Here is a 205,186-nt window from a genome sequence, read left to right on the forward strand (position 1 = left end):
TATATGTTAGATTTGACACCTTTGTTCACATTTGCAACATTTAAAATTCTTTATTGAGCATGATAGTGGTTTAAAAGTTTTTTTTTTTAAAGATTCAAAATCACATTTTATGTTGAACTAAAGGACTAAAAAAGACACAAAATTACCAAAAAAAACACAAAATGACTAACAAAGACACAAAATTACTAAAAAAAATACACAAATTTACCAAAAAAAGACACAAAATAACTAAAAAAAGACACAACAAGAGACACAAAACGACCAAAAAAGACGCAAAAAAGACACAAAATGACCAAAAAACACACAAAATGACTTACAAAGATCACAAAACGACCAAAATTGTTCCGCTAAACACACAAGACACAAATAAAATAGTGTCCCACTAGAATAAAAACCAGAGTTGATGACAGGATCACACACAATCACAAGATCACATTTATGTTGGTTTTTCTTTGTTTCTTTTTGGTTCAAAATGTTGATCCAGTAAGTCAGAATAAAAAATCAATTATTATCAGGTCATATAGGTGGAAAAATATTTTTAAGTGGTGTATACAGGCAGGATGAAAAGGATTCAGTCTTGGACTATTTTGTCCATTTTGTAATCCTTTTCATGTCTTTTTTGTGTATTTTTTGGTCATTTTGTGTCTGTTGTTGTGTCTTTTTTTTGTTATTTTGTGTCTTTTTTTGTAATTTTTGGTCATTTTGTGTCAATTGTTGTGTCTTTTTTTAGTTATTTTGTGTCTTTTTTTGGTCATTTGTGTCTTTTTTGGTCATTTTGTGTCTGTTGTGTCTTTTATGGTCGTTTTGTCTCTTTTTTTCTAGTCATTTTGTGTCTTTTTGTGTCTTTTTTGGTCATTTTGTGTCTTTTTGTGTCTTTTTTTGACGTCATGAAGAAGTCGTGCTCTGGCGCTTTCGTGGACTCTGTAGAGTTAAAGGAAAGCGGAAGTGTTAAAATCTCCCCTGTGACATCAAGAACCTGTCATACATTTCCGCTCTCTCTCCCCACCTCCTCCTGCCTCCGTGCGGCACGGATCACTCCTCCTACTGGTGAGTGGGCTGCAAGTGAAATGAGCTCTCCGTCATCTGCTCGCTGAGCGCACCGGAGGCTACTGCGGTAAGATGCGGCGACGCACGATGCTGAGGAGGATGAGATGATGCGCAATGGCCGAACGAGTGGAGGGGGGAGTCCCAGATCACATATCACGGCTCTGCTGGCCTCTGATTTAGACAATGGGACACCAGTGATGCATGTCTGACTGATTTGTAGTGGTGTAGTGGTGCAGGCCGAGTGGAGGGACGCGGTGGCGCTGATCCCACTGAAGGATGCTCCACAGCCCGAGGAGGGCTCAGTAGAGGCTTCGTCTGTAAACAACAAGGAAGCAGGGACACATTAAGTAAAGGACACTCAATCCAAAGCCTGGACAGGAGACACTGAAGCATCGGATAAGGTAAGAAACAGTAAAACCTTTCCTCTGGCTTCCCTTTCTGGACATGTTCTGATTTTCCAGGTACAGAATGAGCTTTGACGTGGATCTTCCTCATCATAGTGCTGATATGAGTCGGCTAAGTGTGATCTGCGTGGCCCAAACCTTTCTCTGCCGCCTATGTGGCGCTTTATTGAGTCCATTTGGGGTAAATCCTTTAAGCTATGTGGGCAGAAGGAGTGGATTTATAGGTTTATGCCCACCTGTGTTTAATTTTTTAGCCCATCTGATGATTCTGTGTGGCTGATGCAACAACTAATCTAATTGGCACCACTGTGGAAATGGTGGAAATGCACATTTTTTTATATAAGAATTGGGCTTGATTGTGTAGGAGTAGTTTGAAAAGGAGCCACTTGGATTCAAATGTATGACCTTTGACAGACTCACACCCCCGCCAGGCGTGATAGCTGTAATCCAGTCAGCCAAAGCAAAGTGAAACAAAATCACTTCACAGGATGGAATTAATTTACGTCTTCTCATTTATGTTTTCATTTACATTTTAATTACATCTGTCTTGAATCTGTGCTAATTGTTTTCTTATTAATCAGGCAAGTAAAGATTGAATTCTCCTCTCGGCATGATTCTTATTCTAACCACATCAAATCATTAACTGATGTGTTTATGAGCACACCACATTTTTCCATCAATTTGTTTTTAATTTCCCTGTTTTTATCCGACTTCCCTGCAGGTTGTTTTGTGACGGCTCAGTCAGTCGTCAGTGAGGAGCGAGCGGCCCACAGGGAGGCACTGAAGCGCTGGAGAAGTCGTCACTGAGCATCAGTCTGGAAGAAAACAAACTTCTCATTATCCTCTTCATCATCGGCTCTGACGGCTGGACGTCTGACCTGAGCGTTTCTGTTCTCTGCCTGGAGAAAGTTAATGCACGACAAAAGGAAACAGAAGCACAACTCCATCTCGCTGTCAGGAAAAAGAAAAAAAACTCCTATTTCTGTCACATCATTTTGTTTTGGTTTTTTACCTAAAAAACTTAATGTTGTTAGGAGATTAGCAAGAGTGTCAGCTCTCTTTTGAAGTGTCGGGTAAATATTTCCTCCCTTGTCAGAATGAATCAGTAAGAAATTCTTATTTCAGCTATTTCATAATGCTCTGTGTATTTTTTCCAAACTATGATCTTTTTACCTTTGAGCTGTCGTGCTCTGAATCCAGAATAGACTCTCGATAGTGCCAGCCTTCCCCTCTCACAAATGAGAATTCAACTTGACCTGACAGGCTGCATTTTAATAAAGCATAAGCGAGGACGAGCCAATAAAACATAGATGAGGCCAACAACGAGCACGATGCTCCAGCAGAATAACAACAACAACTACCCCTGCCTCAGTGTGTCGGGCTCCACCGGTGAGATGCTCCAGAAGTGCTCCAGAACCTCTCTGCCCTTCCCCAGCCGGCTGGAGCTTGGCCTGGGGGACCTGCCGCTGATCCGGGGCCTCCGAGCCTGGGCCCTGTGCTCCAAGAACCGACGAAAGGCTGGTGGCATGCTGGGAGGAGGACAAGCCCCCACGGCTCCTCCTGCTGGCCGTGAGGGCTCCACTTCCTGCCCCAGGCCTGCTGATGTGTACCTGAGTGGGGAGTGGGGTCGCATGGGGTACGGGCTCCCCCTGGGGCTGGACGCCAGGCAGGCCGGGATCGGAGCTTTGGTGACAGTTGCCACTCTGAAGACGTCAGAGGGAAGCGGCAAGACACAGACTCAATGCCTCTTCCTCCGGACTGAGAAAGGGAGCTGTTTGTACTCCACAGCTAAACCCGGAGCTGGTGGGAGTACTAGTGCAGCCTCCAGTGTGGTCGGGGGATGGCTGAGAGGGAAGACAGGAGGAGGAGGAGGAGGAGGAGGCAGAGACATCTCAGCCGGGAGGAGAGACAATGGGCCAACTCTGCCGGCACACACTGGAGTAAACCGGGTTAGAGTGCGATCTGGCCGGAGATGGAGGAAGTCCAGTCATGCAGCCGCCCGGGAGAAAACAGGCGTGAGCAGAGAGAGGCAGCAGAGTCACAGGGAGGATCCGGCCAGAGAAATATCTCTGGAAGAAAGACAGGAAGAGCGAGACAAAGGAGGCCTGGCCAGTAAACAGTTCCCCAGCCCGCAGCAGGACAGCAGGAGAGGCAGGCAGGAGAAAGACGGAGCGTGCAGAAGTCCTCGATGCTGCCACAATGCGGCCCCGAAAACCTGCAGTCAGTGTGGACGGAGAGCACAGAGACGGGAAAGCCAGGAGGAGCACGAGGGAGGAAACTCGAAAGGAATGAGGAAGGACAGGCAGAAGAATGAGGAGGAGGAAAAGGGAGGCCTCAGCGGGTTGGAGTCATCTAACTCTGCTTTGGCTTCACCAAACCCTGACCCAGAATCCAACCGGTTTCACCCAGAATCCCTCATCAGCGGCTGTGATGCCGACGAGATCAGAGAAGCAGAGAGCAGCGAGGAGATGAAGACACAAACGTGTCACAGCGAGGACGATTATTCAGAGAGAGAGGAGGATACAAACTGTGAGGTTATTAAAATACAAACTGGAGACTCTGGACAGGTCACTGACGGCTTTACGTCGAGCCAGAACAGAGATTTTAATGACAGAAGTGAAGAAACAGCAGCTAATGTGAATGGATTTTCTGATCACGTGGAGGCAGATGAAGAATCAGAGAGAGACATGGAGAGAGTGGGAGATGAAGAGGGGGAAGGGAGAATCAATCAGACTCCTGCTGAACGCTACCAGGACGTCTCTGTCTCCACCTGCCCTGCATCCATCAGCACTGCAGCCTCCCCGGAGCCCTCCGTTCCTGCAGGGGGCAGCACCTGCCGAGCCAACCACGACTCCTGTGGTGTTCAGAGAGAGCCAGAGAGCAGCAGAGAAGATGAGCTTGAGGAGAGCCAACAAGGAGTAGCAGAGCCAGAGATCATGGGTAAAGGAGAGCTGCATGTAAGCACATTTGAGCAACAACAACAACAAGAGAATTGTGTGGCTGATAAGAACAACACTGTGAACGAGGACAGAAACAGAAAACCTCAGTTTTGCTTTCAAGATGTGGGAAACAGCAGCGAGCCGGAGGAGAGAGAAGCTTCAGCTTCACCTCTCAGACACAGAGATGCTTCTGTCGTAACAGGAAACGGCTGCAACTCGAGTACAACTGAGCTTAATGGAGCAGAGCGGAGAGATGAGAATAGAGAAGAGGTGTCACAGGGAGAAGATATCCTGAATCCTGAGGAAGACGATGATGAAGCTGGGGAGGTTTCTTTGAGGAGGGAGTGGACCTGCAACGGGCTGCACGACAAAGAACAACACACTGAGGACGATGTAAATGACATACAGGAGGGAAATGATGAAGATGTAACGAGGAGGTGCACACTCAAAGACAACTGGAGGTTAGAGGAGTCTGCAGGAGGAGGCAGAGGAACGAAGGAGGAGTCTGAAGACACTTGTGAAGCAAACGGAGAAACAAGCAGTGACGTCACTAATGTTGATCCCTCCACCTCTCCTGCACGCTCCCCGGCTAATCCTGCCCTCTCTTTGCACCCCCTGGGATCCTGTCTGGAGGAGGAGGAGGAGGAGGAGGAGGAAGAAGGGGTTGAAGTGCCGGCAGGAGACGGAAAAGGAGGCCAGGACGGGAAGGGGAGACAAGTGGAGGTGCAGGGTGAGAAGGAGAGGGGCTCCACCGTGGCCACTGAGGAGGGGAGGAAAGAGGAGGAGGAGGAGGAGAAGGGGGAGGAGGAGAAGGAGGAAGATGAGTTCGGAGTATTCATGCAGGCGGAGGGAGAGCCGGCCTGGAGCGAGGGACGCACCATGTCTGCCTCAGTGCCTTGTGGGAGCAGAGAAAGTGGTGAGTTGTTAGTTTGTCGTCTTTTTATGTCTTCTGGGTGGCATTCCTCTCTCTCTCTCTCTCTCTCTCTCTCTCTCTCTCTCTCTCTGTCTTTCTTTCTCTTTTTGTATGTCTCTCGCCCCTTTGGGAGCTTTAGTAAGTTGCCTTTCTGTTTGACACAGACATGGGACACAGAGTGTTTTGGTTGAAGGCAACAATGCTGACAAAGAAAAGGCTTCAGAAGTAGAGCGGCAGTCAGAAATGTACAGATTTAGAGACAAAAATACCTGCACATTCACACTCGCTCAGAGTATTAGTGCATTTTTAACCTTTTGTACAGTTTCAGGAATGCATACGCTCCGTTTTAAAGGGCCACGCCATAATCCGATACAATCTGTCACTGTTACTGATCCTGCAAACAAAGCTAGAAAAGTGTTGAATGTGAATGTATTTTTTGTTGTTGTTATTGCATGAATTATCAGCCACAGTATCATTATGAGGGTGATTCTCGTGAAGCCAGTCTAAGTTATATCTGTGAAGATTATAAAGACATACTTTATTAAACTAAATATATTTCACTTTTATATGAAGGAACAATATAGCCACAATGAGGCACAATTCATTGTTTTGTCTTAAAATAGTATTTTCTATATATTTGAGCATATTTTTGATTTACAAATTCATTACTGTAATGCATCCAGATAAAAAAATCATGTTTTCCTCACACTTATATTCAATGAATAATTAGTAAACTTGATAAAAATAAATATACATTTGTTTAAAAATGTATAATTTAACAGAATATAATCAAACATAATGGTTTTTAACAATGTATAAAGAACAAAATCTGAATGAAAATTGATGAGAAAAAATGATTAAATGTTACGGTAATGATAGAATTGTTTGAGTATATTTCAATAAAATACATTTTGGTGATACCAGCTACCCTTGAGCATATTTAAGTGCTTGCCAAAGAAAAAAAAACTTTGTTGTTTTCTTTAGTTAAAAATGTGTTACAGTAATGAATTTAGCTCACAGTGTCTCTAAAAATGTCATACCTTAAAATTTAAAAAATAGATTATAAATTCTTATTAAACACTGACTTTAGATTGTATATGTTATAGAGGGTCAAAGAAAATATGTTTTCAATGCTCTTGGATTTTTGCTATAAGCGTTTTAAGTCCACTGCTTTTGTTGCCGTTATGATGTAACACTGACAAACAATACTGCAGACTTGGAGCTTATTTTGAGACTCCTTGTTCCGGAAGTAAAAGTTCTATTCATTTTTCCCATCGACAATGTTATGTGACTCACAGTTAGAGCAAATAACTCTCCTGGTTAAATCATCATACAAAAGATACAAAATATTTGGTTTGTTGATGGAAATTTGGAGCTTCAAGTCTGTGGAAATGAAGGAAAGATTTCTAATTTGAATAAAAAATGATCAGATAACCTATATGATCATTAAATCAGGGTTCGTACGGTTGGTTGAAATCCTTGAAAATGCTTGAATTTTAATGTTGAATTTCAAGATTTAAAAAGTGCTTGGATTTTGGATAAAGTGCTTGTAAATGCTTGAAATTCTTACTGTATGTCTCTTGCAATCTGACTAAATCCATCTATAAATCTACAGATAATCACATGTTCAATGTCAAAATAATGAGTAGCCTATCTGAAATGAAGAGCGTTCCTCCTAAAAGTGTAACACCATCGCTGTTGGTTTGGTTCAGTGAAGTCTCCCCCTTTTAGTATGTAAGTTCTCATCTAAAACGTGCAATTTCCAACAGGTACAAGATACTGGAAAAGCTTGAAAATTGACCTTAAAATCCTTGAAAAATGTGTACGAACCCTGTTAAATTAACCCAATAAATCACATGTTTCTGTGTGAATTAACACTAAAAAATATCATTAAAAGTACAATCTAAAAATGGAAATACAGAATCCGGGGCAAACTTTCAGAATGGAAATAAATTGCTCATGATTGGTTGTAAAAAGGAATCCAAAACTGTAAAGCTGTATCGCAAATGTTGAAAAAAAAAAAGTAAAATATACATGATTTATTGTAAAACTATTATAAAACACACCGGCCCTTTAAAGCACAACTACTAAATAATAAATGAACTAATAAATAATGACGTCAGACTTCTCCACAGCGCTCTGAGCAAGAATTTCAACTGAAAGACTAAAAATGTATCTGACAACATGAATCAGCTCTTATATAGTCAACACAATCACGACACAGACACACAGGCAGCTGTGTGTGTGTCCGTGTGTGTCTGTGTGTGTCTTTGAGTCTTTGTGCCTTTTTGTTTTTCTGTGTTAATCAGTCCTTATGCTCCCTCATTACGCTCCCTTTAGCTAATCACCTAAGTCCAGTTTCCAGTGTGGGGCCGAGCCGGGCTAATCTGGGGTTTACTCCTGATCTATTTCTTCTCAGTTTAACCCTTGAAAAACATTTCTGTTCTTATGTAACATCGTGCTGAAGAGTTATCAGTAGAAGATGCTGTCTACATTGATATAAAGAGTCACAGGTTAAAGGAATATTCCTTTAATACCTTTATTCCTTTATATATATATATATATATATATATATATATATATATATATATATATATATATATATATATATATAAATATATATATATATCCTTTATTTAACCAGGTAAAAAGTCTTGTTGAGATTAAAAAAATCTCTTTTACAAGAGAGACCTGGCCAAGAAAACAGCATAAAAAGTGACAAGTTACAACATTTAAAACACCGTTATAGACACTTAAATACAATTAAATACAAACAGAGCCATCACAACATCAGTGACCAACATCAGTCTTTATCCTTTAGAATCGATTTAAATTCACCAATTGTGATCAACTCAGACAATTTCAGTTCTTTTTGCAGATTGTTCCATGATAAAGGGGCGGCGTAACTAAAAGCTTTCTTTAGTGGCCCTGCAGATCATTTTGGTTTCAGGTTTGGAGATGTTTCCATCCACAGAACACAAGAACTGATCTTTTCTGGTTTAAAGTAGTTCAGATGACAACTCTCTGGTTTTAAATGTAATTTTTCAGTGCACACATTTGCACACCGCCATCCACTCTATCGAGGTGATTGCTTTCAGATAAAAACCTAAGCATAGGAATTAAAAAAGGACAGCTATTGACTTTTTTTAAATTATTTTGTTTAAACACACACACCTAACAAAACAAGTAAAGTAGTGAAAAAATAGAAATGAAATACAGCAATCAAGTAAATGTGCTTTGTTAATGCCAACTACTGACATCTGGACAAAAAAAAGTTTTTGGTATAGATTAAAGATAATAATAAATAAGCAACATAATAAAATAAATATAATACAATGTGCAAAACAGCAGCATCAACAGTTTTATCTGTCTATATGAACTAACCACCATCATCTATCTAACTGGAACTTTTTACTAGTTTTTTCAAACAATGGCTCTTTGACTCTTTGACTCATGTTGGCATTAACTGGAGCATTAACTGGATGTTAGTTTTGGCAAAAAACAAAAACAAAATGTTTGTTACTGACCTCAGAAAACTGAGCAGCGACTCCTTGGAGTGTCTGTTAGTCCAACCAAACGCTGAACAAGACATTTAATGAACAAAACGTTCAAATAAACTGTCATTAAGTGAAAATACAGTGAAAGGGTCAAAGTTATGAGACCAAACAGCTAAACGTCTTTTTTATATCTATATAACGTTATATATAACTTTATTGACACGTTGCCGTGGATACACATTGTTCTGCTTCTCTCCTGATGACGGCTCGCCTTGTTGGTGACCTGTCAATCGAAGGTAGCCCCGGTCCCAAATCATATGATTCTTTATCTTCTATTTTGTCCTAAATGGGGCCATTATAATAACTATTAACATCAGATTGTCTTGAAGTTTTTTTACTAGTGATTGAGACCATAGTGTTGTCCTAAAAAACATTTCTGAGGTAATAAATCAAGTCTCATTTTCTCATTTTGCATTGAAATGAATGGACAGATTTTTTTTGCAGCCAAACTTAGCGCCCCCTGCTGGAATTTTCAGTAGAATGCAGTTTAAGGCACTTCCTGGTTTACCTCCCTGCTCAGACCCGGAAGTTGCCGGTGGCTGTCCATTCAGGTCATCTGAATGAGGGCAAAGCTGTTTGGAAACACACCATAACACTACAGAGACTGTAATATTAACTGTGTGTGTGTGTGTGTGTGTGTGTGTGTGTGTCTGAAAACAGCACTTGGAAACCACGCCATCAGCGGGGAGTCGACCCACTGGACACCAGGCTGGACCGACAGCTCTTTCCACCAATCAAGCGACTCGTGGACAGCCTTTCCTCAGGACTCATCAGATGGAGGTCGGGAGGCGGCGGCGGGACAGTGGTGGCCGACCAGCGCTCTGGAGGAGAACAGAGACAGCCTCCTGGCCAATCAGAATCTGGTATAGTTGTACTTGTTTATTTAAGATGGCTTCCACAGAACCATAAAATTGAAATTCACCCTCAGAACAGATAGGAAAAAAAACCTAAAAAATTCTTATAAGTGTCGCCAAATCAACGCTATGCTTAAAATAAAACAAGATAAGGGATCTAACACTTCTAAAGCTAAAGTTTTTTTTATCTTGGTAAGAAACAAATAATTTGCAGTGCACTCTGCTCGGGCCAGTTCATCGCTGCTTGCAGCTTATATTTATCTTGTTTTTAGCGTTCAACATGCTTATTTTCTAGATTTAATAATCTTAATTTAAGAAATCTTGTCAAGGTAAATTATCTGTCCATGCAGCAAGATCATTTCCCTCAGATTTAGTGTTTTTATCTTGTTTTTTAGCCAATCGCATTAGCCGGTCACATTAGCCGGTCGCACATTTGCCGGCTGCATTAGCCGGTGGCATTAGCCAGTTGCACATTTGCCGGTTGCATTAGCTGGTCACATTAGCCGATCACCCATTAGCCAGTGACACATTAGCCAGTTGCATTAGCCACTCGCACATTAGCCGCTCGCACATTAGCCACTCGTACATTAGCCACTCGCTAATTAGCCGGTCACATTAGCCAGTCGCACATTAGCCGGTTGCACATTAGCCGGTCGCTGGTCAGTAGTGACGACACAAAGTGTCTAACTGAGGTGAACATAAAGGCGCCATATTAACCCGCTGAAACGACGCATATCACCACCCAGTGTTGAGGAGGAGGACACGTTCCTGTCAGTTATTAGATTTTCTCAGTTGCATGTAAACTGGGACAAGGACAGAAGTCCTATCAGACGCCAATATTGATTTTTAAGTATAGCTCGATTAAACTGTGCATGTAAACACACTGACAGACACTAGAATCAGAATTTATATAAGTAGTTAGAATAATCTAATGTAATACATTACAAACTGCATGTATTCAGTAATCTGTCATGGAATGTGTTTTAGAAATAACCAACACTGATCATTTTGGCCTTTGGCTGGCCTCGTGTTCTTAAAAAGCTTTTCCCTTCAGGCTCAGTTTGAACCTGGACTGCATTTTCTAAATATGAGTCAGACCAAATAGTTTGCAATTATTGATATTGAGAGTCAGACTGAAAATCAAAGAGAGCCGGTGGTAACTGCACATCTCCAGGGCGGCTGTTGCTGCAGGCAGATTGCTTTTGAACCCAAAGTTAGATGTTCCAGAGTCAAATATTGCTTTAAGATTGCTTTAATAAAACAGGTGCATCCCAGAGACAGCAGTGTTGTTTTCATCTGTATTTAAGATGACCTCCACCACCCAAAGAATATCACCCACAAACAACAAATGTTTTTATGCATCTATGAAGAGATACTAGAGTTTGAGTTACTGAGCTTGTTTCTAAAATCTTTGTGCCACAAACAACACGATGCTGTCCTCTGTTCACTTAACCTCCAGCTGAGGGCTAAATGTGTTGATGCAGGCAGGCTGCTGGCTGAAAACCCCCGAGGCTCTTAAACTAAATCAATAACAACGATAAACACACAGTATGTTGAATTTTTTCTTTTTGTAAATCCAGGCCACATTTATCAGGGCAGTTTTATCCCAAAGGACAGCTGCACTGAAATAAACAGCTCATGAATTATTTCAGTGAATAACTATTTATTTAGACTTTGGTGCATCATTTAACCCTTTGTGTCCAAAGACTTTATTTAGTATTATAAGGAAAAATGCCATATTTGTACTGATTTGTAGTGAACCCACAACATTTGTACGTCTCCCTTTCCTTCGCTGCATTCAGGGCTTCGTGTCGGCCATGATGATTGTGATTGTTTTTAAGAAATACAAACAAGTCAAAGTGTTTTTTCCCCTATAGCAGAATGACAATAATAATAATAATAATAATAATACCTTTATTTATATAGCACCTTTAAAAACAGCGTTCACAAAGTTCTAAGAAACCAACAATGAAGAAAAAAAAATAATAATATATTTTTTTTTATTAAAAATGTATTTATTTATTATTATTATTCTGTTATTTTTTTCACAAAGTGCTAAGAAACCAACAATGAAGAAGAAAAAAAATAAATAATAATAATAATAAATAAATTTAAAAAATATATATATTTTTTTTGATTGATTTTTTTATTTATTTATTGATTGATTTTTTTTCACAAAGTGCTAAGAAACCAACAATGAAGAGGAAAAAAAAATAATAATAATAATAATAATAAATAAATAATAAAAAATATATATGTATAGGACCTAAGGCTCGCTGAATCAGTCAATACTTCAATTCATTTCTTGTTTAAATCGTAGAACATGCTTATTTCTAGATTTAATAATCTTAATTTAAGACATCTTGTCAAGGTAAATTATCTGTCCACGCAGCAAGATCATTTCCCTCAGATTTACTGTTTTTATCTTGTTTTTAGACACACCTTTTTTGCAGTTCACTCTGCTCAGGCCAGTTCATCGCTGCTTGCATCTTTAATTTATCTTGTTAGGGAAGTAAAAGTGCTAAAAAGCTAAAGACTCATTTCCATGTTTTCAGACCCTCCATTAAGTACAAATTAGCTGCTAGCGTGTTGTAAAGTGTCACTTTTACCGTTAAACACCTTGATCTGAATGTTCACCTGATCTAAAATGTGTAAACAAATAGGACCCAAACTAGAAGCTCCTCATTCAGAAATAATTTTGAGCCCTGCTGTCCCTTTTTTTTCAGTTTCCTGCACCATTACCATGGCAACAGCTCGTCCTGACATAGCCCTGGGAGCTGGGTAACAACGTTTTTAGGCTTAAAATTAGTCTGTTTTTTGTAACTCATATTAAACCCATCTAAGCTTTTCTTCTTTAAAAATGAAAAAAAAAAAGAAAAAAAGCAGCCGGCGCTGCAGGAAGAGTTTCCCAGCGGACTTTAAACTCAGTAAAAAGATGCAGATGAAAAACGAGCTCTGCCCAAAGCTGCAGCGAAGGAGAGTGTTGGGAGAAAACTGCTTTCAAATGAGTTGTTTCATGTGCTCATAAGAGGCCTTTAAGAAAATCAAGTCTTAACTTCATATGTGATGAACTGAAGAGGAATAAAACTCTCTGATGCCGTTCTAACTAATGAGCTGTTTTTGTCTCCTGCAGGCGTCTGTCTTTGCCGAAGCTTTCCCCTCGCTGTCCTCAGCTGACCCATGTGACCACGATACTGTTCCCACACTGACGCAGCTCCTCAGGGCCAGAGCCGGCCAGGACCAGGACCAGGGGTAGGTACTGGGCCCACTGTATGTCTGCGAAAAGTCAGCTCTTAAAAACAAGGAAAAAAGTATAAAAATTAGGTGTATTTTGTTTAACCAATAAGAACCCAGGGTGACACCCGTGTAACAAACACTTTAAATCTTCTAGAATCTCACATGTTCAGCTTTATGCTTCACTTTAACTCATTAAGTCCCTAAGTGACGTATACTCAACACCCTGGTGTGGTGGTCATGGGGCTTTGACAAGAAGTGACTTCTCCAAAATGTGGCTGTGACTGGAAACAGAAATGTGAAAATTTTCAAAAAGCTTATTTTTTGTTACTAGGCTTTTTAAACCCATTTAACAATTCTAATCCGTTAATAGGGTGTCCTGTATTGCATTTAACTTGTTCTGACCAAATTTCCTGAACAAATTAAAGTCAAAATCTTGATATATGTTATGGAGATGCAAAAGAAAAAGGCAGATTTGTGTCTCTGTAAGCAGAAAATGTGTCTATTTTTTTCTATTTTAAAATAAGAAATATCATAAACATAAATACCTATACGCCCATTGTAACTTATATATGTCACATCACAGATCTTTGACATTTAGGGGTAGTATTTTTTTTTTTTAAAACATCAGAAATGTGTTCTATGTGGTCCACTTATAGAACACATCCTTTAAGGATAACTGGGTCTGGGTTCTTATGGATTAAAAATAGCAAAACTATCTGCCAATGGAACAAGAAAATTTGGCTTGTCAAGACTTTCCAAAACAAGTAAAATGATCTAATCTCAATGAACCCACAAATACCTTAGAATTAGTGTATTATAACTAATAACAAGTGCATTTTTCTTGATTCTAATGAAAAACACGTGCCCTATATTCTCAATATCTTGAAAAATATTCTTGAATTAATAATCAGTAAATGCTCGAGCCATCATCTTGATGTAATGATATGCATTATATTTATTGAAACCACCAAAGTCAGACTAAAAACTAGTGAAGATTTTTATCTGGATGTAGAATATTTTTCTGAAAATTCTTGAAATAAGGCAAAAGCTGCAGAATCTTTATATCAAACAAGTGAAACAAAAATAAAAACGGCTGACTAAGAAGAACTATCTTATCAGACAAAAAATAAGCAGATATCCCCTTGATCTGAGATATTTCATCTTACTTAGATTTCAGTTTTTGCAGTGTATGTCTGTAAACATGACCGAATCATTTAGATTTACTGTTTATCTGTCAATCTGTAACTGTGTTTACTGGCTGTGTTGACACATTCCTCTGATTAGTAATAGGATATATCAGAGCCCAGAGAGAAAAATCCTGCTTATAATCAGCTTTAGGGAAATGATACGGAGGATTCTTTTCTGTCGGAAGCTGAAATTCACTGCAAATCTGACAGGACTTGAACACAGCGAGGTGTGTCTAAAAACCAGATAAAACACTAAATCTGAGGGAAATGATCTTGCTGCATGGACAGATAATTTACCTTGACAAGATTTTTTAAATTAAGATTATTAAATCTAGAAATAAGCATGTTGAACGCTTAAAATAAGAAATTAAGTCTTAAAACAAGATAAATGATCTAACACTTCTTGTAAGAAACAAATAATTTGCACAAAAAAGACACAAAATGACTAAAAAAAGGACACAAATTACCAAAAAAAAGACATAAAATGACCAACAAAGACACAGAATGAGAAGACAAAATGACAAAAAAAACAGAAGAAGACACAAATTGACTAAAAATGACACAAAAAAAACCAAGATAAATTATCTAACACTTGTAAATCTAAAGTTTGTTTTTATCTTGGTAAGAAACAAATAATTTTCAGGTCACTCTGCTCGGGCCAGTTCATCACTGCTGGCAGCTTTAATGTATCTTGTTTTAAGAGTTAATTTCTTATTTTAAGCATACAACATTCTTCATATCATAATAATAAATAATGGGAATTGGAACTCCAGGAAACAATTGCCACTCATGTGACACTCGATCATAAATACATCACATGTTCTGTTCTCAGAGAGCAACGCCACCCTGCAGTTCACCACATTAACCACTTGGTGGCCACAATTTGTCACATTTTAAATAGACACAGTATTTGATCCCCACATACAGTAAATCCAGACAAACAACAAATCTTTACAAAACTTCTTTCCATAAACTCAGATGAAACACACAGATGCACATAATTAAACAGTGCTGATAAACATAATGTTTAATGTTGAACACTTAAAATAAGAAATTAACTCTTAAAACAAGATAAATTATCTAACACTTCTAAATCTAAAAAAATGTTTTATCTTGGTAAGAAACAAATAATTGTCAGGTCACTCTGCTCGGGCCAGTTCATCGCTGCTTGCAGCTTTAATTTATCTTGCTCTGTACATTTTTTTGTCTATTTTGGTCATTTTGTGACCAAAAGAAAATGTAAGAAGACACAAAATGACAAAGAAAAGACACAAAAAGACACAGAAGATGTAAAATCACCAAAAAAAGACAAAAAAAGAAGACACAAAACGTAGAATCACCAAAAAAAAGACACAAAAAGTTTATTTTAATCTTTGTAAGAAACAAATAATTGTCAGGTCACTCTGCTCAGGCCAGTTCATCGCTGCTTACAGCTTTAATTTATCTTGTTTTAAGAGTTAATTTCTAACTTTAAGTGTTCAACATGCTTATTTCTAGATTTAATGGTAACACTTTACAATAACCATCATTTATAAATGGTAAACAGATAGTTTATTAATGTTTAACTAGCTACATCATTTATAAATGGCAAATAGATGGGATATTAATGTAAGTTTATAGTTACTTTACCATTAACAAACAATTAAAATTATAATTAATAGTTTATTAATAGTTTTACTTGCACTCATTATAACATTTTTAACACCATAATAAGTATTTTAATGATTTTGAAATTATTCATATTCACCTTTAAGAAATTTGTTGAAAACATTTAAAGATTTAATATGTATAGCACTTTGTAAATGGTTAATAATTGGTCTATAAACCATCTATAAACATCACTTAGTTGGTTATTGTAAAGTGTTACCAATTTAATAATCTTAATTTAAGAAATCTTGTCAAGTGAAATTATCTGTCCATGCAGCAAAATCATTTCCCTCAGATTAAGTGTTTTTATCTGGTTTTTAGACGCACCTTTTTTTGCAGTTTAGTGCACTGAAATACCTACTGAAACCTCTTTGTAAACTATATTAAACAAAATATTCCAGTCATTATCTAAGTAAAAAGAAAAGGGAGCATGGGATTTATAACACAAGACAAAGGGAGACAGTTAAAATTGTAACTGTGAGAAAATCTACATTTCATCCTGTGTGTGTTGTTCCTGTTTGACCCTGCAGGCTTCTGGACAGTTTCCACGACTTGAACAAAATGATTTGCCAGAGATACAAGAGAGCAACGGGCGTGTCTCGTGACCTGCTGCTGAGGACGCTACACCTGGAGCAGCAACACACTGTGAGTATAGAAACAACAACGTGTGATCCATCACTTGATTTACATCCTGCTGACGTGTTTCAGTGTTTGGCATTCTGTAAGAAATGTGATGTCACAGTTCATTATCTCTCTCCACACACACACACACACACACATCATTTCATGCAGAGGAATTAGCGCAGAGCGTTTAGTGTTCACTTCCCGTTTGTTAAGCTTCAGGGTTGTTGAATTGAATTTGTCAGCTGCAGCTCCAGCAGCATTAAAATGACCTGATAGAGCTGCAGCTCCATTCAAATGAAGTGACCGTCGTTAAATGCAAAACACTCGTCGCACTTCACAAGCGCTGATAAATGAAAAGATGAAACAGGAAGGTCTCACTGTTGAACCAAACAATGTGAGGAAACTACACTTACACTGCAAAAAAGGTAAAAAAAACAAACAGATAAAAACAGTAAATCTGAGGGAAATGATCTTGCTGCATGGACAGATAATTTACCTTGACAAGATTTCTTAAATTAAGATTGTTAAATCTAGAAATAAGCATGTTGAACGCTTAAAATAAGAAATTAACTCTTAAAACAAGATCAATTATCTAACACTTCTAAATCTAAAGTTGTTTTTTTATCTTGGTAAGAAACAAATAATTGTCAGGTCACTCTGCTCGGGCCAGTTCATCGCTGCTGGCAGCTTTAATTTGATCTGTTTTGCCATTTTTTTGGTCATTTTGTGACCAAAAGAAGATGTAAAAAGACACAAAATGACCAAAAAAAAAACACACAAAAAGACATAAAATGACCAAAAAAAAACAAAAGATGTAAAAACACAAAAAAGACATAAAAAAAGACAAAAAAAGACACAAAAGACGTAAAATCACAAAAAAGACACAAAAAGACAAAAAAAGACATAACCCCCCCCCTCAAAAAAAAGGAAAAAAAGATGTAAAATCACAAAAAAAGACATAAAAAGACAAAAAAAAGACACAAAAGACGTAAAATCATCAAAAAAAGACACTAAAAGACATAAAAAGACAAAAAAAAAGACACAAAAGACGTAAAATCACCCAAAAAAGACACAAATTTGCCCGTGGCTCGTTAAGATAAATAAATTAATAATAATTAACCACTATATTATATTATATTAGCAGGTGTTCAGCAGTCTAATGTCGTGTGAATCTTTGTGTTTTTTTCTCGGCAGGACAGCAGACCTGCTCCCTGGACAGCCAACCGCCGTCTGTCCCCCGGCCTCCCCTCGGCCAATCAGCACGCTCAGAACACTGCCGCCAAGCGACGGTTGTCGTACGACTACAACAGAAACATCGTGGAGTAACTTTACAGGCTCAGCTCTGCTCGGACTGTCATTCAGCAACGTTTTCCTGAAGAAGTGCAGGTTTTAGCAGAACGGACCAACAGCAGGTTTCTCTGGACTGACAACACGTGAACTATCTGCTACCTGAACTATATACACTTCCTGGTTATTGAAGCCTGAGAAGATGAAAACAGAGCGATAGTTGTGTTTGAGAAGTTTTCTCCTCCAGCTCCTGTTGATGTACACCGGTGGAGTTTTCCATGACACACCTTGTCACCTTGTTCACCACCTCCACCCTCCTGCTTTAATGTTCCTTTTCCACCCTGATAACAGCAGCTTGTCAAAGATTATTTGCAGCCCAATTACCTGTAGTTACAAGGTGCTCGTCACCATGTTGGAGGAAGAGTCAAGAATATTATAAAGTCATAACGTCAACCCTGAAATTCCCCCGTTCTTTTATTATTTGACAGAAAATGTAACAAAATAGAAATTGTTTTCATCTTTGGAATAACTCGTCTTGATGTTTGAATTAAATCTCATTGTGTTGAGCCAAACAGTAACATTGACTTGCAAGGAATGAATACATATCACATAATTTCTTGCACTGCAAAAAGGTGTGTCTAAAAAACAGATAAAAACACTAAATGTGAGGGAAATGATCTTGCTGCATGGACAGATAATTTCACTTGACGAGATTTCTTAAATTAAGATTACTAAATTTAGAAATAAGCATGTTGAACACTTAAAATAAGAAATTAACTCTTAAAACAAGATAAATTAAAGCTGCAAGCAACGATGAACTGGCCCGAGCAGAGTGACCTGACAATTATTTGTTTCTTACCAAGATAAAAAAAACTTTAGATTTAGAAGTGTTGAATAATTTATCTTGTTTTAAGAGTTAATTTCTTATTTAAAGTGTTCAACATGCTTATTTCTAGATTTAATAATCTTAATTTAAGAAATCTTGTCAAGTGAAGTTATCTGTTCATGCAGCAAGATCATTTCCCTCAGATTTAGTGTTTTTATCTTGTTTTTAGAAACCTTTCTTGCAGTGTGCATTCATGATTTTAGAAGTTTAGCATGCTTGGTTGAATGGCCTTTCTCGATAGATATGGGCAAACATTTCTTCCCCCTTTCTCTTATCTTTTGCCTTATGCACGAAAAAAAAATGTTTTCTTATCCACAATATCATCTCTGTTGCCCCACCATTGAGATTTTTTCTTCTTCTAGAGCAGCTCTGCCAGAGCGTCTGCAGAACTGATCAACCTAGAAAAATTGTTGGCTTTGGATATTTCTAGAAACCGAAATGCTGCATATGAAGGTTTCTGAACCACTGCAACCCATTCTCACTGCTTGAAACACACTGCAAACGTGACAAACACAACACCTTTGTAAACTTGACCATCACTGTTTTTAAGACGTAACAATTGCTGTTGCACACACTTTGAAATTACCTTAAAAGCACTACCAGGTTTGGTAAAAAATAACAGGGTTAGACCTACAAAATGTATAATTCAACACAACAAGACACAAAATCATGGCTTCCAGACAACACACCCAACAATAAGTCCAATACCCGGAATGAGACTGGTCTCACTGGTCTCTCACTGGTCTTTAGTCGGGACTTTTTTAGTCCCTGTAGAAGAGCAGGGACATTTTTCTCCCCTGAAAAAAGCCTGGTTACTGATTGGATAGAATGCTAAGCAGGATGTGACGTAGTACTCTACATGACAACAACACGCGCCATTTGTAAAAGCCAGCGAAGCAGTGTTGCCAACTTAGCTACTTCGTTGCTATATTTAGCGACTTTTCAGACCCGCTTAGCAACTATTTTTCAAAAAAGCGACTGGAGACAGATCCAGCGACTTTTTCTGGTGTTATTGGAGATTTTGGGGACTCGTTCTTAATCTTCTTAACGAGCCGCCGGCCAGTGAGTCGAAGCGGCACAGTCCTCCTGCAGCAGTCTCTCCCAGCTGCAGAGCCGGAGGGGATGTTAACCCCTTAGCGTCCAGTCTGCAAATTGCTAACAGGCTAGCAGTTAGCTCTGTAGCAGTACAGTGTGTATGTGCTGCTGTTGCAGGAGGTGTTCACTTAGCGATCTCTGTTTGTTTACAACAAGCGCCGGACACTCTGTGCACAGTTAGTGATGCCGGTTAATTCACAATCACTATGTTTATGATCAGCGGAGACGCTGTGCATAATTAGCCATGCTGCTTTCTTTATGATCAGCTGCTGACGTTGTGCACGTTAGCTACGGCAGCCACAGTTGGGTCTTCGTGTTAAATCCGTCGCGACGATCGAAAACCATACGTAACCTCCAGAGTCTCTAAATCCCTCTGGGGGCCTTTTTGTAATGGAGACATGCAGAGTGTTTGACTTTAGAGAGGGCGTGGCCTGAGACTTTCCCGGCAGCCACTCTTCCCCCTAAAGGAAACACGGCTAATGGGATGCAAACATCCTGGGGTGATTTGGATCGTCCACCAGCCTCCTCTGCCTCCCTCCCAAGCAACCACCCAATGGAGAAACCACACAGCTGTTTCTCTTCATCAGCGGACAAAAAAATGTTGCAGATTAACGTATCTGTGGTTTGCAGAAATGTACAATGCCAACATTCTTTGCTGGTGACAGAACTGAACTGATTGAATTAAGTTACAGAAATAATTCATGTAGCAGTGAACTCATCTGTGCGTTAAAAAATCAACATAAAAGGAATAATTGATATTTGGCACATTAGCATTAAATCGAAATCCTGCGGAGTAGTTCTTCATGTTTGAGCTACTCTGTATCTCTCAGTGCCAAGTACATCAGTGTTTTCTATAGTTATATTTAGTTACAGTTATATTTCCAAATACAGTGACATTAAACTTCTTTCTGCCTGTCAGTAAAAAAAAATGTTTTTGTTTTGTTAGAGAAAAAAAGGCAATGGCATAATGCTCCCTTTTTACAGCCGCTCCATTAACACGGTGTCTTGACCTTGTAGCTGCAGGAAATCTTTATTCAAACCTCAACTCGACAACAGAAAGCTGCTGTGTACAACATATCTCTACAGATGTCAGCTGGATTCATGCAAATGTCAAAGCTCATGTCTCTCTCTTTGTTGGTTTTGAATTATAGAAGTAACAGATAATCCCACTGGAGAATAAAGTAAAGCATTATTTTTACTTGCAGAACACTGAAGATGGCTCCAGATGGGACGATGATACATTTTTTCCTTTTACATTTTGTGAAGTGATGCATGTGCTTTCATTGTGTATTTGCTACAGAAAAAGCCAGTAATGACACTAATGACTCTTACAATTTTTTGGTTTCTCAGAGAAACAAGTTTGTCTTCCAGTTAGTGCCAACAGGAACACCAATGAAAGTGCCAATGTTTACGAGGTAACAGAAGCGAAGCGGACACATTCAGGAGGAGATTTCGCCTCTTGTTTCTCAGACACACTGAAGTGGACTCAAACACAGATTTTGGCATGTGATGTTTTCTTTCTGGTTTTTTTCTGTCTGGCTTCCCGTCTGCCTCTCTCTCTCTCTCTGTTTCAGTACACTCACAGTTGAGTCCACTTCACGGGCAAAACTTGAATCTAGCTGCCAATCAAAACAATGTTTTTATGAAAATATTGTTCACATAATGACCATGTCAACGATGCACTGTACATTTTTTAATTTAAACATACTATCACATATTATCACCTCAGAAGGTTTATTTCGCTCTGTGTTGTATATTTCACCTGTCAATCATTTGTGATGATATTCAGAAACAATCGTGTGTGTGTGTGCGTATGTATGTGTGTGTGTGTGGGTGTGTGCGTCTGCCATTTGTATAAACTACAAATTGCTGAAAAAGAAAAAGATGAATATTTTCTGATCTGTTGAAATGAGAAAGAAGGAGTAGTCGCCTTGTTAACTGACATAATAAAATGATACTGTGTGATGGCCGACTGATTCCTCTCCACATTCACAAGTTTGTTGTGTGTTTAAAGGGACAGTTCACCCCACAAAACGCCTTGTGCTTTTTATCATTCTAGATTGTTTTGGTGTTAGTTGCCAATCAGCAGTAATGATGTCTCTGGTGCTCAAAGCACCAAAAAAACTCAATGTTAGTTTCTCTACAAAAAGGCTCCAGAGATTTAGAGACTGGAGGTGATGTATGGTTTTAGATCGTCGCGACGGATTAAACACGAGAGACTCAACTGTGGCCGCCGTCGCTAACTGTGCACAGCGTCAGCAGCTGATCATAAACAAAGCAGCATGGCTAATTATGCACAGCGTCTCTGCTGATCATAAACATAGTGATGGTGAATATACTGGCATCACTTACTGAGTGTCTGGTGCTTGTTGTAAACAAACAGAGATCGCTAAGTGAACACCTCCTGCAGCAGCAGCACATACACACTGTACTGCTACAGAGCTAACTGTTAGCCTGTTAGCAGTTTGCAGACTGGACGCTTAGGGGTTAACATCCGCTCCGGCTCTGCAGCTGGGAGAGACTGCTGCAGGAGGACTGTGGACTACAAAAGTCTCCAATAACACCAGAAAAAGTCACTGGATTTGGATTTTGGACATTTGGATTTTTTGAAAAATAGCCGTTAAAGGGGTCTGAAAAGTCGATAAATATTGCAACAAAGTCGCTAAGTTGGCAACACTGCTTCGCCGGCTTTTACAAATGGCACGTGTTGTTGTGGCGTCGAGTACTACGTCACATCCTGCTTAGTGTTCTATCCAATCAGTAACCAGGCTTTTTTCAGGGGAGAAAAACGGCCCTGCTCTTCTACAGGGACAAAAAAAGTCCAAAAGACAAAAGTCTGCTCCAGACGGCTCATATTCAAATTAGGGGCGTTTAAACAAGTGAGACCCGCCTCATTCCGGGTATTGGTCTGTAGTGGAAACAGCCTTGTTGTGTGCAGTTTCATGGACCTGGAAGTTCAGTAACTTCAAACAACTGCGTTGATCTTTGGGTTCATGTGGAACACGAACACCCGTTGTGTGTTTGTACAAACCCATTCTGGCATTGGGCATAAAGTCATAAAAAGCTGCTCATGGGCTCTCCATAACAGTATGAGACATCAAATAAATGATCCAGTTAATTACGCAACAACAAACTTGATTCATTCTGTAAAAGAGGTGGTTAAAATATAAATCTAAACATCTGCTGAGCTGCTAGAAACCTGCAGGTCACAAGTCTGAACCAGCACCATCTCCCCCTGACTATCAATACACAGAGGGGAAAAACAAACAGATAAAATAGCAGACATCGCGACATCTTTAACTAGACCTTGTTTATCAAAACAACATGTTGTGTAATGCTTTTAGATGTGTGTTTACATCTATTGAGTCATGCATGTTTGTGAGAAGGGATATAGACTGAACTTGACTAAAGTTTAGCTCAACTGAAATGAGTCATAGCGACTCCAATAACTGAATTATGTCTTGACACATCATTGGACTTAAACTACAGCACCCAAGCTTTAAAATTATATTAAATTGCAGGTTGAATATAATTTGTCTGCAGTCTTGCTCAGGAATTTGCGCTCCATCAAAGGCTGAAGACATCACCTTTTTCATTTTTAAATAAAAAGCTGTCGACGGTGAGATGAGTGAAGCAGCTCTGCGGTCCACAGAGAGTTAAGCACTTTATTTGCTGAGTCAGAGCAGCTGCCTGGCTGCCTGCTGCTCCGTGATAACAGAGCTTTGTACTGCGTGGTAGGAAACAGGCCTCTGGGCTGCAGACCGCCCTGACTTCACCGCTACACTGCACGAGTCAGCCAGCCTTTTACATAAACACCAACAAGACAGCCATTACTTCCAGGAGAAACTAACAGAGCGTGCTGAAGGTGTTTTATTGTGCCTAGCAACCGCCGTTAAAACAAAAGGCAGAACTGAACTGGAAATTAAGGCCCCGTTCACATGAGGACGATTGCGGGTAAAAACGACAAAACATTTTATCGGAAGTGCCTGTTTATATTATTTAGTTATCGCTGGAGGCAGTATCAAAATGACAAAAAAAAGACACAAAATTACTAAAAAAAAAAAGACACAAAATTACTAAAAAAAAAAAGACACAAAATGACAGAAAAAAACTAAATTACTTAAAAAAGACACAAAATGACCAAAAAAAAGACACAAAATTACTACAAAGAAAGACACAAAATGACCAAAAAAAGACACAAAATGACCAAAAAAGACACAAAATTACAAAAAAAGTCACAAAATGACTGAAAAAACACAAAATTACTTTAAAAAGACACAAAATAACAAAAAAGACACAGAAGAATTACCAAAAAGACACAAAATTATTTAAAAAAGACACAAAATGACCAAAAAAAGACACAAAATTATTTTAAAAAAGACAAAAAAGGACCTAATAAAAGACACAAAATGACCAAAAAAAGACACAAAATTATTTTTAAAAAGACAAAAAATGACCTAATAAAAGACACAAAATTACTAAAAAAGACACAAAATAATTTAAAAAAGACACAAAATTCCCCAAAAAAGTCACAGAATTACCAAAAAAGACACAAAATTATTTAAAAAATACACACAATTATTAAAAAAGACACAAAATTATTTGTAATTAAAGGGACCTTCCACACACAACACGGTAAAGTGCCATTCATATAAAACTCACATTAAACTTTAATATCAAGGTGGGGGCCACAAAATATCGTCACAAGGGCCACAATTGGCCCGCAGGCCGCAAGTTTGAGACCCATGGTGTAGACTGTGACGCCGTTTTTGGGGCTTAAAAACGCAAAAATCTGAAACCACCGTCCAGAGTGTAAAACCTGAATACGCTCCGTAAACAAGATAAATAATCTAACATTCTAAATCTAAAGTTTTTTTTATCTTGGTAAGAAACAAGTAATTGTCAGTGCACTCTGGTCGGGCCAGTTCATCGCTGCTTGCAGCTTTGATTAATCTTGTTTTAAGAGTTAATTTCTTATTTTAAGTGTTCAACATGCTTATTTCTACAAATGAAACGTCTTCACACAAAAAGGCATTTAAAAAAGATTGGGACTTCTTCTCCTCCTCCTCTTTTCTTCTCTTTTGATACTGCACACCAGAGAGCTTTGATGGCTGTTTCATCTTGCAAAATATCAAAACATAACCTGTCTGTCACTTGACGTGACCTGACCTCTGTGATAGGGGTCTGACCGTCTAAAGGGGGGCAAGGCAATGACCACACGTCATGTGACTCAGCACCACAAGTGACAAAATGTCATTGTTTATCTGTTTCTTTGTCTTGTTAATATTTATTATTTTCAAGAGAGAACATGAAGCGAGGGCGACAATGGGCATCGAAACTTATTATTATTGGGTTTGGTTTTTTTCTCCTTCGAGGGTGACTGGTGGCGACCCTCCAACAGATGGTGCTCTTGGTGACCACCTAGACCTCACGGTAAGAACTAGATTTTAGTAGCCCTCGTCTCTGAAGTCCACGAAAGCGCTGGCACATTAATTCTTTATGAAACATAACTTTAAACGTAAAACAAAGCAACGTCGAACCCTGCCGTCAACTTTCCTCGAAAGTTCCAGCTGTAAACTCCATGAGAAAATACGGAGATAAGGTCAAATATATTTAGTATAAAAACATAGAATGAGATGTTATCCTCATTTCACCTCTTATATGTTCTATTGATTGTGTTTTGAAAGTAAAAAGATATATATAATTTTTATTTTGTTTCTTTTGGGTTTAAAAATGTTAATCCAGTAAGTCAAGTGAAAACATGATTATCAAGTCATATAGGTGAGGTTTTGATACCAACATGGCTCGTTAAACATTATTTTAAGTGGCAGAATGAAAAATATATAAAAACAGGCAAAATAGCTCAAGACTCTAAAGGATTAAAAGCACACTATGCAAGACTTGTCTCTCAATCAGGCACTCCTGATTCATAGAACCAGTCCAGTCTTTAGGGTGAACCTTCATATGGAGACACAAGTTACACATTTAAAAAAGGTTTGTTGACGTTATGTCGCGTCCTCCTAATTCTGCCTCCAGGTTGCTTCTCCCAGACAAGCAGTAGTCAGGCACGTGACCCGTGCATAATCACAACATTTTCCAGCTTTTGTACTCGTAAAAGAAGTGAGATGTAATGCTTTAAAGAGTCAGCTTTGTAGCTGCTGGTTGGTAGATTTACAGCTGCTCTTTGTTTTTTCTTGGTTGTGGAAAATCCTTTAGACATCATGGGAACTCTCCACTAACACAGAACAGGTTCTTTAAGGTAACAAGATGAATCTAACACTTCTAAATCTAAAGTTTTTTTTTATCTTGGTAAGAAACAAATAATTGTCAGGTCACTCTGCTCGGGCCAGTTCATCGCTGCTTGTAGCTTTAATCGATCTTGTTTTTTGTTTTTTTAACTTCTTTTTATTTCCTTTTTTCCAAGTGCAGTCATACATTCACAAATTCAAAGAAACAGCACAGGTGTACATGGAGTAGAGGTTGTCCATGGAGTTTGGCATCCCAACAATATCCAGACAGAGTCCGTATTTGAAAGTGGGCAGTGGTGCTCATTAAGCGAGAAGGTTAATATACAGTGTACAAACATTCGCTATTCATATTTGAATGGCGAGGGAGGAAAAAATAAGATAGTTAAAGAATAATAAATAAATCAAACAAAAGCAAAACACACATGCATAGAACACATCAGTCAGATCAAAAGTCATATCAGTTAATAAAATGTGAAATAATTGGGGACCATTTAGTCAGGAATACATCAGTTTTCAAGTGTAACCTTGCGGTTATATTTTCCATATAGTAAACATCCTTAACTTCCTCTCTCCATTGTGCTACTGTGGGGGGCTGCAGTCTCAGCCAGGAGATTGTAGTCAGCTTCTTAGAAATTAGAAGAAGGATTCTCAGCAATACCCTCTGATTATTGTTATCTAGATCTTCTGGCAATATTCCTAACACAAAACAGGATGGTTCTAAGGGAAGATCTACATTTAAACACTTTTTAATTTCATTTTGTATGTTTAGCCAATATCTTAACAATTTTGGGCAATCCCAAAATATATGTGTGTGGTCTCCTACCATACCACAGCCAATCGATCTTGTTTTAAGAGTTAATTTCTTATTTCAAGCATTATTTCTAGATTTAATAATCTTAATTTAAGAAATCTTGTCAAGTGAAATTATCTGTCCATGCAGCAAGATCATTTCCCTCAGATTTAGTCAGTTTTTATCTTGTTTTTAGACACACCTTTCTTGCAGTGTTTGTACTTTGAATGCAGAACTTTTTCTTGCAGTGATGTAATCTCACAGTTCCACCACTGATCTGGAGTGACTGAAGCTTTTGAGACTTTTTCCAGGATCCAGGATGCGCGTCCAGGACTCTGAGCTGAACACACCCTGCTGTGTGTGTGTCTGCTGTGGGAGGAGGATGCGTTGAACAGGGGTGGTTCAAGTTCACTTAGGACAGCCCCCAAACCCAGTTGGTTCCCACACAGTGAGAGAGGAAAAGACAGGAGCGCTTGTGTCAGAGGCGGAGAGGGAAGCCCCGGGGAGCAGCTCCCTCCTCTGATGCTGATCCGGACTAAAAGCAGCCATGCATTCTGTCGGCAGGTCGTGGCTGCTGCTCACAGGCTTCATACTCTTTTATTTCATCTACCTGCTGTTCGGGGCGCTGGTTTTCTCCAGCATCGAGCGGCCGGTGGAGGACAAGCTGCGACATGACATGGAAGCCCTGAAGCAAGAGTTTCTGAACCAGAGCTGCCTCAACTCCGCGTCGCTGGAACTCTTTCTGGTCAAAGTGCTCACGGCCAACAAGTACGGCGTCTCCGTGCTCAGAAACTCCTCCGTGACCTCCAACTGGGACCTGGCATCCTCCATGTTCTTCGCCAACACTCTGGTCACCACTGTGGGTGAGTCCACAGCACACAAAGTTTCACAAGGAGAAAAAGTCACCTGGTGGCGTTTTTGCGCAAAATGCGTAAAACAGGAAAAAAGAGCTTAAAATCCCTGGTAGAAACCATATTATATTACACATTACAGTCATATTTCGCCATAAACTATCAACAAAACAAACACACCGGTAGCACAATTAAAGGCACTGGATGAAAAGCACACAAGAGTCCAACACTGCTATTAACTTTATGGCGTTATTTTCTTTTTTTGCCACGTGTCGTGGATGTGAGTGGCAGCTGTGACTTTAAGGATCATAACAAACACTTATAGAAAACCCCAGAGCCTGGGGGAAAGTAGGTCTCCACAATATTTAACCCTGTGGAGTCTCCAAAATCACCAAATCCAGACTTGTTGACTCCATCCAGACTAGAAAATAAAGCGGCGTGGAGCCCTACTGTAAATTTACCTCTAAAGATCTGGCTGTAAACTCCATGAGGCCAGTTTCAGTTTGATGATGATATACCAAGTAAAACTGGAGACAAGCTCAAATACATTTAGTATAAAATGATAGAACTGGATGGAACCCTCTTATGTTATATTTGACACCTTTGTTCACATTTGCAACATTTCACATTTCTTTATTGAGCATGATAGTGTTTGAAAGTTAAAAAAAAGATTCAAAATCACATTTTATGTTGGACTAAAGGACTAAAAAAGACACAAAATGACTAAAAAAAAAAGATGCAAAATGACCAAAAAAAGACACAGAAGAAGACAAAAAATTACTAAATAAAGACACAAAATGACTAAAAAATACACAAAATGACAAATTGTTACGCTAAACACACAAGACACAAATAAAATCGAGTTCCACTAGAATAAAAACCAGAGTTGATGACAGGATCACACACAATCACAAGATCACATTTATGTTGGTTTTTCTTTGTTTCTTTTTGGTTCAAAATGTTGATCCAGTAAGTCAGGATAAAAATCAATTATTATTAGGTCATATAGGTGAGGTTGTGCTGAAAAAAAATATACCAACATGGCATTTAAACATGTTTTAAGTGGTGTATACAGGCAGGATGAAAAGGATTCAAAATGGACAAAATAGCCCAAAACTCCAGAGAGTTAAAAGATTAGATAATTTACTGTTTTCAAATTCAAATGTGGAAGACACTTTATTTTCAGTTATTCATCCTGATCAGAGCAAATGTCCAGAGGACTTTTATTGTTGTTTACTGTTATGTTGGTGTAAAAAAACAAAACTGTTTTTACGTTAAAAAAACATTTACAGTAATAAATACGGTGCAACTTTTTCTAATATTACGGTAAAATGATATTAGCACTGCTGATTTCACATTTAAGATTTTTTTTTAAAGATTATATTTTACTGTAAAAAAATAAAAAGTTGAGTACTGTATGTTCAGGGTCAGTTAATCACTGATTATTTTAATAAAGATTAGATGACAAAGAACTATCAAACACCATTTCTAAATCACCTTACCTTTTTCTGCCTTATATACTTTATAATATTCATGGATGTGATAGGACAATATCAACCCATAATATTGGTCAACTGTTTTAACATTTCCCTTGGTGGAATCTTCAAATGAACTAAAGACAGATATGTTGGTCAGCTGATGATAAATATCGCTATGAATCGGTTTTGGCTTTAAAAACAGTTTTTTTATAGAACTTGCAGTATAATGCAGAAAACGATGCTTAATGTGATTTAAAAATGATGTCATTGTCACATAGTTTGGACAAATAAAATGTCTCTGTCATCTACAAACGGCTGAAAGGAGGCAGCGAACAGGCAGCAGGGTGTGGTACGACTTCTCAAAAGTTTGTGATGACAATGTAATACATCTTATTAAAAAACACCCTCAGAGTCTACAGCAGAGATGTTGATTCACACACATAGACTGTATATAAATAATGGACGTAGTCACAGTGACGTCTGGTTGGTTTGTGGTCCGTTGGAAGCATCGAGTTCAGCGTTACACTCGTCTCCATCTTGTTTCTGATACGGGGAGCAGACCATATGTGGACTGTAGAGGGATCTGATCACGGACTCACTCTACGGGTCATTTTGGTAGTTCTACCGGTCCTTTAGATGGTTCTACGGGTCCTTTAGGTGGTTCTACGGGTCCCTTGGGTGGTTCTACTGTCCTTTAGGTGGTTCTACGGGTCATTTCGGTAGTTCTACGGGTCATTTTGGTAGTTCTACGGGTCCTTTAGATGGTTGTACGGGTCCCTTAGGTGGTTCTACGGTCCCTTAGGTGGTTCTACGGTCCTTTAGGTGGTTCTACGGGTCCTTTCGATAGTTCTACGGGTCCTTTAGGTGGTTCTATGATCCTTTAGGCAGTTCTACGGGTCCTTTCGGTGGTTCTACGGGTCCCTTGGGTGGTTCTACTGTCCTTTAGGTGGTTCTACGGGTCATTTCGGTAGTTCTACGGGTCATTTTGGTAGTTCTACGGGTCCTTTAGATGGTTGTACGGGTCCCTTAGGTGGTTCTACGGTCCCTTAGGTGGTTCTACGGTCCTTTAGGTGGTTCTACGGGTCCTTTCGATAGTTCTACGGGTCCTTTAGGTGGTTCTATGATCCTTTAGGCAGTTCTACGGGTCCTTTCGGTGGTTCTACGGGTCCTTTAGGTGGTTCTACTGGTCCTTTCGGTAGTTCTACGGGTCCTTTAGGTGGTTCTACGGGTCCCTTAGGTGGTTCTACGGTCCTTTAGGTGGTTCTGTGGTCCTTAGCATTAACTGCTGGTAGTTTAAATGTTGGTTACTGACCTCAGAAAACTGAGCAGCGACTCCTTGGAGTGTCTGTTAGTTCAACCAAACGCTGAACAAGACATTTAATGAACAAAACGTTCAAATAATACGTCATTAAGTGAAAATACAGTGAAAGGGTCAAAGTTATGAGACCAAACCGCTAAACGTCCTTTTTTATATCTATATAACGTTATATATAACTTTATTGACACGTTGCCGTGGATACGCATTGTTCTGCTTCTCTCCTGATGACGGCTCGCCTTGTTAGTGACCTCTCAATCAAAGGTAGTCCCGCCCCAAATCTTATGATTATTTATCTTCTATTTTCTTCTAAATGGGGCCATTATTTACACTATTAAAATCAGATTGTCTTGAAGAAGATTTTTTCCTAGTGATTGAGACCATAGTGTTGTCCTAAAAAACATTTCTGAGGTAATAAATCAAGTGAGAAATTTTCTCATTTTGCACTGAAATGAATGGACAGATTTTTTTTGCAGCCAAACCTAGCGCCCCCTGCTGGAATTTTCTGTAGACTGCAGGTTAAGGCACTTCCTGGTTTGCCTCCCTGCTCAGACCCGGAGGTTGCCGCCTGTTTATAACTCACCGGCACCGCCACATGCTTCTACACCCACATCACCTTAATCAGTTGGTTTGTTGAGCTTCATTCCTGAGGATAAAATCTTGCTGTACAAGATCACCTCTTTTCGTTTTGGAGAGTTTAATCAGTTATTGAAACTTGGCACAGTAACCTGTCAGTGCAGTTACAGTCTGAGCTCATTCCTCTCGGTCAGACTGCTGTGAAGGTTATTAAGAGGAGAGAACAGGAAACAGGAATGATCTAGATCTCACCGGTTTCATTGTTGAATGTGTGAACGTTTCCCCTTTTTTTTTTTTTTTTTTTTTGAATATTGTAAGGATGCTGCTCAAATTAACTCTTTAAACAAGATAAATTATCTAACACTTCTAAAACCGGAATAAAACCACATAAAACCATTTAAAAACAGGATAAAACCAAGGGATTGATTAAATTAAGATTGTTAAATCTAGAAATAAGCATGTTGAACACCTAAAATAAGAAATTAACTCTTAAAACAAGATCAATTATCTAACACTTCTAAATCTAAAGGTTTTTTTTTTTAAATCTTGGTAAGAAACAAATAATTGTCAGGTCACTCTGCTCGGGCCAGTTCATCGCTGCTTGCAGCTTTAATTTATCTTGTTTTAAGAGTTAATTTCATATTTTAAGCCTACAACATGCTTATTTCTAGATTTAATAATCTTAATTTAATCAGTTTTACTCCTAAATTGACCAGCAGGAGTTTAATTTTCTCTCATGTTGCCAATATGAACATTATGTTATAATTATATTCATATTTGGAACAAATAAACTTACACTATTATACAACTCCTCGTATTATCTGACCCTGAGAAGGTTTGCCGTTCGTACACATTGTCTTAAAACAACACCAGCTTAATATGAATCACTCACATTAATTTGTGGGAAACACCCAGTGCAACAACAACAGTTAAGCACATCACAGAACTGCTAATTCACATTCTCCTTTCAGACGCAGCTGGTTGTGTTTTTCAGTTGATGTTACAAAAAACATTGCCAGTCACTATGATCCTGATGAATCCACTGACCTTTATCAGATGTATTTCCTGTTGAAACAGGAAGCTGAGGCAAAAAGAATCTTGCAGGAATGCAGGGAGAGCAGGTTTAAAAAATCATCTGCCTGTCAGGAAGGAAATTAGTCAGCACTGTTTATTTCTTGTTGCATTATCAGAATCAGAATCAGAAGCCTTTATTGTCACTGCACAGAGTAACAAATATGAGTACAACGAAATTAGCCATCAACCCGTCCAAAACGTATAAATCACACATACAATATGACAGAGGAGAAGAAAAGAAATACAGCACAACGTGAGGAGAGAAAAGGAGGAAAAAACAATGAAGAAAAACTCAGCAACATAAGCACATACACAATACACTTCACAACATGAACAGACTTACATTTTACGGGGAGGGGGGGCAGCATAGTCAAGCAGCCATCAAGTCCCGCAGCTATCATGGCGCTGGTCACAGACCCGCTTGTCTCGATGGGGGTACGGATTGGGGGGTTTATGCATATCTGTATATGTGGGAGTTTGAGCGTGTAAGCCTGAGAACTCTTTTTTTTTTTTTTTTTTTTGGGAAACCTTTTGCCCAGTACCTAATCAGTCCCCATCTCAGCTCGCTGGAATGATGAAAAATGATAACATAGCGGTTGCTATGGAGACAACCTTGCTAGATGACACATAAAACCAGAATATAACCACATAAAACCAGAATAAAACCAGAATAAAACCACATAAAACCAGAATAAAACCATTTAAAACCAGAATAAAAGAAAGAGATTTCTTAAATTAAGAAATCTCGCCTTTTGCCCAAATTAAGAAATTACGCCTTTTGCCCAGTACCTAATCAGTCCCCATCTCAGCTCGCTGGAATGATAAAAATCGATAACATATCGGTTGCTATGAAGACAACCTTGCTAGGCCCCAAACAGCAGCAGACAGTTCTTCTTGTCAGGTCACTCAGATTGTGAGGAGGGCCAGCTCTAGGCAGATTTAAACAGGTGCCACACTGCTTCCATTTCTTAATGATGGCTTAACTGAACTCTGTGGGATGTCCAGTGAGTTGACATTTTTTTGTAGCCATCTCTTGACCGCTTTTCACTGATCTTTTCTCTGAGTTGCTAGGAGTTTTCTTTTGTCTTCATGTTGCAATTGTAGCAGGAATAGTGATGAACCAGAGACTGGACCTCCCAGACACATGGTTTTTTATACTACGGTCACTCAACATAAATCAGCTGCACTCAAGTGATCTCCATTTCACTAACTGTGACTCTGCTGCATCAACTAGCTGGAACTCTGTTGAATTAGGTCAGTTACTTTAAAGGGTATGAATTCTTATGCAACAATGTATTTTACCTTATATATTTCTAATTAATTGATACTATTTTTAAAAAAATCTGTTTTCACTTTGATATTAAATAGGTTTTTTTTTTAAAAAGGAAAAACTATATTGACCAAAAGGGTGTAACATCCAAGGGGTATGAATACTTTTGCAAGCCACTGTATGCAGAAATATTCAAATACTATAGGCTATAACACATTTTATTGCATGTGATTTGCCTTTAACTGCATGGGATTCGCACCTATAGAAGTTTTACTTTTGCTAAAATTTAGCCTAACTTTGAAGCTTTATTTCACCCGAAGATATCATTACAGTAGTATTAATGGATTCTTCGATCTTCTAGTTTCATATGATACTAATTAGGGGTGTGCCATATCGTATCGTTCACGATAATATCGGTATATTTTTTTTATGGTTAAAAAAAAATTCATATCATGATATTGGCAACATTCCTACTTCTTGATGTAGTGGTTAAAGTTGTTTTAATCACAAAAAGCTACTGACTCCCTGTCGTTAAACACATGCAGCTTTCAAAATAAGAGCACAGTGTGTTAACAGAATCCACCACAGAACTTACAAGAAGACTGTCAAAATAAGATGCCTTAAATAAAACATATAATAACCTTTTATTCTCCTTTACAATATTTCATTAAAATATGCCCCCGGAACCCCTAAATGGTTATTTTTTATTATTTGTTCATACTCAAGAGTCAAGAGTAATTTTTTTGTATTTGGCAACTGTTGAGACTTCACACTACATTTTAGATTTTCATTTATTTGTACATTTTCTATATCTTTTTAGGTATCTCCTAATATCTTCAAGAATATCGTTATCGCAAAAAATGCCTGCAATATCGTGATATTCTTTTAGGGCCATATCGCCCACCCCTAATACCAATATCCTTCTGAGCCTTAAATCTGAATACACGACCACCTCGGAAAGAAAAAAAAAATGTCCCGATGGCCTGCTAAGGGTTTTAGCAAGTTACTATGAAATCACATGCACTCACAGCGACACTGACACTCACATGGGACATGTAAACTCATGCATGAAGCAGAACAGATATGACCTTTGTGTTCAGGGAAACGTCCTTTGCTCTGTGTGATGTGTGATTTTCTTTCACAATGCAGCATTTGTTTCCTTACGTGACATTTCCTTTAAATGTTATCTTGAGCTGGTTAATATGTTTAGTTTCCAACAAGAGAAAAAAACACAAGCAAGTCAGATGACCAGGCAGATTGTGAACAAAGCACCAGTTTATTATCTGAAGGTAAAACTGAAAGTGAAACAGAAAATGTAATTTATATGGCACGTTATGATGCCATATGACATATCATGTGTAGACACACATACAATAGGTACGGTACGTTAAAGTGGAACCAGAAAGTTCTGCTAATTCAGAAAGAGGAAGTTTACTACGGGCAGATTGGGAAGTCACGTTTGCCTGTTGAGTGCATTTATAACTTCAGATGAGACTCAAAATGACCACAAAGAGAAACGTGTTTAAATAATGTCTGTAATGGAGGCTCAACAAACATGCTCATGTGCATGCTCCATACTAGGGGTGCACAGATTGCAATTTTCTGGCCGATCACCGATTTTTAAAAAGCCTGACCTGCCGATTCCGATTTGGGCCAATACCGATTTTTTTATAACTCACTGGATACACCTTCAAAGTTTGAATCTTATTTTATTGAAAAACAATAACACAGCAGATAAATGAAATCACAATGTCTGAGGTAGTTAATAAAATAATCAACTTAAAATAAATAGCAACGATTTACAGGACAAACTAACAAAGGAACTGCAACCATAAATAAAGTGTCCTGAGTCTTTGGTTTCGTTATAGTACAACATACATACAACTTGGGATGGGCATACATTTTTGAATATTCGAATAGTCATTAAATCATAAAAAAATCGAATGGCATAAGGTTAAAAAACACAAGAAAATATCAAGATAAAAACCAAATAAAAAAGACAGTCTGGCTGCAGACTTGCACTGTCAGGACCAGAAGTTGATATGAAGCCTTCCAAAATAAAAGCAAGTCTACCGGAAGCACGGAAGACTTCAAGTATAAAGCTGCCAGGAACCCAAAATACAAACAAAAGACACAGGTGTCTATGGAAATGTACCTTCTTTTTTTTTTTACCATTTATACACACAAAAACAGCAGAAAAATTATAAATAATAAAACTACAAAACAGTCCATTTGCACGTAAATAAAAAAAAATAGTAATAGTTGTCATTGTAGAAAGAAAATTCCCATTTTAAAAATGGTCTAGAAACATAAATGTCACACTGTGAAAGCTCCTATGATTGAACTTTAACTGGCTTTCTCAGCCTGTCTACATATCATATATAAATAAAGTTATTACTGTAAATAAAACAAGTGTATTTTCAACAAATAGATGGACTACAGAGGGTTAAAGGCATTTGAGGAAAATGTTCTTCCCCCGGAGGTGAAACAATCAGCAGAAAATCCAATCGTGATGCCTGTCTCCTGAACGCAGCAGCAAACATTTACTTTGTCTGTGTGTCTGATCTGCGTCTAAACAGATTTCACGTCTCTGACAGTTAGAAACATCCATGCAGTCGTGTCATTAAGTCTCAACATGGAGCTGAAATTTTGAAGAGTTTGAATACAGCTGACGTGAAACAGAATGAAATGTTAATTCTCTCTTGGAGGTTTATGGGCTAGAAGCTGGTGACACTTAGTCTGTAACCACAAAACAAACAGTCCACGGAAATTAGTAATGCTGATCTGGAAAATCTAATCAAAGATGAATTATGGCTCTAACCACAAAATAAGGAATGTGCTATCTCAGCAGATCTGCAGCAGCAGAGTGATTCTACTATCAGGTTCATACCACAGATGGCTGTTCAACAAAAACATTTTGCACTCGTCTCCATCCATTCCATGTTTTTTCTAGTCATGTGATTTCAGAGTAACATCCAACTAACCATGTTTGTGTTAGTCTCAGTCTCAGAGTGTTGCTACTGATGGACAATAACATGGCTGACAAAGGAAGCTTTGTCCTGATCTCATGAAGTCTTCCTCTTCTCCGCCTCCATGACCATAAACACATCACTCAAATCCAATCAGAGCTTCATTATATTGAGGATGTAATTATGTTAAGTCCTAAAACTTACCTAGTGACATAATTTATCTTAGTAAAGAGAAAATCCTGCACAGCTCCATTAGGATCCAATGTCTTTTCATTCATTTAAAAAAACATCTATAAAAGCAAGAAGCGTGTGTGTGTGCGTGTGTGTGTCTAGTTCAGGGGTCTGCAACCTTTACAAACAAAAGAGACATCGTTGGACAAAAAAAGAGAAATAATGTCGGAACAGAGCCACAAACCTTATTTTAAGCCTTACAATGGAGATGTAACAGCCTACTAAGGCCCCGTTTACACGAGGACGCTTGCAGGTAAAAACGACAAAATATTTTATGTGAAGTGCCTTTTGTTTAGACAGTGACGGCGTTTTTTGGCGCTTAAAAACGCAAAAATGTGAAACCAGCCTCCAGAGTGTAAAACTGTAATCCGCTCCACCGTAGCGCGTCCGTCTACACTGACAAGACACAAAACTCTGATCTGATCTGCTCACATCACGTACGCCTTTACGTCACATACATGCTCCAGTACAGGGAAATAAAGAAACATGTGGGATTATTTCCATGCGTCTGACCTTCAAGCTGCTCTGGCAGCTCTAATAAATTTACAGGAGTCTTTCTTTTTTGTAGTGTGCCTAGTAGAGGAAGTAGATATTAAATGATAGTTTGTGCTGTGAGAACAGGTTGTTCTCACATTGAGGTTCCTGCTATTGACCTCAACTGCTGCTTTTTAGTGCTTTTAACCTGAAACATTTGCTACAGCCCATCATCAGGAGCCAATCATGTTCTGTTGTTTCCACGTCTTTTAGGCAGATTTACAGCAGCTTTACCTGAGCCCCCGATTTCAAATCTCCTTTTCTCTCACTTAACACTTTAAAAGTCCTCCTCTTAGTCTTTTCCCTCCTCCAACATGTCTGCCCTCTTTCCTCTCCTCCAGGTTACGGTCACACCACTCCTCTGTCTGACACTGGGAAAGCTTTCTCCATCCTCTACGCCCTGATCGGCGTCCCCTTCACCATGCTGGTGCTCACCGCTTGTGTCCAGAGGATCATGTACCCTCTGGTGCTGGCGCCCGTCAGCCTCCTGCAGCGTTCGGGTATGGAGGCTCGGCCGGCCACCGTGGTCCACTTCCTGTTGCTGCTGGTTCTGGTAGTGTTGTGCTTCTTTGTGGCGCCGGCGGCCGTGTTCAGCACTGTGGAGCTGACCTGGTCCTTCTTGGATGGCATCTACTTCTGTTTCATCTCGCTGTGCACCATCGGGCTGGGAGACTTTGTCCCGGGGACGCAGCCCGGCCAGAAGTACAGGCCGCTGTACCAGGTCGCTGTCATGGGTGAGTACAGATAGATAGATAGATAGATAGATAGATAGATAGATAGATAGATAGATAGATAGATAGATAGATAGATAGATAGATAGATAGTTTATTGTCAGTTTCAGGAAATTTGTTTTCGCAGCCTGTACATGTACTTCAAACATATATACACACATAGACCCAGGATTAGGGTTGTCACGATACTAAAATTTTCAACTCGATACTATTATTGATACCACAAGGATAAAAACAAAGACCCCAAAATTTAACAGAAATATTTTTATCAACAAGAAAAATGCAACATGTAAAAATGAACAGAACCACAGGTTAGATATTTATAATAAAAAACAGTTGTGCAAAAAGAAACTGCAACTATGGTAACAAGCTTCAGATACTTGATACTTTTGAAAATGAGTATCGTATCCGTATACAACGTTTTAGTATCGATACTTTTTTGAGTATCGATACTGAAAAACCCTACCCAGGATACATAAAGACACCACGGCACAACAAAAATGTACACTTAATCCACCACATTTATCACATTTTTTTTTTTTTTTTTAAGATTATTTTTTTGGCATTTTGTTGCTTTATTGATAGTGAGAGATAGAAAGGGGGTGACAGAGGGGAAGACATGCGGCAAAGGGAGCTCAGGCCGGATTTGAACCCGGCTCCGCCGCAGCTCATTTATCACATTTAACCCTCCAGCATAGCATAGCACCCCTCCGGTGATTACCGGGGTGCTTTGTTTAAAGCCCATACAGCAGAAGGTACTTCTGCAAAACTTCTGCTGTAGCGAGCATGTTTACAGGCCACGGTCCTGTATCTGCAGCCAGGGTCCTGTATCTGTAGCCAGGGTCCTGTATCTGCAGCCAGGGTCCTGTATCTGCAGCCAGCCCAGGGTCCTGTATCGTTTACAGGCCAGGGTCCTATATCTACAGCCAGGGTCCTGTATCTGCAGCCAGGCCAGGGTCCTGTATCTGCAGCCAGACTAGGGTCCTGTATCTGCAGCCAGACTAGGGTCCTGTATCTGCAGCCGACCAGGGTCCTGTATCTGCAGCCAGGCCAGGGTCCTGTATCTGCAGCCAGGGTCCTGTATCTGCAGCCGACCAGGGTCCTGTGTCTGCAGCCAGGCCAGGGTCCTGTATCTGCAGCCAGGCCAGGGTCCTGTATCTGCAGCCAGGCCAGGGTCCTGTATCTGCAGCCAGGCCAGGGTCCTGTATCTGCAGCCAGGCCAGGGTCCTGTATCTGCAGCCAAGGTCCTGTATCTGCAGCCAGGCCAGGGTCCTGTATCTGTATCTGCAGCCAGGCCAGGGTCCTGTATCTGCGGTCAGATGGTAACAGCACAAATAATGAGTTGAGGGGGTGGCTGGGGTCGGGTGCTGGAGGTGTTGATGATCAGTTTTGATCAGATCTGTTTTCTTGACATTAAGTTCAGTTCTTCTTACAGCTCGTGAATTTGTCCGATCTTTAGACTCGAGTGCATCTAAACTTAAGTACAGGGACAACAGACTAATGTCCACAATATCCACAGTTTTCAAGTCATGTTTGTCCTTTTAAACACAAAATCTCTCAAACTGAATTGAAGTTAAACTGTCAGGCTACTCTCAGTGAGTCAGTTTCCTTATTTAGCCTCACACACTTCCTCCTTTTTAAGGCTTGGTCATCTGTATATGTTTGATAAGAAGGTGTTGTCTCATTGTGATCCGGGACACAGTTATGTACAAATCCGCACCTGTTCACTGAGCAAACATATTTGTTTTAAATGCATGACTACATTAAAGTTAATGCAAAAGAAGTAGAATTCACAGATTTGAGACAATTAACATAGGCATGTGGAAGAAGACTGACAAATACCAGTTGTACTCACTCTCACTGTTGTGATACAATACACACCTGGATGCCAGAGTTATAAATACATGTGCATGTGTTGTTAAAACAATCAAAAATGAAAACCCTGTTTATTTCAATTTTATGTGAACAACGACAATAAAACATTTACTTCTGGTGGGGAAGCAAATTCACACATTTCCATCTTGTGGATTTCAACCGGAGTGAACTTTCCTTTCCACTTACCATCGAGTGTTTTAGTTTTACATAATATTCTGAGCAACTATGTGCATGTTTGCATAAAAGGGGTTGTTTTGAGCTGAAGAGGCTTTATTTTATCGACTGTGTCATTCAGTGCTTTTACATGCACAGTTTAATCGAGCTATGCTTAAAAATCGATATTGGTGTCTAATAGGACTTGTCCCAGAACTGTCCTTGTCCCAGTTTACATGCAACTGAGAAAATTGAATAACTGACCGACCGGCTAATGTGACCGGCTAATGTGCAACTGGCTAATGTGACCGGCTAATGCGACGGGCTAATGGACTAGCTAATGTGACCGGCTAATGTGACCGGCTCATGTGCGCTAGCTAATGTGACCGGCTAATGCGACTGGCTAATGTGTGACCGGCCAATGTGCGACCAGCTAATGCGCGTCCGGCTAATGCGCAACTGGCTAATGTGACTGGCTAATGCAACCAGCTAATGCAACCGGTTAATGTGCGACCAGCTAATGCGACCGGCAAATGCAACCGCCCAATGTGCGACCGGCTAATGTGACCGGCTCATGTGCGCTAGCTAATGTGACCGGCTAATGCGACTGGCTAATGTGTGACCGGCCAATGTGCGACCAGCTAATGCACATCCGGCTAATGCGCAACTGGCTAATGTGACCGGCTAATGCAACCGGCTAATGCAACCAGTTAATGTGCGACCAGCTAATGCAACCGGCTAATGCAACCGGCCAATGCGCGACCAGCTAATGGGACCGGCTAATGTGACCGGTTAATGTAACCGGCTAATGCAACCGGCTAATGTGCCATCGGTTAATGTAACCGGTTAATGTGCCACCAGCTAATGCGCGACCAGCTAATGCGACCGGCTAATTTGACCAACTAATGCGACCGGCTAATGTGTGAACGCCTAATGCAACCGGCTAATGAGACCGGCTAATGCAAACGACTTTCTTGGATGTTTTTGTTCCGGGGTCATACTCCAGCGTGGAGGGTGGAGCATGTGTTGTCTTGTCATACATGCTGGTGTAAATACTTTTCCAATCACATTTCCAATCACATGTCCTAATCAGAGTTGGAGAACTGCGACATCAGGACTTACACGTTTACATGCACTAAAGTTGTCCAGTTATAGTCAGATTAAGGCGATAATTTGTTTTTTTCAAGTGTCATGTAAACGTACTGACTGTCTTGTTTGTCTTGTCACTGTCCTGTCCTCACACTATTCCACTAACCATCAGATGGCAGGAATGCAGCAAGAAACACAGCAATGTGCCAGAAAAGGCAGAGTAGAAGAAGAGTGTCAGCTGGTAAACATGGATGTGGACAATTCAGGATTTAAAAATCTGCTTTGCAAATGTTTAATGAGGGAAGAAATAATTCAACACCTTTGTAAGGCCCCAGGGATACACACGTTGCTTTTTGGTGTGAAACACCAAATGTTAACATAACTTTTATTTGTTTACAAGAAAACTCCACAGGGCAACTTTAAGTAGTTAAACACTTGCCAGCTCTGCAAACAGCCAGCAGGATGGCTGCTTCCAACCAGATCAAACCTGTTAATAAACTCAATCAACTGTGACAAAAAAAAAGTAAAAAAGGACATAGCTAGCTAAGAAACACAACTGATGTGACTCTGTTTGGTTAGCCAGTGCAGATGTGAACATCTGTATTGATCCAGAAATATTAACATGTTTTCCAGCAGTAATGCTGGATAACACTGTTGATGGGGAGAAAGGAACTCAAGTTACAGAGTTTACCAAATGAATCCATCCCCATCAATATAGTATATGGCAAGATTCAAAATACAGGAAACCTGGGGCGTCCCGGTGGCTCACACTGGTAGAGCTTTACCATTAGGGCCGGGTCCTTGCTGCGGCGGAGCCGGGTTCGAGTCCGGCCTGTGCTCCCTTTGCCGCGTGTCCTCCCCTCTGTCGCCCCCTTTCTGTCTGTCACTTTCAATAAAAAAAAAAGCATGAAAAATACAAAAAAAATAATGTTTAAAAAATAAAAAATAAAAATACAGGAAACCAAATACAAATCAACACATTGAAATAAATTAAAAATTCTAAATAATAAAAACATAATACAGAATAATAATTATACCTTTTAAAAACCTTTTTTTCATGTTAAATCTCAAAATCAATTTGAAAATGTTTACTCACTGAAAATTAATATATGCGCTGAAAGAAGACAACAACATTGTTGCTACTCCACTCTGTTTGTGTATTACTCTTACTGTATTACTGTAGAACCTTTTACAGCAAAACCAGAGTGCAGTAACTACATTTTTGGGGTCAAAGGTCCAATAAATCATCATGATTTTTTAGCATAAAAATGACATCATCAATACATGTAGGAATAAATGTCATATCACTTACCTACCTATAACCCATTTGGCTGGACACCTAAAAAAACGTTAAAAAACTTTCAAGCAGTTTTTCTAAGTTTTACCTTTTGCATAATTACTGCAATTAGACTTTGTAGGGCAGAATAGTTAACAAATAAAATATAAAAATCCTGACATCATGTTATGATTATAAATGTCTACCCTGTTATTGTTATTTCACTGTAGTGATGACTCAGCATATAAAAGCCTCTCCACTTGTGAGTCTGTTACAATGAAACTAAAAGGGGTCACATGACACGTGTTGAGTCTGGTGTGGTTTTGTCCTGTGAGGGTCACACAGAGCTGCTACATGCCTCCAGAGCTGTGGAGGAATATATCTCTGAGCCTGCAGAGTGGATCGATCACACCGGAGGATTCTCATCTCTCTGCTACAGAAACTCTTCTTCATCTTCATCTTTCAAGAGAAAAGATGACAAGGCAGGTTTTTTTCTTGGACAAGGAAAACATGCTGATGTCCTGAATGAACAGCTTTTAAAACAAACTAAATATGACAGGATTCTATAAAGTGGCTCTATCCCAAAATCAAGGATCCTTCCTTGGTAGGATCCTTCCTTCAGAGTCGGGTCCTGCAGAGACAAGGTCAGAGTCCTTCCTATCACTGTAATAACACACTAATGGAGCCTTCAGTGTGCAGCTGTGCGTCATTGTGTAATTTGACGTCCTGCTTAAATTCAGCGCTGCAATTTCTAAACCAGTTCAGACATGATGTGTCTTTGGTATCAGCACTCTGACACATATTTTATAATTATTATTATATCAGTGGACATGGAAGAAGATGCTTTAAGGTTGAATCTCCACGATTTAACAAGTAAAAGCCACAAAGTGGATTAAACCTGAATATTTCACTGATCCTGGATGAATTTGGCCGCTACTTAGTTTCATAAAAGCAGCGGAGCAGAACTCACCATGGAGATGTGTTCTGGGATTATTTTTTATTTTACAGTACAGTAGAATAACAGTTATTTATAAATAACAATAACAGATAATAGCGGACTGTCGGTCTGTTAACACAATAAACAAATGTATAACTTTCTGAATGGCATAGCTACGTATTAACTTTACACATAGTATATCATCAGACTGACGGGTATATATGAATTAACAATAACTTTAGCGACTGAAATGGAATTAATTAACTTTACTGGCAATGTATCAAGATCGGCTCAGCTTTAAAACGATTAAGAAGACGTTGTGTGAACACGTTGGTGAAATTTAAGGGAATCACTCCGAGAAAACATTTTCCCACGTTGATCACACCAGTACGGTTTCTCTCCAGTGTGAACTCGTTGGTGAGATTTAAGGGCACTACTATGAGAAATCATGTTCCCACATCGTCATCTTTTAGCTAAATATTCTGTCATTTGTTTATGGATATTGTTTGCTTGACTTTCAACACAAGTTTTGTAAGTTATGTGATAACAAATATTTAGTGTAAACTAAGGTTGTCACGATACTAAAATTTTCAACTTGATACCGATACTCAGGAAAATATTCAATACTCGATACCATTTTTGATACTACCAGGATAAAAACAAAGACCCCAAAATTATTAACAAGAAAAATGCAACATGGAGAAATTAACAGAAACACAGGTTAAATATTTATAATTAAAAAAGTAGTGCAAAAAATAGATAATTACAATAAACAATAACAATTAGAACGATATTTTGAGGTTGTATGCTGTGCACAATATTAGGCAAGCTTGATAAGTCGACTTTTCTCTGCTTCATTCTGGGACTTCAAGAGAGAAAATAACACTTTTCAGTCACCAACATTTATGTAAACTTATTAACTCTATGCTTATGTATACTGACACTGTGTTAATTAACGTAATATGGGCATACTACGTGCCTGATATATTTATTTATTTATTTACTTATAGTCATTAACGTGACGTCCGCCTTTAATTGCTAGCTGCAGCTAATGGCTAATAATAACACGGCCAACATTAATGCGAGCCACCAGCCACGATAACATCAGTAATAGGGAAGTTCTAAACGAAAGACACTAACCTGTCGCAACTCGATACTTTTGAAAATGAGTATCGTATCCGGATACAACATTTTAGTATCGATACTTTTGACAACCCTAGTGTAAACTGAAAATACTTATATATTTAAATTCATATTGCTACGCCGACGTCGCTGTTTCTTCGCTCGCCATTTTTAAATCTCCCTGTAGACCGGTGTGTGCAAGGCATTATGGAAGAAGGACTCTGTCCGATGACGTAGAATCCTTCAGATTCAGCCGTTTGTTTCATCTCTAGTTGTCTAAAAGGTCTTGAGTCTTGAGAGGATATAAGAGAAAAGTTTTAGGAAAGTCATATTTTTCAGGATGATGTTTTGTCGTGGTGCCCTGAGGGGAGACGCTGACCTTTGCAGCCGTGCGTGCATTGTCTCTCTCTCATTATTCTCACCTCTGATGTGAGAAGTTGCACCTCTCAGTGTTTCTTTCTCAGCAGCGAGTCGGGTTGAGAAGTGAAACTGCTCTCTGAATTCTCCGTCTGCTGTCTGGAAATGTAGGTGCTCTCTTCTGTCACACTCATTGTGAGCTCATCTGACTACAGAGAATTTCATGAAGCAGAAATGAAAATACCTCAGAAATCATAGTTTTTATTACATTACACACATTACAGTCAGCACACTGTGACATGGCTTTATGGGCGTCTCTGTCAGTCCACTACCATGGCTGCAGATGATTATTTCCATCATTGATTCATTTACTAATCTACATCTATAAAATGTCAAATCATAGTGTACAAATACCCTAAGTGAGAAAGTTGATGTGTTTACGTCTTCTTTTGTTCAACCAACAGAGATTCAGTTTAAAAATATATGTGAGAAAGAAAAGCAGCAAATCCTCTTATTTGACAACTGGAAACCAGATGATAATTGACATGTTTTCTACATTATCAATTTTTTTGTCAGTTGATTAACCCTCTGGTCACTCTAATTTAACCCTTGCAGACCCTTCAGGCTGAAAATGTCCATTTCCAAAAAAACGCTATAAAAACTTTGCAGATTGATATTTTTTTCTACTTTTTTCTGCATAAACCTCTTAAACAACTTCCGTCCTGCTCAAACTACCAAAACATTTTTGTAATTTTAACCCTTTAAATGCCAGTTTGATTGCACGATGTCACTGATGTTTTTTATGAAGAAAAAAACACAAAAATGTAGTTATTTTCCATATAATAAATTACTTTTGGCTCCTGAAGACCCATCTCTTCAGAGAGCATCTTCTCTCCTAGACCACACGATAATTCTACTCCTCAAAGAATTGTCACTAGCATTTATTGATGCACTGATAGCTCTTATTGCTGTATACCTTGATTGTTTGCTTTTACTCTTCCTGTAAGTCGCTTTGGATAAAAGCGTCTGCTAAATAACTAAATGTAAATGTAAATGGCTTGGGCATTGTTTCTTATCACAGTCATGGTTATGTCAAAGATGAAGAACAAAATTGATTTTGATGCAGTTTAAGTTTTTGTTTAGTGTCAGATTTAGAATGTGAAAACCCGTTTCTTTAAAAAACAGACATCATGTGATCAAACTGGCATTTAAAGGGTCAAAATCCTCAAAATCTTTGAATGTTTGGTAGTTTTGAGCAGGGCAGAAGTTGTTCAAGAGGCTTATGCAGAAAAAAATAGAAAAAAATATTAATCTGTAAAGTGTTTATAGCATTTTTTTGAAAGTGAACATTTTCGCCCCAAAGGGTCTGAAAGGGTAGTAAATTTGTACACAGTGTATTATTATAGACACATTAGAAAATTGAAATTTTAATTACAAAATATATCAAGACAAAAAACCTTCTTCCAAAAATCATTCCATTTGCAGTATCACAGCCAAAATGATTGCCAAAACAAAAGTGAAAAATGGCAAATATGGCTGAAAATGTCCCGAGTGGTCCCAGTTGTACTTACTTCTGCAAACAAACTGGAGGATTGCCATCAAATATTTTTATTTTTAATTGGAAAATGGTTGCAAGGCCGCCCAGCACCATGCTGCAGGCCAGATTTGGCCCCCAGGCCAGAAATTGAGCATCAGTATCATGGCTGTGGACTCTAAATCTTGTTAGTTAAGCAGGATTCATAGTGCACATTTCCCATATTAGAAGCTGGGTTTGTCATCATTTTGGCAGCAACAACCTGTGAGTCATATTTCATCTCTTTTACTCTGTGATTCATGATGTTAATTCTCTTCATTTCATCCCCAAAACATCTACACAACAAAGTGATGTCTCCATGCTGTTTCTTTTCAGAGCCAGTATCAGATTTAAATGTTTAAAATGCAATTTATATTTGGGCACTGTTTTTATTTTTATGGCATCTGTCGGCACACTGCAAAAATGGTGTATCTAAAAACCAGATAAAAACACTAAATCGGGAAATGATCTTGCTGCATGGACAGATAATTTACCTTGACAAGATTTCTTAAATTAAGATTGTTAAATGTAGAAATAAGCATGTTGAACACTTAAAATAAGAAATTAACTTTTAAAACAAGATAAATGATCTAACACTTCTAAATCTAAAGGTTTTTTTTTATCTTGGTAAGAAACAAATAATTGTCAGTTCATCGCTGCTTGCAGCTTTAAATTTATGTCTTTTGTAAATGTTTTGTCTTTTTTGGTCATTTTGTGACTTTTTACATCTTTTTTTGGTCACAAAATGACCAAAAAAAGACACAAAATGACCAAAAAAGACATAAAAAGACACAAAAAAGACCAAAAAAAAACGTAAAATGACCAAAAAATAAACAAAAGACGTAAAATCACAAAAAAGACATAAAAAGACAAAAAAAGACACAAAAACACAAAAAAGACACAAAAAGCTTTTTTTTAATCTTGGTAAGAACCAAATAATCATCAGGTCACTCTGCTCGGGCCAGTTCATCGCTACTTGCAGCTTTAATTTATCTTGTTTTAAGAGTTAATTTCTTATTTTAAGTGTTCAACATGATTATTTCTAGATATAATAATCTTAATTTAAGAAATCTTGTCAAGAGAAATTATCTGTCCATGCAGCAAGATCATTTCCCTCAGATTTAGTGTTTTTATCTTGTTTTTAGACACACCTTTTTTTTTGCAGTGCATAAATGTGTTGTAGTGTAATTTTAATAATTGTAACTGTAATTGTAACACCTACATTTTACAGTTTTTCGTCTCTTTTTAAAGTGGGTTGTCTTGGCAGGAAAATATAAATCCTTAGCACGGGAACCTTTGGGTGTTTTCCCACTGATATGTTTCAGACGTTTACTGTAAATGTGCCTCGTCGAGGCTCCCAGTGGTTCTTTTGTTCTTGTTTTAGATTGAGACTTCACCATCACATGATGAGGTTATTTTCATAGTTGGGCTCTTGTTATTCAGGTTGTGTGCGGGTGTTTTCTCTGTAATTGAAGCAGGGTTTGAATGACCTTTTTGGCCAAAAGCAGCCATGCTGTTGTTTTGTTCCTCTGTGAGCTCTACACTGAAAATCTGACAAACACTCAGAACAACCTGTTGAGATTAATGTGTTCTGTTGTGTTCAGGGCTGAAAAAAAAAGGGATGAATGATGCATTTATTCACAATTCGACTTACAAACAAGAAAATTCCCCATTTAAATACTTTGCAGAAACCAAATGTTAATCACAACAGCTCTTTCTATAGCCATTTAGGACATGGACATTAAATTTGAAAGTATCTTTCTGCTGACATACACTTTCGCCCCTTTACTGCTTTCAGGGAATCATTTTGCATTTTTTAAATGGGCTTGTATGAGGTAATTATCCATAGTCAGTGTATTACCAACAGTAAGGCTGCACGATTATGGCCAAAATGATAACGATTATTTTGATCGATATTGTAATCATGATTATTAATCACGATTATTAATCATGTTAGGGAAAACATCTGTATTTTTATTGCACTACTTTTAAACAAACAATAGAAACAGTTTTTAGTGTCCAGTTAACACCTCCTGCAGCAGCAGCGCATACACACTGTACTGCTACAGAGCTAACTGTTAGCAATTTGCAGACTGGACACTAAGGGGTTAACATCCCCTCCGGCTCTGCAGCTGGGAGAGACTGCTGCAGGGGGACTGTGCTGCTTCGACTTGTTCTTACTCTTCTTAATGAGCCGCCAGCCCCCGCGGCTCATTAAGAAGAGTAAGAACGAGTCTCCAATAACACCAGAAAAAGTTGCTGGATTTGTCGCCAGTCGCTTTTTTGAAAAATAGTCGCTAAGGGGGTCTGAAAAGTCGCTAAATATAGCAACAAAGTCGCTAAGTTGGCAAATGGTGCGTGTTGTTTTGGCATACAGTACTACGTCACATCCTGCTTAGCGTTCTATCCAATCAGTAACCAGGCTTTTTTCATGGGAGAAAAACGGCCCTGCTCTTCTACAGGGATGAAAAAAAGTCCCGTCAAAAGTCTGCTCCGGACGGCTCATATTCAAATTAGGGGCGTTTCGGCGAGTGAGACCCACCTTATTCTGGGTATTGAGCTGTAGTAGAAACAGCCTTCATGTAAACTCAAACAGGGCTGTCTACTCCTGCCTGGTTCTCCAGACTTGGGACTTGCGGACCATCTACTGTAGGTAACACACTATGGATAAGGACCCCATACAACTTCACTCTAAATGTGATTTAATGGGGGACTGTTTTTCTCCGTGTCCTGTCTTTAGCTAATCCCTTGACTTCAGTTTGGAACGAGGCCTCGAGGTTCACACGGAGCAGCCGTGTTGTTTCCTCGTCCCACAGGCTCGATTATATAATAATGATGTAGGTCGAGTCAGATTAACCAACGCGGTCCCTGCAGGTTTGTGAGGAGGATTAGTGACCAACTGAAGGATGTGGCCTGATGTGACATCTGCTGAAACTAGTGTTGTTTCCCCAGTGATCATATAATCCACATTCACTTCTGTATTGGTGAATGAAAATGAGTGTGTTTTTCACACTATGTGATTCAGAGATTACCAGAGGTTTCAGATCTCATTCAGTAATGAAACTCCTATTTTGATTGCCCAACATAAATCTATACATTGTCATCATATAAAACATTTTCTTATTCGGAAGTTTTGCAATGCAACGGCCCCCAAACATGTTGAAACTCCCTCAACATATTATTGACATGAAACATTCAAAACAGCTGTTTCAGGGCTTTTTCCAAGGATTTCTGCTGCTGAAGAGCAAATATTTTTGATGGTTGTCTTGGAATTTGGACGGTCAAAGTCCTTCAGGTTTCAGGTTCACTGGAACAAAAACAATACAAGAACAGTGTGGTGGGACTTTTCCACTAGGTGAAGCTACAGTTGACATGTTTATTTTAAAGTGATATTAAGATATATTATCTTTATCTGTTCTTAAAATCTAATTCCAGCTGTGTTGCCCTTGTATATATCTACCTGCACTGTAAAAAAAAAAAAAAAAAAAAAAAAAAGGTGTGATGTCTGAGGGAAATGATCTTGCTGCATGGACAGATAATTTCACTTGACAAGATTTCTTAAATTAAGATTATTAAATCTAGAAATAAGCATGTTGAATGCTTAAAATAAGAAATTAACTCTTAAAACAAGAATACAACCAGAATAAAACCAGTTCAAACCACATAAAACCAGAATAAAACCAAGAGACTCTTAAAACAAGATAAATTAAAGCTGCCAGCAGTGATGAACTGGCCCAAGCAGAGTGCAAAATTCAACATGCTTATTTCTAGATTAAATAATCTTAATTTAAGAAATCTTGTCAAGGTAAATTATCTGTCCATGCAGCAAGATCATTTCCCTCAGATTTAGTGTTTTTATCTTGTTTTTAGACCTTATTTGCAGTGTAATGTTGCTTCCTGAAACCTGTAGATAATAAACTAAAGCTACTAAAGTATTTTCTCTGGGATTTCCCCAGCACCACTTACTGTACACGTCCCACAGTGACTGTAAGTGTTGGTGTCGAGGCCTCTGTAATCCTAAATCCTGTTTTTCTTGAAGAACTGACCTCACGTATAGAGAGACCATAGTCCAGGACCTGAACTCTGTGGTTATGTGGACTACTTTAGTGCATACATGTGACAGAGAAAGCCACATGGCTTTTACACAAGAATCAGAGCAGAAATAACAAATGTTGAGCTTTTTGTTTTCACCTTTGCCTCCCACTTGAGGGCACTTTTGTCCTCCTTTCTGCTTAAAAGGATTTACTAAAATAGGTTTCTCTGTCTAGAGAGTATTTTAGACTTTGACATGAATTCCTCTGCTCATAACTGGACACAGAGCAACTCTGTCTCTTCTCTATGATTATCACAATAAAACAACCATTTGTAAAGACTAATATTTTAGATTTCACTGGAAAAAACATTAAGCTTACCAAGTATTTTCTTCTTATATCTAGCAATAGTATCTTAATTATTGTTTGAGTATAATTTACCTACTGACCATAGTTTTATGTGCTGATTTAATTATTATTATTATTATTATGTGCTCATTTAATTATCTTATTGTTTAAAGACTTGTTTTTAGGATTGACATTGTGAGCTTTTTAATGCTTTTCAAGATATTTAACTGTTGATTATGGTGAGTTTTTACCTAAAGCAGGGATGGGCAACTGGAGGCCCGGGGGCCACATACGGCCCGCATCCTCACTTGAAGTGGCCCTCAGTACAACGACATGCATTTGAGCATGAAATCTTAAAAGTGCAGTGTAAAAATGCACAAAGTGGTTATTTTTTATTTGCTTCAAACCTTTTGTATTCCTATTTATACATATTTAAAATTGCAGTTTCATCATATCTGGTTAAGTGTACGGTCCTATATGTGGCCCTGTGGTCGTGTCCATGAAAGATTGTGGCCCCCTGCAGCATTTAAGTTGCCCATCCTTGACCTAAAATATTAACAATATTAGCACATGCGCATTGTAGCAAAGCAGCTTGCATGATTAATCTATCAATGGACAGAGAGAGAGAACACACACAGATAGTGAATTACGTCCACAGAGACACACAGATTATTCTAACAGTGGTTATTACACTCTGGATAAACGACCTCCTGTGACTCTTTATCTCTCTTTCTCTGCCTTCAGTCTACCTGTTCGTGGGTCTGATGATGATGTACCTCCTGCTGCGAACCTTCCACAAGATGGCCGACCTGCACGGCCTCACCACCTTCCTGCAGCTGCCGCGCTGCGAGGAGTCCGACCAGGATGAAGACAGGGAGCCCATCGTGGAGGAGGAGGAGGACAAACGGGACGAGGAGACGCCGCACCGTCACCTGACAGAAAAAGAAGCCAGCAAGCCGCTGGAGCCGGGGTCCCAGCCCTCGTACAACACCATGAACACAGGCTGAGAGGTGGAGGGAGAGAAGAAGAAGAAGAAGAAGAAGAAGCTCTACCTCTGGACCTGCACCAACAACCTGAATCTGAATCCTCGTCTTAATTTCTTCATTTTGTCTTCTTTCGTCTGCTTGTGGAAAACATTCTAGAGAGAATAGTAATATTAATAATGTGGAATTGAGATGAGTTTTCAGATTCAGCCTTGGTGAGAGGACCGCCAAACGCTTTCTGCACAGAACCGTCCTGACTCGACTACAGCAGCCTGTCTGGGCTAAAAGAGGCGATAACAGATGTTCCTTTTCCTCCTCAACACTGGTGTCACTGTGATGTGTTCATGATGCAGCCATACACTGCAAAAAGGTGTCTAAAAACAAGATAAAAACACTAAATCTGAGGGAAATGATCTTACTGCATGGACAGATAATTTACCTTGACAAGATTTCTTAAATTAAGATTGTTAAATCTAGAAATAAGCATGTTGAACGCTTAAAATATGAAAAACCAGTTCAAACCAGAATAAAACCAAGAGATTTCTTAAATAAAACCAGATAAAACCAGAATAAACCACTTAAAAACAGAATGAAATCAGTTCAAACCAGAATAAAACCACTTAAAACTACAATAACACCAAAATAAAACCAGAATAAAACCAAGAGATTTCTTAAATAAAACCAGTTAAAAACCAGAATAAAACCACTTAAAAACAGAATAAAATCAGTTCAAACCAGAATAAAACCACAAAAAAACAGAATAAAACCAGATAAAACCAGTTAAAACCAGAATAAAACCACATAAAACCAGAATAAACCCACATAAAATCAGAATAAAAACCAGTTCAAACCAGAATGAAACCAAGAGATTTCTTAAATTAGGATTGTGAAATCTAGAAATAAGCATGTTGAACACTTAAAAATAAGAAATTAACTCTTAAAACAAGACAAATTATCTAACAAAAGTTTTTTTTTAGATTTAAAAAAAGATTTTAGATTAGATTTAGATTTAATAATCTTAATTTAAGAAATCTTGTCAAGTGAAATTATCTGTCCATGCAGCAAGATAATTTCCCTCAGATTTAGTGTTTTTATCTGGTTTTTAGACCTTTCTTGCAGTGCAGCTGCTGTGTTTACAGCCTCAGGGTCGCACATGAAGGAACTTTTATCCATGGTTGGTTGTTTTTTAGATCACTTTTCATGTGTCACAGGTTGGGGTTGCTAGTTCAGGACTAACAAATATGATGTTAGTGCCAAACACAATCTGTGGATGCACTTGTTGAATCAACTTTAGGAAAATCTTCGGGCTGTCCTCAACTACAGAAATACTAAATTGACTAACAGACGTTTCTTTTACTGTTCGATGAGTTGATTTAATCAACAGATTTGAGGAGAAAATGTGACTTTCTCCTCAAAGAATCATGCAAAAGCGCTACGAATCTTGTTTACCAAAGATAAACTCATACGTTTCTTAGAAATAAGTTATTTACACAAAAAGAATAATAATGAAATCTTAATCGACTAAGACCAAAATGAACAATAAGTCGAGTCTGAGAAAACCTTTTACAGCTTTAACTTCATTTGGTTTTATTTGGGTGCATTGTTAAGCTCCTTTTCCTTGTGATTCACATCATGGCCGAAACATTTGCCACACATCAGTCACACTTTTTGCACCGTTATTCTTAACATGAATGATCACAACTGCAGTGACATGACAAGTGGATCTATTAAAAGTTTAGCTCACTTTCTCAGTTAATGTCAAATATGGAGCTACGCCGAGCATTTAAAACTCTCAGGAAAGATTCTATCAGATTTCCTGTGTGAAATTGTGACTTTCCTGTTCTGGTTCGGCGTTCACCCTTAATAGGGCACTCATTAAAATGCTTGCAAATACCAAATTTCAACCCTAGAGAATATTGGAGGATATTACATACAGCCAGAATGTGGACTGAGGAATGTGTAAAAAAACATACGGACCTGGGGGAGGGGCGCAATATTTTGAAAAAAAAGTTTACAAGATTAAAGTGAAAAAAATGTGCAGATTTATGAGATTTAAAGTGGTGAATCTGGGAGAAAAAAAGTTGCTTTTTACCACTTTTTTCTCGTAAATCTGTGACTTTTTTCTTGCAGATTTGCCACTTTAAATCTATTAAATCTGTGACTTTTTTTCTTGTAGATTTGCCACTTTAATCTAGTAAATTTGCAACTTTTTTTCTCTAAATATTACCCCCCCTTCCCCCCGGGTGTGTATCTTTATTTTTATTCATACTTAATATGCCCTAATATGCCGCCATAGTCAAGTTCTCCTGGTACAAGTCATTGAAGAATAACTCTGTTTGTACGACTGTTACTTGCAGATTTATTTTCTAAGTTTTTCTTTTTTTCATTAGAGGTCAAGATCAATGAAGTTAATATTATTATATTATTATCATACTGATTGACCAGATGTCATGGTGTCCACTGTCTGTGACGTAGCCTGATCTTTGCTGATTAGCTGGAATGAATCCATGTTGTTCTACGACCAAACAGAGAGACATGGGGACCTCATTCTGATATCCACTGAAGTTACCAAATATAGTTTTTCGCCCGATAAAGGGTTAAAAGAGTACAGAAACTACAGAGGAGCAGGGTTTTCCTCAGGACCTGGACTGTCCTCCTTTATGGTGCTGCCCCCTGGTGGCTTCATGCATGTTATTACACCTCCAGAGCAGTAATAATAAATAGGGTCAAAGGGTTGGAATAGAGGGATGGAGGTAAAAGAAAAAATGATATTCTGTAAGAAACCAAATGTTGCTTGTCAAACACAGATCATGGACACTTGAAATGCACTTTAATGTTCATATCAGTTGTTTTTCTTTTACCATCGGAGTTGAGTCGGCTAATTATTATATCCTGATACTGTAAAATAAGTAGTCTCGGTAACACTTTATTTCAAGGTACATGTATTCAACATTATTAGTTGCTTATTATTATTATATTATTATAATTATTATAGTATTAATGCCTTATTCTGCATGGCCTTATTATACAACCAGTAAGACATTAACTTAGAGTTTTACCTCAATAACCTCAGAATTATTGCTTATTAGTAGTAAGTAAGGACGTTGTTGTATATGAGTTATGATTTTAATATGCTTTATAATATGGACTTTATAATGTGGTAGTTATGTAGGAACAGACCATATTCATTAAGTGTTATTAAGGGGGAATAATGAGGGAAAACTCTTAGTTAATGGCTTACTGGTTGTATAATAAGACCATGCAGAATAAGGCATTAATAACTATTTCATAATAATAATTTCCATGCAAATAAGCAACTAATTAATGTTGAATATGTGTACCTTAATATAAAGTGTTACCGTTGTCTCTGTTGATGTTGCTGTGTATGTTGTTGTAGTTTTAGTGAGATCAGTTTAACATGTATTCCCATTGGACAACCATAAATTAAACACAACTTGTCCCTTTGTTATGTCGTCAGATTTGTTGTCATACTATAATGTTAACAAAAGCACACACATCAAGGTGATAAATACAAGGTGCTGGAAAAAAGATAATGTCAAAGTCTGCATACGAGATAATGCACCAATCAATGTGTTTACATGCACAGTTTAATCGAGCTATGCTTAAAAATCGATATTGCCGTCTAATAGGACTTCTGTCCTTGTCCCAGTTTACATGCAACTGAGAAAATCTAATAACTGACGGGAACGTGTCCTCCTCCTCAACACTGGGTGGTGATATGCGTCGTTTCAGCAGGTTAATATGGCGCCCTTTCTGTTGACCTCAGTTCAACACTTTGTGTCGTCGCTACTGACCGGCTAATGTGACCGGCTAATGCGGGCTAATGTGACGGACTAATGTGCAACTGGATAATGTGACCGGCTAATGTGACCGGCTAATGCGGGCTAATGTGACTGACTAATGTGCAACTGGATAATGTGACCGGCTAATGCGGGCTAATGTGACTGACTAATATGCGACCGGCTAATGTGTGATCGGCTAATGTGCCCGGTTAATGTGTGACCGGCTAATGCGACCAGCTAATGTGCAACCGGCTAATGTGACCAGCTAATGTGACTGACTAATGTGCGACCGGCTAATGTGACCAGTTAATGTGCGACCGGCTAATGCGACCAGTTGGAGAACTCTGACATCAGTCGGACTGTCATGTTTATATGCACTTCAGTTGTCCATTTTTAGTCAGATTGAGGCAATAATTAGTTTTTTTCAAGTGTCATGTAAACGTACTGAATGCCTCCACTACAAGTAAAACTCCTGCATTCAAAAACTTGCTAAAGTATCAACATCAAAATGTACTTTTGTATGTACTCTTTAAGCAGAATGGAGCCACTCAGATTGTTTGTTATTCTAAATATAGTATTAGATAATTTGTATTGATGCATTTATATAAGCAGCAGTTTTAATTTAATTTTTTACAAGGTAGCAGGTTGGCGGACTCAAGGAGAAACTGACTCAAAACAGTAACTTTTAGAAAATGTTATGCTCATTTTCATTATTTTCTAACCACAGAATGTTTTGTTTATATGCAGTTTCCATTCCAAACTCACAAATACCTGCCGTAAGATGTGCTTTATGTATTATAATAAAATAAACAGTGTTAAACAATTAATTAAAATACAGCACAATTTCATTTTTACATTTTATTAAAAAGGTAAGTATAGATAAAGACATTTGCCTTCTAAATACATAGTGTCTGGGCATTCTGCCCTCAATTTTAAAACATAATTAAAATATTTGTAGAAAATAAAAAATAAAATAACTGCCATGGTGGTACATTAATATACCATTAGAAAATTACCAAATATGGTGTGACATTAAATGATTTATCTTGCTAACAAAATATGACATTTATAGTTTGAGACTGCAGTCCTTTGCATAGAAAGCAACTCTGATCCACAAACAGAAAAAAAAGTACAAAAACCTGAAAACAGGCACCGTGTGCTTCCTTAAAAACAATTTACACTCTTCCCCATCACACGTTTCAACATATACAGCTGGTTAAATTACAGTTAAAACAACCAGAACATTTCATAGGACTCCACTTTATGGGTTCAAAATTTGGCCAAATTTAACCTGTAATGCTCCCACTGCTTTAATAAATACAGAGAAACACACATCACATGCTCATATGATTTAGAAATGCATATTAACAAAAGTGCAATAATTCAGATGTAAACCAGAGCGAACATGTGAACCCACTAAGACCAGCAGGACCTGACTGGTTCTACTGGTGGGTTAAGTTAGCACCAACTAGACTCCATCAGCCAATGTGGCTCACAGCACGAGGCTAAACTCTGGGCTGAAATATGAGCCACCAGAAACTGAATTTGAATTATTTATATTTGAATTTGAATTGCTTAGCTTGAATAACTGCATTAAAAACTGAATCTGAATTTATTAGTTTGGAACTAAACATTCAGTTCTCACAATTCAAATTCAGTTTGCAAAATTCAATTTAAATTTTCTGGGACGAACATCTGCACTGCAGACAGATAATCTGGACAGACAATTTCACTTAACAAGATTTCTTAAATTAAGATTGTTAAACATTGATTGTTGAATACTTATAAAGAATAACAAATTAACTCTTAAAACAAGATAAATTAAAGCTGCAAGCAGCGATGAACTGGCCCGAGCAGAGTGACCTGACAATTATGTTTCTTACCAAGATATAAAAACTTTAGATTTAGAAGTGTTAGATAATTTATCTTGTTTTAAGAGTTAATTTCTTATTTTAAGTGTTCAACATGCTTATTTCTAGATTTATCAATAATTCAAATTCAGTTTCAGGTGGCACGAATTTCAGCCCATACTAAACACCCACCAGGTTGGTTAATATCAATATTAATATTACATCTGTACAACAGAAGCTGTTGTGTAGTGGTTTTGTGACTTTACAGTGACATTCAAACCTGAGGACGTGTTGCACACAATCACAGTACTGAAAAGGCTCTTTGAATAAAAGCATCTATTAAAAGACAATAAATAGTCTTTCTGAGCTGGATTGTGCATATAGCCGTTACAGAACAGTCGTGTGTTGTAACTGAACCTCCAACTACCACTTACTGAAATATAACGGATGATAAACTGAAGGATCACCCAGTTAACAATAACCGTCAACAAATACACTTCAAATGTCTCATTATTTTGTAACTTAAAGAAATGGGGCTGTGACAAACAATCATTTTCATTTTTGTCCAATCTGCAGATTATTTTCTCGATAAATTGTTCAGTAAAAAATAGTGAACAATATTCCAGTTTCTCAAACTTCAAGCTGATGTCATTAAATGTTAAATCAGTTCATAACCCAAAGATATTCTGACACTTTTCATGAAAAATGCACTTTACAGATTAATCGATTATCAAAAATACTTGATAACTTTAATAATCTTACTTTAAGTAATCATTGCAGCTCTATAACAAAATACCATTTCTAATGAATTCTTCTGACTAAAACACATTTTCCTGCATGCCGCTGTTATAACTCATTGATAAATATGAGCTTAAAGGATTTCTTCACAGAAGTTTGACCTATAATACTCGTGTTTCCACCATTGTCCTTCAAACAACCAGCCCAATCACTTTCTCTCAGACCTCACATTAACATTTTACACTCAACATTTAGTCCACCTGGCTGCTGCTTTTCTTCTTACTTCAGGATACTTGATGCTGTGATGCATTTGACAATTTTTATAACTGCACTGCTGAAGTGCAAAGAGATTATCTGACAACTTTTCATTTGCGGAGTAAATCCTGTTTTATAATTAGATACCTCTGTGCCTCTTTCCAATTAGCTGAGTCACACTAGAAACTGTAGTAAAATTATTTTCAGAGGTTAATTAGACACTGACTCACTGTCTGGTTTGCCAGAAATCACAAACCCTTTATGTTGCACAAAAAGCTGCTGAATGCATCACCTCATATGCACCATTTCCTGTCTGCAAGATCAACCATTTCTACATTTCTAGAGCATTCTTACTACTTTCTAAAGCCCATAATATACCACTTCTTAAAGAATATATAAAAGCAACAACGTGAATATTTAATGTGTTTTAAAATCCAGCTCTTTGCCACCATGAGGAGTTTTTTTGAAAATAAGTGAATGGTGTTCAGGTGACTTGTTTACAGTGTGATGGTGAGCAAATCAGGACTCCACAAGGATCTCCATCAGATGCTCCAGCTCGAGTCCTTCTCTCACATGATTCTGACTAGAGAAGGGTGGCGAAGGAAGAGAAGATGAAGATGATGTGGAAGACGATAACGGGCTGAACGAGGAGAACGAAGGCAGGCACTTTAGATTCTGGTTGAGAGAGAAGGAGAAGGGGAGCGAGGAGGGGGAGGATAAAGGAGGCAGATACCGTAGGAGGTCATCCCCGGTCGGGTATCCGTCTCCACTGCCTCGGAGCCCGAGCACTCCCATGTCCTTCTCCAGCAGGGACGTGTCTATGTCCTGGAACAGATCCTCCACGGTGAGCTCACTGAGGTAGCTGGACCTCATCACCTCCATGCTGCTCTCCCTCGCCCTCCACTCCTCCTGCTGCTCCCAGCCGCCCCCGTAACCTCTGACTCCCTGTTTCAGCCAAGCCGCGCCTCCATCGGAAGGCCCGGACAGGTTCTCCAAGGACCTGAGGGGGGTTCGTGGAGCTGCCTGTGGGCTCCCGTCGATGGTAGAGTCCAGTGCAGTGAGGATGGAGGAGATGGCAGCTGAAATGGAGAAATCAGAATCCGTGGACAACGACCCCCAGTCCTCATCTTCATCTTTTACCAAAGTCAAAGGGACATCTGATGCATTTAAGTGGCAGTTTGCAGCAGACCTACCTGTGGCACAATTTAAAAAGGGATTTGAAGAAACCAGAGGGTCACTGAGAAGAGCTGAGTGGCTGTTAGCAAACGTCACTGCAGAGTGATGTTGTGCTGAAGAGGAAGAGCTACCAGGTTGGGACACCTCCATGTCTACAGAGGGGAACCTACAGGCCTCCATGCTGACCTGCCGCAGCGTGTTGGCGATCAGGACAGAGCGCCGCAGGCTGGGTTCAGGCAGCTCCTGGCCACGTTGGTACTTGTTCAGGGAAACAGAGAACACAAACTGGCGTTGGATCTCCCAGGTGGGGTTGCTCAGGTCCGTCTCCACGTCCTCTGGTGGGTGTTTACGTTTCTGCCCTTTCATGATCATCGTTACACTGCAGAGGAAAGCAAAAAGTCTTGAATTGAGTTGTATTGCTACATGAGCAATATGAACAAAATCTTAAATCCTGATATCAGTAATTTAATAACTTAATATATATCAAAATTAGGGCTGGGCGACATGGACCAAAAGTCATATTCCGATTTATTTAGGCTAATTTAATAATCGATTATTGTTCAATTAATCGAATCGAATAATTGTTGCAGCTCTAATTGCTACAAGAGCAATATGAACAAAATCTTAAATCCTGATATCAGTAATTTAATATCTTAATATATATACAATAGGGCTGGGCGATATGGACCAAAAGTATTATCCTGATATATTTAGGTTGAAGATTGATATACGATATATATCCCGATATTTTATGGAAAGTGATAGCAAATGTTCAGTCAAAGCCAAATATGACATGTCACAAGTAGTTTTATTGAAACTATTTAAGTGAACATAAATACTGTATAACTACAGGAGTAGGGCTGCAACTAACGATTCTTTTCATAACCGATTAATCTGTTGATTATTTAAACGATTAATCGATTAGTTGTTTGGTCAATAAAATGTTGAAAAGTATCAATCAGTGTTTTCGAAACCACAAGATGACGTCCTCAAATCTCTTGTTTTGTCCACAACAAAGAAACCACAAAAATTTCCATTGAAGAAGCTGAAATCAGAGATTCTGGACTTATTGTCTTTAAAAAACTGCTCAAACCAAATATTCGATTATCAAAATTGTCGTTAGTTGCAGCCCTACTATTATTACTATATACTGTGATATGCTACTATTATTATACTGGCCTTATTATTATTATATATTATATTATCTTATTATTATATACTGTACTATTATTATATAGTGTCTAGTCACAATAACATTATTACTATCATATCATCAGTATAATTACCATCATCTTGCCACTGTACCTTACCTACCAGCTGATCTTCTTTTAACTTCTAGTTAACTTTTAGTAATCTATCCATCCATCTATAAATCTATCTATTACCTTCATTAATTGTATTTAAATGTGACGTTATCATCATATTCGTGTTTACAACAGTTATCCAACTAGACAATGTTCAGCTATGTCACATTTAAATTAAATTAAAAAAAAACACAGTAAATATGTTTAAATACACTGAAAATTAGTCAACTTGTCTACCAGTTGACTACCTGATCAGGCTTTTCCTTTTCTCATATTACATTTATTAAAACATTTGTTGTTCATGTACCGTGAGTAGCGTGAAGTAGTGACTAGTGAGTCATCTGTGGGGGTTGGAACGTAACTAACTTAGGAGGGAAACAGAGACCATGTCGACCGAAGCCATTAAATAATAACACACAGTGTAAATTAACTCACTTATCCTGTTTAACAAGACTAAAACGAGAAACTTTGTTAAAGCACAAAGTTAACTTACACAGTTTAAAGAGTAAAGTAAGGTTTAAAACACCGACCTGTTGAATCACTTCCCGTCTCTGCCTGGCAACGGTTGCTACCGTTAATGTCGGTTAATAACCGTTAGTTTGCCTCCTCTTCGACCCAAATATCTAACGTTTATTAACTCATTCGGAAATTAATCGGCGACTTAAAACTATATTAAACGTTGTTGTTTCTTTTAATCTATAAAACGTAAAAACTCCGCTAAGTAACTAACTGCCTCCTCCTCCGTCTTCTCTTCTCCCGCCTGTGATTTGAGTCTCTCTCTCGTTGGGAGGGGGCTATGGGGTTGGGGGCTGGGTTTGTCGAGAGGCATTATGGGTAATGAAGTTTATAATTTACTACAGGGGTCTCAAACTCAAATTACCTGGGGGCCGCTGGAGGCAGTATCAAAATGAGCAAAAAATGACACAAAATTACAACAAAAAAAAAAAAAGACACAAAATGACAGAAAAAAAGACACAAAATTACTAAAAAAAAGACACAAATTTACAAAGAAAAGACACAAAATTACTAAAAAAAAAAAAAAAGGCACAAAATGACAAAAAAGACACAAAACTAAATTACTTAAAATAGACACAAAACGACAGAAAAAACTAGTTTACTTAAAAAAGACACAAAATTACTTAAAAAAGACACAAAATGACAGAAAAAACTAAATTACTTTAAAAAAGACAGAAAATGACCGCAAAAATACACAAAATTACTAAAAAAAAAGACACAAATCTATCAATTTTATTTATGTCTTGTGTCTTTAGCATAACCATTTTGGTAATTTTGTGTCTTTTTTGGTAATTTTGTGTCTTTTTAGTGTCTTTTTTGGTCAGTTTGTGTCTTTTGTTGGTCATTTTGTGTCTTGTTATGGTTCAGTCTATTATGCTTAGCTTGAGTGACAGGGTCAGACTGATTGCACACATGAGGGGTGTGGTGTTTCTCACAATCAAACCCAACAGTCTGCACCTGGAAATGAAACCAATTAAGCACAGCAAGCTGCAGCCACATTTTGGCTTAGGGAAAAGGACATTGGAGTGAAACACTGAAGGAAGAGAGAAGATTTGAACTTGTTGTTGTTTATCCCACACCACCATATACACATTTTAAAAAAAAAACCTGAACAAACTACCTGGAGCGGGCTGGCAGTCTCAGGACGAGACAAAGGAGTAAGCAGGCCGTCTCGAGGTGTGGACGAGGAGGCTGGGTGACACACAGCACAAACCCTCTCAGTTGTAGGGTACAGGTCTCACACTCAAGTGACTGCATCACACAGGGAAAGGAGATCAGCTTTGTATATTATTTGCTAGGCTAGCCTTGTAGTTGCTGTGTGTTTGTGAATACGAGCCTAGGTTGGCTTAGCAATTATAACAGTCTTTTGTGTCTTTTTTAGTCATTTTGTCTTTTTTTTTTGTCATTTTGTGTCTTTTTTTGGTATATCAGCATCAAACTGAAACTGGCCTCATGGAGTTTACAGCCAGAACTTTAGAGGTAAATTTACAGTAGGGCTCCACGCTGCTCTGTTTTCTAGTCTGGATGTGATGAAGAAGTCTGGATTTGGTGCTTTTGGAGACTCCAGAGGGTTAAACAGTTTATATGGAAACTTAATAATATTATTATCACGATTCACATAATATAAAGGCCTTTATAAGCTCACTCCTGCCCTGATTAATTCCCGCCCAGACCGGATTGTCCAGCTTGTTATTGTGTAATTTTGCATAGCACTAATTCCTAAATGATTACGTCACCGACGGAAGAGGGATCCCAGACAGTATAAACTGCCTTTTAAAATACAGCAAGAAGAACAATGCGTGTGTAATTAATGAATGTGGGTTTCAGGCAGCATAACTTATTATTTCGTGTATAAGTTGAAATTACTGTAATAAAACACCAAACGTCTGAAAGGTTATTAGAACCATATACAGCAATCATAAATCAAAACAATCGGGGGGAAATTAAGAATGTAGCCTAAACGATTTCAATAGGCTTCATATAACAAACCAAACAACAACAACATAACAGTCTGGATCCGGATCCTGCACATGCACTTTCACACGTCCACAGGAAAAGTCCTTTTTACTCTTCTAAAAGTGTCTAAAAACTGTTGTCTGATTCAGAGACAGTGTTGTTATTTACCTGTTAGAAGCAGCCGTCAGGGAGGAAAACACACAACTTCTACTGGAGGAACATGACAAACATGTCAAAATGTTTAGTTTCGATTTAAATTCCACCACTTGACTTTAGTCCAGATGAAGAACCAGCAGAGAGAAACATTACACAGCTTCCTGTTGTTTCTGTCAAAATAAAATCCCCAATTAGGCAACTTTTATTTTTTAAATAATGCCATATAATATAATACCATCTAATATAATGCAATATAATGTAATACAATATGATATGATGTAGTATATCATATAATATATTATGCAATATAATATTATATAATGTAATATACAAATACAATAATAGGTGTCTGTACTATACTCTTATAGTAAACTATATTATCATATATCATTATATTACTTTATCATGTGTTAAACTGTCTTTTTACATTATTCTATATTATATTTCATTTCTTATTTTCCTATGCTCCTATTAATAGAGAACACTTGAGTATTATAACTTAAATCACATTCTACATCCAGTTTATGCCGTTTACATATACACTAGACTTTCTGACTCGCTGCTATTAACCCTTAACACACCATATTCACTTTACCTTGTAACTTTAAATGTGCTTGTAAAGATTCCTATTGTTTACTTTTATGTCTGTTTTTAGACTTATTTTTTTCTTTATGTTGCTTCAACATCTGCATTTCCCACTGGGGATTGATAAAGGCTTATAATATCTTTTTATATCTTTTTTTTTTGTCCATAAAGTTGCTTTGTCTCTATTTTTTCGAAGAAATATTTGTTTTATTTTGAAAGAAAAGACTGCATATTTCCGGGAATGTGCTGCCTGTCCTTGGCAGCTTGACGCATCTTTCAGAAGGAGTTGCACAACATGCCACTCATCCATTCAGCTGACTGTCTGCTTGTCCTTTTCATGCGACAGACTCATGTGAGCTGAGACAGAAAGACACTAGGCGATTAGTTTCATTACAAAAATCAACCAATTTAACCCCAAAACACCACATAAGAATAAAGACTATTTAGTAATGGCCTACCGATCCAGAACTGTTAGATAACTGCAACAATACAAACTGTCATCCATATATAGATTCACAACTTGGGACAGAAATAACTTAGACAGTCATCTTTACAATCCCTAACTATAGTTCATGGATTCTGCCCTACAAAGTCTAACTGTGTAACATGTAAAAAGTAAAACTGAGAAGAACTGCTTTAAAGGGTTTTCTAAAAACGTTTCTTAACTGGCCAGCCCATGTGTTATAGGTAGGTAAGTGATATGACACTTATTTCTACATGTATTGATGATGTAATTTTTATGCTCAAAAATCATGATGGTTGATTTGACCTTTTACCCCAAAAATGTAGTTACTGTACTCTGGTTTTGCTGTAAAATGTTCTAATAGTAATGATAAACAGAGTGTAATAACAACAATGTTGTCTTCTTTCAGTTATTATATTTTGTTTTCAGTGAATAAACATTTTCAAATTGATTTTATAAGTGTATTTAAGTGTTTAACTCTATTCAAAGATTTGCGTATTTTAGACTGAAAGAAATGTTATATTTTAGTCTTAATATAATTTTATCTCACTTTTTTACTTCGTCGCTATCTAGATAATAATTTCCCTTTCAAATAAACCTATAAATTATATTATACCAAAAATGTAGTTACTGCAGTTAGACTTTGTAGGGCAGGATAGGCCTGTGTATAATAATAATAATAATAATAATAATAATAATAATGTACATGGTTTTATAAACCTGCAAAGGGTAGTATTTATTAAAGTAAGAAAAAAAGTTGTTGCAGCTTACTTTTTATTTTCAACTCAGTGGTACTGGTTGGCAGTGATTCTCTGAGGATTAAATGTATAAATAATGATATATGAATGTACGTTTGTTGTAGCTTACATTTATGTAATGATTAGACTATTATTAATTATTTACACAAGCCATTTATTTTTTAATAAATTGTGGTATACCACCAATCCCAGGCTATTAATATTTCGCTCATGCTTATTATTATTATTATTATTATTATTATTATTAATAATATATTTTGTATGTTATTTAAAATAATCTGATTTTTTTTGGTGATGCATTTGAAGTTCATTTATTCCAGCCATTTCTGTTGTGTCTATGTGCTTCTGACATTACAATGATACTCCCTCATACAGTGAGTGGGAGTTGCATGTTTTTTCAAACTTGTATGTCTTTATTTATTGTAGTTTCCACGGTGTCTGCTGAAGTACAGAGAGAGAAAATAAACCTTCAAGACATCTGTATCAATCGTGGCCATTCATTTCGTTGGACCAGTGGGAGTTACATCACTTTCTACTTGTAAGTTAAAATACAAGACTAATACTTACACTAAGAGTACTTTGAGTATACCTAAGTAGACCCTTCATCTATAAACTACTCTATTACTTTATTCCCTTGTGTTGTTCTGTAAAGCATTAACACAATAAAATGGTATTAAACAGCATCTGCAGCTCTGCTCAGTCACATGACACATTACTCTTTCAGCACAACATTTTGTACAATAAAGTCTTTTATTTTCAACAGCTATAAAAACAAGTCCTGCTGTACATCACATGACCAAATATTCACTGATGGAAGACATTGATGTAGAGTTATGCAAACCGCTAAAGCAGCAGTACAGGTTTGGCAATTATTTATTATTATTTATTATTTATTTGGCAATAATGGCATTAAAATGTATATTGGTGTAGCTGATGATACATTCAAAATATGTATAGAAATATAACAACGCATAGCAAAAGCGGCTCAGTTGTGATCATAAATGTGAACATTAGTGGTTTATCACAAGACTTGTAGTTAAAAATGTCACAAACCTTAACCTAAACCTTCTTTATTTATCTCCCAAGTCCCAGCAAATATTTCCTCTTTAGCGTGTTTTCAAAGGAAATTTAGTTTAGGAGGAGATTTAAAACCATCAGAGGTGTGTTGTCGACTATTATTTATACTCTCCCCACACTCCCACTGTCTTGCTGTCCCACTCTGAGGTGGACAGACACTTGACGAAGAAGTGTCCCAGGTCGTGTTTAGAGATGGCTCTTCCTTTTAGCATGTTCTCCGCCGTGCTGTAAGTTTCAGTCAGAGGAAGGTCGCCTGCAAGGTAGACAGAAACAAAAAACTGATTAATGCTCTCTATCCATGTTTCCTTCAGGGGGAAGAGTGTCCACCAGGAAAGTCTCAGGCCATGCCCTCTCTAATGTCAGCTCACTCTGCATGTCTCCATTACAAAAAAGCCCCAGAGGGATTTAGAGACTCTGGAGGTGACGTATGGTTTTTGATCGATGCGTAATCGCTTAGCAACAGTTTCCATAGAAATGTATATATTGTCATGAACCGGCATGATCATGGATCATGACAAAACCAGGGAGACCACACATGTATTCAAGTTATAAGGAAATAATGTTTATTTAATTAATTGAAAACAAAAATAAACTTAATAATGTGAATCAGTATATCAGTGGTGAGGTGTATGTATGCGTGTGATGTGGTGAAATGCAGGTGTATAAGCTGAAGGTAACAAACAGACTAAACCAAACCAAACCAACTAAACCAAACCAACTAGACCAGACCGACTAGACCAGACCGACTAGACCAGACCGACTAAACCAGACCGACTAAACCAGACCGACTAAACCAGACCGACTAGACCAGACCGACCAGACCAGACCAACGAGACCAGACCAACTGGATCAGGGGTCGGCAACCTGAGGCTCCGGAGCCACATGTGGCTCTTCAGGCCACTTGCAGTGTCTCCAAAGCAATTTATATTCCTAAATTGTAAAATGTGTCACTTATATAGCTGCATCTCAAGTAGTTCAAGTCAAACAGCCCCAACCAAGTATTAAGTCATATAGATGACATACTTTTCAGAGGCCAACATTTTCATATTAAACATACTTTTTAAAATGTATCTTTTGTAATATTCAAAATTGTAAATATGTAAGCCATAATCATGATTAGAAGAAATTAAATAAATTAAGACATGAAATGTTCCATTCTGAGTGTAATGGATCTATATAATGTGTTATTTCCACTCTTTGAATTGAATTACTGACACATAAACTTTTCTAAGATATTCTAATTTTTGGAGATGCACCTGTATATGACATTATAAAAAGTTTTTAAATTTAAAAATTTAAACTAAAATGCTTATGAAAGTCTACGGCTCAGCGCCTTAAACTCTAAATATTGTCAACTTCAAGTCCACTTTTGAGTTTCTGCATTCTGACAAAATCATATTATGAAATGCTCGTTAAGACCTATTAGTGATGCTGGTAGGCTAATTTAGACGAGGCAGGCTGTTTTATCTTCATTGTAAGGCAGGTGGAAAGTTGCTTTAAGATCTTAAAATTTAACCAATATCACCATCTGCTGGACAGAAAATGAAATATAAACTGACAGTTACTGAGAAAGGGAAGTGAAACTTATTATTTCTACATTGCTGAAACGGAGCTGAGACGCCATTACAGGCTGAAGGATATTAAACATAAATCTGACGGATTGTAACCTGAAATTCAAAGGGACAAACATTTGGTGAGTCTTGTTGTTAAAGGATAATTCACATATCTGAGAAAATGGCTGAAAGAGCTCTTTTGGAAAGTTTCCTGAGCTGCCACGTCTGTTCAGAGACTTTCAGAGATCCTGTGTCTCTGAGCTGCAGCCACAGCTTCTGTTCAAGCTGCCTGCAGAAATTCTGGGAACAAACTAAAAACAAAAACTGTCCCATTTGTAAGACAAAGTCCTCAATTGATGAACCAGCTGTAAACCTTTCACTGAAGGAACTGGTTGACTCCTTTGCTGGGAGACAGAAATCTGGATCATCTGAGACCGAAAAAGAAGAAAAGAAAGAAGAGGTTGTGTGTGATAAACATCCAGAAGTTCCTTATTGGTTCTGTGAGGATGAAGACAAAGTTGTTTGTCCTGTCTGTGAGTTTTCTCTCCACCAGAGTCACAAAGTGGTTCCTGTAGAACAAGCAGTCAGTGACCTGAAGGACCAGCTGACTTTTGACTTTGATTTTCTGCAGGACAAGAGAGACAAATATGAAGAAGTGGAGAAAACATACAATGAAATGACTGAACACTCTAAGAAGCAGCTGTTGTCCACAGAGACACAGATCAGAGCAGAGTTCAACAAGCTCCACCAGTTCCTGAAAGAGGAAGAGGAGTCCAGACTGGCAGCTCTGAGGAAGGAAGAGGAGCAGAAGGGGAAGACTATCAGCAGAGAGATGAAGAGGATTCAGGAGCAGATCTCCTCTCTGTCAGACAGTATCTCTGCTGTTGAAGAAGACCTGCAGAAAGACAACATGCCATTCCTCAGCAGTTATAAAGCCACTCAGACCAGAGCCAGAGTCCAGTGCTCACTGTCAGATCCACAGCTGCTCTCAGGAGCGCTGATAGATGTGGCCAAACACCTGGGCAACCTGTCCTTCAGAGTCTGGGAGAAGATGAAGGAGAAGGTCCACTTCACTCCTGTCATTCTGGACCCAAACACTGCAGCCGACTGTCTCTATCTGTCTGATGATCTGACCAGTGTGAGACGTGGAGAGACAAAGCTTCCTGACAATCCAGAGAGATTCACTCACTATGCCAATGTTCTGGGCTCTGAGGGCTTCAGCTCAGGGAAACACAGCTGGGAGGTGGAGGTGGGAGATCATCCTCGCTGGAATATAGGTTTGGCTACAGAGTCAGTTGACAGGAAGGAACCGGTACCTGCTTCACCAGAATATGGAGTCTGGTGTTTAATGTGTAGTGATGGAGAATACAGTAATGGAGATGTTGAGACTCTCAGAGTGAAGAAGAGTCTCCAGAGGATCAGAGTCCAGCTGGACTATGACAGGGGGAAGGTGTCTTTCTACAACCCTGAACACAAAATGACTCACATCTGCACTCTCAGAGACACTTTCACTGAGAAACTCTTCCCATGGTTCAGTATTTGGAACTTTGGTGATTCTAAAACTGCTGATATCAAAATCTGTCCAACAGATTTCTCTGTGCTGTTTAGAAACGGTGGTAAGGTTTAACTGATTCATCATGGTCTCTGTTTATCATGGTGGTGATAGAAAGATAGTTACTTTCTCTACGGAACACGAATTTTTCGCAACGTAAGTCTCCGGCATAATTTCACCAGAGACTCCATTTAAACTTTAAACAGTAGACACAAGTCTTGTGTATCGGTGTATTAATCCACGTTTCGATAGGTCCATATAGTTTTTTATCAATCCCTGTTCAATGACCATGATCATTTTTGGAGAAATTCTGAGATTATAATGGGTGTGTATTGCACGAAATGTTCGTGTCACAGTGGCATCATTGCCAGAGTGTAGAGGGAGAGAAAAAATTGTCAAAAAATAAATTTGAAAACTGTGCTCCAGGCCGCAAATTCCACTCTACAGAAATAATTTAAACATAGAAACATAGGTAAATTTGTCTTCTCACTCACAATCCTCTGGTAAAGCTGTCAGAGTTATAGTTTGGGCGTAGGATGCACAGATGCGCCACCAACACGCACCAACAGCCTCATTGGCTCCCATATTAAAAACGCAGGAAGATTTCTGAAAAAGGGAGATGTAACAGTTTTTTTAGATCGCTCTAACAAAGCTATTTTTTCATTTTTCTGAAAAAAAAAAACATATGTAGACGTTCAGGAAGAACTAAGGACGCTCAAAGTGAAGTCGGATCAATGATAGGTATTATGGTTTTGCCAAAAATGCTTTCTGTTCGAGGCCAGAAATTCCAGTCTGTCCACCTCTGGCTGCTGTCACTCTTCCGGAACATTCAGGTGGCAGTTCATTCACACAGGTAACGATTTAGCGTACACACTCCTCCAGATACACGTTTATCTCTCACACACACACAGACACACACTACTTACTATTGAATATTAGATGATGTATTATGTTCTTTGTTTATGATGGTGGTGGGTTGTTTTGTCAAATTCCAGTTAGTTCCTTTACACGTAACGATCATTAAATGTGGAAGTACATTCTTTTTCTTTTCTTTTTTTTTTTTTTTACATCTTATTATTGAATTGATGTTAACTGAATATTTGGTGATTTTGTTTTGCATCTAGTTAAATTGCTGCTGTGAAATTACTCCATGACAAGTAAAAGTCCTGCATTCAAAACCTTAAAAATTATAAAAGTATCAGCATGAAAATGTACTTAAAGTATCAACAGTAAAAGTACTTGTTATGTAAAATGGACCCACTCAGATTGTTTTATATATTCTAAATATATTATTGTGTGTCAGGAGGACATAAAGAGTTTCAGTGATACAGAACAAAAACTTTTTCTTCTTTTACACAATCTGCAGAGTTGATTTGGTTACCAAGGTGACAGAAATGATTTGCTTATTGTCTGTACAGTGTGTAATTAATTATTCAAAGTAGTTTTCATGTAGGTTTTTTCTGTAATTTCTTGGGATGTCATTTATTTTTTCCATTTACTTATTACTGAATTGAAATCAACTAAATATTTGGTGATTTTGTTTCATATCTACTTAAATTGCTGCTTTGTTGGCTTCATCTTTTTTCAATAAAGTACATTTTGATTCACAGAAAATGAATTTGTATGAAATATATCAGGTGATAAAATGTGCTACACTAATGTCCTGAGGTCCTAATGAACTGGTTTAACATGAAGCCTGTAAATGTAAACATAGGTTGCAAATATGAACATGTAAAGACGAAATTCAAATACAATACAACTATATACAAGAAATTCCCATAAAAACATGTATATTTATAGGAATAGTGTTAGCTGATTATCAGATTTAAACTATTATATCTTTGGTTTTACATGACCGAGGAGCATCAAACAAAAAATTTATGAAAGTTTCAAGTCTGTAATTTGGAGTGAAGTTGACAACAGCACTCCACGTGAAATAGTTGGGTTTTTTTTGCTTTTTGTTTTGCATGGTCTGATCATGCCGGTGCGATCACAGACCCCAGACGATTAAATTAGGGCCCTTTCAGCGAGTGAGACACGCCTCATTCCGGGTATTGAGCTGTAGTGGAAACGGCTTTTATTTCTGCAGTCAACAATTATGTGAAAGTAAAATAAACTCTTCCTACTGACCACCGATGTGAGGAGGCATGACGGCCACGTAGTCCAGCTCAGAGGTTTTCAGCAGCGTGTACATCCTGTCGTGGTCCTCGGTCACAGGAACCAGACGGGGCGGGACTTTAGAGCGATCCCACAGCAGGAAGGCTGGGAGGGAAAAGAATAATGAAAATGATCACTCTCGTAAAGAAAGGTGTCAAACATCTCTTAAATGGATACATATACTAATTATGAAATTGTTATTAAAAAATTAACTCCATTAAAGATATAGAGTAATATGGTTCAGTAAAGAATATGAACTACAACGTAATAAACACTATATAGTACGCTATATAGTAATAAAATATATATAACATCTAGTTTAATTATATATAACATCTAGTTTAAGAGTTTCCAAAAGCTCCAAATAATCCAGACTTGTTGACTCCATCCAGACTAGAAAACAAAGCAGCGTGGAGCCCTACTGTAAATTCACCTCTAAAGTTCTGGCTGTAAACTCCATGAGGCCAGTTTCAGTTTGATGATGATATACCAAGTAAAACTGGAGACAAGCTCAAATAGATTTAGTATAAAATGATAGAACTGGATGGAACATTTGCAACATTTAAAATTCTTTATTGAGCATGATAGTGTTTTGAAAGTAAAAAAAAGATTCAAAATCACATTTTATGTTGGACTACAGGACTAAAAAAAGACACAAAATGACCAAAAAAGACACAAAATGACCTAAAAAAATGGACAAAATACCCCAAGACTCCATAGAGTTAAGTAATGGATATTAAATGTAAAGATGAAATAACATCTCCTGAATCGATAAATGGAAATTATTACTATTAATTTACTAATAAAAATATGGAATAATATGTTAAGTTATATTAACTACTACGTAATGAATATAGCTATAGTGTATAGCTATAGTAATGGATATTAAACCTAAAGATGTAGAATAAAATTCTAACGATGTAGAATGTATAAAAGATCCTGATTTTAAAGCTTTGCTACCTTTCATATTCTTGGTTTTATTTTTGTTTTTTGCTTCACTATTCCCATTGTTAACTCTTTAAGTTTGTTTTAATGTAAGTTGTATGTACTGTATATTAAATGTCGGACTCCAGGAAGAATAGCTGCAGCTAATGGGGATCCAAATAAAACAATAAACATAAACACATATCTCTTATTTATCTAAATTCATTGCAGATCTGAAGCCTAAAACAAGACTGAACTAAATTTACTTCAAGGTACTTTTTTTGAAAACCTGGAAGAGCCAAATAATAAACGTTCCCTCCTCATCCTCGATGGAGTTAGATTTGTGCCAAAATGTTCAAACAACACTTTTTCAAATTCAAACAAAAAATGTTAATCAAAATATCAAATACAAAATTTAAACAAAGTAAAATAAAGTCAAAGACAAAATTTAACTTGCAATCAAACTATTTGTGTAATTGCAAAAGAAATCTGGTTTTGCTGGTTTTGCTTTTGTGATTCTGTCTGTGTTTTGCCTTTTAACATTAGTTTGTTGGACTAGTTCTGCACTAGAAGGGCTCATAAAACTAGTTAACATTAAGGTTATAATAGTTTTGGATTTTTTTATTAGTTTTAGTTTTAATTTCGTTGTGATTTTTGTTTTAAAATTCAGTTAGTTTTAATTCGTTTTTAGAGTGAGTTTGCTAGTTTTAATTAGTTAAAATTTTCTGGAAAATGCTTAGTTTTAGTTTTTTTGTAATGGGGTATTTGTTGGGTGCGAGATTCAAAAAAGTCACAATAAATGTATCCTTTATTTCCTTTGTCTGATCCATCTCAGACCCAATAAGTTTATTAAGTCATAAAACCAGATAGATGAAATAGATTTCATATCAACCAAAAAGGTTTACATATGAAAAAAGTTGACAAAGACGACAACGAAGGACATTTTCACTATAATTTTAGTTAGTTTTGTAACCACAAAATAAAGTTTCAGTTAGTTACTGTTTTTATAAAAACTCTATCTTTTCTCCATCTTTTTTCAATTCTAGTTTTGGTTATTTCTTTAGTTTTCGTTACTAAAATAAGCTTGGTTGACAGGAACCATAACTGCTCACTAAGCAGGTTTATCTCTTGTCACAGGACCCGAGGCTGCAGAACTTGTCCAACAAACTTATGTTAATGATACCGTCTGTAAAAGTTAGCACACTAAGCTCATATAACACAAATCTAACTCCATAATCCTCTGTTATCATTTAAAAAAAATAAAGAATGAGTTGTACCTGACATGCAGCCGATCACTTTCCTGATCCCACGAGCCTTCATGGCTTCAATGATGTTCCTGGTGCCTTCAGACATCATGGTGGTCGGGCCTGGTGAGCACAGATTGGTCAAAAATTGTACTGGAGTATAGTTTGGGACACTGGCACTTTAAATTTGCACCACTGAGAAGCATTCTCACACAATGAAGTACATACATGAAAACATAAAACCTTAAAATGTGTATGGGATATTTGTGAAATCAATATATGGTGAAGACTGAAGGGATTTGATGCAATCAACTTATTTTTTACTGTAAATTCAGCATTATCTATTATAGTGTTGCTACTTTAAAAAAAAACCTTTTTATATACTGTGTTTCAGATTGTGTCACATTGATACAATGACACGCACTGTGTGTTGAAAAAGTCTTTTGGCAACCTCTAGTGAATGTTTTACATAACTACATCATTAAAACCTAAAATCCTCCTTGTGTAAGGTGAACATGGTCAGTTATGTAATGCTACGGGAGCTTTATCAATGCAAGAAATGGCTACAACCAAAAAGAAATTGCACAATGATGTAAATAGATGATGCAATATGCAAATAGAAAAATATAATGCATGTATTAAAAAACAAACAGGAAATTGTTAGAATAATGTGTGTCTGTCTCTGAGAACGTAGTTCACTACCTGTGTGTGTTCTCTCTCTGTGCATTGATAGATTAATTATGCAAACTGCTTTGCTACAACGCTCATGTGCTAATATTGTTTTTAAACTATGATTAAACTAAATACATTTAAATATCTGAGTGAAATGATCTTGCTGCATGGACAGATAATTTCACTTGACAAGATCTCTTAAATTAAGATTATTAAATCTAGAAATAAGCATGTTGAACACTTAAAATAAGAATTTAACTCTTAAAACAAGATAAATAATCTTACACTTCTAAATCTAAAGTTGTTTTTTTAATCTTGGTAAGAAACAAATAATTGTCAGGTCACTCTGCTCGGGCCAGTTCATCGCTGCTTGCAGCTTTAATTTATCTTGTTTTAAGAGTTAATTTATTATTTTAAGCGTTCAACATGCTTATTTCTAGATTTAATACCTTGATTTAAGAAATCTTGTCAAGGTAAATTATCTGTCCATGCAGCAAGATCATTTCCCTTGGATTTAGTGTTTTTATCTTGTTTTTAGACACCTTTTTTGCAGTGCAGGAGTCAGATAATTTGATTTTAAAGGTTTCCTCAATCTATTTCCCAACAAAATGGACAAATTAAACAATTCAAGCATTAAAAACTAAGCTACTGTAAAAAAAAAAGAAGAAAATAATGAAGTTTTCTTTGCCTCGACGAGACTTGCATTTAGTTTTCTTTTCTTCTAATGTTTGCTTGGTTTGCTGTGTGACTTACTGAGGTCGTTCCTGGTGCCCAGGATGATGATCACAGCATCCTGACCTTCCATGGTCTTCTTCACATCCTCTTTGCTGAGAACGTCTCCCACCACGACTCTGGACGCCTTGTGGTCCGCAGGCAGCTTGGCAGGGTCCCGCACCAGCACCGTCACACTGTAACCTGAGGGAGGAACCATGGATAGAATACTCACCAAGGTTGTTATAGTTAACAAAAACTAATGAAATAACGAAAACTAGAATTGAAAAAACATTTTTGTTAACTGAAATAAAAATAAAAACGAAAGTTTAAAAAAAAACTATAACAAAACTGTATTTTGTGGTTCCAGAACTAACTAAAACTAACTAAAATTATAGTGAAAATGTCCTTCGTTTTGGTCTTTGTCAACTTTTTTCATCCGTAAACTTTTTTGGTTGATATGAAATCTATTTCATCTATCTGGTTTTATGACTTAATAAACTAATCGGGCTGAGATGGATCAGACAAAGGAAATAAAGGAAACATTTATTGGGACTTTTTTTGAATCTCGCACCCAACAAATACCCCATTACAAAAAAACTAAAACTAATAAAAACTAAACTAAAACTAAGCATTTTCCAGAAAATTTTAACTAATTAAAACTAGCAAACTCACTCTGAAAACTCATTAAAACTAACTGAATTTGTAAACAAAAATTGACAACTGCAAACAACGATTATTTTCATTATCGATTAATCTGTCGATTATTTAAACAATTAATCGATTAGTTGTTTGGTCAATAAAATGTATAAAAACATCAATCGGTGTTTCCCAAACCACAAGATGACGTCCTCAAATCTCTTGTTTTGTCCACAAACCAAAGAGATATTCAGTTTATTGTCATAAAGGAAAAAAGAAACCAGAAATATTCACATTGAAGAAGCTGAAATCAGAGAATTTGGACTTATTGTCTTTAAAATAACTGCTCAAACCAATTATTCGATTTTCAAAATAGTTGACGATTAATTTAATAATCGATTATTGTTCGATTAGTCGAATAATTATTGCAGCTCTACTCCTGTAAAAACTCCACCAACTACCCGTTGGTGCTCCCATAGATATCTATGGGTGCTCCCTCTCTGTCCAGGCGAGATAGAGAACTGCTGCTACTATCAGCTCTCTGCTGTGACTCAGCAAAAAGCTGCACTGTAACATCTAACATGACTCAACAGTCAACAGTCAGTCATGACTCAAACTGTTTTTTCTTTTTGCCCCGTAGTGAGGAGGGAAAAAAAGGAAATGAAAACGCTGGTAAATGGTATTAATTATATGATGAAGTCTCATGTGTTTGTGTAAGTGATTTAAGTGAGTGTCTGCAGTTTATACACTGTAAAAAATGTTTGTAGAAATTACAGTAAAACACTGTCAAATAGTAACAGAAATACCGTAGTAGCCACTTAATTACCGTAAATCAAGAAATAGTGCAAAACTTAAACTGTAAAAATCTAAATTTAAAAAATGTATGTAAAATTAATGGAGAAATACCATAATGTCACAAAGACACAATTACCCTACAAAAATTACTTATTATTCAGTCAAAATTACAGTTTTTGCTGATATTTACATTCAAATTTACATTAGAAAACCCACTCACTATTTTTTACGGTGAAATTCTGGCAACCACAGCTGCCGGTATTTTACCATACACTGTAAAAAAAAAGTTGTTTTTACTGTAAAAAAAACGTCAGCTGTGGTTGCCAGAACTTTACCGTAATAAATATGGTGCAACTTTTTCTAATATTACAGTAAAATGATATTAGCACTGTTGATTTCACGTTTAAGATTGCCATTTTATTCCATATTTTACCGTAAAAAAATCCATCAAAAGAAATGCTGTTCTGCGATATAATTGACCAGAAAATACTTTATAAATGCCGCATAAATTAAAGATTTTACTATTAAATATTACAGTATATTTTTGTTCAAGGTATGTTGTTTAGTACATTTAACAGTGAGACTTTTTTTTTTTTTTTTTTAATAATTGCAAAAATTACAGTGATGGCTTCTATATATATTACAGTATATTGCCTTTGACTTTGAATTAAGAATTTTAGTGTTGCAGAGATTTTTGTACTCTACAGACTTAAGAAAAAAATACTTGTTTGGTCGAGACCAGCGTGATTATTTTAACATATTTTAAGATAAATATAAGAATAAAGATTTAAAAAAATATCACTCCTTCCAATATCATGAATCATACTGCAATTGCAACATCAGTAAATAATCACAATTACATTTTTTTTTTCAGCATACATTTTTTTACTATATTGATTTATTGCCCAGCTTCAAAATAATTCTAGCATTCTAGATGTGCACAACTTGTGAATCCTAAACTTTATTTTTATTTTATTGTGAATCATGTCTATTATAATCATAACTTGATGTAAAGTTATGAACCAGGACTGCAGACTCAGCTGAGCAGTTTATTGGTTTATTCTCAGGCCTTCATGTGACATGATAATAAACTTTATCCTACCTTTTGAAGCCCATAATTGACGGTCACCCTATTTATCAAGGCAGAACCTATATATAATTTTAATATTAATATATATATGACTGCAGACTTCTTTTCTCTGTGTTGCAAACTCCAATTGAATACAGTAATCATATAAAGTTACTTTACAGTATGAGAAACCAACACATGATCCACTCTACTCCTTCCTATTTTCTTTATTCTACTCTGTCTCACCTGCTGCCACCGCCAGCGGGAGGGTTGCCAGTCCGGTCATTCCCGTGACTCCAAATATCGCGACGTTTTTAATGGAGTCCGACATTATTTGTAACAAGCGAGTTCCCCGATACAGCAACAACTTGTCGTACCAAACTGTGTCCAATGCAGAGGACCAGAGGACACTATCACTGCAAACGGCACATTGGACAAGGAACGCCTCCTTGATGTGACAGGAAGAGAAGCAGCTCAGACTCCTCCTCCAGTTAAAGGAGCTGCTCACATAATAAAGGTTGTTTCCACTACAGTCCAATACCCGGAATATATGGAGTTAGATTTGTGCCAAAATGATCAAATCCGTGTATTCGTTCTTTCCATGTCGTCACCCTGTTAAAATAATCGCCTAACTCATTTTTTTTTCAAGTTTTGCAGGAAACACAAAAAACTTCACCAAAAGTGTAACATATGACATTTATTGATCATTTCACTCAAAAAGGATGTAACAAAAGATGGCTATTGGCATAGTAATAACACTGTGTGTAAATTATGTAACTTAAGAGAAATAAATGACTTTGTGACTAAAGCAAGATATGGTAACACTTTATTTTGAAGGTGTCTACATAAGAGTGACACAAGTCTGTCAGAAACATGACATGAGAAGTATCATGAACATTAATGTTACTTCAAAGTGTCATTAATGTTCATGACACATCCCATGTCATGTTTATGACACGCTCATGTCACTCTTATGTAGACACCTTCAAAATAAAGTGTTACCAATATTAGTGTCAACAATAAAACGCTGATAAACTAATCTGATAACTAAACAATCTCCCTCTAGCTCTTCTTTGCTGGGTTCTTATCTAATGCCTGTGAATGTGGCAAATTGTCAAAGAAGTGATGATCTTAAAGGGGTAAAATGACATGATCTGATCAACTGAGGATGTAGGTGATTTTACCATAGGAGGAGATGATTTAAAGGAACACTCCACCGTTTTTTCATATTAAAACATGTTATTCGGTCAAGTAAGACGAGTTGATACAGACCTCTTGCGTCTCAATGCGTGCACTCAATCGCCCTAGCGCGACACCTGAAAAATCTTCTCCCCTCAGGAGTGATGATATTACTGCGCCGAGTCGAAGTGCTCCCAAGTGCTATTCCGCCATACATTATAGTTATCCTTTTTATCCGCTTAGAAAAGCACTACGTTTTATTTTGTGTCGCCATACTTGGTCGTTTAACTACTCGTGTAGCTGTATTTAAATAGGGAAAACGTGGAGGAGTTTGGTCGCTTCTAACTGTCCATCTGTTTGGATCCTAATGAATGAACGGGGCTAAGCTAAGTGCTAGCCAAGTGGCGCCACACGCCAGGGCGATTGAGTGCACGCATTGAGACGCAAGAGGTCTGTATCAACTCGTCTTACTTGACCGAATAACATGTTTTAATATGAAAAAACGGTGGAGTGTTCCTTTAAGCAAAAAGAAACAATTTTGACAAAAAATGACTTAGGCGATTATAATCCGTGTATCATTCGTTCTTTCCATTTTCAATTGGCAATCAAAATCAAATAATGAAAAATTGACTGGTCATTTTGCTATTTGTTGTCTATTATAAAACAAACAATGAAAAAAAATGCTTGCTTTTTCATATTTCAACATTAGGCTCAGATCAAAAATACGAAATGGAAAAACGGGCAGCAGGACTGAATTTTATTTTAATATTTAATTGGTCAGGTTTACGTGACCCGGAAGTTTGACTGCGGTCCAGTGAGCCGCCATTCGCTTCTCCGTAGTCAAACCAGCCGCCCCTATATAACAATAATGATATAAATGTAGTGACCCGTATTGTGATATATATGGTAAAGTCATTGAAACTGCTCCAAGCAAGCTGACATGAAGGATAAACACTTTACTGTCACTTTTTTTTAAATAGCGCCTTTGGATATAGACTCCGGTCCTGAGCTGTGAAGCCTATGTGGAACTACCAAAAACTGCAATTCCTCGACTCGCCGCTTGAGGCTGGCTGCAGAAGGGAGCAAGTTAGGTTGACTCTCATGTTAAAATGTCCAATTTCACAGTAGAAATAAACGTGTTTACAGCCTGGTTCAAACGATGCCTCTACTCTCAAAAGCTGATTTCCCCTTCCATGACAACTCTGAGGGGGGTGAATTATTTTATATCTCACTCCTTTAAGTTTCGAAAATTCACAATGAAGTGGGTCCCCGCTTTGATTGACAGGTGACATAGCTGACGGCACTAGCGTAAGCTGTCTGTAGCTACTAGCACCGTGGCTAATTCACTGGAAACTTTACCTGTAGGCTGTCGAAGAGTTTTACAGGCAAACATCGGACTAATAACAATAACACCACCTGCTGTGTGGTGAGCTGTACCACTGCCGCACAAGAAGCCCATGCTCCAGTTTGTTTGGTGAGTGTAAATCTCGTTTTATTTTATTTATAAATTATCAAATTAGCGTTCACAGTAGTTTGTTAGCCAGTTATTGGACCTTCAATGCTAACGGGAGTGAATTAAAGAAGATATTATTATACCGGTATGGTTATTGAAGAAGTTAATACAGAAGTGTTATCATTTATTTTTGTGATACTTGGAATCAAAAGGTGTCTGTGTGTTTGGAAAATAAGCTTCACTGTATGGTAACATTATGCAATGTTATGCAATGGGAGTTGGGCGGAGTCAGCTTTGCCAAGATGGTGCTTCCTTTGCGCTCTTCAGAACCCTACTTAGTCACCGTGATGTCACCCATTGGTTTGTGGACTGCCCGTTGGAAGCATCGAGTTCAGCGTTACACTCATCGCCATCGTGCGTCGCCATCTTGTTTCCGATACGGGGAGCAGACCATATTTGGACTGTGGAGGAGCGAGAGGGATCTGATCACTGACTACAGGCTCTCTACACCTGACTGGGAGAAGTCGCTGCTAATTCATGTTCGCATTAACTGGAGCATTAACTGGGATGTTAGTTTTGGCAAAAAACAAAAACAAAATGTACGTTACTTACCTCAGAATACTGAACAGAGACTCCTTGGAGAGTTCAAATAAACTGTCATTAAGTGAAAATACAGTGTGAAAGGGGGTTATGAGACCAAATCGGTAAACGTTCTCTTTTCTATCTATATAACGTTATATATAGCTTTATTGACACGTTGCCGTGGATATGCATAGTTCTGCTTCTCTCCTGATGACGGCTCGACCTGTTAGCCACCTATCAATCAAGAATCAAGAATCTATCAATTCTTTATCTTCCATTTTCTTCTAAATTGGGCCATTATTAGAACTACTGACATCAAATTGTCTTGAAGATTTTTTACTAGAGATTGAGACCATAGTGTTGTCCTGAAAAAAAATTCTGACTTAATAAATCAAGTGAGAAGTTTTCAAATTTTGCCCTGAAATGAATGGGCAGATTTTTTTTTTGCAGCCAAACTTAGCGCCCCCTCCATTGCCGCCTGTTCAGAACCCTATGGGTGACGTCACGGAGGCTACGTCCATATTTTATACAGTCTATGGGTTGGAATCGAAAGATTGGACTTCAAACCTCAGGTTAACAAAACTCCTCCATAAACTAAATTAATTAATTAGTTAGTTAGCCGATTATCGTTAACGTTACATCACTTTAAGGACTATGTCTGAGGTATGTTAAACTTTTGTCTAGTGACTGAAACCTCAATTACAGGCTAACGTGTTAGCTAGCATCACTGTCTCGAAATTTAAACGAACGTTAAGCTACCGTTAAAGCCGTTAAAAATGGGTCGGAGAGATGACAAACGATTAATAATTAAAAGCTTTAAAAAAGTAAGTATTTTTTTATGTTTCCTATATCCAACAACATACTTTGACATTTTTACATCCTATTTTTAACCGTTAATCTTCTGCTGTAAATGACGGAAATGTAAAACACGGCCTCTTGTGGCTTCTCGCTAAAATCTGCCACTGCCAGTCTCTCTCTCTCTCTCTCTCTCTCTCTCTCTCTCTCTCTCTCTCTCTCTGCTCGCCCTCGCCGCACTAATGCTGATCTTTCTCTCCAGCATCACCAGCGGAGAGGAAGAGGAGGAGGAGGAGGAGGAGGAGGAAGGAGAGGTTGTGTCAGGTGGAAACGGGGACCTCTATGGATATCATCATCACCCTCCACCGGCTCGCATCCTCAGCAGCACCGACAGCATCTCCCGGCCGGCGGTCACCGCTGCAGGCACACGGCGCCCGTTTTATGCGCCAAGGCGTCGCATCTCCACGGTAGACTGCTTCTCTAATTACCCTAACAAACCGCTTTTTGCTGTAATAAGGACTAATCGAGGGAAGACCCTGCTGGAATAAGAGCGGAGCGTCAGTTTCCTCCATTGATATAAAGCGCTCTCCTCATCGATTCAGCCCCACGACGTCTTGGTATAAGAGGACAAAACCAATCCACCAAAACTGACACTGAAGCTGAAGGTAAGGCCGATAGAAGGACGACAGGATGACTCCTTTCTCCATGGGATGTCGTTTTATTTTGTCATTCCCTGCGTGAGAGCAATGAGTCGATGTGCACGGTGTTTTTTTTCCTTTTTTTTGCAGGGACGCCGGCCTGCATTTGGGTGCAGGGTACCGCAGTGATCCGGCGGGGGGACGCGCCGTTTCATGTCTTTTTTCAACTACATGTGTTACATGATGCATGCATGGAAAAGTGTTTATAATGCCTGCCACAGCTGGTTCTGTCATTTTGTAGGATAAATGGGTTAAGAAGGAGAACAGCGGCCTAGCGTTGGGGCTAAGATATGTTGTTGCTTGTTGCAAGCGTTTATTTATAAGGGATAACTTTAAATTATAAATTGTTACGTTGTGATTTTTGTCATTTTTGCACCAGTGCAAATGAGAAGAGAACTTCCCAAGCGATAAATATCGACAGTAATACTATATATTACTGCAGGAAGTTACAGTGTGTCTCCAGTTCACTACACTGCAAATTATTTGGTTCTTAACAAGATTTTAAAAAAACTTGTTTTAAGAGTTAATTTCTTATTTTAAGCGTTCAACATGCTTATTTCTAGATTTAAGAACCTTAATTCAAAACATCTTGTCAAGTGAAATTATTTGTCCATGCAGCAAGATCTTTTCCCTCAGATTTACTGTTTTTATCTTGTTTTTAGACACACCTTTTTTGCAGTGTATGTGACCCGACATTACTTTGGCATTTCTTCCCCTTGTGGTATCAGTTATCCCTGAATCCTGAGGGGATTTTGGGGATGAATTCATCCAGATTATTCTTGTGCTTCAGTGAGGCCAGGCCAACAGTAGCATAGCCTGCTTTAGCAACACAAGAAGTAGATGCACTGGAGCCTGTCAAGTCTTAATGTGGTGTGTTTTGATCACATCTGCAGTGAAAAGTGACTCCAACCTCAGTTATGCATCAAGATTACATTGGCTGTTTTTTAATACGGTTGCTATATGCTGTAAATATCCAAAGCTGCTGTAAAGGGCTGATACAGAGGTGTGCAGGCAGGTATGGGTTAGTTGGTTAGCTTTGGTTTGTTGGTGCAAGGTGTGTGTGTGTGTGTGTGTATGATGATCTTGGAGGGGGTGAACAGAGAAGAGGAGTCTAAGCCACCACAATAAGTGTAGGCTGCAGTCATTTATTTAATTCAATTCAATTCAGTTATTTCATCATCAATAATAGCAAACAGCTGGAAATACTGCTAGTATGTTTAGTGACGTTTATTGAGCCTCACTCTGATCGTCTAACTGCTGTAACACACACACTCACACACACACACACACACACACACACACACACACACACACACACAGACACACACACACACACACACACACACACACAGGGAGTTGTAGTTTGTCTGTGGTGCTCAGCAGTTTACTATATAGTTCATATATTACACTTTGCGGCTACATCCTGTCAAGTACCACTAATCTTTATGTAATTCTTCACATAAAGTTAATATCTCGTATACTCAACATTTTTCACTATATTTCACTATATATACTATTTATAAATGCCCTCACATTACTACATCTTAGGGCTGGGTCATATGGACCAAAAGTCATATCCCGATATATTTACGCAGAATATTGATATACGATATATATCCCAATATTTTTATCGCAAAATGACAGCAAATGTTCAGTCAAAGTCAAATATAACATGTCACAACAGGAGTACCTTTTAAAAAAAATCAAAGCTCCATAAAGTGCACATTTAGATAAAAAATATCTTAAATAAAAATAGCCTATGAAATAAAATAGGCCAATCTTTTTCTGAAATTAATATATTTATATGATAAAAGAATAACGAACATTACAAAAGAACCAAATATGACAAACCCTAGTAAGGGCAGCATTTAAATAGAAGGAAAGAAAAAAAAAGTAACTAAATCGATATATGCGATATGGTCTAATTTCTTATCACATTTTAAAAATATTGATATATCTTTTATATCAATATATTGCCCAGCGCTAGTACATCTAGTGGTAATTTTAGGGTATGGTAATTATAGTAACTGTTATATAATAAACTAAATACATCTGTGATCTGACTGAGGTCAACATTATAAAACTACAATGGCATAGCAAAATGATAATTGTATCTCACAATGCAATAGTTTGCTCAGCTCCATTGCAGCATAGAGTTCTTTTTGACTCCCCTCTCGTCACGATGTGTTGTCCAGATGACAGACAGCCTCTCTGGGACGAGAGAAGCTCTCTGCTGCTGCTCTTTTGTTTATCACAACCACAAGGTGACTGTTTTGATTAAGACTCGTGGTCCTGCGGACTCAGAACTGGGCGTCGGCTGCTGCTCTTGCTCAAAGATGTTGTTTCACTTTGCTGAGGTGAAGTGAGTGGAAGTGACTCGGTGCAGTGTGTAAAATGCGTACTGCGTGACGTCACGATGAAGCATCCTGTGAGTGTGTGTGTGTGTGTGTGTGTGAGAGAGAGAAGGGAGAGAATGAGAGAGCTTCCATCCCTGTTAGAACAATCTAGGTTTCAGATATTTTTGCAAAATGAAATAATTCTTGACTAAGTTAAGAATGAGTCTTTAGGTTTGTGCCAGAAAGTGGTTGAATTTAAGATTAGTTTAGGGTCTCATTGGTTAGCTTATGTCATCAGAGTGAATAGAAATGTCTGTAATTTTCCAAAAATGTGTCAAATTCAACGTGTTACTCAGTTGGCATTTTAAGCAGCCTTGCAGTGCATTTACTGGGAAGCAGCTAAAGGCTTTTTTTGTGGCTAATGGCTAGTGGCTAATCTACATTTCTACATTTTTTGTTGCTTTTCTCCAACAGAAATATACGGTGATATTTAATGGTAAAATCGTTAAATCATGCAGCATTTATAAAGTATTTTCTTGTCAATTATATGGCAGAACAGCGTTTCATTTGATGGAAAAACTTTTTATTTTTTTACTGTAAAATATGGAATAAAATGGCAATCTTAAATATGAAATCAACAGTGCTAATATAATTTTACCGTAATATTAGAAAAAGTTGCACCGTATTTATTATGATAAAATTCTGGCAACCACAGCTCCCGGTTTTTACCTTAAAAACAACAGGGTTTTTTTTACAGTGTGGCTGTGTTGATAAAGAAAGAAATCCCAGAGGGAAAAATATGTTTTTATAACCCTTTGTTTTGACCTCTGGTAGACGAAAGACAAAGCATATCTCTATTCAACGTAGTGAAAATCATACCTTACCTAATACCTTAATACCTCACGAGCCTATTTGGCAGCCCATTTTAGCATTTTTTGTATTTTTATAATTTTTACAGCATCTGCGATCAATCAACTATCTTCCTTCCCTCAGTGGTCGAGGTGGGAGGGGGGAAGATGCCCACGGAGCATGTTGTGCTTCTTGTCTCTCACATGTATGAAATATGAACACATGTTGAAGAAAATATGTGAGCCTCACTTGCTGCATCTTGGCAAACAAGCTTAGAGATGCTTTACTGAACTAGAGTCGCTACATTCAGTGATTCAGTTCCACTTGAGACTGTTGAGTTACGCTGCGCTTCCATCAAAAGATGTCCCCAGTCCCAGACTAAAAGCTGAAAGTCTTTAGTAAATCTAAGAGTTTTACTGGAGTCACGGCGCTCCCGTCATCTCCATGGTTAAGTTTAAGGTAGTAATCTGAATCTGTTTCATATCAGTCTTTTCCTAGTCTTGGTTTGGATCATATCAAACGTGTTTGATATTATCTCAAGTCTCAGTGAGGTAACACAATCACCAACCAATAAATGAGCGGGGGAAAGGTCCCCGGTTCCAGACCGGCCAGTAAAACCACTTCCACAGGAAAAAAGAACATCACAATAATGCCTCAATAAAAATATAGTGATGTCATATATTTAGATGTTTCTTAGTAAAGAGAACAGAAAGGAGACCCAGTTAAAATGTATAAATAAATGTATACATAAATAATCCATGATTAATGTATGATTAACTAAATGAAAGTTGATAGAGCTGATAAATATAATTATTCAATTAAACAAATTATAATTAAATAGGACATAAATGTATATCATGAATTCATTTCTAAATGTTCCTTTCCTTTATTCTTCTTTATATCTATTTTTACTGTAAAATAGTCAACTTTTCATGTGATAAAAACAGAAACCCTTTTTCAGATTTGTGAGGGGCATTTTGTGGCGTCATCTCCTCTTTTTGTTGTTGTTTTTTCAACACAGACCAAACAAAAGTTTTTACTAAGAGCATGATGGAAAAACTGCTAAAAGAATCTAGTTGTAGTCTTGTAAATAATTTCCCTGCTAGATTGACAGTCTGTCTAAAATCTCAGTGTGAGACTAGACTGGGACTAGAAACTCTAAACACTTGAGCAGGTGGGACACCAGAGTTTTCCAGGAGTCTTTACCAAATCTTTTAAAGTCTTCTGATAGGGAGCATGAGGTGCCACACCTAGTGGTAAAATACAGAATACTGGCCGGCTCCAGTGTTTGTCTTGATATCAAACCGTGTTGGAGATTATTACACCAGTCTAACCCTACTTTACAGCGTGTATTGTATATATATTTGACAAGGACAAGTTTAATTTATTGATCTACATGCAATATTATTGATACGGACTGCTGTGTGTGGTATTGTAGGGTCTGGTCCCCATTAAGCCTTAGAGGAACAGAGACACAGAGCTGCTGCCACTGACTGATTAACACTGGCAGCTGTCTCTCTCTTTCCTCCTCCTTTCTTTCTTCATCTTTCTGGTCATATGCCCTCCTCTCTCTCTCTCTCTCTCTTGCCCCTTCGATTTCTTTCTTTTCCCCTTATTCTCTGTATTTAACCTCTACTCTTCCACATCAGCCTTTCTGTTTAAATGAAACATCTCTCTCCTATAACGTCACCCTTTATTTTTCTACTCTCTATATCTCCATCCTACTGCTTCAGTATCTTTCTATCTCTATCTCCATCTCTATCTCTATCTCTTTTGATTATGCCTGTCTCTCTAAATCTCTGTCTGTCTCTAAATCAAAAGATATGGACAGTCAGACGTCTGTGATGTACATTAGGCTATTCTTGGATCATCATTCAAGCAATATGATCGGGGGGAAAACACAAAGGCTACACTGCAAAAAAGATGTGTCTAAAAACTAGATAAAACACTAAATCTGAGGGAAATGATCTTGCTGCATGGACAGATAATTTCACTTGACAAGATTTCTTAAATTAAGATTATTTAATCTAGAAATAATCATGTTGAACACTTAAAATAAGAAATTAACTCTTAAAACCATTATTATCCAACTCTTCTAAATCTAAAGGTTTTTTTTATCTTGTAAGAAACAAATAATTGTCAGGTCACTCTGCTCGGGCCAGTTCATCGCTGCTTTAATTTATCTTGTTTTAAGAGTTAATTTCTTATTTTAAGCATACAACATGCTTATTTCTAGATTTAATAATCTTAATTTAAGAAATCTTGTCAAGTGAAATTATCTGTTTAAGCAGCAAGATCATTTCCCTCTAGTATTTTGATCTTGTTTTTAGACACCTTTTTTTGCAGTGTAGTAGTCTGAGTACAGATAAAATCAAGCTCAATGTGTGGTCACTTTTTATTTTGTTTGTATAGAAATGTGGCTTGAATGTGTGAGGAAAACATGAGGTGTTAGTAGACAAATTTCCTGTTGGTGCTTGGTTCCAGTTGGAGGCTATGAATGTGTAGATGAAACATGGATGGATGTGATTCAATATATTCTCCATAAATTTGTTTTCCCGATGCTACATCTGCTTTTAAATCAGTTGGTGTGACAATGGAAAACAGTGTGGTAAATTGAAGTTTTATTCTGGGGATGCTTGTCTAATTCATAGACACAGTTTTATAAATAACAAGCTTTAGCTTCACCGAACCAACCGGCAGTCTTTGGCCACTGAACTCACTAGTGTTGGCGACCGAACAGCCTCACTGCAGCATTCGGGGGTTAAGTGCTTGTTTCAAGGGCGCCTGATGTTTGGCATCTCATGTAGTGGAAAGATTAGAGTATTGTCACTCTTTGGTGCTATGGAGGCACCGAGCCAAATGCTAATAGCCACAAACACAAGTTGTGTAGGCCGGACAGAAAGGACTGGAGGTCAGTACGGAGGGTCGAGAGGGAATAGAGGGAGAGGACAGTTGAAAAAGTGTGAAGGATAATAAAAGGAGAGAGCAGGGGGCGGGGGGGGGGGGGGATGCTTTCATTACACCATTGGTGTAATGGTGATTTATTGTGGTTACCAACAGAGACAGCATAGCTGGGGGGAGAGGGCAATAATAACAGAGAGTGGTTTAGAGGAGAACGCATAACGACTGACAGTTCTGCACACACACACACACACACACACTTATTCGTATACAATAGTGCTGACACTACTAGGTCACTGATTAAATCAATAGAACATTAATCAGCGATAATTTTGATAATCAATTAGTTATTTAAGTAATTTATCAAGCAGAAATGACAAACATCTGGTGCCAGCATCTCAAATGTGTGGATTTTCTACTTTACTAATTCTAATATTTGAGTGAATTTATCTGTGGGTTTTGGACTATCTGCACTGCAAAAAAAGGTGTGTCTAAAAACAAGATAAAAACACTAAATCTGAGGGAAATGATCTTGCTGCATGGACAGATAATTTACCTTAACAAGATTTCTTAAATTAAGATTGTTAAATCTATAAATAAGCATGTTGAATGCTTGAAGTAAGAAATTAACTCTTAAAATAAGATAAATTAAAGCTGCAAGCAGCGATGAACTGGCCCGAGCAGAGTGACCTGACAATTATTTGTTTCTTACCAAGATAAAAAAAAACTTTAGATTTAGAAGTGTTAGATAAATAATCTTGTTTTAAGAGTTAATTTCTTATTTTAAGCGTTTAACATGCTTATTTCTAGATTTAGCAATCTTAATTTAAGAAATTTCGTCAAGTGTTTTTTGCAGTGTGAAGACATCACCTCGGCCTCTGGGAAATTAGGATAGGCTATTTTTCATTATTTTGTCTATTTTATCTTTATATATCTAATCAGTCAATCAATTACATGAAAAATAATTGAGAGATGGATAATGATGATCATTAGTTTTGCCCCTGATATCCACCTGTAAAATCTTGCTACGTAAGGCAAATGTTTACATTTTGACTCTTGTTGTAAGACTGTTAATAATACCACATGGGGACATTTATCAGAACAAACAGCAATGTACAAGAAAGACTTAGTTGTAGTCTCACATTTTACAACCATGTCAGTGGGGCAGACAGGTAAAAAGTCTGGCTTATGAAACTTCAAAGTAAGATGAAGAACAGCTGAAAGAGCAACGACAGAGCTGAAGAACACTCACACAAACACACGCAAACCTCCTGGGGGGAATAACAAAGATGGCCACTCTGAATATAGAACATTTCTTTCTGTGCTGTCCTATAAACCACAGTGAGGTTAGGGTTGGGTTCACCAGGAGAAAAAGAGAAATGATCTACAGTCTATCCTAAAAGTGAAAGATAGAGAGACATCTCTGGACTAGGGCTGCACGATTATGCCCAAAATGATAATCATGATTATTTTGATCAATATTGTAATCATGATTATTAATCAAGATTATTCATCATGTTAAGGAAAACATCTGTATTTTTATTGCACTACTTTTAAAACAAACAATAGGAACAGTTTTTAGTGTCTGGTGCTTGTTGTAAACAAACAGAGATGCTAAGTGAACACCTCCTGCAGCAGCAGCACATACACACTGTACTGCTACAGAGCTAACTGTTAGCAATTTGCAGACTGGACGCTAAGGGGTTAACATCCCCTCCGGCTCTGTGACTGCAGCTGGGAGAGACTGCTGCAGGAGGACTGTGCTGCTTGGACTCGTTCTTACTCTTCGTAACGAGCCGTCAGCCCCGCGGCTCGTTAAGAAGAGTAAGAACGAGTCTCCAAAAGTCTCCAATAACACCAGAAAAAGTCGCTGGATTTCTCGCCAGTGGCTTTTTTGAAAAATAGTTGCTAAACAAATATAGCAACAAAGTCGCTAAGTTGGCAACACTGCTTCGCTGGCTTTTACAAATGGCGCGTGTTGTTGTGGCGTCGAGTACTACGTCACATCCTGCTTAGCGTTCTATCCAATCAGTAACCAGGATTTTTTCAGGGGAGAAAAACGGCCCCGCCCCCTGGTGGTTGGTGGACTACTGGTGTAGAAAGTGCTTGATTAGATATGCAGGAGAGCCACATTTTAAAATGGAAATATCCCCGGCGATCAGGTTAATTTAATCGTGGTGGCCAAAATCGTGATAACGATTAAAATTCAATTAATTGCACAGCCCTACTCTGGAGCCTATTATTGCTTTTACTAGACTTAGAATGTCTATCAACAAATGTGTGTGACATGACATCTTTTTATGTATCCACTATCTTGCTCATCATCTGTTTTAGGACTGCATCAAACAATTACTCATGAATCTACTAATTATTTAACCAATTAATCGAATATTTGTTTTGTTTGTGTAGTGAAAATTTAGGCCAGTTACAGTTTCCTATAGGTCCCTCATTCAAATTGCTTGTTTTGTCTTATGAACAGTCCAAAACCCAAAGATGCTTTAGTTTACTATCTAGTGAAGCAAATCCTAACATTTGAACTGAAACCAGAGAATGTTTAGGAGCTTTTTTCAGCTCTTCGAATACTAAACAGCCTGATTCATTCAGCTGTTGTTGAACAAATATATATGTTATTCTGACCCAAAGGATTTTTTAAAGTAAAGATCGGACAGGAGGATTTGGAATTTATTTTTATATAAAGAATATAGCATATTCTGTTTAGGTAAAAAAGACTAGTGTTGTTTTTTTGTGTTTTTCCACCGTGGTTCAACTGTGTATGAGATCATGCAACACACTCACACACACACACACAGGTGATTCCTCCTCTTTCTTCCAGCTCCATGGAGAGATCAGAGAGCCTGTTGCTGTGTAAACGTTTGATCCTTCAGTGTTGGAGCGCTAGACTAGATATCCTGGACTGACTCAAACACATGAACTCTGTAACCCCGTAGGGCCCAACAGGACAAACCTCAGAACCAAAACTTGATCCTCAAAAATACTCAAAAAGGTCCAGAATTAATCTTTATCCTTATCCTGTGTTTGTGGTTTTGTTTCTCCTATGTTTCCACTCCGGGTTTCGGCTTTTACAACTATTGTTTAGCAATGAGAATACCTTTGTTCATGTCCTTTAAATGCCACACTGCAAAAAAGGTGTGTCTAAAAACAAGATAAAAACACGAAATCTGAGGGAAATGATCTTGCTGCATGAACAGATAATTTCACTTGACAAGAGTTCTTAAATTAAGATTATTAAATCTAGAAATAAGCATGTTGAACACTTAAAATAAGAAATTAACTCTTAAAACAAGATGAATTAAAGCTGCAAGCAGCGGTGAACTGGCCCGAGCAGAGTGCACTGCAAATTATTTGTTTCTTACCAAGATAAAAAAAAACAACTTTAGATTTAGAAGTGTTAATAATCTTAATTCAAGAAATCTTGTCAAGTGAAATTATCTGTCCATGCAGCAAGATCATTTCCCTCAGATTTAGTGTTTTTATCTTGTTTTTAGACACACCTTTTTTTGCAGTGCACAAAGATTATCATAGATAGATAACATAATATCAATAAAGCAAAATTGATTTACAATCTTGGTGTGATCAAGAATACCTCACTGTACTGCTGTGACTATAAATTAACAATATTCACAGCTCAAATTTAAGAGAACTTTCTTAAATGTATTTATGAGCAGTGGAAGTGAAAGCATTCAGCTGCAGGTTTCCTCCCAGCTCTTGCATTATAATGCAGCTTTGTTGTTTAAGGTGTTCATTACTGGTCAACTTCTCTGTGAGGGCAGCAGCATTACTCAGCACTTTGTTTTTGTATTCAAGACAGATAATACTGTATGTTTTCAGTGTTTTTTTATGGAAGTAATTTTTGCCTACGGTGTATTTGTGTAAAAACAGTTTTATGATGAATAAGGAAATGCAGCTTAAAGGAGCACTCTACTGATTTACACATGAATTAATGTTAATATTAATGAGTTTCTAAAAACTAAGACTCAAGTCAACATATCCTGGATCCTACAGGGTACACAGTCATCTATAAAGTTGGAATAATTTTATTTTCAGACACAATCCTCTGTTAATTGTTGTTTTATTTTCATTGGGATATCTTTGGAACAGATTGATTAATAACGTTTTTTGAGATGATATACACTTTATTTAATTGATCTTGTTTTAAGAGTTAATTTCTTATTTTAAGCGTTCAACATGCTTATTTCTACATTTAATAATCTTAATTCAAGAAATCTTGTCAAGGTAAATTATCTGTCCATGCAGCAAGATAATTCCCCTCAGATTTAGTGTTTTTATCTTGTTTTTAGACACACCTTTTTTGCAGTGTATTACTCTGAATACAGATAAAATCAAGCTCAATGTGTGGTCACTTTTTATTTTGTTTTTATCTCCACCGTCTGAGGTTTCCCGCCGGCCGTGTTCAGTCAAACACAAATCATGAAGCATCAGTGCTGCTGTTACTTATAGAGCAGAAAATGGATAGCCAAGAGAGAGAGAGAGTGTGTGCGTGTGCGTGTACGTGTGCGTGCGTGCCTGGGGGGTGGCTGATTCCTCAACAGCTGAGTCTGATTATTAGAATAAAGGTGATAACACACACACACACACACACACACACACACACACACACACACACACACACACACACATACACATCAGAGCAGTCCTGCGGGCTGTGAGTGTGATTGATTGAAAGACACCAGGTGGTTGAGGTTAGGCAAGGATCAGGGCAAGGAGAACAGAGGACACACACATACACACACACACACATAAACTCATTAGGGGTGGACGGCATGGCCCTAAAAATAATATGATATATATTAGGGCATATTACCAATCTTAATGGGGAAAAAATGTACCGGTCAGCAAAGTGTTCAGCCCTAATTTCTATTTTCTATTACTAGTGCAGTGACCGTAGGAAGTATGTATTCATATAGTGGGAGATTAAGTTGATTTTTCAATTCTGTACAATGAGGTGTAATACTCTATACGCGTAGTGTTAATATACAAAGTGTATATTGGGTAATACATGCACTGCAAAAAAGGTGTGTCTAAATAAGGATTTGCACACCTTCGTGCCACATACGAAATCTGAGGTCAGTCTGACTGACGGTCAGAGAGATACACACACACACACACAGATGCTTCTTGCTTTTATAGATAGATTATACTCTTGGCCTCTTCTACGAGTCTCTCTGTCTGCCTCATAGTAAAACAGTCATTTTACAGTCTGGTGACAGACCAGACAGCTATATTTTATTTAAGGAACAACATGGTTAAAAATATCACTCCAGCTTTTTCTGATTAGCTTCCCTTGCTTCATTCTCCACGTACTCCCACCTCTCCATGGCAGGAGTGTAGAGAGTATAACCGTAGCTAGCTTCATGCTTCGTAGATGTCAGTAAGTAGATTTCAGTCTTCAGTGGGATGTGCAACCAACCTTGATCTTGGCTCTCTTGACACTCTGAAGGGAAACACTGGGGAAGGATTTTGCTACACGGGGGATACGGGTGAAAAATATACAGGGATTTGGGGAGGTTAAACATTCAGTTAGCTCATTTGCAACATCTGAGCTCACACCATCAGCTGCCAACAACCAAGTCATGTTGAGATATTGTCATTACAGTGATAAATAGCATTATTAATAGCATACGAGGTGTCAGTGATGTTTAAGTGGAAACATCAGGTTTTCTTGTTCCCTCATCTTCAAAGAAGAACTTTAACAAGATTCAAAAATCATACAGGAAGAAATCAAACACAGAAAAATATACCAGTTCTCCTCAAAATAAATGTAGCAAATTAGCTTCAAAAGGTCTCATGTAAAACTGTATTTTATTTTTGGTACACTGCAAAAAAAAGTGTGTCTAAAAACAAGATAAAAACACTCAATCTGAGGGAAATGATCTTGCTGCATGGACAGATAATTTCACTTGAAAAGATTTCTTAAATTAAGATTGTTAAATCTAGAAATAAGCATGTTGAACGCTTAAAATAAGAAATTAAGCAGCGATGAACTGGCCCGAGCAATAAGAAATCTTGTCAAGTGAAATGATCTGTCCATGCAGCAACATGTTTTAGCAGCAAAATGTACAAAAAAAAAGCCAAACATTCATATCCTCCAGCTTATTCAAACTTCTTTTTTAGTTTTGGACTGTTTGTTGGACAAAACTTTTGGACAAAGTGATGGATTTAATTATTTTCAGTGGTTTATCAGGAAAAATAATCATTGGTGGCGGCTCTAATTACATTATTGTTTTTTTTTTCATGTAAAGCTGATTTGTTTGTGTCTTCTGCTGAATGGCACCTTTACATTCCTGCAAACAAGCTCCAAGTCTCAATAGATTAATTCAGTTCTTGTATTAATCAACTCAACTCTTGTCCTGCAGGTTTAACTTGTGTTGGATTGTTGTGCAGTCCTTTATCTGCTTCACCACCAGATACACTGCACCGTTATGTTCTGCTATTATTCTCTCCGGGGAGAACGGCTAAGTGCATTTGCACAACTACCCCTCCTCTCTCTGTCTTGCAGGGCATGCTGACATTTACTCGATACGGCTACATTGTTTATTCCAGTGGTTTAGGTATAGTGACAGCTGTGAGTTTGGACTTTTGTTGCAGTGGACAGAAAATAGGAAGACAAAGAGTTTTATGGCAGAGATTTGAGGCACAACACAACAGGGAAAGCTGTAAACCCTGCACACTTTAACTTTTATTCTTTCACTTGAAATCCCATTTAACCCTTTGGAGTTTGGGGCTGTTTTGATGAGTTTTGACTCTTTTTCATTCTGCCTGTATAAACGACTTAAAAAAATATTTATCATTCCATGATGGTATCATTTTTTTAAGCACAACCTCACCTGATTATTATTTTGTCATTTTGATTTACTGGATCAACATTTTGAACACAAAAAAACACACAAAAACACACACACAAAAATACAAGAACCACACACACAAAAAAAACATAAAACACACAAAAAAAATAAAAAAAAACATACATAAAAACACATAAAATCACAAAAATACACAAAAAATTACAAAAACAGAAAACCACAAAAAACCACACGTAAAACCACACAGAAAAACACACAAAAAATTACAAAAACACACATAAAAAGACAAAAAACACACAAAAATCACACATTAAACAAACACAAAAGATTGCATTAAAAATGCTGAATGCACACTGCAAAATTCAATAAAATCTCTGCAAAAACTTCAGTAATATCATGTTACACTTGGCCAAGGTGGTTTTTCGATTTGCTGAAAGAGTTGACGTGCTAAATTGGACATGGAAACTTCTGGAAAAGCCAAAACTTTAGAGTGAAGCTGACAGCAGGGCTCCATGCTGCTTCGTTTTTACGTTGCTACGTCATGAGGTGTCATGCTCCGCCACTATCGTGGACTCCAGAGGGTTAATCAGTATGACAAAAAATATCCTTCCCTTAACATAAACCTGCAATATGAGCACACAACATGCATAAACCATGTATTCCCCCAAGCAGTACTGCAGAAGAGCACCAAATGTCACATTTTGTGTCTTGTGGGCACATCTGCTCTTTAAGCATTGCATGCATTTTCCATCAATCCATCACATGTGTAACACAAAGAAATGAGGGAGGAACAAATAAAAACTAATGTGACAGTGTGACATTCACCAGGACTCACATAATAGATATTTTATTGATGTGAAAGCATCTGATGTGTCTTTTTTAATATTCAGCATAAACTCATTGCGGCCTGAAAGGTGGATGTAGACATTTTTATCAGTTAATGTCTGTTACAGTGGCTTCCTACACTGACTTTTTTTTGCAGTGTGGAAAAAAAGTCAGTGTTTTTGACATATTAGCTGTATCCCAAAGTCAAGGAAGGATCCTCAAACAGCTGAATCTGAAGGATTCTACGTCATGGACAGCTGAAGGTCTGTCCCGATGTCCAGGATCCTCCAGAGGACAGAGTCCTTCTTTTGACCAAATTCCAAGGATGCATGTGTGCATCCTCCGTGTGCCCCGACTACCCATAATGCCTTGCACACATCGGTCTACTGGGAGATTTAAAAGCTGCGAGCGAAGAAACAGCGAAGGCGACGCAATATGAATTTAAATATATTTAAAATGTATTTCTAGTTTACACTGAACGTTATCACATAACTTACAAAACTTGTGTTCAAAGTCAAGCAAAAACATATATATAAACAAATGCCAGAATATTTAGCTAAAAGATAATAAACATCATCTTGATACATTGCCGGTTAAATTAATTAATTGTAATTAATTGATTGTAAATATGTGATTTTTTTTTAAGGAATGTAAAGAGAAAGTATAAAGTGCTTACGTGGACTCGTAGCAGAGCTCCTCCTACAGTTTGACAAAATCAGCAAAATATCTGCCAAAGAGTGAGAAAGTGTCCACTTCATGTTTGGTAACTGCCAACTTCTTCTTTTTTGCACAAGAGGAGAAGGAGTTTACATTTTCACCAAGTCTGCTGAATTTTCTTGTACCTCAAACAGAAATGTGAGGTGCTTGAAGCATATTGTTTACACCACAGGCTGTCTGTACCGAGAATGTTATCGGACTACAGGTTCCCTCTGAAAAGCTGTTGAAAGAAATTTTATTGACAAATATTTTGTAAAACAAAAATATAGAATATAGAAGTAGTTGATACTAAACAATTCTAAGGTATTGACTCATTAATATTGTATTTAATATCAGATACCATTAACAAAAGGTATTTTTTCCAGCTGATAAAATTTGAGATTTGTGAATTACTCTAAAAGCTAAAACTGAGGTGGCCCTTATTATGAGGAGTTTCTCCTAACTCTACGACTGTAGGAGCAACATCAACCATCTGGATGTTCTGTGAATGTAGCTCTAGGTCAGGGGTCGGCAACCTGCCGCTCCAGAGCCACATGTGCATCTGCTTAACGTGTGTAGATGAAATACTGCAGTAAAAATGTTTAAAAAACATTTTAGTTAACTAAAAAGTACATCATAGCTAATAAAAGTCTACATGCCTGCCCAGTTACCTCTAAATTTTGCCAAATTCAAGTCTAGTTTTCAGTTTCCCGAGCTTGGCCAGCTTTCAGTTCCAAATCTCCTGAAATATTGATTTGGTTTCCAGCATCTGATTTGCACTTGGGTCCTCGCTGCATTCTGACAAAATCATATAAATAAATGCTCATTATGACCTATTGTTAATGTTAATTTAGACTTGGTAGACTGTTTAATGTCCATTCTAAGACTCAAAATAAGGTTTGCGGCTCCATTCTGGCTTTTTTTTCTCTTATTTTGACCGACAATGGCTCTTCAGTTAGGAAAGGCTGCTGACCCCAGCCCTCGGTGAACATCCAGTGTTTTTTTTTTGTTGAGACTGGATGGAAATTGGACATCAACACTTTTTTATGTGGAACAGTTCTAACGGCTCTTTAAAACAATGTGATGGAAACAGAATTTTGAACGGAAGTGTTTTTGTCATCATTGTGTTGTTTTGAACATCTCTCACCCTGAACTGTGTGATTTCTTTGTAAAGTTATTTTTATCTTCTGGTTTTCAGCTGTCAGAAACAGGAGAGATGAACCAATATTTTTTTATTTCTTTCCTCCCACCATCACAGAGATTTTATTTTAAGCTTTCTTTTGTAAAATGTTCTGATGCAGAGGACAGGTGCTGCATCATTCATGAATGGAAAGGAACTGGTATTTATGGACGTGGTTTGCTCTTTGCTCTAAGCCATGGATGGTATTTGTGCATTTTGAACCCACTTATTAAACTGGAAGGGTGGAGCAACTGTTTATTTTTTTTTCTTTATGAATGTGAATTTGTTTCAAACTTTATGAGGTCTTTCACTTTTGAAGAAGACACCAAGACGCTGATATTTGAATTAGATTTTTAACAAAAAGGAAGTGTCGACTGTTCTGTTGGTCTAACTTGAGTGTCTACGTTGGTTAATGATTCTACAAACAAGCGTGTGTGTGTGTGTGTGTGTGTGTGTGTGTGTGTGTGTGTGTGTGTGTGTGTGTTGCAGGGCGTCGGGCGCCATGGCTAATGCCTCCCCAGACCTGGACAACGCGGATGCCCAGCGCCAGCTAAACAACAACAACAGACCAAGCAGCTCGGGATTCTGGGAAACGGAGTGCACTAGCTCCAAGCTGTTCGAGTGCTCCCGCATCAAGGCCCTGGCAGGTCAGAGGTCACACACATGCTTACTAGGGTTGCACATCTCTCTGTGATAAACGATTCGATTGGCATCTAGATACACAGGTTACGATACGATTAAAAAATGATATACTTTTATTACAAACCGATTCGAATCGATACAGTGTAAGAATGATTTTATTTTATTTGATTCGACGGTTAACATTTGTTGTAGATATTTTATAGTGTTTCACTCACAAGTTTCATATTTTATTTATGATATGCCGTCTTTAGAAACGGACGTAGCTTCATGTGACACTTTGGAGGAAATAAAGGACGTCTCATGTCTCTTAAAATGTTTCGCAAGTGAAGCAAGTGAACGGAAGCGGGGATGCAAAATAAAAGACTTGTAAGAGACCGGAGAGACTCATGGAGTTGAGTGAGAACCGTTTCGCGAGCAGCTTCAGCTCTCGCGTTGTTTTAGAGATGCTGACGCATACTGTAAGTGTGTGAAGCCGCCAACAGATTCCAAGTCTCATGACACCCATCATGACTCTACAACCGATTCATCTAGGAGTTCATGTCTGATTTGTATGGATTGATGAGGCTGCTACAGATGCAGCCGTATCTCTCACTTGTTAAACCGAATATCCGGTCGCATCAGTTTATCCTTCACAACCCTAGTTTTTACTCACATCCTAACCTCCGTACAGGGTATAAATACACCTACATCAAGGTGTTTAATCTTTGCTGTTTTGTAATTTTATAACTCACAAGAAAAGGATGATTTAATTTAACTCTATTGGTTAGCTAATGCTGTTAATGATAATATTTGACTGGATTATCCTAACTGTGTCATTCAGAAGAGTTTTATCTCCCTTTGCTTTGATTTTACGATTATTCTTTTATTTTCCGCAGATGAACGTGATGCGGTGCAGAAGAAGACCTTTACTAAGTGGGTTAACTCTCATCTGGCCAGAGTTTCTTGCCGCATATCTGACCTGTACAACGACCTGAGGGATGGATACATGCTCACCAGACTGCTGGAGGTCCTCAGTGGAGAGCTGCTGGTCAGAACACACACATGCACATTACACCAAATTATAACATATAATATATGAGGTATGGGGCTGACGTCACTGCTGCCTGTCATAAAGAGCAGCTGATTGACAGGTTGAGCCACAGGAGTAGGAGATGAGCAGACAAAATGAAGAAAGCTCTCTATGGAGAAGAATCTTGTCAAAACCATCCCTGACTTTAACCAAAAAGTAGAACACTACATGACATTATAATATTGCTTTTGTTGTTTTAATTTATGTAAATACACTGGTGTGATACCTTGGTACATGTTCGCTTGCTTTTTGGTATAAGGTATGTCTATTTTGGAGTTATAGCCCCCCCTGGAGAAAAATGCACCAGCCGCCTCTGAGTAAAACTGGATGTTCTGATAAAGTTTGTTTTCTCTTTTACTTCACTGAGGAGAAAACATTTTAGAAGTTATTTGTCCCTGAACCTTTTATTCTTTCTGCTGTTTCCAAAAATTATCAAAGCTTCAGCTATGGTCCTTTTTGCACTCATTTTAAGTAAATAAGCAACATTCAAAAAACATTTATGATTTAAGTAAATCTGAAGTTAAATCCAAACTGATGACTGCAAATGTTTTTACCAAAAGTTATCTTTGTTTCTTGTCCCTCAGCCGAGGCCGACGCGGGGTCGTATGCGAATCCACTGCCTGGAGAACGTGGACAAAGCCCTCCAGTTCCTTAAAGAGCAGAGGGTTCACCTGGAAAATGTCGGTTCCCACGACATTGTGGATGGAAACCACCGTCTCACCCTGGGCCTCATGTGGACCATCATCCTACGCTTCCAGGTAAACACAAACATATATGAAAGACCTGTGTTTTATGGGACTGGTGATGTTTTTGTGACTGCTTCACAATCAAATTGTTTTGCCAGTTGAACACTCGAAATGTGAAGCAGCAGCAGAGGAAAATGTTCCGTTTTCATCTGCAGTAACTTAATACAGAGAGTCTGAACAGGCTGGATTACATGCTGCATTGTTTCCTATGAGTCCCTCGTGTGTGTGTGAAGGCAGTTTGAATGCAGCGCAGGACTGTAAGACTCGGCCACTAACAACATCCAAATCCTACTATATAAAATGTAAATAATGTAATGTCATGTAATAATTAACTGGCTATTGCTGAAATAATGTTGGCCATAGTTGGTATTAAAACCAGGGTTTGATTTTTATAAAAAATCTTGCACTACTTCTATTTCTATTAACTCTCTGGGCCCACTCTAATTTAACCCTTTCAGACCCTTCAGGCTGAAAATGTCGACTTCCAAAAAAACGTGATGAAAACATTACAGATTAATATTTTTTTTTTTTCTGCATAAACCTCTTAAACAACTTCCACCCTGCTCAAAACTACCAAATGTTTAAACATTTTTGGCATTTTAACCCTTTAAATGCCAGTTTGATTGCACAATGTCACTGATGTTTTTTTTAATGAAAAAATACAAAGATGTTGTTATTTTCCATATAATAAATATTTTTAGGCTGGAGCATTTGGTTTTATCACAGCCTTGGATATGTCAAAGATTAAGAACAAAATTGATTTTGATGCATTTTTTTGATGCATTTGTAAACAAATGCCCCAGTCAAAAATATTTATTATGTTGAAAATAACTACATTTTTGTGTGTCTTTCTTTAAAAAACAGTGACATCATGTAATCAAACTGGTATTTAAAGGGTTAAAATCTTCAAAATCTTTGAACGTTTGGTAGTTTTGAGCAGGGCGGAAGTTGTTTAAGAGGTTTATGCAGAAAAAAAATAGAAAAAAATATTAATCCGTTAAGTTTATATCGCGTTTTTTTGGAAATGGACATTTTCAGTCCAAAAGGTCTGAAAGGGTAGTAAATGTGCACACAGTGTATTATTATTGACCCATTAGAAAAATTCGAATTTGAATTTCAAAATATTTCAAGAAAAAAAACCATCCAAAAATCATGCTATTTGCAGTATCACAGCCAAAATAATTGCCAAAACAAAAGAGAAAAATGACAAATATGGCTGAAATTGCGCCGAGTGGTCCCAGAGGGTTAAGTCTGATAATGGCAGTATCACTTTCCAGCCAATGAAAGTGCAGCAGACAAAAAGCAAAAATATGGACTGACTTTCAAATATTTGATTCTTCCCTCGGGACACTAAGGCTTTAATCTGAGCTTCTCCATAAGTGCACTGAGATGCTGGCACATGTTCCTGTGCTGCTTACTGAAGCACAAGGTTGCAGTAATCATCATTCAGGATGAGCTGCCAGCGGTTCTGTTCGGGGAGGCTGTCACAGCGGCCGCATCATCAGTGTGCGACAGCGACAGCAGCGTGTAGTGGATAAAGGCTGAATGTCACTCAGGGCTCAGCGGCCTCGAGGTAGCAGTCGCCTTCCAGTCTGCTCTTCCACAAGGACACACACACACACACACACACTCTGCACTCGCTCTCTTACACACACACACACTCCATCAGGCTATCTATCTAGTCACACACACACACACATCTTGACAAGCACATACTATCACACACTCACGCACCTACACAGGTTTCCAGGCCTTAGCAGCAGTGATACAGGATCAGTTCCTGCCATGTAAGTACAGCACAAGCCCACGGCTCCTCTTTATTACGCTCCAGTGCGACAGCATGGCTTTGGCACAAAACGCTTGTTTAGCATTATTCAGAGCCTTCTGTAACATTCACGGTGCACAGCCGCCTCGTAGCGTCTCCTGGGACTCAGGATTGTCATGCTAGGCCTGGCTGCCCACCACAAAGCACAGTTAACAGATTGTGCTGTCGCAGACTTTGGTCTTAGTATGTTAGTAAGTTCCCCTCTGCAGTCCTGCTGGTGAGGACAGTTCATTCTGTCAGCTGGTTTTAAATATCTTAGTCCAGTGTCAAATGTCCTTGTTTGTTTGATTTTTTTTATCACATTAAGCCAACCTCATCCTGTGTGTTTGTTTGTTTGTTTGTTTGTTTGTTCAAATTGAAAAGCCTACACATTTTAATCTTATCTTAGCCAAAGATAACCATAGATATTTAGTCTGGTTTTAGGCCCCGTTTACACGAGGACGCTTGCAGGTAAAAACAACAAAATATTTTATGTGAAGTGCCTTTCGTTTAGACGGTGACAGCGTTTTTCGGGCTTAAAAACGCAAAAATGTGAAACCACCCTCCAGAGTGTAAAACTGTAATCTGCTCCACCGTAGCGTGTCCGTCTACACTGCCAAGACACAAAACTCTGCTCAGATCTGCTCACGTCACGTAAGTGTTTATGTCACATACATGCTCCAGTACAGGGAAAAAAAGAAACGTGGGATTATTTCCATGCGTCGGACCTTCAAGCTGCTCTGGCAGCTCTAATAAACTTACAGGGGTCTTTCCACCAAATGTACAGGATATGTACAGATAGTATTAGTTAACAGAGAAGGATCTGGAATTACCTCCCTCACATTTTGGATGCACCGATTGGTGGGAGGCGAGCCAGACGGCTTTGGACGAGACCTGGGAGATGTAGTGGATGGTGGAGAACTTTGTGGAGGGAGTAGCTGATGAAAATATGTGGTGTGAAAACTTCCACATGCCCAAAGATGCTCTTATGGCTTTAAGTGATGCCGCCTGGCATGATACCCAATCACATTCACACACTTTAGCCTCACCGTATGCAGCAGATTTCCTCCTGAAAACGATCGTCTAAACGCAGAATAAAAAGTGAAGACACAACGCCACTTTTGCGTCTTCTGTTCAGACCGTCATCATGTTAACGGAGCCTTAGTCAATTAACATTTTTTTTAGTTATCAGTGTAGTGGAATTACTACCTCTCTTGAGTGAGAAAATGAATCAAAGATCACTTCGTTCCTTTTAGTTTTCTTTATTATCAGAATACACTGTCTAGGTACAGCCGAGGAGAACTTTGTCCAATATTAAAGGATGCTCTAAAAAGGTGTCCCTCTCCAATAAAAGCCCTGAGTTCTCTCTGCTTTTTCTGTCTGTCAGGGCATTTAAACAATTTGTAAACCACAATTGTAACATCCCACACCTCCACCGTATGGAGCACGTTTTTTGTCTACTTTTAACCTAAAAGGATCCAACTTATACTGTTTATATTCTGGAGCAGGCCCTCGGACCTCAATTCTCGCGCTGGAGTCTAGATCTGGATGAGGTCCTTGATGTATTGTGGGGCCAGTCCATTCAAAGCTTTAAAAAAAAAAAACAATAACATTTTAAAAACAATACGAAAATGAACAGGGAGCCAGTGCAAAGACATGAGGATTGGGGTAATGTGTTTCCGCTTTTTGGCCTGTTAAAAGTCATGCTGTGGCGTTCTGGACTAACTGCAGACCAGAGAGGCTTTGTGGCTGAAACACCTGAGGAAAGTGTGTTGCAGTCGTTAAGAGGGTTAAAGATGAAAACGGTTTCACTTTTGATAAAAGACGAAGATGATAAAAACGCGATTTTAAAATGCTGTTAATCTGTTTACAAACATCAAATGTAAAATTGCTGTCTATGATGCCAAGGCTGGTCCATGAGGGCACTGCCAAACACCATAACCTCAGTTTTTTCCCCGTTGAGTTTTTAAAAATTCTGGGCTAACCAAGCCTTGACATCACATAGATAGACAGTCAAATATTGAGTCTATCAAAGCATCAGTAACTGTACAGTTTGGGCTACAGTAGTGTTACTAGCTCTTCCACCGTGAGCTGTGTGCTTGGCTGTCATCCCGCCACCAGTCGATAGCATCTTCAATTTTGCATTCACTGAGAAAGAAGAGCAGTGCAGACGACTGGTGTTCAGGAGTGTGTGTGTGTGTGTGTGTGTGTGTGTGAGAGAGAGAGAGACAGAGAGACATAGAGAGAGAGAGAGTAATTATGAAAGAAGGGTGTGTAGGGGGAAAGATGGTTGGCTGATGGAAAACAACAAGCATTACTGTGGTGATAAATAAGTGACAGGTGGAGTTTCTCGGGGTTCACAGTCAGGGATGTGTGCTCAACATTTCTGATGATGGACAGAGTTTGAAATAAGGTTAAATAAAACAATGGCTCTACAGACAGTCAACTACACCTTTTCTGTTGTCCTTATCATTTGTCTCCAGCAAGGTTATTATAGTTAACTAAAAACTAACAAAATAACGAAAACTAGAATTGAAAAAACATTTTCAATAACTGAAATAAAAATAAGTTTTAAAAAAAATAACTAATTGAAACTGTATTTTGTGGTTACAAAACTAACTAAAACTAACTAAAATGATAGTGAAAATGTCATAGTCTAGCAGTTTTTCAACGTAAAATCTACAGACATTTTTTACAGTGTAGCAATAGTGCCATGTATTCAAATGTGTCTGAACATTTTGTACATGCAGCTAATGTTAAGGCAGCATCTGTCTCATAGTAAAGAACAGTTCATCACTTTTTATTTCCATTTCATCCTCAGTTTACATTTTATGAGACCTGCTGCTTATCGAACCCATTATGTTTTAAAGTATGCAGTACATTTTGCAGACTGACCAGCTTAAGGCCAAGAACCTGTTTAGTTTGTAGATTGCCAATTATCCAGGCCTGGGATTTTTGCCATCACACAATTGGCCATGACTATGATATCAACAGTCTAAGGCTTGATTCCAAACCCAAAGGCATTTTATTATAAGGTCAGTAACTTCATTTAACCAAACACGGAGTGCTAAGAATAATGTCAGTAGCAGTGTAATCAGCATTCGTTAATTTATAAGGGCACAGGTAACATTTCCTATATTTTTTGTGAATATAATCAAGTTCATCTATTTAATGAATCCTTGCTCTGATGAAAAGATAAATAATCTTATAAAGTAATAATGTCACAACATTCAGAAATGCAAAACTTTGCATAATTTCAATTAAATGTCAATGTCAAGTATATTTATTTTTTAGTATATTTATGTGTTTTTTTTATTGATTTTCCTCATTTTGAACATAAAACATATCAGACACTACAGACACATTTACAAGTACACGTTTAGATAAAAAGGTCATTTAAGTTGTATTAACTTATGTATCTCAAAATGAAAAGTAGACAGATGTAGAAGATTAATTAAAAAAAAAAGATTATACCTATATATGTATCCAAACAGGTATACACTCTCCAAAAGTTAAAAAAATAAATAAATAAAAAATAAACAGAGACAGGAATAAAAATAAATAAAATAAAATAAAGTATATTTCTAAGTAATATTTTATAGTTTATACGTTTATATTTATTTAATTTAAAAAGGAATGAATGAAATAAATATGTTGGTTGAGGAAACACTGATACGATAAATAATTGTCCAGGGTTTGCTGAGGTTTGTGTTGCCGGGGAGGCTTCCAGTTATCTTTCCCTCTTTCACTCTGTCCCTCCTCATCTCCTCCTCTTCCTCCTGTCCTTCCTTTTCCTCTGTGGTGAAAGTGAGAGTTTGCTTTGTCCAGTCAGCAGGTAGAACAGGCCAAACCACTGCAGTAGCTGCACACAGGCAGAGAGAGAGGGAGAGACAGGGGAGGAAGGGAGAGGATTGACAGGCAAAGAAGGAGGTAATCCTAATGTATTTACAGAATCATTCACTTTGTGAACGGCTCTGTAAATACATGTAGTTACTAAATTTATAGTTCTGTATCTGGTCGGCTGAATGCTGAATGTGTTCAGCGTTTGTGTGCTTGCATGTGTATTTGCTCGCCTAACACACTGCCAGCTCACTCACTGTTTACAATAAATCTACAACAAGACACCAAAGCCGTGTTTCCTTAAGGGGGAAGAGTGGCCGCCGGGAAAGTCTCAGGCCACGCCCTCTCAAAAGTCCTCTCACTCTGCGTGTCTCCACTACAAAAAGGCCCCCAGAGGGATGTAAAGACTCTGGAGGTGACGTATGATTTTTGATCGTCACGTAATCGCTTAGCGACAGTTTCTACCGTGAGCCTTGATCACATATGCGACGGATTAAACACGGGAGACTCAACTGTGGCCGCCGTCGCTAACTGTGCACAACGTCAGCAGCTGATCATAAACAAAGCAGCATGGTTAATTATGCACAGCGTCTCCGCTGATCATAAACGTAGTGATTGTGAATTAACTGGCATCACTAACTAACAGTGTCTGGTGCTTGTTGTAAACAAACAGAGATCACTAAGTGAACACCTCCTGCAGCACATACACACTGTACTGCTACAGAGCTAACTGTTAGCCTATTAGCAATTTTCAGACTGGTTGCTAAGGGGTTAACATCCCCTCCGGCTCTGCAGCTGGGAGAGACTGCTGCAGGAGGACGGTGCCGCTTCGACTCGTTCTTAGTCTTCTTAATGAGAAGTAACAGGGAGTCTCCAAAAGTCTCCATTAACACCAGAAAAAGTCGCTGGATTTGTCTCCAGTCGCTTTTTTGAAAAATAGTCGCTAAGGGGGTCTGAAAAGTCGCTAAATATAGCAACAAAGTCGCTAAGTTGGCAACACTGCTTCTCCGGCTTGTTGTGGCGTCGAGTACTACGTCACATCCTGCTTAGCGTTCTATCCAATCAGCAACCAGGCTTTTTTCAGGAGAGAAAAACGGCCCAGCTCTTCTACAGGGACTAAATAAGTCCCGACAAAAGTCCTCTCCGGACGGCTCATATTCAAATTAGGGGCGTTTCGGCGAGTGAGACCTGCCTCATTCCAGGTGTTGGGCTGTAGTGGAAACACCCTATATTTGACAAAATAAATAGATTCAGATTTTTACTGAATGCTCATGATAATAGAATTTGATGACATAGTCAAGATATAGATTGTGTATTAATTATTTGTGATTATCTGCTCTATCTGCATCATCATCAATGTTGTCTTTTCTTACTATTTTTAGTTGGCAGATAGCAAGGAAATAACAATTTAGTTACAGCAGACACTTTTCATCATAATAGGCAATCAGGAGGAATCATGACATGATGAATGAATGAATGAATCCTACTAGTATTTTCAATTTAAAACTACTTTCCTATTATAAACAACATTGTAAGTGTATTCTCATGTGTTTTCCTCATTAATGGACTGTAATCCATTCATTACCAGCCCCATGTGTGTCTGTGTGCAAATGATTTAAACATAATCCCAATCATCATCTGTTCCTCGTTGTATATGCATGTTTATCGTTTTCATGTGTTGATACATAGCAATTGTGTTTGTGTGTGTGTTTTTACATGTGACTGTGTGTGTGTGTGTGTGTGTGTGTGTGTGTGTGTGTGTGCCCTCAGTGTTGTGGGTAGCAGCTGATTCCAGGGTGTCATGTCCCCAATTACCTTGGATCATGTCACTGTGATGTTATTGGTTGAATGGCTGTCACTGTCACCGATAATCAGGCGTTCTAGTCGCTCTGAGCTCATCAGCTCTTATCACTCTTGTATGTATTTACTCATTGTGTGTGTTTCCTTTAATGTTTCAGGAATACTGACCTTTGCTCTTACATCTGCGTTGTGTTTTCAATTATTCATATAAGGCTGGTGTTGCCCTTTGTGGCTATTTTCTGAGTTGGAGAAACCGTGAGCATCAATCAGAGCCTGAAGTTAGTCAGTTCAAATCTAAGACATGGTTACTAGTGATGGGAATCTGGTCTCTTTTCAGTGATCTGAATCATTTGTCTCGGCTCACCAAGAAGAGCCGCTCTTTCGGCTCTCAAATGGCTCTTCATTTTACCACTTATACCTTTTATAATTCAGCCAAATTTAGCGCTGTATTGACTTGTGATTTGTATTTGAACACATATATTACTTAAATTTCAATAAATTGCTGCAGCCAATTACATTTACAGTTGTGAAAATCCCTTGTTAACTCTCTAACTGCCTTGAAGAACCACTCTGCTACACAAAGCAGATAGAAAATGCCTATAAAACCTAAGCTTAGAAATTAAAAAAGGACAGCTATTGACATTTTTTTTTATTTAAACACACACACCTAACAAAACAAGTAAAGTACTGAAAAAATAGAAATTAAATACAGCAATCAAGTAAATGTGCTTTGTTAATGCCAATTACTGACATCTGGACAAAAAAAATGTTTTGGTATAGAGTAAAAGATAATAATAAATAAGCAACATAATAAAAATAATCCAACAGTTTTAGGTGTCTCTATGAACTAATCACCATCATGATGGTGAGCACACACAAAAAAAGGTGGGTGGAGCACAAACGTTTTGAGAGCGCAGACTTTAGATCTGATCACAGGACATATTTGAGTGTGAAATGTGAGCACAAGCATGTGATTTTTGAGTTCAAGCAAACATTTTGAAAGAAAGCAGCAGAAATCTGAGTGCAAGCACAAAATGTGAGCATGAGAGAATAAATGTGAGCAGGAGAAGCAGCTGTGTTACTGAAAAGGAATAAAATCGTGCTCTCAAACTGAAAATCTACGCTCTTGAATAAAGAGAGGATATTTATTCCATACTAAACAATCTTTGTTTTTTGCATCATCACTGAAAGGTGTAGCATTGCACAACTAAAAAATAAATTTTCTTCAGTGATGCTACAACATCTCTTCCACAAGTACTGAATTGTTGCTTTGCTGTGTTCTGTTTCAGATCCAGGTGATCAAAATCGAGACTGAGGACAACAGAGAAACCCGCTCGGCCAAGGATGCCCTGCTGCTCTGGTGCCAGATGAAGACCGCAGGGTGAGTAATGAAATAAAAACAGAAAAACTGGAAGCTGCGAGTGTGAATTTTTTTGATATTTATGTAATGTACCAAGTCAATATGTTAGTGTTCGTACTTTGATGCTTCTTAGTTTACATGTCAGGAGTTTTAAGGTTCCTCTGTGCTGCAGGTACCCTGAGGTCAACATCCAGAACTTTACCACCTGCTGGAGAGACGGCCTCGCCTTCAACGCCCTCATACACAGACACAGGTAGAGAAAAAACACATCGCTGTAGCATGCTAATATGTTTAAAAGACAACGATAGAGTGGAGAGAGGTGTCACAGATTTCACAGATTTTTTTATTTGAGTCATCCAAACATTACAAATACTGTTTCATCATGTTGTGTCCTCAAGACCGGACTTGATAGAGTTCCACAAGCTGACGCGGTCCAATGCAACCCACAACCTCCAGCAAGCCTTTAACATCGCTGAGCAGAACCTAGGCCTCACCAAACTCCTGGACCCTGAGGGTGAGTGTTTTGGTGTCCACATTGCATCAGCATTATCCATAATATGTATATGTATATGTATATGCATGTATATTAGTTAGAGCCTATATGCATGTATGTGTAAAAAAAAAAATATATATATATATATATATATATGTATATATACATGCATATAGGCTCTAACTAATGTCAAACCTCCCTCCTCTGCAGATGTGAACACAGAGAACCCAGATGAAAAGTCAATCATCACCTACGTGGTCTCCTACTACCACTACTTCTCCAAGATGAAGGCTCTTATTGTGGAAGGCAAGAGGGTTGGCAAGGTAACAGATTTGTTCAGATTTGCACACTTACACATAGACACTCTCAGCTAAAACAGATACAGATTAATCAAAATGTGCAGGGGCTTAAAAAATACAGAAATGTAGAAGTATCATCATTCAAACTGTCTTTCTCTCCTCTTGTTCCTGTATCCCATTCTTCCTCTGAATCGGCTCCTTCTTGTCTCTGTCTGTCTGACTCAGGTACTAGACAATTGTATTGAGGCAGAAAAGATCGTCAACCGCTACGAGGCTCTGGCATCAGACCTGCTGGACTGGATAGAAAAGACCATCGCTGTCATCAGCAACCAGAAGTTTGCAAACTCGCTGACCGGAGTTCAGCAGCAGCTACAGGCCTTCACAACCTACTGCACCATAGAGAAGCCCATCAAGTATGTTTGTGAACTTTTAAAATGGCATCTTGATATTTTATTTTCATTTTGTGTAATTATATAGTATACACGAACACATGCATACCCTATACTACAGAATATTTACTGTAGTCATTCAGTACGTTTACATGACACTTGAAAAAAACAAATTATTGCCTTAATCTGACTATAACTGGACAACTGAAGTGCTTGCAACAGCTTTTTGAGGGGGCATTTTGTGGCGTCTTCGCCTCTTCTTTTTGTTTTCAACACAAACCACTGCACACACTAGAGCAGTTGGAGCCAAAAGCTGCTTCTCCTCCATTTAGTAAGTTTTTACTAAGAGCATGATGGAAAAACTGCTAAAAGAATCTAGTTGTAGTCTTGTAAATAGTTTCCCTGCTAGATTAACAGTCTGTCTAAAATCTCAGTGTGAGACTAGACTGGGACTAGAAACTCTAAACACTTGTCTTTAGATGTGAGCAGGTGTGAGCTGATAGTTTTCCAGGAGTCTTTTCCGAATCTTTTCAAAGTCTTCTGGTGTATAGGGAGCATTACTGTGTGTAAATTAATAGATACATGAAACACACTGGAGAGAGACTGCCACTGAGCCTGGATCCTTTTGTCCAGCATCATCAGGATCAGCATTACCATCAGCCCAGTACTACAGTCATGGCCCTCTGGGCTCTGGGAGTACACTGGCAGCTATGATGACACCCACAGACACACACACACACACACACACACACACACACATGCTCACACAGACTATGATACAATATGTCTTGTTACACTCTGAGTTAATGTCCAGCTGACCGGCTCTGGGTGATTCAAGTGTTTGTACTCGCTGCCAACAGTTGATTTATGACTTCTCCAACATGCAACATGCAAACACACACACGCACCAATCCTACAAATTCTACACAGACACAGTCCAACACTGGCATACTTCTTTGTTTAATGAGCCTTCATTTTGAGATGTGCTGCCAGCAGCATAGTGCTGTTGTCTTCAATATGTCAACTTCTCAGCATTTCTAAAGAACAGACTTAATGACCCTGCAGTTTTGTTTTATCCAGCGAGATTTAAAAAGTTTCACATGTCCGACAATCAGAATCAGAAGCCTTTATTGTCATTGCACAGAGTAACAAGTACTAGTACAACGAAATTAGCCATCAACCCGTCCAAATGTATAAAACACACATACAATATGACAGAGGTGGACAGGACAGGAAGACAGAGATGAAAGAAAAGAAATACAGCACAATGTGAGGAGAGGAAAGGAGGAAAAAACAATGAAAAAAACCTCAGCAACATAAGCACATACAAAATACACTTCACAACATGAACAGACTAATGACATGCCACAGGGGAGAGACGGGGGGCAGCATAGTCAAGCAGCCATCCGGTGTCTAAAAACCAGATAAAAACACTAAATCTGAGGGAAATGATCTTGCTGCATGGACAGATAATTTCACTTGACAAGATTTCTTAAATTAAGATTATTAAATCTAGAAATAAGCATGTTGAACACTTAAAATAAGAACACTTCTAAATCTAAAGTTTTTTGTATCTTGGTAAGAAACAAATAATTGTCAGGTCACTCTGCTCGGGCCAGTTCATCGCTGCTGGCAGCTTTAATTTATCTTGTTTTTAAGAGTCAATTTCTTATTTTAAGCGTTCAACATGCTTATTTCTAGATTGAATAATCTTAATTTAAGAAATCTCATCAAGTGAAATTATCTGTCCATGCAGCAAGATCATTTCCCTCAGATTTAGTGTTTTTATCTTGTTTTTAGACACCTTTTTAGCAGTGTAGCTCATAGATTGCATGCTTCTCAGTTTTTCCCATCCATGTTCATGTGCACCTTTCTATTGTAAATAACAAGGTTCCTTCATGTCTTTTGTAAAAAAAAAGATACATTTTTCCATCTAGTGGCTCTTAATTTGTTCATAAATGTGATATTGGTCCAAAGCAGCATTAAATACTCTTTGGAGTATAAGACAACCGCAGAGTGATAAAAGCAATGAAAACTGGACAGCAGTGTAGCAGAGTGGCCTCAGACCTCCCTGTCAGCTACCAGTCATGCTGGTAATGTGTCCTTGAAAGAGACACTGAAGCCCTGATCAACTTTGTGGCTGCAGCTTTTTCTTAAAAAAAAAAAAAGTGAAGTATAAGTACTTTCAGCGTGTCCTACACAGGAGGGGACTGTTGAAATAGAAGATGCCATATTGTGAAACAGGATCACTAATCACACACTTTTCTGTTTCTCACTCAGGTTTCAGGAGAAGGGGAATCTTGAGGTCCTTCTGTTCACCATCCAAAGCAAGCTCAGAGCCAACAACCAGAAACCCTATGTGCCTCATGATGGGAAGCTCATCTCAGATATCAACAAGGTCATACATTCACCAGCTGGGTCCTTTTCTTTCATACACATTCATCTTTTACTTATGCGTCCAGTCTGCAAATTGCTATTAGGCTAACAGTTAGCTGTTTGTATGTGCTGCTGCTGCAGGAGGTGTTAGCTTAGCGATCTCTGTTTGTTTACAACAAGCACCGGACACTCTGTGCACAGTTAGTGATGCCGGTTAATTCACCATCACTATGTTTATGATCAGCGGAGATGCTGTGCATAATTAGCCATGCTACTTTGTTTATGATCAGCTACTGACGTTGTGCACAGTTAGCGACGGCGGCCACAGTTGATTCTCCAGTGTTTAATCCGTTGCGTATGTGATCACAGATCACAGTCCAAACTGTCACTTAGCAATTAAGAGACGATCTAAAACCATACGTCACCTCAGAGTGACGTATGGACATTTGAGAGGGCGTGGCCTGAGACTTTCCTGGTGGACACTCTTCCCCCTAAAGGAAACACGGCTTATATGACCTATACATAAACAAACAAGACCTTATTGAGAATATTTGCTATTTCTATTTAGTTATTCTTAATGCCTGTAACAGTGCCATCGGGTCGGGTTCTGAAAAAATCAGATGAAATCATGCAGGTTCTGCAGAACCACCTTTAGCTCAAAATCCAGTGATGCCCACAGTAAAAAAACCCAAATTCAGCAGGAGGTGGAAAGCTCTGTCCCTTTGACACCAACATTGAGACCTTGCTACAAACTGTCAGACTAGCTGCAGTAAAATGAAAAGGTTCTCTAATGGGAATCTGAATCTGGTGCTTAAGCAAACCCTTCGGCAACATTGAAACTCAGCACAAATTGAAAGCTCCCTATAGCTTCTTTAACAATTAAATAACGGTGGTGGGAGTGAGTTAGTGATAAATTAAAGTTTGCCATCACTCAGTTGAGAAAAAATCTGCACCTGCACCTTCCCTTATATTACAACTTTTAATAGATTTTCTTTTTCTTTCTTTTTTTCTCGTTCCCTGTCCAGGCCTGGGAGAGGCTGGAGAAGGCGGAACATGAGAGGGGCGTGGCTCTGCGCAAGGAGCTGATACGTCAGGAAAAGCTGGAGTTGCTGGCTCAGCGTTTTGACCACAAAACCACCATGAGACAAGCTTGGCTCAATGAGAACCAGAGACTTGTATCGCAGGTAGGAATACACCACTGTCTAAAAACTACACTGTAAAAAAATACCCTGTTGTTTTTACAGTAAAAATATTACTGTAAAAAGATTATTGACAAGAAAATACTTTATAAATGCTGCATAAATTAAAGATTTTACCATTTAATATTACAGTATATTTTTGTTAGAAATATGGGGCCTCATTCATGAAACGTTAGTAGATTTGTGCGTAGATTTGCACATAAAAGCCTACGCTACTAAAAACCTACTCCGGATTCATGAACGCCGCGGGAAACTCAGATCTGATCGTAAACACGTGTGTATGATCATGAATGCCAATCCATCGTAAGGTGGCAGCGCGCTCCCGATAATCAGCAATTAGCATGAACCCCGCCCATGAATTGCTAATGACCACCATATAAGGAGGTGTGTAGAGGCATCCTGTCAACCTGTCAGTCATGGCACAAAGAAAAAAAGAACGAGAAAGAAAAAATAATTTTTCCGAAGCGGAGATTGAAGTTATTTTGGGAGAAGTGGAGTCCAAAAAAAATTTTTTATTTTCATTTGTTAGTAGTGGTGTGACAGGGACAGGCAAAGCGAAAGCGTGGAGGGAGGTGACGGACGCAGTAAATGTGGTTTCTGTAGTGCAAAGAACTACGTCCGAGGTTAAACGTAAATGGTTTGACATTAAACTTGACGCAAAGAAACGCATTAGCGCACACAAAAAAAGTACATCTGCCACAGGAGGAGGACGCTCAGAGTCCAAATACCCCGTTGGTGCGCTCTACAACGGCCCGAGTAGCCGCGTGCTCCTCATTGTATGCTCCTGTGGTGTCTGCGGGCTGGCCAGTGGGGTCATAAGCCACGGCGTCAGTGGGTAACCCCTATCCCCTATGGATATAGAAAGGTAAGTCCATATATAACACACACATGTGATTATGCAGGCTATATTCTTACCAATGAGCCAGCCGTCTCTCACAGCTCCATCCTCCAAACGCGTGCCAACTGCGCAATTACGCAGGATGAATGCGTCATGCGTCCCACCGGGCCACCGTGCCACAACGTTTAACAACACACACTTTGCGTCACAGATCAGTTGCACATTCACGGAATGAAAGTTTTTCCGGTTAATGTAAGCAAATGCATCACCGGATGGAGCCTTGATGCGTACGTGTGTGCAGTCTATGGCACCGATAACACCTGGCATGTTTGCAACTGCGCTGAACCCCTGCATTACTTCTGTCTGCCGTTGTGCGCCGTATGGAAATTGGATATACTCTGGCATTAATTTAATGATACCTCTGAGAACTGCAGGCAGGATGCGTCAATTTACATAGATAATTCACAATTATGAGTTTAATCTGAATCTTAATCCCGCCAATTGCCAACTAATTTAACTAAATATGTTATATTTTTAATCGTTTGCCATGTTTATATCACATGTTTCAAAGGCATCTGCGTATTGTGTACATAACAGAACGCATTATGAATTAAAATTGTAATTTCCAACAGTGACGAGCATTATTTATATGCGTTCTTAAATTTACACAAGCACTACGTGTGGTCAGCAGCATGTGTAGATTTTGTTAGTAGCTACGAAAAGATCGGAGCTACTAAAATATTGATGAATGCGGAGATGCACGTAAATTTCCGTCTGCGAACGGTTTACACACAAATTCGTTCTGCTCACGTTTCATGAATGAGGCCCATGGTGTTTAGTACATTTAACATTTAGAAAAAGTATTTTTTACAAAAGATAAATGCAAAAATTACAGTGATGGCTTGTATATATATTACAGTATATTTTTCTTACAAACACTGTGCCAGTCAATTTTACAGTAGAGTAATGTATTTAAAAAATTTAAAAAACTGTAAAAAAAAAAATACTGTTTTGGCTGATATACATTTACAGTGTTTCATTGTTACTGAAACTGAATTAACCCATTTATCATTTTACCAACTTTAACTGTTTTGTCTCCCAGCTGTCTACACCTCACACCTTTTCCTTTCTTTTTCTTCCCTCTCTTCTTCCAGGACAATTTTGGCTATGACCTACCGGCAGTCGAGGCGGCGATGAAGAAACACGAGGCGATCGAGGCAGACATAGCCTCGTATGAAGAGCGGATCGGCGTGGTGGTGGAACTCGCTGCAGAGATGGAGGCAGAAGGTTACTACGACATTCGGCGTATCTTGGCACGAAAGGAGAACATCCTGGGCCAGTGGAGTCTGTTGAAGGAGCTGGTGGCTGGGAGGAGAACCCGGCTGGAGAAGAACCTGGCCCTGCAGAAGACTTTTCAGGACATGGTCTACATGATCGACTGGATGGAGGACACACAGGTACTGGATTAAATAAAGACAGTGGAGAGAAATAGTGGACAAGGTTAAAGATGGTCTATATAGTACAAAATGAAAAATAAAAAGGGAAGATACAAAGAAGGACCTTGGGTGAAAGTATGTTTGCATGTTTTTGATTTCTTTAAAGGTAATGAAGACATAGGGAATATAGAAAGAGAGAAAGGGGAATAATTGATACGGGAGTAGAGGAACAAAGAAATTAAACTAGTGGAAACATTCTACAACCTAAATGTATCATTGTTACGGTTGGAGGTGTGTCGTGTTTGTTTTTCTTTTCTTTTCTTGCTCCCCCAAGGCTGCACCTCCTGCTCCTCCCAGTTGCTGTGTGTTTCCAGGCGCAGCTGTGGTCGATTACTGATTAAGGGTTAAATAGACTGTAGCCTGAAGCAGACGAGGCTGGTGGGCCATTGTCGCGTTGTGAGCTGTGCTGGTTGTAGAAGTGTTGGCTGTTGGTGAAAACCCATGAGTGCTGCCTTTACTTTACTTTAATACTTTATTTTTGGATAGGGACAGTGCACATTAATGAACATCGAAAAAACATCTTTCTAAATATGCCGGATTATAGCAAAGCTGCTAGTTTGCATCCGTAGTCCCTAAAAAAATAAATACAAATATAAAAGACAGCAAGTACATTGGTAAGATACAAACAGAGGAGACAGCACACACACAACACAACACATACCAGACCCAGACAGGATATACGTAACTATGCAATAAAAAGTCATGTTCAAGGTTTTTCCTTGTTTTTTTTTAATATATTATATAACATCAATGGTTACTCCCGAACCTTAATTTGGGACGTAACATATTTGGTGGCTCGTCTGGGATCATAATTTATTAAAAAAAACAAGGAAAAACCAGGCAAGCTGAGTTAAAGAAAAATATAATTTATTTCCAGATGGTGAACACAAAACTACTATCTAACAGACAGCGTCAATAACCTAAAATATCCTCCAACTAGAGCACTCTCTGAAAACACAAACCAAAATACAGAGACCAACTGGGTTCTCCTTCCCCAGCTCCCATGCAGCACTCAGGGGTTTTCACCAACAGCCAACACTTCTACAACCGGCACAGCTCACAATGCGACGATGGCCCAGCAGCCTCGTCTGCTTCAGGCTTCAGTCTGTTTAACCCTTAATCAGTAATTGACCACAGGTGCGCCTGGAAACACACAGCAACTGGGAGGAGCAGGAGGAGGACCCTTGGGGGAACAAGAAAAGAAAAGAAAAACAAACACGACACACCTCCAACCGTAACAATAATGACATCACACATACCCCCTGTCATCTCCTGCTCTGTCTCAGGTCCAGCTTCTGTCAAAGGATTTTGGGAAGCATCTTCTGGAGGTGGACGACCTGCTGCAGAAACACAGCCTGCAGGAAGCTGACATCACAGTGCAGGCTGAGAGGGTCGAGACGCTCAACACTGCTGCACTCAAATTCACCACTATAGAGGGTGAAAAAAATTATAATAATAATAATTTTACTGTAACTGCATGTGGCAGATTTTGCACCACTCATTGAAATATGTCCAAATACTACAGGAGCACCAAGATGGAACTTATTTGACAATGCAGTTAGTCGTACATTTTACCCTTTGCAGGTGCTTTGAGAGGTTAAATGGCTGTAAAAACTGCGCAATCCTTTTGTGACTTCTCGTATCAGATTTCCATTTTGTAAACAGCGGCATACTTATATGGTGGTAATTTGACTGCAGGATGCAGAATAAAAAGTTATATTTTTAAAAGGCCATTCATCAGAATGTTACGATAAACAATTATTCGATTTGATGCATATTTTAATACAAAAGTCAACTGTGCACAATACCAACAACACTAATATAAGTAAAACAATAAGAGTAATTTGAATTGTATAAAAGAGGATTCAGTTGTTTCTGAAGTGTTTCTCAGTGCTTGTTGTCTGTCAAAGACTAAATTAAACAGGAAGGAAGCAATGATCCAGGATCCATTTCATTTAGTCAAGTACAGATGTATTTGACCTAGAGAAAACTGGAAAATAGATTTTTGGAGCTTGATATGAGTAAGATGATCCACTCAGTACACTGCAGGGTTTTTTAAATCTTTGTTTTAGCTTGTCCAGCTCAGAATACTTTACTGTAATGAATGAAGTGTTCTATCTATTGTGGGATTTCTTTATGGTCATTTACCTCATTTTGTTGTTTCCCAGGTTACCAACCGTGTGACCCGCAGGTGATCTGTAACCGTGTCAACCATGTCTCTACCTGTCTGGAGGAGCTGAAACAATTGGCCGTTAAAAGGCGAGATGAACTGGAGGAGTCAAGAACACTGTGGGCCTTCTTCCAGGTAGATCGGGTGGACTAGATGATAATGTCTGATGAATTGTTCCAGTATAACCAATCTGAAGTGCTGGTTGGATGTTTCTACTGTTAGTTTCCCAAAGAATATCCTTGGAAGCTTGATTCTTATCAGTTGCTAATTTCCAGAGATTTTTTTTCCTTGAATGACCTTCTAAATTCTTAAAAAGTGACCGTAGGGCTGGGCGATATGGCCTTTAAATCATATTGTGATATTTTTAAGCTATATTGCGATGTAGCCTAAAAATTGTTCTCCAGCATCATAATTTTCACCGAAATATGGCTCAACACCGGGGTAATTGAGATTATTATTTCATTAATTCAGAAAAACAGGCCAAATACTTATTTTTAAGAGAATGCATGATGCTTCCATACACTTTTTGTCATCTGTAAACAACTGCATTTTTTTGTAGAAATCCTGATACCTCTGTTGATCTTGTTGCCCTGTTTCCCCTTGTGCCATAAGTTAAGTTAAAAAAAAAAGAGAAAAAAAAAAGGTTCAGTTTTGCACACACACTGAAACAGCAAGCAGTAAACTTGTCCTCTGCATGTAACCCATCCTTTACACACCAGTGAACACACCAAGCTATATTACGCTCTGCAGTCCTCGACCCTCAGGTTACAAGTCCGATTCCTGACCTGTAAGCCACAATCTGCCCTGTGATAAACAAGTTAATAATGTTAGTGAATAAAAGCTTTAAGAACCAACTATGAAAGTAATGAGTGTATAATGAGAATAGTGGATCTCTTTGTCCAGAGTCACTGTTGAATCACTAATTATATTACATTACTGATTCATTGGGCTAATTCCTCTTCTGCCTTTTGGGATGTTCTCAGAAACATGCAGGAATCAGTGTTAGATGGACTTAAGGGCAGTTTGATATTTTCTTGCTTTACATAGTTTTTCTCTATGAATCTCTTTGTTTCTTTGAATTATCTTTTATCTATGGTGTGCTTATTTCTTATTTATATTGAGTCTATGCTCTTTCTGACTTTTTTATGTTTTAGAATTGGGCTATATATGTTAGATGTTAGGTGTTAAAAGTTGTTGTTTGTCTGTTTGTCGTCCTGTTAGGAGCTGGAGGAGTCGGAGGTCTGGATCAGGGAGAAGAGCTCCATCCTGGGAGCTCAGGGTTACGGGAAGGACCTGAGCAGTGTGCTGAAGTTACTACAGAAGCACAAAACTCTGGCTGGAGAACTGCTGGCTCACCGCTCGCTGCTGCAGGTGTGTGTGTTTTGTTCTGAGTGTGTGTGTGTGTGTGTGTGTGTGTGTGTGAGAACAAGCACCTGGAATACCTACAGTAGTTTCTGATCTGAACTTCATGTACTTTAGTGTATGTATGCATTTATAAGTTCCTTTTAGCTCTCCTACAACAAAAAAAAGCTTAACTTGCTAAAATATTTGAATAGTAAAAATACACACTGCCAAAAAGGTGTCTAAAAACAAGATAAAAACACTAAATCTGAGGGAAATTATCTTTCTGCATGGACAGATAATTTCACTTGACAAGATTTCTTAAATTAAGATTATTAAATCTAGAAATAAGCATGTTGAACGCTTAAAATAAGAAATTAACTCTTAAAACAAGATAAATTATCTAACACTTCTAAATCTAAAGTTGTTTTTTTTTATCTTGGTAAGAAATAAATAATTGTCAGGTCACTCTGCTCGGGCCAGTTCATCGCAGCTTTAATTTATCTTGTTTTAAGAGTTAATTTCTTATTTTAAGCATTCAACATGCTTATTTTTTAGATTTAATAATCTTAATTTAAGAAATCTTGTCAAGTGAAATTATCTGTCCATGCAGCAAGATCATTTCCCTCAGATTTAGTGTTTTTATCTTGTTTATATTGTCTTTTTTGCAGTGTTATTATATACCAGCTTTTATCAAAATAGTTTTACTTGTAGAATCTGACTCTGTAACAGAATGAAACAGTCATTTTTTAAATTGTTCCATCCTGCCCCCCTCCTCCAGAACACCATGAAGCGAGGGAAGCAGATCCTGAGCGAGAAGAGCTTCGGCACGGCGGGGATCCAGGAGCGCATCATGGAGGTGAAGGGCGAGTGGAAGAGGCTGGAGGATCAGGCAGCGCAGCGTCTCGGCCACCTGCAGGAGGCGCTAAACTTTTTTCAGTTCTCCACGGAGACGGACGACCTGGTGGCGTGGCTGCAGGACGCCTACCGCCTGGTGTCCAGCGAAGACTTTGGGCACGACGAGTACTCCACCCAGTCCCTTCTGAAGAAACACAGAGGGGTCAGCGAAGCCATCGACAAACACCGCATGCATGTAGTGACGCTGCGCAAACACATGGTGGCGCTGCCTCTGCAGTACCGGGAACAGGAGGTGAGCAGGGAGAGGACCTTTCTCTTTTTTGGTAAAATATTTTTGGTTTGTCCTGCTACATCTTTTACCCTTCTCTACTAGGGTTGTGAAGGATGAAATGATGCGACCGGACATTCGGTTAAACAAGTGAGAGATACGGCTGCATCGGTAGCAGCCGCCTAAATCGATACAAATCAGACATGAAGTCCTAGATCAGGGATGGGCAACTGGAGGCCCGGGGGCCGCATACGGCCCTCACCCTCACTTGAAGTGGCCCTCAGTACAACTACATGCATTTGAGCATGAAATCTTAAAAGTGCAGTGTAAAAATGCACAAAATTACTTCTTGCAATTTATGTTGGTCTACTGTTCTTGCACTGAAAAAAAAAGAAATCACAGTAAGTGGTTATTTTTTATTTGCTTCAAACCTTTTGTATTCCTATTTATACTGTTATACATGCATTTGAGCATGAAATATGTTAAGTTACTGCACTGTAAACATATTTAAAATTGCAGTTTCATCATATCTGTTTAAGTGCACGGTCCTATATGTGGCCCTGTGGTAGTGGCCATGAAAAATTGTGGCCCCCTGCAAAATTTGAGTTGCCCATCCCTGATCTAGATGAATCGGTTGTAGAGTTGTGCATCAGGTATCGCCAGACTTGGAATCTGTTGTGTGTCTTCACACACTTACAGTTTGCGTCTCTAAAACAACGTGAGAGCTGAAGCTGCTCATGAAACGGTTCTCACTCAACTCCATGAGTCTCTCCGGTCTCTTCCAAGTCTTTTATTTTGCCTCCCCGCTTCCCTCACTGAGCCTTCCACTTGGGTCACTTGTGAAACGTTTTAAGAGACATGAGACGTCCTTTATTTCCTCCAAAGTGTCACATGGAGCGACGTCCGTTTCTATTGACGGCGGCAGATCACAGCTGGATCAGCTGTCAGTCACTTTAACAGCTGTACACATGTAGTAATAACAATAATAATAAAGTGTTTTCTCTGTTTAGCAAACAGCTGCACATGAATAACAAGCTGCATTCTGTATTTATATGTGAACTGTGTCCTGCTCAGGGGCACGGGAAACCCTTTATATTATATTATTTATTTATTAGCCTATTATTTGCGTTTGTATATAGACTATCCTGGTGATAAATTAAATATTTAATATCCCAGAACATGATTGTGTCTGCTGAAGACCGGCCAATGTTTTATTAGGTTAGATGATAAAGGTAAAATGTAAATGATGTCACTCAGATCAAACCTGCACTCAGTAATGATCAGCCTCACGTGACTGAATGAAAATGACAAAAAAAAGCTTCTAGAACGATCTTTCTTTTTTATTTATTATAAATGTAGAAAGATGTTTGTGGTCTTTTTGTTGTTCAGACACACAATAACACAGATTTTTAACTCCATGGCGAATCAGAAGATAAATAAAATGTAAAACTTGTGAGTGACACACTATAAAATATCTACAACAAATATTAACCGTAGAATCAAATCGTATCGTTCTCACACTGTATCTATGCGAATTGAATCGGTTTGTAATAAAAGTATATTGTTTTTGAATCGAATCGTAAACTGTGTATTCTGTCTCCTCCCTCTCCTCTCTGCAGGAGGTGCAGATGCGTATGGGAGAGGTGGAGCAGCTGTATACGGAGGTGGCGGAGGTGGCGGTGCTCAGACAGCAGTGGCTCCACGATGCCCTCGCCGTCTACCGAATGTTCAGCGAGGTGAACGCCTGTGAGTTGTGGATCGATGAGAAGGAGCAGTGGTTGGAAAAGATGGAGATCCCAGAAAGACTGGAGGACGTGGAGATGGTGGCACACAGGTGAGGAGAAGGGAGAGGAGAGGAGAGGAGAGGAGAGGAGAGTGTTTGTGTGCAAGTTTCTGATCCACGCAAGTCCTCTTAACCCAGGGGCCGGCAGCCTTTATGGGCAAAAGGGCCACTGTTGGTCGAAAAATGGGAAAAAATGTCGTAATGGAGCCAAAAACCTTTTTTTAAGCTTCACAATGACGATAAAACAGCCGACTAAGTATTTTTTTAGTTTATTTTAGTTTAGCTTTTTTTATTTCCAACATGTGCCAGTAAAACAACAAAGTAAACTGAAAAACAAACAAATCCAATGAGAATAATCAAAACAACAATAGCAATAGTCAAAACAAAAGCAATAATGTGAACGCAACATGTCCGAAAAGGAGTAGGATGAAGCATATGCTTATTTAAACCTTCTCCACTACTCAGTTAACTTTTTTTCCCCCTAAACATACATATTTACATAATACATATATACAAAAAAATAGAAAATAAATAGATTAAATAAACAAATACATAAATCATTTATCATTTATAAAAAGTCTTAACTTGCCTACCGGCTTTACTAATAATAGGTCATAATGAGCATTTATTAATATTATTTAGTCAGAAAGCAGTGAGAACCAAAGTGCAAATAAGAAGCTTGACACTAAAGAAATATCTCAGGAGATTTGGAATTGAAAGCTACTCTAGCTAGGGAAACTTAAAACTAGACTTGAAGTTGGCAAAATTTAAAAGTTAAGGTAGACTTTTGTAAGCTATGATGCACATTTAGTTTGACCAAAAAGTAAATAAAAAAAATGCCGTATAAAAGCTGCCCATTTTGACAATCATCTGGTATAACTGATACGATTGGCTAAGAGCTACGTACAGACGCTATGATAGACCTTCGTAGCGGCCAATAAACGGCTCTGGACGATCGTAAACCACGCCTCCTCTACGGAAAGATGAATAGGTGGTCTCCAGACTATATCTCATTTGTGATACAGTCTGGCGTTATGACTTTGTCACATTGTATCCAACAATTCTCTTTGTTGTAGGTTTGAGAGCCTGGACCAGGAGATGAACAGCCTGATGGGAAGGATTCTGGATGTGAACCAGATCGTTCAGCAGCTCCTGGATGGAGGTCATCCCTCATCTACGGAGGTCAGAGGTTGTCAGGATCACCTCAACTCCAGGTACTAAAAGAAAATCCACCTCAACAGCTACAAGCTTACACATCAAACCCATCAAACATGTTTGATATTTGCATCTGTAACATTAAGATTATGTCTGGAAACCCCTCGCACGACTGAATAATCGGAGCAGATAATCGGTTCAGATCAGGTTCAGGCCCAAAATCTGCCCAATTAACCTTCAGTGAGGCCAACATTACACAGATGTTAAAGTGACACTGGTACCAGAGAGTCATATTATTAATAATAATGATAGCTTTATTTATATAGCACCTTTTGGACATAAAATGATGCTCAAAGTGTTAGATGGTATGGCATTAAAAAAAAAAGAACAATAGAAAAAATACACGTAGGTTTTCTACTAATTTTTAAAAATGTCAACAGAGCTTTTCTAATGTAGATGGGCAGAATGTTCCACAGTCTTGGATTGTAGTAACTAAAACGATTCTCCTTATTGTTTTGTTGGCTCTTTTACAGTTAGAGAGTTAAACAGTTAAAATGCCAGAAAGCATCAGAAGACCTAAATTAATGTCTCCCAAACTTATATCTAGAAATAAATTAAATAATGTTCATATACTGTGCTGTATATGAAAAGCAGCCTTTCTATTGACTACCAGTAGGGAGGAGGAGTAGGTGGGAGGAGGACTGACACGCAAAGAAAAAGAGAGATGGCGAGGGAGAGAAATTTTGTGGGGTTGTGAAATTATTCAGAGGAATTGATGATTTTTTGTAATTGTCTTTTGACGAGCGCCTCGTGTCCTGTCAGCTGCTGTCTCAGTAAAAGGCTGAACTCCTACCTGCTTTCTCATCTTTTTAGAGTCAGTGCTTATAGAGTTATAAATATCAAATATAAGCAGTATCTCTTCCAGTGTTTCTCTCTCTGTTCAGCCGGTTCTTTACGCTAACGCCCGGCCAGGTCGACCCTGAGACGGGCAGCTTGTTTATCCGTGTCACTCATATTCTCTGACCACTGTTGCGTCTGGCAGCAGAGTCCATGATGGCCGTGTGTCTCTGAGTCTTGTGACCTTGGCACATGGTGTCGGTCTCAGGGTGACCATCTGTGCTGGCTGCCTCCGTCAAGACAAAGCCAGCCGAGAGCAGAAATTAGAAGAAAATATACAAAATAAACACTTCTCAAATAAACACGCCTTCTCTGGAATTAAAATTCTGGGTAACACTTTACGATAACCAACTAAATATGGCTAAGATTAAAATGCAAAGAAGTTAGTATCAAGATCATTTTATCAAGAAATCTTTAATAAAAACAACGGATGTTTATTTTTTGTATTTGTAAGTATCGTAGTAAGATCATTTTACATAGAAGTATACAGGTTGTTTTATCAGATTTGAGGAATCGTTTGTAAATATTCATTTGGTACATACTTTTGGTTTAAAAACGACACATACAGTCATGGAAAAAATTTTAGACCAATTTTTTTCTTCAATTTCTTGTTCATTTTAATGGCTGGTACAACTAAAGGTACATTTGTTTGGACAAATATAATGATAATAATAATGATAATAATGCATTTTATTTACAGGCGCCTTTCAGGACTCTCAAGGTCACCTTACAATAAAACAATTTGACAACAAATTTGTTTTGATAACAAATTTGTTTTTGATAACAACAAAATAGCTCATAAGAGTTTAATTTAAGAGATGATATCTAGACATTTAACATGGTTTTATTGATAATAACCAATATCATTATCAAGAAAACCATGGAAATTGTCTAGATATCAGCTTAATTAATTTGTTTATGTGTAGACTGAGTTTGGGTAAGGTGATCCATTGCTGCTTCACTACACACACATAAACATGTTTTGTTTCATTTCATTCACCATGTTGAATCTATAAGACGACTGTTGCAGCTCTGAGGTCAGCGAGCTGTTTTCCTGATTCCTGCTGAGCTCTGTCTGCCATTACCTCACTACAGTCACAAGGATCTCTGTGTGTGTGCATCTGTGCATGTGTGTGTTTCTTGGCTGAATGGGTGTGTATTGAGACCTGCTGGTCTGGATCAGAATTAGAAGAACATATTGCATGACGATATAGTGAGCAGACAAGGCCTGGGCTGCAACCACAGCAGAGCAGAGAACAAACAAAATCAACTGTCAGGGCAACATAATAATGAGATAGTTATAATAACTACAACATTTTTTTAAAGAATTTTGAGTGTGCTTGACTCTGGACCGTGACTCTCACTCTTACATTATTAGATTACGATTTGAACTACGGTTTGATTGCGGTTTTCAAAATGGAAAAGAGGAGAAAGTCATGTAAGATAATAATGCAGGTGTTGGTGTGTGTGTGTGTGTGTGAGTGTCTGTCTCTGTGTGTGAGATAATAAGAAAAAAGTAAAAGTCAAAATGAGAAGAAAAAAGTAAAAATGACGAGAATAAAATCAAAATAAGGAAAATAAAGTCAAAAATTACAAGAAAGAAGTTGAAATTATGAGAATAAAGTAAAAATAACGAGAAAAAAGTCAAAATTAGAAGAAAAAAGTCAAAATGAGAAAATAAGTCAGCAGATCAATGTGAGTGAGAAGATCAATTTTCCTACGTTTCTATGTATAAATTATTTCTGTAGAGTGGTATCTGCGGCCTCGAGCACAGTTTCCAAATTTATTTTTTTGACAAACTTTTCTCTCCCTCTGCACTCTAGCGATCATGTCATCACTCTAGCCTCTCCATAGGGTAACATTGGGGGGATTTTTTGGCGTGTTTTTGCCGAATAATTTGAAAACCATTTGTCATAGTCATAGCACACTTGTCATGGTCGAGCCGGTCGATTTGATACCTTTTTTAGTATATGTGCGACCAAAACTCTGGGAGGATTAGTCGACCGAAAAAAACACGGAAGAAACGGAAGAATAAGACATAAGCCCGGTGAATAACATATAGAGTGCTTTTTCAAGCACACTCAATAAACCATAGGTGTAACAAGTCCCAATTAATCCAGACATCTTCAACATCATACACTTCTTCTTTTCCCTACTGGACTCTGTTTGATTTAGCCCTCAGCCACATTTCAGCATCCCTCTCTCCTGTCTGTCACATGGTACCAGGTGGAACAGCATCGTGGAGCTGGTGGAGCAGAAGAAAGATCAGCTGGAGTCAATGTTACGCCTGCAGAACTACCTGCTGGAGTGTGCCGAGATCAAGTCCCAGATCCAGGACAAGAGAAAAGCCATCGATGCCACTCAGTACGTGGGCAGTGACCTCGGTGGAGTCCTGGCTCTGCAGAGACGCCTCTCAACCATGGAGGGGGCCCTGTCTGTCCTGGAACCCAAACTCCTCCATCTACAGGTAGGGAATCATGGTACACTGCAAAAAGCCATCTCTCAAAAAAAGAAGAAAAAGAGTACAAAAATTAGGTGTATTTTGCTTAAAAATAGCAAAATTATCTGCCAATGGAACAAGAAAATTAGTCTTGGCAAGACTTTCCAAAACAAGTGAAACTATCTAATCCTAACAAACCCAAAAATACCTTAGAATTTGTGAATTCTAACTAATAACAAGTGATTTTTTAAAAGTGATCATGTTAAATGTTTAAATATCAAGTGTCAGTTTACAGCTATGTGCCAATGTACTAGTTAATACACACTACACAACAATACACACTTCTATTGTTTCATTGATAATAAAATAATTGATTCCATCTGGCTGCTTGTTTAAAGTATGTGAAGAGGTCAAATTATGTCAAATTTATGATTTCTTAGTTATGCTTGAAATAAGAAATTATTACTTTGAAATAGCAGTTTTATACTTGTAAGTGTTGATGAAACAGCTTTGTAACTGTTGATATTCTAGTTTCCAGCATGTATTTACTCAGTAAAGGTCATAAAATCTCAGTAACAAGCTGTAATATCTGATTTAGATAATTAAGGACCAAAACACTTAAAACAAGTGAAACAGTCGAACATAAAAGATGCTGACTAAGAAGAACTATCTTATCAGACAAAAAATAAGCATATATCCCCTTGATCTAAGATATTTAATCTGACTTAGATTTGCAGTTTTTGCAGTGTATAACTACATTGACTATACAAACGTTCAAATATAATAATAATAATAACTTTATTTATATAGCACCTTTTAAAAACAGCAGTTTACAAAGTGCTTGGACAGAGAGAGTTAATCACAAGGAGAATGACGCCATAACTCTAAAAACTATTCTGACATTAAAAGAAAAACAATAAGAGGCAGAGCAGGAAAAATCACAAGACATTCTCACATACACAGAAAATAAAAGGGTAAAAGGAGTAAAAAAGCAAAAAGTGAAGAAGTAAAAAGGAGTGGCGAGATAGACAGCATTACATAAAAGCAAGTCTATAAATGCGGGTTTTAAGAAGTGATTTAACAGAAGTTAGTGACTCTGAGCGCCTTATCTCCTCGGGCAGCTCATTCCAGAGTCTCCAGGGTCTCTGGTGGAGAAAGCCCGCTCCCCTTTGGTTTTAGTTTAGACTTTGGAACGGTCAGAAGGAGCCGAGGATCTGAGGACGCGGGTCGGCTAATATATAGTTAATAATTCTGTTAAATAGCTAAGAGCCAGACCTAAAAGAGCTTTAAAAGTGATCAGTAAAATCTTAAAATCAATCCTGAAACAAACAGGGAGCCAGGGTAAAGAAGCTAAAATCAGGTGAGGTGATGTCGTCTGTTAAAACCGGTAAGAAGCCGAGCTGCTGAACCAGCTGGAGGAGAGAAAGGGATTCTGGGAGATGAGGAGAGGAGGGTGTCTAACCCTAACCCTAACCCTAACCCTAGAGGGAGTTACAGTAATCTAAACGGGAGAATATGAGAGTATGAATGACTTTCTCCAGGTCAGAGGGTAACAACATGGGTTTGATTTTGGAGATGGAGCGTAAATGGAAATAAACAGGACTGAACAACTTTTCTGATGTGTCGGTCAAAAGTGAGACTTTTACATTATTGAAGGGTAAACTGTGTTATATCAACACTTTTCTTTTTCTTGTCTGGTGGTGTAGGAAGAGGCGGAGCATCTGGCCACTGCTCACCAATGTCGGGCCATGGAGGTTCTGGTGCCGTTTGATGGCATCAGTGTGGAGTGGGAGGAGCTGAAACGCACCCTGCAAGGCTGTGAGGACTCGCTGATGGTGGCTAGCAGGCTGCAGAGCTTCATACAGGTACATAGAGAGTTCATACATCAGGACAAAATATATTACTCCATCCCAGTAATACTGGAATGTAGCTGACACAACAAATGAAGTCACATTTCAACTAAATGAGCTTAACAATGTAAAATTGTTGCTTTTTATCATACAGACAGAAAATTGTGGTGGAGAAAAAGGTTGTATTAGGATACAGATTTTATTTCTGAAGGCTAAGAAATAACATCTTGACACAGTAATCTGGAAACAACTCTCATAATCTGCCTTTTATCTCACTCTGCAAAAAGGAAAGCATTTTCCCACACAGAAAACCCATCATATGGTGATGTAGTCGGTCTGGTCTAATACCTGGTTCTGCTACAATCTCTGCGTTGTCTTTATGTATGCTGAAGAATGAGATGCTGACAACTGCTGGTCTGCTTGTCTGGGGCGTATTTATTCTGTGTAAAACACATGACCACTCTCATGACCAGAAAGGGCTAAAACCTGATTGAGATATACCATCTACTATGTTCAATTACATTAAATTAAATCAATAAAACAAAATACATCCCATTCAATTGTGCAATCACAGAAATATTTTTCCACCCACCAGCAGCAGTCTTTTATATTTTATAAATTAACAACATGACAAAATAACAAAAAGGGAAACTCATACCTGTAAAACACATATAAATCAGTACAGCAACATCTCATGACCAGCCTTCAAATGCACACCTTTAAAAAGAAAGGTACATAACAACAAACTTTATCAGAAACGGTCTCTACGCTCTGCTAACCCAACTTAAAAACAGCGACCTAACTCACTACCGAAGTGCTGTACATGACAAAAAAATAGACATACACATTAGAGCAAACACTATACTAATAAAATACAACATATGTGACCCATACAAAGAACAATTTGTATCTATATTTAGCGTTTTCTACATTTTAACACACTATTAACAAGAGCACTCGTACGGTCTTACCTCTCCTCTGCAGGGCTAAAAGCCGAGTGAGGAAAAATACCGCAAAACAACAGGAAGTGGCATCGCCGAAATGTCAAAGGTCACACACACAAAAAAAAAAAAAAAATCTCCCCAAAAGAGATACAAGAAACAGGATTTTTACATGAAAACTAACAGTGAAACGTGAACAGAAAATAAAAAAATGGACTTTTGGTGAAATATAAACCATCTCATTTATACATCGTTTACAGTGATAAAGTCTTTCAACAGAATTGGCAGTCTGCACACACTTCTGTACTGTTGACCAACAACAGAACTGATTAAATCTAAATCATATTGCTCTTCTCGACTGTCAGGACCTGGACTCTTTCCTCACCTGGTTGGTCCAGACTCAGACGTCCGCTGCCTCCGACCAGCTGCCCAACGACCTGGAGGAGGCAGAGAAACTCATCAACAAACACGCTGCCCTGAAAGAGGAGATTGGACGGTGGGTTACTGACGACAACAAAAGGCTTATTTATACATTTTGACACATCTCACTAAAAGTGTTGTGAGAATAACGTTTTCCGTGCAGGTACGAAGAGGACTACGAACGCCTGCAGGCCATGAACGAGCTGCTGGAGTCGGAGGAGGCTCCTCTCCCTCAGGCCGCCCTGCAGCAGTGGCTCCAGAAGCTCGACGTCGGCTGGAACAAACTGCTGGAGATGTGGGAGAGCAGGAGAGAAGTTCTGGTCCAGGCTCACATCTTCCATCTGTTCCTGAGAGATGTTAAACAGGCCGAGTCTTTCCTCAACAACCAGGTGAGACAAACAAACAACTAACCTTTTACACCAAGACATATATTAATATTAAATGCTCATACTGTCACACGACCATCGATTTTACCTTGTTTATACACAGAAGAAATAATTGTTCAGCTGTTGTTGTTTACCTTTCACAACAACTACATTTACACTGCAAAAAGGTGTGTTTAAAAACAAAAAACACTAAATCTGAGGGAAATGATCTTGCTGCATGGACAGATAATTACACTTGACAAGATTTCTTAAATGAAGATTATTAAATCTAGAAATAAGCATGTTGAACGCTTAAAATAAGAAATTAACTCTTAAAACAAGATAAATTAAAGCTGCAAGCAGCGATGAACTGGTCCGAGCAGAGTGACCTGACTATTATTTGTTTCTTACCAAGATAAAAAACACTTTAGATTTAGAAGTGTTAGATCATTTATCTTGTTTTAAGAGTTAATTTCTTATTTTAAGTGTTCAACATGCTTATTTCTAGATTTAATAATCTTAATTTAAGAAATCTTGTCAAGTGAAATTATCTGTCCATGCAGCAAGATCATTTCCCTCAGATTTACTGTTTTTATCTTGTTTTTAGACACACCTTTTTTGCAGTGTAGCATTAGAATTTAAGTGCAGTTTTTAGAACAATATCTCATCTAACTTTTTACATCAATACGGGCAGTTGAAGCAGGGACAGAGATTACTGAGAGCAAGTTTTTTTTGGCTGCACTGAGGTTTGTTTTATCTAATCGGAAATGTCACAGGCAGAGCTGCCCTTGACTCTGTGTGTGTGTGTGTGTGTGTGTGTGTGTGTAACGTCCCCTTTGGTTTGATAAAAGATCTTTATACCATGGATCAGCTCTCCTTATTAGCCCGGGGGCTTGATTTAGCAAGGGCAGCACTTCTTCTTCAATACGTATCAAGGACGTTGCAGACTGTAGATCTCTGTCTGCCTCCCTGTTGTTTCTGTTTCTGCTTCAATTTAATTTATTTCTCTCTGTCCACAGGCCACATACATTAATAATGTGGTTGGTTTCAGACTTTTTCTGATCCTAAGTGATTGATAGAGCAATATTAAGCAACATTAGCTTTTGGTAATACTGCTGCTACTTTCTTATTAAAGGGCAAATACAAAACAATAATTAATAGACTAACTGATTAATCTATAGTCTATTAAATGACAGAAAATTTAAAGGAAACCTAAATCCTAAAGGTGTAAAGTTGCCTGTGGATATTCAGATATCCAATTGACTATCATGGGAGACAACAAAAAGCAGCAAATCTTCACATTTGATGTTTGGCATTTTGGCTTAAAAAAATGAGGAAAACTGATTAATGGATTATCAATATTTGGTAACACTTTACAATAACCAACTAAGTGATGTTTATAGATGGTTAATAGACCAATGATTAACAATTTACAAAGTGCTATACATATTTAATCTTTAAATGTTTAAAGCCAATTTCTTAAAGGTTTATGAATCATTTCAAAATTATTAACATACTTAATATGGTATTAAAAATGTTAAAATAAGTGCAACTAAAACTATTGATAAACTATTAATTATAATTTAATTGTTTGTTAATGGTAAAGTAACTATAAACTTACATTAATATACCATATATTTGTCATTTATAAATGATGTAGTTAGTTAAACATTAATAAACAATGTATTTACCATTCTAAATGGCCTATATGCGGTTTATAAATGATGATTAAACATTAATAAACTATCTGTTTACCATTTATAAATGATGGTTATTGTAAAGTGTTACCCAATATTTTAGTTTTGATCGAGTTATTGTCAGTGTTAGTTGATTTGACGACCAAAAGCTATCATGTTAAAAAGTAAAATCCGTTGTTGCCAATACATCTTTTTCTAATTATTTTGTTGTTATTTTTACAAATAAACCAAAATCAGGTATACATTTCAAGAATCACTCATTATTTCTATTTATATCCTCCGATTTCTTTCTGCTTATTGTGGACTCTTTACTTTCTATAGTCAGTTCTTAATCTCTTCAAACAGATATCTGCATATAAAGAGGCAACAGGAAAGATTTTGGTATTGGAACCTATCAGCTAATGTCTTATTTTAAAATAATATTTGTGTCTCAAGTTGCCAGTCAGACTGTAAGCAGTGAGTGGCACACAGAAGAGAAAGCCTCAGATATGCTCGCTACACTGGATCCAACAAAAGGAAGGAGACTAAATCAGATCAACAGCCGATGATCAGGTCCTGGACCGAGACATCCTCTGACTGTCCCTGTCTTCGTCTTTTAGGAGTCGGCCCTGGCTCACGTGGAGCTGCCCACCACGGTAGAAACAGTGGAAGCTGCCATCAAGAAACACAAGGACTTCACCACCACCATGGAGCTGAACCTGCACAGGATCAAAGCTGTGATCGAGGCCGGAGAGAGTCTGATCAGCCAGAGTAACATCTACTCTGAACGCATCAAGGAACGCATTGACACCCTCGCCAACAGGTACAAACAGAGAAAATAAAAGGCATTTGATGAGTTATTGTTACGTCCCAAATGAAGGTTCGGGAGTAACCTTTGATGATATATTAAAAAAAACAAGGAGAAACCAGGCAAGCTGACTTAAGGAAAAATATAATTTATTTCCAGATGGTGAACACAAAACTACTTACTATAACAGACGGCATAACCTAAAATATCCTCCAACTAGAGCACTCTCTGAAAACACAAACCATTTTTTTTTTAATTTGTGCTCTCAGGTACACAGAATACTAAACTTCCCCAAATACAACCGCTTCACAGCACTAGTTTCACTCTTTACTTTGATACTTACAGTTCTCTTCAGAAAACTGAGCAGCGACTCCTTGGAGTGTCTGTTAGTCCAACCAAACGCTGAACAAGACATTTAATGAACAAAACGTTCAAATAAACTGTCATTAAGTGAAAATACAGTCAAAGGGTCAAAGTTATGAGACCAAACTGCTAAACGTCCTTTTTTATATCTATATAACGTTATATATAACTTTATTGACACGTTGCCCTGGATACGCATTGTTCTGCTTCTCTCCTGATGACGGATCGCCTTGTTAGTGACCTGTCAATCAAAGGTAGCCACGCCCCAAATCATATGATTCTTTATCTTCTATTTTCTTCTAAATGGGGCCATATTTGAACTATTGACTTAAAATTGTCTTGAAGAAATTTTTTTACTACTGATTGAGACCATAATGTTCTGAGGTAATAAATCAAGTAAGAAGTTTTCTCATTTTGCATTGAAATGAATGGACAGATTTTTTTTTTCAGCCAAACTTAGCGCCCCCTGCTGGAATTTTCGGTAGAATGCAGCTTAAGGCACTTCCTGGTTTACCTCCTTGCTCAGACCCGGAGGTTGCCACCTGGTAAACGCCCTCAGTAGTTTTATATTCCTTTATTAAATGTAAATACCCTAATTTAAATGAAATTCTGCCAAAAGTTTGAGGTTTTTTGAAGTCAACAGTTCATGTTAGTTTTGACTCTTTTCAACTGCAGCACCGCACTCTGTCCTCGCTGTACGTTGAGCTGATTTTAAAGCACAAAGTAAGCAGCTGTCTAGACACAACAGAACAATAGTAAAAAGAATAAAAGCAGCTAAATATTTTGAAGGAGAAGGACCCCAAAGTATAAATGAAACAAAACACAGAAAACAGAGCTCGGTCTGTTTAGTCCACAACTGACACCTGACCATGAAATCTGTGTGACGCCTGAGGTGCTGCTGGTGGTGCTGGTGTGTGAGTGTGTGTGCTGGGTGGGGGTGCTGGTGTGTGAGTGTGTGGGTGGGGGTGGGGCTTTTGTGTGTGCATGTGTCCAACAATAGCAATGTAAAGAACATATGGTTTTCAGATTTAATTTACATGAATTAACTCTTTGGACATTTGTTTTTCTCTCAAGGGGACAAATAAATGAGCACTGTGCAACATAATTATTGTCACATTCTGGTTCTGCAATAAATCATTTCACAATAATTACGTTAATTAAGGTACTTTTCATACAGGTACAAATGATAGCTGGTCTTGTTTGCTGTTATCTACAAATACAATAATTAGTCCTCCATCACTGAGCTTCTAAATGATTGGATGTTGGGAATTTTAATCACATTCTGGTCAGACAGGGAGTTTAGATGATCAGAAATCTCAGCTACTGGTCATAAGTGTAAAGATAAACAAAGATAGGTAGACACATGCTGTTGAAATGTTATAATTTCTTTCATTTTTCTCTCTTTCAGGGGAAACCAAAACAGAGAGCTCGCCCAGCAGTGGCTGGAAAAACTGAACGACCAGTGGGAACTTCAGAGGTTTCTTCAGGACTGTCATGAGGTAGGAGGCCAACACACTGGTACTGCTACTAGTACTGGTACTGGTGCTACTGGTTGAAGTGTATTAAATCGGTTCAAGAGCATTTCCACAGGGAAAATCATCTCTTTGTTCCTTGTTGTTACCATCGGCAACTTCACATTTTGGGCGGCCTCTAGTGGCAATAATAATAATAATAATAATAATAATAATACATTGCATTTATATTGCACTTGTCTAAACACTCAAAGATGCTTAACAGGGAATAAATAAATAACCGAAGGAGAAAAAAAAAATAGATTTTTGAGGTGAGTTTTGAGGGGTTTTTTTAAGATAGTGAGGAGGAGTCGCGGATGTTTTTTGAGGGTGGGAGCAGCGTTGGAGAATGCCCCGTCACCCCAGGTTCGGTGTTTAGGCTTGGTTATGGATGGCTTTGTAGGTGATGGTGAGGACTTTGAAGTGGATCACTGGGGGATTGGGAGCCAGTGGAGGTTCTGGAGGACAGGAGCGATGTGGTCACGCCACGGGTACGAGAGTGGGTGAGGAGGCGAGCAGCAGAGTTTTGGATGTACTGTAGTTTCTTGAGTGTTTTGGATGCTGAACCATAGAGCAGGCTGTTGCAGTAGTCCAGTCTGGATGTGATGAATGTGTGGGTGAGGATCTCAGCAGCTGGAAAGGTGAGGGATGGATGGAGGCGGTGATGTTCCGGAGGTGGAAGAAGACTGTTTTAGTGAGGTTTTTGATGTGCTGGTTGAAGGAGAGGGTTTGATCGAAGGTGACACCACACTGCAAAAAAGGGGTAAAACAAGATAAAAACACTAAATCTGAGGGAAATTATCTTTCTGCATGGACAGATGATTTCACTTGACAAGATTTCTTAAATTAAGATTATTAAATCTAGAAATAAGCCTGTTGAACTCTTAAAATAAGAAATTAACTCTAAAAACAAGATACATTATCTAACACTTGTATATCTAAGTAATTTTATCTTGGAAAGAAACAAATAATTTGCAGTGCAAGGTTACAGATGTGAGGAGAAGGGAGCACTGTGGAGCCATCAGTGGAGAGGGAGAAGTTATGGTGGGTTAGTGAGAGATTTGGGACAAATGATGGTGATTTCAGATTTTTTACTGTTGAGTTTGAAAAAGTTGGATTTGATTTTCTTCTTCTCCGAATGAAACAAACTTTAAAGTCAGGATTGGCTAGCAAAACTGGTCCAAGTATTTCTGTTTTTTTTTCTTTTTCTGGCAACTTTAACTGTCTGCATGTTTTAACAACTTCATTACCCAGGATGCATTTTAACTCTGTCAGTTAAACGCAGACTCCTTGGAACTCTTATTGTTCCTCTTTGTTGCTGATGAGAGATTAAAAAAATAAAGGTTCAGCCATAGAGCAGTTTGTGTCTTGACGGAGTCAAAACTGCTGTTTAAATATTCAGAAATTTGGATTTCAAAAGCCTTTAACCCCTGTGCCAGTGTTAAAGATTACCTGGCAATAACCATACTCAAAACATTAAATAAATGTGTGATAATAGGCCTAATACATGGGGTTTGAATTAGCAGTCCCACATCACAATAATTGTAAATTCAAATCGAAATGTAAACAGTAATATGTAGACATATTGTCATTTATTGTCAGGGACATAATGACATGTTCGGGAAAAAGTTCCAGTAAGCTTGTATATAGTTTGAAATGCATTCACTTAATTTAATTAGCATGGCACTCAGAATCCAGACAAGGTCAATGGTGCATTCACATCCTCTGCATTATCTAATTTCCGGTGAAAGTTGTTCTTCCAACTTCGGTGTGTTATGAGTTTGAAATCGTACACAGCATGAACACTACAAAGAAGATCTGTTGTACTTCATTGCTTGGATCAGGCGAGCCATTAAATATGATCAGGTACTATCTATGACTGCAGCACAAATACCCTAACTTGCAATGTTGACAAGTTTTGACAAGAATTTGTGTAACTACTCTTGTAATTTGGATCTTCTCCAACACATAATGGGTTCTTCCTTGGCCCAGTGGCTAGTTTTCCATAATCCTGCTGACAGACAGACAGTACCGCAAACATGAACTCCTTGGCATAAGTCAAATATCCCGCATAGTTTCTCTTTAGCCTCTTTCCATCTGTGCTCCTCTGATCAGAGCAACGGCTTGTTAGACAAATCAGCTTCGTTGTAAACACATGCACATGACCGAGCGGAGGGTTAGCAAAGAGGAAAAGAAACCGGACTTATACAATGGACAGATTTATTCGCCAATTGACACAATTTATAAATCAATAAAAGTCGTATCTTGATCAACATTACTATTATTAATTGTTTCATATTTCGCAGGTCAGTGCAAATTAACTAATGTTAACACCGGTCAACTTCTAATGCTAGTAATACTAGCACTACCTAAACTAAAGCGTCACCGGCATGTCGTTAGCTTGCAAGCTAAAGCTGTAAGTCTGTTAGTACAAGTACAATTTTATAAGATAAATATTGGATATACACTGACTTTACCTGTGATGCTTCACCTGAGCTGGCAGCTCCACCCGCTCCACTGCTGTCAGTCATTTTTGGCTTTGGCGCGTTTGGAGAAATCGTGGTTAGATTTTTTTCCCCTGTGACCTACGTGACGTCATTTCAACAATTCCTACCCACAAACTTGAATTCATGTTCACAGTGAAGACTTCATAGTCGTAGAAATTAGAGTTGTGTTCACAAGACTTTTCACTCACAGCTTTTAGATTCATACTCATATAAAAACAATCCTAACTCAAACAATTTCTCAGACTCACGTTTATAAAAGCAGAATTTTGTGTACAACTATTTTATTGACATACACATGTTTTTTTTTGTTTTTTTTTATATTTTATTTTATTTTTTCCCCCACAAAAAACACTTACATAACAAAACACAAAAAAAAGGAAAAAACAAACAAACAGTGCAGCACACAGACAAGGAATACAACAAAATAAATAAAAATAAGAGATAAAAATATGAATAAGAAAATAAATTGAAAAATAATGAGTTACCACTGTGTTAGCTATACATCTCTCATCAACCGTCAGTCACCCAGTCATCCGCGCAGATATACAAGGCCGTACAGTCCACATGAAAGGAAAGAAGAAGAAAAAGGCCAAGGGAGTGAAGGCTAACCAGCCACCAACTCCACAAAGGACCGCCAAGTTCTATGGAAACTCTCTTCCGAGCCTCTTAGGGTAAATCTAAGCTTCTCCAAAGCAAGGTGCCGCAAGACATCCCTCCTCCACATTGTATAGGAAGGTGGGATTGCCTAGTAGGGTTGTGAATCTGGCCACAATTAGGTTAGATCCTGTGAGGGGGCTGTTCTCACCTGCCACTCCAAAAATGGACAGAACCGGGTCAGGGTCTAGTACGTGCCCAAAGCAGTCTGAAAAAGTCCTGAATATTGAGGTCCAGAACTGTGACAGCTTTGGGCACGACCAGAACATGTGTGCCAATGTGGCTGGGTGAATCTTGCATCGGTCGCATATTGGATCTGAATCTGGGTACATTTTATTAATCTTAGCTTTGGAGAGATGGGCTCTATGCAAAACTTTTAATTGTATGAGGCCGTGTCTAGCACAGATGGAGGACGTGTGGACATTCCTCTGTGCAATTTTCCATTGGTCTGTCGACAATTCTAAGCCCAGGTCTTCCTCCCAAGCATTTTTTAAATGGTTTAAAGTGATCTTTGTTTGAACAGACAATTGGTTATAAATGAGTGATATTACACCTCTGGTGGTGGGATCGACAGAGAAGAGTACATCTATTTGAGTAGGATCAGGAATATTTGGAAATGTGACTGTGTTGGATTGGATGTAGCTCCGGATCTGGAGGTAAGCAAAAAAGTGTGACGGTGGTAGGTTAAATCTTGTGCATAGCTGCTCAAAAGTGGGAAATAACCCATCTAAATACAAGTCTCTCATCCTACTAATGCCATTACTAGACCAGCACTGGAAGGTGTTGCTTTCCAGCGAGGGGACGAAGTGTTGGTTAGGGGACAGGGGAGCCAGGGGGGATCCAACCCGCCAACCCAGACTACGTCTCATCTTGGCCCAGATCCGCAGCGAATGAGCTACAACAGGATTGTGATGGATATAGTCATGGGATATAGGGAGAGGGGAGAACAGCAGGGCGCCCAACGAAGTGGGGCCACATGAGTCCTCCTTGATGCGAAGCCAAGCAGGTCGGTCATCTGACTCTCTGTACCTGTTCCAGAACGAGAGGTTTCTTATATTGCAGGCCCAGTAATAGTTTTGAAAGTTAGGGAGGCCCAAGCCTCCAACACATTTTGGGCGCTGCAGGAAAGCCTTCCTGATCCTTGGCTTTGTTTTGTTCCACACAAACTTACAGATTGCACTGTCCAATTGTCCAAAGAAATGTTTGTTTAGCACAATAGGGACACATTGAAACAAAAACATAAACCTTGGGAGGACATACATTTTAACAATATTCACTTTTCCTGCCAGGGTCAATGGGAGGTGGGACCATCTCCTAATGTCTTTAACTGTACGTTCCACGAGTGGCTTAAAGTTCAGCTTAAACAAGTCTGACTATATTCTATTAACTGTCACACCCAGGTGTTTAAATGAGCCCTGTACCACCTTGAATGGAAATTGGGAGAGGGATATGCTCTGAGCAGCTTTGTTTATTGGAAATAGTTCACTCTTAGAAAGATTGAGCTTATATCCAGAAACTCTACCAAATTCCTTCAAAAGAGACAAAATATGTGGGATTGATTCAACTGGGCTCTGAACATATAAGAGTAGATCATCTGCATACAAGGAAACCCTGTGTTCTCTACCCCCCCTATGTACACCCTGGAAATGACCAGAAGAACGTAATGCGATAGCAAGAGGTTCAATAACCAAGGCAAACAGCAGGGGGGAGAGCGGGCAGCCCTGCCTAGTCCCTCTATGAAGAGGAAAAGGGTGTGAGTGGAGATTACTGGTCAGGACATATGCTTGGGGAGCCTTATACAGAAGTTTGACCCAGGAAATAAATTGTTCACCAAAACCAAACTTTCTCATTGCTGTAAACAAAAAGACCCACTCGACCCTATCAAAAGCCTTCTCAGCGTCCATAGATATCAATATCTCTGGGATTGTTGGATCTGGAGGGGGAGAGTGGATAATATTGAGAAGTCTTCGGATATTTGAGAATAAAAATCTGTTTTTAATAAATCCAGTTTGGTCTTCTGAGACCACTGACGGAAGAACTCTTTCAAGCCTATAGGCCAGTGTCTTTGCCAATAGTTTTGTGTCAACGTTGAGAAGGTTGGTCTATAAGATCCAGGTTCGAGTGGGTCTTTGTCCTGCTTGAGTATCAGGGAAATGGAGGCCATATAGAAAGTGGGGGGGAGTGACTTATCAGCCCCTGAAGATGACTCGTTGAAGACGTCTAACAGTAGGGCAGAGATCTGATCAAAAAAAGCTCTATAGAACTCCACAGTGAACCCATCTGGGCCTGGGGCCTTGGAGCTCTGCATGCATGTAAATGAGTGATTTAATTCTTCAATACTGAGGGGTTCTTCCAGCATGGCCTTATTTTCGTTTGAGACCTGTGGAATAGGTAGTTTACTAAGAAAAGAATCCACCTGAGTGGTATCCGCGGACATACACATGTTTAACACTACAAATATGAATGGTTAAAATCAAGCACACATCTTTATGACAGCTATCTTACTCCATATAATGAGTATTTATATCTTTCACATCTTCGTATCAGTTATGCTGCTTATATTCAAAGCTACACTGACACCAGTACCATACAAAAACATGCCAGCATGCAATATTTTAAAATAATCCCCAGTTCTTTTTGTTGGAAGCTGTCTTGTGCGTGTCCAGGTGTGTTGTACATCACTCACCTCTGCTCACTCCTGCAGTTTTTGCTCTCTCACCCTGCAGAGTCACAGGCATCTTTCTGGGCCAAAACCTTGTTTAGTTTCAGCAACTTTCTCTCTTTGGCTCTACTGAATAATTCAGCAGCACAGCTCCTCATCACTAATTCAAAGGAGGAAGAGTATATCTCACCGTGTACATGTGTATGTGTGTGTGTGTGCATGCGTGCGTGTGTGTCAGCTTTATACAGTATCTGTCGGCCCTTATGTGGAATGCGTGTCTGTAGAAACACAGTATGCATGACAAGCCTTCCCCCTGACTGTGTGTGTGTGTGTGTGTGTGTGTGTGTCCTTTTATGTATGTGTGTGTATGTGTGTGTATGTGTGTGTGTGTGTGTGTGTGTGTGGCCTACAGTGGGTGAGTAACACTGCGTCAGCCTGAAGGAACCTCAGCTCTCAGCTGCCAGGGGGTTTTCTTGTGTTTGGTCCAGGCTGCATCCTTGTTTCCTGCTTCTCGCTGCTGCTTTCCAGTCACTCACAAACACAATTACACTGAACTTTATATGATCAGATAGTTTTATTGTACACAAAGTGATCACATCTACAGTTTCCATTCTTTGGTCTGGTCTTGAAAGTAGATTTCAAAGAAACTTAAACTTCTGCTCCAGCATATGGGCTTAATAGTTTGTACAATAAACTGCATTCAGTGGGTTTCAGAATTTTTCAAATTATTCGGCAAAAACACGCCAAAAAATCCCCCCAATTTTACCCTATGGAGAGGCTAGAGTGGATGACATCATAGCTAGAGTGCAGAGGGAGAGACTTTGGAAACTAAAGCTGCATGCCAAAGCCCTTAAGTTTCGCCTCCTCTATCCTCTATCCTCGCTTGAACCGGAAGTTCTTTCGCGGGCGCCATCTTTAAGACCGTCCCAAAGCTCTTATTTGTGAACGGAGGATAGAGGATAGAGGATAGAGGAGGCATATCGGAGGAGGCACAAGCGAGGATACACGAGAGAATCCTATGCGGAAGTCTTTCAGCGGTGGCCCCGCCCCCTGACTCGTTGAATAGACGCAGCAGCTGATCGGACTGATGTTATACATCGCAACATCGCTGTAGTTTGATACCGGAGTGAAGACAGATCACAGATTAAACTAAAGTGTGTCACCACAAGTTTTATATTTTATTTATATGATTCACCATGTAATTAAAATCTGTTTTATTGTGACTCTGAACAACAAAAACACCACAAACATATTTCTACATTTATAATAAATTAAGAGAAACATCACTCTAGAAGTTATTTTCCTTTTTCCTTTTTTTCCTTTTCGTGATCTGTTTTTTCCACCGTACAGATTTATTATGGATATTATTAAAGTAAAAAAAAACAAACAGTAGAGAGTCTGAGAGTCTGTCTGTCAGCAAGAAACACTTTTACATTGTTTGTCATTTTCATCAGTACCACGCGAGGCTGATCATTACTGAGTGACATAATTTACATTTTACCTTCATCATCTAACCTAATAAAATATTGGCCGGTGTTCAGCGGACACAATCATGTTCTGGTATATTAAATAATTAATTTATCACCAGGATCGTCTACTACGACGGCGTATTAGGGCAATATACGAAATAAATAAATAAATAGGAACCCAGGGGAGAGGGACCCAGCCACCATGGCATGATTAAAAACAGATAACATGAGGTGATGTTACGACATCACCACATTTCATTCCTTTCTACCTGCGGGATGTCTCTTCTTCTCCATCACTCGCTTTGTTTGAGGTGTTTTATCAGAGTGATCCGACTGACGCTCCCTCCTCCTCGCGTTCACACGGAGCGCTGTCTCTTTCAGACCTCCTCTGCTTCTTGTTGACTGTTACAGTGTGTAACGTTGGTCTAAACTTTTTTCACAGCAGCAGGTTTATTGTTCCCAGCCTTCATTCCTCACGGTCATCCTCATGTGATGCGTCTTTACGCGTGCCATGGAGCCGGGTTTATGGAATCTTTATTCATCTTTTTGAAGTGTGTGTGTGTGTGTGTGTGTGTGTGTGTGTGTCTGTGTGTGTATGTGTGTGGCACCGGACGGACCCAGTGAGGCATGGACCAGTATTACCCCCCTCCCCCGGGTCCGTATTTTTTTTTTTTTTCATACTTGGCCCTAATAGTTGTCCTAATACAGCAGCAAATAATAATTAATAAATTATATAAAGACATTCCCGTGCCCCTGAGCTGGACACAGTTCACAGTATAAATACACAATGGAGGTTGTTATTCATGTGCAGGTGTTTGTTAAACAGAGAAAACACTTATTATTATTATTATTATCAGTGCATGTCTCCAGCTGTTAAAGCCACTGACAGCTGATCCAGCTGTGATCCGCTGCCGCCGTCATTAGAAACGGACGTCGCTTCACCTGACGCTTCGGAGGGAAGGACGTCTCATGTCTCTTAAATCGTTTCTCCTCTCCTCGCTTCCCTCACTTGCGTCTCTCCATGCATCCCCGGTGGGCGGGACTAAGACGCAAGTGAACGGCGCAAGTGAGGGACGCATAGATGCGAAATAAGGGCTTTGGCATGTAGCCTAAGATTGAGGCAGCAGATGCCACTCTACACGCACCTACAGCCTCATAGACCGCCATGTTAAAAAGGAGGGAACATTTCTGGAGGAAAGCAGAGGTACCAGTTTCTTGTGATCGCTCTTAAAAGACCATTTCTTAATTTTTATTCACAAAACACATATGTAGACGTTCAGGAAGAACTCAGGATGCTCAAAGTGAAGTCGGATCAATGATAGGAGCTACGGTTTGGCCAAAAATGCTTTCTGTTCAAGGAGAACGTTTTGCTGTTTTTCCCTCCCTGTCAGTGGCTTCACAGCAGCAGTTGATTTCAGTTGATTGCTCTGCTCTGATTGGGAGCCGCCATCTGGCCCTGGTTGCTTAGCTACCAAAGCCCATATTAATGCATTTCTAAAATGCATAAATATGGGCTCATAGTTTCTTACTTAATAATTGGACACAATTTTTGTAACCAGCTGCTGGAATTTATGGTAATGTTTGTTGTGAAGAAAGAGTGTGAAAATATTTTAAGTATTGTTTTATTCCCTCTTATATAATCTTAAAAGTCCCTTTCCAACCTGTCTCTTCCTCTTTATCTACAATACAACTTCAGAACTAAAGAGTACTGAAGAGGTAAACTTTTTACCCAGATTCCCCTCTCGGCCTCTTTCAGGAGAAGAGCAGGTGTATGCCCAAAGGCTGCATTGCTAAACATTGTGTCTCTACAGTATATACTAGATGTAATACATGCAAAGGTTCCTCTGTCTGCATTCAGTACAGTTTCTGTCTGTTTGTGTTTTTCTTTTGTCAGATTGGATATTATAGACGGTGCCTCGGATTAGTTATTGTATGCTGATGCTATTTAAACAAATCGGTCAGCAATTGTTTAACATTAACGGAAAAATATTTCCAGTCTTAATTCAAACATTTGCCTGATGTCCAGTTTAGAAGAAAGAAAATGTATATTTTAGTCTGGTGTTTTCAAATTGGGTAAGATTTTGTTATCAACTGCAGCAGACCTGGGTTTGAGTCCAGCCCAAGGTCCCTTTGCTGCACGTCTTCTCTTAATTGTCCCCCTTTCAATTCTCTCTGTCACTTTCTGATAACGCAATCTTAAAAAAAAAGTTGGCCTTAATGTCAAGAAAGACCCTTTGGTTGCTTTCCTACTTTATCACCCATGTCTGAGTTCAGAGGATGGGGGTGGACTGTGCGCAGACAGATTTTGTATGAGAACGTAGACATTGAATTTAGCTACTACTTTATTGGAAAATAAATCCACTTTGGGGGGATGATGTAGTTCTATAAGTATTTTTTTTAATTATTATTATTGTGTGATCAAAGCTTTATACAATCAGTCAGAATGTCAGTTATAATTTCCCAGCTGTCAATTTAACATCTTTACATTATTTTGTCCGACCAACAATCCAAAATCCATATAGACTGAATTTCCCATGATGAAAACAAAAACTGGAATGAAAGATTGTCCAAAGACTTGGACGATTAATTGAAGAATAATCATAGAATAATCATTTGATGGCTTAATCCTTTTTCTCCACTCCACACTCGGTGCGTTTACATGCACAGTTTAATCAAGTTATGCTTAAAAATCGATATTGGCGTCTAACAGGACTTCTGTCCTTGTCCCAGTTTACATGCAACTGAGAAAATCTAATAACTGACGGGAACGTGTCCTCCTCCTCAACACTGGGTGGAGATATGTGTCGTTTCAGCAGGTTAATATGGCGCCCTTTCTGTTGACCTCAGTTCAACACTTTGTGCCGTCGCTACTGCGACCAGCTAATGTGACCGTCTAATGTGACCGTCTAATGTGACCGTCTAATTTGACCAGCTGCTGCCACCGTCTAATGTGACTGTCTAATGTGACCATCTAATGCGACCGGCTAATGCTACCTGCTAATGCGACCGGCTAATGCTACCTGCTAATGCGACCGGCTAATGCGAGACCGGTTAATTTGACCGGCTACTGCGACCGGCTAATGTGCGACCGGCTTCCTTGGATGTTTTTGTTCCGGGGTCATACTCCAGTGCGGGGGTGGAGCATTTGAAGCATGCGCACATGCGTTGTCTTGTCATACATGCTGCCGAAAATCCTTTTCCAATCACATTATCTGGGTGTCCTAATCAGGGTTGGAGAACTCCGACATCAGTCGGACTAACACGTTTATGTGCTCTTCAGTTGTCCAGTTATAGTCAGATTAAGGCAATAATTCGTTTTTTTCAAGTGCCATGTAAACTTACTGACTGTCTCACCAACTGATGTCTATTGTAGGACTAAATCTGACACCTACAGTTCAAATCCATGAAGAATGTGAAATGTGATGATGAGGCAATGAACCCTCCTCTCTCCCTCTTCTTCTCCTCTGCCCCTTTCTTCCTCTCCTACGTCAGACCAACTCCCCCTTCCTCATTCATTCCCATTCATTTCTACCGCCCCACCCCCTCTACACACACACACACACACTCCCTCCCTTCCCCTCCTCTCTCATTCAATTCATTTACAGTCTCAAGGGGGGCATCAGGCTTTGACCCTCCATGACCTCTGCAGTCTTGGGACCTGTAGGTGTGTGTGTGTGTGTGTGTGTGTGTGTGTGTGTGTGTGTGTGTGAGCGAGTCTGTGTGTTCAAGGAGTGTGTACACACTCCTGTTTGCCTCTACATGTATGTGTGTGAATGTGTTTACTCCTGTTAGCTGGCGTGTCCTTACTCGCCTGCACTGTGTGCGGTTGTGTGTGATAGCTGAAGGAAAAGGTGACAGAACAACAGATAGAACTCCAGCCTCCGTCCTTTTAAGGAAAGACGATCTATCAAACTACAAATGCATCATTCAGGGTAAATCACTGCTCTGTCCAATCCTCTACTACTTGTCTGTCTCTTCCCACTATCACCCCTCCTCCTGTCTTTCTCTTTTCCCCTATCCAAATCTTTCTCTTTCTCTCTCTCTCTCTCTCTCTCTCTCTCTCTCTCTCTCTATCGCTCTCTCTCTCTCTCTCTTCTCTCTGCTTTACCACTGCAGCAGAGTCAGGCGAGCTGGAGACAGAGAGTATGACTGCCTGGGACTGCTGCAGAGAGGAAGCGAGGGATGGTAGAGGGGGGGTGGTGTGTAGTGGAGGACAGGAAGTATGAAACAAAAGCAGCTGTGGAGGAGTCATGAGCTCGGATGTTAGCGGGGAACGGCACGCTTCAATCCCACCTCAAAATATATATCTTCTTCTGTTTTTCAGTCACATTCATCCACCCTCCTGCTTTGGCAACATTCAAAGCCCACCTCCCCCCACACCTCCTCCAGCTCAGCATCATTAGCCGTGACCGGTGAGCCTTGAGGCGCTGCCTGTATCCCCTGCCCCCCCCAAAAATCCCAATACAAGTCTGTTGCTCCTCCCTCTCCTATCCTCCTCCACCACCCCATCTCTCCTCCAACCAGCCAGGCAGCCCACCCGCCCGCTCACTCACTCGCCAACTCGCTGAAGGTGTGAGGCAGGGGAGGGGCGCCCATGCACTGGCTCGGCTGCCTGCCATTTTATTGTTTTGGGGAGGATTCTTCTTCCTCCTTTTCTTCTTCTTTTCTCAGTCCTCCTCATCTTTGCCCTCTCGCTCGTCACTGATCCACCCCCGCCCCTTTTCTCTCTTTCCCGGTTGAGCGTACAGCGAATCCTCAACAACATAGCAAGTAGAGAGTGTGAGCTAGAGAGAAGGAGGAGAGAGAGAGAGGGGGGGGGGGGAGAGAGAGGGGAGCGCAGCCTCAGCTTGAAGTCTCCAGTCTGTCTCCTCAGCCTCCAGTATTGTTGTGATTTACCCTCCTGCTTTGGCATTTTCCTCTCAGCACACCTTTTGTGTTGCTGTCTGGTGTTCAGCTCTCCAGAAGGCGCCTCTCTTTCTCTATCCTTCCTCTCCTCGTTCTCTCTCTCCATCTGGCTCTGCGGTGAAGAGCGTCTTTGCATGTGTGTGACGGCAGACCGGCGAGGATGCGGATACCAGCGGCTGTCTGCAGCTGCCACAATCCTGTGGGCTTTTCCCGTTAAAGGCTGCCGGTAATCAGGTTTTCCGCTTTACAGTGAGGGAGAGAGGCTCTGAGGTGCAGGTGGAAGTGTGGCATGCAGGTGTGAGGATGCTGATGATGGAGAGATGAGGGTGCTGATGCTGACCTGAATATTTTTGATGATGCTGTCAGCGCAGGCGTGAGGTGTTCTCGCTGTGTGTTTGCCTCAAACAGACACAGTCTGAGCGAAATGTGCAGATTTTACTCTTTGATGGAGAGTGGATGTGTGTGTGTGGGGGAGGTTGTTTACTGTGTGGGTGTGTGTTGATGCTGTGGATCTGTTGTGTTGTGTGTGCATGTGAATTCTCGCCACCATGCTTGTTGGTACACGTGTGTCTGCCTACATGTGCCTGCTTTGCGTCATTAAATATTCATGTCTGTGTGTTTGACCTTGTATTTCCCACTGTATGTGTTGCTGCTATGTTTATATACAGTACACTCTTGGTAGCCTGTTTCTGTGCAGCTTTTACACACAACAGAAGCCTATTAAATATACGTGTGTGAATTATGATAATCTGTGTCTTTTATGCAATCAAGCTTATGTTTCTCTTTTGAACCAATTTCAGCATGCTCCTATTAGCGTGTGTGTCCAGATCTTTTAAAATGAGCACTGTAAATAATTTTTCTTACCAAAATAAAAAAAACTGTTTTAAGAGTTAATTTCTTATTTTAAGCGTTCAACATGCTTATTTCTAGATTTAATATCTTAATTTAAGAAATCTTGTCAAGTGAAATTATCTGTCCATGCAGTAAGATAATTTCCCTCAGATTTAGTGTTTTTATCTTGTTTTTAGACACACCTTTTTTGCAGTGAGGAATTAGTTTATAGAAACCAACAGTTATTTACAGTATGTATGCTCATCTCTAACTCTTTCCCTGCCTCTCTCTCTCTCTCGTCCAGCTGGGGGACTGGGTGTGTGAGAAGATGCTGATGGCGAGGGACAGCAGCAGAGACGAGACCCAGAAGCTACATAAGAAATGGCTGAAGCACCAGGCGTTCATGGCCGAGTTGGCCCAGAATAAGGAATGGCTGGACAAAATTGAAAAGGTGAGTACTGCCAGGCCCTAAACAACAGAGGTTTCCTGCCACGTAGATGCACTTTTGGTACTTCTTTGCTCTTGCTTGAAAGTTCATAAGGTAATGCTGGTGTGAGCTTTATGGCATTTGGCTCCTTGGAGCAGGAAAAATGCCACTCTGGGATGTGAAATAATGTTTTTTTGTAATTTATTATGTAGTATTTGGGTTTCTTCTGACACTAAGCAGACAATAAGCGGTTGTCAGGATAGAGACAGGAAGAAGTCTCTATCCTAGATGGAATTAAATACATTTTGGAAGTTTGGAAGAGGTGCCAAACAACTTTTCTTGTTGTAGTGTGTCTGTGTTTTGGAGATGTTTTCAGTATAGGTTGGACGCAATATTGCTTCAGTATTATATTGCAATTCAGTGTTTTTCCTAAGTTTGTGGAAGATTTGGGTACAAGTATTTTGGTGAGGTGTTGTGGTCCTCCCCACAAAAAACCCTTTGTTACTTAATAAGAAGGCTACTTTATTTATTCTAAAATCATTAGATCTGGGAAAACAAATTTTGTTAGTTTTTACTTAGCATTAAATTGGCCTTGACAGTGACCAAAATGACTCTGGTGCTGCGCCTGAGCATTTTAATGGCAGGGAAAACCCTGCTAGCGCACTAACTTTAGCATGCTAACTTTAGCATGCTAACTTTAGCATGCTAACTTTAGCATGCTAACTTTAGCGGGCTAGCAAAACCAAGACCAACACGATGCAGTTGATAGACCAACTAAACCGTGTATCATTCATTTATTTGACTTATTTAACTGCAATGTGATTGATACGGGCTAGCGGGCTAACGCTATATAACATGTTTAACATGAAAATATCATTATCATGAAATACCTGATAATATCACAAGCATGTCCAGATGTGTGCATCACTTTTAGGTGTCCTAAACACTAAAACACCTAAACACTTCTATTGTGGTTTTTGCCGTGCATTTTCTAAATGCTACGCTTGTGTTGTCAAATTGATGAAGACGTTTTCTCAATCTGCTTGTGTTTTGTGTATTTGCATGTCTTTTCTTGAGTTGCAGCGCTGTGAGCTCTCAGGGCCACTGTACTAATAGCATTCCTCTGTCATTCACTACTTCATGGTGGAGTCGCTCCTCCTGGTGCTGCTTATTAAATCAGTTATTTCGTTCCTTTAAACATTTTTTAACATCAGAACAGTTCTGCTTTCTGGCAGTTTTTCACTATTTTACATTGTTCTATATAGTTTTGTCTCAGTTGTCAAATTCTTTAGAAATCACAATGCAGTGGATAAATACATGTAGACATTTTTTTCCACTGGGTCCTAAAAGCACAAGCACAAAGATATAGAAGCACAGATGGAAAGGCACATACCTATGTTGCATCATGTTTATGTTGATGTTACACTGTAAAAAATGTTGGTAGAAATTACAGTAAAACACTGTCAAATAGCATCAGAAATAGGGTATAAAGTAAAAAAAATTGTGTATCGCCGTAGTAGCAACTTCATTAACGTAAATCAAGAAATAGTACAAAACTTAAATTGTAAAAATATATTTTTTTAATTATGTAAAATTAATGGCGAAATACCATAATCCCACAAAGACACAATTACACTGAAATAACAGGATTATTCAGTCTAAATTACAGTTTTTGCAGATATTTACATTAAAATGTACACTAAAACCACTCACTTTATTTTTTACGGTGAAATTCTGGCAACAACAGCTGCTGGTATTTTACCATAAATAAATCAGATTGTTTTTTACATTAAAGCTAGTTTACTGCACCAATCATTAACAGGAAAAAAAAAACATTGATTGATTTTCAGACTAAAATGAATGTTTTTTAGCTGTGTTTGAAGAGATAAATAGCAGCTGTCAAAAATATACATGGTCACTGAAGTTGTCACTTAAATTATTTTGTAAATGTATAATTTTAAAAAGAATAATGACCTGTTACGTCTTCAAAAAGGCATCACTGATGTAAATATCAATCATTAAAGCTGCACAGTCTTTCATTAACCAATGTCAAATTCATTTAGAACTGTTTATTTTGAACATTAAACACTAAAGTGCTAAACTCATTTAATTAAAGCGTATAACAAAGACAGTGGCAAGGGCACCAAGTATTACAGAGGGGTTTTAAATAGAGAGAGGGGAGCGCTGTAACCTTCACCAGTCTTCTGTGTCCTGATAAGATCTGTTTCATATTAAGGAGATTTATACAGCACATCAGCCTCTTGTGTAAAGCTGCAGTTGACACAGACGTAATTGGGTTAGCCAGTGTTTTCCCAGCTGCACGTCCACGTTTCTTTGGTTGACTTTGGGCTGTTGTGTTCACACCTCTGACTGGCTGCAGTCACGTGAATCTAGATGTGTAAAATCAGTGGAAATGTAGTTCAGTGTCATAATACCGCAGGCCGTCCGTAACTCATCACTCATTTGAGATTCTATTTTTGGTAAAGTTGCACATATTGTTGTGTTTGTGTGTGTCTGTCTGTGTGTGTGTGTGTGTGTGTGTGTGTGTGTGTGTGTGTGTGTGTGTGTGTGTGTGTGTTTGTGTGTGTGTGTGTGTGTGTGTGTGTGTGTGTGTGTGTGTGTGTGTGTGTGTGTGTGTGTGCCACTGTGTTTGGCCTGTGAGAGGCAGTGAAGGCGATAATTAAATGACGTTTGCTCGTTATAATACGGATGGCCTTATATGTAATTTTGCCACCTACACTGTTGTTTTCACGGTAAAAAAAACTGCAGCTGTAGTTGCCAGAATTTTACCCTGATAAATACGGTAGAACTTTTTTTGATATTACGGTAAAAAGATATTAGCTCTGTTGATTTCACGTGTGAGACTTTTTTTAGTCCCTGTAGAAGAGCAGGGCCGTTTTTCTCCCATATGAAAAAAGCCTGGTTGCTGATTGGATAGAACACTAAGCAGGATGTGACGGAGTACTCGACGCCACAACAACACGCGCCATTTGTAAAAGCCGGCGAAGCAGTGTTGCCAACTTAACAACTTTGTTGCTATTTTTAGCGACTTTTCAGACCCCCTTAGCAACTATTTTTGAAGAAAGTGACTGGAGACAAATCCAGTGACTTTTTCTGGTGTTATTGGAGACTTTTGGAGACTCGTTCTTACTCTTCTTAACGTGCCGCTGGCCCCCGCGGCTCGTTAAGAAGAGTAAGAACGAGTCGAAGTGGCACAGTCCTCCTGCAGCAGTCTCTCCCAGCTGCAGAGCCGGAGGGGATGTTAACCCCTTAGCGTCCAGTCTGCAAATTGCTAACAGGCTAACAGTTAGCTCTGTAGCAGTACAGTGTGTATGTGCTGCTGCTGCAGGATGTGTTCACTTAGCGATCTCTGTTTGTTTACAACAAGCACCAGACACTAAAAACTGTTCCTATTGTTTGTTTAAAAGTAGTGCAATAAAAATACAGATGTTTTCCTGAACAATAATCGTGATTAAAAATTGTGATAACAATATTAATCAAATAATCATGATTATCATTTTGACCATAATCGTGCAGCCCTACTTCAGAGTATTCAGAGTGACTAACAGAGAGGGGCAGCTGAAGGAGTTTTGACAGGACACATGGATGATGATGATGATGATGATGGACCCATATGAGCTGTGAGGTTAGCTGGCTGCAGTTTTTTTCTGTGTAGACAGTGTGAATGGTGTAAACACATCTTGGCAGAACAACTGCACTGAGGAAAGCCAAAGCTCTGCTGCATTTAGAGGTGAAGAACGTCTACATTTATTACATAAAGCTTAGCCCTCATGTAGCCATGTGAAGCATTAAATACAGCCACACTGAGTGTATCTCAGTCATTAATACTCATCATATTGTACTGTAATGGTGCATACAGTTGACTTGATCCTCTGCAGTCTGATCGTGGGCAGGGCTGAAACTGAACTCCCCTGTTGGGAGCAGAGTGATGGAGCCAAGGCACAACACTGCGTCATGTGTTGTCTGTGCACAGACTTCCTGTGATACAGTTGAGACTAGACGTGAAGTATTTAGTCAAATATCTGTTAAGTCAGAAGGCAGATCATTTAAAATAAGCCTTTAATATCATTCAGGTTCCATTATTAAGGTATATCCACTTTAGCCACAAAACAAGGACAATCATTGCTCGCACAGCCACCAAAATCCAAAGACAACAATCTTCATTGTTGATTTTCTGGTGAAAATGTTCAGTGACAGTCTGAACAGAAAGGCTTCAAATGATGGTACACTGCAAAAAATGTGTGTCTAAAAACAAAATAAAAACACTAAGTCTGAGGGAAGTTATCTTACTGCATGGACAGATAATTTCACTTGACAAGATTTCTTAAATTAAGATTGTTAAATCTACAAAAAAGCATGTTGAACGCTTAAAATAACAAATTAACTCTTAAAACAAGATACATTATCTAACACTTCTAAATCTGAATTTTTTTTTATCTTGGTAAGAAAGAAATAATCGTCAGGTCACTCTGCTCGGGCCAGTTCATCGCTGCTTGCAGCTTTAATTTATCTTGTTTTAAGAGTTAATTTCTTATTTTAAGCGTTCAACATGCTTATTTCTAGATTTAATAATCTTAATTTAAGAAATCTTGTCAAGTGAAATTATCTGTCCATGCAGCAAGATCATTTCCCTGAGAACACCTTTTTTGCAGTGTGAAGTTGAGTTATTACATCATCTTTCGGTCCTTATTTAATCAGCTCGCTGATCACTGTAACATTGTGGCTGATGGCTATAAAGGTAGGCAGCTTCACCTACTACTGGCCAGTTATCTCCTCATTATATCTAATTACTGTGTGCCTGTTGCAGAGAACCCGTTAATTTCTCTCTATTCCTTCTTCTATAGTGGGCACTGGTGTGTGTGTGTGTGTGTGTGTGTGTGTGTGTGTGTAGCTGTAGCTGTATGCATGTTAGCATGTGTGTGCATGTCCATAATGTGGGCATATGATGTGAAAGAAAGCAGCTGACTGATGTGTAATGATATACAGTGATATAATGTAGAGAGAGCAGGACTGGGAGGCCAGAGAGCACCGAGCTGTTTTCCATTATAGATTCATGGCTCGAGTTCAGATGACAGGAAAATGCTTACAGGAGTAGAGAGAGACTGAGACAGAAGAGGAGGAGGAGAAACACTGTTGTTTCTTGTATTTGCATACTTTTCCTGCAAATAAAATGTTTTATATGCAAATGTATGTTCAATTGACAAAGATGATAATTTACATTTTTTCAATTTAAGCTAAAATGATTGTATTTTTGTGATAAAAACTGATATAAATGCATTATTTGCATATATGTTGTAAATTATTGTCTTGACTGCACTGCAAAAAAGGTGTGTCTAAAAACAAGATAAAAACACTAAATCTGAGGGAAATGATCTTGCTGCATGGACAGATAATTTCACTTGACAAGATTTCTTGAATTAAGATTATTAAATCTAGAAATAAGCATGTTGAACACTTAAAATAAGAAATTAACTCTTTAAACAAGATGAATTAAAGCTGCAAACAGCGATGAACTGGCCCGAGCAGAGTGACCTGATGATTATTTGTTTCTTTCCAAGATTAAAAAAAAAACCCTTTAGATTTGGAAGTGTTAGATAATTTATCTTGTTTTAAGAGATCATTTCTTATTTTAAGTGTTCAACATGCTTATTTCTAGATTTAATAATCTTAATTTAAGAAATCTTGTCAAATGAAATTATCTGTCCATGCAGCAAGATAATTTCCCTCAGATTTAGTGTTTTATCTTGTTTTTAGACACACCTTTTTTGCAGTGTGCTTTGGACAAAAAGTAACTTGTAAAAGATCTGTGCACCTGGACCTTGAGAAATCAAATCTGCTGCTACTCCGATGTATAAAAGAGTCCATTGTGTTTTTTTACGCCCACAAGCTGAAGTATCAGAATATCTCTAAGAGCATTTCTTTGTTTTCATCTTCAGATGAAAGTATGTAATTAGACTAACAGCAGAAACACATTAACAACCTACTCAACACTTGTTGTATCTTACACTCCTCAAACAACACTGAACTCTTAAAATACTTGTTGTTATATACATATATTGATACTGTAGAGAGTCCGATTCGTCTGTGCAACAAACTCAAAAAAGGTGTGAAGAGTGTAAAGACTTTTGTGAAGCCTGTTCACACTGCACGGTGAGTCTCCTGTGCATCCTCAGCAGCAAATATTAAAAACACACTCAAAATCTGAGTTAAAGTGATGGTAAGCAGAGAGATGGATAGATTGTATTGAAAGCCTTACTTTTTATTAACAGTATACTGATTGGTTGTGCTAAATGCCTACATTGTTTTTCAGGCTTGCACCAAAAATGAGTTTAAATGCATTAAAAATACAACAATACATTTCAACTTCATGTAATTTTTCTGTTTTTAATGCCGTTCAGATCGTTGTTTGGACCTGTGTTTATGAATGAAGATATAATAAAACATAAACAGAAATTTAAAAAAATAAACAGAAATGAAAAAAAATAGAAATAAAATAATAATTTAAATATAAAAAAAATAAATAAAACGAAATAAAATAAAATAAATAAAACAAAAGTCTAAATTCCACTTTGCAGATTATTCCAGATTAAAGCAGAAAAACATTAAAAAAAAAACCCCGAAATAATCATCAGAAAAACTGTTTTTCTATTTGGAAATAATGAGATGAAATGGGACTTTTTTTGTACGTATATATATATATATATATATATATATATATATATGTAGCAACATCTTGTTTCTGAGAGGGAGTGAACATTTGTGAATGAACAAAAAAAAGAAATATACAGTGTTAGTGTTGTTGCTGTCGCTGGTGTTGGGTCTCTTAAAGACTATATTAAATAAATGATTGGCCTTGTAGGTGCACTGCAAAAAAGGAGTGTCTAAAAACAAGATAAAAACACTAAATCTGAGGGACATAATAAACATGAAATAAGCATGTTGAACACTTAAAATAAGAAATAATTCTTAAAACAAGATAAATTATCTAACACTTCTAAATCGAAAGTTTTTTATCTTGGTAAGAAACTAATAATTGTCAGGTCACTCTGCTCGGGCCAGTTCATCGCTGCTTGCAGCTTTAATTTATCTTGTTTTAAGAGTTAATTTCTTATTTTAAGCGTTCAACATGCTTATTTCTAGATTTAATAATCTTAATTTAAGAAATCTTGTCAAGTGAAATTATCTGTCCATGCAGCAAGATCATTTCTCAGATTTAGTGTTTTTATCTTGTTTTTAGACACACCTTTTTTGCAGTGTGAAGGCACCGGACAAGGCCGATTTTCTCAGAATGTCATTAATTGGACTTGAGACATTTGATCTCATAATCACTGAGTTGACTTTATTTTAGAAAGAGGAGGTAACAGAATATAATTTGCCGTATAGAAGTCCACTGGTGTATTACTGTGTTGGTGTGAGTCCAGCTCCAGGGGCCGCGGCTCGGCTCTTCACTAGCAGACTGTCGTCACAACAGGCTGTCTCGCAGTTGGCAGATAGACAGAGTTTATCTTCTGAAGTCATTCGTGGCATCCATCTTCACCCCAAAGCCTGCTCCATGGCCGTTGCTTAGCAACTTAAAAATGTTGCTAGATAACAGTCATAGAACTTGGCATCTTGTCACGGCAGCACTGATCACTGATTTGTACATATTGCTGACAAGTGTTAAAATTATTGTTCTGTCCTTTTTTATTGAGGTCCTGATATAAATATACTTATTTGCATTATTTGAAAAAAAAAAAACTTTAATAACAAACAAAAACATCTTTGGGCTGAATTATAAGTCCTGATTGTATTAGATAAATACTCATGTAGTGCATGGTTATGAGATTATTTTAGAGCTGATTGTGGTCCTGTTCACTGTACTTCCTGTTCAAACACTCAGCATCTTGTGTCCTGGTTGTGTCTCTTTCTTCGTGTCCTCTGAGAGTCTCCGCTCTATTTATGTAATCGGGTAAGAACCCCTCTCTGCCGTGAAGGACTCTGTGAAGCACGTTGCCTGTTTTTAGGTTAGCATCAGCCATCTGTACGTGTGTGTGTGTGTGTGTGTGTGTGTGTGTGCGTGTGCGTGTGCGTGTGCGTGTGCGTGTGTGTGTGTGTGTACAGTACACAGCTTTAACCAGAGAACTGAATAATAGTTGTCACAGTTCATCTGCTCTGTTCAACTTAAATGTCACAGAGAGTCTTTAGCCTCTTTTTTCCCAGTGGACAATAAAAACACTAACGCCCACTAACATCTGGCTTCTGTCTTTAAAGGTTACAATCGACATTCATTTCTGGGACAAATGACTCTGCAGACGTCACATGTATTTATCTGCTCCAGCTCCGATCACCCTCATTAAGGATTTCTGGATCTGGCCTTGAACTCCCAAATTAAGGAGGAGGGTTGATTGAAATCTACAACTAGCAGTCTTATCAGTATGGTGAGAGTAGTTTAAATTGTTTATGTTGTTTATGTTGTTTCACATGGCCCACCTTAGCTCAAGCAGCCCAAAACTTAAATTTGCACAGCAGCTACTTTCAACATTATCATTATCATTAACAACTACTATCAACATTATGTTATGACCGAGGCACCAGATCATCAATCAATCAATCAATGGGTCTCAGAGGGTCTCAGAGGGTCTCAGAGGGTCGGCGACATGGACGAGGAATGTCTGATTGTTGAAGTGGAACAGCCTACAGTCATTTATGACATAACACATTCTTTTATAAGGATAGATGGTCAGATGAACAGATCTTCCACATCGGAGAAGCAAAGTAAGCTGTTTGTTGTTCTTGTTGTTAAATTCATACACAGTTTATCACGGGATCCCGCGATCTCCTATACGTTCAGGATTATCGCGTGTTCTTGTTATCTCGTGTGTATCCGGCTGGCTCGCTACGCTGCCGTTACACGCTCGGTGGAAATGACGTGACATGGAAATCCCCAGTCAGATTTTAGTGAAGTGCACAGACATCTCCTTTAGTAGAGAAAATATCTCTATAGTGACGTACCTTGCACAGATACAACTCAGTATAGTCAAGGTCAGATATTTGAGGCGACATAAACGTAAAAAAAACCCACATTTTTGAGAGAGGGGGAGTTTAACTTTATCTTTGTTTGTCAGTGTGGGACTCTAAGAGCATGTGAGTGTAAAAAGAGCCCATAAACCAACATTAAAACAGTGAAGGGGAGACCCCAGCAGAGGAGGCCGTCTTGGATCATTATGATGCATCTTGTGTGCTGCGTCGGCTTCTGTTGTGACGTCAAAGTGGCCGGCTGCAGATAAAGCGACTTGTCAACTCTTCCTGTGCTTGTGGAGGTTGCCAGGCAACTCCTGTCCAATTCCCTTTTCCAGTCCGTTCTCCTTGTCTTCCCTCCTCTCTTCACTCAGCTCATGTGTGAAGGTCATTCCTCCCTCTCTCTCTCTCTCCCTCTCTCTCTCTCTCTCTCTCTCTCTCTCTCTCTCTCTCTCCCTCTCTCTCTCTCTCTCTCTCTCTCTCTCTCTCTCTCTCTCTCTCTCTCTCTCTCAATCCTCTGCCCTCTAATCAGGGGACAGGAAACATGTCAGGATTTAACAGGAAGTGATGTAATACACAGACCCAGAGAGCACAGAAAGATGCTTTGGAGTGTTGCGATTCATCCAGCAACAGGAGACGTTAATGTAGTGTAGTATAGGGGGCCAAATCTAATAGGCTGAGGTTTGTAGTGTTCTGAATGTGTAATGTATTGTTTAATCAATAACTCTGCTGTTCTGTCGCTGCAGGATGACTGGGCTTCCTTAATAAGCCAGAGAAGCAAATCTGAATATGTGTGCATCATTTCTGTAACATTAAACTATGACTAGGGAATGAATGAATGACAAGAGTGAAAACATTTGTACCAAAACTCGAAAAAGTAAGATGCAAGAGTAGTTTTGGTGAGAAGTGCTTGAGGTTGCTTCAAGTTTTTTTTTTTTATACTGTACAATGTATTGACTGTGCCAGTAATTAGAAGTATTTGAAGCTTATTTATACAGTCTATGATTTGAAGTGAATATGAATTGGGGAGTGCACTGAAAATGGGACTTTCAGTGCAACTTACAACACAATGACTGTTCACAATGACTTTTTTTAAAACACAGTATGAATTCTTTGGATTTTTGGATGTGTCTACTGCATTGTAAGACTTTAGTTTCATTAAATTGAACCATTTTCCTCAAATGTATCTTTAGGTATACATTGATGTTACCAGACCATTGCTGAATAAATGTAAACAAAAGAGAAGAAGGGCTTAGTTTTAGGGTTGAGATGAAATGAATACAAGAAAAAATCAATGAATATGAAAAAAGAAAGATGCAAGAGTAGTGTTGGTGAGAAGTTGTGCAGGTTTGTTGTTTCTTTACCCAAAATAGAACCCAGGTTTTCTATTTATAGAGCTACAAATCGATGTAACACTCGTCTGCACGCCTTAAGAAGACGTATTGCTTGTAAAGATGTGCCTCGTCATTGTAACTCTGCAGTGATTTAGATGAAATAGAAGCTGCTGGCTGATACGGCTGGTTTGCCTCAGTTGCAGCAGATTGTGTTTGTTTGTGTATGTGAGTATGTGGGGGAGTGTGTGAGTGCACACTGAAAATGTCTTCTTCCACATGCAGTTGCTAGAATAAATCCAACGGGCTTCTGATTCCTCTCCTCTTCTCTGCTGCTATGCTTCATGATTAATTGGCCTCATTAAGAATAACAACCTCTGTAGCCTCTGTAAGCCTGATCCCACCTTCAGTCACTGTCTCTGTGCTGTAGCTTATATCACACACTACTAAAGAGATGAATGGTTTTAGGTGAACAGACTGTGAATAGACTTGATATTTTAATTACTATTAGAATGTTAAAGCTCAGTTTGGTGTTTTGTCTCAGTGATAGTTTTCAAATTTCTCCTCCTTTTTTTAAACAAATGTCTTGTTTTGAGATTGTGCTGCCATACTTTTCCAACATTTCATTGGGTTATATGGTATATGGCGGTATTTGTGTTTGTGTGTGTCCGCTGAACAGCACTGCAGTGGCTTTGAAACTTTGACAAAAATCAGTTGGTCTATGTTGGCTGTCTTACCTTTATTATTAGGATTAAGCCCAAATAGAGACATTTTAGTCCTGTAAGTCTGCATAGACTGCATCGGCTTTATTTTTGACCGTATTGAAAATCATATTGTTGGGATTTAACCTGGTATACTACTGTATAATACCAGCCAAGCCTCTCCTTATATCTGATTAGTTGCAGTGTTTTCAAACAGCCGGTGAATCTGGAGAAAACTGCGTAACACTAGTTGCCCTGTGAGTCAAAAACAAAATTGTTTAATTGATGACAAAGACATTTGACATTTGATTTGCTCAAACACTGATTTACACATAATACACTTTGAATTAGCTGTAACAAATACACAGTTTTAACACTCTTTTGTAAGCCTACATTAGATTAGAGTGTATAAATCGATACCTCATAGATGTGTGTTTTTATTTGCTTTACTTGTTTAGAATAAATACCTTTTGATTACAAATGCTGTCTATTTAATGTTGTACACTATGAACGATATGCTAGCCTCTTCTGTGTCAAGAATCCACAATTCCCTCAACCATTACTAGATATTAATAAGGTAATTTGATTATAATTATATTCATAATTATTAATCAGTGTTCCAAATTGATAGTTTAGTAACTTCATGAGACTGATTTAGGTGAATTGGCTATATTTTTCCCTGTTGTACATAGTGGTGCCCCCAACGATGACTTAGAGCAAATCAAGTCATATAATTTATTATAATTAATAATTATTTATGATAATTATTAATAATTCTTATAGACATCTAACCACATTTTTTAACCGTGAGATCCACACAAGCGTTGCTCAGGTTCATCCTTATATATTTGACGCCCTATGCAAGGTATCATTTATTTATAAAAGAGGCATCCTTAATTCCCAACACTATGTGATTTCCCATTTATCCTCTATCCAGCTTAAGGCTGCTTGCCCCTCAGTTTACACTGTTAGTTCTGTCCCAACTGCTGCCATTTTAAGACCGTGCACCTTTAGCTGCCAGCCGCTGGATCAGATCCCTGTGAAATGAAAATGCTCTGACTTCTGTGTACAATTGTTTCAATATGTCATGCTAATGTTACCACTTACTTTAAAACAGCTAATGTTAGTGTTAGCATGTTACTAGCTTGTAGTCCTAAATGAAAAACCCCTGACTCTGAGCCAGTGACCAGGTAGAATTTGGCCACTGCTATTGTTAGAGCTAAGTTAATAATAATTTATAAAACAAAAAAACATATTTTGCTTAATAAATTGGTATAACCTAAATTATGTCTTCATATGGGTGCTTCCATGTCCTTTCTCTGTTCGACATAGACACTTCACAAAGCCCTGTGCGCATTAAGCTTTGACCTGCCGGTTTGTGCTGGCTCTGCAGGATATGGGAAGGTGTGTGCATAGATGAGCAACTGTGTGTAGGTGTGAGTGTAAGTGTGTGTGTGTGTGTGTGTGTGTGTGTGTGTGTGGTGTGTGTGTGGGTGGATGTGGAGGTATGTGCGGTAAGAACATCAATGAGCAGTGATGATAGCAGCACTCTCACTGAGAGCAAATGGTTAACTGAGATCTGCTGTTATATTTTTATGCTCCTTCAATCAATTCCAGTTTTATTTAGAGACTTTGGAAACACTGTCCATGCCGATTTGATGCCAGTAAAGCTAATAAAATTAGACTGAACCTAGCCCTTGATGCTGAAGAAGACAACGGTGTGTTTCAATCCACCTGTTTATATATATATATATATATATATATATATATATATTTCTAAAAAGCAGTATTTTCAAAGTCTTGACATATCACAATGAAGTTTTTATGTTTAGTCAAGGTGGAAAAGTTGGTGCATCAATAAAAGCAAAAATGTGACAATGGAAACAGATTTAGCGAATACATGATGACGTACATGAAGCATTTGCAGGGTTTCTCACAGAATGAGACCAAACGGGGGACAACACCAGACTAGTGAGGCCAGCACAGAGCCTGCTGTTAAGACTGTTAACCCTCAAAGAGAGCTTTGATTTTGCTTAATATATGTATGTATGCTGGTAGAATTTCAAAGAAATCAGAAGAATCCAATTTTCTATTTGGTTCCATGACTTAGGGCTGCACAATTAATTGAATTTTAATTGTGATCAGGATTTTGGCCGCCACGACTAAATAAACCTGATTGTCGGTGATATTTCCATTTTAAAATGCGGCTCTCCTGCATATCTAATCAAGCACTTTCTACATCAGTAGTCCGCCAACCACCAGGGGGCGAACGTATAGTTTCATATAGCTGCCTAAATAAATAACGAGCGAGCGCACCTTGCAGCGGTACCTTCAAGTCACTCCGTGGACTGTAGCATAAAGGCTGTTTCCACTACAGCCCAATACCCAGAATGAGGTGGGTCTCACTCACCGAAACGTCCCTAATTTGAATATGAGCCGTCCTGAGCAGTCTTTTGATGGGACTTTTTTTGCCCCTGTTGAAGAGCAGGGCCGTTTTTCTCCCCTGAAAAAAGCCTGGTTACTGATTGGATAGAACACTAAGCAGGATGTGACGTAGTACTCAACGCCACAACAACACGCGCCATTTGTAAAATCTGGCGAAGCAGTGTTGCCAACTCAGCGACTTTGTTGCTATATTTAGCGACTTTTCAGACCCCCTTAGCAACTATTTTTGAAGAAAGTGACTGGACACAAATCCAGTGACTTTTTCTGGTGTTATTGGAGACTTTTGTAGACTCGTTCTTACTCTTCTTAACGAGTCGCGGAGGCCGGCGGCTCGTTAAGATCCCCTCCGGCTCTCCCAGCTGCAGAGCCGGAGGGGATGTTAACCCCTTAGCGTCCAGTCTGCAAATGGCTAACAGGCTAACAGTTAGCTCTGTAGCAGTACAGTGTGTATGTGCTGCTGCTGCAGGAGGTGTTCACTTAGCAATCTCTGTTTGTTTACAACAAGCACCGGACACTAAAAACTGTTCCTGGTGTTTGTTAAAAAAGTAGTGCAATAAAAATACAGATGTTTTCCCTAACACGATGAATAATCTTGATTAATAATCGTGATTACAATATTGATCAAAATAATCGTGATTATAATTTTGGCTATAATCGTGCAGCCCTAGTATGACTTCACCATCACACAGTTTGTTTACCTCCTTCTTCACTTACTTTAAGTTCATATCAGGAAACAAAGTGCAGTGAAATGAAATTAATCCCAACGGAGTGTTTTGCCCTATACCTCCCAAATCCTGGAGCAGTCTGAGCTTTTTGTTGCTCTCAATACAAAAAGACACACTGAGGGGTTTGAGGAAGAAAAAGGTAAAATAAAAAAGGTTATTCCTTCTCTTCCTCCAGTCAAAGTGAAGCTTTTACAGCAGCAAAGAGGACATGAGGAGAGCAGAGGAGGGCACTTTTTGGGTAGATGGAACAACAGCACTCATCTGTAGCTGAGCACCTTCTGGAAAATATGTCATCTCAAGCTTAGTGTGTGTGTGTGTGTGTGTGTGTGTGTGTGTGTGTGTGTGTGTAGTATGTGAATATCTCTCTACCCTCTCAGGCTGCTCGTATGATTTTTTTTTTTTTTTGCGCTGCAGTAACATCATGAGTAGTGAACCAGACAGTGATGGATTTAAAAGTCATGCATACAGATAAAAAAATAGATTGGAATTTTAAAAATATATATAGAATGAATACAAAAGAGATTAAACCAAAAACATATAATCATAATAATAATGATATATGTATTGTAATGATCACCTTCTGAGTACTGTCACTTTAAATTACTTTTTTTTCTTTTGGTTACCATGGTAACGTAAAGTCAGAGTTGAGGCTGATTATACTTTTTCCCGGGCTGGACAGAACTCCTCTGTAACCATCTTCAAGTTGTTTTTCTTTTTTTTTACCTTCAAATCTGGCATATAAATGATGTTTGAGCTTCCCCTGCATAAAATAAACGTGCAGTGTGACGGTAAAGACTTGTTTTCTGTTCTTATTACAACTTTAACGACCCGTGGAGACCCCCTGGATCTCTACAGTATGCTAAAAAAAAAGATAAATGTCAGACTGCAAAATACATAAACAGACAAATAGGAGCACTGTTGATGCACATTAATAGAAAATGGCTATATAATATTTTGTGTGGAGTCCATCTGCTTTGAGTATAAATGTGAATTAATATATATTATTAGTTAGATGTATAGATATATAGTGTAGACATTGTCTACTGCTGCTGCCTGCATCACTTCCTGTGTGCCAGAGGATTTCCCTGAGGAACGAGCTGCGTGCCACTGAGTTCCTCTCTACGTACAGAATATATTCTGAAAATGTCAGCAATTACTTGTTTTAAGCAAACGCTATCAAAACAAGAAGGTACCAAAGGTTTTTGCTGTGTGGTCAGATGACTTTTCACACATGCAGTAAATATCGACACAATAGCTGCGGTGGCCTGAGCACGACACACACACACACACACACACACACACACACACACACACACTGAGCAGCAGGGTGTGAGCAGGGACACTGAGGAGCAGATGTCTGCTGTAATACAGAGTCCTGACAGCAGAATGTCTCTAACTGTCAGCATCAGTGTCCTGTCAGGAGTCCTCACCCCCTTATTCACTTAGCCTGTTTTCTTTTCTTTTCTTTTTTTCATTTTGTTTTGGTTAAATAATATAATTTTCATTCACATATCTTTAGGTCAGAGGCCATGATAATAATAATACCTTTATTATTAGGGAATCCCACTATTCAAGCCCCATGAGGGTTTTTTGGGCTTTCCTGGCATGTCTTTATTTTATTTCAATATGTATATGGAATATATAAATTGTATTATTGTTGTATTATTTTGTTTTCTTTCTTTTAAAACTGTGCCAAATAAATCAAATTAAAAAATAAAAAATGTATATAGCACCTTTAAAAACAGCGTTCACAAAGTGCTTTGACAGAACAAGCATGGATAAAACTAAAAAAATATTTATATATACCACACAAGTTAAAAAGACCAACATTACGTGAATGCAAGTCTGTGAAAATGTGTTTTGAGAAGTGACTTAAAAGATTTGAGTGATTCAGCGAGCCTCAGGGCCTCAGGCAGGAGGCTCCAGAGTCGAGGGGCCCTGATGGTAAACGCCTTATCACCTTTAGTTTAGAGCCTGGGCATCTTCTGTAGCGTTAAGACTGAGTCCATTACAGCCTCTAAAAAAGAAGTTGTCCGGGCCAATTCTATAATATAATAATCATCAGATAAATCTGATAACAATGGGAAACATTTTACAAATGTTTTCACATGCAAACTAAACTGATCTTCATGTGAAAAGTCAGAATGTCTTTTAAACTTTAATAATCAAACATGACAGCTACGTGGATTCTCCTTCACATTGTTTTGGATCAGGTTGCTTCGGGATCTCTGCAGATGCTGTTTGTACGAGCGGTAGAATATCATGATCCTGTGTGAACTGCAGGCTGAGTGTGTGTGAGTGTGGAGTAGCAGCTCTGAGCCTGTGGGTGAAGCTGCTGGAGCCCACGCAGCTTCACCCACTCACCGCAGTGGACGGATGCATCAGCAGCCAGAGAGAAAGATGACGTAACGCTGATATTACAGCACAACAACTTTTATTCTGTGGCCTCCTGTACAGTTTTAATTCCTCTCTATTTTCTGTCTTATTGTACGTACAAACCTGAGAGATGCCCATTTTAACCCCAATTATAATATCCAGCTTGCTGGAACAGCTGAGAGTTAACTGTAGGATATTCTACTGTATTCTTTCAGGAAAACAATGAATTTCATCTCCTTCTAATCCTGATTTGCAAGATATTATTAATGATTGTGGTATTTGCAAAACATCAGACATATTACGATAATTGCCACTTTGTGTGCAGTATTTTGTATAATATATTACCGTATATGGTGTTTCCATGTTTAATCTGACCACAAGAAAATATATATTGTGATGGTTTGTTTTCCCAAAAACTACTATAAGTATTTAGAAAATAAAAAACACTATTGCAAATAAAGGCAAAGGTTAATGCATTATATTTTTGTTAAAACATGACACTGTATTGTGTTTGACACCAGGTCTGGTTGTTTGGACCAGAAACCTTTTTTATCACCTCAGTGCCATCCAGTTTCAGCTCTGTGTGTCTGTAGATATTATGATAACCTGAGTGAATCAGGCAGGATGGTGAGTCACTGCTCAGGCTTATTATTTCACCATCTTGGTGAAATGTGTTGGCAGAGTCTGAAATTACCACTTGCCAGGCACCAAAAAAGAAAATTGATTTTTTTTTTTTTGACAAAATATTCACATTATTTTGTTATGTTTGTTAAGTTTCAGAATCTTGTGTAATTACAAGTTCTGTTACACATACGATGAACTAAAAGTTAAGTCATCAAATAATTCCTTCATTATATGATACTTCATCCCCCTCCATAGTTGTTCATAAATCAGCTGCAGAGACCAAAACTGTATATTTCTGCTGTGAAGTTGTGCATTTTAACATGGAGGTCTATGAGGATTAAATCTGTTTTAGCCAGTCAAGGAATTTTGAGTCAAGGAGTTTTGAATGAATCCAAAAAATAACAACCCTGAAACTAGGCCTGTCATGATGAAATCTTTTGTTCATCCCAGAAATAATTGTAATAAATGATATTAAGACCAGCTGATATAATAATATTTTATCTTAATAATTTAATAATAATTCAAGTACATCCTTTTAAAGAGAGATTTGAATTAGAATGTGGAAGAAATATTCAAATATAAATATCATATATAATGAACAAAATATAGCAAAAATTCTAAAAATTCTTCTCATTCAGTTTGAATTATTTTGTTTCTCCAACGCAAAAAACACTCATAAAGGCGAAGAAATAGTCTCTGTCTTTTGTTTTTATCAGATGTTTTTCTTTGTGTGTTTCATTCTTTTTTTTCTGTAACTGTCTTTCTCTCTCCAACACACACACACGCACACGCACACACACACACACACACACACACAGGCTGCAAAATAAGAATGAGAATTGGATGGGGGAAGGATTTCACTGTGGGGGAGGAAAATGTAGGGAAAAAAGAAGGGAGCAGGTGTACATGGAGAACAGAGAGAGAAAGAAAGTGTGTGTGCGTGTGTGTGTGTGTGTGTGTGTGTGTGTGTGTGTGTGTGTGTGTGTGTGTGTGAAAGGGGGTTCAGAACAGGCTGAGGTACAAAGGGGGCAGAAATATGAAAAAGAGAGGACAGAGAGATGGAGAGGAGGGGGAAGGGGAGTGTGAGGTAATTTATGAGGCATTTCAATACAACAAGGTTTAATCTCTTCACACACACACACACACACACACACACACACACACACCGTGTCTGCACATAATTATCCCAACATAAGATCCAGTAAATATTTGTGGACGTGATGAAACAGAGAAATGGGAAGCATCCCTGAGCTCTGTATGATGTTATCAAATGTATTGGGGTTTTTTTTTTGCAAAAACAAAATGGCCAAAACCCCCAAATACTCAGTTTTATTGTTATTGAAGAATTAGACAACCAGACAACATTCATATTTAAGATGCTGAAACCACACTGCAAAAAAGGTGTGTCTAAAAACAAGATAAAAACACTAAATCTGAGGGAAATGATCTTGCTGCATGGACAGATAATTTCACTTGACAAGATTTCTTAAATTAAGATTATTAAATCTAGAAATAAGCATGTTGAACGCTTAAAATAAGAAATTAACTCAACAAGATAAATTATCTAACACTTCTAAATCTGAAGGTTTTTTTCATCTTGGTAAGAAATAAATAATTGTCAGGTCACTCTGCTCGGGCCAGTTCATTGCTGCTGGCAGCTTTAATTTATCTTGTTTTAAGAGTTAATTTCTTATTTTAAGCGTTCAACATGCTTATTTCTAGATTTAATAATCTTAATTTATTATCTAGATTTAAGAAATCTTGTCAAGTGAAATTATCTGTCCATGCAGCAAGATCATTTCCCTCAGATTTAGTGTTTTTATCTGGTTTTATCCTTCACTTTTTTGCAGTGCAGTGATATTTTTTCCGTTTTTGCAAAAAAAAAAAGGCTTTTAATAGATTTTAGAAATTGTCGTGGTTAATTTCCGCTGTCATCAGGTCAACTGATTAGTTTGTTTCGATAGTAAATCTTTACAGTTGTTACAACTTTTCAAAGGAAAATATTCATAATACATCATTATGAAAAAATGAGTTTGAGTTTTCTGATTGATCAGATGATGTAATCATGGATTGTTAACTCTTGATTAAAGAAACAAGGTTATAAATAAAAAATTGATTGCTACACTGATTGATAATTAAATTGATAATTAGCTGCAGCCCTTGAAAATGGTATAAAATTCATCCCTGTATCGGCAGCAGATCATTTTAGACCCTCTATTGTAGTTTGTTTTTAGACCTTTTTTATGTTGTTTTGTTTGTACTTACTGCTTATTTGAATGTAGATGCTTTATTTACATTTCATTCCTGTGGAAAAACAGTTCATTCTTCTGTCCTGAATCTCATGAGCTCACGTTATCAGAGCAGATGATCTGATTAGATTTTGGAGTACCTTTTGGCATATATTTGCATAGTGATGAGGAAAAACTGAAAACTGATATATGCTTAATGATTAAGAGTTTATGTTAATACTTCCCAGGTGCTGTGGAGAGAAACAGACTCACTGATGGCAGTTACTTTACTTGGTGACCTTATTATCATTACAGGTTGTGTTGAATATTGCATGTTAATTATGGTGTGACATTTGGTAGCTTAAAGGGAAAGTTTGGATTTTTTGAAGTGGGATTGTGTGTGACGTTCTTATCCATCGTCAGTGTGTTACTACAGTAGATGGTTAGGAGAAGCAGACAGGAGTACAGATGAAAGGCCCAAAGGAACAAAAATGTCCAAGTCAATTGTACGTTGTATATTTCGAATATTTTTTTTTTATTTGCCATATTCGAAAATCGCTTTCCGACGGGGAACTGAAGCCGTCATGCTCTCTTCAAAGAGGTGTCAAAGGGGTGTCCAGGTTCGTTTTTTTACATGAGTTTAGTATCAGTGTTTTAAATGTAAGTATCTTGACAACCTTACATCTGACTTTTGGGGCGAAAGACGTAATGTTATCTCGCTAAACACAGGAGTCGCTGCCTCAATTGGTTTGTTTGTGTTATTGTGAGAGTGGTGAGTCCAGACTGTAAAGTGTTCTTTTGGTTCAAGTGATTGAGCAGCCAGTGGATAGTGGGCAAGACAACAACAAGACAGAGGTATAATTTAAATGAGTCCTTTATTATGTCTATCCATAAATATCTAAAAGTTAATTGAGTCCAAGGGAAATTAATTGCTTTTTCCTCATCTGGATCCTCTGTGCCTCGCCATGTCTCCATGTCTCTACACTGTCAATCAATATGTGCTGTGTGCGAGTCTAAGTGTGTGTTTGTGTGCGTACGTGTCTATGTGCATGTGTGTGCATGAATGTGTATGTGTACGTACAGATGTGTATGTGGGGGAGGGAGGGGTGGGATTTGTCATGTTTATTGTCTGTTTTTATTCTTATTTTTTTGTAAAGCACTTTGTGTTACATGTATATGTATGAAAAGCGCTATATAAATAAAGTTTGATTTGATTTGAAAGAGACTAGAGGGTTTTAGCTGAAGGTGTTGGGTTCTGTGTGTTCATCTGGTTTATGCCATCAGCTAATGGGGATCCTGTCAAATATATATATAAGCAGTTTGTTTTTTATTAAGATGTGAAAAGTCTGACCTGTGTCCCACCGCTCTCCTCCTCCCGTCCCTCCAGGAGGGCCAGCAGCTGATCCAGGAGAAGCCAGAGCTCAGCCCGGTGGTCCGGAGGAAGCTGGAGGAGATCAGAGAGTGCTGGCAGGATCTGGAGAGCACCACCCAGGCCAAAGCCCGCCAGCTCTTTGAGGCCAACAAGGCCGACCTGCTGGTGCAGAGCTACGAGAGCCTGGACCAGAGACTGGGACAGCTGGAGTGTCAACTGTCCTACGTGGACCAGGGACAGGACCTCACCACTGTCAACAAGCAGCTGAAGAGACTACACGTATGTTTGATTTAACACCAGAAAGTGTTCTTCAGTCAATTCTCACATTTAAACATTTAAAGACTAAAAACAGAGGAGGCCTAGAAACAGAGCAGAACTACTCGATATTTGATAGGAAGATTTAAAACAAATAACAAATTAAAGTTATTTCTGTAACAGAAATATGCTGGTCTGTACTACAGATGATTACATTACAAAGACATTTTCTCCAAGATAAACATTCATATTTAAATGTATTAAATATACCAGTTCAAGTTAAAGTTTGCTTGTTTTGTTTTAGTTTTTAGTAGGGCTAGGCAATATGGACCAAAAGTTTGATATATATCCTGATATTAAAGTAGTTTCATTGAAACTGTTTATTTAAGTGAACATAAATACTGTATAACAACAGGAGTACCTTTTTTAAAAATCAAAGCTCCATAAAGTGCACATTTAAATGAAAAAATATCTTAAATAAAAATAGCCTATGAAATAAAATAGGCCAATCTTAAAAATAATTATATTTATATGAGAAAAAAATAACGAACATTACAAAATAACTAATATGACAAACCGTAATAAGGGCAGCATTTATATATAGAGAAAGAAAAAAAATCGATATATGCGATATGGTCTAATTCCATATCACATTTAAAAATATATTGATATCTTTTATATCGATATATTGCCCAGCCCTAGTTTTCAGGGTGAACACATTATTGGGGAAGAATGGCATGTCACTGCCCAGAAAACAAGTGTTTCTGTTTTCTTTATGAATTACTGAAGCATTATTCTGCCGCATATCCTAAGCATTGCTACATATTGGTGCAATATTGGGCGAAAACACATGTACATGTATTATAAATATTAATTTTCTATGGTGCAGGAGTTGTAGTGATTTTCAACAGTTTGACTCTGCAGCTCTACGTCTTTACTCCACGTTATTATCGCCACACTGTGATGGCTTCATCTCATTAATATTTGAACAAAACATCATGTTTGGAAATGACTAACAACAGCATTTCTCACTGTGTGCCTGCGATGCTTTCCGTTCAGCTTTTCATCTCATTTCAGCCACGTCAGGCTCTTTTACTTTCACGCCAACATTAATTTTTAATTTGTGTTGATGGTTTTTTGAAACAGTATAATCCATCAGCATTCATACATACATAAGAGTTTCATCCCAGGATCATTTTAAAAATACTGATGAGTGGAAATTATTGATAGGTATATTTTTAAAAACAGATGCCAACTTACTTGTAAAATTGAAATATTGTTTGAAAATGAAATCAACCAGTTTCAGTGTTCTTTGATAAGCTAATTGTTTTTTGATTGATTGGATCTAGTTTCATCCCTGTTTGTCCTGTTTGTGTTTAGTTACTTTACTACAGGACACGTTAATAGAACATTAGTTCAGAGGTTCAGTGTTCATAGCCAGTGGACAAAATGTCACCTAAATCTCGAATACAAGAATTTTATCCACCTTTAAGGGTGTTTCCACTACAGCCCAATACCCGGAAGGATGCGGGTCTCACTCGCCGAAACGTCCCTAATTTGAATACAAGCCGTACGGAGCAGACTTTTGTCGTCCCTGCAGAAGAGCAGGGCCGTTTTTCTCCCCTGAAAAAAGCCTGGTTGCTGATTGGATAGAACGCTAAGCAGGATGTGACGTAGTACTCGACGCCACAACAACACACGACATTTGTAAAAGCTGGCAAAGCAGTGTTGCCAACTTAGCGACTTTGTTGCTATATTTAGCAACTTTTCAGACCCCCTTAGCGACTATTTTTCAAAAAAGCGACTGGAGACAAATCCATCGACTTTTTCTGGTGTTATTGGAGACTTTTGAAGACTCGTTCTTACTCTTCTTAACGAGCTGCGGGGGCCGGCGGCTCCTTAAGAGGAAGGAGTGGAAGCTGCACAGTCCTCCTGCAGCAGTCTCTCCCAGCTGCATAGCCGGAGGGGATGTTTACCCCTTAGCGTCCAGTCTGCAAATTGCTAATAGGCTAACAGTTAGCTCTGTAGCAGTACAGTGTGTATGTGCTGCTGCTGCAGGAGGTGTTCACTTAGTGATCTCTGTTTGTTTACAACAAGCACCAGACTCTGTGCACAGTTAGCGATGCCGGTTAATTCCCAATCACTATGTTTATGATCAGCGGAGACGCTGTGCATAATTAGCCATGCTGCTTTGTTTATGATCAGCTGCTGACATTGTGCACAGTTAGCGACGGCGGCCACAGTTGAGTCTCCCGTGTTTAATCCGTCTCCACGATCTAAAACCATACGTCACCTCCAGAGTCTCTAAATCCCTCTGGAGGCCTTTTTGTAATGGAGACACGCAGCGTGAGCGGACTTTTGAGAGGGCGTGGCCTGAGACTTTGATGGCCTGGCCACTCTTCCCCCTAGTGGAAACACGGCTTTTGACACTTGCACTCAAAATAAATTAGAGGCAACATATCCTTATGCATTTGGGTTTTTTCCAGCTGTACCCAATTGCAGCAAACTGTGACTTCTGTGTACCGTTACACCCAGAGTATATATAGTAGACAGCCCTGTATCTTCTCACATACAGATGGCTGCAGAGGTTCAAACATGGTGACAAAACTTTTCTTGTTTAAAGCCATAACCTGTCCAAAAACATAATATTATATGATTAAATATCCATTGGGTTTAATTTTATAGTCTTAAAAAAATTCTAAAAAGGTAATTTTTTTTTCTGTATTTGTGATGTTGGGATGCAAGTCATCGCCCTCCAACAGCTGCAGTCTGGAGGAGTCAGATTCTTTACCGCGCAGCATTCATCCTTTCATTACATCTTCATTTCACCAGACATGTCTCACTCTCCTCTCCCACAGCATGCCGCTTACAGCTTCCTTTAGCTCTGCTTTACCACATCCTCCTAACTCCAAACCAAACTCCACTACCCAGCATCCATCATGGCTATCAAGGGGTACAGTAAACTTCACTCCACTTCATGTCTTCATATCACTTCTCTCGCTGTTCTGGCTTCTTTTCAGTCTCATCTTTGCTTTAATCTCCATCTTTTATTAAAATATGACATTTCAGGCAACTGAATGCAAGCACAATTTAAATATATATAAGATAATTATGTTAAAATTGTTTATAAATATATTAATTTTCAATTATATGATTACTAAATAATACAGAGATTGCAATTAAATATCTGTCAGAAAATAAAACTGATTAAAATAAAATTAAACATGTGAATTCAGTGTTGCCTGAAAGTCAAAATGAAGACAAACCATTTTGTCATTTTGCATTTCTGTCACATTCCTCACATCCCACTCATCCCATCTTTATCTCCCTCTTCCTCTCACACTGGAAAAAAGGTGTGTCTAAAAACCAGATAAAAACACTAAATCTGAGGGAAATTATCTTGCTGCATGGACAGATAATTTCACTTAACAAGATTTATTAAATTTAGATTGTTAAATCTAGAAATAAGCATGTTGAACACGTAAAATAAGAAATTAACTCTTACAAGATACATTAAAGCAGCAAGCAGCGATGAACTGGCCCGAGCAGAGTGACCTGATGATTATTTGTTTCTTACCAAGATAAGAAGATTAGAAGTGTTAGATCATTTATCGTTTTAAGAGTTAATTTCTTATTTTAAGTGTTCAACATGCTTATTTCTAGATTTAATAATTTTAATTTAAGAAGTCTTGTCAAGTGAAATTATCTCTCCATGCAGCAAGATCATTTCTCTCAGATTTAGTGTTTTTATCTTGTTTTTAGACACACCTTGTTTGCAGTGCAGCTACCTCTGTCCCTCGGTCCGAATCAACACATCCTCTTTTACTTCGTCATTTTGACAACTCACTCTCCTCCTCCTCCTCCTCCTCCTCCTCCTCCTCCCCCTCAGACCATGGAGAGCCAGATGGAGGAGTGGTATAAGGAGGTGGGGCAGCTCCAGGTGCAGGTGGCCTCCATCCCACAGCAGACGCAGATCAAGGAGACGGTTGCAGAGCGTCAAGCCGTGGTGGAGGCCCGGATGGTGCGTCTGATTGAACCGCTGAAGGAGAGACGGCGCATCCTGCTGGCGTCCAAGGAAGTCCACCAAGTGGGACGAGACCTGGAGGACGAGATTGTGAGTTTGATGGCTGTTCCGACACACATAAAAACAGCCCTAATCTCACAAAGTGAAACGCAGTGAAACATAGTTTGTCTATCTGATCCGTGATTTTGCTCCAAAATTTAATCTGTGTTTTCTTGGCCCATGTTTCATGGAAATTGCTCCCATAGTTTTTCCGTAATCCTGCTGACAAACAAACTGAACTGGAACATGACCTGGTTGTTGGAAGTAATAAATGCAGTGTACTAGCCTGGCAAGACTATATCACAAATGAGATCTAGTCTGGAGACCACCTATTCATTTCTCCGTAGAGGAGGTGTGGTTTACGATCGTCCAGAGCCGTTTATTGGGTGCTATGAATGTGAATCATAAGCGTCTGTACGTAGCTCTTAGCCAATCGTATCAGTTATACCAGATGATCTATGTGGAGAGACAGAAGACGACTGATGTTTACATGATGGCACCGAATGATTATTGCCTTTTGTGTAAGATATATATGAAGGAAGGACACTCCACATATAAACACTCTTCAGACATATATTTTTATCTGGTCGTCCATCAAGGCGATCAATGGCGAGACGACGGCAACGACCGGGGTCTCTAAACCCCGTTAGCTTAGCCGCTAACGGGGCTAGTTGGTAGATTAGGCTTTTGCCAAATCCTGTTTCTCAGCAAAGCTAAAACCTCCTTTTTGGTGGTTTTTGGTCGTGTAAAGGAGTGAAAAGCCAAACGTTGTTCTTCTTTTAAAATCAACTTTGTCTCTAAACTATCTAGAACACTGTCTACAGCTAGATCAAAGAGAGCTTGGCGTCTGCTGCAGCCATGTTGGATCCGTAAGAAAACTACAAGCTTCCGTCTGTCCAATAGTACGCGTCATCGTCGGCCATCAATCGGCCATGGACACCATGCTGCCTTGCAGTTCCAAACCAAATCGAGCCCGCAAGGCAGCATGGGTCAAGTCAATTTTTTTTATTTTTATTTTTATTGCCCAAAATCACAAATCACAGATTTGCCTCGAAGGGCAGTGTACATACTGTATATGCACAAATATTCACCACTGTGTGTCTGATTGTTGTTTGTGTAGCTGTGGGTCCAGGAGCGCCTCCCGATGGCCATGTCTCAGGAACACGGCTCCTCTCTGCAGGCGGTCCAGCAGCTCATGAAGAAGAATCAGGTAAGAAAATCAGAATACCTGGTGATTCAAACTGCAAAAAAACAAAACAAATAACAGTTTAAGCAGTCACCTCCTTTTTCCTGTTATTGCCTCGTTCCTTTGCTGCAGACACTTCAGAGGGAGCTGCAGGGCCACAGGAGCAGGATCGAGGACGTCCTGGAAAGGGCGGGGATCATCGCGTCCATACGCAGCCCGGAGGCCGACTGCGTCAGGGCGGGCCTGGAGCAGCTGGCCCAGCTCTGGGCTCTGCTCTGGGTGGAGACCGAGAGGCGGCAGCTGGTGCTGGACGCCATGTACCAGGCCCAGCAGTACTACTTCGACACAGCGGAGGTGGAGGCCTGGCTGAGCGAGCAGGAGCTGCACATGATGAACGAGGAGAAGGGGAAGGTGTGTGCACGATTGTCTTTAAAGTTGCTGGGCATTTCAAAAAAATTGCCAAACCTCTGCCAGCCTCATGTAGTAGAAACACTACCTCTCTTGATAGAGAAAATTAATCAAAGAGCACGTCGATGTTCCTTTTTTCGTTTTCTTTATTATCAGACATCCAAATTACACTGCCTAGTTACAGCGGGAGAACACGTTTTTAAGAACTGCTAAGGGTCCCGTCTCCAATTCAAGTCAAGCCAAGTCAAAGTTTATTTATAGAGCACATTTAAAAACAACTTCAGTTGACCAAAGTGCTGTACAGTTATTAAAAAACAATAAAAATCATACACAAATATAGTTATAAATAAAAACAATGAAAACAATAAAATACTAAAACCAGTAAAGCAATGAAATAGTAGTAAAAACTCAATCTAAAAACAGAGTTAGAAATAAAAAAGAAAATAAGAGTAAAAAAGTAAAAAATATTCAGTCCTGTGTCCTCTGAGTTTTCTCTCTGTTTCAGGGTGTATTTAAACATTCTGTAAACCAGAATTGTAACTGTAATTGTAAGCCTACAGTTCAACGTATAGTGCACGTTTTTTGCACACGCGCAAGCTGCTAGGTCTACTTTTAACCTTAAAAGGATATAACTCATACTGTTTATATTCAGCTCCCAAACGCCTCTAATATCTGACAAATCTCAGAGCCCTATAGCAAGTTATTACCTCACAAGGGGTCTCTGGCTTGAAGCTGACTGTTACACACTCAGGAGGTCAGAATGGGGCCTTTTAACTTCTATCAAAGGACTTAGATTAAAAGTAACAATAACATATACCACTTGTAACATAATATATACTACAATCACCAAAGTTATAATCTAAAATAATCTGTTAAGCTTTAATATTCATCTCATTTTGTTGGACACTAAATTTCTTTGCACATACCGATACATAAAGGCAGCATTGAATATGTGTGTTGTGTGTGTATTTTTATTATAAAAGGAATCTCTTTGTGTGTCGCTGTTTCCTCCCACCAGGACGAGCCGAGCACGCTGCAGCTGCTGAAGAAGCACTTGGTCCTGGAACAGACCATTGAGGACTACGCCGAGACCGTCGGCCTGCTGTCACAGCAATGTCGACAGCTGCTGGAGATGGGACATCCTGACTGGTGAGCAAGTAAACACACACACACACACACACACACACAAAACACACACAATCTGACAGACATTTTCTGTCACTGCAAAATAAATGACAGCAGGGTTCCTACGAATCTATAAAAAGAGGCATTGAAGTAAGTTATATAAAAATAAGTCTTTGATTTGTATTGAAATATCTTCAAACAGTCTCTACACTCGCTGAGCTGGTATCTCAGGCTCGGCCCTCTGATGGTTCGAGTCATACTTCTCAGGGAGATCTTTTAAAGTATCCTGGAAGGGGGAAGTGTCTAAACTATTTAACCTATGCCTCAGGGGGGTTGTGCTAGGCCCCCATCCCTTCTCAATCTACATCACTTCACTTGGCGCAGTCATCCTCAATCATGGCTTCTCAAACACAAACCCTTTTTCAGCTTTGTGAGGGGCATTTTGTGGCGTCTTCTCCTCTTCTTTATGTTGTTGTTTTTCAGCACAAACCACTGAGTCACACACTAGAGCAGCTGGAGCCAAAAGCTGCTTCTCCTCCATTTAGTCAGTTTTGACCAAGAGCATGATGGGAAAAAACTGCTAAAAGAATCTAGTTGTAGTCTTGTAAATAGTTTCCCTGCTAGATTGACAGTCTGTCTAAAATCTCAGTGTGAGACTAGAAACTCTAAACACTTGTCTTTAGATGTGAGCAGGTGGGACACCAGAGTTTTACAGGAGTCTTTTCCAAATCTTTTAAAGTCTTCTGATGTATAGGGAGCATTAGTGAAGATTATGTCAATAATGTGATAATTTCCATCTTGCAAAAACATACACTAAATACTTTTTTAAATTAAATTCCTTCAAAGTTTTCATATTATATGAGTCTTGACAGACATGGTTGGCAGAGACAGAGTTAGTCTAGTTCAGTTCTTGACCTGACACACTATTTCCTCTTTTCCACAGCGAGCAGATCAGCAAGCGTCAGTCTCAGATCGACCGTCTCTACGTGTCTCTGAAGGACCTGGTGGAGGAGAGGAAGAGCCGCCTGGAGCAGCAGTACTGGCTCTACCAGCTCAACAGGGAGGTGGACGAGCTGGAGCAGTGGATCGCTCAGAGGGAGGTGGTCGCCAGCTCGCCAGAACTGGGTCAAGACTACGAGCATGTCACCGTAAGTGTGTCGCCAGATGGTGTCTGCTGATGAATAAAAGATTTAGGAAATATTTTTTATAAGTGTTAGGCCAGGCTCAAGGCAGGACTCAGACACAGAGCAGGTGTACTTAAAGTCTCTTTATTCAAGAAGGCAGCAGGAGTAATCCTCACAGAGTGAAAACAAAGAGGCTACAAAACTCCTGAAGCTGAGCTGAGAAACTAATAAAAGATAAAACATTTTAAAAAGTCGCTCCAAGGAGAAAAAGCACTGGAAGCCTTTCTACACTAATAACTAATCTAATAAATCCTAATCTAAGAAACGGGGAATACTATCTAATCTAACAAGGGGAAAACTAACAAATAAAAACTCCAACAAACAAAAGGCACTCCAAAAGGGAGGAACCAAACCTAATAAGAAAAAAAAAAAATCTACAAAACACTACGATAACCTAGAAAAGGACTACAAAAAATCACTCCTAAAGGAGGAAAAACAAAACGCAGATTATTGGAACACATGGAGGGAAGGGAGCACCAGGTGAACACAATCGGTGATTAGGGGAGACAATCAGACAGATGACACACGGGGAAGTGACCTGAAACGAGAGGAGAGTTACTATTTCAAAATAAAACAGGAAATAACAAGACCAGAACACAAAATAAAACACAACCTGACAATACGTCACAAGTTACAACTCTTATTTATACCAACTTAAAAAAATAATTTTTAACCATTTACGGCAGCTAATGAATCTGCTTCTATGCGTTTCCTGAAAACATTTGGAGAATTTACTCTGTTACTGTTACTTCTCTTCCCTTCTCACCTCCAGGTCCTGCAGGAGAAGTTTACAGAGTTTGCTTCAGAGACGGGCAGCGTGGGGCAGGAGCGAGTGACGGCCGTCAACCAGATGGTGGACGAGCTCATCGACTACGGCCACTCGGAGGCCGCCACCATCGCCGAGTGGAAGGACGGGGTGAACGAGGCCTGGGCCGACCTGCTGGAGCTCATGGAGACTCGGGCCCAGATGCTCGCCGCCTCACACCAGCTGCACAAGTTCTTCTCTGACTGCAGAGAGGTGAGACGCCTGAGGAGCAAAGCAACATATAGACAAACAGTCAAAAGTTTGAACACCTTCAGATTCAATGGTTTTTGTTTATTTATAAAATTTTCAACATTGTAGATTAATACATCATTAAGGCAAAGTTTATTCATAGAGCACATTTAAAAACAACCTCAGTTGACCAAAGTGCTGTACAGTTATTAAAATAGAATAAAATCGTACACAAATAGTTATAAATAAAAACAATGAAAACAATAAAATACTAAAAACAATAAAACAATAAAATAGTAATAAAAACTCAATCCAAAAACAGAGTTAGCGATAAAAAAAATAAAAAATTAAGGGTAAAAAAGTAAAAGAAGAGATCAAAACCATAAAAGAACACATATGGCATTGTGTAGTAAGACAAAAGTGTTAAACAAACGAGAATATGTTATATTTTAGATTCGTCAAAGTATTCTTGAACAACCAGATATTTGTTTCCCACACCTAATGTCTCTTCTGGAAAAGTATGAATACTATGCAGGGTATAAACTGAATATATCAAAAACACAAATTCTCTCGTTAAGTTATTCTCCATCCTGACAAATAAAAGATGCATATAATTTGAAATGGAATTCTAAAACAATTAAGTATCTTGGTGTAACTCTGAGTAAAACACTTCCCGACATGTTTGAAAGCAATTATAGTGAAACTGAAAAAAACATAAAAAAAAATATTGAAAGGTGGTCTACCCTACCATTAGACTTCAGTGCTAGAATACAGAGAGTCAAAATTAATATTTTACCCAAATTGTTATATTTATTTCAAGCTCTTCCAATTAATATTCCCCAAAACAAATGTATAGCCTGGGACAAAATGACTATTATTATAATTATAAAAATTAGGATATACTAGCAAAATGTTGTAAAAAAAAATGTCTTGGGATATGAAATTCCAAATACTTGTCCAGTGATCAAGTGTTCAAGTAACTTTATTTGTACCCAGAGGTAGATTTTGTTTGCAGTATAGAGTCCTCATACACACACACAAAAGAGGCACATATCACACATCTTTCAACTTAAGACAGTGGGAGTTAAGAAATGGCAAATTAAATAAAAATTAAATTAAATTAAATTAAAAATTAAAAGTTCTTACAGGTCCAGACTATACTTAGATATTGATGTGAACTCAAATACGAATAGCAAAAAAAGAAGAAAGAAAAATAAAAACAAAATAAAAAAAATAAAAAAGTAAAACTTGTATCTTGGGAATATTGAGAAGGTTGTAATGAAAGAAGATCTGTACTTGACTAAAGTTTTACTAGCAGCAAGTAAGAAAACAGTCACAAGATTTTGGCTCAATGTGAACACTCCAAAACAGGAGCAGTGGTTGGAAATTGTCCAGGAAATCCTTGTTATGGAAAAATTGACATACCTGACATACCAGAGCGCCTCTTCGGCCAATCAGCACCTCCGTTTTCTGCGCTCAATTGCTCTGCCTCAACTACCCGGATGTTCCTCACAGGAAATTGAAATTGAATTTTGCGAACTGAATTTGAATTGTGAGAACTGAATGTTCAGTTCCAAACTAATAAATTAAATATCAAATTACAATTCAGATTCAGTTTTTTTCAATCCAATTATTCAAATTTAACAATACACATTCAAATTATGTGATTTAAATTCAGTTTTTTAATGCAATTATTCAAGTTCAGCAATTCAAATTCAAATATAAATTATTCAAATTCAGTTTCTGGTGGCACATTTCAGCCCATACGAGTGCTCCTGTGCATTCATAAGCCTTTTAAAAGCATCGTTATCCAGCATGGAACAACAGTTTCTTTCTAGACAATAATAAACGTTTAGGATAGTTGTTGTCGTTATAGCTGAAGCCTACAAAGGGCAAGATTACCCATGATGCATTGGGTCGAGTCTGCCAACAAATCAGAGGCCGTGTTTTTTCTTCTTCTTCTCTGGTTTCTGCAGACTAGAAGCTATTGTGGAGGGCATGCGCAGAAAGAACGCAGCCAGAAAGTAATCACTTCCATCGTTTACAGGGTACTATTTTTCTTTCGATGGGTTTATATAAAAGATTTAAACTACCCCTCTGTTTGGGCCTGTTTATTCTGATTGAGGTTTTTATCTCAAGCATTTTCATTCTGTTTGGGCTTCTGAGCAGTTTATAATCTGAATATTAGGCTCACTATTAACGTGACTTTTGTGGTTAGGGGAAACAAAGGGAAGAAGAAAATGTAAATGTGCTGCTGATTGTGTCCCATCACCCTTTAAAGTAAGAAACCTTGGCAGTGTTTCTGCCCAATATTAAGCTATTTTTCATTGTTATTGGTAGCAGAGTTTTAATGTTACTGATTTTTGTCAAATTTTTATGATGTGAAAATTCAAAATGGCAAGAAACTATTGTTGTGAAGTAGAGGTCAAATAATGCAGCTAAACAGAGACATTTTATGCTTTTCCCAACACACTGTATTCATGGCACAGCTCCTTACTGCTTTATGTTCTTCTTTTTCAGGTTTTGGCCCAGATTGAGGACAAACATCGAAGGCTGCCGGAAGTTCGGGCTCGGCAGGGCAGCACCGCCAACACCAGCACCCTGCAGAGACTCCTGCACAGCTTCGAACAGGACATCCAGCTGCTGGTCACGCAGGTACAGATAACATGCACATGAACAGACAGCATGTAAAATTAACTGCTGCAGGATTCACAGACCTCATGTAGGGAAGATTCACAAAGACTTTACCCACACTGCAAAAAAGGGGTTGTCTAAAAACAAGATAAAAATGCTAAATCTGAGGGAAATTATCTTGCTGCATGGACAGAAAATTTCACTTCACAAGATTTCCTAAATTAAGATTATTTAATCTAGAAATAAGCATGTTGAATGCTTAAAATAAGAAATTAACTCGTGTACAGTGTGAAGAGGAGTGGAGCCAGAACAGTGCCTTGTGGAGCCCCTGTGCTACTCATTAATGTCCCAGAAACACAGTTCCCCAACCTGACATACTGTGGTCTTCCTGTCAGGTAATCTGTGATCCAGGAGATGAAGGAAAGATCCACTCCCATCTCCGTGAGCTTGTTTTTGAGTATGTTGGGTTGGATGGTGTTGAATGCGCTTGAAAAATCAAAGAACGTGATTCTCACATAAGCGCCAGTTTCCTCCAGATGAGCAAGGGCACGGTGAAGCATGTAGACAGCATCTTTGGTTATTTCTGAGTCTGAGTCTAAACTACCTTCTTACTCTGTATTTAGTTTTGCTTTATCCAGTCTCTGTCATGCACCTGGAGAACAGAGGCAGTGCTACAATTTACTTAGAAGCGATGCAGAATCACAGCTGCTCTGAGTCGACGCCAGTGACAGCGCCTGCATCATTTGGCCCTGACTAAACACAGCTGTCACAGCAGCTGTGTTTTGTGCGTCATTTCGAAAACAAACTCTTTCTATTTTTTAATTTCTGTGTCTCCCTTGTTCAGCTTAACGTTTTCCTAAAAATCTGCTCTCCCACTCTGCCAGGTGCGTCAGCTGCAGGAGAGTGCAGCTCAGCTGAGGACGGTGTACGCCGGCGAGAAGGCCGAAGCCATCGCGTGCCGTGAGCAGGAAGTGATGCTGTGTTGGAAAGAGCTGCTGACATCCTGCGAGGAGTGTCGAGTAAAGATTACCACTGAGACAGACAAGCTGAGATTCTTCGGCATGGTCCGAGATCAGATCATGTGGATGGAGTCGATCATCTGCCAGATCGGGACGGGAGAGAAACCCAGGTATCTACACCAAACCACTGGCTATAAAATATATAAAACAGCTTTCAAGGACCGCACGATATGGAAGCTAGGGCAGGGCGATATGGACCAAAAGTCATATCCTGTTATATTTAGACTAAGATAAATTAAATCTGCAAGCAGCGATGAACTGGCCCGAGCAGTGCACTGACAATTATTTGTTTCTTACCAAGATAAAAAAAACTTTAGATTTAGAAGTGTTTTTTGGAAATTAAAGAAATTATCTTTTGAGAGTTCATTTCTTATTTTAAGCGTTCAAAATGCTTATTTCGAGATTTAATAATCTTAATTTAAGAAATCTTGTCAAGTGAAATTATCTGTTCATGCAGCAAGATCATTTCCCTCAGATTTAGGGTTTTTATCTTGTTTTTAGATACACCTCTTTTGCAGTGCACCATTGTAGGCTTATTCAAATATAGATACATAAAATGACATTTTAGTCATTGTGGAACTGTGACATTTTGTGTTGATCAGTTTCACAAGGTGAGACATTTATGTGACTGAATTATTACATTGGATAACATCACAACATCACAACACTGACCGATAATAACGATATGTTTAGGTCAAAATCTCTAAAAATTAATTTCACTTCAGTGAATTTATGGGATTTTGTTCAGAAACTTGTGCATAGTATGCAGCGATGTAAAGGTGTGTGTACATTATATAAAAACCATCTTCAGGACTACATAAACACATTTGCCTCTTAAGATTTGATTCAAGGGCTTGCTTGTTTGTTTTTTTATCAACGCATCAGTTAAAATGTCAGGTGTTGGTGTTTGTGTGCTGGTGAGTAAAGTGTCTCTGTGGGTCATGCAGGGACGTGTCCTCAGTGGAGGTGCTGATGAATTATCACCAGAGTCTGAAAAGCGAAGTGGAGGCGCGTAGCAGGAGCACGCTGGAGTGTATCGAGATGGGCAAAACTCTACTCGCTGCTCGAAACCCAGCAGCTGAAGAGGTGAGATCAGGAGATACTATAATTATTATAAAAATGAATAATATATGAGGGGAACTGGAGCTGTGCAGGACCATTATGTCATTGTAAATGCTCCCAAAAGAATGTTTTTTTTCTGACTTTTAACAAACTACTAGCAAACTATGAGTCTATCAGGGCAGCTGTTGTGCTCAAGTATAAGAAATTGAAGTTTTGAAGTTTTTTTTAATTTTGCACAATAATAAGACAAAAGGCAGGATAAAGAGATAAAGAGAGAACAACAAAAGGAAGGTGCAAGGTAGCGTCAAGAAGCCCAAAAGGGCTTATACAGGGCCTCTACCTATATTAAAATTCACAAGTTAAATTAAAAACAAGTAATTATGAAAAAGATTTTCCAAAGCGCCACTACTGGCATTACAGAAAAACCCATCTTAAACATATAATAATCTAATATATAATAATATATAACATATAATAATGTAAATCTGATTACATGGTATTCATGCATTTCTGTTTGTTTTGCGGGTTTTTTATGTTGTACAAACAATTTTGGACCGCGAGAACGTAATTTTTTCTTATACCTAAGAAAAAAGTTAAAATAATACCAGAATTAAATAGATACTAATAAAAATAATAACAAATTATTTATACAAACAAAAATAAAAGGGAATTTGTTTGTTTGTCACTGCCTGCATGAAGCCCATATTTGGTATTTTATCTCTAATTTTGACTTGTGTGAAGCCGGGATTCTAATATTGCTGATTTGATTTTCAGATCAAAGAGAGGTTGGACAAGGTGGTTTCTAAGCAATATGAGCTGTCGGAGAAGTGGGACAGACACTGGGAAGTCCTTCAGCAACGTGAGCGCATACACACACACAAACACACACACACACACAGACGCAGAGATAAATTCACATATAATGTCAAAGGGAATTATGTCAAATAGAACTTACTACCTACTCTTGAACGTTATGTTTGTGTCTCCTCCCATCAGTGTTGGAAGTTCACCAGTTTGCCCAGGAGGCGGTGGTGGCGGAGGCGTGGCTCACCGCTCAGGAGCCGCTCATCAGCAGCAATGAGCTGGGAGCGAGCGTCGACGAGGTGGAGCAGCTGATTCGACGACATGAAGCCTTCCGCAAAGCTGCCGCCACCTGGGAAGAACGATTCAGCTCACTGCGACGACTCACCACGGTAATATCATCATCATCAACATCAGATACATATTCAGATTCAGATTTTCCTTTATTGTCATTGCAAAGAGTAACAAGTACTAGGACAACGAAATTAGCCATCAACCCGTCCAAACATATACTTAAAACACACATACAATGCATATCTGTGTATATGTGGGAGTTTAAGTGTGTAAGTCTGAGACCCTCCTTTGCCCAGTACCTTATCAGTCCAGACAGTAGCAGACAGTCAAAAGGTGTCTGTGGGAGGTGGGGGGACAGGGGAGGAGAGTCTCGCTGCAGTGCTCATCCAGGGGAATTTTATCCAGAACAGCCTTGAGCCAGGGCTGTTTAGGGAAGACCAGATAAGATTGGAATTTGGGCTTAGGCAAAAGTGGCAGCATGCAATTTCCTGCTACTCTTGTCCATACTGTCCATACTGGTCTCCAGATTGATCCAGTTGCTTTTCCAGGGCCATCAGTTGCTCCATGATTTTATCCAGGGTCAAAATTGTGTTAATCCATTAATTGTAAACAATTATTAAAGGTCATTAATTGCATGGTGAGATAATCATCATAAGCAGATGTTTAGTAGAAATGTAGAATGTAGAATATTTGTTCAGCCAACTCGGTTGTATCGGCATTATATATCAGCCACCAGAGTTTTCAGCTAAAATGGAGAGAAATAAAATAAAATATATTTATAAAATAAAACATAAATGGTCAAAGCCCAAAGTGTGATTTTTAAACTGGTTCTTTTTCTATTTGCAGGTAGAAAAGCTGAAAGCAGAGCAAAGTAAACTTCCCCCGACCCCTCTGTTGGGTCGTAAAGTCTTCCTGGACCCCCAAGACGCCTCACCCGGAGCATCCACCCTCCCCCGCCTCCCCATCTCCCCCGTCATGAGACAAACCATCTACGAGCAAAACGAAGCCAGCTCTCCTCCGTCGCCCTCACCTGCCACGCCGACACCTTCTCCTTCCTCCGTGGCTCGCAGGTTGGGGTCAACGGTCGCTAACTACACGCCGGTGATGAACGGCTCCAGCTACCGCCACACCTTGGAGGCGCGGCATGGTGGCGTAGTGGGCGTCGCTGCAGGACTCGGCCAGCCCGCACTTTCCTCCATCGCCTCGGTCGCCACGGCCGCCATGCTGGTCTCAGCCAACCAGGTGCGAGAGAGCTTCTTTTTTTTTTTTTTACTTTATTGAGAAATTAAAATACAGTCAAAACATTCCTGTCCGATGGAACAAACAAAGTCTCGCATCACAAAATTGAAAATAACTAAATATGAGGCAAAGTGAATGAAGTGCATAAGTCAATATAGGTGTAAATTAAACAGAATAATAAAAATAATTAAATTCAAAAGGAAGGAGGGAACAAAATAAAGAAAGAAAGAAAGAAAGAAAAAGGCATGACATATTACATTTCTCCAAATATTTCTTGAATTGTGTTGAGAGTATGTATACATTTGTTGTTATCAATTGTTTTAATACAATCAAGGTAGTTATTAAATTATATTTCAAAGGCAGGAAAGAAGAGTCGACCTTTGGAAAATTTGGCCTTGTGAATGTGGAATTTCGCCATTATAATAATTCAATTAATTAAGTGTTGAATTTTCCTATTGTCATTGCTATGATGCAAAAGTATATCTATGGGTTTCAAATGAATTGGTAGTTTGGAATGTGAGGTGAATCTGGGAAAAATGACAACAAAAAGGTGCCTGATTGTTTCCACTTCAGCATTACAAAATGCACAATTAATATCAATATTAATACATTTTGACAGACATTTGTTAGTGGGGTAAATGTTATGTATACTTTTATATTGAACTTCTTTAATTTTATTGGAGACAGCAAATGTTTGTGGAAGGAGCCATGTTGCTTTCCAGTTAATGTCAGAAAAGGAGGAGGACCATACAAATTTTCCTCTGGGCGTAATTTTCCTTTTCCTGAAAAAGTGATTCCTTATATGTTTATTATTATAGGCGCGAGAGAGCACCAGCACAGCAAGAGACCTCGTGACAAAGGAGATGAGTCACCTCCAGCCAGTACAGGCGGCCAAATCCTCCCCGTATCTACGGCAACCCAAGATCAAACACCTGGACGACGCGGTGACGCCGCTGCTCGTGGCCAGCCGGCTGGAGAAAGCGAGGGAGAAGGAACGAGGGAGGGAGAGAGAGATGATGATGGGAGAGATAGGCACAGAGAGAGCAGAGGTGGCCGTGATGGCCGAGGTGGTGCTCCAGGAGCCGGGCAGGGAGCGCCTGCACAGCGAGCCCACCAGAGGGCCCCGGGGGTCCAGGACTGACCCGCTGGGCCACGCCGAGCCTCAGGTCCACCAGAGGGAACACAGGATAGAACGGCAGCTGTCCAGCGAGCAGCTGATCCAGGCACGCAGGGACGAGCTGCCTCAGGAGGTGTGGAGGGAACAGGCCGAGAGGAGGGAGAGACGGACGCTGGAGAGACAAACGTCCAGCGAGCAGGAGGGCCACGGGGGCCACGAGGGCCGGCGGAGAGAGAGGGACCGCCACCGGCTGGAGAGACAGGAATCCAGTGAGCATGACACCGGAAAAGAGCACTCAGACAGACGCTCAGGAGGAGGGTGAGACTTTGAGTGTACTCAGGTGTCTTCTAGGTCCTGTTGTCTGTCTTTTGTGTCATGAAGCCATCTGATTTCTATATGTGGACACCTGGGCTCTGTACGACAAAGCAGGACTTGGGTTTAGTAAGATAACTTCAGGTTTAACTCTGGGGTTTCAGTTGTAGGAGGGCGGTTCACTTCTTACCGGGGTATGTCCTCATGGTAACTGATGCCACACAGCTATGTTGGAAATAAGACCTAGTGGTCAAACAATTATCTTGAAAATGTCCTTCCTGCAGTTACGGCTGCAACTGTGTTGCTTTTATCCTGGATTATGTGTGTGATTGTGTATATTTGTCTTATATTTGTCTAGTTTGTTCTTTATTTGTAAAATATGCCGCACTGTTACCCTGCAAAAAAGGTGTGTCTAAAAACAAGATAAAAACACTAAATCTGAGGGAAATGATCTTGCTGCATGGACAGATAATTTTGCAGCTTTAATTCAAGTTGTTTTTAAAGCTGCAAACAGCAATGAATGATGATTTAGAAGTGTTAGATCATTTATCTTGTTTTAAGAGTTAATTTCCTATTTTAAGGGTTCAACATGCTTATTTATAGATTTAATAATCTTAATTTAAGAAATCTTGTCAAGTGAAATTATCTGTCCATGCAGCAAGATCATTTCCCTCAGATTTTGTGTTTTTATCTTGTTTTTAGACACACCTTTTTTGCAGTGTAGGTCTGTCAGGTTTGTAGGGCATTACACTTGGATCATTTTGCAGGAATTAAATTAAAAAAAAACTTTTAATGTAAATTCTAATGTGATTCTCTAATTTGCCTTTTTTCTACAGAGAAAAGAGATCCACCCTCCTAGAAATCGTAGAGCAGCTGCAAGAACGAGAAGCAGCACAGGTATAAGAATATTTATGTGTTTTGCAATTCATCCAAATACAGTGTCTACAACTGCTCACAGTGTGTATTTGTACTGCATAGTAGTTTTAACACAGGACAAAATAAGAAAATAAAAATAACCTTCCTGTTCCACCACTTTGTGCCAGTTCATTCTCATTTCTTTGGGGCAAATCACTGCAACAGTTCTTTGAGAGTTTTGACATTTCACATGCTTTCTCACATTAATCAAAGATTTATAGGGAGTACACTGCAAAAATCAACTGACAAAAAATAAGAAATAAATGACTAGAATTAAGCAAATACATGCTCGAAACAAGTAAAATTATCTGCCAGTGCAGTTAGTCAAGCAAAAATATCTTAGCACTGGAAAAACCAATGATAACTTGAAATAAATCCAAATATACTTATTTTGAGCAATTGTGGCTTGAAAAGCCCGACTGTATTAACATTAAAATAAGGCAGAAATACTTGAAACGAGCAAGTTTTGGTGATAGAAAATGCTTTTGAAATAACATTCAAACTACATGCAACTAAAATTCTTAACTGGAACCAATATTTTAGGTAAAACCTCACCATATTCAACAGTTGAATAGCTTGAAAAACATGAACAAGCTCACAATGTCAATCCTAAAAAGAAGTCTTTAAACAATAACATAATTAAATAAGCACATCATAATAATACTAATAATTAAATAAGCACATCATAATAATACTAATAATTAAATAAGCACATAAAGCTATGGTCAGTAGGTAAATTATACTCAAAGCAATATAGTTAAGATACTATTGCTAGATGTAAGAAGAAAATACTTGCTAAGCTTCAAGCTTTGTGCAGTGTAATACTTTTTAACCACGAACCAAATCCTTCCTGACTAACTGACTAACCGATTCCGCCCTCAGGCCCGTGGTGAGGTGCCCCGCCTGCCTAATGGGGTGCCAGAGAAGTCTTCCCGTCTCGACCGGCCTCGAGCTCGGGATAGACCCAAACCACGGCGTCGACCACGACCCAAAGAGCCGGGAGAGACTACGAGGCGGTCCAGGTCTGCTCCGGCCCAGAGCAGCCCGGCAGTCCCCCAGCCGCCAACACACACCGCACACCACGAGGGCTTCCTTTTCCGCAAGCTGGACATCGAGAGCCTGAAGAAGAGCACGAATAGGTGGGTGTTCAGTGTCCTAACGATGAGCATAACATCTGGAAATGATAGAAGTCTTAGAGAAGGATGATGGACATGGGTGTCATGAGTATCAGACTTTAGGGATTCTGATTAATTAACTGATTCATTTAGTATTCTAGGACACTTATGAACCAGATGGGTTGGGTTAACCACAAAATTGCAATTCAGAACTTGTCAAGTAACTTAAAACTTTCTGGTCTTTATAGTCTAACGTGATTACATTTTAAAATCCTGTTTGTCTGCACCACATCGTTTCCCTGCAGTCTGTTTCTCATGACATCACTGCCTCCTCCAGTTATTGATTCAACAATGATGACAGGGGCATGACTCAAGCATGCTAAGCTAACAAGCTAACACACTCCGCTGACACTGCGTCTAACATGTTGAACAGATGCATGGCTGTCACTAGATGACACATGAGGCCTCACTGGTTGGTTCCACCGTGTGGGTCAACATGAAATCAGCGACACTCAGCGAAGCTTTGGATTTCTTCAGCAGACGTACTGTGTGTCTTTAGAAGCATGCATACATTAAGGTTTACACATGTTTACATTCAAGGGATGCTCAGATTCAGATTCAGATGTAGTCAGTATGCATATCTGTATATGTGGGAGATCGAGTGTATAAGCCTGAGACCCTCCTTTGCCCAGTACCTAATCAGTCCGTGTCTCAGCTCGCTGGAATGACAAAAATGGATAGCTGTCTCCATAGCGGTTGCTATGGAGACAGCCTTACTCGGCCCCAGACAGCAGCAGACATTCAACAGGTGTTTGTGGGAGTTGGGGGGGGTGGGTCCAGTGTAAAGTTTTAGCAGTAAAGAAATAATGTATAACTATTTGTTGTGTTGCTTCCTCTCAACTGTCAGCATGGCTAATTATGCACAGCGTCTCCGCTGATCATAAACATCGTGATCGTGAATTAACCGGCATCGCTAACTGTGCACAGACTGTCCGGTGCTTGTTGTAAACAAACAGAGATCGCTAAGTTAACACCTCCTGCAGCAGCAACACATACACACTGTACTGCTACAGAGCTAACTGTTAGCCTGTTAGCAATTTGCACTGGATGCTAAGGGGTTAACATCCCGTCCGACTCTGCAGTTGGGAGAGACTGCTGCAGGAGGACTGTGCTGCTTCGACTCGTTCTTACTCCTCTTAAGGAGCTGCTGGCCATTTGTCTCCAGTCGCTTTCTTGAAAAAGAGCCGCTAAGGGGGTCTGAAAAGTCGCTAAATATAGTAACAAAGTAGCTAAGTTGGCAACACTGCTTCGCCGGCTTTTACAAATGGCGCGTGTTGTTGTTGTGTAGAGTACTACGTCACATCCTGCTTAGCGTTCTATCCAATCAGCAACCAGGCTTTTTTCAGGAGAGAAGAACGGCCCTGCTCTTCTACAGGGACAAAAAAAGTCCCGTCACAAGACCGCTCTGGACGGTTCGTATTCAAATTAGGGGCGTTTCGGCGAGTGAGACCCGCCTCATTCTGGGTATTGGGCTGTAGTGGAAACAGCCTTATTGGGATCATAGTCACGATCAGAGACAGTTTCAAGAAAACTGCCTTCCCCGGTTTTAGTGGTACTGATAGTTAGCCTACAATTTCTTAATAAAGACAAACAGCCATGCAGACATGTAAACATTAGAGCATCCCGTTGGTAGACACCATGGAGCTTCTGAATATTTGATGTATGTCATCTCTGATCATCAGATCAGAAAGTGAAGACAACAGTGACACGCGTTAGAGCAGCGACCTGCAGACATCTCACCGCATGTGAAAACATCATGCATGATGCTTACGATGCCTCCTGATCCAACACGAGCCCACAGAATAAAGCACAACAGAACTGGTTGGCTGGCTCGCGAGCGCACTGGCTGGCTGATGAATGAAGGTTGATGGAGCTGTTGACGGCGTACAGTCGCTTAGCCTGCCTACACTGCAAAAAAAGGTGTGTCTAAAAACACTAAATCTGAGGGAAATGATCTTGCTGCATGGACAGATAATTTACCTTGACAAGATTTCTTAAATTAAGATTATTAAATCTAGAAATAAGCATGTTGAACACTTAAAATAAGAAATTAACTCTTAAAACAAGATAAATTAATTAAGGTTATTTTAGTTAACGAAAACTAACAAAATAACGGAAAACTAGAATTGAAAAAACTTTTTGGTTAACAGAAATAAAAATAAAAACAAGAGTTTTTAAAAAAACGATAACTAACTGAAACTGTATCTTGTGGTTACAAAACTAACTAAAACTAACTAAAATTATAGTGAAAATGTCCTTCGTTTTGGTCTTTGTCAACTTTTTTCATACGTAAACCTTTTTGGTTAATATGAAATCTATTTCATCTTATTGGGGCTGAGATGGATCAGACAAAGGAAATAAAGGAAACATTTATTGTGACTTTTTTGAATCTGGCACCCAACAAATACCCCATTACAAAAAAACTAAAACTAATAAAAACTAAAACTAGCAAACTCACTCTAAAAACGTATTAAAACTAACTGAATTTGAAAACAAAAAATCACAACGAAATTGAAATTAAAACTGATGAAAAATCCAAAACTATTATAACCTTGCGATGAACTGGCCCGAGCAGTGTGTACTGCAAATTATTTGTTTAGATTAGATTAGAAGTGTTACATAATTTATCTTGTTTTAAGAGTTAATTTCTTATTTTAAGTGTTCAACATGCTTATTTCTAGATTTAATAATCTTAATTTAAGAAATCTTGTCAAGGTAAATTATCTGTCCATGCAGCAAGATAATTTCCCTCAGATTTAGTGTTTTTTTATTGTGCTTTTAGACACGCCTTTTTTGCAGTGTACACACACACACACACACAAACACACACACACACACACGCAATCACACACACACACACACACACACACACACACACACGCTCCCTAACCTCCATAGATGACCGCCCTGCTTCCTCCAGAGAGACACCGATGGCAAAGTCTTTCTCTGCACTGCCCTCTAGTGGCTGGGCTGACCACGCACAGCTAAAGCTCATCCCCTCCAGCTGTGGATGAGTCCCTCTCACCTCTGGATGAATGTATGTACATGCCCTGTTATGTACATGGCAAGGTAAAGCATAATCCTGAATGGCTTCACTCTGGACAAGTCTGAACCTCTAAACAGCTCCTCGTTTGTCTTATTGTACTGTCTTTATATATATCCAACTTTGATTGGAGGAGAAGATCTGTGGGGGGGCGGTCCCCTTTAGACCTTTTCCTCCAATCAGAGCTGAGAAAAAGAGGATACAGTGAGTCGGAGAGGAAGGATTGAGGTTCAACCTGTCTCTGTTACGTAGCTACACAGAGAAGCACCGAGTATGTTTATGTGCACATTAATATTCTGGTATTATTCAGGATAAACAAGTGTTTCTTATCATAGAATACGGTGCTTGTGATCGATGTGTACTCCATAATAAAAGGTCTGTGAATCATGTAAGAACCAAGCTTATAATAGTTTTGTTTTTTCATTAGTTTTAGTTTTAATTTTGTTGTGAATTTTCGTTTTCAAATTCAGTTAGTTTTATGAGTTTTTAGAGTGAGTTTGCTATTTTTAATTAGTTTAATTTTTTTTTTTTCAAATGCTTAGATTTAGTTTAGTTATTATTAGTTTTAGTGTTAGTTTTATTTTTTTTGTAATGGGGTATTTGTTGGGTGCGAGATTCAAAGAGGTCACAATAAATGTTTCCTTTATCTTCTTTGTCTGATCATCTCAGTCCAATAAGTTTATTAAATCATAAAACCAGATAGATGAAATAGATTTCATATTAACCAAAAAGGTTTACGTATGAAAAAAGTTGACAAAGAAGAAAACGAAGAACATTTTTCACTGTAATTTTAGCTAGTTTTGTAACCACAAAATACAGTTTCAGTTAGTTATTGTTTTTTTAAAAAACTTGTTTTTATTTTTATTTCAGTGAAAGAAAATGTTTTTTTCAGTTCTAGTTTTCGTCATTTCGTTAGTTTTCATTAACTATAATAACCTTGGTGAGAACCTCGTTTCTGGTACCTTACAGCTCTCATCTGATTTAATTCATCAATCTTTCTGAAAATGTTACAGAGGTTTTCTGTCGATATACAAAGATAAATCTACAATCCTGACTCCAAAAAGGTTCAAATGTAAATATGTGATACTTTTCTAATCCTTTGTGACAGGTTTTCAGTTGAAAACTATACAAAGACAATATATTTTATGTTAAACTGAACATGTGGGTTTGTTTTTTTCATATATATAATCTGAATTCTGTTTTTATTTACTCGGTGTCCCACCTTTCTATTCCTCCACACCACCTGTTCAATCCCTGTGAATGTGATATCTCAGAAACTTCTGGAGGGAATTTCAGCAAATTCAGCACTAACTCAGTCCAGTTAGACTCGGAGTATGAACTCAAAGGTTAAAGGTCACTGTGACCTCACAAAACCATCAATCAATCAATCAGACTTTATTTGTATAGCACTTTTCATACCAAAGAAATGTAACACAAAGTGCTTCACATAAAAAGGAGAAAATAATAATAACAATAATAATAATAATAATAAAAAACTTAGAAACAAGCAAACACCCTCCACCCATCCATCCCATTATTATGTTATTATTATTATGGTAAGCTTCATGTTTTTTGCAGTGCAATATTTTGTCCAAATTTCCTGTAATATGACTATTAGTATCCCTTTCCCATTTTTGTTTAATGTAGGTGCTACTTGTTGTTTTAACTCCCTGAAGTCCCTTATACAGTCTACAGATGTTATTTTAGTGATATTTTTTTTTATACATATTTATTGAGCATTGTTGGAGGATTCTGAGATCTTAGATTACAACTTGAACACATGAAACTCGTGCTAAAATCAGCAACGGAGACACTTCCTCACATGCACCGCTGGTGTCCAGTCTACGCTCTGTCTTTATTATTTCTCAGAGGTATTTGAAATGAGGATGAAGCTGCACACAGACAGCTCACTCTGAATAATACCTACGATTGAGTGGAAGCTTATTAACTGGAATGCTGTGTGCATGTAAACACACTCAAAGAGGAGAGAGAAGAAGAAGCAGCATGACTGAGTTCAAGTTGAGTCGCTGCCAAAATGCCATTTAACCAAACTCTCCGTCTTTTCTCCTCTTCTCCTCCTCTGTGCTGCTGGCTGCTCCTCTCGTCTCCTCCAAGGTAAGTCATATATGAGCCCCTCACACAGAGACCCCCAGCTGTACGTAGCCTCCCTCCCATTCCTCCATCCCCCACCTCCTCCTCCTCCTCCTCCTCCTCCTCCGTCTGTCCGTCCGTCTGTCTGTCCGTCCGTTCGTCTGTGTTTGTTCGGCAGTGTGTTTCCTCCCTTCTTGGCGCCGGTCCATCTCGCCTACCTACCTGTCTGCTCTGGTCAGGTGAGTGAGGTGTTAGCTTAGCGAGAGCGAATCTGCAGCTCGTCCTGACTCCTCCCATCTCCCCCAAACCACCACCTTCCCCGTACTCCTCCTCCCCTCCTCCTCCTCCCCCTCCCTCCCCCCCCCCCCCGCCTTCCCACACCACAGCAGGTCCTGGGTCAACCTCTACTGCGTGCTGAACAAAGGGGAGATGGGTTTCTACAAGGACGCCAAGAACACCGCCACGCCCTACAACAACGAGCCGCTGCTCAACCTCTCCCACTGCCACTGCGACGTCACCAACGGCTACAAGAAGAAGAAGAACGTCTTCACACTCAAGTGAGGGACTCTCGTTGTTCAAACTCTTACATCACTGTTCAAAGTCAGTTTGTGTACTTTAATACACTTTTGATACTGGTAACTAGGGCTGCACGAAGGACAAAGTCATTAAATGTGACATTTGAAACTTCAATCATTTAGCCTCTTCTGTGGCCTCTCCTGCTTCATTTTCAAATCATTTTCTTGCGTGCTCTCAACTTTTTTGAAGTGGTTTTTACAAAACTGAATATTCATTTAGTTCAGGGATTCTCAAAGTGTGGGAGCTGCCGCTATAGTGCGCCAGATGAAAAATGTAATGGCGGTCTGATAATTACACAATTAATTTTTTTTTCCCCACACACAATTAAGACGTGTAAATAAACATTTCCTTTTTAAAATGTAAAATCAAAAACTGTAATATTAATTAATAAATAAATGCAGGCTATTCAAAATGCACTTCATCTTAAAATGAAGCGTAGAAGAAGTTATCTTCTTCCATTTTTCCAACCTGTGTTATGATGACGGGGTTGTGTTTGTTCGCTCCACGCTCATTTAAACTTGCTGCAATTTTTGTTCAACGCGACTCAAAATATTACAATTTTCCCCAACTTATCTGCTTTCTGCCTCTGATCCTGAGCCTGTCATCATCCTCATGGCTCTTAAAAGTGGAAGCTTGAACATAACTTTGTTGCATTATATTGAAAATGTGTTACAGTGTTTCAGATTAATTCAAATGCGAGAGCTCATTGTTGTGATCGTGATTAATTTATTATATGTTTGTTCTGGTCATTTGAGTATGATTAAACATGCTGCCTTTAATATGACGATAAAAAAGCTTGTTGCATTTTGTTGTTTTTGAAGGTGTGGGGGATTGGGGGTGCATCAACCTAGTTGGGAGATAGAAAGGGGTGCGCGGCTAAAAAAGTTTGGGAACCGCTGATTTAGTTGCAAATTCTATACGAGCCAGGTCTTGTTCCTCTGAGAAAAGATTACACATTTCTTCTATCCACCAAACATGTTTCTAAGTTAAATTTCTCTTGTTGCAGGACGAAGGACGGCAGTGAGTTCTTGTTTCATGCAAAAGATGAGGTGAGACATTCTTAATTCTCTAAATCTATAAAAATAGCAGTGTCTGTATTTTATTGATGACCTGATGTGACCTGGTATCAGAAACAAATCTCCCTCCGTCTCCCTGTGCAGGACGACCTGAAGGTGTGGGTGACCAACATCACCGCCAGCATCACGGAGCACGAGGAGATTGCCAAATGGGGTCAGCCCCAACCAACTACCTCATCCACCGACGAGGGCACGCGCCGGGACGGCAGCAAGGCAGACAACAGGTCGGAGCGAGGCGGTGAGCGCTCGGACCGGGCCGATCGCATCGAGCGGGCAGACAAAGGAGAAAAGGAGAAAGAGAGGGAGAGAGAGAAGGAGAAGGAGCGGGGCGAGCGGTCGGAGAGGTCGGATCGAGGCGGGAAGTCCGAAGCCAAGCGCTCGGAAAAGTCCGGTAAGAAAAAGTGAACCGGGTGACGGATCGGTCGGGAATGAACCGTATGAACTCCGGATAGGAGGCGGGGCCGTAGACTGGTAGTGAACGCCCCCCTCCTTCTCTCCGCCTCCAACACTGTCGACTAAACGGTGTTTGGGAGGAAAGTGACACACAGGACAGAAGGACTGACCCCGGCTCACTCACAGCACGGACAGGACCGACTTGGAGCAGGAGACATCTTTCTCTCTCTCTCTTTCTCTCTCTTCTTCTGTGTCTCTGTGAGAACACACAGAGTCACTGACGCTCCGCCCCCCTCTGGTGGCTGTTTTAGAGAACTGCAGAGAGAGTTTTGCTGCTGAACCGCGGGCAGCGTTAGCGCGCGAGAAACGACGGGACATGCATCACGTTAACTCAAAGGCTGATTGCTGGTAGTGCGATAAAACGTAGCTCATTCTGTTCCATGTTTGTTTTTTCTATGATCTGAGCTGTACCTGTATGTATTTCCTGTCTGTCTGTCCTATCTACTGTATCTATCTGTCTGTCTGTAAGTCGAGACATCCTACACAATGTCTTATTACTCCTCGGAAATCGAAAGAGAATGAAATTATGCCAAAATGTTTTACAGACACACAAACGTTTCTTTTGTTAACTGTTTTTGTCCGATCCGTCTCGAGGTCTGGAAGTGACACTGGTTTTTAATTTGATAATCAAACGGCACTAAAACCATCATCATTCATCCAATCTCACCACAGGTGAGTGAACACTGATGAACAGCTCCAGAACTGTGAAGGTGGAAAAAAGATAAAACTTAAGACAAGAGAAGAGTAGATGGCCGAGCAGGGTGATGAACTTCAGATCAACCAGGAACAAAAAGAAAGCAGAAATGTTTCATTATTACTCAGAAAGTCATAGAAATACATCAAGAGAAATGAGCCTGTTGTTAGCTGGAAATGCTGAAATCTGCCCACAAAGAGCAAACAGAGCAGCTTCCCTTCGTTTATATCAAAAGTATTCAGGATTAAAGAATTTCTCCTGAAGATTTCTGCAGGAAAAGATGCTCACAAGGTGATTAACCTGTGACAGAAAGTCTGCACTGTAAAAAAAGGTGTGTCTAAAAACAAGATAAATTAAAGCTGCAAGCAGCGATGAACTGGCCCGAGCAGAGTGACCTGACAATTATTTGTTTCTTACCAAGATAAAAAAAACTTTACATTTAGAAGTGTTAGATAATTTATCTTGTTTTAAGAGTTAATTTCTTATTTTAAGCGTTCAACATGCTTATTTCTAGATTTAATAATCTTAATTTAAGAAATCTTGGTCTGGTCTTGGTGGTCAAGGTAAATTATCTGTCCATGCAGCAAGATCATTTCCCTCAGATTTAGTGTTTTTATCTTGTTTTTAGACACACTTTTTTTTTGCAGTCTGCAGCCAGTTTATGAAAACACATGTTCAGTTCTTGGATAATCTGATGAAACACTCCGGCTCCCAGGGGCCTCATTCGTTAACATGTTTCATTTTACTTTAATTATGTTAAAAAAAACACACAACACAACAGCAAAAGGCATTCATATTTTTGAAGCTGTAGAGGTCAAGATATCTACGTTTCATTTCTGATTTTAGCATCAGAATCAGCTTTCCATAAGTTCATAAGCACAAAATCTGCAGCCTGGCACGTTTTTAATGAATGAGGCCCTCATCTACTCTTTGATTCTCTTAGAACATCAAACTACTCGTTGGAATTTCTCCTTGATTTAGTCACAGTTGCATCCTCTTGTTAATATTTATTTTTTCTGCGTGCAGTGTGTGTGTGTGTGTGTGTGTGTGTGTGTGCTGCGCTCCCAGGGTCTCCATAGCTCTCAGGTTATTTCACAGTTAGTGTGTGCTTACCGTGTGCTTCACATATGTTTGTCCCCTCAGACGCCACCTCAGTCTTCCAGACAAGTCCGATCCACAACTCTCTCTCTCTCACACACACACACACACACACACACACACACACACACACACAAAGAAGAATATAACTCAGCAGGTTTTAAAGGTCGTAGACGTGTGTAACTGAACCGTCCAGTCGTCATCTCCTCTTTGCAGGTTTAGACTGGAATGTATGAACGAATGAATAAGTGAACGAACTGACAGGATGTGAGACCGGCCAGTTATTTAGAATAAAGGAGGTGTGTGAGTTGTGCATGTTTCGCTTGGAGAGAATTCACTCGTCAATAGAAGCTCGTCTTTGCAGCCCGCTGACTCCACGCATCTCTTTATGTTACATTTCCTGTAGACTCACCACAAAGCCATAAACGACAGGGAGGCAAGGACAAAGAAAGGGAAGGCGATAGTCTTCAGAGAGTAAAACAGCAGCAGCCTCAGAGGCTGATGGGTAAACTAGAGTTCCTGCTACGAGCAGAACCCGCTCAGATAGTATTTAAAATCCCTTCACATACAAATGCTGTGTGAATATCTCTGCTACTGTATGGAAACATTCTTTTCACTTCTTGTTTTTTATTCTCTCAGTAAAAGTCCAGCTGAAATCAAATCAAATCAACTTTATTTATCTTTCCCTTTAAAACAGCCAAAGCTGATACAAAATGCCGTACATGGCAGGACAGACCAACAATAAAAACAGAGAACAAGTAAAAACAACTAAAACAGAGTGAGTCTCATGCTGGGTAAAAACCACACTGCAAATGAATTGGCTCTTATTAGATAAAAAAAAAACTTTAGATTTAGAAGTGTTAGATCATTTATCTTGTTTTAAGAGTTAATTTCCTATTTAAGCCTTCAACATGCTTATTTCTAGATTTAATAATCTTAATTTAAGAAATCTTGTCTTGTCTTGTTTTTATCTTGTTTTTAGACACACCTTTTTTGCAGTGCAGTAAAAACAGTGGGTTTTAAAATAAATTTTAATTGGTAATGGAACACTAAAGTAACTTTTCATGCTATTTTATTAGCCTCTCAAATGTGAAGATTTCCTGCTTTTCTCTGTTTTATATCATAATAAATTAAAGTTCAAAATTTAAATTAAAGACTGGGATGGATATTCTACACAATTTTTTTTTTTACATTTTGTAGACCAAACAATTCATCGATTCGTTAAGATTAATAATCGTCAGATGATAAAGAAAGAAAGAAACAGGGACATTTTCTGTCTTCCGTGCGATAGAGAAGACAGTTTACTTTAAGTAATGCATTTAAAAATAAATATTGACATTATTTTAAATTAAAAAGTGTGATTTCAGTTGGACTTTAAACTTTAAAGTTGATATTTTCCTCTGTGAGCCCAAGGATCTGATATTTTTCTCTGTTTTTCAATATATCGAGGTTATGAGAGTTATTAGAGAGTTATTATTATTATTATTATTATTATTATATCTGGCTGCTCCAGGTTTTTTTACCTTATTCACTTGAGGGTTTTAGATTCTGTCATTGGTCTGCTTTGTGTTTCTCATCAAACGTCTTGAGAACTGCAACTTTTCTTTGATCTTGTTTTATTTCAACACACTTTATGCATCTAAATGTAGGTGTGAATGCCGGATCAATGCAACCATTTACATGCATGTTGGACACAACGAAGTCAGAGTTAAAAGAGGTGAATTTTATATGAGCAAATCTTCCACGTGTAGAACGACACGGTGCTGTCGGATTATCAATCTAACGGCAAAATAAACTGACACACTCTGTTGCTGTAGATACACAGGATGAAACTCGCAGGGTACACATACACAATATGTGGAGTGGCAGTTTTGTCCGAAAAAATAACAAAATTAAACTGAAAACAAACTTAATCAAAATGCCACTAATGCACCGTGGACGTGTGGTCGACGCAGGCAGAGAAGCTGAAGTCCATGCATGGTTTTATGAGTTCTAAAGGTTTATTTTATCCATAATGAGCAAACAAAGAGAACAAAGAAACATGGCTCCTGCTGCCTCTCTTCATGCTGGTAATAAACCATAAAAAAGCCCCCCAGGTGCATGCTGGTCCTCTGCCTCCCCTCCTACCTATATAATGTCAGTCAACAATATGTAAACTAAATACGCTGAACTATAATGATGATTAAACTAAACAATTAACTAGGAAAACAAAATATTATCAAAATAAACAAACGATACCCATTCTTATTAATAAACTAAACAGACAACTAAATACTAACAAGAACTAAATAGCTCCAACACTCCGGCCCCTAACTGTGCATTATATATTAGGGCTGCAACTAACGATTATTTTCATTATCGATTAATCTGTCGATTATTTAAACAATTAATCGATTAGTTGTTTGGTCAATAAAATGTATAAAAATATCAATCAGTGTTTCCCAAACCACAAGATGAAGTCCTCAAATCTCTTGTTTTGTCCACAAACCAAAGAGATATTCAGTTTATTGTCATAAAGGAACAAAGAAACCAGAAATATTCACATTTAAGAAGCTGAAATCAGAGAATTTGGACTTATTGTCTTTGAAAAACTGCTCAAACCAATTATTAGATTATCAAAATAGTTGACGATTAATTTAATAATCGATTATTGTTCAATTAATCTTTAATAATTGTGGCAGCTCTACATTATATCCCAATTAAAATTATCTTCAAAAAAGGAGAAGGAAAGGAGCTATTTCTGCAACATGAACTAATAATCAGAAATATTCCTTCCCATGCATTAGCTTTGAATAAATCGTCTTCTTCATGTATCTGCAACAAAAAGTTAGATGTAGAGAAAGAGAGAAATATAGTCTTTGTAGAGTTTTGTCTCAGGCCTCTCCAGAATGCTGGTCCTGGTTTGAAGGAACAGTCCCTTTGGATCTGGTATGACATCCAAAATGTTCCCCATCGCCCACGATCCTCTCGGAGCTGTGGCGTCGGCAACAAGACAATATCTCCAGGACTTTATTAGGCTTCTTTGCCTGTGTCAACCACGTCCACGGTGTATCAGTGGCATTTTGAGTCAGTTTGTTTTAAGTTAATTCATTCACTATCCTTTTCCGCTTATCCACACTCAGGGCTGGAGCCGATTCCAGCTGACATTGGGAGAGAGGAGGGGTCCACCTGGACAGGTTTCCAGACAACCATTCACGCTCTCATTCACTCCTATGGAAAATTTAGAGTTTAATTTTGTCATTTTTTCGGACAAAATTTCCACTACTATATGTCTTTGAATCATTTGACACGTCAGAAACAGGCAGACATGTGAAAGCCTGCGTGGTTAACATCCTGACAGACGAAGTGAAGGACAAAACAAATGTTGAGATTTATTGAAGGAATCAGAAAATCAGAAAACATTGGTGTTTGGACGGCACCCTGCCTGTCTGTCTGCCTGTCTGTCTGTGTGTGTGTCTGTGTCCCTGCTCTTCTGTTCACATCAACCTCAAGATGAAATGATAAATAAAATACATTTTGGTTTATCATTCATGTATTTATAGTCAGTGTTTTCTTTACTCATTGGAGATTAATTTTGTTTGGGTGCAGCAAACAGCATGTAGATCATAATAAGATAATAAAAATATATATTCAAACAGAAATAATAACATGAAGTTAGTTGCTGGCAGTTAGATAAGAAGGTGAAATCTTTACAATCACTCGACATGAACCAGTTTCACTCTTTGACATCAAACCACACAGCAGTATGCAGTAATATGAAGCATCATTTATGAGGATTGTAAAAGTTTGATGTCCGTGGTAGCGATGAACTGAGACTTTATGCAACTTTTCTTTGCACTCAGGACGCTGGCGTGTTGCAGAGTCGAGGCCTGATGGTCAGTGGTGTCGGGATCCAGAAAAGTTACCTTCTGAGTTAGAACAAAGTTATTTGAGGCCGTTTTAGGATCCGTTTTTTGTTTGTTGGTACAAAGCCCATTTGGGTTTACAAGACAAATTTATGCTAAAACAATTAGTCTGTAAATCAATTTGAGGATTGACAGAAACATTTTTAAAAACTCATTAAAAATTCTCTGATTTCTCCAGAGTGAAGATTTGCTGCCTTTTCCTCCGTTTTATAACATTAAAACCTGAAAATCTTCATCGGCAGATAAAAATATGACAGTGAAAGACGTCAATTTGAGCTGCAAAAAATGTTTAAAACAAGATAAAAACACTAAATCTGAGGGAAATGATCTTGCTGCATGGACAGATAATTTCACTTGACAAGATTTCTTAAATTAAGATTATTAAATCTAGAAATAAACATGTTGAATGCTTAAAATAAGAAATTAACTCTTAAAACAAGATAAATTATCTAGTACTTCTAAATCTAAAGTTTTTTTTTATCTTGGTAAGAAACAAATAATCATCAGGTCACTCTGCTCGGGCCAGTTCATCGCTGCTTGCAGCTTTAATTTATCTTGTTTTAAGAGTTAATTTCTTATTTTAAGTGTTCAACATGCTTATTTCTAGATAATAATCTTAATTTAAGAAATCTTGTCAAGTGAAATTCTCTGTCCATGCAACAACATCATTTCCCTCAGATTTAGGGTTTTTATCTTGTTTTTAAACACACCTTCTTCTTTTTTTTTGCAGAAACAAAGTAAACCTTGTTTTAGCCACCAACATGAATTAACATTATTTATGTAAACTACATCCTGCTGTGTATTTCATTCATAAAAATAAAAAAGATCAGGATCAGTTTTAAATTCCTTTCATATGCCACATGAAAGGTTGACTCATTACATCATCTTTGGTCAATTCATTTATTTTTTCTCTGTATCAGCCATAAAATAAATATCCTCCTGCTTTCTTCTAACTGGTTTTCTTGCTGCACTGGCAAACTTTGCTTACTGGGGGAAAAAAGACCCAATGTTCTTATGAGTGCAGTAGCTAAAAACGGCCCAGCTGTAGTCAACAGCGCCCCCTAGTGGCCGGAGTAGTTATGAAACATGCTAAGAAGCATGATACACAGATTGCCTCTGTTTTCTGCGCTCGATTGCTCTGCCTCAACTACCCGGATGTTCGTCGCAGAAAATTGAAACTGAATTTGAATTTTGCGAACTGAATGCTCAGTTACAAACTAATGAATTAAATTTCAAATTACAATTCAGATTCAGTTTTTCAATGCAATGATTCAAATTGAACAATACAAATTCAAATTATGTGATTCAAATTCAGTTTTTCAATGTAATTATTCAAGTTAAGCGATTAAAATAAAAATATTTATAATTCAAATTCAGTTTCTGGTGGCACATATTTCAGCCCATACACTTCTGGCCCAATTTAGGAACCGATTCGGTGGGTCGAATGTGAGAGGAGGAACAAACTACATAAATTATTGTATTGTATTGTAATTAAGGATAACTACATCGAAATGCTCGCTGCTGGCCTTGTTTGTGTATGATGGTCAGATAGAGGCTTCAGGATTAAAATGAGACTTAAAAACACCTTGTAGCTGCTTTAAGTCTCTAACAGTAAATGAGCTGATTTCATCTAAATTCACGAGATTCTCATTAGTTTATAATTACTTAGCGATAGGTCGTTATCTTGAGATGTGCAATAAATTATTATCTATTATTTCTACATATTTAAGTCACTATCTCGAGATGGGAAGAAGTAATTTTAAGATATTAACTTTTAGTTAGTTTCTCACTATAATGACTCAACGAGAGGTAACAGAGAAACCATCAGATCGCTACAAAAACTCTCTAATTGGACGGGAGGAGTAAATGCACCACTTTTCTTCCAAAATAATCCTCTGCCACATTAAAACGATTCATCAGATTTCTGATATAATCTTTCACTCAGAAGGTGCAGATGCAAACAGAATTATTTCCTAAATGTCACTCCTGGCGCCAGCCAGAAACAACAATAATCAGTGCTGAATGATGAGTTAAAAATGTGAATATTTTCTGCCGTAGTTTGTCTCCTTCAGGAGCCCAGAACACCACTGTCTATCTGCCCTCAGCCTGTCTGTCTCTCTGCCTGTCTACAGCAACCTGATGATGTACAAAATGTATTTGCTCAGAAGTATTTTCAGTAAAAACAAAACAGTTTATCCACGGTGGCACTGGGGGGAAAACTGCTCCTTGACTGTGTCACCTTTAACCTTTTTGAGTCTGTGTTGAAGGGAGATTGTTGAAAAGTTTCCAACCTCCTCCAACAAACACAAACAGGACACACAGGTTGCATGAAGGACATTTAATAGAGATATTATGGTACTGCTGTGCATGTCTTCATCCCTCCACTATGCAATCACTGTAACATACAAACTACCAACATGAGAAAAAGGTGAATGAATGAACCAATAATGTATAAAATGATCAGAATCAGTTGCTCTGTACAGCCGTTTCTTTGAATTGATAAATACAGATTGTGATATTGAAACATGATGTTTGTGCGTGTCTTTTTGTGAAGCAGTTAAGTGGAGATGTTGGTCTTTCAGGGGGAAGAAAATGAAAATGTAGACTTCAATCCATTATTAAAATATGACATAGGTTTGACAGCCAGGTGATTGGTGTGTCTTCAGCAGCAGGTGAGAGTTCCTTCTCCACATTGTCCATATCGTCGCACCATGTTACACAAGAGAAAGAGGAATCTGGTGATTTTGGCCCATGAGAAGTCCAGAACAAAAAACTTGGACGTGGATGAATTTGTGAGAGTTTTTGCAAAGGGAAACAGGAGACTGCACTGCAAAAAAGGTGTGTCTAAAAACCAGATAAAAACACTAAATCTGAGGGAAATGATCTTGCTGCATGGACAGATAATTTCACTTGACAAGATTTCTTAAATTAAGATTATTAAATCTAGAAATAAGCATGTTGAACGCTTAAAATAAGAAATTAACTCTTAAAACAAGATAAATTAAATCTGCATGCAGCAATGAACTGGCCCGAGCAGAGTGACCTGACAATTATTTGTTTCTTACCAAGATAAAAAAGAAGTGTTAGATAATTTATATTTGTATTGTAAAATTCTATTATTTACACAATTGTTTCTCCCTTTTCCCGTTAAATCATTTATTTATTTATTTTTTAATTATTATTATTATTGTTATTAATAATAATTTTATTTTATCTTT

At 38.6% G+C, this 205,186-nt stretch overlaps 6 protein-coding genes across 19 annotated transcripts; 4 read left to right on the plus strand and 2 right to left on the minus strand.

Moving 5' to 3' along the window:
• The first annotated feature begins 1,046 nt into the window (after nucleotides 1-1,046).
• On the plus strand, nucleotides 1,047-18,225 carry si:ch211-14c7.2 (sarcoplasmic reticulum histidine-rich calcium-binding protein). 2 transcript variants are annotated; one of them, XM_059332196.1, is made up of 6 exons: nucleotides 1,047-1,448; nucleotides 2,173-5,306; nucleotides 9,521-9,723; nucleotides 12,848-12,966; nucleotides 16,316-16,430; nucleotides 17,604-18,225. In XM_059332196.1, exons 2-6 carry the CDS (start codon nucleotides 2,762-2,764, stop codon nucleotides 17,733-17,735), a joined length of 3,114 nt encoding a protein of 1,037 aa, XP_059188179.1. In that variant the 5' UTR covers nucleotides 1,047-1,448; nucleotides 2,173-2,761; the 3' UTR covers nucleotides 17,736-18,225. The 2 variants fall into 2 exon arrangements, with proteins under 2 accessions (XP_059188179.1, XP_059188177.1); XM_059332194.1 differs by lacking the exon at nucleotides 17,604-18,225 and having other exon boundaries at nucleotides 16,316-16,862.
• Nucleotides 18,226-27,192: 8,967 nt separating this feature from the next.
• kcnk6 (potassium channel, subfamily K, member 6) lies at nucleotides 27,193-54,952 on the plus strand. The gene is made up of 3 exons (XM_059332211.1): nucleotides 27,193-27,578; nucleotides 37,355-37,747; nucleotides 51,250-54,952. The coding sequence occupies exons 1-3, from the start codon at nucleotides 27,263-27,265 to the stop codon at nucleotides 51,510-51,512; spliced, it is 972 nt and encodes a 323-aa protein (XP_059188194.1). The 5' UTR covers nucleotides 27,193-27,262; the 3' UTR covers nucleotides 51,513-54,952.
• A 1,182-nt stretch (nucleotides 54,953-56,134) lies between these two features.
• Nucleotides 56,135-63,389, minus strand: sertad3 (SERTA domain containing 3). 6 transcript variants are annotated; one of them, XM_059332210.1, is made up of 3 exons: nucleotides 61,145-61,452; nucleotides 59,328-59,689; nucleotides 56,135-59,213 (listed from the first exon to the last, which is right to left on the minus strand). In XM_059332210.1, the coding sequence occupies exons 2-3, from the start codon at nucleotides 59,680-59,682 to the stop codon at nucleotides 58,654-58,656; spliced, it is 915 nt and encodes a 304-aa protein (XP_059188193.1). In that variant the 5' UTR covers nucleotides 59,683-59,689; nucleotides 61,145-61,452; the 3' UTR covers nucleotides 56,135-58,653. The 6 variants fall into 6 exon arrangements, with proteins under 6 accessions (XP_059188193.1, XP_059188190.1, XP_059188191.1 ...); XM_059332207.1 differs by adding an exon at nucleotides 60,922-60,979 and having other exon boundaries at nucleotides 56,135-59,689; XM_059332208.1 differs by lacking the exon at nucleotides 61,145-61,452 and adding an exon at nucleotides 63,255-63,389 and having other exon boundaries at nucleotides 56,135-59,689.
• LOC131970769 (nuclear factor 7, ovary-like) lies at nucleotides 62,054-70,844 on the plus strand. 8 transcript variants are annotated; one of them, XM_059332197.1, is made up of 4 exons: nucleotides 62,054-62,325; nucleotides 65,475-65,586; nucleotides 65,812-65,908; nucleotides 66,437-70,844. In XM_059332197.1, exon 4 carries the CDS (start codon nucleotides 67,860-67,862, stop codon nucleotides 69,303-69,305), a length of 1,446 nt encoding a protein of 481 aa, XP_059188180.1. In that variant the 5' UTR covers nucleotides 62,054-62,325; nucleotides 65,475-65,586; nucleotides 65,812-65,908; nucleotides 66,437-67,859; the 3' UTR covers nucleotides 69,306-70,844. The 8 variants fall into 8 exon arrangements, 7 of the variants coding, with proteins under 7 accessions (XP_059188180.1, XP_059188184.1, XP_059188181.1 ...); XM_059332201.1 differs by having other exon boundaries at nucleotides 68,310-70,844; XM_059332199.1 differs by lacking the exon at nucleotides 62,054-62,325 and adding an exon at nucleotides 63,724-64,514.
• On the minus strand, nucleotides 66,005-78,021 carry blvrb (biliverdin reductase B). Its single transcript, XM_059332212.1, has 5 exons — nucleotides 77,688-78,021; nucleotides 74,981-75,142; nucleotides 73,589-73,678; nucleotides 71,361-71,492; nucleotides 66,005-66,378 (listed from the first exon to the last, which is right to left on the minus strand). Exons 1-5 carry the CDS (start codon nucleotides 77,770-77,772, stop codon nucleotides 66,224-66,226), a joined length of 624 nt encoding a protein of 207 aa, XP_059188195.1. The 5' UTR covers nucleotides 77,773-78,021; the 3' UTR covers nucleotides 66,005-66,223.
• A 3,721-nt stretch (nucleotides 78,022-81,742) lies between these two features.
• LOC131970523 (spectrin beta chain, non-erythrocytic 4-like) lies at nucleotides 81,743-196,873 on the plus strand. Its single transcript, XM_059331940.1, has 44 exons — nucleotides 81,743-82,115; nucleotides 98,267-98,424; nucleotides 99,295-99,446; nucleotides 100,073-100,246; nucleotides 108,968-109,059; nucleotides 109,211-109,291; nucleotides 109,437-109,552; nucleotides 109,742-109,854; nucleotides 110,056-110,243; nucleotides 112,500-112,617; nucleotides 113,621-113,779; nucleotides 115,787-116,089; nucleotides 117,415-117,565; nucleotides 118,297-118,433; nucleotides 119,520-119,669; nucleotides 120,421-120,789; nucleotides 122,385-122,599; nucleotides 123,625-123,762; nucleotides 126,827-127,067; nucleotides 128,747-128,905; nucleotides 130,197-130,327; nucleotides 130,415-130,640; nucleotides 132,913-133,115; nucleotides 134,872-134,962; nucleotides 148,307-148,453; nucleotides 169,265-169,528; nucleotides 173,394-173,618; nucleotides 174,688-174,777; nucleotides 174,886-175,164; nucleotides 176,180-176,310; nucleotides 177,230-177,434; nucleotides 178,243-178,488; nucleotides 180,985-181,119; nucleotides 181,983-182,227; nucleotides 183,065-183,203; nucleotides 183,954-184,038; nucleotides 184,176-184,372; nucleotides 185,121-185,516; nucleotides 186,332-186,948; nucleotides 187,779-187,839; nucleotides 188,740-188,996; nucleotides 194,553-194,723; nucleotides 195,749-195,791; nucleotides 195,903-196,873. The coding sequence occupies exons 2-44, from the start codon at nucleotides 98,280-98,282 to the stop codon at nucleotides 196,221-196,223; spliced, it is 8,106 nt and encodes a 2,701-aa protein (XP_059187923.1). The 5' UTR covers nucleotides 81,743-82,115; nucleotides 98,267-98,279; the 3' UTR covers nucleotides 196,224-196,873.
• Nucleotides 196,874-205,186: the final 8,313 nt, after the last annotated feature.

Source organism: Centropristis striata, chromosome 4 (genome assembly GCF_030273125.1).
Source record: "Centropristis striata isolate RG_2023a ecotype Rhode Island chromosome 4, C.striata_1.0, whole genome shotgun sequence".
Lineage (NCBI taxonomy): Eukaryota > Metazoa > Chordata > Actinopteri > Perciformes > Serranidae > Centropristis > Centropristis striata.

Coding starts and splice junctions, on each gene's coding strand:
- si:ch211-14c7.2 (XM_059332194.1), top strand. CDS start 2,762: ATGAGGCCAACAACGAGCACGATGCTCCAGCAGAATAACAACAACAAC. Junction 9,724..12,847: donor TCCTGGCCAATCAGAATCTG/GTATAGTTGTAC, acceptor TGTCTCCTGCAG/GCGTCTGTCTTTGCCGAAGC. Junction 12,967..16,315: donor GGCCAGGACCAGGACCAGGG/GTAGGTACTGGG, acceptor TTGACCCTGCAG/GCTTCTGGACAGTTTCCACG.
- kcnk6 (XM_059332211.1), top strand. CDS start 27,263: ATGCATTCTGTCGGCAGGTCGTGGCTGCTGCTCACAGGCTTCATACTC. Junction 27,579..37,354: donor CACTCTGGTCACCACTGTGG/GTGAGTCCACAG, acceptor CCTCTCCTCCAG/GTTACGGTCACACCACTCCT. Junction 37,748..51,249: donor GTACCAGGTCGCTGTCATGG/GTGAGTACAGAT, acceptor CTCTGCCTTCAG/TCTACCTGTTCGTGGGTCTG.
- sertad3 (XM_059332208.1), bottom strand. CDS start 59,682: ATGATCATGAAAGGGCAGAAACGTAAACACCCACCAGAGGACGTGGAG.
- LOC131970769 (XM_059332197.1), top strand. CDS start 67,860: ATGGCTGAAAGAGCTCTTTTGGAAAGTTTCCTGAGCTGCCACGTCTGT.
- blvrb (XM_059332212.1), bottom strand. CDS start 77,772: ATGTCGGACTCCATTAAAAACGTCGCGATATTTGGAGTCACGGGAATG. Junction 73,679..74,980: donor GGGCACCAGGAACGACCTCA/GTAAGTCACACA, acceptor TGTGCTCACCAG/GCCCGACCACCATGATGTCT. Junction 71,493..73,588: donor AGTGATCGGCTGCATGTCAG/GTACAACTCATT, acceptor TTTCCCTCCCAG/CCTTCCTGCTGTGGGATCGC.
- LOC131970523 (XM_059331940.1), top strand. CDS start 98,280: ATGGCTAATGCCTCCCCAGACCTGGACAACGCGGATGCCCAGCGCCAG. Junction 98,425..99,294: donor CCGCATCAAGGCCCTGGCAG/GTCAGAGGTCAC, acceptor TATTTTCCGCAG/ATGAACGTGATGCGGTGCAG. Junction 148,454..169,264: donor GGCTGGACAAAATTGAAAAG/GTGAGTACTGCC, acceptor CCGTCCCTCCAG/GAGGGCCAGCAGCTGATCCA.